The sequence below is a fragment of the Mustela erminea genome, chromosome 7 (genome assembly GCF_009829155.1).
Source record: "Mustela erminea isolate mMusErm1 chromosome 7, mMusErm1.Pri, whole genome shotgun sequence".
NCBI classification, from domain to species: Eukaryota; Metazoa; Chordata; class Mammalia; order Carnivora; family Mustelidae; genus Mustela; species Mustela erminea.
In genome coordinates this window covers 10,455,808-10,740,015 of record NC_045620.1, presented here as the reverse complement: position 1 = coordinate 10,740,015, position 284,208 = coordinate 10,455,808, and the positions used below count along the sequence as shown (strand labels likewise).

The window sequence follows — 284,208 nt, the reverse complement described above, 5'->3', positions numbered from 1 at the left end:
CCCAGGTCCGGCATGTGGAGGGCATCAGCAAACATGTCCGGATGGATGAAATTATTATTGAATGCTCACTTCCTGCCTGGGTTCATATTTATTGTCGCTCTCACTACGATGGGAGCCCAAGGACCTCGTCTCCTTTATCTTTGGTACTCGGGGTCTAACACTGCTTGACCCATAGGAGGCAGCATGGACCATATTCGGGGTAAATGAATGAACCAGACCTTCCTACCATCCATCATAGCTGTCTCTCCCACTGTACTGGGAGCTCTGTGAGGTTGAGGACCGAGTCTTACTTGTTTCTAGTGCCTCTGAGTCCAGCATAGGGCTTGGCACAAAGGAGATGCTTGGTGGGTGTTTGTGGATGGAGGGAGGGAGAGATGGTTGGATAGTTGGGGGATGGAAGGGTGGATGGATGGATGGATTGGTGGATAAAGGGATGGACAGATAGATGATAATTGAATTTATCAATCAATGGAAGAATGAATGGAAAGTTCCATGGAGTGAGTGAATAGGATGAGTGCATGGAAGGGTGTGGGTAGATTGAAGGGCAGGTAGATAAATGGAGAAATGGAAGCCTGAGTAGGTCCATACTACAGTCTGGGATGAGAATGTGGGAAATATTGCTTTCTACACCCTGCCCCACCCCAACACACAAAGCCACCATTTTAGAACTAAAGTAAATCCAAAGAATGACTCAACTAAGGTTGAGTTTTCAAGTGGAAGATATTTAGGAGAAGAAAATATATAAAAAGGAAGAACCTCTGAGCCTCTAAAATTTTCAAGCAAAACCCTGTATATTGGTCATGCTTTCTTGCATCGTTTGTGTTATTTATTGTGGGCCTATCCTCTGGAGTGCCCTGGGTTCAGTCTGGAAATGGAAACAAATTTCAGATGTGGATCTCACTGACCCCAGGTTGCTCAGGATGTGGTCAGAGAGTCAGACATAGGCTCACACATCTTCTGTTGATCTTCTTATTGGAAGCAGGGTATACAGACTCCTTTCTTGTGTGACTTGAAGCAATTTGCTTGACTTCTCTGGATTCTGATTCACTCATCTTGCTTAGAGGGTTGTTGTGAGCCCATGCTGATGAAGGGCGGAGCCAGGTCTGGAGTACAGCAGGTGGCTGGTAAACAAGGAGTGGGGCATGATACCAGCTGACCTTCTCAACTCTTCCTTCTCTTTCTGTCAACTCATTGCAACCACCCACAGTGAGGGACATGAACCTGTGAGGGGCTCAGATTGAGAGATCTAGTACACCTGGGTTCAAAGCCGGTCTCCTCCCCTCCCCAGCTGCCTGGTTCCATACCAACCCCATGGCCTCGGACCCCCTTGCTGTTTCTCAGACACAGCTGTCATGCCTGCACCCAGGCTGCAAGAGAGCCTAAGAAAGTGAGTTTTCTGGCATCTACCTTGGGAAGGCATAGGCTCCTAAGGTTGGTGCTGTCTACCCAGCTTTACTCTGAGACACAGAAGGGGGGTCTGGAAGAGCAAATAGAGGGTATCTGCTTCTCACCCCATCTGGAAGAGAAGCTCAACCCTTGCTATTCTAGTATCCCACCTGTTTATGTGTCCAGCAGTTTATACCACATGACTTTACTAACTTATTTTTTCCCTTACTTTCTAATCTATTCTCCCAACACTGATATTGTCCACATCATGAAGGGTGGGTCTTTATCTTGATTCTTGATCATTTCTATGTCCTCAGGGCCTAAAGTCCATCCAGGCACATAGTTTATGTTAAATAAATGGTTGGATAAATAAATGGATAGATGATTGGATGGACAGATGGATGGGTGAATGGGTGGATAATGAATGGATGGATAGATGATGGGATGGACGGATGGTGGATGCATAGGTGAATGATGGATAGAGGATTGGGTGGATGGGTGGGTAGAAGGATGATTAGTGGATAGTTGGTTGGGTAGATGCTGGATGGATGATGGATGGATGGATGGATGGATGGATAGATGAACAGATGGATGGATGGATGGATGGATGGATGGATGGATGGATAGATGAATAGGTGGATGGATAGATGGATAGATGGATTGATGGATGGATGGATGGATGGATGGATGGATAGATGGATGGATGGATGGATGGATGGATAGATAGAAGGATGGATGGATAGATGGATGGATGGATGGATAGATGGATGGATAGATGGATGGATGGATAGATAGAAGGATGGATGGATAGATGGATGGATGGATGGATAGATGGATGGATGGATGGATGGATGGATGGATGGATAGATGGATGGATGGATGGATGAATGGATGGATGGATAAATGGATAGATGGATAGATGGATGGATGGATGGATGGATGGATGGATGGATAGATGGATGGACGAATGGATGGATGGATAGATGGATAGATGGATGGATGGATGGATGGATGGATGGATGGATGGATAGATGGATGGATGGATAGATGGATGGATGGATGGATGGATGGATGGATGGATAGATGGATGGATGGATAGATGGATAGATGGATGGATGGATGGATGGATAGATGGATGGATGGATGGATGGATGGATGGATGGATAGATGGATGGATGGATAGATGGATAGATGGATGGATGGATGGATGGATAGATGGATGGATGGATGGATGGTTGGAGGGCTGGATGGGTGGATGATGGATGGATGAATGGATAGATGGTGAGATGGATGGATGGTGGAAGCATAGGTGAATGATGGATGGATGATTGGGTGGATGGATGGGTGGTTGGAGGGTTAGATAGATGACTAGCTGGGCATATCAGAAATAATTTAAGAGCTTAGACAGCACACAGACACACACACACACACACACACACACACACACACGCCCAAGTCCTGCTCCAAAAATAAAAATAAAAGCCAACACTTAATGAGTATTTACTATATACCAGGCCCCATGTGCAGCCTATGAGGTAGGACATTTCATTGAACTCATGGCCACCCTCTGAGCTAGTAACTAATACTAATTATTTTTAAAAAGATTTTAAAAATTTATTTGAGAGAGAGCACAAGCCAGGAGGAGTGGCAGAGGGAGAGGGAGAAGCAGAGTCCCCACTGAGCAGGGAGTCCCTGGACCCTGAGATTATGACCTGAGCTGAAGGCAGACACTTACCTGACTGAGCCCCCGAGGTGTCCCACTAATCTTTTCTTTTTTTTTAGAGGAGAAACCTGAGGCTCAGAGAGCTAGTCACTGACCCCAGGTGGCACAGCTATGAGGTAGAGAGCCAAGATTCCGGTCAAGATCTGTTTGATTCCAGAGCCAACCTTGGCCTCACTGGGTCCGCGGGGATCCCCAGGAGTTTGGGGTCCTAGCACTCCACAGGTGATTCTGATAAGCAGCCAGCTGGCAAACGCCTGAGTAGGGCCAAGTTCTGGGAAGGGGGTTGGCTTTGGGGTCAGCTGACTCCTGCACCGTCGGGCAGCGTGCCTCCTCTTCTCTGACACAGAGCGGGAGACAGTGCCTGCCCACCCCCTGGGGTCTCTGGAGGCCGGAAGGAGCTGAGCAGAGTGCCCGCTGGATGGTAGACACTGGGGACATGGCCTGCAGATCCTGCTGGTCCCAGCAGCAGCCACTTTGCTAGTGCCGGCACTGGGGACCACTGACCCCCCTGCTCCTTCTCCCGGCTCCCCAGGTACAAACATGTTCCCGGCTTCCAGGTGGGGAGCTGGAGACAGGCGACAGAAGACCCCGCAGGGGCAGCCAGGAGGCTTCAGTGTATGAATGCAGAGCAGGGGTGCTGTTGTCTCTCCTGCCCGGAACCCCATCCTGCGCCCATCCTCCCACACACACGCGTGCGCCCAGCCGACCACTACCATGTGCTCAGTTCCAGAAGAAGGAGCCGGGAAACTGGCCGAAGTGTGTGTGGGGGGCAGGCTTTCTACACTGGGAATTATGGACATTTGGGGCTGGATCGGTCTTTGTAGTGGGAGGCTGGCCTGTGCCAGGTAGAAAACTAGCAGCTTCCCTGGTGTCCGCAGCATCCCCTCCATCCCACTTGGAACAACCAAGAATGTTTTCAGACATGGCCTTTGTCCCCCGGCAGAGAACTGGTGGTCTAGAGCTTGCTCGGCGCAAGGCACAGGTGCACACACTCTACAGAAGCCACCTCCTCCTGGAGCCCCTTACGCCTCGTGACAGACGCAGAGATGGCCTGGTTAGCCACTTGCCTGAGGTCGTGGAGCTGACATTTCAGCCACGCTGTGGTTTGAACCTGTGATAAGTCTCAGTTGGTTTTTGTGGGTCCCTTGGACCTTTCCGCAGTCACAATCATGTTGTCTGTGACTAGATGTAATCTCATTTCTGCTTTTCCCATTTGGCTGCTGTGGCGTGTTCGAGAACAGACTTGCAGGGTATGAATTATAGCTCAAGAAGATTCCGTAATCTGCACAGGATTCTTTCTTTCAGGAAGTTAAATTTGCTCAATTATTGGCAATTTGCAAAATACAGAATAAAGAGAAAAAATAAAAAAAAAATTGGACTTCCCACAAAGACCCACTTTCTAGCAGCCTTGTCCTCTGAGAAACTCTCTCTCTGCTTTGAAATTTTGTCACCCAGTTGCAATCACGCTATATCTATAAATTCCCCAAACTACAAAACCATTTTTTTTCATCTTATTACAAAATCCTCTTGGACACTATTTGTAATTGTTGCCTATTGTGGCCAAGACCCCAGTTTCTCCTCCATTCTCTGCGAACCCCTCTTCTTTCATGATAGAAATCTCAAGTTTTAGTTGGGCATGTGGGCATCCGGAAAGAAAAAAAAAACTACATTTCCCAGATGTGTCCATGTGACTAAGTTCTGGCCAATGAGACATAAGTAATTTCCAAATGTCCTCAGAGAGAGGGTGCCTGCTCTTCTTCCTATCCTCCTTGCTGGCTGGAATGCAGGTGTGATGGCCAGAATCAGAGTGGCAATTTTGGAGCACAGTGGAGAAGTAAGAGAAAAGACACCTGAGTCCGGATGAATTTATAAAAACACCCTACCAGCCCTGGACAGCCAGCTGCACACTTCTTTTAGATAAGAGAGAAACGGATTTCTGTTTCATTTAAGCCGCTGGCATTTGGGGCTGTTAGCCATTCAAAGATGAACCTAATCTTGAGTATTGTTCTAATATTTTGCTGGAGGAATTGTCTCTAACATTCTTTTAGGAATTATCACCTAATTAGCTCAACTGTTCCCTGGTGATTCGATGATTAGGTAGTTTCGGACTCCCCACTCCTCTAAATAATTCTGTCGTGGACATCTCTGTGCACTAACCACTATTTGTGGTTATTTCTTCAGTATGCAATTCCAGAATAAGGATTTGGTGGGGGCTGGTCAAAGAACATGAACCGTCTTCATGCCTTTTAATAGCCATCATCCCGGGGGGGCGGGGGCACAGAGTCAGAGTAAGAGGCTACACCTCCAGGAGGCTCGGGTTTTGAGGATAAGCTGCCCCAGGGAACCTGTTTTGTCACTGAGGATGCCTCCCATGCATCCTGTCCTTCTTTTCTAATCACATGTCTCTGGGAGGCACGTCTCCCTGGTGAAATCCAGACCCTCTGCTGGCACCAAGCTGCAAGGGAGGCCGGGAAAGGGAGTCTTGGGCATCTCCCTCCGGGAGAGGGGCCACAGGGAAGGAGTGTCCCTGAAGCAGGTATGCAAGGTTGGGGCGGGGAGCAGCCAGAAAGCAGGGTGAAGCTTAGCTCCCCAAGCAAAGACCCTCCGGGCTGGGGAGGAACACAGAAAGGCTTCCTGCCTCACTTTTTAATTCGTCCTCCACTTCTCCTGAGAGAACAGCAGGCAGACGTAAAGAGGACAAGGATGTCATTCCCACTGGTGTCACCCTGGCGGTTTAGCCAGCTCTGCCAGGGCTGTGCTGGAGCTGGGGACCCACACCCAACAGAGAGCAAGCCCCGTTCTCATGCCGCCGCCCGAGACCAGCAAGTCAGCCTGGATGTCATTATCTGATGCCGGTGTGTCTCCCGGGCCGCATCCTTTGAGAGGAGGACATGTCCGCCTTACCCACTATAGTACTCCCGGCCCCCCGGTGGGCCCTAGTGCACGCTAGGTGGTCAATGCATAAATCTTGGATGAAAGAGCGAATGAATGAATGATAGCAGTCAGTTCTTAGCCCTAGAAGGAAGCTTCGAATCCTGAAATGAACATTTATTGATGCAGCCAATATTTCCTTAGCACTTACCATGCTCCAGGCCCTTTAGGTGCTTGGGATTCTGTAGGAAAGAAGACAGACTAACTTCCTGCCCTCACAATGGGGGAGATGGACAGTAAATAAGAAACCCCCAAAATATTGATATACTATAATATAATATATGATTATTGATATGATATATGATATGACATATGATAATATGATATAACATATCATGTTTTATGAAGAAGTGCAAAACTGGGTAAGTGACTGAAAGATGCTAATTTAGAAAAAAAATGGTTGCAGACTTCTGCTCTCTGACATTTCATGAGAGACCTGAAATAGGTTAGCCGAGTAAATATCTGTGAGAAGCAGGGGGAACAGGCAGTGCAAAGGCCCTGAGGTAGGACTGAGCTTGGTGTGTGCTCTTTGCAACGAGGCAGCCAGAGAGGCAAGGGTTACACAGGGTTTCCCAACTTTAGCGAATCCACAGAACCCGTAACTGTCGGAAACAGCGGGGTGGGGGTGGGATGAGTTCTTTACTCTTAAGCTTCTCTGGAAAAACATGATGTCAGGGACAGACAGTAAATCTTGACTTGTCCCAGAAAACAATGGGCCCACAAAAACCAGTAAAGTGTCAGGCTGAAAGTAAACGCCAAAGGGCTGGGGCACGGGTAGATCATATGGAATCTGTTAACAAATCTGTGTTTGAAAAAGAACTTCCCAGTTAGAGGCAGAAGCTTCTGGCCAGCATCAAAAAGATGTTTATTGTGGTGCCTCCGTGTAGACATGAAAAATGAAGATTTGCTGTCTAGCTGGAGATGTGGAAAGATGTACCCGTTATGTTAAGCTGAAAAAAAAATTATATAGAAATATAAATTTATAGATATATACATAAATAGATCACAGGGTAGTGTAATATATCGTACAATCCTTTTCATAAATTCACTTCCTCCTTCGCTCATTTGGAAAATATCCATTACAGGCCTACGGTATGCCAGTGTCCTGCTACGAGGGGCGTGGAGCGGGGGACGACACAGGCATGACTGTTCCTGTCCCTGGGGGAGAAGGGAGGGCAGATAACGATCAGATCAGTACACAAATACATCATCACAAACTCGGGTCAGTGCTAAAAAGAAAACACACCAGAGCTATAAGAATGTGCCCTGACATCAAGGGATGGAAAAAGCCCATGGGGATATGCTCCAGAATGTCGAAGAGGTCAGAGGATTTCAGGTGACTCGCTCTCCTTATGTTCCCCTTCCTTTTGAGTGTCTGTATATTCTCATTTTTTTTTTTTTTTGGTAATGTCATGCTTTACACTGGAGTGAATTAAAAAACACAACCAAAGCCCAAATGAATAGAGGGGTTAGAAATCATGTGTCTGAAAATGATTTAACACCAGGAAAGGAAGGAAGGACACACAAGACATCGCCAGCTGTGTTTGCTTCCGGGAAGGGGAGCCAGGGGCTGGGGTGGGGAAGAGCCTCGTTTCTCGCTAGACTTGCTTTGAACATTTCGAATGTGCGTGTACTCACAAAACGACCATAAAATAAGCCAAGATCTTTTGAAATGAAACTTCAAGTCAGGTTTCAGTTTTGTGAGAAGTGTCAAAGCCAGCAACAGTAGGATCTCAATATAAAAACGTTAACTGAGGGGCGCCTGGGTGGCTCAGTGGGTTGGGCCGCTGCCTTCGGCTCGGGTCATGATCTCGGGGTCCTGGGATCGAGTCCCGCGTCAGGCTCCCTGCTCGGCAGGGAGCCTGCTTCCCTCTCTCTCTCTCTGCCTGCCTCTCTGTCTACTGTGATCTCTCTCTCTGTCAAATAAATAAAATCTTTAAAAAAATTAAAAAAAAAATAAAAACGTTAACTGAGCTGAATCGCCATGAAAATCTTCAAGTGGTTCTCTCAGGGCAACCTTGTTTTTTTTCCCTGTATTCCTCGATTTAACATGAGAAGAATAAAAGAAACAAGAGAAAAGATGACTGTGCTCTGGAAACATGATTTGTGCTTCATCCCTACCACAGCCGTCCAAGGCGTGTACGTTTCTTGTCCCCATTTGACAGATGAGGACACTGAGTCTCAGGGTGAAGCCACGGACCCGGCATCCCCCAGCTGGATCAGAGGTAGGTCTGTCCAACCCCAAAGTCTGTTTTTAAACCAGGATGCGCAGGTGCCCTTCAAAATGTCCTTCAAGGAAATTGCATTGCTTTGAAAATCCGAGGGGGAAAACCAAACAAACCAAACAAGAAAGATTACATTTTTTTAACCACTTAACTTAAGCTCTGATGGGGCCCAAGACCAGCTCGGCAAGGGGCAGTGTTTGTACTCAGGTAGGGCGCTCCTTCATCATGCCTGGTCGTACCCCCATGGCAAGTCCTTGCCCCTAAATCCCAGCTGGGCCACCCCAGCATCTGTCACCCAGAACTACCCCCTCACACCTCGCCAAACCTCCCCCGATCCCTCCATAGAGGAATGCTTCTTGGGACTGAGCAGGGCCAAGAACCATCCCGTGTGGCCATGGGGTCTGGGTGAAGCGAGGGAGACACAAGAGGCCGGCAGCCCCAGGCTCACAGGCCAGGCGGCCACCAAGGACCATCTGCTCTCGGGCCAGCCGAGGCCAGGCTGGGAGGGCCAGATCCCGGGGCTGTAAGCTGGGCAGGCGGCCACTACAGTGGGGACCGGGAAGGCGTACATTCCCTCCGCCTGCCCGGCAGCAGCCCGTGGCCGCCCGCCAGGCCCTGCCTGACGTCAGGGTCTGACCAGGGACATAATGTGCTGGCGTCGGGACAAGGGCTGGCTGCAGGGAGACAGGGCTGCAAGGCGGGGCGGTCAGAGAGAGACAGGCTAGGCGGGGAGAGAAGAGGAGAGAGCAACACAGTGAGAGAGAGAGAGAGAGACCGAGACAGAGAAGTGAGGAGGAGAAATACAGAAACAGAAGGAAACACACACACACACACACACACACACACACACACACGGCCAGAGACACACAGACACAGAGAGAAGGAGGCAGGAGGGAACAACAGGGGTTAGTTGGGAGACTCTGGCCCCAGCCTGGGATGTGGTTGACTCCAGCACTGGGAGCCTCTGATTGCTTACCTGGGCCGCGGGAGCCTCACTCCCTTGCAGTGGGGCCGGAGCACCCCTTCGTCCTCAGTGGGGGTGGAGGGGAGTCAATCTGTAGATAGTACTTTGGCAGGGCCCTGCATAGAGTAGGTGCACAATAAGTTGAAGGGACAGTAGTGGTTGGGCCAAGGAGGAGACAGAAATCGTGGAGGGAGGGGGGAGTGACTCTGTGAGCAACAGCCCCAGCTCCACAGCGACCCCCTCCCTGGGCCCGCTGCCTGACGCCTCCGTTCCCACCCCTTCCGTGACTCGGGCAGGAGGCCACCAGCACAGACCTTGGCCTGGCCTTGCCTGTCTCGGGCCCAGCCCCCTGTTTATGGGCTCAAGAAGGCCATGATCCCAGGGCCATCACGTCACCAAAGCCAAACAAGGCCAGGCCCTGGTCACTGCAGGCCTTCTAGCCACATCACCCCTTTTCCAGCTTAATTATTAATTGGCCCAGCAGGGCTGAGGGGCTGAACCACTGGCCTCCTGGGTGTGGGCGGTTGTGCCTCTGTGTCCCCCACTGATGCAGGGGCACACACTCTAGAGACCCCAGGGAGAGCTTGCAAAGTGTCCTTTCTCTTGCTCCTGCATTTCCGGGATCTTTCCTTTTCCTCATCCCTCACCCTCTTCATTAGGGCCCCCATTTATTGAGCATGTACTGTGTGGGGGGCATGGTCTCCAATTCTCCTGATGGCCCCAAGACAGGAAGCACATCATTATCCCATTTTGCAGATGAAGAAACTGAGTTCAGAGGGCTACAGTCCCTTGCCCAAGGCTACCTGCTAGCGAGTGGCAGAGCCAGGATTCCAGCCCGGCCACCCGCTTAACCAGACAGCAGCTCCCCGTTCCCCAAGCAGCAGCTGGGCGCCAGGTTCGGTGCCAGAAGCTGTGCCCATATCACCTCTCAACCCCCAGGGTGGCCCTATGAGGCGGCCAAGGGCAGTCCTGCCCCCCTCCCCCACCCTGTGAGGCATGGGGCTCTATCTGGGGACATCTGGGATTGTCACAATGGGGGGACTGCTACTGACATCTGCTGGGTAGAGACCAGGGATGTTGCTCGATTTCAACAACACAGAATTATCCAGTCCCAAAGGTTGATAGCAATGAGGTCCCCTACTACAAGGTAAGCCCCATTATGCTCCCCATTTTACAGATGCAGAAACTAAGGCACAGAGAGAGATCACCGCTTGCCCAGGTGGTCATGCACCGCACTCTTTCTCTTCACCAGAAGAGCCCCCTCTGCCTCTCCTGTGACTCCTGTCCTCAGGAGACCCCTGGCTCCAGGCCGGGCCTGTCTGAGTCCTCGCTTGCCTAGTGTAAATGATGCCTCACCGACTTTTTACATCGGAAGGCAGTGTTTGAATCGTCAGCGAAGAAAATAAATCAAGACAAAACGTCCCTGGGAAGGTCAGAATGCCTTTAAATGAATGTGTATTTTATTCTCAGTAGCACTGAGAAACGTTTGAAATTGGCCACACAGGGATTCCTGGAGCAAGTATTTTTTGAGCACCTACCATGGGCCAGGCCCTGTCCTTGGTAGAGCAGAGACACAGCCGAGAACCAGACACATCCAGCCCCTCCTGGGCCTTTAGGCGCGAACACTCTAGTGAGGGAAAGCGACAGTACCTAAGAAGACAATCAGGGTCATTTCAGACTGTTGTTGTGACCGTGAGGAGAGGGAAGGACTGTTCTAGAGAGGGTGGTGTCCGAGAGGGTCTTTTTGAGGAGGCAAGGCCTGAAGGATGACAAGCCTTGGGAAGAGGCCAGGTGAAAGATTCTAGGCAGAGGGAACAGCGTATGAAAAGGCCCTGAGGCAGGAGCTTTTGTGGGCTGTGAGGCCCAGCAGGGCGGCCCTGTGGCTGGAGCCAGAAGAGGCAGGAGGAGAGGAGAAGCAGAGATGAGAGATGTCAGGGCTTTACAGGGACTCTGAGGGGGCAGGAGCCAGGGGAGGGTTTTGAGCCCAAGGGGCGCAGGATCTGACTTGCGTTCTAATGCTGTGGTCGGCTGAATAGCGCTTCGCAGAGATGTCGCCTTGGAATCCCCCAAACCTATGAATGTTACTTTCTATGGCAAAAGGAACTTGGCAGCTGTGGCTTACTTCAGGAGCTGGAGATGGGGGGTGATCCTGGATTACCGGAGCGCGCGCTCAGTAGAATCACAGGATCCTTCTAGGAGAGAAGCCGCGGGAGGGTGGTTGGATTACAGACGAGGAGAGGCAGAGAGAAGAGACAGAGAGAAGCAGAGGCCTGAGAGGCCACGCTCAGCAGTGGAAGGGAAGGGACCACCAGCCAAGAAGGGCAGGTGACCCCCGGAGGCAGACAAGACAACGGAGCAGGATCCCCCTGGAACCAGCCTCCCAGCACCTTGACTATATCCCAAGACTGTGGACCCCTGAGCAACACAGGGTAAGCAGATACGTCTGTGTAGTTTTCACCACGACGTCTGTCGTGACTTGTTACAGGAGCCACAGGAAACTAATGCAGATGCTGTGAGTGGGACAGACTGGGGTGGGGGGGGCAGGCGGAAGCGGGGGGGAGGGGATGGGGAGGGGGCTCCTGCCACGGTCCAGGCGGTAAATGAGCAGGGACCGAGGAAGTGACAGATTCAGCGGGAACCTGTGGCCTTGCTGATGGACTGGAGGCTTAGGGGGCAGGCAGGAGACACCGAGGGTCCCTGGCTTCACTCTGTCGTCCCTGGGCTGCCACCGGGACACAGAGCTGACCGCTGCGTGGCTCCCACTCTAGGGAAGGACTCAACTGGGCAAGGCCAGGGCAGACTTGCGGGGTGATGGCGGGAGCAGGCCCAGGACACCACATCTCACACCATTCAGGCCCCTACCTTGATGTCCCATCCCCGGGACGCCTCCTGACCACCCTGCGGCAGGGAGCCCCTCCTGCTCTCTCGCCCTCCCCCTGCTTCAGTGTGCGGTGTGTGTGCTCTTGTCACCCCGCATGCTCCATGGTGGTGTTTCTTCACTGTCGGGCGCCCGCCCTCCCTCGTCAGCCCCACGAGAGGGAGGACTTCCTCCGGTTCCTTCCCCAAGTCCCCAGCACCTAGCCATGGTCTGGCGGGAGCAGTGCTCAGCACAAATATGTGGGATGAATGAACAAACCCCCATTCTCCAATGAGGACACTAAAGAAAGCTAGCGCAAGGGAAGCGACTTTCAGGGTCACACAGCCGCTAGGTGCAGGGTCAGGATTTGAACCCAGAACTGATTGCAAAGTTTGCACCGAGTAGCCTACCTCTTAATACCAGTGACACTGCCTGCAATCCAGGAATTTCCACTTGTGGGGTCTAGTGCTCTATCCTCGCTGAGGAAGCAAATGTTATCAGTATAGCTCCTCAGAGAACCTACAGGGCGCCAACCTGGCCCCGGGCATTTACTAGATAGGAAAACTGAGGCTCAAAGGGGCTGAGGTCTTCCCCGAGATACACAGCTTGCCACTGGCAGAGCTGGGTTGCAGCCCCCACCAATCCCTCAACTGGGGTCTCCTCTCACATTCCCGGTATGCTCTGGACCCCTGGGAAATAAGGCAGAGCAGGCATAGCCCACACCGCCCATGGTCCCAACCAAGCCCGGAGGAAGCCAGGCAACTCCTCAAGCTGGGAGCTTCTGAGAAATGAGGGCTGCAGGTTAGGATCTGGGGCCCTGCCATCAAACTCCAGCTCCGTCCTTCCTCTGCTGTGTGACCTCAGGAAAGTGGCTTCCCCTCTCCGGCCTAGAGTTCCTCCTGTAACTCCAGCTAAAATTCTGGACAAAGTAGATAAAAACATATCAAGCACATTTTAAAAATAAAAAGACACAGCATGTGTTCTAGCTGACATTTTGCATTAGAGTGTAGCGCTAGGACATACAAATGTAGTCACAAGAAAATATAATAAAATTCATTTGAAAAAAAAAATCAACAACAAACAAAAGAGTTTCTTTTTCTCTCGTGTGAATGAAATCCAGATGTAGGCAGTTCAGGGCTGGTTTGGAGACTCCACAAAGCTCTCAGTGTCCCAGACTCCTTCCTGTTCCTGACTCTGCCATCCCTAGGGTGTGGCCCTCCTTCTCATGATCCAAGGTGGAAGCCACAGTGCCAGCCTTCTCGTCTGCCTTCCAGGTGGCAGGAAGGATAGAAGATAGGGAAAGGGTAGGTCGTGGCTAAACCTCTAGAAAATATTCCAGAAACTGCCAAACACGCTCCCTATCATGTGCCATTGGCTAGAACTCAGTTACATGGCCGCATCTAGCTTCTAGGTAAGCTGGGGAAAGCCGTTTTTATTCTGCATGTCCATGAACTCAACTAAAGGTCGATCGATCAAACATTCGTAAATAAATGAGATAATTTCACAGAGTGATCCATGCCATGAAGGAACACAGCGGGGCAAGGGAGGAAGAACAGAAGCAGGAGAAGGTCTCCCTGAGGTGAGGTGGCTGAGACCTGAGGGACAGGAGGGCCCGGGGGCGAGCATTCCAGGCGGAGGAACAGAAAGTGCGTGCCCTGAGGCAGGAAACCAAAGGAGGCCAGTGTGGCCGGAGCTGGAATGAGGATACAGTAGAGCCTGGAGCTGGTGGAGGGTGGAGGTCAGAGAGCTGATCCGGGCTGGCTCCTGGGGGGCAGCTGTGAGGCCCAGGACGGAGGCTGGTATTATTTTCTAAGTACAATGGAGAGATACTGAAGGGTTGAGGCTGAGGAAAGAGACCTGATATGTTGTCCCTTTGAAAGGATGCTGAGCTCCCCAGGCCTGTGAAATTGACCTGGCACCCTCCAGAGACCTTCATTCATTCATTCGTTCACTCATTCATTGGGTGAATGGACTGGAGTAGCGGAAACCGGCCTCCGAGTCCCCACCCTGAGAAGAAGGGCAGACATCAAACAGACAAGCACTTCAACGCAGTTCTCAGATGCCGGTGAGTGCTTTGAGGAGAAGATGAGCGAGACCGCGGGAGGGCCTACGTTTGGTGGCACAACAGAGAAGGAGGTGATCTTTGAGCTGAAATTAGAACCATAAGGAAGCGTTATCTTGGTGAAGCCTGGAGAAGGGGATGGAACATTCCAGGTAGAAGGAACCGTGGGGGCAAAGTCCCGAAGGGGCAGGAAGAGAATTGTGTGTTTGAGAAACTCACCAGTCTGGGGCCGGGCAGAGGGAGGTGGGCGGGAGAGGTCAGCGGAGGTCAGATCTCAGAAAGCCCGGAGGACGGCTCCGGGCTTCCATGTTCTGGGCAGGATGATTTATTAAGAGCTCTGACCCTAAATCCCTGGGAAGGGCCTGTGGTCGGATCCAAGACAAGCAGGGACCTTGGTCTCCTTGGAGGGTGTTTACGGGCTCCCCGATGACACACGCTGCTGCCTTCCTGTGGCTTGCGAGTCACCGAGCACTATATGCTGGTCTGTTCCCTCGCTCCCAGCACGGAGAGGGCTTCTGACTCAGCCTCCTGCCACGGCAACCCCTCCCATGACCCCCGAGGCCACCGTCCCACCCCTCACACCTCCCTGCTAAGGCTCCACAGACCAGCATGACCCTGGCACCCAGAAGAGCCTCTGCATCGCCAGTCAAACCTGCCCATTTCACAGAGGGAGAAACTGAGGCCCCCAAAGCAAGAGGCCCTAACGTGTCACTCCGAGGTTGGATTAGAGCCACAGCCTGGTCCCGGGTCTCCTGAAACGTCACCCTAAACCTTCACACTGTTTAATTTAAAAAGAAGAAAAAGGTGGAGGAGGAAAAGGGGCAGAAGTAGAAGGGAGGGAGGAACAGAAGGAAGAAGGGAGAAAGAACTGGAACAAGTAATCTTTATTTTTTTTTTTAAAGATTTTATTTATTTATTTGACAGACAGAGATCACAAGTAGGCAAAGAGGCAGGCAGAGAGAGAAGGGGAAACAGGCTCCCCGCTGAACAGAGAGCCCGATGCGGGGCTTGATCCCAGGACCCTGGGATCATAACCTGAGCCAAAGGCAGAGGCTTAACCCACTGAGCCACCCAGGCGTCCCAACAAGTAATCCTTAAACAAGTAATCTTTAAATTGAACTTCATGTGAGCGCTTCCCAGGGAAGGGAAAGGAATTAGCATACACTCCCTAGTTGCCAGGCACTCTACCTGTCAGTGGATGCCTCACAGCTACACAGTAAGTAGGATGCATATGATCACTTCCTCTAAATGGTTTAGAAAACAGAGAGGCTATTTAACCCAACTATCGTCCCACAGCAGTTATCTGGAAGGGAAGAGATTTGAACCTAGGTCTGGCTGCGGTTCCTAGTCCCTAGCACTGTCCAGTTGCCAGAGCTGCCTCTCCTCTGTTCCCCTCCTACAGGGTTGCAGTCTCCTCTTCTAAGGCTAAACAGCAGAGATTTTTTTTTTCCTGGCTGTCCACAGCCTGCAGATATGTTTCCTTTGGCCCGCATGGCATTTTAATAAAATTTGAGCCAATGTTCACAAATCAAAGGATTTTTACATAAAAACCCAGATTTCTACCACCCTAAAACACTGGAAGATTTGATTGTGCTGGGTCCACATTCAACGGGGGGGGGGGGGGGGGGGCGGTGTTTGAAAGGGATGTTCCAGTTTTCCACACGCCCCACCTCTCCCTACCGCCTTCCTGGTCTTCCGGCCAAATTCCAATTGCCATTTATCACAACGCATATACAGTTGTTTTCCTGAGAGCAGGGATCTTTTCTCTGTACCTACATTCCTTTCAAAAGGAGGAAAACAATAATCCAAGAGGGGTCAGGTGTCTTGAAAAACAGAAACACACATATCTCTTTGTGTAACTGAGGAATATTCCTTGGTGCTTATTATACAAGCAAAACGTGGCTAAGCCCCCCACACCTCAACCCCCGCTTATATTTCCTTCCTGGTTACTCTAGTAGGATTGTCAAATTTAGCAAATAATAAAAATATAGAATTCTCAGTTAGATTGGAGCTTCAGATCCATAACAACAACAAAAAAATTTTCTTAGTATAAGTATGCCCCGTGTAACACTTAGAACATACTTATACTAAAATAGTTGCCTTTCTTTATCTGAAATTCTAATTTAACTGAGGATCTTGTACTTTATCTGGTAAGCCTACCTACTGGGGTTGACAGTGGGTGTCTAAAGGGCTTGCGTTTGAATCCAGGTTCCTCCTGTCCTGTTGAGGTGATGGGGGCAGATCATTTAAGTTCTTCAGGCTTCTAATTCATCATAAATAACACCGTGTTCATCATAAATAACACCATGAAAACTTAAGATAGTATATGCAAAGCGCTTAAAACAAAGCTTGACTCTCTGTACATGCTCAGTAAATGTCAGTCTCTCTTGGACATCACTGGTATCTACCCAACAGCCATCCCCCCTTCTTGTTGGCTAACTGAACCCTGATTTGTGCCAACCACACTGTGCCCTGCCCCAGGCAATGAATGCGATTGGTCCAGCCAATCACGACACACCCATTCCGGTCTGCCAGTGATTGGTCCAAGATGAGCACCTCACATGGTTCTGACCAGTAGGACACACCAGGGAAGTCCGCTGCATGGGCGCTCCAGGGAGATGTTCTCCCCTAAGCAGGGTTGCCGGTGCCACCCCTGCCCCTCCCTTCCTGCGTTGGACACAGCTGTAGGAGAAGGGAATGTTTGGCCCCAGCTGCCATCTTGTGCCAGTGACGTGGCACAAGGCTGGCGTGATGAGGATGGCCAAGGGCAAGGTCGGAGGACTCCAAAGCTGACCACATCAAACTTCTTTTCAAAATCAATGATAGATCTCCCTTTGGCTGCCGCCACTGCTAATCGGCGCTATAGAGTGACCGCTAAGAGCCTGAACTTCGGGGTCAGGTACCTGGGAGTGCATCCCCGTTATGTCACTTACTAGCTCTGTGCCTCGATTTCCCTATCTGAAGAATGGGGGAAAGATAAGTATCAACTTAATGGGGTTGTTGTAAAGATTCAATGAGTTAGTGTGAGTGAAGTGCTTATTAAAGCAGCCGGTAGGCTATACTGAACTTATTACTTAGTCATCGTGATTCTCTTATCTGCACCCAAGCATTCCAGTGCCTACAGACACGTTTGTGAAGTCAGAAATTCTCCAAATGCTGTGCGAGTCTGTGCTGATAATTCCTGAGAATCCAAGCTTCAAAATATAAGCAAATGCTGTACGCTTTTAAGTTGAATCAATGTCGAAAGTTCTCGCAAGGAGTACTATGTGGGTTTCTTCATGCGTTCTGCAGGGATTCAAGTCGGTTCATCAGGCTGCTCTCAACTGGCTTCCGAGGGAGCAAGAGGGTGGGGTTGTGGCTGCTCAGGGAAATCAGGGACTGTTCTGCCATCTGGGATTTGGGTAGAAACTCCAGGGCTGAAATAGGGTGGACTAAGCATACTTGTACCAGCAAGACTGCCTTCAGCTGGAAGTTTCAGAATATTTCACTAACAGTGGTTTAAGTAGTAAAGGCATTTAATTTTTTCAGAGAACAAAAAGTCTGGAAGGAGATGGCTTCAGGGTCAAGGCAGCATCCATATCAGTCATCTCTCTATGTCATCCAGTATCCGGCCACTAGCTACCCTTCTGCTTGGCCATCCTGTGTTTTGGCTTTGTCTTTAGTCTTGTTGTCTCACGGTCACAAGATAGTTGCCACAGTCACAAGTATCACATTCTTAATAAAGTTCAAGACAGGAAGAAAAGTGTTGGGGAAGGGTGGAATGTCATTTCTCCTTGAGCTCTTTCAATCTGGAAAGGAAATCTTTCCCACAATCTTCTTGGAGGGATTCTCCTCACATCTAATTGACCAGAACTGGCCACGTGTCTGCTCCACACTGCAAAGGGGGCTGGGAAGTGCCTTTTAGCAAAGGGGAGATATTATAGCAGAGATAATATGACTGCTTTGGCTCAATCTTTTTTCTTTTTTTTTTTAAAAAGACTTTATTTATTCATTTGAGAGAGAGCGAGTGCACTTGCACGAGCCAGAAGGAGGGGCAGAGGGAGAGGGAGAAGCAGACTCCCCACCAGGCAGGGAGCCCAACCCAGCCCTCGATCCCAGGACCCTTAGATCACAACCTGAGCTGAAGGCAGATGCTTAATGGACTGAACCCAAGTATCACCTTCCATCCCTAAACAAATCAGGGTTCTGCTTTGGAAGGTAAAGTCTGAATGTAAACTTCTGCTTCTTCCAGAAATCTCGCTAACACAGCAGTAAGGAGATTGAAACAGAAAAGGGCATAAACAGGAGCACCTGGGTGGCTCCAGAGATTGAGTGGCGGACTCTGGGTTCCTTGCAGAGCTCAAGTGGGGAGTTTGCTTGAGATTCTCTCTCTCTCCTTGGCTCCTCCCCCTGCTCGCTCGCACTCTCTCTCTCTCTCTCTCTCTCTCTCTCTCGTAAATAAATAAGTAAAATCTTTAAGTACAAATCAAAACAGAAAAGAACTTAAACTCTCCAGGATAGACAATAGGCAATGATAAGGTCAAGGAGGAGGAATGATGTGGCCCAGGTTTTCGAAGCTGGAGGATGACGCTTCTGCAGGGCTCCTAGTCTGGGGTCTTAATCCTGTCTCTGCCAGGAGCGAGCTGAGCAGCACTAGGAAAGACCCTTCCCCTTTCTGAGCTTCGGTTTCCATGAAGTTCAGGGGACTCTTTCTGGCTGGGAGCTTGCCTCTTCGTATCTCCTACTAGGGCGTGGAGAAAAACAAGGGCCATTGGTCCTTTGCTCTGCTTGAGAAATGATCCTGAAAACCTTTGGGTTATTTCAAGATCGTACCTGGATGACCTAAAGGGTGTGGGTTTCAGGGGCTTTAGAAAACTCATCTGTCTGGGAAGTGTGGGGAAATTTCTAGAATCCTTTTCTGAAGGAGACCCTCAAAATAGATAAATTGCAGTGGACATTACTAAAAGGATGTATGGGAAGAGGTTTAAGGAATAAGGCTTGCTCTGGGCCCCTCCACTTTATATACATTTTCTTACTTGATTCCTTATTCTCTGTGTGACCTTGTAGAAGCACCTAACCACTCTCTGCCTTGGTTTCCTCATCTGTGAAATGGGATATGGTCAAGACTTCTAGTTGTCCCTTAGTAACCATCCTCCCCCAGTTGCCTAGCCGGGAACTTATAGCTGATCCTGGGGCTGCCTCCAGAAAGACTACATTTCCCAGCTTCCCTTGCAGTTAGACGTAACCTATGGGGTGTGATCCTACGCTCTGGGGATAACTTCCAGGTTGTATTTTAAAGGGGAGGGAAGTGCCTTTCCCCCTTTTCATTTCTCACTGGCTGGAATGTGCAATGTGAGGTCCAGGCATCTTGCACCACGAGACCAGGGCAACACCCCAAGGGACTGCGACCTCACCATGTTTCACAGGCCACCCCTACCATCCCCCACCTCTCCCAAGGTGGTGAGGGGCATGTTCAAACCCCTGCCTTCCTCCCCACCTGCCTGTTGCCAGCCAGGCCAGTTTCTGGGGGGTGGGCAGCGGGCCATGGCGCCATCCAAGTGCGGGCCAGCGTTCCCAGGCAGGGGAAGGAGAGGAGGGCTTTGCTCCTGGAATGGAGGGCCCTTCACCAGCAGGACTGCCCACCCGAGTAAGAGCGGGCCAGATGCTGATAAAGTCTTGTGGACTGCTGAGGGAACTGCTTCCTAGAGAAAAATCCAGATTTCCTCTCCCCAGTTTCCCAGGATGTGGTAAGCCCAGCCTCCTGGTATGGCAGGGCAGGCTTCCAGAAACTTCCAACCCAACCGCACAAAAACCAAGAGACTGGAGCAAAACCCAACCCCCAAAGAATTCTGAGGATTCTCTGAAAACTGAAGAGGAAGTGGTGCCCACGCTAATGTGCTCAGAGGCCCTTTTCTCTTGGCTCTTCTACCGGTAAGCAGTCATTTATTTACTTAAATATAGACTGCACCCCTCTGCTCCCGACCCAGTGGCTCCCAGTCACCAGTGCCTGCGTCTCTTTGCCGAGGGCTCTCTCTGGCCACCAGAACCCGTCGAGCCCCTGCAGGATAAGCCAGAAGTGCCCAAGGGTTCATGCCCCTGGCAGCAACCAATGACTGATGGGAGGTGGTGGATAGAAACCCTTGTTTCCACCCCTCTTGGTGGGAATACCGTGGAGACGTGTTCACACTGGTCCCAGGGCTCCCCAGTAGGATAGAGGTTCCCAGCAGTAACCTGCTCCAAAGGTACCCTGTACTGGCTGCTCTCCTTTCCTTCTCCCCCGTCCCTTACTTCCTGGGATCACTCCCCAAACAACTTGAATCCTTGTCTCGGTGTCTCTTTCTGGGGGGCACCCAGCCTGAGACCTGTATGTGTGGTGAGTCAGACACACAGATATATTTGGGAATCAGAAGGGACATGGCTGTCCCCTCTGGAAACTCAGAAGGAGAGCCAGATAACACCCCCCATAGTCACGCAGAAGTAGAATTACAGATGATATGAAAGTTGGAATTGTGAAGAAGCCTAAGATCTTATTGTAAAAACTGTCCAATAGTTGCCCTCTCCTTCAGGTCAAAATCCAGAGTTCTCCTCAGGGCCTCAAGGCCCTGCACAACCTGCTACCACCTTTCCTCTCTAGGTAGTGACCTCCTACCTGTTTCTCAATGTGGTGGGCATGTTCCTGCCACAGGGCCTTTGCACTCGCTGTTCTCTCACTGGTATGCTTTCTCCAGGTCTTCCTATGGCCTGTTCCTGCTTCTTGACTAATCTTGATCCAAACATCATGTCTTTAGGGAGGCCTCCACCCCCTCACATCAGTCACAGCATCACCCAAATTTGTTTCCTTCATAGCACATGTCTGTTTGCCTGTTTATTGAATAATCCCTATGTGTGAACTCCATGAGGGCAAAGCTTGTGGCCCCAGTGCCTGAAACAATTCCTAGAACAGAGTGGGTCCTGTTTATTGGATATGTGGTTCACTGGTTAAGCGATGGAAAGAAACAATGAATGGATGATGTAGGATATTTGACAAAGGAACTGAGTCTTGTCTGGAAAACTGGGGAAGGTTCTCCTGAGGAGGTGACACTGGAGCAGAGATATGAACAGGGATGTGGTATTAACTTAACCAAAACTGCTGGAAAGGCTCCCAGACAGAGGAAGCAGTGTGTGCAAATGCCCAGAGGCAGATCTCAGAGGTGACATCAGAACCGTGCAGGGCACCAAACCAACTGTAACCCAAGACTTTACTTCTTCTCTTTTTTTTACAAAGGTATAATTGACATAGAACACATTAGTTTCACTTACACAGCATAATGATTCGATATTAGTATATCCTGCAAAATGATCACCATGTAAGTCTTGTTTCACATCCGTCACCACGCATAGTCACAGAATTTTTTTCTTGCCATGAGAACCTTGAAGATCTACTCTCAGGGGCGCCTGGGTGGCTCAGTGGGTTAAGCCGCTGCCTTCGGCTCAGGTCATGATCTCAGGGTCCTGGGATCGAGTCCCGCATCGGGCTCTCTGCTCAGCAGGGAGCCTGCTTCCCTCTCTCTCTCTCTGCCTGCCTCTCCATCTACTTGTGATCTCTCTCTGTCAAATAAATACATAAAATCTTAAAAAAAAAAAAAAGATCTACTCTCAGCCACTGTATGAAATGCAACAGTATTATTACCTATAGTCACTGTGCTGCGCCTTATAGCCCCATCCATGCCTGACTTATTTTAAAACTGGAAGTTTATACCTTTTGACTCTCTTTGCCCCTTCACCCATTCCCTGCTGCTGGCAACCACCACTCTGTTCTCTGTATCTATGACTCTTTTTTTTTTTTTTAATTCCGCATGTAAGTGAGATCATACCACATGTACCTCTCTCCATCTGACTTATTTCACTTAACATTATGTCCTCAAGGTCCCTCCATGTGGTCATGGCAAGATTTCCTTCTTTCTAAGGCTGAGTACTATTCTGATCTATATATCAGAACATGTATTACATATATATTATATCACATCTTTATCCGCTTATCTGTTGGTAGGCTCTCAGGTTGCTTCCATGTCAGGGCTATTATAAATAATGCTGCAATGCACCTGGGAGTACAGATATCTTTTTTGAATTAGTGTTTTTAGTTTCTTTGGACAAATACCCAGATGTGGGATTGCTGGTTCATATCTTAGTTCTACTTTTAATTTCTTGAGGAACCTTCACACTCTTCGCCGCAGTGGCTACACCAATTTACACCTCCCCACCCCCCCCCCCCACCAAACAGTGCACCAGTGTTCCTCTTTCTCCACATCCTCACCAACACTTGTTGTTTCTAATCTTTGGGATAATCGCCGTTCTGACAGGTGCAAGGTGATATCTCCTTGTGGTTTTGGTTTGCGGATGGTTAGTGATGTTGAGCATATTTTCAGGTTCCTGTTGGCCATCTGTACATATTTTTGGGAAAAATATCTGTTTAGGTCTTCTGGCCAATTTTAATCAGATTGGTTTTTTGTTGTTGTTATTGAGTTACAGAAGTTCTTTACTTATCTGGGATATTAGCTCCTTTTCAAATATATGATTTGCAAATATTTTCTCCCATCCAGTAGGCTGCCTTTTTTCTTACTGATGGCTTCCTTTGCTGTGCTGAAGCTTTTCAGTTAGATGGAGTCCCACTTGCTTATTTTTACTTTTGTTGTCAAATCTAAACCATCATTGCCTAGACTGGTGTCAAGAAGCTTTCTGCCTGTGTTTCTTTCTAGTGTTATGGTTTGGGTCTTAACATTCAAGTCTTTGATCTGTTGGAGTCAATTTTTGTGTAGGGTGTACCAAGACTTTTCTTAATACTTTCACACTTATGCGCATGAGGACATGGGGAGCAAAGGAGGCCTGTTGCTCTGCCCTTGGGGGTGCCAATATGGTGGGGAGGACAGACAGCAGCCAAAGACCTAGGAAGATGTTTATTCCCAAAGATCAAGTTGTAGAGTGACATCACATGTAGACTCTCGTTTTCTAAAAGACCCAGCTAGATGCGGTCTAGAAGCACACATAACACATGTGTGCGCATGTGTAAACACACACACACACACACCCCAAATGAAGAACTCCCTGAGCTCCCCCATCAAAAGGAAGCAAAAAGAGCATTTGGTATAGTTCCTTTCTGTTTTTCATCATCCTCCCACCAATGTGATCACCACGAGCACAGGGTTGCAATTTCCCAAGTTCAAGAAAAAAATGAAACAGGGCTACACCATTTATATTACAGCAGACATGCACAGAGAGATTCTCCCTGACTCCACCCTCCAGCTTGGCAAGGCCAGGCCCAGTCACCTAAGGAGAACTGGGAAGGTGCCAGTTTCTGTCTCCTGGCTTCCCACCTCGAAGCCCCTGTCTTGCTCCTCCTGGCGGTCAGGGGCACATCCAAGCCTCCCCTCCCCTTGTGGCCACCGCAGTACTGACCTCATTTCCTCCAAGTGTCCAGGACCAGCAACTCCAGAAGGGTCTTGGCCTCCTGCCTCACCAGGCCCCCTGTAGAGTTCTCCAGCTTGGGAGGGTGGGGGGTGGTGTGGAGATCAAACACACCATCTCTTCCGTAGGGAGCTCAGCAGCTGGAGTGACCAGAGGCCCCTGAGACCATCGAGCCTGATGTTCTTTTGTCTCCCAGAGAGGAGCGTTCACTTGCGTCCACACACTCAGGTCCTTCAGCAGAGGGAATTTAATACAGGGTCTGGTTACATGTGGTGGAGGTACAATAGGAGGGTTTGAGGGAGTCCGGAGAGAGGAGATGCTGCTGGCTCTGGGGCTATAGAGACAAAAGGTGGGACTGAACCCCACAGTCCAGCTGGCCAGGGAGGGCCAGGCCAGCAACAGTTTGCGGCCACCTAGGAGCACTTCTAATGCCTGAGGCATGGGGGGGAGGGGTGGAGAAATACCCTGGCTTCCTTCCCATCCCCCCTCCATGAGCACCTCCCCCAGACCAGACCCCTGAGGAAGCCAGGGGGCAGGACCTGGCATAGATGTGCCGCTTGGGTCTCTAACTGGGACCTTCCTACCTGCAGACCCTGGGGATCAAAAGCTCAAAAGCCTTTAGGAGCCTGGCAAGAGTGAAGGGGGCCAGGTGTAAGAGAAGCAACTGACTCTTGGCTCCAGGTTGAGCAGACAGCAGGGACGGGTAGGGACTGGGGTAAACTGGTGAGTGTGTGTCCCATCCAAAGGGGCGTCTGCATTTGATTCCCGCCAATGAGGAATGCAGGTCCCAGGCTGCCAGATCATTCCCTTTCAAGACAGAAATTCAGATTTTTATATGAAGTCTCCCAATTTCTAAAGATTGATAATCAATCTAGTTTCTGTGTGTGTTCGTCTTTAAACACCATGAAGAACAAACCAAAATACATGTCTACAGTTGGAGCTGACAGTCTGTGACATCCGTAGCACAGCCTAGGGAAGGAGGGCCCCCCACCATGGCCGACCAGAGGACATTATGCTGTGGGCTCGTTGAAAATCTCCAGAATGGTACCATCCATCCAACAGTCCGTGTTTCTATTCCAGTGCAACTTTACTTTTCCCGATCATCCCCTAAATCATGTGCCTTTACATTTCCACAACTCCTTGCATTAATCAGTCATTGAACTAGTTAAAGACCTACTATGCGCCAGGCCCTGGGAAATGATTCTGATATAAAGTTGAATTAGCTTAGTCCCTGCCACCATGTTGCTCAGAGCAAGAGATGATTTTGATGAGTAAGTGATTAGACCCAGGGGCTATGTCTGGTATGTTTACCACGTGTCCTCTGGGCCTAGAACAGAGCCCAGCACATAGTACACGCACAGTGCAGTCTTTATGACTCAATGAACACAGAGCGATTAGAGTTAGTTTAGGATGTATTCTCAATGGGGACCAAAAAATTTTGGATATTACAATGGTTTGTGGCCTTCCAAAGGGCCACAGTACGTAAACAGATACACCATTTATCTGTATATTAAAATTTCACTGGTGGAGAGGAGTCGGCAATTAGGAAAAAAAAATATATTAAAGGGCTCCTAGAATGGGGGTAGATTGAGAAACACTATTTTAGAAAGAAGCATGGGGCTATGGGAGCACATAGTAGGGATTCTTAATCCAGCCTGAGAAATCACCAGAAGGTTTCCTGGACAAGGAAGCATTTCAACTCATTAAAAAAAAAAAAAAAAAAAAAAAAAATTTTATTTATTTGAGAGAGAGAGAAAGCATGAGCAAGAGGGGCAGAGTGAGAGGGAGAGGGCATCTCATGCAGACCCCACCTGGGGCTCGATCTCACAACCCTACGATCATGACCTGAGCCGAAACCAAGAGGCAGCACCTAACACACTGAGCCACCCAAGTGCCCCTCAACTCATTCTTAAAAGATATGGGAAAATCAGCCAAATCAGGAGTCAACCAAACTTGTCCAGATAGGGCCACAGAGTAAATATTCAGGCTTCACATGTCTCTGTTGCAACTACTCAATTCTGTTACAGGTCAAAAGCGGCCATAGATAATCCTTAGACAAACAGATGTGGCCATGTTCCAGGCAAACTTTATTTGCAGAAACAGGCGATGGGCCACATTGGGCCCCCAGGCTGTAGTTTGCCAACCCCTGGTCTAAATGATGGGAAAGGGAAGGCCACCAGAGGGAACAGCTTGAGCAAAGGTGTGGAGTTATGAAGGAGGGTGGAGAATTAGGGAAGAGTGGATGTGGTTTTCCTTGTCCCTCAGGCACAGGAAAAGATGGGGCTCTCACACAGGCTGAGCACAGGATCTCAAATTCAGTCAACCCACAAATATTTATCCAGCACCTACTACATGCGGACCTTGTTCTGGGCATTGGGGATGCAGCGGCGAGCAGGCTCGCTCTGTGTCTTCGGGGCCCCAAAGCCAGCTGGGTATATAGCTTTTGTTCAAATCGTGTCTCGAGTCAATGGATAGATGGAAGGTGGGATGGGGGCGTGGGTGGGGAGCGGAGGAGACAGCAGTAAAACACTCAGACAAATAAAGGAACAAATAAGCAATCAGATAGAGCTTCCCCCCGGCTGTGTGACCTTCGTGAGGTTAGTGAACCTCTCTGTACCCCCAGGAGGCTGGTAGAAGCAAAGTGCAAGACTAGCCCAGAGGGGCATTTCTATGAGCTGCTGTTCTAAGATATTTGAAGTCCATATGCTATTAAAGAAATACATGATTTTTAAAAACCTGCTAAGTAGTACACAGAAGCAGAGCAGGTGTGCGAGGGAGAGAGAGACGGAGGGAGAGGAGGGAACGCCTTTGAATCAGGTAGTCTGGGCGAGCCTCTGAGTAGGTGGCGGTCAAGGCTGTCCCGGCTACATCCTGTGAGTATATCCTAGAATTAGTAGCGTTTGTAGCTCCATGCCCTGCAGCCTCGCAGAGCAGTTAATTACAAATGCCTGCCCCTCGGGAGGGCAGGAAGGTGTCTTCTCTAATTAGAGTGTGAGCGTAAAGTGCTTTGAAATCCGAGGATAAAAGGGAAGAAGGGTGAAACTCTGGTCACAAGGGCCAGGGTGCCCGCTGGGAACCCAAACTCAACTCTGAGAACCAGACTCACGCTGTCTCCGGCCCGCCCAGAGCTGACCCTCTCTCAGGTCCTACATGGATTTGGGGGGCCGTTGGAAATATGCCCTCCTAGGGCAAGGGCCCTGGGGGAGCAGTGCACAGATGTTGGAGGCAGGCTGGAGATAACACACTTGAAGCCAAGGACCCAGCGAGGGCAACAGCTTAGACTCTCAGTTAGGGTTAGATGTCCCCCGCCTTTCCACCTTATTGTTTTCAGTGTCCTCATTGCTACTTACTAGCGGGGTGACCCTAGGCGAGACCCTGCCCTCTCTGAGCCTCAGTTTGCCTTTCTTTAAAATGGGGTGATCACAGCACAGTTGCGTTCAGCGCAGGTAAAGCAGGTAGCACAGAGAACAGAAACTAACCCTTCTCCTGGCCGACACGTCGGAAGCCACTGCCTGGCACCAGGCAGCACTTCAAGCGTGTTGTGTTAACTCACTTAATCCTTGGAAATACTACCCTCATTTTCCAGACAAGGACCTTAGGGTTGCCAGGGACAACCACGCACTGCCCAGCTCGGGGGGCACCAGTCACACAGACCATGACAAGAACAGCACCCCCGATGCTCTGGCGCATAGAGAGGTCGAGTTCTTTGCTCAAGGTCACACAGCTGATACACAGCACAGCCAGGATTCCAGAACCTGGCTCCCATCCTGAATCTACAACACGAGCCCTCGTCAAGATTGGTGATTGTCACGGTGGGTTTCTGGGATGCAGGTTTTCCCTTTGCCCAGCCAGGCAGGTGTCAAGTCTTCATTGGCCTTTCTTTTCCCTCTCCCCCCAAAGTTTGCATAGTTTTGGGTATTTTTGATATGGTTTTCAGATTTTGCAAGAGCAATACATCTATGTTTTGGTTTGTCGTGCATCCTGTAATCCGAGGGAACTTGTGGAAATGCCAGGACATCCAACCTCAGACAGTGGCACGGGATGGGTCCCGCTCCATAGTCACATGCTGCAGGCCTTCATCCGGCAGATGGGTTTAGGGAGATCAGGGGACTTGTCCAAGGTCACACAGCGAGGAAGTGGCAGAGGTGGACTAGATCTCCCAGACTCCAGCTTCTCCCTTCTTAAGCCCCACATCTGCCATCTCAAACTGTAGGCCTATGAGCCCACTGCAGACTATCTGATTTGCCTCCGTGGTGTTTTCATAAAATTAGGATTTGTCATCAGCATTTAAAGAAAGGGTTATTTCCAGGAATAGTTTTCAAAATATTTAACCAGTCTGGCCTGAGCATCAGCCATGCAGAGCGGGTGCTGGAAGTCCGTGGCAGCCGTGGATGTTGCAAGGAAAAGCAATAAGAAAACTCAAAGGTCTAGGAAAGGTAAAACTTTGGGGACAATAAAAAGATCAATGGTCCCTGGGGGTTAAGGGGAGAGGGGGATGAAAGGCAGAGCACGGAGATTTGTAGGGCAGTGAAACTACTCTTTATGGTTCTAGACGGATAGAGACATTGCATGTTTGTCCAAACGCGCAGAGTGGATAACAGCAAGAGTGAGCCCCCAACGTGAACGAGGGACTCTGGGCGATACCAATGGGTCCTTCTTGTAACAAAGGTAGCCTTGATGGGGGCTGTTGATAGTTGGGGGGGGGTACATGGGAACTCTGTACTTTCCGCTCAAATTCTCTGTGAACGTAAAACTCTAAAAAATGAAGTCTATTTAAAACAACCAGAAGGTCTGGCTACCCTGCTCCCACATTTTCACGGGGCCACTGTGGGCGGCCGCCGAGCCCGCGGGCTCCCCTTCCGCTGAGCGTGCATGCTCCCGTACCCCAGGCCCCGGCGCCTGCCCCCCTCCAGGGCTACCTGCCTGATCCCCCGCATGACTCAGGCATGAAGAGGGTTCTTCAGAAGTCCTTGGTGTGGAAGAGAACCCGGGGGAAGCGTGAGGAGGAAAATGAGGAGGAAAGAGACCCGGTGACGGTGGCGTCGCTCAGACCCTGCTCGTCTCCCTGGGCTAGAACCTCTGGAGCCCTTTTAGTTGGGGCAGAGTGAGCCGCTCCTGATTCACCGTCCTCTGTCCGGGCCTGCGGCGGGTGGGGACCCACCGTGGGACGGGCTGTGAAGCCCCAGCGCTCGGCCCAGGCAGGCCAGTCAAGGCTTGGCGGTTTGGAAGGATGCCAGCCTGTGCGTTTAGAATAAAAATGGGCAGGACATGGGAAATCAGTAGATGGCTTGCTCCTCCTAGGAACTTATCTCTAAGAGCATGCCCTTCCTGATAAATTAGATGGATTTTTTTTTTTTTTTAGTAGTGTACTTGTACAATCACTCATTCATTTAACAAACATTAAGCACCACGCATGTCCAAAGGAGGCCTGGGAGTAGAGATAATAGGACAATTGAGGGGACTATTCAACGGCCAAATGTTGTTTGTACCTGACTACTGTCGATCCTTCCCCCCAGCCCCCAAGCTTCTGGTAGCAGAGCCTTGGTTTTCCTTGGGAGAACCACTCCTCCCCTGCCATCACTCCGTGTGGCTCAAGAGGAAGTAGGTTATCTTCCCAACAAGAGCTGTAAATGGACCAGTCCTGGGCAATGAGCATATCCCATTCCCTAGCCTCAGAAACTGGTTCTGGGATGGGCATGTGACCCAAGTCAGGCTAACCAGAGCCAAACCCTAGACATGGGCTGGGGCTACACAGAAAAGTATACTTCTATTCACTTGGCTAGCTGACCTGGCAGATTGGAAGCCTAGGGAATGTTGGGGACTGTCTTCGCCCTCCTATAGGCTGACCCTCACTGACACAAAAGAAAACAGAGCTGAGATCTGGAGAGCATGATTCCTGAACAAAGGGACACAGCTGGATCCAGCCATTGCTGAAGCTGAACCCATCTCAAACCTTTTCATTTATGTAAACCAATGCACTCATATACATACTTTTTTTCTTAAGCCACTTTGAGTTGGGCTTGTTTCTGTCACTTTCAACCAAAAGATCCAGACTATACAGATGGGTAAAGAGCTATTTCCAGACCAGAAAACAAATAGCTATAGCAAAAACAGACCAGGAGAAATCCATGTAAAGTGCTCTGGGGAGTTAAGAGGAGAGAAAACTAGAACTGGCTTCAAGGAAGCCTTTTGTTTTCTTCCCACACAAACTTTATAATCCATTCAGAGTTTGACCATTTGCTGAATGAATTACCAGGTATCAGGCCCTCTGCAGAGCCTTTCCCCAGCCTGTTCATCTGCACACAGCACCATGAAGTAAATACTATCATCCTTATTTTACATAAAACGAGACAGAGGCTCAGAGAGGTGAAGTGACTTGCTCAAAGCCACACAGCAAGATGATGAAGCACTGACTGCAAAGCCCAAGCTTTTCACCCCTCTGCTGCACTGCCTCATTTTCTTCTTGCCAACATTCTAAAGTTTTGCCCCAAAGTGTGTTACCAAGGATGGTAAACAGGTATCTGAAGGCAAAAACAAAGCAAGCATGGAGACGAACACCCACAGCCCCTTTCCAGGAAGGACTTGCTGCTCGGCCATGAAGACAGTGGTCTGCAGACAGCTCCCAGCTGCTTCACGGTCTCCCTTGGCTGCGAAGAGCCACCTTACCCCGGTCCTGCCCCTTGGAGGGGAGTGAGCTTGGAGCCTTTGGGAGGAGAAGGGTGTCCAATGGGAATGGAGTGAGGAAGAGGAAGGGGATATCAGGAAATGAGGCCAGAGAGGAGCAAAGACGTGGCTGGGGCAAGGCTTGACAAACCACGCAGATCCCGCTGCAGGATTAGCAGGCCCCAGCGCGAGATGAAAACGCAGGGCCCCGTGCTCTGAAATTAAGATTTCCAAGACGGCGGTAGTCAACATTAACCCAAGCACAGGGCCTGAGAGCATGGGGGGCAGTGCCGTTTCACTACACAGGCCGCTCACCCCTGAAGTCGGTCCTACAGCCATAGTAAAGAGTTGGATTTTACTTTCTGTACAAGTGAGACAGGAAGTCTCCGAAACACGAAGAAACACGAAGCGACTCTCCCTCCGTCCCACAGAAAGCCCATGTTGGGAGTCAGGATTCAAACTTGGGTCTTGTTCTCACATCTTATACTGTAACCGGCAGGTCCACAGGTGCACAATGCTGGCTCCGGAAGCCCAGATCTTGAGAGCAGGGGGCAGAATTTAGGGTTTGCTACCCTGAAACCCCCTGGTCACCAGCCCAAGAGCCACTTCCTCGTCACTCTCTCCTTTCCTGGTGGCACCCACATCCTCCCTTTCCCAGCATCCCTTGCAGCTGAGGCAGGCATGTGACCGGTCATGTGACCAGCTCTGCCCAATGAGATGTGAGAGGAGCTCTTCTGAGGGTTCTGGGAAAGTTTTTACTGTGGGATTCAGCAGGCAGATATGGCTGGTGATGCCCTTGTGGCTTGTTCCTACCTGGAGAAGGACTGAAGCATCTGTCCTGAAGCCATGAGGAGAAGCCATGGAAATTGCAGAGATGCTAACAAGAGCCCTCATTTTCCTGAGCCACTAAATCAAGACCAACAACCACCTCCCTCTGAACTTATTATTATGTGGGGAAAGTAAACCCTTGACTGTTTGAGCCACGGTCCACTGCTTTTCCACTTACTTGCAGCCAAATGCATTTCTGTCTGTCACAGTCATCTCCCCAGGACTGTGGGTCAGCCTGGATCTCTGCTACAGATGTGGAGATACTCTGGTCTGCAAGGGAGACAAAATATGCCTGGGTCACATGGTTGGAGTCACAAGTCTACTGACTCACCATCTAGTGCTCCTTCTGTTCATGCTGTACTCCTGTTCTGTTTCATGCCGTACCCCTGTCCTTCCATTCAGGCTGCTGTAGACATGACCAACAGCTGTTTTGTAAAAGTAAACATAAGGCAGTGTTGACCTTCCTCTTGAATCCTTCCAGTCTCTTACATAAATAGCCCCCAGGCCACTGTCTCCATGCCTCTGGACCCAGGACAGCTTCCCACTTCCTTTAAAAAGATGAGATGACCAAATGTAGAGTCTGTGCTCCTGGAAAGGTGTGAGTCATGAATCATGGATCAGAAGGTTCACAGCTAAGGAGTCTGCCAATCACACTGGTAGTCCAGTCCCCCGGGCTTACGCTGAGCTTGTTCTCTGAAGCACTGACTCATCTGTAGCTTGCGGTCAGCTCTGACGCTCAGATCATTTTCTGCTCTTCTTGTGCCCAGCTGGTGGCCTTTAATTAGGTGCTGTCAACTTTCTGTCTTTGCTTATGTTGCCTTTCCCCTGTTTTTAGAGCACTATTTGAATACTAAAGAAATTAATATAATATTAATAATAACAGCAATTACTATATTGAAGTACTTGCAATGAGTTTCATCTAAGATAAGTAATGTTACATGATTTTTTTAATGGACAAGGAAACAAAAGCTTTGAAAAGTTAAGTCACTTGCCCAGAGTAATAGAGCTAGGAGAATCTGGTGGAACTAGAACATGACCATGAGTGTGTTTGACCCTGGAGTTTAGCTCTAACGGGTAAAGCCAGTTGGATCTATTAAGACAGTTTCAGATACTTCTACTTCACTACAGCAGTTCAGACTATAATAACACTATTTATCTAAAAGATATCTGGAGATTGGGGACTGTAGAGTGTCCTTAAGGTTGTCATAAAGGACTAAGTATCTTTGCAACCTCCATTACCCTAAGGCAAGTCAGCCACTTGTCCTTAAGCTGGTCACCTAATGTCACAAGATGACTGCCACAGCTCACTCATCACCTCTTCACGCCAATATCCAAAGCAGGAAGGAAAGGAAAGAACGGTCTTTCTTCATGTGCCTCTTTGTTATCAGAGAGGAAATTGTTTCCCAGAAGTCCCCAGCAGTGTTTCCCTTTGTCCAGAACTGGGTCATATGACCCGCCCACTCCTCCCACCCCCAGACCAATCTCAGGTCTGGGAGAATAGGTTGACCATGGTTGGCTTATGCCAGATGTGACTTACTTCCCAGGGCTGGACAGAACCTTCCTCAGAGTTCTGTCAACAGGAAGGAAGGGGGACATGGCAGTTGGCAAGGCAGTCCCCTGTGTCTGATACCTCAGAATGTAAAAATATTTAGCCCAGTTACTGCGGTTGGTTTGCAAGATTACTGTAGGTGGTACATGGGTAAAGTTGTGTGTGTGTGTGTGTGTGTGTGTGTGTGTGTTTAATCTTAGTATTTATTAAGTATTTATGAGCATTTGAAAGCCTATATCTATGGCTAACTCATCAGAATCATGAATTCATGGATATTATTTCTCCAGATGAAACAACTGTATTTAACTGTATTTTAAATACATATATGAGCTAAAGAAAAATGTTAAGTAAATAATAGTTCATTTACTTCAAGATTTGGCAATTGTAAGGGTAGGAAACACTGTTCTATGTTATCCTCCTTGGCATTTTTTCCAACTTCTCAGGCCTTCTGCCTTCAACCTCCCTCTTGAGGAAAATAAACACCCACAAAGATTTTTGCATCATCTGCAAATATGATTCAAATAAGCCTCCAGCTTAAATATAATCCAGGCTTCCTCCGCCGGGAAGAGCAAGCTTCTTGACTCCAGTCCTGTCCTGGTATTTCACCTCTGCCTTAGTGGGTTTACAGCTTTACTGGGTCGGCCCCTCCTGTGGTAAGCAGCCACAAATCCTATTTCTGAAGGAACAAGATATAAATAATAAACAGATTGGCCACCTGAGATTTCTTATCTTTGTCAGGAATTGTCACGCTTTCCTACAACACAAACTCTGGTCATGTAAACAAGAGTGCAGGGGTCTGGGTAAGAACGGGATAAATAAATTGCAGCCCAGCAAGACACTGAGATATGCATGAGGCTTTGTTGAAAGCCATGAGGTGTATCACTAGGCACTAATAGCAAAAGAACTCCAGGACCTAAGGTTATGTGGAAAAAAAAAAAAAAAAAAAAGCAGAATGTCATGTATGGCATAGACCAGGAGTCAGAAACTTTTTCTGGGGGGTTCCTGGGTGGCTCAGCCAGTTGGGTGTCTGCTTTCGGCTCAGGTCATGATCCCAGGGTCATGGGATCGAACCCCCTACGTCAGGCTCTCAGCTGTCTCTCCTTCTTCTCCCTTTTCATTCTGTCACTATCTCTGTCTCTCTCTCAAATGAATAAATAAAATCTTTTAAAAAAGAAAAAAAACTTTTTCTGGAAAGAGCCACGTGGTACATACTTTGGGCTTTGCAGGCCACAGTATGTACACATGTTGCCACTACTCAAGCATGCCATCACGGCCCAGAAGCAGCCGCAGACAGCGCTTAAGTGCATGGACAGGACTGGGTGCCAATAAAACTTTATTTGTGGACACTGAGATTTTAATTTCCTGTAATTTCCCTGTGTCATGAAGTACTATTCTTCTGTTGATTTGTTGCAATCCTTTAAAAATGGAGGAAAATATAAAATCCATTCTTAGCTTGTAGGCTCAGAAGCAGACACAGCAGGACAGATCTGACCTGAGGACTGTCATCTGCTGATCCCTCGCGTAAACCTTTTTGGTGCAAAAAGATATGATAAAGAAACAGGAAAGGCAGTGTGTCATCCTGCATGACATGCATGTGGACGTGTGATATACGAGTTTGAAGGAAGAGAGAGAAGGAGAGATTTGCTCGTGTATCTAAGGTCACCCAGGAAACTGGCAACAGTTAACAGTTGCTTCTCCAGAGAGGATCTTGGAAAGGTCAGATGAAGGCAGAAAGGACACATTTTTCATCTCAACCATTTCCTACTTTTTGTATTTTTCTCCATGCACTCAGTTATTTGGAAAAGCAGAAAGAATTGGCCAAAGCAAGAGGGATTCCCATGCTTCAGTCAACGAGAATAGGATGATCTAGATAGACATATACGTAGGCCACCACGGCACAACTCCAGGGGGGCGCCACTCGGGCAGGGGTCCCTCCTAGACTAGAGTCTGCCCTGTATGGCAGCCCCATTGGCAACAAAAATAACACCAAGAATTTGTACCAAGTAAAATTAATAAGCAAATATTGTGGGAGTCGGGTTGGGGTGGAAGTTGTAGGAGGAGCAATAAAATCTATTTCCGTTTCATGCTGTTCCTTATCTGAGCCACAGTAAAACTCATGTTCTGCCAATATTTACTTCTGATCTTTGCTCCAGAGTGGAGGAAAGATGCCTGGGCCCAGCATAAATATGAGGGTGGACTTGTGAGTTTTGAAAAGAGAAGGGAACTCACCCTGAAATAAGATCATCTCAAGAACCTAAATATGAAAATGCCATTTGTTTCACAAAAAAACATACTTCGAGGCCAAGTCTACTCGTTCAGCACCCTGTCTTGGAACTGTAGTCAGCTTTCCCAGAAATTCGGTGTTCTCTGAAACCCATGAGCAAGCATTTTGACCTAGGTGAGACCACAAAGGGCAGCCTCCCACCTAGGTAAGCAACAGATGTGGATTTTTTGATTAGCAATGGTTTCAAAATCAAGACATTACACATAAATATAGAAGCTTCTGGCTTCCCTTGAAATGGAGCTCAGCCAACTGGGCCCACATTCCCACCACATGGAAATTTTAGGCTGTGGCCAAGTAGTTGTTGTACCTTCCAGATGGGACAAGGGCTCCTGGTTCGCCTCAGTCCACACCGGTCCCTGTCGCCCTCCATCAGAATGGCTTCACTCATTCCTTGTGTATTGATACTTCATTCAGGGTGCCTGCATTCCCTGAGTATTTGCCATGTGTCAGGCCCTGGGGTTATAGATAAGAACAGAACAGACAAAAATTCCCCCACTTCATGGAACTTGCATTCCAGTTGAAGAACAGACAGAAAGGGAAGACAGACACTGAATAAAAGAAGAAGAAAGAGGGGCATCTGGGTGTCTCAGTTGAGTGTCTGACTTTTGGACTCTTGATTTTGGCCCAGGTTGTGATCTCGGGGTTGTGGGATCGAGCCCCCCTCCAGGCTCTGCACTCAGCACAGAGTCTGTTTTTCCCTCTCCTTCCCCACCCCCCACTTGCACACACTTTCTTTCAAATAAATAAATAAAATCTTAAGAAGAAAGAGAAGGAGGAGGAGGAGAGCAAGAAGAAGAAGGTGGAGAAGAAGAAAGAGGAGGAGGAGGAGAAGAAAAAGAAGGAGAAAGATAGATATAATGCCAGATAGTAATAAATTCTATGGAGAAAAATAATGCAGCAAAGGTGTAGAAGAGGTACTGGGCCAAGGAAGGCCTTACTAGGAAGGTGACATCTGAGCAAAGACCTGCAGCAGATGAGGAACAAAGCCTGGAAGATATCTGTGGGAAGAATGCTCCTACCACAGAAAATAGCAAGTGCAAAGGCCCTGAGGCAGTACTGTTCCTTGTGTGTCAGAGGAGGAATAAGGAGGCCTAGGCAAGAGGGGGAGAGGAGGCAAATGAAAGAAATGAAGTCACGGAGATGACAGGGGTATGGTTCGTGAAGAGCCTCATAAGATCTTCAACTTTTACCCTGAGTGAGGTGGGAACCCTCCATGGCTCCCTTGGAGGGGCATGGTAAATCTTAGGTTTTGATAGACTTCCTCTGGCTACATTAATGGACTCTGTGTGTGTGTGTGTGTGTGTGTGTGCATGCACGCATGTGTGAGTGTGTGTGTATAGAGGGCAGGGTGGAGGACAAGGGCAGAAGTGGGGAGACCAGTGAGTACCCTACTGTAATAGTCCAGGCACAAGATGGTGGAGGTGGGGATAGGGGTTGGATTCTGGACATAATGTGCTTCCCACGTGCCTCCTTCTGGTGTTTGTCAGAAACTTCCCTTACTGACTTGTTCCAGCCATGCTGTCCTAGCCCAACATAGCCTTTAATCCCCTAAAGACCCCATGAGTTCATTTGATTATTAAATAGTCCCATTTTACAGATGAGGAAACTGAAGCATAAGATTACTCCCGTACACACAATGTATTTTCTAAAGAGACTCACACAAGTATCTCCCATCCCTCATGATATTTTCCTTCTTCATTTGTTTTAATAGCTTATAATTCATGATATAATTCACATACCACAAAATTCATCCTTGTTAAGTATATGACCCAGCAGGTTTGGCATAGTCACAGAGTTGAGCAGCCATTACCACGATCTAATTTTAGAACACTGTCATCACCCAGAAAGAAACCCCATGCCCCTTAGCAGGCAAGACTTCCCATTTCCCCAATGTCCAGACTCCAGCAACCACTAATTGGCTTTCTGTCTCTGGATTTGCCTCTTGTAGACATCTCGTATGCTATGTGGTTTTTCTGTGACTGGCTTCTTCCACTTAGCATGTCTTCGAGTTCATCCATGTTGTGGCGTGTATCAGCGCTGCGTTCCTTTTCAGGGCCGAGTAATACACCACTGTATGGACATGCCACATTTTGATCTTCCATTCCTTTGTTTCTGTGTGACAGTGCGTGCACGTGCGTGCGTGTGTGTGTGTGTGTGTGTGTGTGTGTGTATTCCTAGGAATGGAAGTGCCAGCTCATATGGTGACTTCATGTTTAACCTTTGAGGAACTGCCAGACTGTTTTCCAAAGTGGCTACGCCATTTGTAAATCCCACTGCCAGTGTGTGAGGCTCCCAGTTTACCACCTCCTCCTCCAGCTGTTCTTACGAAGTGACCTTGACACTCCTCCCACTGAGTGGTGAGGTCCCTCTCTCCCTGTCTGTCCCTGTCCCTTGAATCTCCGGCAACCTTGGCGACAGCATCAACTGACAGAGCGCCATGGAAATGATCCTACATGAGTTCCGAGACCAGACCGTGCACATACCCCGCACTTCCATCTTGCTCTTTTGAAATGCTTGCCCTGGGAACCGAGCCGCCATATTGGGAGGAAGCCCACTCTAGCCCACGTGAAGGGGCCATGTGGAGAAGTCACAGAAAGGGTGTGTGTCTTGGCATAGGCAAGAAAACAGCTGCCAGTCATGCAAGTAAAGACTACAGAGGATCCCAGCTCCCAGCCACCAAGTCACCCCTAGCCTTCGAGTCTTCCCACCGCGACTCCGGACCTCATGGAAGAGAGACAAGCCATCTCGATATGCTTTGTCTGATTTCCCAATCCACAGAGCCTGAGAGATGTAAATCCATGAGAACAGAATAACTCTTTATTGCCACTAAGTCTTGGGGAGTTTATTATGCAGTGATAGTAACCAAAACACATAGCAGGTAAAGGGCAAGGTCAGAATTCCCTCCCCGGTCTATCTGGCCTTGCAGCCACCGCTTTAACCACCATCAGGGCTGGGGATCCCATGGTGCTGCCCCCCACTGCAGGCCATGAGGACGGGATCCATGCTCCTTTCCCAGTACCCAGTGTGTCTGCTGACAGACGTCCCCTTGCTTGGGCTGACCAGAGCTTCCTTTCGTGCGTCAGCTTGTTGCTGCCACCGTGCTTATTCTTCAATACACAAGGATTTTGATTCTTTTTAGAAAATGTAAAATAAACAAATAAGGAAAAATGATGTCCACGTGTCACACGCACCATACAGGGAGAATCTTCCATGAAGCCCTTGACTCTGCGATAGAATCATAATGTACCAGCCCTGAATTTACACGATGTCACCATGCACGTTGGGCTAAAAAGGGAGTGGGGTGGGAGGAGGAAGAAGCAGGAGAGATGGTATAGGTGAGCCCAGCTGGCTAAGCCAAGCCCAGCGTGTTTCCCAACACAAGACACCCCTCCATCCCGCGGTGGTTTCCATGGGCTCAGAGATCATGGTGCACTGTGGTTGAGCGAAAATTTAACATATTTTCCAGGACCACCTGGACTCCACATAAAAAGAGACTCCCACCCAACCCCTCACTCCCAGCCCCCTCACCCCACCGAGAAGTGGGATTACTTTACACATAGGATTTTGTACCTGCCTTTTTCCTCTAATGACATACTTTGAACTGCTCCCAGTATTAGCTCCTTTCTCGTGGCCTTTGTAAGGAGGGAAGCTTTCATGGTTCACACACGGACTTGGTCTGTACTGGAAAACAGTAAAATTCTGCTGGGATATCATGAGTCTCCCCATCGTAATGCTGAGCGAAAGAAACCAGACAGGAAAGAACACATATTGTGTGATTCCCTCGATATAAAGTTCAAAAGCAGTAAAGTTAATAGATGGGGTTAGAATTCAGTACAGTGGTTAACTGTTCGGGAGATTTACAGGGAGGGGACATGAAGGGGGCTTCTGGAATGTTCTGTTTTTTTTCCTCTGGGTGCTGATTACATGAGTTTGCCCACCTGATGAGAATTCACTGTATGACATGTGCACTTTTCTGTGCAATTAGAAAACACATACACACACGGTTTTCTCAGAATATGGGCTATGTAATATGGAAATACATACTTCATGTGTTTGTCACATGAAGGGTTAGAGGACTGGATATGAAGTTGGGAAAGCCCAGTCTGAATTCTGATTCAGCCACTGTTGCATGTGTCAGCTTGGGCTAACTGCGTACCACTCTTAAGCCTCGGTTCCTTCAACCGGACGATTTACCGTGCCCAAAAGGCCTACAGGGTCAGCTTCTGTCCAACGCAGCTGGATCCCCCAACCCTCTCTAGCTCTCTCTCTCTCTAAGCTTCAGCCACACCGGCCATCCTTCTGTCGCTCACACAAGCAAAGCTTAAGGTAACCTCAGGGCCTTTGCACTGGAACTACTATCTCCTTGATTTTCTTGTGACTGATTCCTTTTTCTCCTTCCTGTCTCAGTTCAAGCATCATCTCCTCAGAGAACCCCTCACTCAACATTCCTCACACTACCCATCCTCAACTACATTTCCTGGGCTCGTTTTCTCCTCAGTGCTTCTAACTCTTTGAAGTGGTTATATTTGTTTTTCTGTGTGGCTGTTTTATCTACTTAGTATTTGTTCAGTACTCCCTCTCAACCCACTGACTCCATGAGATCGGGCATCTTGATTATCTTGGTCTTTGCTATATCCTCACCACCTAAAACAATAAATACTTGTTGAATTAATTAATCAGCCTACAGAGTGATCTGATTCTACTTTTATAGAACCTTCAAGAGATTCAGGGAGATGACGTTTTGAAAGTAGCTAGGTTTATAAAACACAAGAGAGCTTTAAAAGCTTTGTTTGAATGTGGTTCCCACCACGGAGAGAACATGAATAGGCTTAGGTTTCCCCTTGAGCTAGACCTTCAATAAACTGATCCGTGCTAGAAGTCTCTATGCCGTCTGCAAACATTACCCCCTCCATCTTTTGTGCTACTATTCACCTAGAACAAAATGACTAATCCTCTTCTTCAGTTCATTTATTTATATAGTATCACGTTGACATGATATAAAGTAATTCAAAAGGCACAGAGAATGTCTAATGAGAAGTCTCCCTCTGACTCCGCCCCCAGGCAGCGAACACTTCCAGATTCCCAGTAAAGGCTTCTAGAAGTTTTCTCTACATCAACAGGCATGCAGAGACCCATATGCCCACCTTCTCTGTTTACACAAAAAGGGTCTGAGTGTACACACTGCTTTATAGCTTTGCTCTTTCTTTTTCCACTTTACAATCTATTTCCACATCACTGCGTATGAAGTGGTTTGTTCTTTTTTAAGGCCCGTGCACTTCATTATTTATCGATCTGTTCTAGGGGCAGCCGCTCGGGGCAAACAGGCTCTAGCGGGTGACCTGGGGCCTGCATCTCTGGGCAGGCAAGGCCTTTCTGAGGCTGTTAAAGGAGGAAGGAGCCCTTCCTCAACCTCATCGCCACCCCCCTGCAAGCTCCCCCCCACCCCAGCCCAGTGTGTGTGTGTTTGGCCTTTTAAAGACTTTTTCAGAATTGACTTTGGCTTCTTGGCCTGAACTCTGAAGTGTTTGAGCTGATAAGATAGCGCCCTTGGCTGAGGGGGACAGGAGTAAATACTTACCTTGGAGGCCCTCAGCCCGAGCGCAGGAAGGGGCCGCGGCCCCTGAGGTCTCTCCACACCTCTGCAGTGGGTGGTGTGGACGGGAGGAGGGCAGGTCCGTGCCAGGTGCCAAGCGGGCTGGGGAAGGGGGGGAGAAGGGGGGGGAAGGTGACCATACACGAGCCTGCTCCTTCCCCCGCCTTGCGAACTTCAAGAACAGCGCTGAGAGGGCCTGGCAAGGGGTAACTTACCCTCCCAGCATCTCCTAAACCGAACAAGACACTGTGGGCAAGTCTTAGCAAAGTCTTGGTGCACCTCAAGACCCGGACCCATCCTAAAGAGGCCTTGTGCCCTGCGGGGCCTGAGGGGGGCCACAGAAGGGGCCCCGTCCCCCACGGCTGTGGCAGACAACATGGGCAAAGTCTCCACACGGCATCACGACGTGCTGTGCACCATTATCTCGTGCTGAGCGCTCTCCCTGCCAGCCACGGATCTTGGTCCTGGGCCACAGTAGTGAAAAAATGAGTCCAGGTTCCCGTTTCCCAGGACTTTCTTCGGTCTAGAATAGCAGACAGGCAACAAACAGGCCAGAAGTGCTCAGGGTGCTGGGTGCTGCCACAGGGGACAGACTGGCTGTGGGGGCTAGAGCAGGTGGGGGACAGCCTCCCCAGTCATGCCATATCCCAGCTTCACAGCCCTTGGGGGCCCCCCAGGATCCGCAGGGCCCGTAGTTCCTGCACAGTCTGGCCTGCCAACCTCTCTATCCAGATTCAGTGTCGTCCACTAGTCGACAGTCCATGCTCACTCCTACCTCCCATCCTCATCAAACAGCTCCCTCTGCCTGCAGCACCCTCACCTACTACATCTTCAGCCAGAATGTCACCTCTTCCTCTAGGAAGGCTTCCCTGATGCTCCTGCATGATCTAGAGCCTCCTGGAAGGCTGTCGCATGTTCCTGTACCTTCCCGGTTCCAGCTCCTATCACTCTGGATTGGGGTCACCCATGACTGGCCCACCTAGATTCAAATGCCGGCTGCGCATCTTAGCTGTGCCACATTGGGCCACGGTTTTCTCATCTGGAAAAATGGGCATGATGGTGAGATGCGCCGCATAGGACTGTTGTGAGAAAGAAAGGATTTAGCGCAAGTGATGAGAACGTGTAACACGGGGTTCACACGCAGTAAAGGTCGGATCTATCATTACGCCACCTCTGTAGTAGGTGCTCACTTAACATTTGCTGCATTGAATGCAGCCCTTCGAACATGTTCATGACGATGAGCAATGGGGGGAAATACTTGTGATATAATGGAAAACTTTTTTAAAAACACAACACTGAATAGTTGAGCAGTATGATTAATAACTATGTAAACACACACACACACACACACACACACACACACACACACACCCTGGCTTAAGAGAAAGAAAAAAACCAGAACGTTCAGTGTGGTTGAATAGAAGGATAGGACAAAGAATAATTTTTCTTCTTTCTCGTTTGATGTGTTTTTTTCTAATCTTCTTTAATAAGCATGTTTTCAATTTAAATGAGAAAAAAATAACAACAAATCTGGAGAAGAGGGAGCCCGCAAGCCCTTTCTGTTCCATACAGTTTTCCCACAAACTGGGGTGGGGCGGGGCGGGGCGGGGCGGGGCGGTCCGAGAAAGAGCTGCCCTTTAGAAGTGAAGCAAGAGTGGGAAAACCAGCGCCTTCAGGGTGGCGAGAGTGTCAGCCGACCAGGAGGAAGTTGTGCAGAACAATGACAAAGCAACCCCTCTCCCGACACAGGGCATGGTGGGACATTCTGGACCCCACGGCCCCCACAAAGCCTCCCTGGAGGGGGCAGCGACCCTGCGCATCACCCACAGGCCCCGCCCCCGCCTCCTTGCAGCCTCACGTGGCCACAGCACGGTGTCTGTAAAGGGCCTGCCATGTGCCCCACCCCACATACACTGCCTCACCTAACCTAGTCCTGACAGCGGGCCTGTGGGCAGGTGGCAGGTACCGCTGTTAACCCCATTCCACAGAGGGAGAAACTGAGGCTCAAAAGCCTTAATACTTTGCCCAAGGTTGTCCTGCTGGTAAATGGCAGAGTCTGAACTTTACATCATTTGGTTCCATCTTTGTCTGTCATTGGCTTCCTTCTCATTTCTACTAAGAGATGATGAGCTTCTGGAGGAAAGGAATTGGGTTACAGTTTTCACTATGTCCCTGAGGCCTGGCCTAGGGTCTAGCACACAATGGGGGCCTAATAATAATGGTTGAGTAAATGAACTAACGAATTGCTGGGTGACAGATGGCCGGATGAATGGATGAGTGATGGATGCATAGACGGATGGATGATGGATGGATGGAGACCCGGATGTATGGATTGAAAGGTGAGTGGACGCTGGAAAAGTACGCATGTAATGTAAGTGTGATTGAACATGAAGAAAAATTGATTACATAAATGATAATGAAAGGCAGAGGGCTCTAAGAGAATGAAAGTGTTTGTTCCCGTACTTTGAACATGCCCTTCAGAAAGGTTGCAATTAGCAGCTCACTGGCCAAATCAGGCATCAGACATGTTTCGTCTGGTTGTTACAGGGTTCTAAATATTTTAAATTAATTACTATTACATAAAAATTAGAAAAGTTTATGTTAGAAATCTAAATTTCTGGCTTCTCTTGAAAAATCGGGCCAATGCATATACTCGGAAACCAAGCACCAGGACTGATGGGGCTGCGCCCTCTGGGACCCCTCAGCACCCCCAACCCCCAGTGCATCCCTGGTGTTGGGCTGGGCGTCCGCTGCCAAGTGTCATTACTCTTGATGCTGGGGTTTCTCATAGTACCATCGGAAGGAGAAGGGAAAAGCTCGTGGTTTGACTCTCCCTCAGAAGTGGGAAAACGAAAACAGGTAACAAGGAAGCCAGGAGAAGAGGTCTTTCTTTGTGGAAATAGAGGACATTCCTGCAGATCTCACCCATGAGCCATGTGCATTTTCCTGAAGCCAGTAGACGATGCTTTATGGGCAAGGAGGCCAGAGTCTGGCAACCTGGATTCAAGCCCTGGTTCCAATACATTCTGGGTGCGTGACCTTGGGCAAATCACTGAATCTCTCTGGGCCTCAGTTTCCTCTGTAAAGCAGAGATGCTATCGGTCCCCACCTCCTTGGATGTTAATTAATAAGTTCCTATATTTAAGCTCTCTGCATGCAAACTATTCTTACTGCCTTCCGTCATTGGTGTGACCTGCCTAGGCCCCGTGGGTCCCCAGGAGGGGTTTATAACCGAGGGCCATTTGGCAATGTCTAGATTTGGCAATCTCTAGAGATATTTTGGTCTGTCACCTTGAGGGGAGGTACCACCATTAGGTGGCAGAGGCCAGCTGTTAAAGATCCCACAACACACAGGACAGACCCCCACAGCAAAGGATTATGCAGGATTTCTGGTCAACAGGGATCCGAGCTTCCAGAGGGGCTGAGTTGAGGCCAGACTTTTGGGAGGCCCCCCGGGGCTGCCGGCAGGGGGTTCCTCAAGGGAGATCAAGGCTGAGGACACTGCCCTGGGGGTGGCAGGAGATATTCCGTCTGGCCCTGAGCCAGGACAGCCTCCAGGACTGTCCCATGCCAGGATGCCTGGACCCAGCCTATTCCCAAGGCCACACAGTAGGCAAGTGATGTGACCCTGGCGCCTCCCCGTGGCTTCATCCCCAGACTGCATGCTATGCCCCAGCCTGGGACTGTGGGAGGGAGGATGAGACCTTGTCCCAAGGCCACCTGCACCCAGGCTGGTGGGGAAGGTGGGGATTTAAGGTGATGGAAGGTGGTAGCCAAGGCCTGGGAGACAGACTGAGGTGGTTTTGAACCCCCAGCTCTTTCAGAGACCGGCAGGGAGACATTAGACAAATCCCCTGACCCTCTGGACCTCAGGAGCTCATCTGTAAGTTGGCAACGATGGTCCTTCACCCTGGAAGTTTAGATTGAGTAACAGACGTAAACAGATGGCACATACTGGATACTTCATAATCCTCCCCTCTGACGCTTGTGTTCCCATAAATCCATAGTCTTTTACATTCAGTGAACTTCCAATGTCTCCGGGGGTGAAATTTAAGTAAGTAGCAAATAAATAATTTTGTTGCCATGGCATATTCACCGATCTGGAAAGGGATCCACAGTCTATTGTCAGAGAACCACAGGCCTCCAAAACGTTATGCACCATGGGATCCCATTTTTATCTGATAGATCCATATTTTAAAATACATCCATTTGTAACATATTGAGAAACAAAGACCTAATTTTCTTAGTGCATGAAGAGCTCTTGCTGATGAGTTTAAAAAAAATGATTATCCAACAGAAAGACAGGCAAAGAACACGAATGCTTTGCTACCAGAAAATAAATACGAATGGCCTTTAGATATATTTTTAAATTCTGAATCTAACATAAAAGGAAAGACCGTGCAGATTAGAACTTGGTGAATACCTTTATCCCCCTCTGTAAGGCAAAGATCGAGAAGCCTGATAATGGTTGGCTTTGGCTAGAGGGTGGGGAAACCACTGCTCACGTAGGTTGTTGGTCTGAATGTCAATTAGTACGTAGGACCTTAGTAAGAATTGAGACAATAAGTGTCAAAATTTTAAAATGCACTTGCCCTATGACTGCTAGCTCAGTTACTAAGAATTTATCTTATAGAAATACATCCACATACATGGAAAGATTCCCGTGGAAGGGGTACTAATTGCAGCATTGTTTGCCACAGCAAGAGACTAGAATAACAGACATGACTATCACCAGGGGCTGGCTAGATAAATGATTATATTCAGACAATGGGATATGTGAAGAATGCTCTCCTACTGCTGATCTGGAACGATCTCCAAGGTATATTGTTAAGTCTAAAAAAAAAAAAAAAAGAAGAAGAAGAAGAAGAAGAAAGAAAGAAAACTAGTGCAGAACAGGGTGTGTCGATGTTTCTATTTAAAGAAACAGCTCCAGGAATCCATGTACATATTTGCTTATCTACCTTCTGTGTATCTCTGTAACGATCCCCAAGAAACAGAACGGAGATGACTTCTGGGGAGGGAGCTTGGAGTTCTGGAGCTGGGGAGCAGGGCGTGAGGATTAGAAGGAGATTATCCACTGTAAATCTTCTGGTACCTTTTCAATTATTTTTTTTTCATGTGAATATGTTTTTTTAATTTATTTTTTTAAAAATGTTTAATGCACGAATAGATGAGAGCAAGAGAGAGGTACCTGGAAAGATGAGCTCCAAAGTGTCACCAGGGCTCCCCTCTGCATGGCTGATGTGAGCTGGGCGTGACCTTTATTTTCTTTTTACTTAGATGGCTTTCTAATTTTTTAAAATAATTATCAAAGAATATTTGGTAGATTAAAAACTTCTTTAAAAGGAAGTCCTCAGTGGGGTGGTTTTTTTTTGTTTGTTTTGTTTTTTGTTTTTGTTTTTGTTTTTGTTTTTTTGGTAGTCAGAAGAAAACTAACTTCTACATCAAACAACAACAACAAAACCCCCCAAAATGTGCAAGCTCCTAAATAGGTTATTTTCATTGCCAAAAACAGTATGGAGTTTGAAGTCTGCAGGTTGGAAATACAGTCCATAAAAAAGTGAGAATCACTAAAGCCCTCCTCCCATGCACGGGCTAGGCATCCAAACCCCAAACTTCTAACCCAGATCTGGGTTCAAATCAAGTTCGAACGAGCCCCTTTATAGCTGGGCACGTGTTCCAGATCTCTCGGCCTGCGTTTGCTCAGCTCTGAGATGGGAAGGCCCCACGGTGCCAGGAGGCTTGTGGGACACCCTGCCTGCCAAGCACTTAACTCGGGGTATACACAGAACGGGCCCAGTTCTGATTCTGCGCACGACGGGCGCACAGGGAACAGGAAGGAATTCTGCACACGCAAGGGCGACAGGACGGAGGACAGGATGGTGGGGGCGGGGGGGGGGGGGGCTGTGCTTCCCTGGGGATCAGTTTGTGACTGGCTGTGTCCCGAGTCCATGGTACATGGCCCAACGCCTCTGGACAGTCTCCCCACAGCTTGGAGAGAGTGACACCAAGTGGCCAAACCTGAAACTACACCTTCAGGCCGCAGGTATTCCCGGAGCCTGGGAACAGCTTCCTTGTCCGCTCCAGCGGTGGTCTTGAGCTGGGGCTGAACGCTCCAAACCTCCGTTTTCTCGGCTGGAAAATGGAGATAATACTAACTACTTGGCAGGGCGGAGGTGAGGATTAAATGAGGTAACCCACGGAAATCGTCTCCAGGACCGTTAGGTTGCACAACTTCAGGCAGGGCTGGGGGTTGGGGGGGCATACATGAAATTGTGCGATACCATAAGCATCTCCAAGTGCATGGTTTCATGATCATCACTCCCCCAAATTCTTTGTTTCCTTCCTCCAGAGTGATTCTAAAGCCGAGTCTCCCAAAGTGTGGACCAACTACCAACAGTGCTTAATGGGAAGATTGTAATGGGGGACATTTTCTTTCAATCTTTCTGATTATATCGGGGCAACCCTGTGAGATTGACACTGCTGTGCCTTTACTGCCTTTCTAAGGATTACCCATCTCCTTTTCAAACAGAAGGAGGGCAGGCCTCAGAGCCTTCATATGGCAAGGTTATTTGGCTGCAATTTAATAAAGTAAATGTTTTCATAATATTTATTTTTTTGTGGCCACCTTCTACTGAGGGCGAGTGTTGTTGGTTTTCCATTTATAATAGATGTGGTAGATTGTATTATTGTCAATGTTTATTAGTCCTTCCTACTGGCAGTTCCTACAGTCAGTGACACTGACTTCAGGTCTGGCTCTGTGACATCCCTTGACCAACAGAATGTGAGTTAAGTTTCCAAGCAGATGCTCTGAGAGACAGCATGTGCTTCTGCCATTTGCTCTTTTCTCTCTGTCGGAGAGATGCGCAGGGGATGGGCTAGGGATGGGCTGCTGCCGCCACCTGAATCCCAGAGTAAAGCAGACTCAACAGCAGTCCACTTGCAACCGACATGAAATACACGTGAGAAAGAAACAACCCAGGGAGACTGTGGGGTGGTTTGTTACTGCAACAGAACTTAACCTGAATTGACTCATTCAGTAGAGATCAAATGTTTCCATTGGAAATAAATACGTCAGTCAAATTAATGTGTTCATTTAAAGAAAATCATTAAGTAGGTGAGGTGCAGGCAGCAGGGGATATATGTGATGAAGGTAATGGTCAGATGATTGAAGTTCGGAAAACACCGATGCCCAAGTTTAAATGTGAAAATTGTTAATACAGGTGGCTCACTTCAGAGCCTCCTCCCTAAGACCTCTCAACTCACATTTCAAACTCCGATCTGCCTTCCACCATGTAGCCAGAGTGAGTTTTCTGAAGTGCAGATCTCATCTTTCCTCTCCTGCTCTAAGTTCTTTGATGGTTCCCTTGTGGCCTCAGGTAAGTCTTCAATCTTCATCATGGCCTACCAGGCCGGTCATAGTCTGTCCATTCATCTTCTTCTCTCCCTCTGGCGCTCTCTGCTCTAGCCACACTGATTTCTTTGTTATTCTTCAGATACAGCAAGTACGCTCAGGCCTGAGGGACTTCCCATTTGCCATCCTCTCCACTGTGACCCCTTCTAGAGATAGGAACATGGCAGTTCCCACACTCCCAAAGGTGTCTGCTTAAATATTACTTACTCAAAGAGTTCTTCCCAGACCTATATAAAATAACAATTTCTCATTCTCTTGCCTCCTTATCCTGGATTTTTTTCTCCATATTACCCATTACCCTCCGACCATATTACATATTTCTTTATTGTCTACTGTATCCTCAGTAGAATGTTAGCTCCGCAAGCATTTGGTGTTTTGTTTTTTGTTTTGTTTTTTACTGCTGAGGCATATAGTAGGTGCTCAGTAAGTACTTGCTGAATGAAAGAACGATGAAAAGATGTCAAAGGTGGGAACACACATGGCACTAGCTTCAAAACCGGTTGCTAGAGAAATCCTCTAGCCAGTGGTTCAGACTTGAGTATCATTGGCTGCCACAGATCACATGTCTCTCCCTGAACCAATTACTGTGGCCCAGGAGAATGGAATACACTGATTTGCCAGGTGTAGGTCCAATGGCCCTGTTTAAGTACAGAAGTAGGCTGAACCCTACCTAAGCTGTGTGGACTGAGAGGGAAGCAGGAGCGTTCTGTCAGAAAACTGTGATGCTGTTATCAGAGAAAGTGGAAGAGGGTGCTAGGTAGGCAAAAACAAAAAATGTAAATTATTCACCTACTGAGTCCCTAGGACTTAGTGAGGGTTCCGTGAATGAGGAGACTTACTTAGGATAAAGTTGTATTCAGGCAGGGTCGGGGCGGGGGGTGGTGGTGGACTGGGGTGGAGAAACTGTTGGTTGTTTTTCTTTTTAAGATTTTATTTATTTATTTGACAGAGATCACAAGTAGGCAGAGAGGCAGGCAGAGAGAGAGGGGGAAGCATGCTCCCTGCTGAGTGGAGAGCCTGATGCGGAGCTCGATCCCATGACCCTGAGATCAAGACCTGAGCTAAAGGCAGAGGCTTTAACACACTGAGCCACCCAGGTGCCCCTGGAGAAACTGTTAATACCACAGATAGAGCTAGAATAAAGAGCAGGTGATCAGGACAGTCCCTAGATGCCAATATATCCATGGCATTAAAACGTTTTTGAAAGAGATTAAAAGTTTAGAACCAAAAGTAATCTAAATTTTCTGCATGCAACTTCTTACATAATCAGCAAATATTAATCTCTCTTCTGACACTGAGGACGACACCCTTGAGAAGACATTCAAAAATAAACATTGCTGGCTCTAATCTGTTACTGTTGATTACTTTGAGAACCCACATGTGCTTATTGCATGATAGGACCATAAGGCATACCGCAAACCCCACAACCAGCCAAGTGGGGCCTCCTGAAATTGGCAGTCATGGTCAGCTGAAATTCTGAAACCATATGGCATAGTCCTCTTATTGGGAATGAGTAATCTATTTTGTTCCAGAATCAAAATTCTGAACTCTTTAATAATACCTCCCATGGTAGAGTCTGAGAGTTGTCCCCCAATATCAGCTTTCCCCTTTTATTATAGAACCACATGGCTGCTCAGAATGAGGGCTACATTTCCCAGCCGCCTTTGCAGCAACGAGCTGCGGGGGCGGGGGGGGGGGGGGGGTGGCGGGTAGAGCCAGGTATGGCAATGGCATGTGAGCAGAGCCTTTGGTAGAGCAAACATGGTGGTCAGCCATTTGGCTTTTGGGGTAGGGACGACATGCTAGTGCCAATGGAGCAAAAAGTTAGGGACCCGACCTCTGACAACTTAATGATGTAGAGCCACCACCTTAATTCATATTTCAGTGGGAAAATGAACCTTGTATTGTAATTCTGTCTCCTGTCTCTGGACTCTACAGATGAAATTATACTCAAATTATATTCATACCTCTAAAGTAGTCAGTCGGTCTTAGAAAAGCCCATAAAATATATACATGAAATACATCCTTTAAAAAAAAAAAAAAGATAGAAGTACATAGCTTTAATGCACTTATATCAGTTTATTCCTTTTCCATACATACATATTTAACACATACTTTCAATATATACTTATATACATTGTATACATGTACAGAACACCTAGCTTAAGACCCGGAACAGAGTGGGAGCCTCATGTGTCACTTATCTTTACACCGCTGGTAGGAGTGTAAATTGAGGCAAACTTTATGGAGGATCATGTGCACTATTTTCCAGGATGTTAAATACGTACTTTTAAGACCCAACAACATGGTTGAAAACTGAGCCTTCAATTATTCTCATCAGTCCAGCTCTGTGCACAAGCACACTCATTGCTGCACACACTTAAACACACCTGAGCACCCACAATTTAGTCAGGATGAAACAGGATGGGCTGCAGCAGCAACCCCCACCCACCCCCATTGCAGTGACTCAATACAACAAAGGTTTATTTCTTGCTTTCACGTCATGATGCGGACTGAGCCCCCTTCACCTTCATGCTATGCCATCTGGAACAGGTGGTCTTAGAGATGAACACAGCAGGCAGAGAGTGGTAGAAGGTCTGATGGCACTTTTTTGAAGGGTAGGCTGGGAGTGGCTTACATCCTTCTGCGCATCCCATTAGGCAGAAATGAGCCACATAGTTCAAACCTAATTAAAGGGAGGCTGGGGAAGGCCGAGAGCTAGGGAGGTTGAGCGAGCGTTGTCTCTGTGATATCTGCTATTTTCAAGGGACTGATGTTGGAGCTGGGGACCCAGAGGTGAGCAAAACCAATAGGGCCCCTTCCCTCACAGGGCTTCCCTTATTAAAAAACAAAAAACAAAAAACTTTATTCTAAACACCATCCCAGGGGTGCCTGGGTGGCTCAGTCAGTTAAGCATCTGCCTTGGGCTCAGGTCATGATCCCAGGGTCCTGGGACAGAATCCTGCATTGGGCTCCCTGCTCAGCAGGCAGCCTGCTTCCTCCTCTCCTGCTCCCCCTGCTTTTCTCTTTCTCTTTCTCTCTCTCTCTCTCTGTCAAATAAATAAAATCCTTAAATAAATAAATAAATTGTAAACGGAATCCCAGGATATGTCATTATGCACTTGAGCAAGAAGGATACGTTTTCAGAAGATAATATACATTTGTCACTTTGACAGAGAGGGCCCAATTGCCCTCCGTCGGATTGTGCCAATTTCCAGTTCCACCAACAGATACAGGACTGCTGTTTGTCCCGCAGCCTTGCCAGCGCGGGGTGTTACCTGATTTTTGGATTTTGGCCAATCTGATAGGTGAGAAACGATCTCTCTGAGTACTTTTAATTTGAATTTTTCTTATTATGAAGGAGGTTGAACATCCTTTCATATGTTTATGAGCAATTTGTATTTCCTTCTCTGTGAACTGCGTGTTCATGTTCGTAGCCCTTGTCCATTTTTCTACTGACATTATTAAATGAAAAAACAAAGGGACAGAACAGAATGCGTGTTGGAATCTCTTTTGTACATTAAAAGCAAAGCAATATTCTGGCATAGTTATGTAAATATTCTTGTATGTGCATACCAGTTTTCTACAAGCAGCCACAGGAAACTGTTAATAAGGGAATAGACTTGGTGCCTTTTTTTTTTTTTTTACATCTGTGAGCTTTAAAAAAGTTAATTAACTCCCTGAATTTGAGGGTGATTGTTTACACCTGAGTACTATTTTTTGAGTCTTTCCGAATGATGTCACTTTTCTAACCATGTACAAGTATTACTCGTTTTTTTTTTATGTCAATAAGGGCATTTGGATTTTTTTTTTGCCTTTATATTTTTGTCTATTTTAAAGTTCTAATGTATGTTATTTTCAAAAAATTTTTAGAAGCACAATGTATTGGGCAAAAAAAATCACCCTCAGGAATTGAGGCCAGGCCCAGAATTCAGCTCAAGTCTTGGACTTTATAAGTGTTCGAGAAAATTTGTTGGATTGAAATAAACCAAAGTTTCTCTTTAACTGAACCACCAAAGACCCCCAGATGTGGAATTACAATATTCTTTTGTTTTTAAGATCAACAACAGACAGACCAAAGTCTTCTTGCCTAGGATTTTTTTTCTCCCCAGGGGAGGAGGCTGATGCCTTTGTCCCATAAAGTCAAAGGCAGCACGAAACACTGGGAGGGATTTTTCTGGTGATGATACCTCCCTCTGAATAATGCCTAACAGTTCCCGGGTTTTATCTCATTGGTTGAGTTGAGGGTCACGTGCCCATCCCAGCCAATCACTGTTGCCAGGGAGTGGACCTCCGATGGCTCACACCCCACTCCCTGAAGCCTGGGCCAGAATCTCCACCGCCCAAACCAGGTGGGCGAGAAACAGTGGAGGTGTGGTTTTGCCCAAAGGAAAATCGGGGTGGTAATGCCAGAAGAAGGAACAGCAGATGCTGGAAGGCAAAAACAACATCACAACCGCGGCAGACACCTACCCTGCAAGCCACGGGGGATGTGATGGTGAACAAGACATTGTCCCAGCCCTCAAGGGACTGACATCTTTGTTGGAGAGACCAAAAAAAAAAAAAAAAAAAGGCAAGCAAACAAATGTTTTTAAAATTACAGTAACTTCTGTTAAAGCCACAGACAATGGACTGAGATGGAAAATACTTTGACCAGGATGGTCAGAGAGGAGGTGACATTTAAACCCAAGAAGGAGATTAAGAAGGAACAACCAGATAGTCATAGGGGACCAAAAAAATAATAATAATAATAAGGTGGATCCCTGCTTCATACCTAAACCAGGACAAACTCCCAGTAGATCATAGACTTGAACATATCAAGTGAAACCACAAATGTAGTAAAATAAAACTGATATAAATCCTTTATAACTTCAGACTGTATAAGATCCTTTTTAATAATGAAGCAAAGCCTGATGTCCTAATATGAAAGATTAATAAATTTAACAGCATAAAAATGTTAAAAACAATTTATATGGCTAAAACCAATCTTACTAGATTAAATGTCAAAAGAAAAATTGGGCTAATTTGGGCTTATCACAAAGGGCTAATTTACTTAATATACAAAATGTTCCAATAATTAATAAGAAAAAAATGAACGTTAGTAGGAAAATGGGCCAAAAAAAGATCCTTCACAGAGAAGGAAAAACAAATGGCTGTAAACATATGAAAAGATGTTCGATTTCACACGTAGAAGAGAAATGAGATATTGTTCCCCCTCCCCATTAGATTAGCAAAAATCCTACTTTGACAGTCCACTGTATTGGCACATCAGAAAATGAGCAATTCCACATAAAAACAAAACAAAACAAAAGCACCCCCCAAAAAATTAAAAATGCTTTTGACAATAGTCATTAAGTTTAAAATGCCCATACCTGTTACCCTGGCAATTCTGCTTTTAAGAATTTAAATTACAGGCCTATTCATACATAAATGACATACATATTCACTGTATGTTGTTTTTAATAGCAAAAAAAAGGAGGAGGAAAAATGCCTATCTATAAAGGCTGGAAAAAAAGACAGTGCATCTGCACATACAGTGTGTTTCCTGGTATAAAAGAAAGAGGTGGCCTTGTGTGAGCTGGTAAGTAAAGCTCATACCAGGGTTTCCTAAGAAAACAAAACAACATGTAGAACCATGTGTAGAGCATGTAGTCATTTGTAACATTTTAAGAGGGCGGAAGGGAAAAGAATCTATATTCACATTTGCTCATACATGCAAGGGTTTAGTGACTGGGTGCTGGAGGAAACAGCATATACAAAAGGCCCCAAGGTAAAAAAAAAAAAAAAAAGTAGGGGGAGGGTAAATTCCAAGGACCAAGTGTGAGCCTGGGAAAGATGACACGTGACAGGTGGTGGCCAGATGCTAGAGAGCCCTGTAGACCACCATTTAAGAGTCTAGTCTAGAGTCCAAATGCAGTGGGAAGACATTCAAAAGGAGAACATGATCCAATCCACATTTTAAGAACATCTTGCTGCCATTTGGAGAAATTGTTGGAGGAAAGCAAGATGGAAACAAGGAGACCAGTTAAGAGGTGGGACAGTTAGCCACAGGAGTGATAAGGTGGGCTGGACCTGGAGGTGGTGGTGGAGATGGTGAAGAGGGGACAGGTTTAAAAGACAGTTCCAAGTTGGAATCCGTGGGTTGGATGTGACACCGGAAGGGGTAGGGAAGACAAGGGGAGGCTGGGGCCTGATCTCTGGCACACATATAGGTGGTGACAGTGGTGACTGAGCTGGGAAGACTAGGGAGGGGGCATGGGGTTGGCTTGGGATGAAGGTGTGTTCCGGGGGAGGGCATGTTAAGGTTAAGAAGTTGGTAAAACATCTAACTGGCAAGTGTTGAGTAGGGCGGTTGAGCCTGTGATGGGGGGAGCCCGGAAGCACCAACATGACTTACACAGAATAACAAGGACAGATCCTGCATGGATTCCAAGTGGGGGCCTCATGCCTACCCAAAGCCATGTTTGAGAATGTTCAGAGCAGCTTTATTCATAATGGCCCTAAACTGGAAATGGCCCAAGTGTTCTTCAACAACAGATGGCTACGTAAACTGTAATAGACAGACAACAGATAGAGATGACAGGAGATACAGGCTCGAATAATGAAAAGGAAAGTTGCTGATCCACACGGCAGCGTGAATGAGTCTCACAGACACAACTGAGCAAAAGAAGCCAGGCACCAAGGAATATGTCCAGTATAATGCCACGAATACACGGTTCGAGAATCAGTCAAACTGATCTCCGGTGATAAAAGTCACAACAGGGGTCATTTCAGGTGGGAGAGAGGTAATAGACTGGGAAGTAAAGGGAAATTTGCAGTAGGGGGTTGGTTTAGAAATCTTCTAGAAACGGGTGGTAATTACCCAGGTGTGAACATAGGTAAGAAGCATGTTAGCTCCTATACTGTATGCATGTTATCCCTCAACTTAAAAATATTATTGAAGAGTAAGTAGATTAATGTCATCTTAGCAAAAACCAACACAGTTGTTTAAAAACAGAAATAAATAAAAAATTAAGTCTTTAATTATCTTACTCTCTATATAATCATTCTTCCTTAACTTTAGGGGAAAAAATGAAATAAATGAATACTTTTAGGGATAAAAGTTTTTATTTGACTTTTGAAAATTCCTTCATTGCCATTTCAAAAGAAATAATAATAATAAGAGGAAAACCTCTTATTAAGTGAAGGTCAAATTACATTTTAACACTTTATTCAATAAGTTATGTCTTCCATTTAAAAAAATGTCTTGGTGGCACCAGATGCCTCTGAAGGTAGGGGACAGGGCTGAACTGAGCACAGGGGCCTCATCGGAAGTCGGGGTTAGAAGGTCTTCGATTCCCTCTGCCACCCTGTGCAGTCAAGTAACTGCCCGTCTTGGCAGAGGTCTGCGGACTACTTTCTGGAGACACTGGGATAGAAAGGGGGTGGACATTAGGGACACCGGACATTGCAGAAGCTGGGGATGAGGCCAGGAGCTAAAAACAAAATGGTCCGACCCAGTTCCCTTCCCTAGTTCAGCTTCCAGAACACAGGCAGCCTGGCTCCAGCAGGAATCCAGGAGAATCCTCGATGGAGAGGTGGAAGTGGACCTCCTCAGCAAAATGACTGATTGATAATGACATTTGGGTCCCAGAATGAAAAAGCTGGCTCACAGCCCAGCCACATTACAGCAAAACACATGGAGCTTCCAAATGGTTTTTAGTGCCTCCCTCTCAAATATGAACAGAGGTCCAAAGAGTCCCTGACATGTGAGAAACGCTTACAGTGTGGAAGACAGAGACCAGCATCAACCCATGGTAAAAGGGGTCTGGGAGCAAACCAAAATATTGCAGGAAGCAAATGAAAAGGCATCCAAATAGGAGCCCAAAGACCAGGATTTTGCATCCCAGCTCCGTGACTAACAAGGCTGCCACATACAGTTGTGCAAGTCACAGACTGCCCAACTCTAGGGGAAGTGATATGGTTTTATATTACAGTTTATGTAGATGGTGCCCTACAGTGTGGTCCAGTGCATCTCTATATATGGGACCCTGGCCCACTTTCTTTTCCTGGAAGTAATAACAATAGAACTTCACACCTAGGGAGTCCTGGAGGGCAGACAACCATCTCAGTTTGCTCCATAACACCCAAGCCTAACTTAAGTCAATTGAGTTGGCTCCCCGTGAATGTTTATTGACTAAATCAAAGAATTAATATGTGAACAAGTAGGTGAGGGAGTGAATACATGTCCCGTGATTTACAGCATCCATAGCACTCCCAAGATCTTCGTAAAGCAAGCAGCTTAATGTAGCAGCCACAAGTCCAGGCTCTGGAGGCAGAAAACCTACTTCAAATCCCTTTGAACCTCTGTCCCCTCTTCTATAAAATAAAAGTGATAAGAATGATATCTGCCTACATATGCCATTGTGATGATTAACCGAATGCATAATAAGTATTCAACAGGGGACGGACCAAGTTTTGTCAGTTAGAATTAGATCTGGCTATATAAAACAGGAAACCCACAGAAGTGGCTTAAACAAGATAGAGCTTCTTCTCCCCTGCCCTGTCCCTGTGCACATACTTAAGAAACTAAAAGTTGTGATATCCAGGGTTGGAATAACGAAGAGTCATTGAAGTCCTAGACTTCTATCTTTTCCCTCATCCAGTGGCCAGATTTCCTCATGGACCAAAATAGCTGCTAGAGTACCAGCAATCAGGTCCACATTCCTGATGGCAGAAAGAAGAAGGAAGCAAGGCATATACATGCCATTAGCTCCACCTAACAACTTCTGCTTGCTTTTCCCCTCGATGCATGGGAGACACATTACTCCCAGAACAAAATCAGGGTCTGTCAATAAGGAATGGATTGGGAGAGCAGCCAGACATCCCTGCCACATGAAGTCTTAGTAAATAAATATTCACTATTATTATTGTTGTTGTTGGCCCAGCTTTAGAGAGGAGAAAAGTGAAGCTCAGAGAAATTCGGTAATTTGCCCAAGGTCTTACTCAATTCATTCAACAAGTATTAACTCTATGCCTATTATGGGCTGGTCCCTTAGGATACAAACGCCGAATAAGACATGGGTTCTGCTCTCAAGGATATGAAATCAAGTCATTTCAAAGAGCGTGGCAACAGCGCTCACCCCCCGTGGCCTGCAGAACAGAACACTCAACCTGGAGTAAGGGCATGGGGTGGAGTCAGGGAGGGCTTCCTGGAAGAGGTGGAGATCTTCATCATGGGGATAGAAACCGTACATATTTCACAGGGCTGTGGGGAAAATTAAATGAGATGTGCCCGGGCAAACTCGGCACTGTGCCCGGCACACAGCGCTGCTACCATCATCATCCTCGTCATTATCTTGCTCTCTTTGCAGAAATAAAAATGGCCACTTCTTAATTTCAGAATATTTTGCAGCTGAAATTATCTTCAAAAGGCGTCGACCTCTGTCTGCTCTGTATTTAAGACAGCAGAACAACAGGAAACAAAAATGCCTCCTCTTCTGTTGACTCTAGGCCAGAAACCGACCTCTGTACCCTCTCAGGAAGACCTGGATTTTGAAAGCTGGCATCTGGAGTTTTTAATCTCAAGAACCATCCTCTCCACTCAATAATAGGAAAGAAACAGCAAAGGGTTAAAAAAAATTTTTTTTTTTTAACATCAAAATCGGCTTTGGTTCTCCAGAAAAGGCCAGAAGAGCTGAAGCTAATTCACATGTTACTGAAGCAACCCCAAGAGAAACCAAGTTTCCGCAAGAACAAAAGTCAAAGGCAGGAGCTGTTCAGACGCAAGCTCAAAGTGGAACCAGATTACGTGGGGGCCACAAGGCGGCCTTTAAGCTGAACCTCAAAAATAGCATCTGTCCCCTGGATATTTTGGGAGTGTCCTGGGCAAAGCACGGGAGGAGCCAGGGGCCTCTTTGGATATCTCCAAGGACGTACTTAAAGAATGTGTCACCCGGCCTCCCCTTGACCCCGGGCCCCACCCAGGCCCCAGAGCTGTGTCAGCAGCAGCATAAATGGTACAGAGATAAAGAGAGATATTTAAACACCCAGAAATCATCTTCTAATTTAGGAACTGAGCTACAAAATCTCTCTCCCTTAATGGCTTGAGTTGGGAATTTGGATTTTGAACCTCTTCTGCCAGGCAGCCAAAACATCTTCATGTATTAATAGACAGCAAGCGTGAGGCTGGCTGCAGGGACAGGAGGGCTGTGGGTCTTAGATCATCTGGACTTGGAAGATGCAAGAGCAGCAGAGCCCTTCCCGGGGCTCTTTGTTTACGCTGTGCTTCCGCCCAGGCTCGTAATCGCCTCATCATTGCCGCTCCTGTCGCCGTGATTATTAAGTACTTTAAGACTTGCACAAGAAGGGTGCAATCCTTTAATTACATCCCTCCCTGCATCATTGTCCGGGGCAAGTTGGAGTTGTTCTCTCTGTTTCGCACAAAAGAAAATGAAGGCCTGGGCGAGTGAACAAGTTCAGGGTCAAACATCTGTCAGAATCAGGCGGCACTGATTCCAGCCCAGTTTAAAGTGCTGGCGGGTCGAAGTTCCAGATGTGTGCTTTATTCCCCAAGAAGCAGTAGAGGGGTGTGTGTGTGTGTGTGTGTGTGTGTGTGTGTGTGTGGTTTCTGCGTGTGTGTCCATGTTCTGGGATGTCTGTGTGTGGTGTTTTGTGAGTTGGTCCATGTGTATTTCTGTGTGTTTGTCTATGTGCTTCTTGTGTGTTTCTATGTATGTCTGTGTGTCTGTCTATGTAAAAGGAAGGGCAGAGGGAGAAGAGGGAGGATGATGAGGAGGTAAGGAGGAGAATCCGTTAATAAAGCTTAGAACGGCAAAGCTAGAAGGCCCTTAAAAATCGTCTGGTCTACACTGAGATCTCATTGTTAATTTTGGTCTGTGTCCTAATAGCATGGTGATTTCATTTCAAAAGTGTGATCATTAAATATTTACTGGTAAAATGACAAGAACCCTGCAATTTGCTTTAAGACACTTGAGCAGAGAAAGAACAAGTTGAGGAGAGAGAATAAAAATGAGGAGCACCTGGCTGGATCAGTCGGAAGAGAGTTTGATCACGACGATCTCGGGGTCGTGAGTTCGAGCCCCAGGTTGAGTGTAGAGATTGGCAAAATGGGGATAATTGTTGAAGATAAATACTGAGATGTTAGTTACATGATTCTATTTTTGTATGTTTGATATTTTCCATAATACATTTTTAAGTCACTGCAAACTATTATCCTGGTAAATATCACTTGTAAAAATCTTTATAAAAATTGAACTCACTGCTGATACCTACAAATGCGGGCTTGCACCTAAAAATCTGGACGTCCAGCTTTTCTAGAAAAAAATCAGAAGCTCTAGTGACTCTGGTCCCAGACTCCCTTTCAATAACAAAGCTGCCAAACAGCCCCTTTAGTTGGGACCTTTATTCTCAGTTTGCCCCAGTCCCCACCCACCTCTATCACCTCTGACACCAATGTTGTCCATCTTAGGTCACCATATCTCTTTTAGTAGAAAAGAGAGGAAAGTGAACAAGTTCTCTTGGAGCAAAGACCGTGATTTGCCATCTAAGTAACTAATCTCCACTCCTTTCTTACTAGTAGAAACTCCTGCACTACTGGGGGTGGCGATATATTCAAAAATCACCTTTTCCAGCTTCTCTGGAATCTGTGAGTGCCCTAAGGCTTCACATTTAGGGATGATTTGGGATTGTCACAGCTGGGGAGGGGGAGTGCTACTGACATCTAGTGGGTAGAGGGAGGGATGCTGCCACACATCCCACAAGACTTGGGACAGTCTCCCACAAGGGCTAATTATTCAGTCCAGAATGTCTGTCTGTCCATAGGGCTGCAGTTGAGTGGTCCTGTGAGTTGCAAATGGAAGTTGATGGTGCGACTTCCAAGAAAGACCTTTGGTGTCTTTCCATTCTCCTTCATTTTCCCTATAATTGCAAACATGGCTGGAGCTCAAGTAGCCATTTTGTGACCTCGAGGAGGGCAACTCTGTGCTAAAGATGGAAGGGAACGGAATCCCCGACAACATCATAGAGCTACCCTCCCTTCTGCCTTAGAATGCTAACCTCCAGCCTGGTTTCATAGAAGAGAAACGCATCTCCACCTTGCTTAAGCCACTGGAGTCAAGTCTCTGTTACTGTCCGTCAAGGGCAGAATCTAAATGAGTTATCTCTGTGTCTGGTTTTCTATGCTAGCAGAGAAAGGGAAGATGGACAAGAGAGCCAAATGTTGAATGTAAAAAAGGTGAAAGCATGTTTCTTTGTGGCAATCACCCGGCCCACTTCCCTGCTGCTGTCACTTTTTGACCCCTGCAGGCATCTGGGTTTGCAGCTCCCAGACCCACTGAAGCCCTTCACCAAAAATATGAGCAACAGAAACCCATAGCAGGTTCATGATGACCTTGAGGGCTAATTCCCAGCCCAGTCCTTGTCCTTGTCACATTTCCAAGAAACCAGGTCTCGGGAAGTAATAAAGAATGTGGTTTCTGGAGCCAGGCTGCCTTGGTTCAAACAATGGTGCCACCATTGCCTGACTCTGTGACTTAGACAGTTCATTTAACCTCTGTCCCTCAGTGTCTCATCTGTAACATCGGGATGATGGTAAAGGCATCTGTTGCTTGGGGTTGTTAAGAGGACTCACATCAGGGCTCCAGCAGGAGCATAAGTTTAGGAGCAAGTTTATAAAAGTATGGCTAGGCTGTAGGGAACCCACAGGGATGCCTCCATACCCCCAAGGCCAGTAGCGGGGGTGTATTACCACCGCGTAGTAATTGGGGGCACTCCAGCCCCTAGATAGAAGCAGTGGAGGTGTTCTCACTTGGGCCCAAAGGGGCAAAGAAGGAAATGGTTGCCAGATTTGGAGAAAGAAACACTATGGAAAGGCACTCTGAAGGATCTGTGACCTTCAGTTGGGGGACATAGTAGCCCCTGGTGCCCAACAGGACAGCTGAGGAATAACTCTGCTTCCTTCTTCCTGTTTCCTGCCAATGTCTCTCATGGGTCAAACCCAGCCAGAAGCCAGCAGGCAGGAGAGCACTTTGATGCTGTCCACACAGGTCACAGAACAGAGTGGACAGGTTGGAGGAGGAGGCTGGAAACCAGGGCTTGCATCCCCTACTCAGTGACTGTAGGCTTCTGGGTTGTGCAATTGGAAGGCACAGAAGTGTCCTCTCCCTCTCCTTCTCTCACACATAAGAAGGAGTATGGATAGGATGGCAGGAGCTCCAGCAGCCCTTTCAGACCACATAGTGGAAGTCACATGTTGAGGCTGCTAAGCAACGATCTGGGAAGAATCTGAATCCCAGACAACATAGTACCACCACAGCCCACCAGACATTAAGCTTTGAACTGTTCCATGAGAGAGGATTAAACTTTTATTTTGTTCAAGCCCCTTATTTTGGTTTTTATTACAGCAACTGAACTAAAAACCTGAGCAGTACAAGATTTAAATCAGGGATTTGTTCAGATTTTGGAACTATTTTAGGCTGAGCTTTTTAAAACAAGCACAAGTGATGGAAAAGTTACAGCCTCTGCTCAAAAATACCCTGAAGGAGTCTGGGTGGCTCAGCTGCTTGAGCATCAGGCTCTTGATCTCCGCTCAGGTCACCATCTCAGGGTCGTGGGTTCAGGCCCCACGCTGGGTGTGGAGCCTACTTAAAAATAAATAAAATAAAATACTGTTAAGAAATCGGCTCTCCTGGGAGATGCAACATAACACAGCAGGGGGCAGTGTTTCGTGAAGGAAAAAAGTTCTTCTGAAATTGAGATGTTCAGTAAGTCAAGGTCACTTGTCAGCGGGCCAACCACTCCAAACTTACCAAGGGAGCAAGAGGGAGCTGCCTCCTGAGAGCTACCAAACCAGCTCTGGGACGAGCTCGGATTGCAGGGATGTACTGCGGGCCCCGCCCAGAACCAATCGCGATGGCTATGGTACTTCAGCTGCTCTGATTGGCTGGTGCTAATCACATGAGCGCTGTGGGGCGGGGCATCGCTGCCACCTCCTGGACCGGGAAAATCTGGGGATCCAGTGGTTGCACCCTGGGGACGTGGAGTGCTTGGCACAGAAGGGAACGCAGTAGTTGCAGGAGAGCCCCAACTAGCAAACATTCTTTATACCAATAGGAAAGAAGGAAAATTTAGAAAATAACATAAAGCGTCATGGTCTGGGGTTGTTGCTGAGGAATTTCCCATCAGCCACTCTGCAAGTTTGTTTGTTTTGTTTTGTTTTCCAAATGAAAGTATTGAGCCTCCCCTGCCAGCATTCGAATGTGTGTGACTGTCCGCAGAAAGGAACGAAATAAATAGTTGCAAGAGACGCCCTGGGCTTAAGACCCAAGGGGCATTTCCAAGGATACCAACAGAGCATCCTCTGTGTTTCCGTAACTTTGTGAAATGCAACAAAGGAATTCACAGGAAATACAGGGGGCGGTTATATACCCAAGGGTATGGCGCAAGACTTGTTAATGCGACGGGAAAGATGAGGTCCCGCCAGCCAGGGAATAAGAGTCACCAGGTTCGACTCCAAGTGGAGTTACTTACCGCAAGAGTGCTGTTTCCTCCAGGAGCGCCTTGCCCCCACCCGATTCTTTGGGGGAGACTGAAAGCAAGACTACGGTGGGATCGAATCGATATCTTAGTTTGGAAACCCCCAGTAGCAGAGCTTCTATCTTGGTTGGGGTTTCCCCAGAGGCGGACCCTGAGACAAAGATTCCGGGACAAATAATTTATCTGGAAGGCCAAAGACACACCAATAGAGAAGAGGACAGTGAGCCAGGGAAGGCAGGGCAACTGAAATCAAGCAAATTATCAAGACCATACTGTGGGCAGCTGGGGTTTATTCCCATCAGTGTAGAACACTGCCCCAGAGTTATCCTGTTTGAGCGACTGGGGAACTGGGGGAGCCCTACAACACCTCCTGTGCGCTGCGTGATGTGGGGTTGGCGTAGGGGGGAGGGAAGCATGAATTTTCCAGCACTTCTAACCTGCTTGCCTCCAACAACCAGAGGGGAAACTAAGTCAACTCACATAGACTAATGCAGATGTCAGCAACTGGAAGTTGGGCAGATGGAAGTTGGGCAAATGGTAGAACCTAAGGACTGCGGACAGCAGCCACTACTCCCCGGAAGCCAGTGTGTGTATACAGGAGACAATCTCAGGAAGAGCAAAGAGGGTGGGGAAGTGAGATGGGGATGGGAGGACCCCCACTAAAGAGCATGGCAGTGAGCTCGTTCCTTCTATGGGCACCTGCAGCCCAGTCCCAGTGGGGACGTCTGGGAAATGAGGCGAGTACCCTTCAGAACCATCTCATGCAGGAGCCAGGAGGCGGGACACTTATGAACAATGGCCATCTCTCAATGGTGGAAGGTTGTGGCTGGTGTCATCAACTCTCAGGCCCTTCCCCCATGAGCTGCTGGGTGCACCCCAGCATACAGACCCTAGGCAGCGTTGCAGATGTCGGATGTGGAAGCCACAGGCATCTAGAGAACAATCTACCAATCCACAGGCAATCCTCCATGGTGGGCTGAAGGGGAAGACAGTGGATCCCGATGCTGGCCAGGAAACTCAGGCCAAGGAGGGAAATGGGGGAAAGGTACAAAACCGACACTTACAAAGCACAGGGCCCTTGTCATCCATTAGCACAGTCAGTCACATTTGTATATTTCCCGTTTCCCAGATGAGAAAACGGGTTCAGACAGGGAAGGAGACTGGCTCTTGGTAGCCTGGGGGGTAAGTGGCAGAGCGCTGAAATTCCAGCTCAGGCATGCATCTGGCCCACCTGAACCCCACGCGAATTTTGTCTTTTTGGTGCCAATAACAATAAAGACTAGTGAGTCAGCGACCCTTGTAATTTCAAAACTGCCATTTTCATCTTATGGTTAGTGGGGACTTCCACAACGGTCACGGTTTCAATCCTGGAACAAACAACTAATAAAAGATGGCAATGTGGCAGAGGCATAGACCAATGTCTGTATGTTTACACAAGTCCACATAAATCCTATACCAATGGTATTTGTAAGCATGGCAGGGCCAACATATGCCCCTGGCCTTACCGTGTAATAGCTGTGGGGCCTGAGGAAGCCCCTTCATCTCAATTCTAAAAGGGAGATGGTAACAGGACTCGCCTCACAGGGTGGTGGGGAGAATTCCATAAGACACCGCGTGTAAGATGCTCAGGACAGCAAGGATGTCGTTCCATACGGCTGCTGCAACAAGTTTGTACAGCTTTAGCAGCTTACAGCAACACAGAATTATTATCTTAGAGTTCTGGATGTCGGAGTCCAAAATATGGGTCTTCGGGAGCTAAAATCCAGGTGTTGGCAGAACGGCATCCTTCTAGAGGCTCTTGGGGAGAATCTATTCCCTTTCCTTTTCCAGCTACTACAGACCAGCTGAATCCCTTTGGCTCATGGCACATCCTTCATCTTCAAAGCCAACAGTACATCATCTTCTGATCTAGTATTAGTGAATATTAAAATAGAAAAATCTTAATAATATATGTATTTATTTTATATTTGTATGTATTTATGTATTGTTTTGGTTATCACTCGATGCATGACAAAACCCCACAATATTCAGTGGCTTAAAAACAACAGTTTGGGGTTATCACTTCTACTTCTGTGGGTTGATGGGGCTCAGCTGACTGTTCTCACTTGAGGTCTCTCGTGCCATTGCAGGCTGATGGCAATGGAGGTTGGCACCATCTTGACCTTGGGTTGGATATCCAAGATGGTGTCTCAGTGCTTTCACTTTCTCCCTGGAGTAGCCTGGATTTCTTCCACAGTGGCTCAGGGCTATATGAGACAGGAGGCCCAGAAATGGCTCAGCACTTATTCTACCATGTTTTATTGGTCAAAACAGACACAGGTCAAGGCCAGTCCAGATTGTTCTGTTCCTGTTGGCCAGATTCAAGAGGGGAAGAAGAGTAGAACCCATATCTCAAGAGAAGAACTTGATGATAGCCATCTTTGAAGTCAAGTTAATGTATATTTTACTCTTCCTCTACCCACCCCTACCCCATATCATCCCAGGATGTTACATGATTTCCCCCTTCCATATCATTCTGGGATGTCTCCCTCTTCTTCTTTGAGGAGAGTACCACTGAGGAAATGCATCACAACTTTGTGGGGTTCCAGATAAGACATGAAACTTGTCCCCTCAGGAGCATCAAGAGCTAAAGATTCTTTGAGAAATTGAGGTGGGCTTTTCTGCTTTGTTTTGCTTAACATCCCTTCCCACTGACTGTCTCCAGATCCCAATCTTCCTGTGGGGAAACTAGTGGTCAACCCCAGGTGCCTTGCACTCTAGTAGCCTATGAATGGACAAGTGACCCAGGCCACAACAAAAAAACACCCTCTCTGAAATTTTAATCTCAAATGGCGTGAAAAAAAGAATTCTGAAAAAAAAGTTTGCAATGGACACTGTAGATGCCTTTCCACCAGTGGTTATACCCCAGGTACAGGGCAGGTGTGGTTAGTCTAACCCAGGGTTTCCCAACCTCTGCACATTGACATTTGGAACAGATAATTTTCTGTAGTGTGTGAAGAGGGGGCAGGGCTGTCCTGGGCATTGTAAGATATTTGCCTGCCAACGCACCTACTTGTGATACCTGAAAATGTCTTCCAACATTGCCAAATGTCCTCTGGGAGCCAAGAATCACCCCCTGGGCCTCTTCCTGTTGATTGGTTTGGGGGTGAACAGGCCTAAACCAGTTGGACCACTGAGACCCCTGAACAGATTTCTGGGAAGCTTTGGGAAGCAATGCCTCCTCACTCTTAAGAGAGACCCAGGAGAGGGACGCCTGTGTGGCTCAGTTGGTTAGGCCTCCAACTCCTGATTTTGGCTCAGGTCATGATCTCAGGGCGGTGAGATCGAGCCCTGCATTGGGCTCCTCATTCTGCTCGAATCTGCCCAGGCAGATTCTCTCTTGCCCTCTCCCTCCGCACCTCCCTCCTCTCTCCCCTCCTCACACGTTCTCTCTCAAATAAATACATCTTTAAGAAAAAAAGAGAAAGAGCCAAAGGAAGCCTCTTTCTTCCTTTACTGGGTGTTAACAATGTTATAGCCCAATTACTGCTGGCAGCCACTTTGCAATCAGAGAGGGAAGAAGCTTTCAAATGAAGCTAATATGTGGATGGTAGGCGAAGAAAGAAAGAGAGCCTGGGTTCCCAAGTACATTCTGGAACCTCTGAGTCAACCAACCCTGGAATTGCCCTACCAACCAACTCCCTCACTGCTTAAGCCAGTTCGAGCTGAGTTTTCTGTTACTTGAAGCCAAAACATCCTAAGTGACACATTATCAGAGCTGAAGACAACACTAGCCAGTTGATCCAGCCAAGACCCCCCAGGGCATCCTGTTTCCAATCCTTTTCAAACTTGCTTCTGGAGCTTTCTCTCTAGAAAGTTCTTTCTATTTCTATGAAGTGCCTTGCGTCCCTCTAATAAGTTCCTCTTCTGTTCCTGTCCGCCAGAACCAATTTCGTGATTTGTAGTGGGAGAATTCTATTACCTCTGTTGACTAATTTCAGCCAAAACCCCCCACATTCCCAGCCACCAGATCACCCCCATGGAGCTACTTTTGGATGTGTTTGCTGAGTATGACTGACTCACCTGGTAACTCACAAATTTCTTGAAACCTACAAGAACGACTGAGCCTCTTGTGGTCAGGTGGATGGGAAAATCAACACAGAAAATAGTCTGGTAAGTTCTAAAGAAAACACCGCATGGGAGAGGGGGTCATGCCAAAGGCAGCCCAGCGAAGTCACCCCAGCACATCCCTGAAGATGGCTAGATCCAGTAGGGGACAAAGAGGAAAGCAGGATTCTGTGGTCAGAGAAACCCTGGATCCACCACACCCCCAGTGTGTGACCCTGAGGGACTTGCCTCTCCCTCTGAGCCTCTGCTGGCTCATCTGTCAAATGAGCATTATCATATTAGCTTCTCAAGGTTGATGTGCATTCTAACTGAGATGACACACGTCTAACCGGTTTAGTGATATGTCTCAACTTGTTGAGATGTAACTATGAAATAGTTTTTATTTTTATTTTTATTTTTATTTTTATACGATTGAATATTCGCTGTTGAAACCTCCCTTTCCCCTCTGGGTAATAATAAAAATCATTGAGGGCGCCTGGGTGGCTCAGTGGGTTAAGCCGCTGCCTTCGGCTCAGGTCATGATCTCAGAGTCCTGGGATCGAGTCCCGCATCGGGCTCTCTGCTGAGCAGAGAGCCTGCTTCCCTCTCTTTCTCTCTCTGGCTGCCTCTCCGTCTACTTGTGATTTCTCTCTGTCAAATTAATAAATTTGAAAAAAAAAATCTTTAAAAAAAAAGTAAATAAATAAAATAAAAATCATTGAGTAATGGTGGTAGTAGTAGTAGTAGTAGTAGTAGTAGTAGTAATACTAGTAGTAGTAGAGACAGTAGTAGAGGGAGTAGCAAGTCCTTACAGAGTGCTCCCCACATACCAGGCACGGCTCTAAACACTTCAGGTATGTTAGCTCATTAAAGCCTCAAAATGACCTTAAGAGGTCATTTTAAGGGGTAGGAACCCATATTATTCCCATTTTATAGGATCAGAGAAATAAGAAGTTAGGTCATTTGCCCCAAACCATATAGCTCTTTAGGGATGGGTCTCCTAGGTCTACCTTTCCGCCATTCCTTGTTGGGCTCTTTTTGTTACCAAAGCTATCTCATTCCAGCTTTCAAAACTTAAAACTCCTCAAGTTCAAATGTAAGTCTCAACAAGTGAGCCACATCTCCCCTCAACACAGATGAATCTCATGGTCATGAAGTTGAATTAAAGAAGGCAGAAACAAAAGTGTGTACGCTGCGTGATTCCATTTGTGTAGAGTTCGAGAACAGGCCAAACTAATCCGGGATGTTCGCTGTGAGGGTGATGGTAGAACTCGAGCCGAGGAAGTGATGAGAAGGGCTACAAGGTGGCTTTTTAGGGGGCTGGTAGAGTTCTGTATCTTGATCTGGATGCTGGAGACATGAATATGTTCAGTCTGTGGAAATTCTTTCAGCTCTGTACTTACAACACATTTACTTTTCTGTATATGTGTTATATTTCACTGAAAATGTCCTTAGTAATCTCAGATTTGGTTCAGAGTTGTTTTACACTCTCCCTTCCTTCCATCACTCGGTTCAGGCTAGACTCATGGCTCTAGAGACTTGGAACTAGGGAGGGGGATGGGGGAACTAAGAGTGGGATGGGGTGCCATTTTATTGAAATGGCTTCACTGTGGAGCCCTGAAGAAAGGTGGCTGACCGCAACTGCTGGATGACCTCTGAACTTGGCTGAGTGATTCAGCAGGCCAGAGGGCTCCTAACATCACATTTTAAGTGAAGTACCTGGTACAAAGCAGGTATTATAGAAGCCCCTAGATGGAAACCCAATATTTCTGATGACTTGAAGACTAGAAGTTGGGATGCAGTGCTATTTTAAAGATGCTAAAGGTTTGTGGCATCACAATGATCAGAGAAGCCATTCCTATTTGCAGTCTTTGAATTAGACAAAAGGAAGAGCCAAAAGTGTTCTGTCTTAGGCTGAGTTCCTCTAGAAGCCAACTCTGAGGCAAGGATTTGAATGCAAGTAACTTATTTAAGAGGAGATCTCAGGAGGCACCAGTTCAAGAGTGGGGAAATGAGTCAGGGAAGTGAGGGGCATCCGTGAGCAGATCCCCACTGTGGGCAGGTGGGGCCTCTGTGTTGCCCTCCCCAAGAGACAAGGGACTGAGGTACTTATTCACCAACTTGCATTTGTTACTGATCGAGAGCTGCTTCTGAAGACACAAAACTACCCAACACTCTTGGCCAGGCCCTAAGGTGAGCTGAGCCCACTCCCAAGGGCAGAGAAAACTTTCAGCCAGAGAGCTGCAGGTGTGAACACTGTGCACTGAGGAAACAGGGACAGGTCATCAGCCCAATGAGAGAACACCTCTCTCCAGACTTCTTCTGTCGAGAAAATAAACTGACCAGCTCAAGCTGCCATCAGTCAGATCGAATGTTCCTTGCAGCTGAAAGCATTCCACACTGATCTGTGAAGAACAAGGGGGAGATGGAGAGGAGACTGAAGCAACAATTTACAGCAAGGAGAGGTGGTGACAACCAGAGTTCAAGGACACTGTATTTGGATTTCTAGAAAGCACTGGGGAGGGGAGGCAACCTGATTTCCAGCTGCCTTGTAAGATGGGAATTAGACCATGTGGATGGGTTCTTAAAGGGAGGAATGGCTCCTTCTGAAGGGTGAAGAACTTGGAAACAGTTAAGTTTGATAGAGAGAGAAGGAGAGAAAGAGTCAGAGACCTGGAGATAGGCAGATTGGAAGAGTGGAGAGGTGTGGAGGTGGGGGAGATGGAGGTAGAGAGGAAGAGGCGGAGAACTCAAGAAACGTGAAAACACATGCACTAAGATGTTAACAGTGAGCATCATAAGCAGCAAGACTAAAGAAGGAGGTGTTCTCGCTTTCACATGCACATTCCAAGATCTCTTCATTAAATGTGTCTTCCTTTTGTGATAGAAAAAGAACTGAGAAAAATTAAAATGTCCCGCCCCCAATGCTAGCACTTAGAACTCCAACTGGAGAGAACACCCGCTCTGGATTTCTTCTATCTTTACTTCTTCGATGTTTCTGGAAGCGTCTTAAATACAGTTCCCATCCTTCTCACCCTCCTCTCTTTTTCTCTTTTTTGAGAAGAACCTGGGTCAGAGCCGGCTTGGTGCTAAGCCGGAACTGAGGCTGACAGCGGGTGGGTTAAAGGGATTCTGAGGAGAGGATTAGAAGCTGCTTTGCAAGGAGAGTTGGACTAACTTTTTCTTCCTGGCTCTATTTCTGCAAGAACTGGCTTGTCCTAGAGTAGTGTAGGAGGACACAGTGGGGAGGGAACTCGGCTCTGTTTAGGGAGGTGATAACGTTGGGTTTAGATGATTCATTCTTTCACATATTCATTCAATAAGCATTCAGGGAGCGCCTCCTCTTGCCCAGGTCCTGAGCTACCCTGGAGGTGTGCCAGGATGAATACTACACAGTCCGTGCCTTTGAGGGGCTTCTAGTCAGCTGAGGGAGACACGTAGGTGACCCGATGGGACCAATACTGGATGATCGACCCATGCCAAAATGGAAGTTCGCGCAAAGGCTGAAATTCTGCTCTCACCCCACCCAGATACAGATCTCCCTCCTGAAATGAAGAAGGAAGGAGTGACAGGGAGGTTCTTATTGAGGACAGTGGTGACCAGTGACTTAGGTTAGGTGGTTTCCAAGAGATCTTGACTTCCAGCACAACTGGTGCCCTGAAGACCCATAGGGCTACAGGAAAGTAGAGAAAGAAGACAAACGCATGGGATCAGTGAGCATGTTTTGGGCTGCGAGTCCCCAAAAAGCTAACCCAAAGTGGCTTTAACAACAAAACCATTTATGTCTTTACAAAGAAGTCGAGACCTTGGTGGTTCCAGGGACAGTTTAACAACCCAATGATGTTGCCAAGGACCCAGGTGCTGTCCATCTCTCTGCCCCCTCCAGCCTTAACCCGGCAAAGGAAAGGCACACTTCCTCTATGTGTGGCTCTTTCCCAGAAGCTCCTGGGCAGACTTTGCCTCACATCCCGTTGGCTGGGACAGTCATCTGTCCATGCTCGGATGGTAAAGGTGGTTTCTACAAGGAACATCTCACTTTTTCAGCCTCTGTTCTAACAGGTGGGCTCTGTCAGCCAAGAAGAAAGAGAAAGGCAATGATGAGTAGATAGACAACCTCAAGTGTCTTCCTCAGAAGGGAATTAACATCAGCCGGGCACTGTTTCCAAATTTCAAGAAGGACCCCATGACAATAAGAAGACCACATTTTTTATCAGGTTCTTTCTGCAGGATATTACTCAGAATCAACGGCAGGATGTTTACATGTCCTACGGACCGTCCTTGGGGCTGCTGGCAACCACGGTGAGCCATCTCTCTCAGGACTTCACTGCCCTTCATGACCAGTTTTTAACTGCCTGTACCAGGATGCTGCCCCTGTCCCCAACACCATCTTGACCTGGTGGCAGTAGCCAGCCTTCTTCCTCAACAGTCCCCAAGATCATGGCTGAGTTCCTTGGAATACAGGTTCAGTTATCGTAACTAAGACCACCACTAACATCGGCTTCAACAAAGTTCATTTCTAACAATCAGAATGATGCCCGTAAGCAACCGAGATGACCAGATCCATCGTATCAGCTGAAGCGCGGCCCTTTTTTATGTCGCTGCCATGTAACAGTCTGTGTGCAATCAGTTTGGGGAGGACGGGGCAGCTCCTCGGAGTCAGGGTCCTAGGCTCCCTCTATCTTGTTCTCTTGTTTCCCCTGCACTGTCGCCCTTGAAAGCACAGTTCAAGTTGGAGCCCACTATGTCCACGTGGTAGGCAGCAGGATGGAGGAAAATGGGAAAGAGAGCTTCCCCAGCACCCCTGTGACTTAAAAGTGGAGCACATCTCTTCCATCCTCCTCTTACTGGCCAGCATGTAGTCACATCGCATGTCTAGAAAGAAATGTGGTCTTTTGCCGGGCAACCATTTGCCTGGTCGCAATCCTATTTCTATGAAAAAAGGAGGAGATTTGATGTTGGTGACAGTAAATATCTGACCTCAAAGCTAAGACAAGTCCATAGCAGGGGATGAAATTTTACTGAAGCCTTGGTGATAATAGGGGGGGTTACAATGCAGAAAAGGAACATGCAAAATGAATTTGTAACCAAATAGCTCTCTGGGCCCATGTGTGTGGATGATTCTTTCTCTCATGCTGGTCTTTACCCTCCTTTCTCTCCAGCCTGCCACTGTGTTGTGGGAGCCAGTCTCCCTCTCACGGAGGGAGGCTTCCTGGCCTTTTGTCTCTAGAATTTAGAACCCCCCTCTTCCTTACCTACACCAGAAATGGGCAGCAGGGGTGCCCCATCCACTGTGCAGCCCCTGCAGCCCAGGTGAGGCCAGCATCTGAGTCATAAGCACATTCCCTCTAGTCTGGGTCCCTCTGCTTTCGGTCACTCCCAAGTGTGGGTCCTCTCCACATGTTTGTCTCCAGCACAAGGAGAAGAAAAGTTGGGGCCAGGTGCTCCCTCTCTGCACAGTCGGGTCTCAGATGACTAGCTATTTCCATCTTCAAATACAAAAACTACTACAGCAGATACTGATGAAAAAGACACATGTCTCTCCCAAGGATTCCCGGAACATTTCTATCTAAATGTAAGCTTAGAATGTAATTCCTTTTCTCAAAAAGGCTGCTATCTTTAGACCCACTCGACTCATTATGCCAATGCTGCTGTGTGACAGTGGGTGCGTTACATAACCACTCTGTTTCCTCATCTTGAAATGAGGTTAATGACAGCCCCACTCACAGGTTCGTTGGAAAGATCTAGAGAGATGATGGAGGTAAAATGCTAGCTTAGCACAGAACCTGGCCCACAGTTAACACCCAATACAGGTAGCTGTTCTAATTCCTGTTACTAAACAATAGCATACAGTCCAGTATAGGGAATCTGTATCTGCACTATGTTAGTGTTTTAGGACTTCCCCTAAGAGCAATGGTTTCTCCCAGAATAAAGGGGAGAGACCATTTCCATTTTCAAAGACGGAAACGGCTTCTAGCCCACTTCAAGAATTCGAAAATTGAGATTTCACCTCTAGGGCTAGCTACCTAATTTGCAAGGCCCAGTTCAAAAGTGAATACACAGGGCCCCTTGTTCAAAAATTACTGAGAAGCTCAAAATCTTCATAAGGATGTGCACAGATCGTCCATGTGCCTGAAAAGCAGGCCTTGCTCACCTCTACCAGCAGGACAAAAATTAGAGATGGTAGACAGCAGGTTACAACATATACTATGAAAATGTCTGGAAGCCCATGGCAGCCTGCTTTTTCCACTCGGCGACCCACACAGTCAGAATGACAACAGCCATGGATATTAATTCCTTGCAGGGAACTGGCGATCAGGCTGGACACCTTTTCGTCTGACCATCACATCCCTGCTTTGATGGAAGAAGATTGAAAGTTGAGGATTGCAGAGGGTGGGGGACTTGTCCAAGGGCACACGCATGCCCAAGTCAGCTGGATTCCAGAACCTCTACCCAGAATCACTATGTGTTCCCTGTGTCCCCGACCTCCAACCCTCTAAACTGGAGGGTAGGGGAAGTTGCAGTGGCCTCTGGAAACCCTCCCAGGCTCCTCCTCTGCTGAAAGCATGGGGCCTGGTCTAGTTTCCATCCTCGGGTCTAACTTCCCTCCTGGAACCTTCCCCCGTGCCGCTGACCCTCCTTTCTCGGAACACACGTGATTCCCCTAGTTCCCCCTGAGAGCCTCTTCCTCCCCCAGCCACGCAGTCACCCTTCAGGGCAGACGGCTCCCGGCTAGATTTACGTATTTATTTCTGTTTTTATTTTTAATGACTTGGGGTAATCTAAAATATTTTCTCGGGGTGGAAGGGTGGGGGGAGTCCAGGAAAGAGGTGAGTGAGGAGTTTCTGGACTGCCAACTTCACTCAGGATTCTGGAACAATGCAGACTTGTATCTATGGGCAGAATGTCAGAACTGAGAGCAGCACCTAGAGCTGAACTGGGTTCAAATCCTGGCTCAGCCCTTTCCTAGCAGTGTGACCTACAGCAAGTTGCTTAACCTTTCTGTGCTTCATTTCAAATGGGGAAAATAACACAGGCTCTACTGTGTTATTGTAAGTGATAATTATTATCACTGTTATGATCTTTTCATGGTGATTTTTTTGTATAGTGCTCATGGGAGTTCTTGGAGAGACCATATAGAATCATGACCAAGAATACAGGTGCTGAAACCAGACTACCTATATTGAAATCCCACTTTGCTACTTACAGCTGTGTGACCTTGGTTAAGGAGCTGACCTCTCTGCGCCTGTCTCGTCATTTGCCAATATTTCTCTTGGACAGAGAGATTGGTGTAGAGATGTGAGACTCAGTTGGCCAATGGGATTTTCAAGGCTAGGACTTGTGCTGAGAACAGCAAGGAAAAGAAGCACTCTTTCCTTTAGGTTTGCTGGGCTGTCAGGATGTGAGCCTGAAGCTGCTGGGACCATCCTGGTGACCTCAGGGGGAAAGCCTACATGAGTCTGAAGCTAACACAGGGGCAGTAGATAACAGAGATGCGGAGAGTCATGACAGGATTGTTTGAGCTCCTGGATGCAGCTGTGCCTGAAGCAAGCCCTTTTGGACTTCCCAGTTTCATGAGCCAGTAAATTCCCCATTTTGTGAAAGCCACTTTTGGTTGGGTTTTTCCTCACTGGAAAGCATCCAGCCTGACACCAGGGGGTGAAGCAACTTGCCCAAGGCCCGAAAGCAAGTAAGTAGCAGATGCAATATTTAAAAGCTTCCTATGCATTGTGCCCAAGCCAGCATTCTATATTGGGTATTCAGTGATTTTATCTCTTTGTGCTCTGTGAACAGCCATTTCCTCATCTGCAAAATGGGATCATGCGAGACTTGCGGGGCTGTTGGGAAGTATAAAAAGCAGGACCCCAGTGCAGTCTGTGGCTGGAGACTAAAACACTATGCCTCAGTCTCCAGCGCTGTGGGCCTTGGCTTTGTCCACAGTTAGTTATTCCATCTCAGGGACCTCTTTGGCTGACCCCAAACCAGCAAGCCATCCAGTCAAGGTGCCAGACTATGTTAGGAGAGCACGTGGGATTCTCAGACAACAGGGCCACTTCCTCTCCTGGCCATGTGTCATTGCTGGTGGACAAAGGGAGCTGGATGACCCTGAGCTCGGGGTCTGGGGGTTAGAAAGAAGCCCTGTCATCTTGGTTTCTGGAAACTTCCAAGGACTCCTGTGCTCATGTGGGAATGACCTGTTGCTCAAGGAAGACAGCATTGAACCAAATCCACTTAGTCTCTTTTCTTTTATGGTGCTTGCATTTGTGGTGGAGATGGATGATAGACACATAAAACAAATACAGAACAGAACACCGCGTGTTAGCAGATGGGAGAGAATAAGTCCTTAAATGCCTGGTAAGGGCTAAGAGGGAAAAGGGATAGAGTGATGCGATTCTGTTTATTAGAAGACATCAGAGAGAGCCTCTCTGAGGAAGTGACATTTTATCAGAGACCAATTTGGTCTCACTCTGGATTCCAAGCTCTTACCTTGGGCTATCTCCCAGGTAAACGACCAGGACAGATTTTTACCAAGAAACTAGCTGACACGGCTACGTTAGGAGCAGATGATCTGTTGGAGGCTTGGTAAACAGCCATCCTTCTCCACTGACAGCTCTTTAGGACTTTTTAAAAAGTTTAATGGGTCACTGATTTCCTTCCTTAGCTAAATCCACGAGGGAAAGGCCCAGTAAACTGCATGAGCCCATTCCTCAGGCATGCCTGCCGGGAAGAGGTTTTAGCTATCATGACATATGGTCATTTATTTATTTTCTAAACAGTCATCACTAAAAGAGTACCAATCATCACCATCAAATCTCCGAGGAATTGCAGAACTTGGCTGGTTCTCTGCCAGGCCTTGGCAGGAACTGGCAGAGCTTTACAGATGAAAAGCAAGCTGCAGAGAGCCACGGAAGGCCTTGGGTCCCCCCTTCCGACCTAGTATCAGATGCTTGGGACACAGACAGGAAATCAAGGTCCCTGCCCCCACAGAACATTATAGTGGAGGGCAGGAGAGGGAAGCAAGCCAACAAATAAACAAATAGGGGAATTTTAGACAGAGGTGAATGCCATGGTTCACAAAACAAGCTCTGTTCTGAGTCGGAAAGTGGTCAGAAAAGACCTGTCTACAGAGGTGACATTTGACCTGAGACCTGAACGGTGAGATCTGCAAGAAGTGTAGTCCAGGCAGAAGTTACAGCTGGTGCAACGGCCCTGAGGTGGAAACTAGTTCGCTGTATTAGGAGCTGGTCTGGAGTGTAGTACGAGAAGAGGGAAGAAGCTGGGGAGATGGGCAGAAGCCAGATTGCCTGGGTCTTGTGGCCCAGGGTTAGGATTTATTTAGGTTTTATTCCAAGAAGGATGGGAAACTACGGGAGGGTTTTATGAATTAGAGTTTCATGATCCAAATATTAAAAATTCTACTGCTCTGTGAAGAATGGTTATAATGGGATTAGCAGATACCTGAAATTAGGGATTTTATTCAGGATCGATATTTGTGACCAGTTTTACCCTTTACCATGGTAATAGATTGAGTGGGGCCTCCCAAAAGAGTATGTCCAAGTCCTAAACCCCAGAATCTAGAATATGATCTTTTTCAGTAAAAGGGGCTTGGCAGATACCATTAATTTAAGGATCTCAAAATGAGATCGTCTTGGATTATCTGGGATTGCCAAATCATTCTGGATTAGGATATGTCCTAAATCCAGTGACAGGCGTCCTTTTAGGAGTGAGGCAGAGGGAGATTAGACAGAGGAAGAGAAGGTACAGAGAAGAAAACCAGGTAATGAGCAGGATATCCTTGCAACGGTGCTCAAGAAGACAGAGACTGGAATGATACGCCACAAGCCATGGAATGATTGCAGCCATCAAGAGTTGGAAGAGGCAAGGAAGATTCTCCCCTAGAGCCTTCAGAAGGAACACGGCTCTGCTTCATGCGCCTCGATTTCAGACTTCTGGCCTCCACAACTTTATAAACATACATTTCTGTTGTTTTGTTTTTTTGGTTTTTTTTATAATTTTTTAATTATTTTAATTTTTTATAAACATATATTTTTTTATCCCCAGGGGTATAGGTCTGTGAATCACCAGGTTTACACACTTCACAGCACTCACCATAGCACATACCCTCCCCAATGTTCATAACCCCACCCCCCTTCTCCCAACCCCATTCCCCCCAGCAACCCTCAGTTTGTTTTGTGAGATGAAGAGTCACTTATGGTTTGTCTCCCTCCCAATCCCATCTTGTTTCATTTATTCTTCTCCTACCGCCTTAACCCCCCCATGTTGCATCTCCACTTCCTCATATCAGGGAGATCATATGATAGTTGTCTTTCTCCAATACATTTCTATTGTTTTAACCCACCACATTGGTGAACATTTGTTACGGCAGCTCTAGGATATTAATACAGCCATGAAAGAGCCCAAACTCAGACCCCGCATTAGCCGCTGTCTCACTGGCCCTAGGAACCTGTGCCTAGCTTTGGAGCCACTCTGAGGCCATTCTAGTCACCAAGTGGTACTCCCTGCAGGCATGGGGGCCACCTGAGCTCCAGATAGGTACTTGATTTGTTTACTTATTTCGCTCAGTGCAGGAGGACAGGAATGAATCAGCCCTGGTCTCTGTTCTTCCAAGGAGCTCTCAGTTCTGTGAGCTCCACACAAACTACACTCAAAGAAATAAGGGCAGGAAGAGAGCAGGAGACTGGAGAGTCACCTAAATGGCTAAGATTTAGGCATTTAGCCAAGTGTAGGGCTTTCCAACTTTTCACCAGAATGGGCATCTTTGGTTAATTTCCCCCCCCACGGAATACTGAATTTCTAAAAACATTGGCTAGGATGCTTGGTTGGCTCAGTCGGTTAAACATCTGGGTTTGGCTGAGGTCATGATCCCAGGGTTCTAGGATGGAGTCCTGCACCAGGCTCCCTGCTCAGCAGGGAACCTGCTTTTCCCTCTGCCTGCCACTCCCCTTGCTTGTGCTCTCTCTCTCTCTCTCTCTCTCTGATAAATAAAACCTTAAAAAAAATAAAGACATTGGTTATCAAACCAATTGCACTTATTCAGTAATCACTCATTTACCTCCCTATTTGGTATTATTTGAAAGTATTTAATAATGTGGTCTCATTACGTGCTGATCCATCCACTGACTATACTAAAAGCAAGATCTATAGCAATATATATACTCACTCAATCTTCACACATCTCTATGAGGTGGGTACTTTTATGGTCCTCATTTTACAAAGGAGGGAACAAAAGCAGAGAGAGGTTAAAAAACTTGCTCAAAGTTGTGAGTTAGCTATTTAGTAGAGCTAGAATTTGGACCTCGGCCGCCTGGCTCTTTGAGCCTGAGTCTCCCCTGCAGACTTGGTGAGAATCTTGGCTTCTGTGCCAATGTGCAATGCTACTGAGGACAAGTGATTTTGCTTCTCTGTGCCTCAGTTTCCTCATCTATAAAATGGGAATAATAATTGTGCCTATATTGTAGGGTTGTTGTAGAAATTAAATGAGAACGTGTACTTGGAATGCCAGGCACAGTGCCTGCCAAAAGCCGTCAAGGGATGATCTGGGATTCAACCAGTGCCATCAGGCAGCTTCCCTGGGCAGGCTTGAGATGGGAACAATGAAAAAGAGATGATTCGGTTCTCTAGGTCCTCTGACCCCATGGAGCTCACAATCTCTATATAATGTGCCAGGCCCAGAAATGGATGGCTTACAGTAGGAACCACAGAGGAAGGCAACCTGACCAGCCTTTCTCACATGTGCTTGAAGGACCACAGGTATAACAGCTAGAGTTGCTGGTGAAAAATACAGATTCCTGGTATCTGAATCCTTTTAAGGTGCTTCTAGAAATCTGCATTATTTAATACATGAATGTACCACATAATTTGTGTTCCACTGAGTCCAGTCTGAGCAGGATTTCCTTGCTACTTTGGGAAATATTGAAAATCATTCCAAGACCCCAATCCATTCATTTTTGCAGTGCCCAGGATAGGAGACCTCAAACAGAAACCTTGCGTCTCAGATAAGGACAGTACCCTCGAAAAAGAAAAAGGGGCTGGACATTTGCCCTGAGGAGAAGGCATGCAGCCCTCCGCCCACACTCCAGCTTGCAGCACTGAGGCCGGTCCCGGCGCGGCAGGACAGATCCATAATTCTTCAAGGTCACTCTGTAACTCAACTGGCTGCGTTGAGGCTTGAACCCAAGACCCACCCGGTCTTGCAAACCCACGCTCCGTGGGCGGGGCTCCCAGGGTCGCCCAGGCAACCGGCGTGGGCCACGCCCAAGCCCCGAGCCCCGCGTGGGGAGGAGAGAACGCACGCCGCTTGACGTCTCGCGGGGCTGAGGCCACTTCCCCCAGCGCCTCCCCCCGGCTCCGCCCCGCGGAAGTTATTGCCGACATTTTCGAATGTTAATTGGTTCTCTCACGCGGGGGGCGGAGCCTGAGGCAGCGCGGTGCGTACTTCCGGCTGCCGGGTTGACATGAAGAAGCAGCGGCGGCTAGGGCGGCAGTAGCGGCGGGAGTAGAGGCTTGCAGCGGTGCTGAAGAGCCGAGAGCGCGGCGCGGCCTAGAGCGGCAGGCAGTGCACTGGGCCCCGGAGGAGGCGCAGCAGCCGCCCTGGGCCGTCATGGAGATGGAAAAGGAGTTCGAGCAGATCGACAAGGCCGGGAGCTGGGCGGCCATTTACCAGGTGGGGTAGCGCTCCGGAGCGCGGCAGGCCCCTCGCTTAGGCCGCGTGAACCTTCCCCTCAGACCCCCAGGCCCGGCCCTCCCTCTGGGTCTCGCCCTCCGCCTCGGCCCTGCAGCGTGCGGATTCGATCCGACGGCGGCCGAGGCGGGTCTCCTCTCTCTTTGTCCCCCGGGTGGGCCTGCGTCTCTCCGGGGCCTCTCAAACCCCTTTGATCCCCCACCCACCTTATATCCTCAAGGCCGGAGGCCGCCCGTCGGGGCTCTCAGCGCTAATCCCTCGCACCCTGACCCCGCCCCCCTGCTTATCCACTCTTTGTCCCCTGGGGTTGATGGAACACCCCCACTACTTCCTTTTCTAGACTGGACCACCTCAGACTCTCTTCCTTTGTCTCCCTGGGGGGAAAGGGTTACTCCCCCCTCCCTCCTTCACATTTCCTCTCCCCTCGTCTCAGTGTGTGTCAAGTCCCAAGGATGACAGCCCTCTCCCCCCCTTCCTGTTCATTCATTTAGTGAACATGAATCGGCCTGCCTGTTCCGTGCTGGGCATGGCGCTGGAAGTAGTGTTTGCAGAACAAGACAGACAGGACCCTATGTCTCGCGGAGCTTGGAGTCGAATAGGGCAGTCAAACACATGAGCAGATCATTTCAGATTGGGACAGATGCGGTGAGGAAAACAAAACACCATAACGGGGTAGAGTCACTGCCTGGAAGGTGGACCGCCTCAAGGGGGGCCAGGGAGGATCTGTCAGAGGAAGAGACTTCTGCTCTCTGTGCTGAATGGGGAGCAGGGGCGAGCCCTGAGATGATCCGACCAAAGTGCCTTTCAGCCAGAAGACCTGCAAAACCCACTCCTCTGGGGACAAAATAGTACCCTTCCGGGCAGGAAACCGAGAAGGTTAACTTTTTTTTTTTTTTTTTTTTTTTTTGCTCTCTCTAAAACAGCTTCTCTCCCCAGTGAGCATCTTATCCTTTTTGTCCTGGTTGAGATAATCGAGTCCTCCCAGTCTTCATCTCCTTGTGGGTTACGTGGTTCATAGATTAAAAAAAAAAAGTTAGGAAGGTAGGGTTTCTCACCAGTCTGCAGCATCAGATTAACAACACGAGAAGGTCTGCTTTCATAAGCAGCTAAATCCTCTAAAGAAAATATGAGCTCCTGATTAAATGTCATTGCGGGGGTTGTGAGGATTAACCAAAACCACGCTCAGTATCTTAAATAGGCGATGGACAGAATAGGGAGATTTTTGTTACTTGTGTGAAGGGAGAATGCATTTTATTCTGTTTTCAGCTTATAGGCTCAAAAGGCAAATTGTGAGATCCATCAGCTGGTAGTATTAAAATCTATTTTGAGCTCCACTTAAAAAAGAAGAAAGCTTTAAGCAGTTCTTTGGTATGCTTGACTAACAAAAGCCTTTTTTTGGCAGGCCTGGCTTCATGTGGATTTGCATCAAGCTTATTTGACAGGATTCTTACTAGGACTGTAATGGATATTAACTTCTAATAGACTAGTATTTTTAACCACTGTTATCTGTATAACTGTGCTGAATCAATATATGAAATTTGTATTGTCTCATCTCTGAGTTAATTGAATGAATTCCACTAGTAATTTTAAGAATGTGTAGACAGATTTTCTACATCAAATCTAATGCAGTAGAGTCTCAAGTGGCTTTAAATGAAAAAACTGTTGGTTCAAAGTATTGATTAGAATATATCCCATCACGAGTGGAGCTGGCCTCTAGGAAGCACTGGGGAAAATCTTTGGTACTGAAACTAAGTTGGCAACAGCAAATTCATATTATAAAAAGTTCTTGGGGAGGAAAAAACAGTTCTTGGTTGAATTTTATTTCTTACTGTTTTAGGGCAGAGTGGGGAACCTATCATCCAAGCATTGTTAAAGCCGTGTTATGCACGCCCCAGCATGAAGCATGTTGGTTCTCAGTTAATTTCCCTCACCATTCTTAAGTGTGGCTACCACATTTGAACGCCAGGAGTTAGCCACGCTGCAGTGTGTTGAGATTTTCCCAGCTTCTTGGTGGATTGCATGTTCCTGGAGGTGGTTCCTTTTTATTTTAGAGAATTGTCCACTATAGGCTTTCTCGCCTATACCATACAGATACTTTTCTTTTCTAAAATTGAAATCAGAATCTCCTTTCCTTTTTGGGTTTAACAGTAGTTCTTTATTGGGCAACCATGGCATTTTTAAAAACATAGAGTTCAAACGACCTTGAGTCTAAAGTGGCAAATTTCCCAAAGTGTGTGTCAATTTCCCAAAACCATTATTTTTCAAGAATTCAAAGAAATGTGTTCATCATTGGTAGGAAATGGAAGTAAAAAAATTAATATTTTATAGCATGTCACAGTGAGGGCAGCCCTCTACAAAGTCATTTTGAGCTTGTGCAGTCTGTTGTGATTTTAAAAATAATAGGTAATTTTGGCTTACAACTTTGTAAGTGAGACTGTGCGGTTATTTCTCACTATACTTCTTTCCCAACTAAAACAAAAAGATGCAAACGATTGGAAACAATTGGGAGAAGAACAAAGGGTGAATTAGGCTTGAATGCTGAGGAATGTGGTGGCTTAGGAAACAAACGTTCGGGCAAAGATTCTGTGCTAGCCTACCTTGAGAAAGTGAGCATAACTGTGTTTTTAATTGTTAAGCCCATAGATACTAATCAGCATTTAGATATATAAAAAGTCAGCTGTGCTAGCCTATTGGATGGCTTTAAAAATTGTTTTCTGTCATTTAAGTGATTGTGTGCCTGTTTGGAAAAGTGGAAGTCATACTTAGCGAGCCTGGAGTTTGAGTTGGTCTGGCTGTCCAGAAGAGGGGAGAGATGGCAGACACGGGAAAGGGATTGGTTTTCCAAGGCTGGAATGAAAGAGGAGAGGGCTGGAATGAATGAAAATAGCTAGTGAGCTGCCCTCCGTTTGTAGTTTAAGGTTTGGGTCAGGTGTTTTGCTGTTGGTTTCATCTCCAGTTCTTCGATTCTCTGACACTGTTCACTATTTTTCAGTGTGAATGATGTGATTGTTTCAGATAAAGACGATTGCAACAATAGCTCGTGACTTGAAGTCAAGATTTATTCCATGTTAGAGACAAGCTTTGTAAAGTGGGCTGCTCTTCCAATTGACATTTGTTTTTATAGCTGCTTTCATTATGAAATACGAACAAATGCCTGACTAGGTTAAACCATGCTATAACAGTAGTTCACCCAAATTCCTTGCTGCTGTGTACAGCTTACATTGTTACAGTCCAAGAAGATGAATGTTAAAATTTCGTTGTAATTTTTATATCAGTACCATTCTCTTCAGAGAGAAACTATTTTGTGCAGAGGAAAAAGATCTATACGCTATGATTCACTCCACTTAAAAAAAAAAAATGACAAACGGAAATGACATGGAGAGATTGGGAAGTTCTAGTCATCTTGAGTGACCCATTAGATCTAAATGTTCTTGTGTAGCCCTGGTTTGAGTGGACTAAATTTAGGTGTCTGACCACCACTTTGGAAATGGTGGGAAGACCTTGTAATTGGACTCAAGGTAACTGGGAGCACTGGTAGAAACAGTGGAGGGGAGGACTTCTTGCTATTAGTATTTCTTTGGCTTCGCTGGCATATCTATAGGTACACTTTGGTACTTTTGGAAGCAGGTAAACTGTATCAGATGGCTCTGAAAAGTCAGCCCGGGGATCACGGTGATGGGGACGACTGTCAGTTGCTGGTGATCTGCCCTTGGGCTCCACAGCTTCCTCACTGCGTTTGCATTTTAGCATGAATGGCTCCCCTAAATTCCATACCTGGTACTGAATAATGTAATTGAGTGTATACTGAATTTCACGATAGAAATACATTTAAAAATGCCCCTGTAAGGGTTTTTCAGACTATCAACTGCTGAAATAGTTGTGCCTTTTCTTTTTCTCCCCTGGCCCCCTTTGTGAATTGTCAGTTTTCTGATTTCTATACTGCAGAATGCTTTTGGCAGTTTTTGTCCCACGCCGTGGTTTTATAAAGCAGGTACTTTCTTCTAAACCTTCCTGCCAGCAACAGATGCAAGCTGCTGTCCCTCCCTCGTGTTGACGTGAATTTGTTCATTTTTGTTACTTTGTCAGTTTGTTCATTTGTTGCTTAATTTGTCACCAGACAATACTGACAAATAGGCTGGGCATGTTTCTTCCTACTGCCCGTGTTCTGGGGGGAGATGGGAAGTCTAGCTAGGTCGTTGTCCAAGACAGTGTAGTTTGGTACCAGTCATTTCAGGTACATGTTTTGAATATCCTTGAGCGCTGAGCATAGTCCTTGATTCCCTCTACCATATTTCATTGATTGGCCATGGCATCCCTTCTACCACCCCACGGGTGTAGGTTCTCAAATTTTGCCCGTGAGACACTTGTCATTTTTCGTTTCACACCACAGAAATGAGGGCAGCTGGTAACGAATTAATACGGTCCCTTCACAGTCTCTTCACATCTTCCCCCACCCACCCTGTATATTCTTGACGTTATCCCTAGAATAACTGTCTTCAGAACAGACCTGATCCTGTCACTTGGTCAAACTACTTCTAGTGCTTTTGAAATACCTGTCAGGTCCAAACTCCTTCGTGTGGCAGCCAAGCTGCACCCACCCCTCCCATGCACATTCTATTCTAGCCACACGAGAAGGTGCAGCGTCCTCCAAACTAACTCATGCTTAGCTTTCCCTCTTCTGTGTCTTGGCTTAACACTCTGTCCAGGCTGCCTTTCCCACGGTCTGGCTCACGTCTCCCAGCTCAAATGTGCGCCTCCTCACTTTGGATTTTGCTCTCTCCCCTGCGTATGTGTTTCCAGACAGCTTCATACCCATCTCATCTAAAACCCTGCTCTTAAAGGCACTGTTTCTGTCAGGGCCTGTGTTCTCTTGAGTCCAAGCTGTTGAGGTCAGCTTTTCCTTCTCTCGTTCATCTTGGTGTCCTCTGCACCTGGCACAAAGTGCCCAAGAAATGTTGGGATTAAATTGGTTGGCAGCTCTCTGCCAGGCTCTGGCAGTATAAAGACAAACAAGACCTATTTCCTAGCTCCCCTTCTAGGAGGGGAAGGAATGGTAGAAACAATTAGATTAGCCTGCATTAGTACTGGTAGCAGAGGTCACTCTTGGAGAAAATCTCCACATTTTAAGGTATGACCTACTGAAGCAATTTCATACTGTCTGCTGTGGTGGCTTGGAAGAAAGGATTGAATTCTTACCTAGTGGAAGCTGATACCACCAGTTCGTTTTATAGGAACTTTACATTTAATAGCAAATTTGTACTTGGACTAAGGCGAACTTAATAGGAGAATTGGAGGTGCTCTCTCTAAGAATTACTTAGTCCTTATCCCTCTTGACTTGCTCTCACGTGCCTTCTAGAAGGGCTTTGCATGTGGTTGTTTTGTGAAATATTTTTGATTATGGAATATAAAATATGGTTCTCCATAAAGTAACAACCCTTACAAAGTGTGATTTTTTTTCCCCCCTCTAAGTATAAATGGTAAAGGCAAATGTTTTTTGGTCTTTGATCAGACCACCCTTCCGGCCAGGAGAGTAGTTGAATCTTTCGCTTTTTTTTTTTGGTCCCAGCTCTGTCACTAACCATGGTAACTGGGCCCCTTCCTTTCTTCTTCAGTCCCTTCCTTGGTAAAAATGATCCTGGCCTAACTGATCACAGAGTTTACATCAAGTAATAAAGAGTCTTTAATGTACTCACAAAGAGAATCAAATGTTCCTGAAGTCACCCTTGTAAACACTGCAGTGGTTACTCAGTTTTGTAAGGTGTGGGTGTTGGTGAGTACAGTTAGACTTCAAAATGTGTATGAGTTTTGTGAGTATAGTTAACAACTCAAAAGAATTGAGTTTCTTACCCCCACCCCAAGAAGTACCAAACATTTGTAATAAGTGGGGTTCATTTGATTTAGTAATGTGGGAAAAGGAGTAGCACTGACATATGCAATGTGCTCGCAGTTTTTCTCTAAGTAGCAATTGGGTGGTTTTTCCCGTAAAAGATAGAGGAACTGATTCTTGAGAATTTACGAAAGATTCAACCCCAGCTAGGTACCCAAGAGTAGCTGCCCTTTATGATGTAATTTTAGAAACCTACATCTGGTCTAAACTTAATCTGAATAGTGTGATCGTTTACACAGCATGTTTGAGAAGAAAGTACCCAAGTCTCCAGCGCTTTAGAAATAGTCGTTGGTAGGAGTGGACTTAACAGTTCACTCGCTGCTGCCCTTTCAGCTAGGCAGCTTGACATAATCACGAGTATCATACTGACAGTTTATAAATTTTGAATGTCTGAAAACTGGAAACAAGACCATTTCACATGGAAGATTTTTTTTCCCCCCGAAATAAATAGTCCAAGAAAAGTCTAGTCCCCCATATCCATTGGTGGGATGCGATATGATACGGGTCCCACTGCAGACAAAGTAACAGCGACTAATGACTGATTTTTTATCTTTTAAAAAAAAAATTGTGACGTGATTGAATTTGCAGTTCTGAATGCTTGTGATTCTAGTGAAGCAGTATGTTTTCCACATCGCCCAGGGTAATTAGATCGAACTGGTGCTTCAAGAAGTTACTTTTGCCATATGGACTCACAGAGTAAACATGGCTTATTAGCAAAGAGACACTTAAAGTCTATATTTTCCCTGGGAATAAATGTATATGTGTATATATCTTCGTACTCTGAATCTGGTGCAGTGCCCAGAAATTCCAGATCCTAATTGAGGGATTGCCAGTTGCTGAAGGAAACCTTTGGGCCCAGGTGGGCTTGTGTCCTGGGCTCCTTCTCTTTTTCTTGCCGAGGCTTCTTCCCAAAGACTGAGTGGGGCATGTTTTCTTTTATAGACGAAGAAGGAGAAAAAAAACCTCGGCTGTGTTTGTGGCTTTTGTGGGCAAGCGACACCGCTTGCAAAGATAAGATGAGCATAGCAAAACTAGGTTTCCAAAATTGTATTTCTTTAAATGTATTAGTTAGTGATTGGAGAAGGAAAAAGTGTTCCTGATCCGTTATTCTCATAAAATGTTTTTCCCCTGACCTTTTTTCTTACTTAATGGACTTCTTATTGGTGTATCTCTTCCCTTTGAGGAATCTCATTTTACAATTGCCACACTAAGTTTCACCGAACAGCTTAGCTAGTTTTTATTCTGATGAGTACTGATTACTCAGAAAATTATACACTATGGCGAATTGCTTACAGGAAAGCGAACATCAAGTAATTATTCCAAATAGTTGGAGTTCTCTTAAGAACAAGAGGTTACTTAAAAATGCCTGTGGATGAAATCACTTCTCAATATAACTTCACTCAAGAGAACAAATAGGCAAGTTGCATTTCACGGAATGTGGTAAAACAGCTTCAAATTCCCTTGATGGTTACACATTTGTCACTGTTATATTTATCTCTTTTAGATTTTGTCCTGCTTCATTATTCAAATAGGGCTTACTTTGCTTCTGCACGGGCCAAGGAAAGAAATGCCTTCACTGGGTCATAAATATTTGTGTGGCTCACTTGTGCGGGGAGAGAAGGTGCCTCTAAGAAGATACTTTGTGATCTTCTTTGGGGGAGGGTATTTTGTTTTGTGTGTCTTTGTTGTTTGGCTTTGTTTGTCCTCCCCATAGAAGTGTATCTTAACTGCATCTTAGAGTTAGGAGAATCTAGGAGCATCGCCATTGTTGTTCTGCCTGACCTGGAGACCAGCTCCCTGTTGCCGGGATCTTTGGGGTCATCCTCCTCTGGGATGGGGTGAGGGAGTGGGTGCGGCAGAATGGGGTAAGGTCAGGAAGTTGCATTAAGCCACATCAGGTTTACAGGCCCAAAGCCACGTTCCCGGAGCCGTCCCCTGCACACCCAGTGATTTAGCTACAGTAGGGAAGAGCTGGTCACGTCTCCTGAACAGTCGTTGAGAAGCCACATCCCTGTGATGCTGGGTTTCAGTGGATTTTTTATGCACCCATCATGATACCACTTCTGTCAAAGTATACTAAATAGTCCTTCACATCCCACTAACAGTTTTCTCAGCATGCCCTGCAAATATCAGCATCGTGACTGGTATTTCATTTCCTCTGTTCTTGTCGCAGCACCCAGGTCTGCTGCTTTCCCCCTTAATTTTCTGCCTGCGAGGAAGGATGCTTCTGAGCGTTTGAGTGACGGCGGCATGGAGCGCGCGGAGCCGTTGGCAGGTCCTACCTCACCTTTCCTTAACCACTTGTTTCCATTTTTCTGTGGGCTTGTGTTCTCCCCAGAAAACTTACCAAAACATAGTCATTGTGCAGAGAGAATCACTGGAGAAGTTTAACCAACCTAGTTGGGGTTTTTTGTTGTTGTTGTTTGTTTGCTTTTGTTTTGTTGGTTTTTTTATGGACGTGTATTTGTCAATGGAGCTTCCTCTTGCAACTTGCTCCACCACTTGATGACAGGAAACTTTTGTGTTTCCCAACAGACTTGGTTTGTTGGAAGAAGATGTTGTTTTTGAAAGTAGGAAATAGGGGTGCTGGGGTGGTGGCTCAGTCGGTTAAGCGGCTGCCTTCGGCTCAGGTCATAATTCCAGGGTCCTGGGATCGAGCCCCACGTCGGGCTCTCTGCTCAGCAGAGAGCCTGTTTCTCCCTCTCCCTCTGCCTGCCTCTCTGCCTACTTGTGTTCTGTCTGTCAAATAAAATCTTCAAAAAAAAAAAGTAGGAAATAAAAGTTTTTAGGAGATGGAGCCAAGCTTTGGTTAGAAGTAGGAATCCGGTGTGTCCCTAGTTCTCCGGGTGAAATGCAGCTGGAGATGGGTGTGGTCCGTCCCCTAGAATTTCCTATCTTCAGTTTGAGGAGGTGGTTACCATTCTAACCACTTAAGAACTGGTTCGTGCTGTTGTATTGACAAGGCAAAACTTAGCTCTAATGGTTTCCCTCCTTCTTGTCTTCAAATTAATAAATTGTCACTTTTTGGTAATGTTCACACGTCAGGTGTATTTTGGAAAGAAGCAAGGATGCAGCTGAAGTTAAAGGTGTAAATTGGCATCACACCCTTAGTTTTGTAAATGCTTTTAATGTTGATTTTTGTAGGTTGATCATAAGGAAGTGATAAGTGTGTTAGGTTATTTGTGGTTTGAGCTAATTTTAGTCTCCTGTTCACAGCTTGCTTTAATATCCTTTGACATTAAAACATGCTTTCTAGAAAGATTTTGAATGTAGGACACAATCTATATTCTCCACTGGCCTGCATTTCACAAAATACTTTCTCAGTGCCTTGGAAGTTGGACAGTTTGAAGCATAGTAATATTCTTTTAAAATCATTAATTCCTCTGCTTAGTGACATTTCCCCTTTTCTGGTGCATGAATTAGATCCTTTCATCGAGGTTTGGAACTCTTGCTCCAAGCTGGTGGCTAAAAGGGCACAGTTGATATTCGAGGATTTTTAAAAGAGCGTGATGGACCCTGAGGTGTACTGCTGAAGCGAGGCTCTGGTTGGCTGTGTGTCGGAAACCTTCCCCACCCTGTGCCCTCGGTGGATAGGGCCATTTGCTCCTAAGGGCTGGGCCTTAAATCTCTCCCCAGCGCTAGTCAGTTGCACACAGGACAGTTGTGTTTCCAGGCGTTAGTCCCAGGCTGCCCGGCTACCACCCTTAACCATCCAGCCTGAATAGACCTCTCCCCAGGGATTTGTGAGGTCATGGAAAAACACGGCTGGGTCCAGGTTCTCAGTCGGCCTTCTCAGTCGGCCTTCGACTGTTGTGGGACCTTGAAAGAGTTACACGCAGGATGTGTAAAATGCGGAGATTAGACGAGATAGCCTTACAGCATGACTCGAAGCTAACTTTCTACAAGTGCACAGTCACACGAGGAGCCAGGAGGATGGGGCAGCTTTTCTGGAAAACGTGGGGCTTTGTGTCCTACTCTTGCTGGACTTGGTAGCTTTATATGTTATGTGATTCCCCCTTACCTAATAGTGAGATGGAGCTTTACATTTCCAAATTAACTCCACTTAAAACTTTAAAAATCGATTATTATGTTCTTAAAAATAATTAACATTGCCCAGTGAGGGTGTAAATCCACTTGTTTCGTAAAATAACTACGTACCATTGATGAGTGCTGTTTTCTTGGAAACTCTCCTTAGAAATCCTTTTTATGTCTAAAAAGGATTATTGGGTTTTGTAATTGGACCAATACCTCCTGCTCAAGGGAGAAATGCATGGTCTGACCCACGTTCTACCCTCATTTGTAACAGAGCGCAGTAAACAGAGAACATTGATCTAATCTCTTCTGTGCTCGAGGCACTGCACAAAGTGCTTTACACGCCCTGCCATATAGTGTGCACCGTAAATTGGTCTTTGACAGCAGGCAGTGTTTTAGGAGGACAGTTAGGTATCAGAGCCTTGATGTTCTCTGCTCAGATCGCTCGTGTCCGCAGTCCAGCCTGACAGCAGCACTGTGGTCACGCCCACGCCGGTGCTCGGCCGCAGAGAGAGAGACAAGGAATTGTGCGAGGTCTCCCGGTTTGTTAGGACATAGAAGAGATAGTTTGTAGTTTTAGACCTTGGCTCAGTTTTCTCTCCTCTTTTCCTAGATGTCAGACTGGCCACCCACAGTCCTGTTTTGGTTGGTCCACACAGTGTTTTCATTTGTTTGTTTGTTTTTTTAGGAGGAGTTTAAATTTTTGTCATTGTTTCTAAATCAGGAGAAGTTCCATACAAACCTGGATTTCTGGTATTCTCTTGAAAAATCTGAAGACTACCCTGTCTGAGCCTACCTTGGCCGTGGTCTGCTAGGGGCACCCCTCCTGCTGGACACACACGTGTGTGTGCTTCAGTTTAGCACAGCTCCACGGCAGGTCACGCCGCCCTCCCTTACACGAACCACCCAGCTCTTGGAAGTTCTTGAGTTTGCAGCTTCTAGTCCAAGTTGGGTTTTTCCTTGGCATTTGATATTAGTATTAGAATTAAGATGATTTTAAAAAGATGTTTAGCCTTGCTAAGTAGCTGGTACACTGTCATTAGGGAAGATCAAAGCAAGGGAAGACTAGCCAGAGGCAAATTTGGTGGCTAGTTGGAAAATGCCTAGGAGAAAGCCCTTGACGTTAACATCCAGGATGAAATCTTGAACCAGGTGCTTCTTCTGGCCTTTCCCCTTCCCCTCTTCATGGTTAGCCCCTCCTACTATTTTGAGGAAGTTGGAAGCTGCCACCATTTTTTTCCACCTTGGGCGACTGAGTGTAAGGGTATTTTTGTCCCATGTTCAGCTATTTCCGCGAACTGTTTTTGATGACCAACATGGAAATTAAATTGGGACTTGATAAAAAGAAAGAGTTGCACAAATACGCTTGCATTGAGAAACTGAAGAAGTAGTGTTTTTAATGACTTGGTTAGGGATGAGACCATTTGTCACAGGTCTGAACTCCTGATTATATGGCTTCTCTACCTTATTCTGTCCAGGAATGAAATAAACGGTAGCCATGATACAAGTAAAATAAATACGCAGGTTATAGAGAATGTGTGTTGTTAAGGTCTCTATCCTTGTTCAGGAGCAGAGGGAGGTGTTATATTGTAGGTCATTTTTTTTCTTTGATCCTTCTTGAGCATCTGTTATTCCACAGAGATAATGTTGTATATGACAAATTAGAACAAACAGGGAAGATTCTTTACCATTATTAAACAGTCAAGGTCTTTGTTCTAAGTTTTGTACCTTTCCCCCCAAAGCAGAATTCCAAAAGGGGGTCCCCAAACCAGTTCAATATTTTAGTACCCCTACATCATGTGACAGGATGGCATTAGCCATTTTATACTTTTTTGTATATATGGAATGAAAACCTAAAGAACAATTTCTCCATGAAATTTTTAATCCACCTCATTTCCTCTCTGTTTTAGATTGTAAGCTTCTTGCAGGCAGGGTCCATTCATTCAGTTACTCAGCAAATACATGAACAGCTTCTGGGTGCTAGGGCCTCACTAGACAGTGAGGATAGTAGTTAACAAGACACACTTGGTCCTCGCCCTTGGCGGCTTTATAGTCCGGCCAGCAAAGGGGCTGAATAGAGATGGTCTCAGTTCAGAGTGATGAAAACTCTCACAGGCCTAGGCCCAGGGCACACTTGAGAGCAGGAAAAACAGATGGAGGAGCTGTCAGGTAAGGAAGGACAATCTATAAAAGTAATGTCTAAGTGGGGATCCCACAAGCAAGCAGGAGCAAGCCCTGTATGTTCTCCAGACCCCGAATCTGGGCTCCTCCTTACCCTTCATATTAAGTGTTAACATTACCTGCGTTTGAGAACATGGGAACGTATGTAACTTCCTTTCTCTTCGATTTTAACCCTTCTTCCATCCCTAGCACACATTTCTTGTGCATTTTATGCCCTCCCACATATAGTTCCTTTCTCCCTTTTTTTGTTTCCTGTGCCATTATTTCTTACCTTGACTGCGCTAATAGCCTCTGATAGGATGGCATAATGGAGGTCACATCATGGCATTGACCGCGTGCCACCGTGCACTGACTCATCTGTGTAGGTGTCTTCCTCAGGAGGAGGTTGGTGTGCCGTCAGCTTCCAGCCAGGGCGCACCAGCCACAGTGAGCTGCACTTAGCCAGCAAGTCAGTGCGGTACTGACTGCCGTGATCAGTGACTTGGCTGTAGATTTTATGCAGTCTCCTCAGTCTTTACAACTAGCAGAATTATTATATATTTTAATGGGCAAAATAAAGATTCTTTATAAGAATCTTTAAGTATAAGCCTGACTTGTTATGAATACATTGAAATTACGTGGTTAGACCCCTGATTTGCAGCTGACACTATGAGAGATTAAAGGTCTCAGTTATTCATTGTGGATTTTAAAGGATTTTTAATGATGTTGGCTGGCTTATCCCATTATGTGGTCTGTTTATTAGCAGCTTTTGGTACACAGATGGCTTTGTTTGAATGATTCTTTCAAGTCAAGTACCTTATAAAATAACTTAAATTTGCTGATAATTATCCTACTTTTAAATGGCTGAGTAATAGGCTTTAATTTTTAGGCATTTAAACACTTTGGATATGATTACAAATTCTGAGGCTACAGTTGCTTATGTTTAGACACAGAAATGTTCATCTTGAGAAATTCTGAAGGATTTACTGGTTACTGCCTGTTTCTCATTCACATGCTTACTGTGCTCCTTGCTGTGTAGAAGTGGTCAGAATTGGTATCATTATGGTGTTGTGTGTCCTCTTCCCTTTTCCCTTCCAATTCTAGCTGTGAAGATTATGTGCAGAAGTCCTGCATGTGATAAAAAAAAAAAAATAGTCATTGATCACTAATTAAAGATCTGAAAAGGAGAGTTTTCTTTACCAAGAGATGACTAAGTACAAAAAAAGACATTTTGACTGTTTCTTCTTTAATGGTGAGCGGGATGATTAAGTGAGTGTGTGTGTTTTCTGGTTTTATTTTGAAATCATATCCATGTCTGTAGAACATAGCAGAAGTAGATGTGTGGGGTAGAAAAAGAATGGTTCACAAGCCTCTCAACGGAATCACTAAAACAGCCATTAAATGGCCAAAATATTGCAGGGTGTGGTAGGGGAAGCAACCATTTTTAAGGTGGAAGTGAATAAGAAATATTATAAAAAGGCATTCTTTTTTTATTATTTTTTATTTTTTTTAAAAGATTTTATTTATTTATTTGACAGAGAGAGATCACAAGTAGGCAGAGAGGCAGGCAGAGAGAGAGAGGAGGAAGCAGGCTCCCTGCTGAGCAGAGAGCCCGATGCGGGACTCGATCCCAGGACCCTGAGATCATGACCTGAGCTGAAGGCAGCGGCTTAACCCACTGAGCCACCCAGGCGCCCTATAAAAAGGCATTCTTTATAGAAGTCCAGACTCTGGATAAGACCCCTGGTTCATTGATTATCCTTTGTCTTCAGATTTGCTAAGGAAAGTGAAAACACTTGGGGTTGGAGGGGAGAGAGAGGGGGTGTGTGTATCTTAATCTTAGGAGTTGGTTAAGATTTCCTGCTAGTCAATAAATTGCCAAATTGGGGAAGTGTTTAAGTTCTTGCCCCACCCCCATCCCTGCCTCCTCCTCTTAATTTACCTGACTCACAGTGGGTCTTCTGTTCCAAGGCTGCTGTCACCCCTGGGCCATGTCACTGTTCATTTGGGCAGTCCACCCAGCATGCCCACCTCATCCCTGGAAACCGCATGTCCCTCTCTCTTCGCTGTCTCCCTCCCATGGGCAAGGCCGGGTCCTCGGGATCTTCTCTCCCTTACACACGTCCTCACACACAGACCCTGTGCTCTGCGGTCCCGGCCTCCTGTGCTTCCACACTCCCTCACTCAGTTACTTCCCCATCTCTGGCTTTTGTCCTGATCCAGATTTCCAGCGGCTCCTTTCCCAGCCCCAGGTCCTCTCTCCCCTTCTTCCACAGTGGTCATGACGGGAAATGCTGTCTCTCCGACGATCCTAGCCTTTTTGCCCATCTGCTTGCTATCAGCATCCATGACCTGCTCCAGCCCCGGACCAGCCTTTCTCTCCCTGCACTCAGGCTCCTAAATGCTAGGGGAAGAAAATCTTCCTGGTGGAGAAAATCAGCCAGTTTTGCCACTTGAGCTGCTAGAAATCCAGTCTTCAGCCTAGATCTGTCTCCCCCAACCTCTGGCTGTCAGGTCTGAAACTCAGCTGCCATCCTTCCCGCCTCTTTTCTCTGACCGGGAGAAGGGGCCCTTCGTTCCTGTCTGAGGCAGCCCTTAGGTGTTGCCTTGACACCTTCCCATCTCACCTGTTGAAGGCATCTTGCCCTAAAAGGTTAGTGACCTTTTAGGCATGTGTCCCTAACCCTCCCTCTCTGTTGTCATCCTATTTGAGCCATTTAAACTCAGGCTTCCTCCAGCTGTGACTCTCCCTCCAGCCGCTGCTCTTTAGTTTCCTTCTCCAGTCGAAGTGTTCGAAGTAAATAGGTCACTGTGTCCATTGTTCACCTTCCAGTCACTTTGACTCAAGGAAGTTAGGTTCCACCCTACCGAGCCACACAGTAACTCCCGAGAATGTCACTGCTGGCTTCCTTGTCGCTACTCCGGGGGATTCTTTGTACTCTTACCGTGGTACCGTTTAACATGGCTGACCTTCGTTTGCTTCTTCAGTTTTCTCTGGCCTCTGGTTTCCATTACTTGCTCTTATTATTTCCGTTTTCTTTTTATAGCTTCCGTTTCTCTAGCTCATCCTTGCTCTCCCTCTTGGGCTTCTTCTCTGATCCTCTACTGGGGACGTTCGTCAGGGGTCCCCCCGCACTGCTCCTTTTCATCTGACTGTTTCTTCCGGGGCTGTCTCAGCTCCTCACTCAGGAAGTAGTCATGGCCCTTGAATGCAGAGCATGCGCGGGCACATTCTCGCAGTCTGGTGCAGCCTTCAAAACACTTTTAGCTCCTGAAATGGTAATGTTCTCTGTCTCTCCCAGAGCCTTTACGTGTACTGTTTCCTCTGCCTAGAACATTCTACCTTGCTACTTCTAGTTCTTCCTTTCAGTCATATATTTCCCTAGATCCAAGTTAGGTACCTCTTTCCCTAGATCCACTCCCCTTTCCCCAGATCCAAGTTAGGTACCTCTTCTAGGTCCTCCCATGACCCCCGTATTTCCCTTCTCGTAGCATGTTGTGCGGCTGTGCTGTAGTCATATCCACTGTCCTTTAGTTGCCTGTTTACTGACAAATTTCCGAGTCACCTGTCAAGTCTTAAAAATGAGTCGGGACTGCTTTTGTCTGAGTCGTTTGTATCTCTTAGTACCCCTCATTGTACCTGGCATATGGAAGGTGCCCAGTAAGCTGTTCCTGAACAAGTGGATGAGCTGTGCTATTCAGAACGTTCACGAATTGGGGTGGCTGGGTGGCTTAGTTGGTTGAGCGTCCGGCTCTTGACTTTAGCACAGGTCACGATCTCAGGGTTGTGAGATCAAGTCCTGTGTAGAGCTCCACTCAGAGATCCTGTCTCTCCCTGGGCACTCCCCTCCCCCCAAAATGTTCATGAACTGTTTGATAAGGAGGATCGAGTTTATAATATTGTGGAGACCATGTGTTACTAACCCACCATCGGTTCAGCACACACTTTGTTTTCTTTGTTTTGTTTTTGTTGCTTTTTATTATTTTTTTTTGTCTGACATACCCTCCCCCCCCCCCCAGTGACATTAGAAGCCCCTTCTGAGGGACAACCATGTGTAATTCTGGGTGTCTCCCTCAGAGTGCCTTGTGTATCCTCGGATTTCATTTCACTGGGCCTAAACCCAGATATATTCATGCATACACATAAACAGATCCCACACCTAGTGGAACAGAGTCTCATCTGCGGTCTGTCCTTGCCTTTCTCAGCTGGCCCGGCCTCTGTGCCATGTGCAGACCATGCCAGTCTGGAGGGGCAGTTTCCCTGTGGCTTATTAGCTGTTGTGTTCCAGCATGCTGGCCAAGTATGAGAGACAGCCACGGTATGAAAGTCTCCGTCACTCAGACTTCATAGGTTTGGTAGCCGGGACTGACCAACGCTGGCAGGAAACAGGCATTTATTAAAAGCAGAGAGTTGTCAACTTGCAGGAAGCAAAGCTCTTGTTAGCATATGATTTTGTGGTTGGTTTGGTGCAACACTGTAAAGAACAGAACTAGGCAGGAATGGGGGCTATGTGCTTGGGTCTCTAAAGTTAGATCCTTTTTCCTAAGTAAATTGCCTTTAGAGTTTCATTTGTTTGGAATTTCCTGAGATTTGGATCTTGCCAGAAAGTTCAGAGCAAAAAAAAAAAAAAAAATGCGGGCAGGTGAAGCATTTGCATCTGAAACGAAGTCACTGTTTTTGTTTTTTACTTTTTCTTAACATATGATCGTTGGTTCAGCCCTGAAGATTATTCCATTATTTGTGGATCTTAACCTTTCCCTCATCTTCTGGATCTTACGAAACAAGCGGTTTTGTTTGAGTGGAGAAGAGGAGGAGAGGAATAAAAATAAACGCGAAAGCCTTGTCTCTTGCCTGGGCAAGCTCGGCTTTATGGCTTGGAGCGGAATGACACATCTAGTCTGGTGAAGAAGGGATACTTAAGGTTGGCTTGGCTTCTTCTTGTATTTGATTTTTTTTTTTTTTTTTTTTTGGAAGGTCTTTCTTTTAAACTGGAATTTTTACGAGAATGTAACCGAATTTAGAATAGAAGCACTTAGTTTTGCGATTTGCTGAGCACCTATTTTAAAACTGTTCTGGTAAACAGCTTGGGGCGAAGATTGTTTTCAAGTGAATTGAGACCCCTCTCGTGACCCCTCTGACCCAAAGGGAGTCCTGCTCTTCCTGGTCCAGCGGCCTTTCCTCCAGATGTGTTACTTTCCTGGAGCCCCAGGATTGCCTTTCATCAGAGTAACGGAGTCTAAACGGAAGAGATTTCTTATTAGATTATAGCACTTGCTTGCCTTCATTCTGCTTATGTCCATTAGAGCAGCAGATCTGACTCCTCTGTGTTATTTACTGAGCTTGTTTTGTTTTAAGTAATTCTCTACACCCAGCATGGGGCTTACCCCTGAGATCAGGAGTCCCATGTTCTACCGACCGAGCCAGCCAGGCACCCCTATTTACCGAGATTTTTTAAAACCTAAAAATGCCTGTAAACAAGGTTGAAGGGTCAGAGGTAGAACAGTTAAGAACAGAGTAGAAATAGCTTTAAAGACGGGGTTGTTGGCAGGAGTCTTATAAAACGTGTTGAAGGTTGTGTGGGAAGCAGTAAGCATTTGTGTTCCAGTGTGTTGGGTTTAAGCAAACTTATTCGGTCCCCATGTTGCAGGCTGTGTGTCATTGAGTCCCCACCCACAGGCGTACTCTTTGTCCTGTTTTCTCCCATCTTTGCTTCCCCCACCCCCACCGCAACCACCACTAGCAATTACCGGCGTGTTGGATCTTGAGGCTGCTTCCCTATAAGGATACGGGGCATGTGGTGTTGGCTATAGACATGGTAACCAAGTTCTGTGGGTTCTCTCCCGTGTACCTCGTGATGTTTGACTGCCTGCAGACCAGCAGTAAGCTGTCTTTTCTGCTGTCTGGTCCATCTGTTGTTGCTCGCTGCCTCTGCTTTTAGGGTGCACGGATGGCCTGCCAGTGCCAAGTGGGGAGCATGGACGAGAGAAGCAAGCCCAGGCTGAAGCAGGTTGGGAGGGGGTTAATAAACAGCCGGAAAGCTACCACAGTATGTCCGTAGAGTAGAGCAGGATCAGTGTGTGGCAAAATTTTGTGTTGGTGGGTTTTTATTTTTTTTTTATTACTATCTCCATAGAGCCCTTCGTAAATCGACATGCCTGGGTAAAAGCCGTGGCTAGTGGTCTGTGTCATGGAGTACCTCAAAATTTATTACCATCCACAGCAGCCCCTTAAATCTTTTTTGGGTCAGCTCACAGGAACTCTGTTCAGATGGATGTTTCTGGCTGGCATAGTCAAAATGGTCACCAAGCATGAAAGTACAGACATTCCCTAATACACAAATGTGTCTGCTTCAAAAGTTTGAAAGTTGGTTGTCTGGGACTTGGAACAGTTTTCTATAGAATCAGTGTTATAAATAGTGATTCGGTTCCAAGCTCACCTGTGGAAACTTTTTATCTGCAGTACACCTGAAATATTCCCATTAATATAACAGGTACTTCCCCATAGAATTAGTGTATGTGATAGTCATTAGTAGTGCACATAATAGTGATTTTACAAATAAGAACCGTTCCGGAGTCCATCTTGGGGGTAATACGTATGCGGTTACATGCGGGGAAGGTGGGTGTGGGTATGGGTTAATGTCTCCGCTTCCCATGCTACACTGGCACTCTATGTGATTTTGCTCCTCACTTCTGTGTAGTATGGACGCCTGTGGATTTTGGAGGCAGGCTGGAGTTAAGGATGCAGGGGGTAGAGAAGAACTGAGAAGAACACAGTTAGGCCAGAGTTTCTGGGGCTGGAGAGCGATGACAGCTTCTAAGGACTCTTCTCGGGCCTGGCTCTCTCTTTTCCTTACCCTCTTTTTGTTTTCCTCTGGGGCCCCAGGCATTGGCATTGGCCTGTTTTTTTCCTTGGTTACCATTTTGTTGCTTCTGAGCAGGGGCTTGTCTCTGGTCTATAACCAAATACCCTATCTGTCCTGCTTTGGGAAGAAATATATACTCTTTTTGAGGTTTTCTAAATTAAATGTTGCGGCAGAGTTATCCCATGTTATTTTTGCTGTGAGAAATTATAGAATCCCAGATGACTACACTTTATAAACCAAATGAATTTCAATCTCCTTCTCCTCTTTTATACATCCCATTGCAGAAAATAACAGCTTTTATAATGAATGTTGCCTCCCTTGGTTGTAGTTCTGATTTTGTTTTCAGAGAAGACCTTTCTGCGATAGTCCATGATGTGATGCAGTGCACTTCCTACTCACCCGCTCTAGAACTGTCCTCTGCAGTGTTGTAGAGTCCAAGATGTCTTCTGCCAGGAGAGAGGCTAAACCTTGGGATCAGTCTTGACTATGGTCTCTTACAGCTTGACTCCTGTTTCACATGGTACAAAGATAGTCTTTCTTTTTGGGCAAGGACTGGCAACACCAGGCAATATAGCAGGCAGGACCTGGGAGAGCTGAATGGCACAGCAGGGCCTGGCCCTGGCAGTGTTGTGGGAAAGCGTCTGCCTGTGGTCCAGGTCTCTCCTCTCCTGCGGATATTAACATCCCTCTACCTGAACACATAGACAACTCAACCTGTACCTAATTTTTGTCCTCCACTAAACACTACCAAAATGCTCGGACATTGGGCTGTTAGCTGATGTAGATAACAGGGCTGAGCCCTCCCCTCTAGCAGCTCGTGCACTTTCGAACTGGCTTGTGGAGACCATAGAGCTGAAGGTTCTCGGCCCATTCATACCCAGCTTTTTGATGGCTCTGTTTCCCTTCTGAGCAGAAAGGGACACAGCAATGCACACCTGGAAAGGAGGGTTTGATGCACTGCTTCTAAAAGGTACTGCTTCTGAAAGGTTCCATCTGGCAATATTGTAATCAAGAAGATGGGTCAGGTGGAGCTGAAGGAGGAATGTGGGGGCTCTCCCGAACTACAGATGGTTCCACAAGTACATTCTGGCATAGTGTGGTGAAAGTTTCTGGCATTTTTTCCCCCTTAATCAAGGGCACAGAAGGGGGGGGGGTTGTCTGGTCATAGATGCTGTTACAAACAATGGGTCTTGCTTTTTAGCAAATCTTACCCAAATGAGACTTTAGATTTTTCTCTCTGTAATTTCCTAGCATTTCTTCTGAAAAATGTATAATTATTTTTGCCACAAAATCACTCAAGCACTTGTCTTTTTTTTTTTTAACCTGTGCAAATATGCTACATTCTTTTAAAATGGGATCAGCAGTAGGATACCCAAAAGATTTTATGTATTTTCTAATACATTCTTTTTATATTAAATAGGTTTCTGTAGATTTTCGTATGCTTTTGGAGGTTTGTTCTGTGATGTAGACCACTGCTTTATAGCTTGATTTTTTTTTTTTTTAAACCACTAAGAATTTTTTTCTGCTTTGAGAAGTCCATTGCGTGATTATAAAATCAGGGGATACTTATATTTACCTATCTATCTGTGGTGGCACTAACTCAAAATCTAATCTTCAACTCTCTGATTTACCCTTACATCCAGCTGATGGCCAAGTCCTCCACCTTCATTCTTGGTTGTATGTCTGAACTGCTTCCCCTTCCTCCTGATCTGTTTCCTTTAGGGCATCCAGGCCCTAGGCCCTCCTGGTCTCCGGCCTTTTACAGTTGCCTTCAGCTGTTTTGCTCTCTTGGCCCTGGTCCACCCGAGGAATCCTCTGCCTAGGGGGAAATCGGGATTTGGTTACTGAAAGAAAGCCACTAGAAAGAACATCTTTCAGCTTCTGAGAGGCCAAATAGTGTTTTTTGCAGCATGCTTTTCCTTTTTAATATTTAGCATTTTATATGATGTAACTTTTGTTTTTATTATTTTTAAAATATTTATTATATTTATTTTATTCTTTATATATACGTGTGTGTGAGTATGTATATTTATTTCCTTCTTAGCTGGCATGTGAACCCTCTGAGAATATGCGATCGTGTATTTCACATCTTCGTGTTCTCAGTACCTAAAGTACCACAGTGTCTGGCCCAGCATTGCCTTGTGGACTTGCACACACTGAACCTTCCTTAGTTAAACAGGACATAGTGTTATCCTCCCTGCCCCCCACCCCAAACCAAAGACATTCCTTTGAATACCACATTGTCCTGGCAGACCACACCTTGATACCTCCTGTAGGAGAAGGGAGGCTGCGGTTGAAAGAGAAACAAGGGGTTAAGATCTGGGCTTTAAAATATCTGCGGCTTCTATGCTGGCCATTGAGGGTGTTTTTTCCAAAGTTAATCTTAATTGCATGTGGTTTTGCTTCTTGCTAACTATAGAATTTAGTTGCTGTGTAGAATTCGATACTTCTGTAAATCCTTTAGAAATGTTTGTGGAATGAAATGAACCATATGAAGGACTCAGCACTTAAGTAATCTACCTAACAGTTCGTCTTGAACAGGAGAGTCCTCTAATTTTCCCTATAAACCATTATGACGCTCATCTATAAATCCATGTAAGTCATGCTGGCACGTAACTCATCACGAGTTTATTGGGCACCTGCAGGTGCCAGGCAGTGTGCTAGGCACTGACAAGGACAGGAGTGATGGGGAACATAGACCTGTGGTCTTTTTCATGGTCCTAGGGAGGAGAGAGCTGAAGCCATCACACAAACGATTAATCTTGTTGTGGAAGTGCTATGAAGGACACTTAAGGGGTGCCAGGAGGGTGTTGAAGGTTGGACTTTAAGCTGGTTGCAAGGGGTCACTGAATGGGTAAGCGAGGCCTGAAGGAGCGGGTGGGCGAGCCTCTCTGTTAGAAATAGCTTAGCCTTTTCCGGAACAGGGAAGGCATGCCAGAGTAGAGTGGCCAGAGTACTGGTCTCTAGTGTATGCCACCTTTTGAGAGAATGACTCCTGGAAGTTTATTTATTGCTAGAAAGTAGTAATTCCCCTTTGATTATACAAATTTCATTTTATTTTATCTTATTTATTTATGTTTTAAAAGATTTTATTTATTTATTATACAGACAGAGATCACAAGGAGGCAGAGAGGCAGGCAGAGAGAGAGGAGGAAGCAGGCTCCCCGATGAGCAGAGAGCCCGATGCGGGGCTCGATCCCAGGACCCTGGGGTCACGACCTGAGCTGAAGGCAGAGGCTTTAACCCACTGAGCCACCCAGGTGCCCCAATTATACAGATTTTAAAAATTAAGGATTTGTTTTATAGTAGAATTCTGTGATTTGTTGAACTGTCCTGTATTTACTTTCCTCCTATTACTTGAGATTTTATAAAATATTTTTTAAATGTCCAAAGTCTTGATTATGTCCTTTCAACCTTGTTAAGAAACCTTTATATTTCTAATTTATACTATATTTCATTGTAAAGTAAAAACAAAGAATAAAAATTTGCTCTATCCCTGTCACTGTGTAAGTACTACAAATATTTTGTCTGTATTCTGCAGATTAAGATTTTAATTTTTTTTAAAGATTTATTTTAGAGAGAGAGCCATGAAAGCATAAGCGAAAGTGTGAGCATGGGAGGGAGGGGCGGAGGGAGAGGGAAAGAGAATTCCAAAGCAGGTTCCCTCTGAACACGGAGCCTGACGCAGGGCTCAGTCTCAAGGCCCTGAAATCATGACCTGAGCTGAAATCAAGAGTTGGATGTTCAACCAGCTTAGCTACCCAGGTGCCCCTAAAATTTTATTTTTTTAAAGGTTTTATTTATTTAGAGAGAGCGAGTGTGCATGAGTTGGGGGGCGGGGCAGAGGAAGAGGGAGAAGCAGATTCCCTGCTGAGCAGGGAACCCCTTGCAGGACTAGATTCCAGGACCCTGAGATCATGACCTGAACCAAAGGCAGACACTTACTCGACTGAGCCATCAATGTGCTCTTCTGATATTTTATTTTTAAGAGATCTCTACATCCATCGTGGGGCTGGAATTTATAACCCTGAGGTGAAGAGTCACATGTTCTACTAACTCAGCCAGCCATGCACTCTTGTCAATTATATTTTTAATTGAAATTTTTATGGAGATAATTATAGATTCATATGCAGCTGCCAACGAGAGGTAATACAGAAATCCATTGTACACTTTGTCCATTACCCCCCATGGTAACATTATGCAAAACTAGTACAGTATCACAACCAGGAGAGTGACATGGATAGAATTTGCCCATCTTATTCAGATTTCGGTTTTACTTGTATTCATTTGTATTATTTGTTTTCCATAGACTCTTGTATCAGTAATGCTATTTTTGATGCTTTAATTATAGGGTGTTTTTTTTTTTTTAAATCTGCCTGTAAGAAGCATCCCTTCCCCTAATCATATATCTCTGGCATGCCCTCTGTGTTTTCTCTGAAGCTATTTAAAAAACAGCTGCCTACATGAAAAGAAGTAGATTGAAAACAAATTGTCAGTCTGAACGTACTTTACCAGTCTTGTGGTTGTTTACAGACTGTTTAGCTAGTTCATTCAGACTAGCTGGCTAGTTTGGCTGCTGAAAGATATTGTGGATGGTTTCTAACCAAGAGAGAACCATTTAGTGTCATTCAGAATGGACTGAAGTATTAACTGTCGGAAAAAGACCTGACAGTGATAAAAATGTCTAGTTGCTTGTGATTTTAAAAAAGCAGAGTAAGTAGAAGAGTTAAACATCCAGGGAAAGTATCAGTAACAAAGGAGGCTTTTTGAGACCTTCGCTCTTACTCTTGAATGAACATTCTCAGGTGGTAACAGATCATGCGGCCGTCGATGACTGCTCCTCTGTGGGACAAATAACCAGAAAGATATGCACCACTCCAGTGGATACACACGTGGGCAGTTGGTTGTCAGCGGTCATAGGATTTTCATATGTGATCTGGTTTTCAGTGTTGCTTGGATTTTTCTCAATGAGAATTTTTCATTTGGGGTGTATAAAAAGGAAAGAAACAGTAGATGCGTGAAAAGGACGTTGTTTTAGAGTGACTGAGTTCCAAAATCATGAAGCGGGCGGAGGGAAGCAGGATGGTTGATGCTGCTTGCCCGGTTGCATGATCCGCCTCCAGAGCACATCAGAGCACCACAGAGCAGATAGTGGGCTGGAGAAAAATTAAAAGCAGAAGTATCTGCCAAGGGACTTTATCCATGCAAATGGAAAAGGCCCAAAGAGAGAAACTGGTTAGGTACGATTGTGAGGTTAGAGTTTGGGCAGTGGAGAAGGCAGGGAGCTCTTTCTGTCCAGAATAGCATCTCTCTGGGGAGGTTAGACGCTCCCTGGTTTAAAAAAAAAAAAAAAATTTACTGTGGAGTTCTAACTGGCCTTACTTAGCAGTTCTCAACAATTAAAATGTGGTAACATAAGAATAGAAGGAACCTACTTAAATAGAATTTATATCTCAAACTTAACTGGTAAAATGCTGAAGTGATTTTTAACTTAAACCAGCTTTCATGGACCATTATTGTGGAGGTTCTAGGTAAAGTAATAAGAAAAGTAGATCATTGCTAAAGTACCGGTAGATGCAGATATAGTGTATTTGCTAACGCAATTGATAGACTCCTAGAAAACGCGGTTTAAAAAAAAAAAACCCTGAGTAAATGAAGGCTGGTTAGATGGCTGGATTACGAGATTATATTACAGGATAATGTGTCTAGTGTGAGCCCGTCTGTAAAAACAAGCAGTAAGAATTCATGATTTATGTTTGCGTATGTTTGGAGAAAATTTGGGAGAGTAGACACTGACTAGACTGTTTACCTTGGTTAAGTTGTTTTTATTGCATCTTTGTATTCTCTACTTGGGACATGTTGTTCTTATAATTTCTGAGAAGGAACTTTCGGTATTGAAGAATGTTTGTATTCCTCTAATGATTCCTCTTGCACAAATCTTTATCATGTACCCTTGGTGCCCTCCGTGTTCGGCTGTTACTGTGGTGCCCTTCTGTGAGCAGGACCGATGGTACCTGGTGGGCATTTATTCCTGTTCCTGTCCTCCGTCGCCAGCATCTGATTTGAGCTACTCTCAGTTGATTCTTGAAGATTCTCAGCCGATATCCATAAAACCCATCAACGAGATAAAAACTCTTTCCATTCTGCCTCCCATACCCCCTCTTGATAGTTGTACTCCATGTTATTACACAGTGCACGGTTTCCCTTACCGCTCACCGTCCTGGTTTTAAATCAACTAGCACATACTAAGGCTACTACCCATTCTTCCCCAAGTCTCCTTTGTCATATCGGTTGCTTGATGCTCATTCTCTACCAGATGTCTCTGGACAGGTTATGGAACAATATTCTGTGAATTGATAATGCATGTTCTTAACAGTATATCTGCTGCCTTTAAATTTGAAGACCACTTTGCCTGAATATAAAAATCTTTGGATCACATTTTTTTCCTTAAGTGATTTAAGTATATTGCTTTATTATCTTCTGGTATAAAGCATTACTATGAGTGTCTGACAGCCTAATTATCTTTCCCTTAAAAGTCACTAGGTCTTTTTGCAAGATTCTGAAAGGATTTTTTTAACCTTTTATTTCAAAGTCTGATCATTTATTAAACCATACCATGGTCACAATTTTCATTCATTCTCCTCCAAAAAGTGTATTCTTTCAGTGAAGAATTTCGTACCTCTTTTTTTTTTTTTTTTAAACCTTAGTTAAGTCTTGATTTAGAGTTTTCAGTATTTCTTTTCTTACATTGCTTTGGGTTCCCTTTTCAGGGACTCAGCCTGTTCTGTTTGATCTTCTTTGCCTGTAATCTGTTTCTTTCACCTTCTCTCAAAAATTTTAAAATCTTTCCTTATTTATTAAAAAAAAAAATTGCGGGGTACCTGGCTGGCTCAATCAGAGCATGTGATTGTGGATCTCAGGGTCATGGTTTTGAACCCCACAATGAGGGTAGAGATTACTTTTAAAAGCTATACTATATTTAGGTTGAAATTATTTTTAAATATGGGGCACCTGGGTGCTCAGTCCATTAGTGTTTGACTCTTGGGTTTGGTTCAGGTCATGATCTCAGGGTCATGAGATGGAGCTTTGCCTTGAGCTTCATGGTGTCTGTTTGAGATTCTCCCTGTCCTTCTGCCTCTCCTGCTCATACCTTCTCTCTAAAAAAGTCTTTTTGATTTAAAAAATTAAGTATGATTTCAAAAAATTTTACATAAAAATTATAGTAGTACAAGGAGGCTATTTCTGTTTGTTTCTTTAAAAATTGTTTTAGCTCCCCCTTTTTTTTCTTTCAAGGAATTAAGCATGTTGTTTTGCACTCGTGATCCTCCTTGTTTTGTCTTCATTTCCGAAAACACACTTTCCTTTAACTTTTAATTTTTTCCTGATGTCTTTTTCTTCTCTTTTCAGATCATTCTTTTTTTCAATGACCTTGATTCTTGAGTTCTCATTCTTGTCTATATTGTTCTTCCAGAGCTTCTACCACTTTCTTAATTTCTGTTTGCTAGTTGGATGAGTTTTCGTGGTCATTTCTCTAGCTGGCTTTTATTTTCTGTAAAGATAGTGCTGTGTCCCTTGCTGTCTTCCGTAGAATAACTCTGTGTGGAACTCAAGTGCTCCTTGTCTTCACATCATTTTTAAGTGAACACTTTCCTTGTAGTTTTTGGAAGGAAGGGGTGGGTCAGGTGGATAATCTAGTTTAGGGCTCTCCAGCTCCCTCTTCCGATGTCTTTGTGAAGTTATTTTAAAATTACCTTGAACTTTCAAAGATCTGCTTCATCGAAGCCTCCTCTTTCCTTAGCCCCCTTTTGCCCGTATTTGCTTAATTTGTTCTCCTCCTAGAAGCTTTTCCTCAGTGCAGGTCTTTGTCGTAGGAGGGCCTTTCTGTGCCCAGTTTTGAGAGTCTCTAGGGCCTGCAACGCCCCAGCACCTTGGGTGGCAGGAGAGCCTGGCCTTGCCCTTGAACTGGAGCCTGCAGAATCTGTTTCCGGTTTGGCTACTAACACAGACTGGCTGTCACACTTCACAGCACACATCTGCTGGTGACTGGGGGCTCTTCTCATCTCAGAGTTGTCAGAATCAGCCGGGGTCTTGAGTCACCTTCCTCCCACACAAATGCTGATGCCATGTGGGTCTCAGCGAGTGGTTTGTCCCTATGTCTTTGCACTTGCAGGATCATACGGGGGTGTCTTGTCTCTGGTTTTGTTTAGTTGTTATCTGAGTTAGTCTTCTATCCTTATTGCTCTTTTTACTTATGTGGAGGAACTTGGGAGGAAGGGGAAAGTGCCATTGCTGCCGTCACCTTCCCGGTCCTAAAACCAGAGTAGTTACTCAGGAACCTACATCTCATGATATCATCCCCTAACTTTGAAAAACTGAGCTTTTAGACTCTGTTTCAAGAACACTTTCAAACATAAAGAATTAGATTAGTATAATGAATCCTTATGTATCCATCACCTAGTTTCAAAAATTATAAACTCAGGACCCATCTTCTTTCATCTGAACTCCCCACACCCCACCCCATGAACCCCTTTTAGCTCTGTTTTGTTTTGAAGTAAGTCCTAGCACCATAACAAATGCTTTTTTCAGAGAAGGGAAAAAAAAAACCCTGAATACTCTGGGATTGGAGAGGCCAGAAGCACCTCTAGAGGAAGGTGAAGGATCAAGGAAAGGAGATGATTGCATCCGGGGTCTGGGCCAAGGTGCCTATCAGCCTGGAAGTACAGTTAGAGTACAGCTTCTGGGGAGCTGGGCATCATGGCAAGCCCCGCTTGGGCACAAGGAGCTAGCAAGACCGTGCTTGCCGTGCCTGCCTGAATAGTGTTTGCGGGGTCCCCGTGTGTCATAATTTGGGAGTGCTTTGTACTCAGCTGAGCCCTGCCTCAGCCTGGCTTGGCAGCCCCATGTAAGATCCTTCCTGCTATCCCCGCCATTGGCCTGTGCCATCCCAGATTGGTAGGGAGGGTGTGTATTCGGATGGAATGTTGCCTTCTCCAGGAATGTATCACATCAGAAAATGGCTCTGCCTGCAGGGGAAGGGGTGGGGGTGGGGGGTAGAGACACATCCTTCCAAGAAATGTTTCTCTCACACCCAAGCATTCCCTGGGTATCCTAGGCAGGAAATTACTCGTTACTGGAAAATCACCCGTGAGCCTCGTATTGAGCCTCGTATTGAGGTTGAAGAGAGAACAGAATTCTCACACTTAGTTCTGTCATCAGTGCTTTCTTACTGCCGTCATTTTGTACCCACTGCAGTCCTCATGCTGTGGCGCTCTCTTGATTCCGGAGTCACAGCTCTCCCTGGCTGCTCTCTGACCTTAGAACACTCCCCGAGGAGATCCTCACTGAGGCCCTGCTTAGGTAAGAACTGGGCTGCGCTGCCCAGCAAGCTGGACCCAGTGAGTGTCTGCTCCTTTGAGCAGGAGAGACTCATCTGTCATCTCTTCTGGAAAACCTGTCCAGCCCTGTTGAATGGGGGCAGGAAGTTTAGGAAGTGTGCTTTGTGCCCTGGGCATCCCTAGGAGTCTGAGCACACCTCTGCGTGGGGTGCAGGCCACTGTAGTGTGCTGCGGCGGCCCGCTGTGCTTTCTGACCTTGGTATGAGGACAGGAGCCTAGTCTGTGGCCCAAGCAGCGGGCTTCTGAAATTGCCCGGAGGAAGAATGGCCATCCCTTCTGTACCCCATGCCTCTGTGCCAAGGTTTCCTTTCAAGCAACAGTGCTGGGACGGGCTGGGCAAAACAGCTTGGGCATAGCTGTCTGATTTATTTCCTCCCATTGATGCCAGTCAGTCTGCAAGGAGAAGCGACTGGTCAGCTGGGCTGGGAAGGTCTCTTTCCTCTGTACCAGATGTGGCTTCTCTGAGTTAATTGTTCCTGAATTTACTGTTCCCATTTTTACTAACTAACTTTGGTATCTTTCCCCTTTTCCTGTAGAATAGATTTCCCCTCTGATCAGTACTTCCTGCAGTATTTGTTTAAGGCCTCAGGTGGTCGTCCCCCACTAAGTGGGAACTCAGTGAGGATGAGGACCATGACCTAACTACCTGCCTCATCAACACTTGGCACAACTTGAAATGCAAGGGCACAAATTGGCTCCAAGTACAATGATATATTGTGGTTTTGATTCTGAAGGTCATTGTCAAAACTCCGCTTTCGGCATCTTGTGGAAGAATCTGCTGTAAGGACTATATTTGGGTGGCAAAACCAATGACCTTTTAAAGAATTGTATAATTCTGGCTTTTAAACTATCCTGTCCTCTAATGAATATATCCTAGGTAAATTTTGTACTGTTCACTGTGAGTATTCTTGTGAAGATTGCTTTCCAGCACAGGAGGAAAACCAACATTCTGCTAGTGATTTTTTTTTTAAGTTTATGTATTGCTGTAACATGAAAATGACCCTAGATTTAGTGCTTCTAAAGGTCTTTATTTATCCTGATCTTTGCAAAATGTTTGATCCACTTGGCCCTTGGGATTTATTTTCCTGCTAGTCAGTTAGTGAGCCTTGAGAGGAAGAATATCTAGCTATTGTACTATCTTTAAAGGATATTACATCTCCAATAGCTTCAGTTATTTATGTAACAATAGTGACCCCAGCTTGTGTCTAGCAATATGTATATGGATTTGGTTCCTATTTAGTTTTAGTTGTGGCATTGAGATATTGAGCAAACCCTCCTGAGGAAGGATTTGGCATCTCTCAGCCTTAAAAAGCTTCTAAAAATTGATCGTATGTTATTAGCAAAGGTTTACTGCCTCTTTCCATTGTGTAGAGAATGTGCTTTTCATGTGTTCAGCTCGAAAGCAGAAGACTAAAAGCCCAAGGCTTGAGAGTGGAGAGGAGGAAGGGATAGAACATTAAAAAAAAAAAAAAAAAAAAAAAAATAATCTCACTAAGTATGTTGACAAGGTAGGAAGATGTACTAATTTAATTTGTTGGGAAACTGCTACCTGTATATTGCCTAAAAGGTGTATTTTAGTTAAATATACTTTCTTTTAAATATTTTATTTATTTATTTGACAGACAAGTAGGCGGAGAGGCAGGCAGAGAGAGAGAGATTGGAGGAAGCAGCTTCTCTGCTGAGCATAGAGCTCGATGCAGGGACCTTGGGACCCAGGACCTTGGGATCATGACCTGAGCTGAAGGCAGAGGCGTTAACCCACTGAACCACCCAGGTGCCCCTAGTTAAATATACTTAATAATAAAATTTGTTTTGCTGGAGGTTAGAAGTCAGGCAGTTGATATGGTGAACAATGCTTTGCCCTTTTTTTTTTTTTTTTTAACAGAACTGCTTATGAACATGGTGACTAGAAATGGTGTTTTTAATTCTTTCTTTTATTTTGCTACAAGCTTATATACATAGTAATACATACTAGATAGATGTGGGGGAGATTTTTATATCCCAGTCATCCTGTCCATTCTTTCCTTACAGAAGAATAAAGGAACAGTATTCATTTTAACTACAAAACTACTATTGTAGGTTTTTAAAATCCCCATACTTTAATCTCTTGTGTTCTTGATGATTTTTAATTTGCTAAATAGTTGCAAAAAATTAATCTAGGCTGTATGGTCTACTTTAAAAAACAACTCTACCTAATTGTAGGCGTTCGTTCATCTGTCTATGAAAAATAGTGATTTGTTCATTCTGAAATCAGAATTATCAGATGCAGCTGCATTTTGTTACTATTTCAACTTAGGGAAAAGGAGGGGGAGCTCTCTTTAATATACAACTTGAGCTACTGAAATACACAAGCACAAAGATTGCACTGAGTTTGGTGGGACTGATAAACTGATTGAACCAGAAGCACAGTGTGAGACTTAAAGGTTAATAATGGGCATAGTTGAAAATTGTAATTAAGGAAAATAAACTCCAGATAGATTAAGAATTTTTTTTAAAAAGTGATATTGCCATATTGAGGAAGATAGACTTTCTACAGTTAGGAGCAGTAGAGGAAATTGCACAGGAAAAGGTCAATAGTTTGGAACACATACAAATTTAAAACTACTTTTAGACTTTTAATTACACAGGCAATGCATGTTCCCTGTAGGAAATACTGGAAAGCAATAGAACATAAAAACCACTCATCATCTTGTCAACTAGCAGTGGCCACTCCACTCTTAGCACATTGACAGTTTTATGACCATCCTCCCACACTTAAATTTCGTTTCCCATACAAAGAAGTTTTTAAATGTACAACAAATAAAGTGGAAAAGTGGCTTCCAACAGAGACAGAATTGGTGGCTTTAAAATATATGAAGAGGTTATATGAATAAGAAAAATACTAGTATTCTCAAAGATCGGTAGGCAAAGGACAGAAGAGTTCACTATGTGTACGTTGTACAGCCGACACTGAACACCAAGTTGGGCCAAGTTGGTTAGGCTTCCTTACAAAAGCTGCATTTCCTATGCACACGAACGGCTGTTGGGATAGACCTGGGACATTGTCTTCTCTGTGTTCTCTTCCAACATTCTGAGACATAATGAAGATATAAATTAAAATGTGTGGGAAACATTTTTCTTCTTTAGTTGATTTCTCAAAAAAACCCATGTAGGAGGGCGCCTGGGTGGCTCAGTGGGTTAAGCCGCTGCCTTCGGCTCAGGTCATGATCTCAGGGTCCTGGGATCGAGTCCCGCATCGGGCTCTCTGCTCAGCAGGGAGCCTGCTTCCCTTCCTCTCTCTCTGCCTGCCTCTCCATCTACTTGTGATTTCTCTCTGTCAAATAAATAAATAAAATCTTAAAAAAAAAAAAAAATTAAAAAAAAAAAAAAACAAAAACCCATGTAGGAGAACTTGTTTATGAACTTGAGATGGGCAAGTATATTTTTTTAAGATTTTATTTATTTGTTTGACAGAGAGACAGCAAGAGTCAGAATGCAAGCAGGGGGAGTGGGAGAGAGAGAAGCAGGCCTCCCACTGAGCAGGAAGCTGGAGGCAGGGTTGGATCCCAGAATCCTGGAATCATGACCTGAGCAGAAGGCAGGCGCATAATGACTGAGCCACCCAGGCACCCCTGGGCAAATATTTCTTAAGATAACCCCAGAAAGCAAACCATAAAAAAGAAAAGATTGATAAATTGAATTACACTGACATTAAGAACTTCTGTTCATCAAAAGATGCCATTAGGTTGTTTGCAGAAATAGCCCCAAATTCTTCCCACCCCTGTCTGCTTGCCCGTCTGAGTGTGATTCCCATAAAGAGGTAGAGAACCAGTTTTGAACTTGTGTTTGGCCTTGTGATATCTTGAGATTTTCTTCTGAAGCCCTAATATCATATGATATCATTCCAACTATATGAATTTTCTGGAAAAGGCAGAACTATGGAGACAGCAACAAGATCAGTGCTTGCCAAAGTTTTGTGGGGAGAGGAGGAGGGATGAATAGGTAGAGCTCAGGGGATTTTAGGGCAGTGAAAATGTTTGGTCTTGTAATGGTAGATACTTGTCACCATACATTTGTCAAAACAAAGAATTTACAAAACAAAGAGTGAACCTTTCTCCAAAAACACTTCAAGGGCCCCTGTGGCCCGTAGCAGTGGTATCTTGAGCTGGTACAGCTCCTTGTCCAGACGTCTTATGAGCGAGCGTGCCACCACTTAACAAGCTTTTAATGCTTATGCGATGAATAAGTTACTTTAAAATAACTAAATTCGAGTGGCTGTAAAGTCATTCCCATGATGTTACTTTGATTGCTGCATTCAGATATACTTTCTCGAGGAGGGATTCCAGGTCACCCTGAGCATTGCGTGACTTCTTAATGGAGAAATGAAACCATCGGCTATGGGATCACAGGCTATGGCTATGGAATTTTGTCTCTAGTAACCTCATGTAAGACTAGCTTGTCTTGGCATGGTAAATAGCAAGCGTACAATAAACCGATGATTTTAGGTTTGTCTGAAAGCCCTTTCACCAGATTGGCCCGAGGAGATTTTCTCCTGAAGCCCTAAAGTTTTTGCGACCTTTGCTGTTGGTGTAGCAACGTCCGCAACTAGCTTCATGTCTGCCGAGTCCATCTCGCTCATGGATTAGGCTCTTAAAAAAAGACGAGCAATCTGTGTGTAGACCAGGTTATCCTTAAATCCTTAAATTGCCCATTAAGTCTGATGTGTGCGGTTTTATGCATGCAGCCTGATACCGTTGTTCTTAGGTACATCTCAGTGCTGAGACCCTCAGTTTAATCCAGGGGAAGAAGCCAAAAGAAAGATGCAAGTGCCCATAGAAGTTGGGGCTTTTGAACCGCTCACTCTGCCTTTCTGAGAGTAAGCACCGCTGATGGTGGGGTGCGGGCATAGGTAGAATGTCCGCTTGCTTGCGGGCCTCAGTCTTTCTGTTTTTGGTTGATACTCTGTAACCCGGATGAGTCGTGGTGGTGGGTGTGTTTGTGGGCTTGCCATGTGACAGCACCTGGCTCGGAAGGGAGCGTTCCGTTGATCTGGCTGTCCTCCCCAGTGGAACACGAGGTCCTTCAGCCTCATATCCTAGTACCTGCCCCATGGTCAGGGTTCAGCAGATACTTAGATGAGTTGAAGGGACTCACATACTGAATGTGAGCCTTGCTTCCTTAATCACTATGGACAGTTCTTTGGAAAGCCATATTGAAGAGCTTGGTCACCAGCTTCCTCTCTTCCCCAGATTATCACTTGATTTTTGTGGCCTCACTGAAGAACTTACCACTTCATAATGCTTTGGGGCATTGGAAGTTCCTCTCTTCTTCACCCTGATCTCCTAAGTGGTGTATAGAAAAGAATATTACATCTAGAATGTATTCGGAGAATTTATTCATTCGATGATAATAAATGCAAAAAAACCTTGGTGAAGGCCCCAGAATCTTGTACTGTTCTCTCAGTATTTAAGAAATTCTTAACCAAAGCTCCTTTCATTTGGACATTGTATCTTCTTCCATTCACCCTCCTGAATTACCCACAGAAGTACCATATCCATTTTATAAGCATGACTCTCAGTTACTTCAGAGGGAACATCGTGTGGGTTCCTGAGGTCCCTCCCTGTGACCACTGAGCTTAGGGGAATTAACTGTGGAAGGAGGAAGCTGGCGGTTGGCAGTCTGGTTCCCTGTAAAGAAGGTTTATGCCTTCCACTCTCATGTCTGCCGGCTGCTGTGTCCTTAGTCAGCTGTACCACTGTCCTCCAGCCAAGTGCCAGCACCCCAGGGCCTGAAGTACTTAAACTGCCCTTATGGAAAGCAGAAGGTAAACAAAACAGAAGCGAAAGTAGAGTGCGTTTTTGAGACTGTTCTCTTACAGGAATGGCTTTGTGGTTCTCAGCATTTAAAAAGATACTGGTTCCAGTGTGCTTTATTGACATCAATTACTGTAAGTCTGATTCATTTTCTGCCTATTGATTTCTGCCCAAGGTGAAAGTCGTGACATTTAACAGAAAACATAAGTGATTTTTTAGAAAAAATATACACCAAGAATTGTAAAAATAAGATTTAGAATCAGTGACACTTGAAAAAGCAGTTTTCATACTTCTTTGTTAATTGTTCTACTTCATGTACAAATAACTTATGGTTATATTAACTTACTGTAATGAACTCAGAATGCTGTTTCCAAATTAATTTTATCTGCCTCAAAGTTTTTCGGTAGTAGAAGACCATATTGATATGCTTTCACCAATCACAAAGTTTTTTTAAAGGTCAGGTGCCCCTAAAGTGAAGAACTCTTAAAAATACAGAAAGGTGGGGTGCCTGGGTGGCTCAGTGGGTTAAAGTCTCTGCCTTCGGCTTGGGTCATGATCCCAGGGTCCTGGGATAGAGCCCCGCATGGGGCTCTTTGCTCTGCGGGGAGCCTGCTTCCTCCTCTCTCTCTGCCTGCTTCTCTGCCTGCCTCTCTGCCTACTTGTGATCCCCGTCTGTCAAGTAAATAAAGTCTTTAAAAAAAAAAAAGTTATTTACTTTAAATGTCTATATAACCACAGAGTTTTTAAAATTGAGTGATAATGTTAAAGCTGTGTTAAGCTTCTAAAAGATATTATAGCTTGCTTTGAAGATTTTTATCCTTAATATTTTGCAGCTTAACCCTTACACTGATGTGTCTGGGTACTGACTGTTGCTTAGGTATGTGCTGTGGCCTCTCTCCTGTGTCGTGTTTCTCATGCTCCTCTGTTCCTCCCTCCTAGCTTTGTTTACTCCTCCTTTGACTGTGTTCAATCTGGCATTTATCCTCTCTGTTGAGGTTTTGTGTCTTATTTTTGTTTTTAAATTTCCTTTCCCAAATTTCTCATTTGTTCTTTCCTGTCTCTTATTCGGGTTTCATTTCTCCCTGTTTTTATCCGTAACATCTTTTTTGAAAAGGTTTCCTTCGTTTATCCCTGATCTTGAATATATTTCTCTTGAAAGTGCCTGACAGGGTGTGTAACACATTTCACATGAGATGGATTTATTTCTAGCTGATTTGTTATCTTTTTCAGAACTCGTCATCTGCTGTGTTTGGGGTACTGTGTTTACAGGCCATTTTGAGTGGGAGGGCTTTTGTTTCCTTTGCCTTCACTCTCATTCTGGTTTTGAGCCTAGCTATGCTTTGGGCTTTTCTCTACGTTTAATGGACCATTGTTCGGTGTTCCCAGCGGAGGGCGTGCATCAGAGCGTGGAATCGGCTCCGCCATCTCCACCAGATGTTCCCCTTGCCAACTTCGTGAAGGGCGTTTCATACCCCCCATTCTGCCTGCCCTCACTGGCAAGGAATATGTAAAGCGATTTGATGATGCCTTTTTTTTCCATGTCGTTTCCCACGTGGACATACTTGTTCTGTTAGTGATTTGTAACTCGCTTATCTTGACCTCGCCGGGGGCCGTGTACAAGAGGACTCGGCGCTTTCTCAGGCTCCAGCAGGGAACGTGATTGTACGTTCTGCATTCTTTTAAATGCCGACCAGTTTTTCCTTCCTTTCCCAGTCCCTCCTTCAGCCCCCACAGAAGATTCTTAGGTGCTTGGTTTACTTTTCAACATCTTTTTAAAAATTTTATACATAGTCATTTCAAAACTTAAACCAAAACCAGCTTGGTGTTGGTTAGCTAAATTTTAAGCCCTTTCTTTATTATCTCAGCATTGTAGTGTATCTTAAAATTTAACAACATTGATCATATGAATGCTTGCATGTCGATTATAGGAAGGTATGAGTATAATAATATTTTTCTAAGATTTTTATAGTAAATGATATCGTTCCATTAATTTTCATATATAAAGGACACGATATTGCTTTTAGCTTGGAAGGCATTTAACCTCTAACTTGGATAATTTTTGTATTTTTTAGAGTATATACAGAAATACTGTACTTTGGTATACAGTAACTTAATGTTCACCTTTATAATGAGATTTACAAGTAACAAAATTTGGTCCACACATTACTAGATTTGGTTTTTAAAATTTTAGGTTAGCGCCCTCCCCCCGCTTCTATATATATCTCCCTGTTCAGCTGGCAACTGCTGAGAGTTCCAGGAAATGAACACCCCTGTATGCTCGCTTACTGCATTTTAAATTACTGCCTTTACTGTACTTCAGCACTTCCCCTCAGTCGAGCTTGCTATGTCCATTTCTGAGAGCCAGGACCTCCATAAAGTACTAAGTTATAGCTCGAACAATCAAATTAGGCCACCATTCTTAAAATGGGGGCCGGGGAGTGTAGATGTTGAAGGTGTGGTGGGACTTTGTAGTTCAGCTTGGTCCTGGTGAATGCAGAATACCACTGGAGTTTTTCTTCCTTTAGAGTTGTAGAACAACAGATCACTGTCAGAACTGTTAAAAGAGAACCCTTTCTGCTTTGAATCCACACATTAGTAGCTATTTTGGTACTATCTTGTTAGGATACTCTGTACCAATTGCAAAGTAAAATAATGATCTTATTATTCCAATTACTTCCATTCTGTAACAGGTAATTGAGAAAATAGGATCAGATCAAACATTTGCTTAAACATAAAAAGCTCCTTTTCTGTCCCATGAAATGAAGCATTTGGTATAGAGGTAGAGGACTCTGAGTCTGGGCGCTCTCTGGGACCATTCATTGATTTGTCAACAGAATTTGGTTGTGTCCTCCCCTGGGCCTGGGCCTGTGCTGGGAGGGACGGAGGGGCAAGGGCCCAGGCACTTCTGTCAGACTTAACAGTTGCTGAAGGGTGCCTGCATGCTAGCTACCTCATCATGTGTGGAACAGCTTAAAAGTGACTAATGCATTTTACCATGGAGCTGGTAAGGGACATTGACCTCATTGTGGGACTGAAGAGAAAAGGGTGTTAAAACCAAAATTGCTATGCTTGACTTAACGATGTGCTTACTATAAACATGAAAATATTTCTGCAAGGCTAGACTGGCTTTTATGCCTGTGTGGGTTAAAAAGAAAAAAGAATTGAAATCCCAAATAAAAAATTGTCAGCTTTTCACCCAAGTTTTACTTTGCCTCCTTGGATTTGGGAGGTGTTTGAATAATGGATAATGAGCTTTCCTGAATGTGAATTCACCTCAGGCCCTAATTCATTCTGTTAGCAGAGCTTTCTAAGTATGTTAGCCCTTCGTATTTGCTGGGACATTATCTGTTACCTCCTTAAATGAGTGGGGCAGGATAGGGGCGTCTGGGTGGCTTAGTTGGTTAGGCATCCAACTCTTAATTTCTTCTGGGGTCAAGATCTCAGGGTTCTGGGACGCCTGGGTGGCTCAGTTGGTTAAGCAGCTGCCTTCGGCTCAGGTCATGATCCCAGCGTCCTGGGATCGAGTCCCGCATCGGGCTCCTTGCTCAGCAGGGAGCCTGCTTCTCCCTCTGCCTCTGCCTGCCATTCTGTCTGCCTGTGCTCGCTCTCTCCCCACCTCTCTCTCTCTGATAAATAAATAAAATCTTAAAAAAAAAAAAAAAAGATCTCAGGGTTCTAAGATCAAGCCGCACATCAAGCCAAGGGTCAGGTCAAGCCCACTTGAGGGGGAAAGGGGCACCCAGTGGGGGGTCTGCTCTCCCTCTCCCTCTGCCCCTCCCCCACCTCAAGAGTGCATACTCCCTTGCTCGCTCTTGTTCTTTCTCAAATAAATAAATGAAATCTTTTATTTATTTATTTATTTTAAAAATATTTCATTTATTTATTTGACACGAGAGAGAGACAGAGAGGGAGAGAGAAAACACAAGCAGGGGGTGTGGGAGAGGGGGAAGCAGGCTCCCTACTGAGCAGGGAACCTGATGCAGGGCTCAGTCCCAGGACCTTGGGATCATGACCTGATCCGAAGGCAGATGCTTAATGACAGAATCACCCAGGTGCCCCTGAAATCTTAAAAAAAAAAGTGGGGGGGTGGATAGGAATCAAGAACCAGTTTTGAAGTTATTGCTCACCTGGTGATGGGTATTAAGGAGGGCACGTATTGCAATGGAACACTGGGTGTGGTGCATAAAAAATGAATCTTGGAACACTGAAAAAATTAAATTAAAAAAAATTATTTAGGTAATGTTAAAGTCCTGTTCACTTCCTTGCCTCTTTTTAAATTTCCAGTTCATATGTTTTGTTTATAACTTATCAAACATTTGTAGCACTGCTTTCTAACCCAGTTAAGAACTTAATTTTCTTTTGTGACAGTAGTTCACTATAGAGATGATTCAGATCATTAGGGTGCCCAGTGCCCGTATAAAATGATAGAGTGTAATTTTTTTTAAAAAGATTTATTTATTTATTTGACAGACAGAGATTACAAGTAGGCAGAGAGGCAGACAGAGAGAGAGGAGGAAGCAGGCTTCCTGCTGAGCAGAGAGCCCGATGTGGGGCTCGATCCCAGGATTCTGGGATCATGACCTGAGCCGAAAGCAGAGGCCCCAACCCACTGAGCCACCCAGGCGCCCGATAGAGTGTAATTTTAATCATTTGCCTATAAGTTTGGGCCAAACTTGAGCCCCCATTCAGGAACACATTATCACATTAGCTCCAGGAAAGCATGAATCTTGGATATCTAGTCCACATGCTGTTTTACTCTGTCACATTTCTGAAATCTAGAAGAATACGAAGTAGGCTCTCGAAAAGCCAGTAAAGAACTGGCTAAGAGAAGGAGGCTCTAAATAAAGAATTTATTTGTTACACGTTGGTATATTTCATTTCTTACTAGTATAATTTCTCACTTAATGTGATCCTCTCCCTGAAATGCTAAGGGATACACTTTGGTCTGGACATGTTGTTGTTTCTCATGAAGGGATGAGAAGACAGGGATGGGACCCCTGTTTCATGGCAAGTTCATTATTTCCTTTTTGTCTTGGCTCCCAGTTTATGCTGCATTCATCTTCTCATCATCACCTTTAAGACCTTTTATTTTATTTTTATTTTATTTTCTCTGAGTGGAAATTCTACACACTTGCTGGATTATTTAATCTTAATCAGCATGATAAATGATCTGGGGATATTTTATGCTGGTGATGGAAATCTCCTCAGGCTTGTTCATTAGTCAGTAATCTGCTTTTTCTGCAGCTCATAGATAGTTAGTTACCTTACCTTTGATACAGTCTCACAATGTAGAAATCTTGTTTTGCTATAATTCTTTGAAGGTGTTTGATCTAGTCCATTTTACTTCCAAACTACTGTTACTAGTTACCTTTAACTGTAAAGGTACTTCATCACTGCTCAAGTTCAAGACTGTAATCCTGGCATTTTATTTGACTAAATGAAATAAAAATACTGTATTCAGAGCATGTATGTATTTCTCATATGCCACTGTAATGTAGAGAAATATTTAAATGGGTGTATTTTATTATTTGTAGGTTCAAGTTAGTTAGGAAAGCTTATTGCATGTAAGATCAGTGCATTTTAGTCTGTGAGTTTACCTTAATTTTAAAATCAGTTTTTAACAAGTATTGTGTAAGTACCTCTTATTTTCTCAAGATCTTTCTAAGTGACATCTCCAAATTTTACTTTCTTTCCCTTTCTCTCTTTTTTGGGGGGATGGTGGCAAATGCGATAAAAAAAAGTACGTATTAATATAATCCTTTAGCTGAATAAAATCAGTTGCCCACAGTTACAGATACTTCGGCCCTTATTTCCGGGGAGCGAATATTTGTTGGTTGGGTGGTTTAGGCGTCTCAGTGATTTCTTCCGACTCTTCGGTCGCACCAGCTGGACTGACCAGATCGTTTCCCCTCCCAAGGCAAAATTCCTCCTTGTTGCTAAGTGCTTCCAGTGAAACAGAAAAACATACTTAAGACTTAGATTTTTATTCCTTCAAGTGATTTTTCTCTGTTGTATAGCATGTCCCTGAAAGCTTGATCTCATCCTCAGACGACACGATGAGTGTGTTATGCTGGATTATTTTGCTTGTCTCAGGTAAGTTTATCATCTATAAAGGTGCTGCTAAATTATTAGCTCATCTCTAGTGTGAATCAGAAAGGCCTTCCCGCCATTTTGCAGTTTCTTAAGTAAGTAGACTAGCAGAATGTGGCTTTTTTTTTTTTTTTTTTTTTTTTAATTCCCGTCGAATCTGCACATGGCTTGAGAAGTGAAAGAGGGCCATGATCGGTTGGTGATGCAGGCCGGTCCTGTGCGGTCCACACCTCGGCCCACTGCGGTGGCGTCTCTGCTCACAGCCATTTTCAGTTCTTTGTGAGCTGCTGATTCTCGCTTGTATAGATCTCCATATCTCTAAGGAGAATGTTTTTCTTCTTATTGGTTTAGACCTTCACGCAGGTGGAGGATTTCATTTTCTCGAACAGCCAGCCTTGTTGCTTTTCCTCCCCTTTGCTTCCCCTTCCCTGTTCACCCAGTCTGCTAGAACAGCTTTTCGTTAAAACGGTATCCGTCATTGACATTGTTTGCCTCTGCACATAGTCACAGATGGTGTTGTACCGCAGTTTCCTTTTTAAAGTTTTCCCATAGTTAATAATTGCCTTGTATATTTTCATCCGCAAAGGGTTCTTTCTGCCTGTTGCTAATTCTTCCCGGACCTCTTAGAGCCTCTCGGGCAGTTTGCCACGAGGTCAGTCATCACTGGCCAGGAGGGATACAGGGCATCCTGCCTGTGCAGTCTCGCCTTCCCAGTGGCCATGGGAAGAACGGTGGAAAGAAGCAGATGAGAGGCATAGTCGTTTATTTGGCCCAGTGTGTTCAAAATGTTATTTCAACAAATACTGCTGAAAGTATGAGATATTTTACTTTCCTTTTTTAGTACTGTCATCACAATTTGATGTGCATTTGCATACTTAACACAGCACCTCTTCTCCAATTGGCCCCCTCTCGTGTGCTCTCAGTAGCCACAAGAGGATAGTGGCCGCAGTATTAAAGCAATTTCCAGGTTTTGTTTTAGAGGCATCTGTACTGGAGACCTCCTTTCTTCCTCTGTCTGGATTGCTTGGTCTGGAGGCATAACAGACATAGCTATCATCCTGAAACCTCTTCTTTCTTCCTTGATTGGATTCCCTGTTTCTTGGATTTCAGGTTTTCTCCGGATTTCCCTCTGGTGGTTTCCTTCAGTCACAGTGGGGGTGGTGGACAAACGCAGGTCACAGACACGTCGATCTCTTGCAGTCGTACTGTTCCAGTCTGGTCCCCTTGCTCCTAGGTCCCGTAGGGAGCGCCTCCCTCCACAGTTGCAGTGGAAGTTTCCTTTGCCTTTGCTCTTGTGTGAGGTTTTTTGTTTGTTTGTTTTTTTATTAACCTTACTGTATCTTATATTTTTCTCTTTCTTGGTTTCTTTCTTTCCTCAGGGGGGAGATATGCTCCGTGTCTTGCTGAAGCTGCAAGCATGGGTGTGGTCCATTTTTGGAGACTTTGCGGCTCTGCAGGGTTAATTTAGTTCATTTATTGCCCCGGCTGGCTGGGTGATAATTGGGTTGGTATAGAATTCTAGGCTAGAGATCTTTTTGTTTCAGGTTCTAAAAAGCATTGCTCCATTGCTCTCTTTCAGTATTCTCAAAAGTCTGAAGCCATTCTGATGACCTTATCCTTTGAAAGTGAACTATTTTTTCTTTCGAGGAACTTACAGAATATTTTCTTTATTAAGATTTATTTGTTTTAGGGAAAGAGAGTGCATGTGCACTTGTGGGGAGGGGCAGAGAGGGAGAGAGAGAAAATCTCCAGCAGACTCCCCACTGAGCACAGAGCCCGACACAGGGCTTGATCCCACGACCCTGAGCTCATGACCCTAGTGGAAACCAAGAGTACGTGCTCAACTGACTGAGCCACCCAGGTGCCCCCAGAAATTTTCTTTGAAGAATTCTGGAATCACATATTAATGTGCCTTAGTGTAGGTCTGTTTTTATCATTATGGTGAGCATTTGATGCGTCTGGAAGATTTCCTTGAACTTTTTTTTTTTTTTTTTTAGTGTTTTCTTTCCTTGTCTTTTGTTTTGCCAAATGTTCTATTGTGGGTTTTGGGGAACAGAGGTGCTTTACTTTCTGGAAGAATTTCTTCTACCTTTACCTAACATTTTTGTTCTGAGTTCATAGATACAATATCTATTCTTATCTCACTGAGGATATCAATAATACATTTTTTAAAGCTTTCTTTTCTCTGTAGTTTGTCTTCTGAGTGGCTTTTTTCCTGTTTCATTTTTCTTGTAAATCTCTTTTATATTCGAGGCATTCTTCTCACATCTTGGAATCAGTGGTTGTCTGTGTGTGATGAAGAATTGGGGCTCACAGAGCAGACTGAGAGCCCTGAGAAGGTGGAAGGGGCCCATCAGCCCTAATCTGGTCGCAAGTCCTCTAGCTGGGCTATTGGTTGTATGCCCCGGTGATAGTAGCTTCTGGTCTTCCCTCTTGTCTACTTGGATCACATACGAAGCGCTCTGATTTATATTCTCCATAAAATGATTCTCTGGAGTTCTGTGGGGTGGGGTGGCAGGCACCCAGCAGCACGGAAGGGGGGGCAGTGGGGAGATCGCTGCTTCTCAGTCAACTCCAGCCCGCTCCCCTGCACTGAACCCCACCCCTTCATCCAGAAGCAGCATTTCTGGAGCCTCTGCATGGTTCTGTGGTGGAAAGGGGCTGGTGCTCTGCTTTCCCCACTGCTGGCTTGTAATTGAGCTTTCTCAGACCAGCCAACTACTAATAGGGTTTCTAGCTTCCAAAATTCTGTTGCTGTCTTCTGTTCTGCCCTCTCCTGTGAGTTTGCCTTTTTTTTTTTTTTTTAATTGTAGTAAAATATACATAGCAAAATTTACCACTGTAAGCATTTTTAGCTATATACCTTAGTGGCAGTAAGTACATTCACATTGTCGTGTGGGTTTCTTTTAATAAGAACAAAATACTAATTGAAAAGATTTTTAAATGGAATTATAGTGGTGTTTGAGAAGAGTGGAATTAGATGCCTGTGATCAGTCTAGCAGGAGGCATGATTTGGGTCTTCTGTCAACCCAGGCACTCCTCTTTCAGAAAGTTCTCTGTAATGGAGTCTGTCTGCCATCTCCTCAGAAAGCATTGGGACGGTTGTTGGCTTAAAAGTGCATTTTATTTGCCCTCAATCACTGTAGCTTTATACAGGGCTACAGATGGCACTGTCAGGCGTGACGTTCAAGGCTTTCCAAGATCTAGCCTGCCTACCTGTGTGCCCTAGCCGCCTGTCACTGCTCCCGTGAGCCCACTCACTGTCCCTTGCAGGAGATACCACCTCCCAGCCCCACGCCTTCCTCCCACGGCAGGCATGTGGTTGTTCCTCTTCTGTTTTCTCTTCCTGACCTTGTACATGGCTCTGAATTATCACCTTGCATTTCCTACACTGCCTAGTTCTCTTTGATGTGGGTTTCTGTCCCGGGTCCCCTCAGTGCCTGGCACATAGCCCACACTTGGTTAAATGTCTGCATGGATTCCTGATGCCAGAGATTTCAAAAGAGAACTCTTTATCCTTTTTTTTTTCTTTTGTAGGATATCCGACACGAGGCCAGTGACTTCCCATGTAGAGTGGCCAAGCTTCCTAAGAACAAAAACCGAAACAGGTACAGAGATGTCAGTCCCTGTAAGTATTCACATCGCCATTGCCAGTCTCCCCGCTTCCACTGGGTGCGCGTGTGGCGGCGTCTTCTCAGCACAGGGCCTCTCCGGCAGGACCCCTCCGGGAGGACCCCTCCGGCAGGACCCCTCTGGCAGGACCCCTCCGGCAGAACCCCTGAGCCCTGGGCTGTGTCGTAAAGCCATAAAAGTACAGCTTTATGACATGGTTGTTTCCTGTAATCAAAGCATCAGAGGAGTAGAGTAATGGTTTGTTCGTTTCTTCCATGATTGTAGAAGGAATAAGGTTTCGTTTTCTGGAAAATTCAGCTAAGTTCAAAGCACTTTTTTTTAGCTTTGACTATTTTTATGATGAATCATTTTTCCTCCCAGCTGAAGCAGAGTATAGTAGGCATAATATAACCTTTTCTGGATGACTCAGCAACAGTATTATTAGAGCCCAAGCAGCGTCTTGAACTGTGCCGGCACCCCACACAGCCACTGAAGAATGGGAGTGGTGTTTGCCCTCCACGAGAGACAGCTTCGTTCCTTGAGTCCCCCCCCACCCCCCCACCCCCCACCGCCATTATCATGCTTCCAGCTCTTTCTTGCCATTATCTCCCAGCATGCCTGCTGGCCTCTGACAGCCTCCTCTGCCTTCTGAGTAATTGGCTCTAAATCTGCTGATATTTCAAAAGTCAAGAACTAAAGGTTTTAGAATTTGTGTAAAGCAAGAAACACTGGAGCCGAGTAAAGGGCATGAACTTCGCCACCTAGGCCACAGAGAACCTTCTGACTCCCCTCCAGGGATCTTAGAACCTGTCCATCAGAGATGGTTGTAGCTGCCAGTGTCTCCCGTGGCAGTCCCTTCCATCTGCCAGCGACACAGAAGACGCAGTCAGTCTTCCCTCGCCCAGGCGCTTCCCACACGCCTGCTAGGTCACACGACTCCCATGGGCGCTGGCATCTGCTGCTCTCCGCGGGAGAGTCAGCAGTGCCTCCTGCCCTGAGCTGTGCAGCACCTGGTTCCTGGGAGGGGCACACAGCGGACCCAGGTTGGTCCTGGGCAGTCTGCCTCTGCGTGCTGCCGCGGTTCCCCACCCAGCGGTGTCTCAGCCTGCCGCTTCCAGCTGTGTGGCTTCGGGCAGATGGGTCTGTTCTCTGATCTCCAGTAAAGCAGGAGCCACACAGATCTCAGGATGGCGTGAAGATGAAATAAAATAAAACAAACCACTTAGCCCAGTGCCTGGCTCATAAACGTTCTCTGTGATTGCGACGATTGTTAACTAAAGGCGCACGCCAGGCGCATCTGAAGTCTAGTGCTTGTGCTCAAGTGCCATGTGATTGTGCCCCGACGCCTGACACTCTTGATTCAGCACATCTAGGCTGTGGCATCTAGCATGTTTTATTTAAAAAAAAAAAAAAAACCTCCCCTCGGGTGATTCGGTTGTAAAGCCCCCACCAGCAGCTCTAAACTACAGAGAATAATCACTGTTGGCATCTTTCATGCAGAACCAAGAGGACCCCCCCCCCCCACTGTCCTTGCGGTACACGAGGCAATAATGTCCTCTTAATATTTCTTTTCTACATTTTTCATTAATGCTCGTCTAAATGGTTTTATGAGCCAGTTTTACAGATACAGAGGGGGAAAGAAAGGAATATTTAAAATATTCTTCCCAGGAAACAGCTCCCAAACCTTTTCACTCCCAGTCTCCCTCCTGTTTCTCTTGTTTTCCCCCAACTCTGCAGTAGGACAGATAATTTGCTCTTAAGGTCAGGGGGGACATGAGAAGAATGATTCAAGGTAGAAAGTGATCTTTTGTCTGTCTTCCATTTGGCCAATGAAAAGCCCAGTGCTCAGAGGAGAAATTGTTTGTCCAAGGCCACCCAGTACTGTTGGAACCCATTCATATAAACCCCCAAGGGTTTATATGGTCTCATCATTTTTCTTTAAGATCTATCTCCATGACTTAAATATTACTCAGGTATTCCAGGTTGTATTAATCCTCTACGTTGAGAAACATTATTCCAAATGGTGACTGATTTTTAAAAACATTTCCTTGAAATCTTTTAGAACAGAAAGCCCCAAACTATGTGTCCCCATTAACTCTCCTTTCCACCTGGGCTACAGAAGAAAAAGCAGTATTTATGACAGCAGTCACCTGCGCTCATCATCCCCTGTATTGTACCAGAAGTAAAAATTCCCACCTGTTCTTGTTAGCTGCATTAGCAGGATAAGGAAAGTGGCCTTCAGGAAACCGCAGCTTTTGTGACAAAGTCATGGTAAAAGGAAAAAAAAAAAGGAGCTATGCATTTTCAGTAACCTGGGCAGACCTTCCAAATGAGAGTCTATTTTTGAAAACTTCTGCAAGTTACATTTAATGTATTTTTGGTGTTTTGGACTCTAGAGTTTATTTTTTCCAATTAATTATCTTTTAAGTCTTCGATATGACAGTTCCTGACCTTGAAATATTAGAATTCAGTTCTAATTGAATTTTGTTCATAGGTTAGAATCGTTTAAGTATATTACACTCAAAACTTAAAACAACAACAACAACTTTATATAAAGGAATTCAGGTAACCTTTTCCACACAACCATATATTTAGGTCATTTTATCTTCAAACCATTAGACATAGATTAGGTGGAAATATCATAAATCCTACCAACTAGAGCTCTAGGGACTGGATGAAATTTTTGGTGGATCTTTTTCCCTTTTAAAGATTGAATCCCCTCTTTTTTACCTTGTGAAAGTTTTTATTAGGCATCCAAGAAAAGATCTCTTGGCACCCCTCCTCACAGCCTTCTGAGTTGTGGGGCAGTGATAAATGTAGGAAGATAGGACCTAAGAATAGATTGTCCAATTAGGACAGAACCCATGTTTTAGTGTCGTTTGTCCCTGTTGCTATTTAACATTCAGTTTCAAACACTTCCAGAAACCTTTCTGAAAATACTACGTCATCCCCTTATTGATGACTAATCTCAATTAAAAGCCAATGTATGATTAAAAGCGAGCCAGTGCAAATGCCCTTAATGCCACCGACTCACCTTTTTCGCTTTCCCCATTGGGTGCATGACCTTTGCGGACGCTTTGGTCCTGCAGGACTAACGTCCAAGTTCTGGCTTGCCTTTCAGTTGACCATAGTCGGATTAAACTCCATCAGGAAGATAATGACTACATCAATGCCAGTTTGATCAAGATGGAAGAAGCCCAAAGGAGTTACATTCTTACCCAGGTAAATGGATTGTTCAAAATTTTTCTAATGGGTTTTTGCCTTACTTGATGTCAACTTGAGAATTGTACAGTACTGTCCTTTATACTTCAGATGAAACCTGCCGCCTCCTTTAGAAGGCCAGGTTGTACACAATCCAAAAAAGCGAGGAAGGAAGAATATCTTCCTTCAGAGACAGGGTTTGGTTGTAACATGTGATTTTTCCAGGAAGTATGCCACTGCTGGCCTTAGAGGAAACAGCCTGAAATGCCGGAATTGCCTGTGGTCCGCTGACAGAGGCAGCAGGGCCGTGGCAAGAGGAGGGCCTGTAAGTGTTCACCTCAGGGCACTGAGGGCTGCTCACGGAAATCAAAGCAGTAGACCAGTAGTCTTCGTCCAGGTGTCCTCTCAGAATTCCTCAGCATGGTCTTCATTCTTTGGCCCTGAAATAAAGCATCCTGAGATGATGTGGATACGCATGCAGAATCATTTAAAATTCCCATTGCCTTTTGGCATCTTTGTGGAAAAAAATCATAAAATGATTTACTACTACTTGGCCTTGTGAAACACTTATTGGCATATGGCCCAAAGACCATGGGTCTCTGGGAAAGAGGATAGGGAAGTTTCTTTTTAATTCATTTTCTCAAGTCTTAGTCTGTTACCTGTAAGTTGCTCTAAACACTTGACATTTCTTTCTTTTTAGTCATAGTTTTTGCTTTCTCATTCCATGTTTATCAGTGTTCTGTATGGCTTTGGGGTATAGGGTGATTTTGAACACGGTACTTCTGTTTAATACTGGGAGATCAAGGTGATAGGGAAGCCAGAGAGCGTATGAACAGAGGCTGCCTTGGGGCAGGGAGCTGATCAACTTAACTACCATGGCCCTGCTTTACTGCCCCGTCTGGTCCTGTCCCAGTTCCTCTCTGTCTGTGAGGACTATCATCTCAGATGCCCCCCCCAGTGTATGGAACATCAGCCACGCCATGTTCAGCCCTGGGGCCATTGAGGAAATTCTTGATATATGTGTAGGGGGCAGGCCTTTTACCAGGCCTCAGCCTGTGGTCTTCCAGCACCTCTGGGTTTGTTGGGGTAGGGTGATAAGGAAGGAGATCCTGGTGGTAGCAGACTGGCGGGAAGGGGTTAGGGGAAAGGCAGCTTCTTGGTAACTTCTCTTTTTAGAAGTCAAGTTTCTTTTTTTTTCTTTTTCTTTTTTTTTTTTCAAGGTTTCTTACTTCTTAATCTTAGCCATTTACCTTTGGTGTGATAGGAAGTCCAAAGCAAAGACGGATAGAGGTAGAAAGTCAAATGGAGCGCTAGGATATAGCCATGCAAACTGTCATGCTACTGTCTTCCCCAGCCTCATGCCCTAGCAATTACTTGCACATCTAAAAGTCTCTCTGTTTTTGTCAGGTGGTACCATGGGCATACCTAGCTGCCTGCATGGTCACCCTTTGCCCTGGCATTTACAAAAGGGATCAAAGTAGCCGGACCCCAGAGTTGTACGTCTAGACAGTAGGAGCGACACATTTTCCAGGCCACAAAAATGAAGAAAACCATGAAAAATTTTCAATGCTATTCATTATGCAAATAATACAAATAATACAAATCTGTGGTTTTGTTTTGTTTTTTAAGGCAGTGGTATGGAAATGTAGAGAATAATGTCCAAGATGCCCTCTGTCACTTCCGCAGTGAAATGTTAGCTAAGTGCTGCTGTGGATCTTACATGATTTTTCATCCCTGAAAGCCATCCTAAGCTAGGGTTCTGGGGAGCAGGCACAGTGACAGGCTGGTAACTGGTGAGAGCCATAGCTGTGAGACCGGGTCCTTAGGCCCAAGCTGCAGACTGTAAGACCCAGGTGGCCAGCCAGGAGGCCCCGGGACCCCTGTCTTTTGGGAGCCATGTTTCTGTTAATTGGCTAGAAAGGGTGATGTATCTGACTTCTGTTGTCTGAGGCTCTGTGTGGAGCTCAGATGTGTCTGGTTTAGGCAGCAGGAGGGAGCAGAGTTCAGGAAAGTGAGTGGGCATTGAGGGCTCATTTGGTCAGGGAAGGTGTGGAGGGACTTCAAGGGAACAGATGCAAATAATCAGGAGAATTTGGGTGAGAAGAGGTGAGAACAGAAACCATTCTAGACATGGTGCTGGTTGGAGAAAGTGACACGCTCTGTCATGGAGGTGAGAGGTGATGTCCCTTCTGGGCAATACTAAAACTTGACACAGCGGGAGGCATTCCTACTTTGGTATCCAGTAAACATCTGTGCTCATTGCTAGGTTGGCAGGTAGCCCACCATGTCCTGGTGCCCACGCTGGACCCCTTGGGCCACTTGACTGATGATATGTGTCTACATCTCAGATGTTCGTTGGTCCAAGGATGAAGGCAGTCCATGGTCAGTCCCATCATCATTGATAGTAATAATAGCTAACGGTTTACTGGTTATTTACTGTCTTCCAGGTGCTGTGGTAAGGCCTTTACTGTAAGAATGTAGTTAACTTTCCTAACCCTCTGAATAAGGACTGTGATCAGTGGAGAGCAGTGGGTGGAGAAACGGAGGCATGGAGATGTAAAGTGACTTGTCCAAGGTCACATGGATGATAAGTGACTGGAGCTGAGACTCCAGCCCCTGGAAGTGTCGCTGACGATCGCTTCCCCCTACTGCTTCTTGCCTGTACCCCTAGCTTTGTTCCATATTCTGTCCGTGCTCCAGAGGGACCACAGTGGAGCCCCTCCACCCGTCACCTCACACCAGAAAGTAGAATCAGCCTTTTCTGTCCTCTGTGGGTCAGCCCCAAACCAGCCCTGAGAGGCAGAAATAACCTTTCACCATGTGGCAGAAAATAGAATTGAGGTTACCGACCGCTAGGCAGGGAGGGCAGTCCCTATCCCAACTCCAGCCCCCGCTCTGCCGAAGGGCACTGTCATCTGCTCAGCACCGACGGTGTGCTCACATTGGAGCACGTGCGATGTGTCTGAGCACATGTCTGTGTGTAAAATGGTATACACTTTGTGGATTGTGTATTTGCAGGGCCCTTTGCCTAACACGTGCGGTCACTTTTGGGAGATGGTGTGGGAGCAGAAAAGCAGGGGCGTTGTCATGCTCAACAGAGTAATGGAGAAAGGATCGGTAAGTCATGGATTTATCTGCTGTTTACCTCACCGTCCATACGTGTCCCACTCCGTGAAGTTGACATTTTTGTCTGAGTTTATTTCTTTACATTGCTTTTGTATTTCTTTTACGTTGTATCTGCTTTATTAGAAAAATTTAAAGAAGCATTACATAAATACATGTCTATTAGTCCGAAAAGTAAATGAATTAAAAAGAGGGGGAAAAGTCCTTGCTCTGGACCTCTTCCACCCAGCCCCCCTGCCCCCATCAGTCTCTCTCTCCCCAGAGTGCGTGCGCGTGTTTTGTGGTCCTCTGCCAGGGGTTCTGGGGCTGCTACTGTTCTGTTCCGGAGCTGTGTAAGCGTAGCTTTATTCTGAAAAGGAAGTTTCTTCTGTATCCTCCTCCTCTCTGCTTTTCTGGCTGGACAAGTTTGCCTCCTGTTGACTGAGCTGTGGGAGCCGCCCCATTTGGGAAAGCTTCTGTCAAATACCCAGATGCCTGGCGCTCGGCATCTCGTTAACATGGACGCTGTCTGCCTGTGCGTTTACTGGAGGATTGATGCGGCATTTCTCCCAAGTTCTCTGCAACTCTAAAACATCGCCAGGGGTAGCATGTGTACCGGATGTGCGTGATGGTCTGGGCAGCACTCTCCATGCATCTGTCCCTGCAGTCGCTGCTGTAGCCTCTCGACTTGCTCTCCTCCGTGTATCCTATCCCCGGTGTCCAGAATGGTCTTTCGAAACGAAGTGTCTCGACGCTTCTTCTAGCCAAAAACCCTTGTGTGGCCCCCACTGGCTCCTGGGTTGTATGTAAATGTGGCTACAGGACCTCGTTAACCTATACCCCGAAGTCCCACCTCCATTTCCAAACTCCAGCCAGAACTTCTGTTATTGGTTTCTTGCCAGGTTCCCTGGCCTGACAGCAGAGTCCCCGCCTGGCCCCACCCCTCTGGCAGGTTCTCCAAGTACTTCCCTGGATCAGCCACCGCTCATGCTCCCCTCACTTCCCCCCTCCAACTCTGCAGATTGCCTGCTGGAGGCCTGTCTCCCATGAAAGGTGATGTGGTGTACAGTGTGGTGTACGTGTGGCAGCCACGTAGCGAGTGGACACTACACCCCTGCTTCCCTGGCTCCTTCCCTCCTTTCCCGCCATGGCCAGCACACTCGGGCTCTCCAGCCTCAGAGGCGGAGGCCCTGGGATGGGCTCGGGAGTGTGGATACCAGGAGGAGCGAGTGGCCCAGGCACGGAGAACTGCGTGTGCCCAGGGCCTTGCCAGGTGCTGGCACAGTGCGCTCGGGCTCAGCGGGGCCGCTGCTCTTCCTGCTGGCCCGGGCTTCTCGGTCCCAGGCTTGCCAGGAGAACACGCAGGCTCCAGAGAAGCTGCCCCTCCAAAGAAAGCACAGTCATGGCTTTAGAGGAAACAGATACAAGTGCAGAGAAGTAACACATCAAAGGAAACGTCAGTGGTCAAAGGGGAAGCACTCACCGCCAGGCCCCTCCCCCCCACAAAGTGACAGCCTTAGTTACAGTAGATCGTCCTCTTAGGACAGCGCAAGTTTAAAATCATGGCTTTTGCCTCAGTCCCATTCTTAAAGCATCTATTTGCTTGATGATAACAGATGGAGAGCGTACTTGAGTGTTGGAAGAATGGAATAATGCTTCCGAGACATTTTTTTTTTCAGTGAAAGTGGTTTTTAATGTTTTCTGCTTCAGTGGCTTGATTAGTAAAATGTGAAGTTATAAGTGCGAAGCCAGCTCTCACCCGTCACCACTCTTGTCAGCAATTTTGAATAAAGAAACAAACTTGAGGTTCCCATACCACACACTCTCCGCAAGGGAAGGTGACAAAGATAGGGTGGCCTGTGTATGTGTTCGGCCCGGATGAGCGTTTGGGGTCTTGGGGGCTCAGTGCTGCCCACAGAGGGGCCACTAGCATACCCACTCCTACATGTGGCCATCCAGAATGTCCCCAGACATTGTCCAGGGTCCCCTGGGGTGCAAAATTGCTCCCCTTGAGAAGCACTATTCTCAATGGCATTGAGGGTTTGGGACTTTGAAATCGAGTTCGTTATTCAGAAATGATTGGATATGGTAGCATTTCCTTTTTATTTGTTTTTTACTGTATTTGAGTGAAACCTCTTTGCTGTTGGCCCAGTCTAGCCAGGGTGCTGTCCTGTAGCTGCCTGGTGGCCCCCAGGCCTGCCCTTGGCTTGTCTCCCATCCAAGGCTGACTGTAAACGGGCAGCTTTTCCCCTTGGCCACTTAAAAAAAAAAAAAAAAAAAAAAAAAACCTGGCTGGTTAGTTTTCATGCAGTTGACTGTGACCGTGTGACAGTAGCCTCTGTTTTCCGTGGAACTGCTCTTCCTGCTCAGGGTCATTCAGCCATGCACATTGGCGTGGAAAGCAGCAGGTGGTTTGAGATTCTTAATGTTTCTTGGGAATCAGCGATTTCAGTTTGTCATCAACATTTATCATCCCCATTAGAACTGACTGGGGAAAATTCTAAGAAGTCACCGTGTCTTTCTGCTCAGCTAATGTAGTTATGATCTCTGCATACAGCCCGCAGTCAGAACCGGCTTGCAGAGTGCTCCCATGCAATGCGTATTTGTTTTCTGGTTTCCTTCCTTCTCTGAATAGTATAGGATGTGCCCCTCTTATTTTTGGCAGACCTGCCTGTTACCCTTTTGGGCTTTTGTGCTTCCTGGAAAACAGTGGTACAGAAGATGATTATGTGTGTTAGACGGAGCTCATCCAAGTAGCCCAAGTTCTTGGGGGTCCAATTTAAAGAAGGAGTTGAGACATGTCCGTGAAGAGTATATTTGGGTGCAAGGGCGGGGATTGTGTAGGCAGAGAAAAAGACAAACAAGGAGGTGTTTAACCAGAAATATCGCCTCTCTCTCCCAAAACCCCATCTAAAGGTGCAGTTTGACTTCAGTACTTTTGTGCACATGAGACTCTGGATTTTTCTGAAGATTGCCTGCCTGTTTGGGAAGGCCCCAAGGCCTCTCTCTCACATTCAGCTTCAGGCGGGAAGGGCAGCTGTGACAGACACCCACCATGTGGGTGCTGCCATTCGCTGCTGACAGATACGCAGCTGTAGCACGATTTGAATCCCGGGGAAGGACGGCTTTCTAATAAAATACGTCTCTTCTGGGGGGGGATGGATCAGTTTAATAGAAGAGCAATAAGTCGTGCTCTTGAGCTTACTTTTGTGTTTTGTTTTATTTTGTGTGTTAAAAGTGTCTACAGGAAATGACAGCAAGCAGAGCACGGCATGTTGCTGTGGATGCCTGCGAGCTCTTAAAAATAAATACTGCTTGATTGACACGTAGCGCGCACTAGCGTTGCGCGGTAGCGGAGTTCCTGAGTCTTTACCACATCACAGAGACTTACTAGGCTTTAGACTTGGTTTTGAAAGTGAGTGTTTGCTGTGTGGAGGTGAGCTGTAGAAGACCTTCCCTGCCCACGTAGACCTGAAACACCGGCCTCTTCTTTGAGATACGCACTGCCTGCGTTTCTGCTTCTCTGCTTGCGGTTTTGGGGGCTTGCTCCAGCACTTGGGGCGCCGAACCCACCAGGGCAGTCTCTCTGCCTCTGGGGTCTTCAGGAATTGCACAGGTCTGATTACTAGAAGTGTGGGAAGACGGGCATCCTTGAAGCGTCTTCCCCAGTCCCCCTTTCAGCTGCCCCTTCCCCCTTTGGGTCCGCAGAGGACCTTGCCATGTCACTGCTGCTTCCATGAACCGCGTGGCAGAATTGCGCTAATGCTGGCAGGTTGATCCTGTTCCAGGGGTTCATCTTTAGCAACTTCTCATCGGCATTAGGAGGGGATGTGGGTGAAACTGCCGCAATCTTTCAAACAGGCCCAGTCCAGGCCCTGTTGGCCTTCTGTTTCGGGACCGTGACGTCTGATGCTGTGTCGGCATCCCAGTCTATGGTTTCTCGGTTTGCTTCTTCTTTTTCTCTTGTTTTTTTAGGCAGTGCAGCTCCATTAGAGCAGGACTGGTGGGCCTTCCTGATTCTGTCTGCACTCTGCTCGGGAGCCTCCTGGCGCTCCCCTGCCCAGGTGACACTGCGGGTCCCGAGCCTGCCCCCGGAGTCGCCATGGCCTGGTCTTCCCTTGGCCCTGCTCCCTGTTCCTCTTGAGACTGACTTCTGGGCAGTCACTGCCTAGGAAATCCTAGGCACGCCTCTGTCAGGGGCCAATTTTTTTTTTTTTTTTTTTTTTTTTTTTAAGATTTTATTTGAGAGAGCACGAGGTGGGGGGTGGAGAGTGGAGGGAGAGGGGGAAACAGACTCCCCGCTGAGCAGGCCAGATGCGGGGCTCGATCCCGGGACCCTGGGATCATGACAGAGGCCTCTCCTTCCTTAGGGTTTTCTCTCATCTCTTGCATGTAACTTCTGCTGGCCTGGAGCCTTCGCCTCTTCTGAATTCCCACAGCACATCCATAGTGTTTACTCCCGCTATGCCCCCTGGTCCCTGATCCGCACCACTGGTCTCTTCTGACTGGCAGAGGCTGGGCCTGGAGGGGCTCCCTCACCTTCCCTGGCATTTCAAGCGGCTCGTCCTGCAACTCAGAGGAGGTGCCGGGGGGCCAGTCCGCATTCAGGTGCAGTGGGCGTGGATTCCATTTCCCAAAGAGCTGGCTGCACACACTGATAATTTCATGTGGTAGAAATCATCGTGTCTTTGGGGTTCCCTCTGTCTAGGCACATTGTCCGACCCTCTGGCTTATAGACTTTACAGCTTAGCTCCCATCTGCCTGCTGTTTTGGTCCACAACATCACCATCACCAAACAGAAAGGTATAGTATAGAAACTTGACTCAAAGTACACCACTAAATTTGAGTCAAACTTTCTTTCTTAAAACTCTTAAGTGATGGGCACTTAGGTGGCTCAGTTGGTTGGGCGACTGCCTTTGGCTCAGGTCATGATCCGGGAGTCACTGGATCGAGTCCCACATCAGGCTCCCAGACTCTGTGGGGAGTCTGCTTCTCCCTCTGACCTTCTCCCTTCTCATGTTCTGTCTCACTCTCATTCTCTCTCAAATGAAAAAAATAAAAAATCTTAAAAAAAAACAAAATAAACCAACTCTTAAGTGAAACCAAATCTTTGGGAGTTTGCTGGCTTTGAAGAAAAAGTTAATGAGCTATATTTAAATGAAGACCATCGAATAGTTCCTGGAATTATTAAACTAGAAAATCAAAAGGATTTTTTGGTACTGAGCCAAACCAGAATGAAAGGGTGTGATAGGGCAGTGGGTGACCCTAAGCCTTGGAGGAGCCCCTGTCCACGCCTTCTCTAAACATTCAGTTACAGCCCTCCAGCCTGCAGAGGTGTCCCACAGTCTCCTCCAGACTTGGTTCCGTTCCCCCGGGTACGTGCTCTGCATTGGGCCAACAGCACCAATCCTGTTCTCGGTAGTCTTCAAAATGGCTACAGAAAGTAGTCTGTGAGAGACTAAAGCTGTGGCACAGTCCGGCTTCACCTCATAGATGGCCTGGAAAGCCAGACCCCCGAAGCCTATCCTTGTGTAGGGAGAACCAGGGGGCAGCTGTGTTTGGAGGTCCAAGCCCTCTCTGCCCAGCCAGCCCTGGGTCTCCACTGTGCCCCCCCATCTCCCTCAGAGGCAGGCAGGTTATGCTGATGGTGACATCCAAGATCAGAAAACCCCCAGTTTACCTTTGGGTTGTCCTGAAGCTCATGGAAGGAACTCTGTACCTCCCTTCGAGGGAAAACAGTCCATTGCTAATAGTAATTCATCATTTTCTCTCCTAGTTAAAATGTGCTCAGTACTGGCCACAAAAAGAAGAGAAAGAAATGATCTTTGAAGACACAAATTTGAAATTAACCTTGATCTCTGAAGATATTAAGTCCTATTACACAGTACGGCAGCTGGAATTGGAAAACCTTACAGTGAGTATGGCATGTGCTCCCTCCTTCCCACGGCCGCTGCTTGAGATGTCTTTCCACCCGGGTGCTATTACCTAATGCCACTTTTTCTGAGTTTTGTACACTCTGACTGAGATGTGGTCTTAGCCCTGTGGGAAGCAGAGCTTACCTGTTTACCTACCAGGGGAGCTGGGCGGGGGGGGGGGGTCCTCAGGCCCCTCCTCCAAGAGCTTTCTCCCTGAACTGTAACACTAGTTCATCGTAGTCTCTAGGAAAAAGGGAGTTTCTCAGCCAAAACTTCTCTCTGTTCCTGTCTTTGCAACTGCTGTGGGACTGACATGGTAGCCATAGGTCACATAGCGGCCACTGCCTCTTTTCTTGTCCACAGTCTCTTCAGCTTGAAGCGAGGGAAGAAGGGCCCTTCTGGGGCTGACTCCCAAGGTCATAGTCACTAGTGTACGTTTTCTAAGTGAGGTTGTGGGCTTATTTGTCTTGGGAAGAACGTCTAACACCAGCTGCTGGCTCTCCTTGGAAGGTGGTCTTGGAACAGATCAAGGCATAGTGCTAAGCAGCAGCACCACAGAAGGCCCTACCCACAGGGATTCTAAATAATTCTCTAGAAGCCATCACCCGGAAGACCCTGCACCAGGATGGGCAGCTCCTGGGAACAGCCTCGGCCGTGGCGGTCAGCCACTCCCTTCCAGCCCACTCGTGGGGCTGGACTCCCAGCCCCGCCGTCTCAGACTGTCAGACATAGAGCCAGGGGCATCTCGCCTCACCATGGCTCAGTTTCCCCCTCTTCCAGATGGGGTTTTTTTTAAGGGCTCAGATGGCAAGAAGCACGGTTAAGTGTTAGAACAGCACCTGGCTCAGCCCCTGCCGGGGTCAGCACGTTCTGTGGGGTTGATGTGGCGGGGTTAGCCAGGGTGGTCCCCACCCAGATCGGAGGGATGGCGGGAGCAGTGCCAGCTTGGATGGGGGCTTGGCTGGGGGGCTGCCCGTGACTTCAGCTCACATGTTCGTGTTCAGCTGACTGCATTCCAGTCCCCTGCCTCCTGTTGTTGCATAACTGACTGGAGTGAGAGCTAGAACGGAGCGCGGGCTGCCGTAAGCAGAACGAAGTAAGTGGCGTGGTTTTTTGGGGAATGCAGCGACGCGGCTCCTGAGCATGACAGCCCGGGCCTGCCGCAGCCCCCCAAGCCTTGGGGACTCTGGTTTACGGAGGGCTTCGATGGAGCATTTTCAGGACTAACAGCAGCAGCGTGTTGGAATGTGCCTGGAGGATCATGTTGTAGACCGCTCTTTTTCATGCTTTTTAAAATGCACAAGCCCTGACATCAAGAGGGACTTCTGGTAAACCCTTGAGAAAATTTTTCCCGCTTGTTGAGGGAAATGGAATTCGGACGGAGCAGAAGGGGCTTGTGATGTCTGCTCAGTGGCACGCCTGCAGCAGTGCGGAGGTTTTGGTGTTGGGAGAGGCTGTTTGCTCTAACAGACCTTGTTCTTAAAAATTCTTTTCTCAGGCGTGGATCTGTTCAAGCACAGGTTTAAAGCAAATTCCTTGAGAAAGAGGTGGGCATCTGTGAGGGAGGGTGTGAGCGGGAGCTACTCCACACCTTATTAATGATTAAAGAAGGAACTTGCTGTTAGTATATTTTCTTCTTACTCCTTTTTTAAAATCTATTTTTAAGTGTTTTTCTTTCCCTGAAAAATAGAAAGGGCATCTCTCATTTTAAGCCATACAAGGAGACCTTTTTCGAGGGAGGAAAAAATGGCCTTACTTAGGGTGGTTCTAGAAATGACCCTCATGTCGCCTGCAGAGTCTTCCAGTTCTGCAGAAGGACCTCCGTGTGTCAGAGCTGGTGCAGGGTTCCGTATGAGCATTCTTTGCTGATGTTAGGTCACTGGTGTTTATCGTAAACTCTTTCACAAGTTTTCATCACACCGGGCCCCGGGAGGCTGTTAGGACTGAAGCTGTAAGCTCTGGGAAGGTGAGGGCAGTGTCCTTACCTTATCCTGCCAGGGGTGGTGGCTGGCGTGGTAGGCATGTTGTGGACATTTTGCTAAGTGTGGGGAGGCATTGTTGGTCCACAGGCCTCTGGACTCTTCATAGGTTTAGAGGGAGGAGCAGGGCTGGAAATGGCACTGGAGGCCATTCTTCATTCTGTTCCACTGGGAGCAGACGGGGCCAGGGGGAGAAACAGCTAGGGACACGTTTCAGGGCCTTCGTTTCAGAAGCACCTGCAGCGGGCTCTGAACAGGAGCTCCGGAGCTGACACTTCGATTTTTAACTCCTGCCTCCTCACTTCACGGAGGGTTGGCCTGCAAGCCTCAGTATCCTGGTTGAGAAAATGGGAATACAGGAATCCAGGCCTTGAAGGATTCAAGCGAGAATTCGCATCAGTGAACTGATGTGTGCCGCACTGGGACGCTGCGGGGCTGGCGGGGCGGGTGGTGTTGACGCCCTCCTCCTCAGCTGTGTGTTGACCATAGCTGCCAGCTGCCAGATCTTGGAGCCTGGCCTGGTTACTTTTTTCCTCTAAAATGAGAGTCCTCTGAGACTTCCAGGTAGTCGTGTGAAGCCTTGCATTACCCAGAGCTGGAGCCACACATGCGGTGACGATTTTTTACTCTTCCATGGGAAACCCTACAGTGCTTTAGGACAGGGTTGCCGTTGGGTGGCCATGCAGCATCATTGTGATTTGTGGGGGAGAGAGAAATCACTGGTAACCATGAAGACAGCAGAGGGGATGGGGCACTGGAGGAGAGATGTGGACGAGAACGTTCCATGCTAAAGGAAGGGAAGTCAAGGTGGGAGCAGCCTCCAGGTCCAGTGTCAGGCACCCCCCAGTGCTTGGTATATCTTGGCTGGGTGAGCAGACAGAAGGAACTCTGAGAAGGGAAGCTGTTCTTCGAGTTAGATGGGGTGGGGTGGGGTACACTTCGTGCTTACTTGAACGCCGTGATTTCTGTACAGATGATTCTCTTGGAGAATCTTTTTTTCTTAGAGAATTTCTTTTTTCTTTCCTTCAGTCTCAAGAAACTCGAGAGATCTTACATTTCCACTATACCACATGGCCTGACTTTGGAGTCCCCGAATCGCCAGCTTCATTCCTGAACTTTCTTTTTAAAGTTCGTGAGTCGGGGTCACTGAGCACGGAGCACGGCCCTGTCGTGGTGCACTGCAGTGCTGGCATCGGCAGGTCGGGGACCTTCTGTCTGGCTGACACCTGCCTCTTGCTGGTAAGGAGGCCCCTGAAGGCCCCGGGAAGAGAAGGGAGCCCGTTTTAGGGGGCCCTCGCTGGACCTTGTGGCCTTCCCCGAGCTTTTCTGTCATTGTCTCTGCAGTAAACTGGCCAGGATCTTTAGTTTTTAACAATTTTCCTCCTATGACAGTAGCTCTAAACTAAATAGCTTTGTTCGGAGTGATGTTCTTAAGTAGAATGTGGAATCGGGAAGATCCAGAGACTCCCTTTCTCTTACTCTTTCCCCCGTGCTCTTGTGGTCCCGATTTTGCTGCACTTTCACACATTTGCTAGAATTCTGCCTCCCTGCTGTGATTTTTCCTGAGTAGAAACTGGCGGACTCGTCCAAGAACGTTGATAATCACATTGTACTTGGGAGTGGAGGCCGACTGAATGATGTCTCCTCTCTGGCTTTCAGATGGACAAGAGGAAAGACCCTTCTTCTGTCGACATCAAGAAAGTTCTGTTAGAAATGCGGAAGTTTCGGATGGGGCTGATCCAGACAGCAGACCAGCTCCGTTTCTCTTACCTAGCTGTGATCGAAGGTGCCAAATTCATCATGGGAGACTCTTCAGTGCAGGTAAGCCTCGCTTCTGCTTACATTCTGGTATGTCGATTTTGAGTTTTTGTCTCTGAAGGAGGCTGTCAGTTGTAAAAGTTCAAATACTCTACCATGGCTCAGAAGAAATAGTTGTCTTCCGTGGCGAAATAGCTAGAAGGTTGTGAAAATGCTCACTGCGATCCGATTTCTGCTCTGGATGTGCTGACGTAGAGAACATTGATAGGGAGAATAGACTTTATTTTCAAAAGATTTCATCTTCCAAATATACGTCTCTGTAGCCCCAGGAAGCAGAGAGAGCCCCTCACCTCTGCTCACTTTAAAGGGGAGCAGATTTCCTGACAAGTCAGCCCACCGTGAATGCTAACAGGGCTTTCTCTGCTGCTTTCCCTAGGAGCAATGGAAGGAGCTTTCCCATGAGGATCTGGAGCCCCCACCCGAACACGTCCCTCCTCCGCCCCGGCCCCCCAAACGCATCCTGGAGCCACACAATGGGAAGTGCAAGGAATTCTTCCCCAACCACCAGTGGGTAAAGGACGAAACCGGGGAGGATAAAGAAGACTGCTCTATCAAGGAAGAAACCAGAACCCCTCTAAATGTCCCTTGCAGCATGGAAAGGTAAGCCCGAATGGGCCTGGCTTATTGAGGGTGAGGGGGACTGACCTTCTGATCCAGAAACACATTGATATTGAAACCCTGAGGACCCAGCCTCCTCTTGGCAAGCATCGCCTCTGTGTCTTTGGGGAATGGGACCCCTGGACCAGCACCGTTCCTCCCCTCGCTGTAGGAGCCAGGAGCATTTGACACTGTCACAGGTTGGCAGCTGTCCCCCATGCCCCCAGGTACCTACTTCAGTGGGGCTCTAGCACCACCTTGTGGTGCCTGTTGGAATCCTGCATCCGGGTAGCAGTCCCACCCAGAGATGACCTAGCCCTGCCCCTGGCTTCTAGCCAGTCCTGAAACGTGCTCTCCAGGTTAGACCATGTACTTTCGGCCCCCAGATTGGTCCTTCTGGGAATTTAACCTTTTGTGTAGTTTTGATTAACGTAATGCCATTTAGCAAGGTTATTGAACACATTCTGATGCATGTGAAATACTGAGATCACTGGAACATGACCCCTGGTCTGTATTCTAGACCGTCTTGTTGGGGCAGGTACAGTGGATTATGGATGGGACCCTGTGGACAATAAGGAGATGGAAGTGTATGCTGTGGTGGTCAGCCATCGAGAAGATACCCTGCCTTCCCAGGGTGCTCAAGGAGGGCCTGCATGAGGCATGGAAGCATGGAGAAGGAATGGGTGTGAGCCTGAGCCCCAGCCTGTGGAGACAGTGCCCTTGCTCCTGCTTCCTGGATGAGTGCACGCTTTGGCCCAGCATTTGTACACATCTAGAAATTTGGTTTGCAACACTTTGCAAACAGGAGTCCAAAGAGAGCTATAGGGGGAGGTGTTCATTGTGGCATCACTGAAAACGGTGACAAGAGACAAGCTGATTGTATGTGTAGGGATTAGGTAACTCGTGCTTTCTCCTTACTTTGGGATACTTTGGAACTGTTAAAGGACACAATCAGGAATGCACTAATGCAGCTAGACGTTGTAATAACAATACTGAAGTAAGCAGGTTAGACATGGCATGTCCATGAATGGTCCTCTAGCTAAACTCATCATCAGAATCTTACCTGGGCGCCTTGCCAAATGCTGAGTGCCAGGCCCCAGTGCTGACGCGTGCACCTAAGTCAGCAGGATCCTTGTGCAACTGGGTCCCTATCACAGCCCCATCACCTCTGGGACTTGTCCAGTGGGGCCTCCCAGAACAGTTGCCGTGCAATGTGCTCGGCAGTAGCTCCGTGAAAGTCCGCTCAGGAGACCGTGCCTGGCTTCCCAGGGCCTCTGGTGACGTTCTCAGGGCGTGCCAGTGTGCTCCATCTGAGGGCCTGCCAAGAGTTGAGAGTGAGCGAGGTGAGAGCTGGCACGTGACTGGTGTCTAGTCTGTCATGTGTTCTGTTCTGTATTCGCTAAGACTGGGGGGAGAGGGGATGCTTTGCAGTGTGTGTGTGTGTGTGTGTGTGTGTGTGTGAGAGAGAGAGAGAGAGAGAAGGTGGCAGGGAGACGAGTGTGGATCTGGGAAGCCAAAAGTCAGCGAGTTCCAGGAAAAAATGGGGTTGTGCCAAGAACATAGGTGCCTCTGGACACCAGTGGGGGCCCACGGGCACACAGGCCTCAGCCATGCAGCTAGGGCCCCACAATGGGGAGCAGAAAAGCAGGTGCTTTGTGCCACCTCCTGGGGAGGTAATGCCTCAGGGGTCCTGCCCACTACACACGATGCTGCTAGGGTAGAAAAGCTGTGGAGATGCATGTGAGAAGCAGGACATCTTGTGGTCGGGTCTTCTGTCGGGAGGCAAGGGCAGGGGGAGAAGGAAAGGCCTGGGGGAGGTGGCAAAGAGAGGAAGGGCCTCTGTTGGCCTCTCCTGAGATAGGCCTGGAAGGAGAACATAGTTCACATCGTCCCCGCACGGGGGCGCTTTGGCTTGCCACCAGGAGGGCAGCCGGTCTGTACACAGGAGGCCTGAGAAACGGTCCTACTGGCCGGATTTGAGTGATGCTGGGGCCTCAAGCCGGGGACAGGGCAGGCTGAGGGGCAGAGGGAATACGTGATGTCCTCACGTCAACAGCAGTAAAGGCTCCTGTGCAGGGGCCCGGGGAGAGAGAGAGAGAGCATGCGGGCCGCACCGTTGCCCTCCCTGAACTGAAGGGGAACATTGTCCAAGCAAACCCCAGGGCAAATTAGCACCTAGCTTTGCACCAGCGCCTGTATTTCTCAGCAGAGTCTCACCCACCCTCCATCACCAAGGAGTCCATGGGGCTCCAGAACCATACCCTGGCTGTGGCGGCCGTCTGGGTCTCTGGGGCGGGGGAGGGGGTGTGTGTGTGTGTGACAGGTGGGCTTCAGGTCAGTATCCGTGTTCCCAAGGCCTTGGCAGTTCCCACTGTAGCGATAGCATCCCCGCTTTTGTTTTCCCCAGAGTGAGTAACCCATCTCTGTGCATCTCCTCCCTCAGCACGAGTCCAGACACTGAAGTCAGAAGGCGGGCCGTGGGGGCAGGTCCTGCCCAGGGGGAGCCCTCGCTGCCCAAGGAGAAGCAGGACCCGGCGCTGACTCCCTGGAAGCCCTTCCTGGTCAACATGTGCATGGCCACGGTCCTCACGGCCGGCGCGTACCTCTGCTACAGGGTATGTTTTCACTGACGGACATGCTGGCAAGACCGTGGGTACAGAAAGCACTGGCCGACAGCCCGGCGTTAGCATTCAGTGCTGTGGAAGGATCTGAGCCAGTCTCAGAAGAAACAGAGCAAAGGTTTTTAAAGGCTGGAACTGTGAAGGGCTAGCAAGAGAGAATTGAGGATTGATGCACTGGGGTTTTAAGGAGCCCTGTGATCCCAAGAATATATAAGAGTCTAATCTCAGGGCCTTAACCTATTCAGGAGTAAGTAGAGAAAATGCCAAATATGTCTCTCTTTCTCTCTCTCTCTCTTTTTTTTTGTTACTGTTGTTTGTTTTTGAAAAAAAAATAATAGAATTACAACACATTGTTGTTTTTAACCTTTATAAAAAGCAGCTTTTGTTATTTCTGGGGGAAAAAAAAAAGAGACTAGGCACTTAACGAAACTTCCTTGTACCCTTAGGTGGTGTCAGCAGATACGCAGTTTATATTGGATTTCCCAGGGAAAGATTTCCCGTGCTTTTACGAATGTAAAATCCTTTGGAGAAGAGGGTTTAAGGGTTCAGGGCGCCGTCTTGCTCAGTCGCTTCCTCTGCTATGCGCACACTGAGCTAGGACAGCGCCTGTGAGCTTTCCCATTTTTAGAAGAGAAACAACAGAAGGCCATCTCTAGAAAGCAAAGCCCGGCTTCTGCTTTTGCTCAGGGTGTCCCACCAGTTTCCCATTGCTCATTTCTCCATCCATCCCTTCTCGCTCCGGCCATCTGGCTCAGGCCCTGCCCTTGTCACCCCACCGCCACAAACGGGGTTCCCCCAGGCCCCTGCGTCATGGTCTGAGGTCACAGCAGGGTGGCCACCAGCTTCTCAACCTGCCGTTGAGGTCCCGAAGGAACAGTTGACACTTCCTTCAGAATAGAAATGCTGTTGCAGTAGAAATCCACACGCGAGTTGCGTGTCGCTGGTAATGTGCAGGGAAGACAGAGGTTTAGCCTCAGAACTCTAGTCATGGAAATCACTTCACAGGACTTTTTAAAAATTTTTAAAATATTTTGTCTTTTTTTGCAAGTGGCCATCTTTGAGTACATCGGATGGTTTAGCAATGTGTAAACAATGCTTTCCCTAGGGGTGATTTTTGGGGAGGCGGGCTGTCCTAAAAGAGAAACGAACCCCCTTCGCTGGAGGCTGGGGAGGCTGGGGTAGTGCGTGAGTCTGCCGCTCTGCGGGGGTGGGTCCGGGCTCATCTGAAAATGTTTGGTTTCATTCCAGTTCCTGTTCAGCAGCAGCACATAATCTGACCCACCTCCACTCCACCTCCACCCCACTGTCCGCCTCCGCTGCTAGAGCCCATGTGCGCCTGGCAGGCAGGCCGTGGTCGGTAAGGGCCGAGGACAGCGTAGCCAGCCGGGACCTGGATGGACGTTTGTTCTGCACTAAAACCACCCTCCCCGGGCTGTTGGTTCTCACTCCTTTTGACTCTGTTTCCCCTCCCTTTACTTCGAGTATCCAATCCGCTACCCATTTTTTGAGGAGAGCGAAGGAGAGTCCGGTGCTGGTGGCCTGTGCGAGTCACGAGGCCCGCCCCGCCGCGTGCTCCCCCTTGGTGTGGCCCAGTGCAGCCCGGGTAGGCAGCACCCAGTGTCCTCCCCGCTAGACCTCCACGGAGACCGTGTGCAGTGAGCCTCTCCACTCCATATTTATTTTTTTGTTTTTGTCTTTTTTTCCCAAAGGCATACATAGTGCACTAGCATTTTCTTAAACCCATAACGTATTAAAAATTTTTGATGTCAGCCTTGCATCAAGGGCTTTATCAAAAAGTACAATAATAAACCCTCAGGTAGTGCTGGGAACGTAAGACTTTGCCATGAGCCTGCTGCATCAGACCAGTACTAGGAAGGTGGACGGTTGTAAGCAGTCGTTATTTCGTGACATTGTGGGTAACGTGAGAAGAGGTTTGGCATATGTTTATAGAACATGGGATAATATATACTGAACACTTGGATATTTAAGATACATGACGTGAGATGACTTTGACCCAGTTATCCCCTCCCAGTATCTGCTAGAACCTTGTTCTCAATCACTGCTTTCCCTGTGTGTATTAGAATGCATGTTCGGTCGTCTCGTGCCCCAGTCAGATACCACGTGCTTGAAACACTTAGCTCTCTGCTTATTAATGTGCCCCTGTACAAGTCCAATCTACCTTTGCATGATCTGATCATTAACATGGCTGTGGTTCCTAAGACTTGCTGAAATCCGCCATTCAGCAGTGGAGTGATGTTTTCCAGTAACAGATATTTGCCGAATTCCTGGCATGACACTCTGGTGACTTCCTGGTGAGGCCCAGCCTGGCCTTGTCCAGCTGGGGCCCACTGTAACTCAGACATTCCAAGGGTATGGGAAGCCATAGTCACACCTCACGCTCTGGACATATAGGCAAGCAGGGTCCCCCCCAACACCCTGGGGATCAGCCTCCATGGTCAGAAGTTCACGCTCCTTTCGAGCAGACTGTGATTTGGAACCAAGGCAACTGTTGGAAACCACACGCCCAAAGCAAACTGGGTGACAGTCCCTCGGAGTCCGCCTGCCACCGTCCCGTTCTGGGGGCCTTGCTGAGAGCCACGTCTGCCCCTGCCCTTGAACCCTGGGGACTGATGGTGCTCACGACTCTTCCTGCAAGGGAGCTTAAGACCTCCACATTAAGTGGCTTTTTTAACAAGAAAAACAAAACAAAAAAAACAAAAAACAAGGCAGCTGTAGCTCACAAGCTGCTCTTTTGCCAGCATTTTCACATTTTGCCTTTCCCATGTTAGAAGCCCGTGCAGAGAAACTCTGCGGCGAGAACATTCGAGGCATCGCTCCGCAGAGCCTTGGTGAGGTGTGGGTGAGGCTGAGGTGCCAGGCTGGAGGCGTTTTTGAGTTGGGCTTGTTTGTTTGTTTTTTGAAGTCCTGTATATGTATGTAGTAGTTTGGGTGTGTATATATAGTAGCATTTCAAAATGGATATACTGGTTTAACCTCCTATCCTTGGAAAACAGATGGCTCTCCATCTTGTTACACGTATGTTAGAGAAGTAGCGAGCTGCTCTGCTATATGCCTTAAGCCAATATTTACTCATCTGGTCATTATTTTTTACAATGGCCATGGAATAAACCATTTTTACAAAAATAAAAACACACAAAAAAAGCGAGGTGTTTCGGTATAATACCTTTTCAGGTGTGTGTATACATGGCTGCATGATGGGGGGTGGGGGGCGCGCGTCTCAGGGTCTTCTGTGACCTCACAGAACTGTCAAACTGTACAGATTTCCAACTTGCCATATAAATGATGGGTTTGCATTTTAGTTGCAACAATAAAATTTTTTTTCTAAAGAACATGGATTTGGGGTGCCTCCCATGCCTTTGTTTAATGGGCCTAAAGGAGGACGGGTACCTCCTGTTTCTTGCCGCCGCCACCAGAAAGCAGGTACTGTCACTCAGGCGGCCGAGGGTTACTGTGGCCTCCTGGGGTTGTGCTCACCTATGAGCTGGGGAACCATTCCCTTCCTGGTGAGTTTATGTGACACTTCCGGCGTCAACCCAGCTTCTTGGACGACAACAGAACCCACCTTCTGAATGCCCAGGGCCTTGGGCTACCTTAGCAAACCACCCAGACTGCTTGGAGGACTGCTCAGAACGCGTCCTCCTCAGTATCTCTGTCGAGCTGTGCTTGCTGGAGAAGTGACGGGATAGAACATTCACCTAGTCCTTCCTTGTATGCCATTCATCTTCGCTAAAGTGATTGGTTGACTCCTTGTTCTGAAATAATTTCAGATTTATAGAGTGTTGCAGAAATAGTACAGAGTTCCCTTATACCCTCCAGGGTTGTGTGATTGGCCGCTTGGGCCCCCTGGCAGGATCCGCAGAACTGGGGAGTAAACGCAGACTGTGGTCATGTGACCTTGGACCGCCGCAGAGGACTGTGGCCGCGGGAGGGCGGTGTCACACCCACTGTCACTTCAGTCTTTGTTTCAGATACAAAATGGCATCTAAGCCTTCAGGAAGTGGTGGAATGCCAGTGTGGGGGGAAGAAAAATGGCTGAAATTGTAACTGGCACAGAAATCAGATGAGGCCAAGGGCGAGACGAGGAGGGGCCGTGCTGCTTGGTGTCTGTGTAGGAGCAGGCTCTCGGGGAGGCTTCGCCAACACGCGGAGTACCGAAGGCACAGAGAGCACCTTCGGGACGGGGTTGTGGGGGCCGCTTTGTCCCTCCATGGCAGGTTTGGGGAAACAACCACCGCGCTCTGCTTTTTCCAGGTAAAGGGAAACACCCAGACAAATCGTTTTAATCGAAATTTCAGAAAATCGAACCTAAGGACAAGGCAAATAAATACTAAATTCAGTCTAAAAGCACAGAACATATACAGGAAGTTTACATGAGAAGCCTTCAGTCGGAGTCCCCAGCGCCTCTGTCGGGAGTCGCATTCATCCCACAGGCTGTCTCTGCGGCTCAGCACAAAAACAGCTCAGGGCATCTTTGAGGTTTTTTAATAGATTTAAATAGGAAACTAATTTTCCTTAAACATGTTCTTCAGTGAAATCTTTTTTCAAACCAGTTTATGGCTTCCAAAACAGTTTATTAACTGTCTAACCCTATAAAAGGCCTCACGTTGACTTGCTTCAAGAGTTCTGTTCCCTGATGATGGGAGAGGGCAAGGTGAACACTTCCTGACACGACGCTCAGGGTTGCTTGGCCGGTGGCATTTTCTTCTTTGTGCCGTTGAACACGGGAGAATAAGGTCTGTGGTCAGCAGGCTCCACGGCGAAACCTTCGGGCTGCAGCTCAGGTTAAGAGCGTGAATTGTGAAACCCCAGCTCCCTCTTCCCACTGTCCCCAGCCTGCAGAGGGGACAGCTCGCTGCTCCTGATGGGACCCGCCGTGTCCTCCTCAGCAAGAGCAGTCCGCCCGCTTGCCAGTTCATTCCCAGTCCTCACTGAACCAGAACCTGAAGGGAGAACCCCAAGTGCCGTGCATTCCTCTTGGAACCTTTCCCTCCATGCCTCATCCTGCCTGGCCTTGGCCCTTTTGCCATGCAGCTCGCTGGGGAAGGTCAGACACATTGTCAGGACCAAAAAGCTGATCATGTGGTTAGTCGTACAACCTTCAAAGTGCCGGCCAGCCTCGTCTGCTCCAGTACGGAAGGCCTCATTTGTGCCCCCAGAAGTCATGACTGGTCTGAGACGGAGGGAGGAGCGCAGGCCAGCTCATACCTAGTGGGGAGCACACAGCGCACCCCCCACCCCAAACTCTGTTCCTGTCAGGGCTGGGTGGGAACGAAGACAAGGAAGCCAACGTTGGAGTTCATCAGCCAAGGCTTAAAATATCGTGATTTCAACATCTGCCTCCTGGCAGAAGGCCTCTTCTGTTTGTTCCAAGTAGAGTTTGTCCATCCTCTCAAAAGCCAAGCGTCCTTTCTCACCTGAAATAGTAAGGGGACATGTCACTGGATTGTCCCCCCCTCCTTGGTGTTCCCGCTCTGGTGAGCCAAGATGGCCTTAGTGCCGACGCCTGGGTCTTGGGTGCCCCTGTAAGGGGCAGAGGCGAGGAGCGTTGGAGGAGCTCCTGCTGGCCACTCACATGGACCCAGTGCCTCGCCCCTACATTCACGACAATTTGCTGAACCGTGTTCCTGGCTCGCATCTGGTGTTCATTCCCCAGAATCATAAACTGAAGTTTAAGAGGGAAATAAAAGCACTTCTTGCCACCTCAACCATGAAGGAAACCTATCTTGGCCAAATGCAGTTAAACGGGTCACTAACAGTGCCCAGCCCATGTGCTATCCTGCATCCTGGAGGGCTGGCCGCGGCCTCTCTGGCACCACCTCCCGGAAGTCCTCGGGTGCCCCACTGCACCACACTTTACCGAATGACAGTGTGGCCTCCCGGGCTGCTGTTCTCACGGCCTCCAGGTCAGACTGGCACAAGCTGGCAATCTGATCGATGCTTTCGATGCCCTGTTGGAGGTGGGGAGGGGGAAGAGGATCCTTTAGGGGACATTTTAAGTAGCAAGTGCAATCTACTTTTGTAAGTTCGGCAAGACCCCAGCCCTGGCACGGACCAAAGGGCCTCAGCCCCCTCCTTTTCTGAAGGCTTACAGGTTTCTTATGTGGCCTCAAGTTCATCAGGAGTGCCTTTAGAAGTGCCTCACCTTTTCCATCCTGACACCTGCCCATGAGCCAGGCCATTGGCAGAGCTTTATGGATACCTTCTAGAAGGTCTTTTTTGAAAAGGAGAAGATCTGCTTCCCTCGAGACCTTCCTGTCTCCTCCTCTCCTAACTGTCCCCTCCTGGTCAGACTGAGAGCATCAGGTCTGGGCACAGCCGACCCTGGCTGCTCACCTCCGGGGCCAAGGACCAGAGCACACTTTGCCTTCCTCTACAGGGTACCCACCCCTACCCCCTTACTGGTTGGTTGATTATAACTAGATGGTCATCTTAGAATTTCTCTGGTTCTTTCCAGAGTGAATGGGATGAGTAAGTTTAATCTGTTTTTCCTCCAGCAGTTCGGCAATGGTTTTTCTAAAATGAGAGCTCCAGATGCAGGTGAGGTGGAGGCGAGATGGGCACCCTTTCACCTTTCCTCTGGGAGCGTACGTGGCTGAGCTGTATCTAGACGCTTCAGACGTTTCCTGTTCTCTGGCCTGGAGTCACACTTCACACTCAAGGAGAGTTCAGCCTAAGGAGATCATTCAGAACTCCATATATATTTTTTAAAGCTCGTAATGATACTATTTATAATAAAAATGGAAGGTGAACCTCAATTTGGTATCACACGAGAGTGGGGGAGTCTGTTTAACTTAAGATGACCCGTTCATAGAGAGTGCTACCCGCCTGCCGCTGAGAGTTCCTGTTAAACTCACTGCTTTTAAATTGTATTTAGCATGATCAACAATCTTAAATGATCACACACACCCACAAACAAAAGAAACACAGCAAAATGCCAACGGTACTTTCCACTAAGTATTAGGATGATGACTAAACTCTGTGTTTCTGTGTTTCACTTTTTTTTTTTTTCCTACAATGAGCTAATGGTGCTTTTAGAAATTTTTTATTGAGAATATTACAACATAGAATCCAGGGCCTCCGAAGCGAGTGTCTGGGGCCACTTACTTAGTCGAGCACAGCCAGAGCCAACGCTCCTTGACCACTGCTGAGCGGCCTCTGTGGGCAGACCAGACATCTGCTTCTCTAAAACGATCTCTTCAGGGGCTGTTTTTTGGTTTGGGGGGGTTTTTTGGGGGGGGTGTTTGTTGTTTTTGTTTTTTGGGTGTTTTGTTTGTTTTTTTATTTTGCTGGCGGTAAGTTTTTTTTGGTGGAGGGGCTCCCTGGTGAAATACCTTTGACACGAACTGACTTCAGGCTTCTTCCTGCCCTCGGCGGGGGCAGGTTAGACTCACCCTAAGGTGTTTGAGCGCCACACACGCAGCCTGCTGGAGTTTGGCATCGTTCTCCGTCAGAGCGTTGGTGTAGAAGAGCAAAGCCTGGGGAATTAAGTCGCTGTGAGTAGGGGGCTTCCAGGCCTCCCAGCGCTGGCAGTAAGTCTTACCCTGCTTACCTTTCTCTAAACAAGAATCCGGCCCTGATCTAGTCATCTTTGCACTATGGCCACCCGGTCTCAGGGTGTCTGCGGCAGCATTTGGTTTATCTCTAAAGACACTGGTCCCTGGGCTCATGGTAATCAAAATGAAGAACGTTCTTTTTGTCTAATAGTATTTCCCAAATCGAGATAAAATGTGACATCTGAGAAATCAGATGTCCAGCCAGGGCCAACCGAAGACTTGGGCGTGCAGAAGGAGGTGGCCTTGGGGGCCGAAAGCTGAGCTGCTGCCTGAGGGCCGAGGACAAAACAGCTCTAACCTTCAGCCCCCTTTCCCAGTCACAGTGATGGCCCCATCCCCTCGGGCACCTCAGCCAGAGGAGAGCTGCCACCGGCTTCCCAAAATGGCACAGGTTCATTAGGAAGCATGCGAGAAGGCACCTGGCTAAGGGGTGGCCCCGGAGACCGTAGGAAGGCCTTGGTCTTGCCCCTTTAATTCTACATGCAAGCAACAGATCACAGGGATAGAATACGTTGTGTCAGAAGCGCCAAAAGTTACGAACGAAGTGGTCAGGCTGTGGTGTGAGGTTCTGTGGGATCCTCTGGTGGTGGCCTGGCAGCCCCAGCCTAGTCCAGCCTGGATCCCCCCGCCAGACTGGTGTCTCTGGGGGCCACGGTGGGAGAAGGGCTGTGCTCACGCCATTGGAACATCCCTAAAGCAAGATGTCCTGGGGCACCTGGCCAGCTCTGTGGGTAGAGTGTGCAGCCCTTGATCGCAGGGTTGTAAATGAGAGCGGGTGTGGAGATTACTTAAAAAAACAAAATCTTTTAAAAAAACAAAACATCCTGCAACGAATGCAGCCCCCTTCAAATCTCATCCTTCATATTTTTCTGAGAGAGAAAACCGACCTCCCCGCAACTCACACACACACATAGCCAGGAGGCTGCCACCTCCCAACCTCACGCCATACCTTTTCCCGAAAGCTCTTGTTCCTGGCTGCTCTGGCCAGGCGGGCACTGGCTGCCCTGCACACTCGGGGGGGCCCGTTCAGCTGGAGCAGTGCCCAGGCCCTCAGTGTCTGGGGCAGGGGCTGGAGCTGGCCCAGCCGCTTCCCCTGCAGCTTCCTGACCGCCTTGCCCTGCCCTGCGCACTGCAGCTCCTCGACGAGGGTCACTGGAAGAGAAGTGGGCCAGGGTCCCTCTGATTGCCGTCGGCGATATGGCTGCAGGTCTCTTTGGCCGCTGCCAGCAGCCATGGGGAAACAGATCCCAGGGCAGGCCCGCGTGATCACCATGGCTCAGTCTGGATTGGTTTCAAAGGGCCTCCTGGAATCTCTAGGAAGGCTTTCTAGCAAGGGCTCAGATAGACCCTGAAAATGATAAAACCTCACCCAGCAGCCTCCCAGCCCCTACCTTCCTTGGTGAGCCGGCCAAAATGCTTCTCCAGGTCAGAGACGCTGTGCCGCTGCAGGTAGCTGTGGAACTGGAACCAGGTGACCGTCTCTTCTTCGGGAGGCCCGGCTCTGGGGAGCAGCCCCCCACAGCTGACCACCTGCTCCAGGAGCCTCCTGCATGCTGGCGGCACAAGAAGAGTCCGTGAGGGAAGACCAGGCCCTGTGGAGCTTCTCCGCCAGGTGCGGCTGGGTCAGTTTAAAGGGTTTTCTAGTGGCCTGTGGGCGATGTCCCTCCCTGGGCCTCCCCTGCCTGACGGAAGGCGCGTGCTGTAGCTGGGCTCTGCGGGCCCCGAGACAGGCGTTGTCCTGGGGGTGCGTCTCCTGCCCTGGGCTGGGCTGGGCTGGGCGGGGTGCCCAGTGTCTGGGAACATTCAGGCCGAGTAGCAGCCCCGCGCTGGTTAGAGCGGCCCCAGTTCCCGAGCCACTGGAAGGGAGATGCTCTGAGTTCTGAGACGAGTCCAGCCGGCATTGGAGGACGTTTTCCTCCCTCCCTTGCCATAAGCGTCCATTCTTAACCCCTTTAATGTTCTGGTGGAAGCTACACGGTCCATCTGCAGAGACACGGACCAAGCGGCAAAGGCCGACAACTTCGGTTTCGCAAGCGCCTTCCTACTCCCGGGGAGAGGAGGCGACTCGTGGGCCAGCTGAGACGTGTCCTCCCTCTGGTGCCATGAAGACACGGGGATGCAGGGCTGGAACCAAATCCCCAGGGGACTCAGTACAGCGTTGCTTGTGGGAAGTGGGGGTACCTATTTCCAGCTGTCCCGGGTACTTCCCTCGGACTCTGTGCAGGAACGTTTTCTTGAGCTGGTTCAGCAGCGTGGTGCCGGCGCAGGACAGGACCCTGCCGGGCTCTGTGCACCCTTCCCACAGCTTCAGGCACCCCTTCCTCCGAGTGGCCTGCGGAACGACTGAAAGCCCGGGTCAGGCCCCCACGGATGGTGGGGAAGGGCCGGCAACGAGGCGACCCAAAGATTTCCTCCCGCTCTGAGGCCTGAGGGGTCAGGGAGGTGAGGGGTGACCGGACCCCACGCAGCTTCCCTTCCCACATCCCACATGACCCACGAGGATAGGCAGCTTCAGCTTCACCAGGCCTCTCCCCCGCGGTCTCCGTAGCAACTGGGACAGCTACGGCCTCCAGCTTCTCGTGGACACACGGAGTTTCCGTAGGGAGCAGGCAGGTTGGGGGGCACTGATACTGTTTGTGTTTTAGTGCACGCTCTGTGCCTCAGAAGTGTCCTGGGGATTAGTTCACTGAACACTCTCCAGGGGCCTCCCCTTTATACAGATGGGGAAGCCGAGGCCCAGAGAGGTGAATCCTTTGCCCAGAGTCACACAGCTGACGGAAGAGTGCCGCCGACTTCAGGGCGGCCCAGTCTACAGTCTGTCAGAGCTCAGCCCAGTCGCCGCCACCCCGGCGCATCCCCCCCGGCGCATCCCCCCCGGACTCCAGTTAATTTTGAACGTCAATCAGGAGGCAAGGCGAGGCTCCCCTGGGCTTCGTAGCCCCTCGCTTCCTGCCATTCACAAGAGCGGCCCGTGGGTGGCAGGCAGTTACTTACTTTCTTCAATGGCTGTTGCCTTGCTGACCTTCTCAAAATCGAGCACAGAAAGCATCTCCAGAACCTGCTTTTGCTGCGCAGCTTCTTCCAGAAGGCTCTCCTGGACCACCCTCGACAAGTTAGGAGAGGCCAGTTTCTGGAAAGCAGCCCACAATGCTCCTTGTTAGCCCAGAACATGCCCCCTGAGGTCCGAGATCACGACTGCAGCTCCCACCTCCCCCCTGCCCATCCTTTCTATCCTGACAGTAGCTCTCATCCAGGGATTCCTGAGGCACCAAGGCGGCAGAGATGGTGGGATGCAGGCTGCGACTGCCAGGGGCCACCTTTGCCACCAGAAAGGGCCTCCCTGGCGGAGGAAGCCAGCCAGTGCAGGCAAGCAGAGCTGAGCAAGACCCAGTTGAGAATATTTGAAACCCTGGATCCAGCTGATCCTGAAGCCTACTCCAGGGCCTTTCAGTTCTGTGACCCAGAAAGTTCTTTCTGGTTGAGCCAGCTTGGAGGGGGGCTCTGGTGTCTGCAGCTGAAGGAGCCGCGGTGTCTGCTTTTGGTCCAGCACTTGAGATACATAAGAACCGCGTGACTCTTCTCCCAAGCCTGAACCTTCCACAGAAGAATCAGAGTCTCCCTGGCTCTCAGGGTGGGGCTGTCCTCCCTGCACATGCTCCCCACCACCGTCAAGATCAGTTCTTTGCAAAGAGTTCCCCAACCTGGTTTCCCACCAAGCCGCCCCCGACCCCCGACCCCCCACCCCCATCCCTTAGTCACCTGCAGCAGAACTTTGCAGACTTGGAGGTGGACCGTGAGCAGCCTGTCCAGCTCCAGGGTGCCGGCCGTGAGCCCCCTAGATGACGCTTTCCTTGGGGGCGGCGGGATCCTGTCCTTTCTGTGTTGGATCGAGAACTGGGTGACCATTCCAGTTAGCGGCCCGGCTCCCTCCGAGGAGAGAGGACACCCTCCCTTCTTGGAGAGCTCTGATCAGGGAGGCTCACTCCCGGCCCCAGGGAGAAAGAGCTCCACCCAGGAGAAATCCAAGAGAAAAGCAGCAAATGCCCGCAACAACTCAGAACAGGCCCTGGCGTGGTGTGGGCCCTGGAGACAGGGGGAGTCGGGGACACTTTCTAGGGTGGGCAACCTGAAATCAGAAGTTCAAACTAACCCTTAGCTCGGGACTTGGTCACAAACTAATCCTTAGTGACTCAGGACTGGTCTGCCCTCCCAGCCTCAGTGTACTCATCTGTAAAGTGGGGACAGGAATGCCAAGCTCAGGGCAATGAGGGGTGAGGGCAACCCTGCCAGCCAGCAGGCCTGGCACCATGTTGACTTCATGGTAGGAGCCGAGCCCAAGGCCCGAGGACACGGTGACCCTGGGATGTCGGTGGGAGTGCCAGCCCCTCCCCATGGGGTCGCGAGAGGAGGAGACGAAGTTTACTGTGTATCCTCTGCTGCCGCTGAGATTTGGTCCCGGAGCCAGGTGTGAGCGGGGCAGACGGGGCTGCTGAGCTGAGGAGGTGGATGTCAGAGGTGAGGGCAGATTGTGCAGAAGAACAGGGAGCGTGGGTCACTGCTCACTGCTGCCCGTACGAGAGGCAGAGCACAGAGGTTCTACCGTGTGTTTTACTGTCATTTTTTAAGATGAACATGAAACAGCCCATTGCTCAGAGCTGAGGACCATGCTGGGGGACTGTCATTCACTCAGTGGTCAGTACCGGCCCACTCCGCGCCAGGCGGTGGGCACGCAGGGGCGGGGAGCACGACAGACAGACGAGGTAAGTACAGACTGGGCCGAGGGCCATAGATGGCATTGGCTGGAAGCCCACAGGAGGCCTGGAACGGAGGCTGCTTCCCCGGGTCTGTGCTGGGAGGGAGCACACTTACCGGGGACCCGGGCAGCCCCCGAACAGGGACAGCTCCTGCGGGGCGAGGTCGGCGTTGAGGAAGGCGAAGCTTTCCAGGATGCACTCCATCAGGCTCTCGGCGGAGGCGTGCTCCTGGGGGGGTCGGCGGGGCTGTGGACGGAGCGGCGAGCCCTCAGCTCAGACCCTTAGGAAGAGGTTGCGAGCCTCAACTGCCCCAGTGAAACGCCCCCAGTGAAGGACAGGCAGGTAGCCTGTGACAAGGGTTGGCGCAGGAGCACAAGGGACACAGGTCTGAAAAGCCTCACCTGGCTCACAGCCCACAGGGCCAGGGCCAGGGCTGTCAGATTGTTTGATTCTCAAACAAAAAAAAAGCTGGAAACTTAGATTTTTGTGGGAAGCTGCCAATTTTAAAATATTGGCCACCAATTCCAAATTATTTTAATTTTTTTAAATATTTTATTTATTTATTTGACAGAGATCACAAGTAGGCAGAGAGGAAGGGAAGCAGGCTCCCCGCTGAGCAGAGAGCCCAATGCGGGACTCGATGCCAGGACCCTGGGATCATGACTTGAGCTGAAGGCAGAGGCTTTAACCCACTGAGCCACCCAGGCGCCCCCATCTAGCATCTTCTGACCCAGGCAGGTGGGGCTGAGGCTGGGTGTTCTGCTTCCTCCTCTCTCTCTGCCTGCCTCCCTGCCTATTTGTGATCTCTGTCAAATAAATAAATAAAATTAAAAAAAAAAAAAAAAAGATGCTAGATGAGGTTCTTGGCCAGGCGCAGAGCAGGTTATCTGCCCCGATCCCCGACCTCCTCTTACGATCCTCCTCCCAGCCAGTGAGGGCCATGGTTCTCCCCACTTGACAGATGAGCAGACTGAGGCTCAGAGGGAAGACACTGACCAGGATGCCGGCCCAGGCCGGCTGCCCCCAGAGACGACTCCCCCTTGTTAGGCCCTGGTAAACGCATACACCCACCTTCAGCCGGTCCCTGAAGCTGAGAAGCTGGTCCTCCAGCTCCCGCAGCTGTGGCTGGGGGTCCACGGAGCGCAGTAAATCCAGGACCTCTTGCAGGGGCCTCTCAAGGGTCACCTCTGGCCCATCCACTCTGTCCTCGGGTTCTCCTTCGTCATGGTCCTTCTGGCTGCCCGGGGCTGTATGGTTGTGCACTGGGGAGCCTCCTGGCAGGTCGGGGTCCTCTATTCCCAAATTCCTCCAGCCAGGCTGCTCCACGAAGGCGGCTCCCGCCAGATGGGCTATCTCTGGCAGCAGACCCAGGGGCTGGGGGTCCTCCTGGGCCTCCTCTTCAATGGAGGTGTTGGGGCCAATGGCCAAGGGCAGGAACCCCACATCCGAGGTGGAGGCTGAGGTGCTGGTCTCCGTGTCTCGGGGGTCCTCGGAGCTGAAGGAGTCCATCTCAGGCAGCTCCTGACTCTGGCTCCGCAGGCCCGGGCCCCGAAGGTCATTGTCAGATAGGTAGCTGAGGATGGGGGTGGCCCTTGGCCCACCCAGCAGCAAAGCCTGCTGCGCTGGCTGCTGCAGGGCAGACTGGGGAGGGGACACAGGACCAGCCTCACTGTCACACCAGGAACCAGGACAAAGCCCCCAGCGGCGCTTCCCTCCCTAGACACCCACCCTGTCGCTGTGACTGAGGCCCACCAAGGCTACCGGTAGCCGGAAGGTGCTGACAGGACCCTGCAGTGTCTCTGCCCAGATCCCCATGGTCCTAACTCACTGTGACTTTCCAGCCCCTGGGGCCACCACACCACTGCTCATGACCTCCAGGCTCCGTGCCTTCCTGTCCAAGGGCCTTTGCAGGGACTGTGCTCTTTTCCTGGAACCTTCTTTCCCCTGGTCTTTGTGATCGTGCCCTTGTCCCCTCAGGCCCTCACTCAGATGGCACCCTCACTGGGGACCTTCCCCTGCACAAACTATTTTAAGGAGCAAGTCCCACCTTGCCCCCAGAGTCCCCTTCCTGGCTGATGTTCCCAAGGTCCTTACCCCCTTGGGCAGGTGGTGCTCCCTGAGGACACTGTCCTCACCTGGCCTAGAACAGGGCCTGGCACAGAGTTCTGAATGGGTGACAGGAATGGGCGAGCCCTCGCCCCCTCTGCGGCAGCCCTTCCCTCCCCTTAGACCACTAGTAACTGTTGATGTTCCCACAGCACCAGCCGTTCTCATCAGGCCTTCTTCCAAGCCCTTCTCATGTATTCACTTGTTTAATCCTTGCAACCCCCCACCAGAGCGGTGCTGTTGTTTTGAGTTCTCCGATACAAGAATTGATGACCAGAACAGTTGAGTGCCTCGCCCAAGGTCACACAGCAAGTGAGAGGCATAAACGGAATGTGACGCCCCTCTTGTCTGGCTACAGAGTCCATACTCTGGGCCAGATGTGATTTTTTTTTTTCTTTAACTGAAGTATGCCGGGCCCACCATGGCCAGAATATGGAAGAAGCTGACAACAATAGTTGTGCTAAGGAGAGGACCCGGATTCTCTGGAGGTCATGGGAAAGAGATGTTTTACTATACACCATGTCAAGGTATTACCTACTAGGAACATATATTAAATTTAATTTTAAAACAAGTAAATTGGAGGCTAAGGCTATGACGGGGGTGGTAGAACCCGTCAGAGAACATGACTCCAGGCCTCCAGGAGAACCAGGCAAGCCCAGAACCGAGCCCAGAGGCCCCCAGAACGGAGGGCTGACAGGAAGGAAGAGCCCCAAAACCCACCCAGGATGGCCCCAAAACAAGGGAGGCTGAGTCCAGGGCTTACTACCTCCGGAGGCGCCAGGCTGCTTGGCCCAGCCCCGCACACCAGCCCCCAGGGAGCGGCCCCCGTCCACAATCCCCACGTGGCCACAGCATCCCTGCCCTGGGGAGGCTCACTCACCAGGTAATACCTCTCTCGGAAGCTGGGGGTGCTTGGGGGTGTCCAGTTGTACAAGGAACCCTTCCTGCTGCCCATGGAGAACTTGCCTGTGGGACTGGGTGACATCAGGAAGCTCTCAGTATCAAACGGGCTGGAGGAGAGAGCAGAAGGGCAGGGCGTCACCCATGCCTGGGAGGACCCCGGAGCACAGACCAGACCTGGGGGGCTTCTAGGAGGAATAGAGGCTTGGCAGGGGCCTGGCCTGGGGTCACAGGCACAGCATAGGGACTCTAGGTGCACATGCTCAACCCCCTTGGGAACATCCCAGACTCCCATCACGCTGAAGGCCCTGAGCCAGACAGCTCATGTGAATGGCACCCCCTTTGGAGGTCCCCCTGAGAAGCTCAGCAGAGGCACAGTGGACACTCGGTTCTGCTGTTTTCTGGGTCAGCGACATCACCATCCCTCTTGTCTTCATCTGTACCAGGGGCACCATTATCTCTCAAAGGACCTCTGTCGGTCCTGGTCACAGGTAAGGCCGGGAATCCAAAAGGAACGTGTGAAATACAGGGGAAGTGGGGCTCAGCCGGGCCCTCCCTGAGCCTGCCCTGGGAGCCAGGAGGTCTAGGAATCTCCCTACCACACGGAAAACTGCTCTCTCTCCTTCACTCAAAGGCCTGGCTCGGGCTCTGGCTCTGTAGGGCCCAGACGCTGCCGGCGCCTCCTGGGAAGGCTTCCCGGCCTGCCGAGGACAGCTACAGGCCGCGAGATGTCTGCCGCCGTGGATTTGCCTTCCTCCCATGGAAGTCCCTATGGGCTCAAAGGGGCGTCCCGGGGAAGAAGTGTCCCCCGCCCCCACTAGACAGGTGAAGACACTGAGGCTGGGGCTGCTCACTTGCCCCAATTCACCCGACTGGGGAGAAAGCAGCAGCAGGGACCCCAGGCTTGGATGCCCACCCCAAGAAGAAGAGATTGGAGAGACTGGCCCCAAGAGTCAGAGCAAGCACCCGCCGGGAGGAAGCGTCCCGCAGCACCTGCTGTGCAGAGCGAAGAGAAGAGAATTCTCTCCAAACAATAGGTTTCATTTAGAGGAAGAGCAAACACAAAGCCCGTGCAGACCACCAGCACTCAGGGAACAGCCGGAAACAACCCCTGCCCCCTGCAATGCCTGATGGAGAGCCCCCCACCCCAGGCAGGGATTGTTTTCTTGAGTGTCCCCCATCCATGGGGTCCCGGTCCAAGGGAGCTGTGCCTGCAGGGGAAGGCGGTGAAGGGGGCTGTAGGTGAGTCTTCCTGGGTGGAGACTAGGCTCCCCCACAGAACCCAGCCCAGGAGGCCTCTGGAAGGGGTCCTGGCCAGCAGAGGTCTCTAGTTGTAAGACGGAACGAGAACTCAGAGGGGCGGGGAAGGTCGGGTGGGCAGAGGCTACGAAGGAGTCTAGGTTCCAGCCTGTCCCTGGGGCAGGATGAGGGCAGGATGCCCACTGGTGGATGCTAGGCTGCAGTCCGACCACCAGGGGGAACAAGGGAGGCCCCTCACCGCTCACGCTGTGGGTGGGAGTCCTGTGGGTGGGAATTTGGGGCTGGCCTTGGGGAGGGGCATCAAAGCCCAGGAAGGCAGCGGGCCCCCACTCACTTCCATAGCACCTCCAGCTGGAGCTTGATGGTCCCCAGCTCTGTGATGTCCACCACGATCACCTGCGGCCTGGTGGTGAAGAAGTCCGTGATGTCGCACGTCACCGTGCCCACTGCCAGTGAACTCAGGCCCCTCAGCTCTGTCACCTGGGTGGGGGGCAGTTGTGGATGGCGTCTGAGCTGAGTCCCTGGGCACCCTGGCCCTGTCCCCCAGGCCCCACCCACCTTGATCTCGAAGTTCTCGTGCAGGGTGGGGATGAAGGCCTTCTCCTCCTCCTCCCAGGTCTGGCTGTCGTCTGACTCGATCCGGCCCTTCAGCTTCCAGCGCTGGCGGCCCAGACGCATGAGTACCTGTGGGCATGGCCCAGGAAGGGATAGGTCAGCTGCCCCAGGTAGGCCCGCCCCCTTGCCACCTGTCTCAGGGGTCCCCCAGCAAGGACCCAGCAGCTCCCAACCCCCTAAGGCCTGGTGGGGAGGAACCCTGAGGCCTGACAGCAGAGGTGGCCCTACCTCATACTGGTCTCCGGGACAGAGGCGTGCGTAGCCCACCAAGCCTGGAACACAGAGACAGGCTCATCTCCTCTCTGGCCTACTCTGCCCCCCACCCCACGGACCTCAGGCCCTCACTGGGGAACCCCCTACCCAAGTGTGGGTGTCTGCTTCAGGGAGGGATAAGTCGTCAGGACGGGCAGTGGACAGGACTGGGCCCTCACGTCCAACTCAGGGGACGGGCCTCTGCTGAGGTCACAAGTCCCATGAGAGGAAGCCCGGAGTTTTGCCTGGAGCCCTGGGGTTCTGACCAAAGCCCCACCCTGAGCAGAAGTCCCAGGGCCCCCAAGAAGGCCTGAGGCCCCCGCCCGGACTGGCTTCCACCCCCTCCCGCTCTCAGCTCGGTTACCTTTCATCCTGATGTGAAACTCTCCCAGGTGAACCTCCAAGGCCGCCTCGATGAGCCACATGTCCTGCAAAGCCCCACACAATGTGGCTCGCGGACCAGCCCAGGGCATGCAGATCCTGCCAGCCAGAGGCCCGGGCGGTGGAGGGGGGTGGACAGAGAGGGATGCTTCCTCAGGGTCCAGGCACCCCCCCCCCATAGTCTGCCCTCTGCGTCCCCCACGGCCCACGCACCTCGATGCACTCCTGCAGGCTGCGGCCCAGCTCCTGCAGGCTCTCTCGGGAGGCGCGGCTGGGCGGGCACCTGGAGAAGGCCCTCTGCATGTTGGAGGCTCCATCCCGCAGGCGGCACTGGATACAGTAGCCCTCGTAGAGCTCATCCACCTGCAGCAGGTGCACGGGCTGCTGGGTGCTGTCCATGCCCTGCACTACAGGGTCAGCGGTCCTGGGGTCCCCCGCCCATGAACGTGAGCCCAGGGACAGAAACCACACTGCTTACACACTCTGCACGCAGCACCCGGCAGTGCACAGTAAAAACTAGTGAACTGGGTGGGCAAATGCACCACTTCCCCTCTCCCTGTCCAACTTCTGGACTGTAAAACGGGGAAGGGAGGTTTGTGATACCCTGCCGAGCCACTGGGCCGCCGGGAGAGTAAAGCAAGGGCATGGAAGAGCTGGCAGAGTATAAAGCTTAAAGGCCTTGCTGTGTGACCTTGGGCCCATCCTGTCCCTCTCTGGGCCTCTACTCTCCCATCTCTGCAATGGGGTGGTTGGACTCAGACTTCTCGCCCTGTAAAATGGAGCATAAGGTCTTTCCCTCTAAACCCCACACTCCTGGGGAGCCCAGCACCCCCTTTTCCCGCTGACCCCAACCTCAGGGCCGAGCCCCTGCAGTCTCTGCTCCTTCTCAGCCTCTCCCCTGCCAACCCACTGAAAGTCCAACAAGTCCCAGCTCCACACCATGGACCTCCAGGAGGCAGGCTGACCTTGCTGATGTGAAACTCCATCTTCCGGATATGCCTTTCCACAGAGCGAGTTTGCTTCTCCCAAAAAAAAAAAAAAAAAAAAAAAAAGGTGCTTTCAAAGTAGTGTGGGCCGCACCCCCCCTCCCCCCGGCCGCCAGCCCCTGCCCCTTCCTCCGGGTTCTAACACACAGAATGGGGCTCAAAGGCAGGCCAGCCCCTCACCATCCTCGAGGAAGGCTTGTCATTGAACCTGTCTCCCCATTTGTAAAATAGGGAGGAAACCCAGGCGTGCCTCCGGCAGGATAGCCCAAGGGGTGAAATACATGGTCCCTCTCACCCAGCAGGGCCCAGCCCCGGCCCACCCCACTCACAGCCCTGCAGACAGAAAGTCTCGCTCACCTTGTCCAGGTCATAATAGAAAGCCTGGGGGGGGGGAGAAAAGAAGGGGGAGGGGGGGTGTCAGGTCTCCAAGTGCTCCTTCAAGACCCATGAGGCCACATCCCAGGGGCACCTGAACTCAGATGACAGAAAACCAGCAGCCACTCCCTCCTCTGTGGCCTGCAGTCAGTGGCCTGGTCTGGAGTCCAGGGGAAGAGCGATAAACACATGGGCTTTGGGCTGAGGCAGTTCTCAGCCTGGTTTTGCTTCCCAGCTGTGTGTCCCAGGCCAGTTACTCCACACCTCTGAGCCTCCAACTCCTCGGGCAAAATAGGGTGGCCATAACACAGAGCACCTGCCCCATAGGGTTGCCGTGGAAAGTCAGGACACAGTAAGCCCTCGACAAAATGGGGACCGTTACAGTCTGATTGTTTAAGGGGTGATTTTGACCATGGGCAGAGGGACGGAGGGAGGGGCCGCCCCAGGGGCAGGGGGTTCAGGCTTGGGGAAATGCAAATCAAGACTGGCCCAGTCAAGCCAGGGGCCGGGGGTGGCCAGAAAAAGAACATATCAACTGGGCAGATCTTCGTATAAAGGACTAGACAGGAAATAGTTTCAGCCTTGGGGGTCGCGGGGTCTCTGCCACTTGGTCCGCATGCAGCCACACCCAACATGTCAGTGTCGGCCGTGGCCATGTGCCGAAAAACTCTATTTCCGAACAGGCCCTCATACGCCCACGTAGCTCAAATCACCCTGCCTGAGCCGGGAGGAATTTCCACGAGGTTAGAGATTCACTAGAGAGAGAAAGCCAGACGTCGGACGGTGGGTAGGTTGCAACTTCATCTTTCTAAGACAACTGTTGACCGAAACCTTCTCGACGCTTTTGTGCGCTTACATGACTACATGACCAGGGAGAAAAATATGGAAAGAGAAATCCTAGATTGTCCTCAGGGGTGAAACAGGCTGGGACGCTAAACACGGGGGAGGAGGGGGTGTCAAGCAAAAGAACAGGTGGGTTCAAACCCCCCAAAGTGTGTGTTTTCCCACCTTTGCGTTTATGAGAAGTGGTACGTGTGTGCTAATGGAGGTAAGACTCCACGTAAGCTCTAGAGAAATAGGAAAGTTCTCAAGCCTTTGGAAGGAAAAGGAACTGGCAGAAAGCTGAGAAGCAGCCGTGTCCAGGGAGGCAAGACCCCAGATCCCTGGCATGGCCACCCCTTCTCTTGCCTCAGTGTGCCCATCTGTGAAGTGGGAGCAGCTAGAACAGAGGAGACTTTGTACACTTGCCTACCTCACAGCTGCTTCTAGAGCCAGAGAGTGGGGGTGAACTGCTTGATGGGGAGGGGAATGGGGGGGGAGGTGAGAGCTTCCTATCCACCTGTGAGGCAAAAATCCCTCTGGGGCCAAGTGAGGTGGGATCATCGAAAAATACAGACAGTCCATCGCTTAGGCCTCTGAGCTCCGAGACGGAGATTTACACCCGTGATGCAAGCCGGGGGTGAGGGGGACCCCATCTCTGCACCCCACCAAGGCTGCTTGGGTGGGAAGGGGCAGGGGCAGGGAGAGGTCTCACCAGCCTCGAATTCCTGCGGGTGTCCTTGTGGCGACCTGACAGGTAATCCAGCTCCGCCTGCTGGACGCAGAGATACTCCCTGTGAGGGGAACGAGGAAGAGCAGTTCGCCAAGGAACAAGAAGAGGAAAAGAAACGGCCGGGTGACCCGGGTTCTGGAACCGAAGCGGCCACCGCTGCCAACAGGAACAGTGGTGTTTGGGGGTGAAGAGGGAGATGAAAGGAGCTAGTCGAGGCACAGGCCTGAGGTCAGAGGGACGGAGCCATCCCGCGCCCCGGAAGCCTGGCCCCAGCTCGCTCAGCCTCCAGACCCCACATGCTGAGGGCTGTGGGCCCAGGGCTGTGCAAAAGGGAAAAGCAGTCCATTAATTCACCAAACAGCCACACAAATAGGTTCTACTGTTATTATGCCCATTTTAGAGATGGGCACACTGACCCTCAAAATTGGCAAGGAACTCAGCCCAGAGTCACAACAGGGAAGAGGCTGGACCGAAATCTGAAACCAGGCAGTGACTTTCAGAGGCCCCTGTCTTCACCCCAGCCCATGGAGGGTTCGACAAGGGCACGCCTCCCTCCCCGACAAAGGCAGGCCGTCCTGGTGTCTGCATGTTTAGGACCAAGGAGCAGAAGGGGGCTGGAAGACCCATTCTGGGAGGCACAGAGAAAGCTGTGGGCCCAGAGGGGACATCTCATGTTCTTTTCCAGCCGAAGAGCCTTAGACCTGAAGCCTGAAGTCTGCCCTTGGGGTCCGGGGTGAGGATGCTTCATCATGGATTTACTGGGCTGCCCCAGGAAGGTGACTCGCCCTCTCTGGGCCCCCTTACACCACCACCGGCCAGGCCATTGCTCACTCAGGGGTTGAGCTCCCCAGGAAGAAGGGAATGTTGTTGAGTGAGCCCAGACAAGTCCCAAATGCGGGGTCCTTACAAGAATCACCAGAGGGAGTCTCGGGAGATGAGCCCTTGAAGATGGGCTCTAGGCACATGTGCCCCCCACTGCCACTCTGCACCCGCACTGGGTCAGTCGTGCAGCGCACATCATGGGCCAAGTGTATTGGATGCCCCCTGGGGTGGCAGTCAGGACCTGGCAAGTGGGGGAGGTGACATTTACCCTGAGCTGGCGGGGACCCAGGGCGGGTTGGCACTGGCCCTGGAGCCCTATGCCCTGCTTCCTGGCTGTGGGACCGTGGACAAGTTGCTTCCCAACTTTGGGACTCAGTTTCCTCTCCCGAAGGGGAGGAGGAGGTTAGGAGATTCTCTGAGAGCATTCTTCGGGGATTCGAGGGGACGATGTGTATGAAGTCCCGGAATGAGCCGTACCTGCGCTGTCACTGTTACTAATTAGTGAGGCACGGAGAGCAGGAGCACAGGGGGTGGGGAGGGACAGGCATCCCAGCAGGAAGGAACAGCATTGGATTCAGACAGCGTGCATGTGTGCTGACCGAGGGACATGGGCGAATGGCGGCCTGCGGAGACTCCCCTTGTTGAGCTCCTGCTCAACAAGAGCCAAGGCACAGGCACGTGGAGGAAGATGGCATATCCGGGGGCCAGTGAGGATGGGGAGTGAATAACAGAAGAAAAGTCTAGAAAGATGGAAGGTCAGAAAGGACCCTGATGTCCTCCCAAGGGTAGTAGGGAGCCATGGGAGAGACTTGAGCAGAGCAAGGTGGCAAGTGGGGAAGGGGTGGGTAGGGGCGGGCCCGGGACTGCAGCAAGATGGCCCCGGATGCCCAGTTCGGGGTTGAAGAACAGGGAGGGACTACGGGCAGCGGCCCCCTTGTGACTTACTCATGGGGCAGCACCGCGCCTAAGCCAGAGCCCTGACCTCCTCCGTGAACCTCACGTTTGTGCCCCAACTACCTCCTTTCATCTCCCTCTTCACCCCGACCCCTCCCTCAGCAAATCCTGTCTGCTCCACCTGCAAGATATATCCTGAAACTGACCCTGTCCCCTGACCACACAGCTGCCACCTGGCCACGTCCACCATTGTCTCCCACCTGGGCCCTTGCAGTCCCTTTCTGACCCGCCTCCCCGCTTCTGCCCCAGGCCCCTGCAGTCCATTCTGCACGTACAGCCAGAAGATCTTATTAAAACCAGACTCAGATCACGTCCTTCCCCCACATGGAACCCTTCATGGCTCCCAGCTCACCCCATATCATCTGGTCCGCATTGTCCCAGACCTCCTCACACTCCCTCTCTCTCTCAGCTCCCAAGCTGGCCTGCTTACTACACCCCTGATGCTCTCATCATGCTCCTGCCCCAGGGCCTTTGTACGTGTGGCTGGCTTGGCCTAGAATGTTCTTTTTCCATTATCTGCTGGTCTCACTCCTTCGCTCCTTCAGGTTTTTGCTCAAATGTCACCTTCTTAATGAGAGCTTCTTTGAACCCCTGATTTAAAATCAGCCCCATGCCTTCTTACCCTGATTTGCTTCCCACCACCTGACTTACTCTGTATTTTGTTTATGTCTGTCTGTCTCCCATTAGGAAGCTCCACGGGGCAGGGATTTCTGGGTTCTGTTCACTCCCACACCCTGTGCCTAGCGCTTCATAAGCCCTCAAGCAAAAGGTGTGGAGCGAGTGGCTGAATCTTCCCGTCCTGGGCTCTGTGCAGCTAACCAGTCCGCCTCTCCTGCACTCAGATCCAGCCACTCTGGCCTCCTGTCCTATATGCTCCTACCTCACGGCCTTTGCCTGTGCTGTTCCCTCTGCTGGGGACGCTTATCTCCCAGAGGCCAGCGCAACCACCCGGATCTCCTCGGTGAGTGTCCCCGGTCACCCTGTCTGCTAGGCCTTCCACTCACTGCCTCGCTGTCACCTTCCTTCATTGCCCTCGGGGCTGGTGGCAGTTACTGTTGACCACGTCACTCCTTCGTTGCTGTCTCCCCTCTACGCCATAAACTCCACGAGACCAGCGTCCTCCGACAGCCTGCACTGTGTCCCTAGAGCCCAAGGACAGGCTCGAGCGTGGGGCTGCCCCCAGGATATGCTCGTGGGCTAAAGGAATAAGCAGGAGCTGGATCCCTCGGACGAGACCCAAGCGCGTTCCTCAGCAAGGGGCGGAGAAGAGAGGAGGCGGCGACAGAGGACGAGCACTTTCAGGGCCACAAACAGGGTCCTTACTTGAGGCCTCTCTTGAGGGCTTCAAAGATCTTCTTCACTTGCTGCGGCTTGGGGTCGGGGCAGACAGACCCCTTCCGGAGCGTGCCGTACGTCTTGGAGGATTTTGCAGGCATCCGAGACCTCACGGAGTTCCCGTGGATGGACTTTCTGTGAGAAGGGCGGGGGGGTCAGAGCAGGGATGTTGGACAAAGCCCTCCCCGGGGACAGGCGCTCTTGGATCAGTGACCAAACCGCAGTCTGTCAGGAGGCCTGGTCAGCCCACCCCATCGCCACCGAGCCATGTGGTCTGAGGCAAGTTGCCAAGACACTCTGGGCCTCAGTTTCCTCATCTGTAAAATGAAGGCTTGCATTTGAAGATTAAAAAAAGACAAAGAAGAACGTAACGTGAGAAATTAACACGGTGAGGAATACATTCGAGCAGCCCAAAGGCCAGTGCTTTGTCTATACAGTGTCTATACAGGCAAATAAGCCGGGAGGCCAGATCATAGCCCAGGCACCTGTTGGCTTACTCTGTCTGGGATCCATGCCCCTCCTTCTGGAAAGAGCACCTCAGTTTTCCTCTGGGGCATCTCCCTAATTCTGCTCTTTATACATGTGGTTTGGAGGGAGGTAGCCTGACAAATGAACACACACACACACACACACACACACACACACACACACACACGTATTCTGAGTCAAACATGTGTCCCAGGCCTGGGTTAGTCAACAGACTCCACTCCCCTGGCTCAGGGAGAGGCACAGGACCCATGTCTGGCCAGTAACCCTGCCTGGAGTTTGGTTCCAAATCCACAGGCAGGCAAATGGTTCTTTCTTCTGGCGGTGCTATTCTGGGGGAACATGTACCCAGAACTGTCAGCCACGTCCTTTGCATCATGGTAGGGAGAATGGAACCAACACATGGAGATGCAGGGGGAGGCAGGCCAAATCCACACAACGAGGAGTTCCTACATCCAGCTATGCCTGAAGCTAAACCTGCCCATGGGATTTCAGTTACATGAGCCAATTGGTTCTCTTTTTTGCTAAGCCTATTGGAGTTGGGGGCGTGGACTGAATGATCCTAAGAAGTGATGTCTCCTGGCAGTGACAGCTGTGTCTGTCAGCCCTTGAGGGATACAGCAGCATGTCAGGAGTCACTGCAGTCCTACAAGGTGAGGGTTCCCTCATTACAGTTAGGAGCTGCTTCACTGCCATCTAAGCCCCTTCTAGAGTCCTGTGATCCTATGCCTCGTCTCCTAGGTACAAGACCAGGGCAAGCTGACACACTCACCACCAGGCGGGCTTTAGTCCATCCGCTAAAGCCTCTAAAGACCCTGTTTCCCAGATGATTCTGCACCTTGTGTAGCTTCACCGACTCCCTTCTCACAGAAGAAACTAGGGTAGAAATGACACTCAGGCTAACATCTGGGTCAGTTTCTTAAAGGAGCCACTAGCTTTTCTTTCCAACTTCCTCCCTCCCTGTCTTCTTCCCAGGTGTGCTAAGGAGTCAGCTTCAACCCGTGCTCTAAGGTCCAGGGCAGGGGTGAGGCGTGGGGGATGGGTGGGGAAAGAGAGAGGTGCGGGGTGGGGGGAGGCAAGAGGGGAGAGAGAGAAAGGTGGGGGAGAGGGGAGCATGCGCCAGGTGGGAGGTGGGGAGGGGTGCAGAGGAGAATGAGCAGTCTTATTTAGGTCCCTGTATTTAGGGGAGTTTCTTTATCAAAGGAACTTCACCTCTATGCTAATGCACTACCCGAGTCTCAGTTACTTTTCTGTTCAATGGGAAAACAATAGACCCTAAACCAGAAAGCAGTGCTGAGAATTCTCTTAGACACCAGGTCAAATATTTGGCCCAGCGGAGGCAGTAGGCGCTTAATAAGTGTTTCCCCCTGTTATAATCATCATATCCTATCCGTATCATTCATTCCCTGTACCCACAGCCTGGAAAACAGTAGGTATTCAGTAAGTGCTGACCTGAACAGAACGAGGGAAGGAAATACAGTGTGATGTGGGGACCAGAGAGCAGAGACGTCTGGGAACCCAAGCACTCAGCTGGACCTCAGAGGAAGAACAGGAGGAGGGGTGAGCCCCAGAAGGGTGTTTCGGGGGGTCAGAGTGAGCCGTGGAGGAGAGGAGGAGCCATCCAATCTGCGTGTGACGGCGGGCGCAGAGCAAGGAGCCAGGCTCGACCAAAGCAGGGTGAAGCTGGATGTGAGAGTCCTCCCTGCCTGGGGGAACCTGCGATGGAGAGGGAGGAGGAGATGGCTAGCTCCCCGGCTTCAAAGACCTCGAGGATAAGAACGGGGAAGCATAACAAGGGTGCACGGAGAGAAGGTGCTCTCTGAGCGTCTGCTGTTTCCCCTGCCTGCTAAGGGCTTTATATAAACATTGATTTTAACCCTACTGCAAGGTAGGGAAACTGAGGCTCAGATAAGTCACTTGCCCTGGATCATGCCTGTGGCAGAGCGGGGATCCAAACCCACCCGTGGGCAGATGCCCAGCCTGGGAGGTGAAGCACCAACCTAGGGGCGGGGCGCAGGGTTCCCTTGGGCCCTCAGGGTCATCTGATCTGACCCCTCCAACCACAGTTTCGGGGTCACCGGGTCTCGGGTGAGGCCTGAGAATCTGCATTTCTCATTCCTCTGGGCTGCCAGTGCTGCTGGTCCGAGGCCCACTGTCTGAGGGGATTCACTAACGCTCCACTCGGGGGCAGAAACCCAGCTATGCCTCTCTCCCTGGGCATCCTTTGGAGTTTCCTGCTCTTTTGAGACCTAAAATCAAGGGTCTAGGACTCACTCATTCATTCAGACACTCACAGAGCCGGGCATTCCTCGAGTCAGACACATGAGGGGAACCAAGGGGCCGGGGTCCCACCCTCGAAGCCTCTCTCCATCCATCCATGGGAGGAGGGGAGGTTTGTGGTCTGGAGACCCAGGCAGGGGGCAAGCAGGACACAGCTCCGGCTCCCTCCCTCGGCAGGGCCCAGAGGAGCTCACTGGCACCCCAGGAGGCTCCGCAGGCAGCCCAGCTGTAAGTCCAGCCCAGCCAGACACTGTGCGGTCCACACACACACACAGACACCTGCTGCTGACTCGGGAGACAGGAGCCGTCCTGGCCATGGCTCTGGCTGGGCTCCTGCCACGGCTGTGCAGCTGCATCACAAACCAACGTGGGAGGAACAGAGATGCCGGGCCCTGCCCAAGCGTGCTAAGTGCGTCCCAGAGGCTACTGCAGCAAGGAAGGGTCCGGGCAGATCGGGGGCCTCGCCAGCCTGGGAGCCTGCACTGTCTTGAGAGACAGGAGCCCCTGGTCAGGCACCCATGTTCCAGTCCCAGCCTGAGGTCACAGGTACTTAGCATCCTGGAGCCTCAGTTTCCCAATCCGTAAAATGGACTGACCCCATGACACCGTCCTGAGACACTCATTCCTCCAACAGATATTGACTGGTGAGTGCTAAGTGCACACCAACATCCCTCTAGGGGCTGGAAGTAAAACAGTAACTGAAACAGACAAAACCCATGTCCTGGGGAGCTGCCAGGCCAGCTAGGGGGTGGGGGGAGCCCCCGGACAGCCAGCCCAGGCTCTGGAGCTAGATGCCAGGGTCTCTGTGGTAACCCCACTTATAAGCTCTGTGATCTTGGCTAAGTTTTTGAACCTCTCGGTGCCTCAGTTTTCTCCTCTGTAAAATGGGCACCAGAGAAAAAGGTAGCTACATGAGAGTTGCCTAAGTTGCAAATAAATGGAAAGAGCTTTGAGTTGTGCAAACGGTCAGTGTTATGTATGTGTCAGAGTCAGAGAAGATAATAAACACCAAGGGCAAAAACAAAAGCAGGATGATAAATTTAAATTTACGTGGGGGTGAGCTGGGAAGGCCCCTCCAGTCAGCTTGGGCACAAGCTCGGTATATCCGTACGCTCATCCCTTACCTGCTTTCGCTCGTATTCGTATATGATGTGAAGCTTCGTTTTTGGAGGCCGGCGAAGGGGCTGTGCTCCCTCCTCCCTCACCCTGCCTGAGGCCACCTCACCCACCTCTTGGAACAGACCCTCCACGAAGCTGACATCTCCGGGCTGGCAGACACGGGCGGGCTGCGGCCTTCGGGGAGGTGGGCTTTGGACAGGCTGGGGCCCTGGCCAGTCGGAGGGGAGACAGGATGCGGGAGGCGGGGGCAGCCACTTTGAGGGGGGCTGCAGGAACCCTGCTCACCTGCCGGCTCCGGGGGGTCCACAGTCCCCAGGAGGTGGGTGCCCTTCGTCGGGCCCCGCCTCCATCTGCCTGGAGACCTCCTTGCGCTGCTGCCGCTGTGTCTGCCTCCGGTGGGGGGCGGGGGGCTGTGAGTTCTGGGCTCTTGTCTGAGGTTCCCCAGGGGCAGCCAGCTGTGGTGGCCGCTCTGAGCGCTGGCTCAGCCTGGGAAGGCAATGTGTGTGTGTATGTGTGTGTATGTGTGTGTGTCCTTCAGGTGGTGACATCAGGCGGGCCTAGTGACACAGCTGCCGGGGGAGGGAGTGGCCTCTGGGGGCGGAGGTTTTACCAGCTCGGGGAGGACTCAGTATGAAACAGCCTCTGGCATGCCAGGCAAGCTTCCAGACGGCCACGTGCCACCCAGTGGCCCCCACCCTCACGTGAGGCCACCGGATGGTCCTTCCGCCTGGGGTTGTCAGCACCCGCTTCTGCTGGTGCGGGGTCTGGAGGCAGGCAGAGCTGGCTGTGGCCGTGGCGGGGGCAATTATAAGACCAACCGATCACAGTTCAGACCAGGACCCGGTGCGCCGATGGTGTAAGCTGACCTTTTCTCCTGACACTGGGGACACTGGTGGGCGGGGAGGGTGTGTGACACACACAGGGCACGCTCAGAGGTCAAGCCTCATGTGGGTTAGCCCCTTCTCACCCCTCACCCCTGTCTGAGGTGTCGCCGTCTCTACAGTCAAGGAAATGGGTCCAGTGACTGCCTCTGGCCCCAGAGCCTGCACCCCTAACCGCTCCTCTTTCTCTGGCCCCTCTCCTTGAAAATCAAAGGCTACTGGTCAGTTTTCACCCCCCCACATGCCCCAGCCATCCCAACAGAGGAACGCCCAGGGTGGCCAGAACGGTGGCTCCTAGCTCAGACGGATGCCCTCCTGACAACCTGGGGGAGAGCTGACTGGCCGAGGAGTGGCAGGAAGGGGTTAAAAGCAGCCATGCCTATAAACTGGGGCAGAATGGGACAGCATCAGGGCCTGGGCCTCTACTTCTCTCCCCGCCTTAGTCCATATGGCCTCATATTACATTCTTATATATGTATTAGATATGCCCTTAATAGCCATCATCCACACCTGAGTGTAAAATTTCCCCACCAGATAGATCATCTCCTCAATTGAATTCTTTGGTTATGGAATAAAAAGCTATAGCCAAAGTCAAAGGGGTTTCAGGTGCCAGGACAGGGGTGGGGGCTGGGGACCAAAGGGGCCTCAGTGAGCTTCAATCTCCTGCTCTCCTATCTGAGGTTATTTTTCCTGCCTGCCTCGGCAGCGTGGCTGTGCTTCAGCCTGGTTGGATTACCGGAGAAATAAGGCCAGGAGGTGAGGTCTGAAACCCAATCCAGGTTGTCCAGCCGCAGAGTCAAGGGTCCAGACTCCTGGGAGTCGGACAGAGACAGGAAGTTAAAAATAGATGTGCTGCTTCCCTGTCCTTGTGGGCAGTTTCTTCCTTCCCCATGGACAAGGGGGCCCAAGAGACTGAGGCCAGGTGTCACTCAGGGACCCTAGAACCCACCCAGGCTGGGACTTCTCCAGAATTCCCTGAGTAGGGGATCCTCCAGAAGAAGCTGCCCCCGGGAGAGATCCAGCCATCAGGTCATCTTTCTCAGCCTAGGACGCAGACCTTGCGAGATGTGATCTTGTCTTTGCTGATGCCAATGAGCCCTCGTGGGACCGGGTCAGATGCCCTCTGTCCTCTTCCCGCCCAGAGAGCTGACCCCAGGAATCCCGGAGCGGGGCCACAAGAGGCCAGGGACCCATCTTGGGATGTTATCTGGGCAGAGATCCTGACTGAGGACCTGTGGAACATTCCCATGGATGCAGGAAGTCCAGAGGCCCCCAAAGTTCTGGCAGGGGGAGAGCAACAGGCAGGACCATTCATGAGTACAGAAGAAAATGCAGGGTGCTTTTTTCAAAACATATTAAGGATTTCGAGATGGAATAGCAGAGCATTACATCTGAGCCCGGGGCGCTAGTGTGCACACACATGGCACACTCATGCAGCTGGCCTTGGCTGCAGGGTCTGTGGAACGCCCCCACCCTTGCCCGCCACGGGAACAAAGTCCCCAGGATACCACTGTGTGAATTAGAGAAAGGCACCTGCTGGGTGAACCAGCTCTACCCCCATGGCTTGGGAGGTTTATGCGACTGGATGACCCCCTTAGCTGGGTGACCCGAGCAGCCCTGGTTACAGACCCCATGGGGTAGGGACCCTGATAAAGTCCAGCAGAGGCAGCTGGGAGGCGGTTCCATCAAGGAACATCATCGTTCCCTGGCCAGCTTACTTAGCCCTTCTCAGCAGCCCTTATGGAGTGCCTACTGTATGCCTTCCTCACAGTGACATCCACACTTTCTCCTCTTGGAGGCTCAGGGCAGGGGACTGGGCGCTCACTCTGGGAATTTCTGTTTCTCATGCTTCGCTTCATCGGTGCTCCCCTTACACTGCACATGTCCTCACTATCTCCCAAAAAGCCCTGCAGCTCTCCCTCTCTCACTTCTATCCCACAAGACAGCGACACACCCACTTCCTTTGCCTTAGAGCTCATCCCCACCTCAGGACCTTTGCACTGGCTGCCCCCTCTACCTGGAGGAGTTTCCCAGTTGTCTGCACAAAATAGGCAGCTTTTCTCCCTGGCTTTAAACGTGCCACTGCCTCACTGAGGGCCTCCACTGAGACCCCTGCTGCCCTCCCACAGCCCCCTGTTGTAATTTGCTCACAGCACTTGCCACCAGCTGAATCCATCTTGATTACAGTTGGCTGCTTGTTCACAGCCCTGACAGGAGGGTGGGGCCTGGGTCTGTCCCCAAAGCCTGGGACTGGGCCTGGGCTGAGGAGGTGCTCCATAAATATTTGTGGAATGAATTAGGGATTCCTAAGGGTGCTTCCAATTGGGACACTCCAGGATTTCAGCCCTGAGATGTCACTCCTCCCAGGCACATGCTGGAACTGAGTAGCCAGGAGACAAGTGGGCGAGCCAGGAGAGACTGACCTCAGGGGCCAGGCATCCCTGGGGGTCGAGTGTGCAGCTGTGGAACCCCAGGGAAGAACCATAGGCAGACCTGGTCTGGGGCTCAGGACATGGCAGTGAAGCCAAGGGCCCAAGGAGATTAAGGAGCTGTTTGTTTGGCCAGGAGAGGGGACTAGATTGTTTTCTAGGTGACTGGAAACCTGTGGAGGGCTTTAGGCAAGAGAAGGCCATGAGATTTGGTTGTTGACTGACTCACTGACCAACCAGGTTCGGAGCTCTGCTTGGCTGGGAGAGCTGCCTGTCTACCACACTGGCTCGAACAGGCAGGTGTTTGGGCTCCTCGGGATGCCCCACACCCCAGGCCGGCTAATGGGCAGGCAGCCCCCCAGGTTTGCACCTTGCCTGATAGGAAGCCCAAGACTAGGCAGCAGCCACCAGGAGTGGAAAGGAACCTACCTCCTGGGGATTACTTGTACCTGGAGGAAACACATGGAGTGGCTATGAACTCATTCGTGTCTAGAAGGTCTGCACTGACCCCAAGGTCCATCTGCTCCTTTGAAAAATTTCCACAAGCATCTGCAGGGCTCCAGCATGTAATGGCTGCTTGCTGCGTGTCACCTCATTGTACTCTCGTGACAGCTATGTGGGGGAGGGACACTCATGATCCCCATTTCACAGATGAGGAAACCGAGACTTGAAGGTGAAGTCACTGGCCCCAGGTCACAGAGCTGGGATAAGTGGCCCCACGTCCGTTCTGTCAAACAGGAAGAACATTCCATCCTAACCCCGCCCCCAGGAGCCTCAGTTCCGGTTCTGAATCAGTCTTGCTGTGTGGCCTTGGGTGAGCAGCTCCTCTTCTCTGAGCCTTTGATCTCATCTGCCGAGCGGGTCTGATAAGCTCGGGCAGATGCGACTTCCAACACCAACTGACATGACACCCATTTGGGTCTCAAGGAAATTACAGGTTCCTTCCAGCGCCAAGGGTCACGCGCACACACACGCACGCACGCACAAACGCACGCACCCACGCACGCACTGTACGCATGCGCACACACGATGCTGGGCTGCAGACTTGACAGAAGAGCTGCCCGCGGGGTCACCGGCACCGGGAGACGAACCAGCCCCGCACCCTCCAGCGGGGCAGAACTTACGCGATCCTCCGGCTCTGGGCGCTGCTGAAGCCTGCGAAGGAGGCGCTCCGGCCCACGACCCCCACAGCCCCCGCGTCCCCGGAGGACAGGAACCGCAGCCTCACCGACATGGCCGTCACCTAGATGGGGAGAGGACAGGAGAGTCAGCCTCGCACCGCCATCTGGTGAGTGCTGACCGCGGCCAGCCCCCGCCACCACGATAGCCGCAGAGAGGGGGGCGGCTGGTACTGTCCCCAGGCGACAGATGAGAAAACTGAGGCTCAGTGAGATTAGGGAACCTGCCTGGAGCTAGTGGCAGGAGCGAAGTTCGAACCCAGGTCTCTGTACTCTGCGCTCAGGTCCTTAATGCCTGAGCAATCCCGAGCCCTCCAGCAGGGGGGGGTGTCTGCTCCTCCTAAAACCAGACCCTGCTGACCTCTCAGTTACTCCTCCTCACCGGCAACCCTCACCCCGCTCCACAACCCTCACTGAGCACTGTGTGCCAGACACGGTGCTGGAGACACGCACTGAGCAAGACGGGCAAAGCCCTTGCCCTTCCCGGGCTCCCAGTCTGGCAGGGAGCTGATGAACTACCAGCTACAGTAGGAAGTCTATGGCAAAGCGATGGAGGAGTCCAGGGGGAACTTGATCTAGCCATGGAAGAGGCGACCAAAGGCTGAGAGGGTAAGGTTGAGGAGGGGAGGGAAGGATATCTGGGCAAAGGCCAGAGGGTGCAGAAGAATCGGTGTCATCCAGAAACAGAAAGCAGCCTATGACTCCAGGCGAGGCTGGAGAGGCCCTCAGTGTGGAGGTCATGGAGGGCCTTGGTAACCCCAGGGAAGGTTTTGGTCTTGCAAAGGGGCCAGGGTGACTAGGAGCCCCCAGAGGGTTTTGAGCAGGGGTTGACAAAGCCCATCTCACAGGAGGCCAGGCTGCTGGCATCCCCGGCTGCATTGCCCCATCTCTAACCCAGCCCACGCTGAGACCACCCTAGAACCCCGGCTGTCTTTGCTTTCTTTCCAAACCACCTCTAGATCGGAAAAATGCCACCACATCCCTTGGGAATATCACCCAATGTCTCCCAGCAGCAACGAACGGAAGGTTCTCTGTATCTAACTTAAGTCTCCGCAGCTACAGTTTCATACCTTGCTCCTCAGCCAGGCTGGAGTCAGTCCAGGGGTTCTGGGGACCCTACTGGCCAAGCCACACCTATAGACAAGCTGCACGGCACCGCCCCCTCCTCTCCCTGGGTGGTACTGCGCCTGCGTCCTGACGTCCTTCTCCAGCCAGCGGAGTCCGCTGTCCATACCTTTGCTCACACTGGGGGCTCCCCCAAACCATAATGTTCTCTTTCGATCCACATCTGTCCAGTGCGTATGGTCAGTCCCCGCTACAGGCTCCAGAGCCCCCCAGCAGATCTGTGCAGCCCCCACAAACCTTCGCCTCCTCCCATATATCCCCTGCCCACCCTGAGTGTGCTGTACATAAGCGAGCACTGGAAACAACAAAAACCCAGACCTGGGCTCAAATCCGAGCTGTGCCATTCACTGGCTCTGGGCCTCAGTGGTCACAGCTGCAAAATGGAAAGTCAGAAAAGGCCCCAGTAGACAAGGTGCGGAGCGCACACAATGAGAAGGGGACGCACGGGAAGAATGGTTGTCTCGGTGCAGTGGCCTGACCGGGGCTGCAGCCCTGGGGGTGACCGCAGAGACAGATGAGCCCAGTGAGCGCCCTTCAGCCATGATCGGGTGGTAGAGCTGACGAGTGTTCGCTGAACACCCACTGACTCTTTGACAACCCCCAGCGCCAGGGACCCTCTCATGCCGTGTGTGGGTCTGTGAACACCAGCCCTGTTGGGAGCCATTATCTACCAAGTACTTGTTGTGAAGCCGATCCTGCGCACAATGCCTTATGAAAATTATCTTACTAAATCTCCACGATCCCTGAGGCATCGGAGCTATGGCTAACCTACACTGATGGATGAGGGACAGAGGCCCCACAAGGAGGTCCCCACTGTCCCCACTGGGCTGGGCTGCTGCCAGCCTGGACCAGCTCACAAGCGTCCACTGTTACGCCCTCTGGAATTTGGGTAGCTTGACCTCGGCCTGGTAGGAGTATTTGTACCCTGGATGTTGGCAGGTGCTACAAATTTGCTTTTGGGGGAGGGTTGTTGTTGTTTTCCCCTGCATGTTGCTAACTAAGACACTTATCAGCACCCCGTTGTCTGTCAGCAGGTGCTCAGGCTGGTGCTGGGAACCTTCTCAAACTCTTGAGAGCCCCCAGCCAAGCTGGGCCGGGGATGGGGGGAGCAGGGAGGGGGACCAAGGTCACTGGCTGGCATGAGCACTCTGGCTCCAGCCGGGGGGGTGGGGGGGGTTGGAACACCCTTCCCCCACCGCCCATTCCACTAGTTTCAGTGGTCTGTGAGCGGTGACTTCTGTGGGTCCCCCACTAGACAGAGAGTGACTTGCAGGCATGGCTGCAGTGTTCCCGGGTGCGTGGAACAGTCACAGCAATCCTTACGGGCCCAGAGAACAAGGCCTGATGGGCTGGGGCTGCTGGCCCGCTGTACCAGGCTGTGCAGCGCGCAGTGCCAGATAAGAGGAAGGTTAAGGATAAGAATTTCCACTAAGTGCTGGACTCCAAGGCAGGGGCAGATGCACAGTTTCTGTAAAGGACCAGATACTAAAGTTTTTGGCTTCACGGGCCGTATACTCTTTGTCACAGCTACTCAGCTCTCCTGTTCTAGAGCAAAAGCAGCCGGAGACATTATGTAAATGATGAGCATGGCTATGCCCTCGTGAAACAGTCTTTCAAGAGCTTCAGCTCTTACTGAATGACCCCCAAGATGGCCAGCACTACCTCTGACCCCGGGCAGCCAGCAGGCTGCCTGGTACCTGCTCTAACCATGTAAAATCTCATTTAATTCTCCCAAGATTATATGAAGTAAGTACTCTTCATATCTCCATTTTACAGATAAAGAAATTAAGACTCGGAGAGAAGAAGAAAGGACTCAACCAAGGTCCCACAGGTAGGAGATGCCAGCGCTGGGATTTGGACGTAGGCATAACAGGTCTTAAAAGCCTGGCCGCTTCAAGCTGGGCTGCCCCTGCCCCACCCCCACTCCCCCGGAGGCTGGCCTGAGGACATGCTCCCACCCCTGAGCTAGACCCAGGCTAAAGTGAAGAGAAGGGGGCCCCAGAAGGGAAACAGGTCATGAAAGGGACCTGCCAAGCTAGAAACAGCCAGCAGTGAGCTGGGGAGGCCAAGAAAAATCAAGGCCCATCTCCTGCAGGCTTCAGGGTGTGGGAACCCAGGTTTGCATGGGCTTCTTGGGACCAGCATCAGCTCCCAGTCCCAGCTCAGCTGCTCTAAAAGTGGGGCCAGCAGCCCTTCCCCTAGGCCCCGATGGGGCAGACCCTGGTGGTTGACCCGTTGACTGCTACAGTCTCCCCCAGCAGGGTTTCTTGCTGCAAAAGCATCTCCCTTCTTGTGGACTGGGAACAGGATGGCCCGGCTGAGACCCCCGGAATGACAGGAGCCTTCAGCGGGTAGCTCCTAACAAGCCCCCATGAGTGTTGGTCACTTCTGACCAAGGCTGATAGTCCTAATGTTGAGTCGTTGACACAACAGGGACACTGACCACTCAGAACAGAGACTGGGCACCTTGGGGACCCCCCTCCCCCTCCCCTGTGGTGGCTGGCATTCACCCTTTCACTGCTAGGTTGTGGGCAAGTCTGGAAAGCCCCGGGGGCGGGCCACTTGGAGGCCCAGAGCAGCTCCGGAAAGCCAGCACTGTGCAGGGCATGAGAGAGAAGCCAGAGGCCTCACTGCACCCCTGGGCAGAGGAGAGAGGCGCGGAAGTCATGCGGGTCCCAAACCTTTGATGGCAGGCAGAACTGCGTCTTCCCCGCGTGTCCCTCGCTGCCTCTCTCTGGCCGGGCACCCTGGGCAGCGCTCACTTAGACGGGTGGCTCGGAGACAGCTGGTGAGTGTGGCCAGAGCAGGATAGCTGGAGGGGCTTCTCACCCAGCCGGCTGCTCCCCAGACACCCCAGGCCGTCGTCCTGGGCCTCCGCCCCCGAGACGCGGCTGGAGGGAGCCCGAGCCCACTCCGCTAAATCTGTCCAGCTCACTGCTGGCCAGAGCCACCCGCCAGTCCAGGGAACCTACAATTTCACCTCATTTGGAGGTAAGGCTTCTAAATTTAACAGCGTGGGCTCTCAGGGCTGGGTGGCTTTTAGGCCCAAGTCCCTCACTTAGGGCTCTTTTATATCCGCTCAAATGCCAGGCAGGGCTTAGTTTGCTTATAGGAGTTTCCAAAATAGACCCTTTGGTCTAGCACGAAAGGAAATGGCAAAATAGCCCAGGATGTTGAGTTTATACCTAAGAGGGATGGGCGACCAGAGGAGGCCAGGCTGGGAACCAGACTGTCTGCGCCCGATGGAGGCCAACTCCCTCATTTCACCGGTGAGCCCCCTGACTGGCCTGGATGGCCCAGAGGTGACTGGGAGGGCCAGCCCAGTGCCCAGCTCCATGGCTGCAGCCACATCCAGGCCGTGGCCTCTCCCTCCCTGGCGTGCCCTTCCTGCAAGTCACCCCTGATGCTCCCTCCCAGCCTTTAGGTCCCAGCAAAAAGGTCACCTCCTCAGAGACGCCCTCCCCAGCCCCCCGGGCTAGAGTGGCCTCCCTCCTCACCCTGTTTCAAATCCTTTAGACAAGTCCTTGCCATCCCACATTGTCTGGTCAGTGGCTTGGGAGTTGTGAGGCCCCCTCCATGAACCCCAGCTCCATAGGGCGGGGGGCTTTTTGGTCTCTCTCACAGCTGTATGTCCAGGACCTCATCAACTAAGGGGAACCCCAAAAGTACTGGTTCATACATGACTGAACAAGTGAACAATGGAAGGACATCTCTTCAGAACTGTCCCTAGGATTCCTTCACTTGATTTGTCCCTTCAATATACATGTATTGAGCACCTACTGAATGCAGGCACTTGGCATATGGCTGTGAACTAGTCCATCAAGAGACAGGAATTAGGACATGAAGAAATGAAGCTGGATTGTGACGGGGAACAAGAGGCCTGAGGAGCTGACCAGGACCCCTCCCTAACCTAGCCAAAGGGGAGTAACTGGGGAGACCCCTTAGGGGAAGCCATATGTTGAAATCTAAAGGAGGAGGAATTGGGAAAGAGAAGATGTGATGGAAGTATGTGCCAGGTGTCAGAAACAGCATGTGCAAAAGCTCAGAGGCAAGAGATAGGGTCAGTTAGATGAACTTAGTTCAGTGTGTGTGGCTAGAGCATTGGGTACAAAAGAGAATCCCTGAGGGGCTTTTGGAACCAGACTTAGGTGGGGTGGGGGGTTAAGCTTCATCCAGGGAGAAATATGCAGGAAAGGCCTCCAGCACCCTCTGGCTCTGGGAATGGTGCCCTTTGAGTTCCTTTACTTACTCACTGTGCCCTACTGGACACCTTGCTGGACAATGCTGTGTCTCAGTAGGCAATTACAGGGTGCCTACTGCATGCCAAGCCCTTGAACATGGCACCTCCATCCAGGGGCTGGGAGTAGTCACACTGGGGAGATTGCTTCCCCTTTGGTCCAAGGTCCATGCCTCCTGGGCCAGCACAGACCACCACTTATGGAGAAGCTCAGACACTCTGAACAACCTATATCAGCTTGAGCTAGGTTTTTGCCCTCCGCAATCAATCCCTGACCCACCTACCCCCTGATTCCTCCACAAACAAGGCTCAGACATTTGATAGTCCCCAGAGAGGGAAAATCCCATAGCTAACCCACAGAGGACAGAGGTCATGTTAGGTCTGGTGCCCTGCAATTTGGACACCCCTTCTCTCTGCTGAGCCCAGTGGGCCCTGTTCCTACCAGATGCTTCTAGATGCTTCTCTCCCCACTGCTAGGGATCTGTTCATCTCTCCCAAGCCAGGAAAGCAGGACCAGGGGATCTGCATGTGGTTCCCTCCCCTCTGAGCCTCTGTCTCCCTGTCTGTAAAGTGGGAGGACCGGGGAGGACTAGAGTTCAGGGTCGCCCAAGAGCAGGCCACTCTGGGCCAAGTAAGGAACACAGAGTAGACACCGTGACTCCCTTGCCTCAGTCCACTTTCTGTCCTGGCTCCCCAGCAATCTAACGCTTGTCACCCCTCATTCAGCCAAGCACAGAGCTGACCCCAAGCACAGCGTGATGGGCAGGAGAGGGACGAGCTGAGCTTTATTCAGGGTTCTTGTTGAATTTCTTTTAAGGTAACCTCCTATTTAGAACACTGTCTTCTGTATGATAAAAAGTGTTTTTTAACAAATAATAGCATATTTAAATGAAGAGTAATGGATTTGAAGGACACTTGGCTTTAGTAGAGCAGGTAGGAACCCAGCTTCTTGGCGGTCCACATTTCTGGCCCCCCCCCGCCCCCTCCCCGTGGAAATAGGACCGGGGCCGGGGGGGGGGGAGGGGGGATGGGAAACCCAGGTGTGTCTCTGCAGGTGGCCTGATGGAGAGCCAGATGTGTGGACAGCGCTGGTTTCTAGTGGAAGGGAAGAGCAGGCAGCTCCTCAGGGAGCCCTAACTGTCACCAGAGTTTGTTGTCGCAGGGCTGCAAGGCAAACGGAAACTCTCTGATGGTTCAAGACCAGGCGTGGGAGTCAGGCTCCGGGATCCAAGAGGCTCCCTTCCCTCAGTTTACCACACAGCCTATAGCCCCCTGTGACCTTCCTGCCCAGGGCAGTACTGCGAGGTGTCCATGACCTGCTCCAGCTGAAGCCTAGAGTCTCAAAGGGACCAGTCATGGTGGTGGTGGGGACGGTGGGGGAGGGGGGGAGCAGGTGCATCATCTCCCCAGTCTTCACAGCACACCTGTGACCCTTTGACAGATGAGAACCCCAGGTGAGGCCGCAAAGGGCCAAGTGGGAGGGAAGGTTCAGTAGCCCAAATGGCTCAGCCACACGGAGGAAATTTTTGTGGCCCCGAGAGGTGGGAATATGGTTTTGAGGAATAATGACATGGGAAGATAAAACGTGTTCAAAGTACGATGTGGAGTAAGAAGGCGGAGAGGCAAGCTGTACACGACCTGGCCTCAGTCTTGTTTTTGAGACGATACCTTACCGATGTTCTGCAGAGGACATGCACTCCCTCATAGTTAGGGAAAAAAATGTTAATTTGAAGAAAACGGAACACATGGTTGCCATGTCTTTGGTTGCATAGTAATTAAGCAGGGCTGACTGCCTGTCCTCTGACCCAGAGAATGTTGCTTTTCAGGATGAACCTGGGGTCAAAGGAGAAACTTTCCTCTTAAAAAAAATACAAGAAGGAAAGAAAGAAAACCTTTTTTTTTTTGAAGGCCCACAAATATTATCTACACTCCCAGGCAACTCAGCTGGGCTTTTAGGAGGTAAAGATAACTCATGAATTTCTGTGAAATATCCAGAGGGTGTTTGGATTTAAATGGCCCCTTCTCTGATCTGATCGCCACCAACAGGCTCCCATCACGCTCCATCACCTGGTGTGCCCGGGACCCCTGAGAAAGACGGCGGCTCTTTGGGGAAGGGGCCTCTTGGGGCCGCCGTGGGGGTAAGAGTGTGCATGCACCTGGGGCCCATGGCTGGGAAAGAAAGGGCCTGGAGGCAAGAGAACAGAGATGGGGGCACGGGAGCTGATCCTCTGGGAAGCACGGGACAGGCAGCTGAAGCCCCTTTCTCATGCAGCCTCCACACTGGTCTGTGGCTGTAGGACCAGCTCTAGAAAACAGGGTGGCCGAGGGGTGCCTGGGGGGCTCAGTCGGTTAAGCATCTGCCTTCAGCTCAGGTCATGATCCCAGGGTCCTGGGATCGAGCCCCCAGAGCGGACTCCTTGCTCAGCAAGGAGCCTGCTTCTTCCTCTCCCTTTGCCCCACCCCCTGCTTATGCGTTCGCTCTCTTTCTCTCTGTCAAATAAATAAAATCTTGAAAGAAAGGAAGGCAGAAAGGAAAGAAGGAAGCAAAAGAGGCCGGCCGGGAGGGCTCAAGATAGAGGGATGGTGTAGACAGACCCTTCCTGGTGCTGACCTCATTGGCAGGTCAGGGTGAGGCCAAGCAGGGCTCAGTGATCCTGGCCAGGCACCTGTTTGATGTCAAAAACCGAGAGCAGTAATACTGCTAATGAGAACCAACACTGTGAGAATATTTGCTGTGTATCCCCACCCTGTTCTAAGAATTAACTCATTTCATCCCTGATACCCAGAGAGTTTGGCCTCCATGGCGCTCTGGATCCACTGAGCGGCACCCCCTTCCCACATCCTGGGCACGCAGCATCTCCCTACAGCACCCTTCTGAGGCGGGCACTGTTACCACCCCCATTTTACAGACTGGGAGACTGAGGCTTACGGGGCTGAAGTGGCCGGAACTCACAAGGGGCAGCATCACGTCACTGTAACTCCCCTGCAAACACGTGTGTGGGAGTGTGCCTCCAGCGTGTGTGCATACTCACCACACCCTGGCCATGACTGAGCACCATGTGGAGGACTCTACCCAGAAGCCCTCGGTGCATGCTGGGCGTGGGAGGGTCTTGGCCTCACCACTGACCCTTTGGGCCAGATCATTCTTTGCCGTGGGGTTCGTCCTGTGTATTTATCACTGCTGGGTACCAGGAGCCCTGCCCCCTCCAGGGTGACAACGGGGGGGCGGGGGATGTCCGCAGACACTGCCACGTGTCCCCCGGGAGGCAGAATCACCTCCAGTGGGAACCACTGGGTTCAAGGCCGCACTTCAGTCTGTGCTCAAGGACTAGTGAATTAGCGTCATGGGCATCAGGGATCATTTCCGCGGCTGCCGAAAATGGCAGTGAAGGGACTTACTCTGTTGGCTACAAATGGGGGGGCCCAGCAGCCCAAAAGCTACAGTGGCCCTGGGGCCACAGCTGCTGCACCCCCCACCCCCCGTGCGTGCACCCGCATACTCACACCCTCACACCAGGATGTGGCCAAGGGCCTGGGGACTGAGAGCGATGGCTTGAGCTCAGAGAAGAGCTTGGGGGCCTTCTCGGGCATCTGCTGTCACATCCGAGCCCTGCGCGAGACCCCTGCCTGGCAGCAAAGAGAGGCCCAAAGGCAGCCTACTCGTTTCATCCAAAAGACCCTGACCACTGATGCACACACACGGGCCCGGGGTTCACTTATCACAGGCAGGACTTGGATTCAATCCGCACTGAATGAGCTGAACTCTCTGCCGTTGGGGACACAGACCCTCCCGGCTGCTCACCCGCACGGCATTACAGTGGCCTCTTCTAACCCTGCCAACGGCGGAGCAAGAATGCCATTCCCGCCGGCTGACTCCGGGAGAAAGGCCCGGTGCCTCGCCCTGGGCCGAGGTCACGGGTACAGGGGGCTTGTGCGTGGTGCCCACGGGAATGGTCGGATTACTTTTAAAACCAGAAGATCAGAAATGAACCTGTAGGGTGCCTGGGTGGCTTAGTGGGTTAAAGCCTCTGCCTTCAGCTCAGGTCATGATCCCAGGATCCTGGGATCGAGTCCCGCATTGGGCTCTCTGCTCCACGGGGAGCCTGCTTCCTCCTCTCTCTCTCTGCCTGCCTCTCTGCCTACTTGCAATCTCTGTCAAATAAATAAAATATTAAAAAAAAAGAAGAAGAAATGAACCTGTAGGTTAAACAGAATGTTTTATTATATGGTATCGTACATGTTACATATTAATAGCATGTGTTTTAAATGGAATTTATCCAACCTTATACCAATTCAGTCGTAACATACACGATTTAGTATTTCTTATGGAGAAAAAGTCCCTCGAAGGCCAAGGTGCTGGGGGCTCAAGACGGTCATCACGGACCCTGCCCTTTGCCCTTTGCCAGCCCTCCCTTGAAGAGTGCTGCTCCCTCTCCCGCCAAGGCTCCCTCTCCAGCTCCTTCCCCACCCCCACCTCCTTGCTCCTCAGCCTGGCCCTAACCCTAACCCTAACCTTAATCCAGCCTCGCAGAGACAGAGGGCCTGAGAGAGAGCCAGGTCCTTGACCTTGTGCTTGACCTGAATACACTCTTTTGACCTTCACCAAAATGCTACACCATGTGTACAACTTTGTCCTGTTCTGGCCTGTAGGATCTAGAAGTTCCAGCCCAGGCAGCCTGGCTTCTGAGTCAGCCTCTTATCCACAGGCCCTCACTGCCAGCTTTCCAGAACTGGCAGGGGCTTTGCCAACATCACTGAGGCTTGGACCCCACCCCCAGTCTCCCACTGAGTCCTGTTCAGATTCTCCCCTTCTTGGACAGTTGGATCCCTTCTTCCTCTCCTCTCGTTCGCGTGTTGTTCTCTGGGGCGTGGGTAAGTGGGCTTTTTCACCCTCCTCTCCCTGATGGCTCATGAGATCGAAGAGTATTTCTGTAAGCTCATTATCTTTAGCACCTCCCATTCTGGAACTTACCAGTTCATGTTCTTTTGTCCCAGCTACCTAGCTTTTTCTCAGTGACTTCTAGTTTTCTTCCAGCCCCTCACTCACCTTTTTTCTTGTTCTTCATGATGTGCCTGTGTGTGCGTGTGTGTATGTATAGCAAAAGCTCCAAGTATTTATGTGGCCAGATCTGTCTGCATTGTCCTTCTACATTTTAAGAGTTTGGAACCTGCTCTCTGCACCTCTAAGATTAAGTTTCTACTCTGTAGACCACTGAAGTCTAGCCCCTTGGGTGAGAATTTCGTCTTCCCGGCCAGGCTATAAAGTCCTCAAGAGCCTCTCCCTCCTCCGCAGAGGGCCTCGGCCAAGAGATTTCACTATCTGCTCTGCTTCTCAGAAACACCCGGAATCGGTTCCCTCCTTTGCATCCCTTCCCCCAGCGCCAGGCCCCCACCCCTGCCACCTCTGTGGTCTTCACTGGTCCCCCTGCCTCACCTGGCCCTCTGCCCCAACGTGAAGACCACAGTGAGCTTTTAAAAATGTCCATCAGGTTTCTGACATCCCTCCTTAGGCTTGCAGCTTCTGGACACACCTAGAACTCAAGTCTTACCCCTGGAACTGTGTTTACAAGGCTCCGAAGAGAAGCCTCATTCAGGGGTGCCTCGGGAGAGCCCAGAAAGGGACGGGCGAGAGCTCCCTATCCCCTGTCCAGGAAGGCAAGAGTACCTGTTGTGCCCTTTCTCCCCCACCTCCCAACCCCGAATGAATCACAACTGATCTTGTTCTAATAAAGGCAGGGGCTGGGGAAGACTTGCAAAGTCTTCACTTAACCCATCCTACCGCCACCCGTTCTCACCCAGCCTGGGAGGCAGGCAGGCAGCCTCCCAGGGAGGGTGAGCCCCTCACCCTGTTTACAGCTAATGCTGTGGCTCAGAGAGGGCAAGTGGTTTTACCACACTCACACAGCCAGGGGAAGGGGGTGGGTGGAGACCTCTGGCAGGGAGGAAATACTGGTGTTCAAACGCATTTTGAGCACTTGAGTCGTGGCATGTGAGGAGAGGCTGAATAGGGACCTCACTGCGAGACCCTGGGTGGGTGAGGGTCTAGGGCTCAAACTGGGGAGCCCAGCGGCTATGAACACTTAAAGCCCCCCCACCGAAGTTGTTCTTGCGCCGTCCCTGCAGTCGCCTCACATCTGAATGAGGATCCAGGTCCCAGTGGGGCAGAGTCAGCCTCCAGGAGTGCCCAAGGTCCCCACCAGCAGGTCTGGGACTCCTGCATAGGCACGTGGGCTGATTCAGAGGGACTGTTTGCTGTTGGAGGCTGTTAACAGCACTGGAAATGGTCAGGGGTTCTCCCAGAGATGAGCCATCTGGTCATCCCAAGATAAACAATTTACAAAAGACACATCTAGCCAGCCTGCCATTTCAGTTTTTCTTTTTCCAATGCGATGTGCCATTTCCTCTCCCTCCTGGTGCCAAATGCAGACACAGAGGCTGTCCCGGGCGCCCAGGCCCTAGCTCCTGTGTTTCCCTGGGACAGGGGGCCAGAAAAGTCAGATTTTTTCACTTTTCTTGCCCCATCCTCAGGGCTGAGTGACTCTATGGCAGAGGCTAACCCACATGGTAAGGAGAGTGGACTCCCTCCCAAAGGAACAGCTTTATTTTCTAGAACCCAAAGTCTTGAATTTCCAGAATCTTCAGCCTAAAATCCATTTCCTTTTGGAAGAAGACCCCTACTGGTCTCCCCAGGTATTGCAGCCCTGCTCTACCAGCCGTGGCAAATGCCCACACAGAAGAGAGGGGATCCGTTTCCGATGTTCAGAGCAAAGCCCCTGGATTCCCAGGCATGCAAGACATGCGTGTGGCTTCACAGCCTGAAATAAACAGTTTGTGCTGGAATTGTAATCCTAGAGTTTCCAAAAAGTGTTGCAAAACACCCCAGGCGGACTCTGGAGTTTGTGTACTACAAGCTGTTTATCAATTAATTCCTTCTTTGCCGAACATTCTTACTTGGCCTACTGGGAGAGGAGTGTGGTGGGAATGCATCTCCGATTTTGTAATGAAAATCACCAGGGAAAGAGGGTTCACTTTGGGGAGGCTCTTGTTACAGAAGATGTGGCTGGAACAGGTGGTTCCCATACGCACGAGGCTAGTACGAAGTCCTGAGCTCCTGGAATAAGGAAGGGGACCTCTGGGGACGGGGATGTGGGGACTGTGCTGTAACCTGTGAGCTACACGTCCACAGAGTCACGGGAGGGTGAGGAGTGTAAGCCTTGATTTAAAAAACAAAAAAGCAACCAAGGTTAAGTCCATACTTTGCCTCTTCCTAGCTCTGTGACTTAGACAAGTCTGAGCCTGTTTCTCCATCTGTAAAATAAGGATCATTGATGTTACCTTCTGTAACTTGCTTTACGGTAGCAAGAACATGCTTTTTTTCCCTCTCTGTTAAAAGGAAAAACCAAGCTACAATGTATATCTTTGTCTACCGCTTTGCATCCCAAGGTTAGAGCCCTGAGGATGTGTATCAGCTTTCTGCGGTGCTGTAACAAAGTATACGGTACACCAGGTAGCTTAAAGCAACAGAAACGTTAATCTCTCACAGTTCTGGAAGCCAGATGTCCAAAATCAAGGTGTCAGCAGGGCCATGTCCCCTCTAAAAGATCTAGGGAAGGGTCCCTCCTTGCCTCTCCCAGCTAATGGTGGTGGCTGTCCGTCCTCGGCGCCTCTTGCCTGGTCATTGCCCCTCTCCCGTCTCTGCCTCAGGGGGTCATGCGGCCTTGTCCCAGTGGTCTCTGTCTTCACAAGGCATTGCCCTCTTGTTACAAGGGCACCATCGCTGAATGAGGGCCCGCCCTAGTGACCTTGACCTGACGACATCTGCAAAGACCCCATTTCCAAATAAGGTCACATGCACGGGGACAAGGAGATAGGACTTCAACAGATCTTTTGGGGGACACAATTCAACCTCAGGTAGAAAACACTTCGTTTAATCCAGCAGTTTAAGGAGACTCTGGATGTGTCGAGGTGGGCCCCCAGCATTGGTGGGTGGGAGAGAAGATACTAGTTCAGTATAAGAAAGCAAGAAACGCACTTGCTGATGACGGACAGCACGGGAAAGGAGGGCTTTGGGGGGGGAGGGGACAACACATGAAAGTCTCCAGGCAATGAAATCTTAGCATGGGGATTCTTAAATTTACTCCCAAATGTGCTCCCCCCACCCCGCCTTCCCATGCCCCCCAGTTCTCCAGACTTTCTCTCTTCCTGATGGCACCCATTTTCCTTCTGAGGACTTAGTTTTTGCCTATCTGCTATAGATCTGCTGGGCCTGGCCCCGGAGCCCCACGGGGGGCGGGGAGGTCCCCTCAACAAGGACAGGCCCAAGAGCCACACCGGGCGAAGCAGGCACAGCCTCCCTGGAAAAGGAAAGCGGGGACAGGCAGACAGAAGACGGAACACATTGGATTGCGTTCATTCTGGTTCAGTGGGGCCCTGACCGGAATGTCTGCTGTGAGCCCGCCTTGAGTTCCGGAGCTCTTGGTTCAGGCCCATTCCCAGGCCTGTGCACACTCCCAGTGACCTTCCGGGAGACCCCCTCAGCTCAAGTCAGCCAGATCCTTTCCCACAGGCTCACAACAGTTATCTCTAGAGCCCAGTCTGGCGGGCTTGTGTCAGCAGTACTTTAGGGAAAATGAAAGAGTCCGAGCAGTGTCCAGCATGGGATACAAGGAGAAATGACAGTGATTTCAGAAGAGCAAAGAAATTTTAAAAATCAGCACATGTCAGCATAAAGGTATCTAGAAGAAATGTTGAAACCCTCAAGAATCCTTAGGGGTCACAGGGGCCACGTCCTGGATTTCTCTCTGGAGTCTCGGGCCTTAGTTTACATATTAAAAGGGGGGGTACCCTATGGGAAGTCTAGAAGATGTGGGCATCCGGGGGCTGACATGCGGGGCAGGGAAATGCCTGGTGTCCACTGACACAGGACAGTGCTGACTGCTACCTGACACACTGCTCCCACTGGAGCGGGTGGCCCCTTGCTTTTGGCGGGTGTACCACAGCCTGAGCCAGACCGCCTCCCCTGCTGTGAGCCTGGGCCTCTGCCAAGCTGGGCCCTTCCTGAGCACATGCTGTTTTGATTCTGCGCCCCTCAGGCTTTATTAGTTTTTCCTGCTAAATGAGGTGAGGTTTGCCCAGCCCAGTGGCAGTTCCCGTAAAAGCTGGAGTTCCGATGACCCAATGTGGCGAGTTGACAGGGAGGCACTCCCCGAAGGTTGGGCTGGCTGGAAATGGTGCTTCACCCCTTCCAAGGATGGTGATGAGGTCTGAGGGCTCTAAGAGGAGGCAGGGGTCCTGTGGATGCCTAGAGCTCTGGGCTGGGGGTCGGTAATCTGGACTTGAGCCCTTGCTGGGCTAGGTAGGCGTTCTCCTCTCTCTCGTGGGCAAAATGGGGATAAAACCCATACGTCACAGCACCGCTTCTGAGCTCCAACAGGAGTACAGACATAGAATCAGTCTGAAAACTGTGAAGCTCTAACCAATAAACGGTTGTACTGGTATTAGTCTAGCTCTCATGACATTTTTTTTTTTAAAGATTTTATTTATTTGTTAGAGAGAGAGATACAGAGCGCAAGCACAGGCAGACAGAGTGGCAGGCTAGAGGCAGAGGGAGAAGCAGGCTCCCTGCCGAGCAAGGAGCCCGATGTGGGACTCGATCCCAGAACGCCGGGATCATGACATTTTTAGTAAAACCTAAGACCTTCTGTGGGCAGGCAGAATATTAAGATGACCTTGCATAATCCTTTCTCCTTGGAGTGGGATGGAACCTGTGAATGTAATGAGGTATGCCTCCTGTGATTGTGTCACCTTCTGTGGCAGAGGGGAGACTATACTGGGTGGGTCTGACCTTATCAGGTGAGCCCTTAAACAGGACTGGCTCTTCCGGTCAAAAGAGGTTTAAAGTAAGAGAGGGATTCCATGTGAGGGAGAGTCTCTCCATTGATGGCTTTGGAAATGGGGGAGGTTTGTGGGAAGGAATATGGTGGGCCTCCAGAAGCTGAAAGTGACCCGGCTGGCCGTTGGTCATGAAGAAGAAACCTCAGTCCTATAGCCACATGGAACCAAATGACACCCTCAAGAGTGATCTTGAAAGTGGATTTGTCCCCAGGCCCTCTGGACGGCAACTCAGCCTGACTAATATCTTGAATTGAGCCTTACAATGCCCTCGGCAGAGAACCCGGCCCCATCAACTCTGACTCACCAAACTAGGACTTGTAAATGGGGATTGTTCTAAGTGGCTGGGATCATGGCAGTCTGTTACACAGAAAACCAACACATCTGTCGAGGAAGCCTTGAAATGGAAGGCTGCCAGGGTGCCTGGTGAAGACGAGGTTCAGACCCTGACCATACAGCTCGGGCTGCCTGATGTCGGCCACACCACCTCCCTCACCTCCCGGAAACTGTTTCCTCATCTGTAAAGTGGGGATGGAAATTAAATGCATGAAGCATTGGAGCAGGGTACGTCATTAAGGGTGCATAATAAATCCTCAAGAAACAGGAGCAGTGCATGCATTAATGATTAGAAATCAGCTGATAGCTAGCAACAGTGCACCTGTGGTCTTCAGAGCCCTGTCCCCCACACCAGGGACATGGGAATGAGCCCTGACCCAGTGTATTGGGAATTTCAGACCCTTGGGGAAGCAGGACCCTGAAAGTCACAACTTTGGAGACAGTAGGTGGGATGCCATGACATCCTTAGCCGGCACAGAGAGCCCTGGTAGAATTCTGTCCTCGAGATCCCCTTCACACTGGCTTTTCTGCGGAGGAATTCTGTCGCTCAGCTTCGGTCTCATTCTGTGTAAAGGAAGCCCGGACACCTTCATCCCAAAGTTTATAGCAGCCGTGCCCACAATAGTCAAACTACAGAAAGAGCCCAGATGTCCATCAGCAGATGACGGATAAAGAAGATATGATAAGCATGCGCGCGCGCGCGCACACACACACACACACACACACACACACACACACACACAACGGAATACTACTCAGCCATTGAAAAAAGAAATCTTGCCATTTGCAAGAACATGGGTGGAACTAGAGGGTATAATGCTGAGTGAAATAAGTCAATCAGAGAAAGACAATTATCATATGATTTCACGCATATGTGGAATTTAGGAAGCGAAACAGAGGAGCATAGGGGGAAGGAAGGGAAAAAGAAAATGAGCTGAAATCAGAGAGGGAGACAAACCATAAGAGACTCTTAATCATAGGAAACAAACTGAGGGTTGCTGGAGAGGAGGGGGGCAGGGGGATGGGGTAACTGGGGGCCGGACATTAAGAAGAGCATGTGATGTCATGCTTCAGTGTTCTTCTAGAACACTGGGTGTTCTAGAAGACTTATGACTCACTGAACTCTACCTCGAAAACTTAATACACTATTAATTGAATTTAAATTAAAAATACAAAATTTTAAACAATAAAAAAAAATAATAAAGAAAGCCTGAGGCCAAGGCCTTATCCTTGGAAGAGGCTGACCCTGGACCCAGGGAGACAGGGGTGTCCAATCACCCGGTTCTATTCATGGCACGTGCCCTCGCCAACGCTACTGCACCCCCAAATTCTCCCAGTCTCTGAACCTCACAGTCCGCTGCCCTGCTCCTATGTTTCTCCCCCATCCTCGGAGCAGTCCCAAGCCCTGGCCACCCACCCACATGTCCAGATTCCGCCAGATCTTCCTCCTCTCTGTTCCCTTGGACCCAGATTGGCAACACCAGGCGGTGGGGACCATACATTCCAAATTAAACGCCCTCTGACTGCTTCCCCCAGCAAATCAAATCCACAACGAGATGCCATTTCACCACCACTGGGACGACTGACCCTCCTCTGAGGCGCGGACAACGAGCACCAGCAAGGACTGGAGAGATTAGAGCCTCAGACCCCATGGGCTGGGAGCAGAGCACGGCGGCTGCTTTGGAAGATAGTTCGGCCGTTCCTCCAGTGGTTCAGCACAGTTACGAGTGGGCAGGGCATTTGTCACTCCTCCACGTACACCTGCGAGAAATGAAAACACGTGTCCACGCAAGACACGCACGCAAATATTCCCAGCAGGGTTATTCTCTGAAGCCAAGAAGCCAAAACGACCCGAGTGTTCATCAACCAACGGGTGGTTCGTGAAACATGGTACAGCCAGACAGTGGGACAGTGTTGGGTCACATAAAGAAATGAGGCAGCCGTACGTGTCCCACCGTAGATGACTCTTGGACACAGAATGCTGAGTGAAAGAAGCCAGACACAGAAGGCCACAGAGCAGATGATTCCATTTCTATGGAATGTTTAGAATAGGCAAATCCATAGAGACAGAACACAGATGAGTGGTTGCTGGAGGCTGGGAGCAGAGAACGATGACTTCTAGTGGGGGCGGTGACTGCTAATGGGGGTGGGGTTTCTTGGGGGGGGCGTGGAAATGTTCTGGAATTAGATGGTAGTAATGGTTGCACAACTTTGTGAATGTGCTTAACTCTACGCTTCGAAAGTATGAGTTTTAGGGGCGCCTGGGTGGCTCAGTCGGTTAAGCGTCTGCCTTTGGCTCAGGTCGTGATCTCGGGGTCCTGGGATGGAGTCCCATGTTGTGTCGGGCTCCCTACTCAGCAAGGAGTCTGCTTCTCCCTCTCCCTCTACCCCACCCTGCTGCTCGTGTGCTCACTCGCTCTCTGTCTCTCAAAGAAATAAATAAAATCTTTTAAAATAATAAAAAATAAGAGTGTAAGTTTTATGGAGCTTTATCTCCATTTTAAAAAAATAGGTTGATAAAAAAGTCCTGATGGCTTCTCACTGGCTGCCTAACCTTGCACAGGTGACTTGGCCTGAGCCCGAAGTTCCCCGTCTGTAGAATGGGGCCGTAACAGCAGCACTGCCTCGTGGGTCTGCTGAGATGACCTAAGAAGATACAAGAAAGCAGTGCTCAATGAAGGGAGGTTTTAGAATTCACGTTAGGATTAGTCACTGCACGAGATAAATTAGGGCGGTTTTCTGAGGGTCTGCCTCCTCGGGCATCTCTGCTCCCATATTCCCATCCTGCCCGGCCAGTTTTCTTCCTCTTCCCACCACTTGGCGTGTGATATTCCCTCCAACACCCTGTATGTCCTTCACAGGTAAGTCCAAGCTTGCCCTTGCCTTCGAGCCTGCCCCCCGTAGCGCCTCTTCTGAGCCCCTTGCCCAGATCCACCCTCTCCCCGGGGGACGCCATCCTCTTCCAGAAGCATTCAAGGGAGTCACTGATGGCAGGCTGACTCCCACCCAGAAGGTTTCACATCCCAAGCCAGGCTCCGAGCAGCTTGTCCTGTTGACGTGCGTCCCAGACTTCACGAGTTTATTGCCTTCCTGACACCCCCGCTTCCCCCATACCGGACTACCACCTGTATTTCAAGGTGCTGGTACTTTTCTATAAATGACCTCGCTTTTCAGAAAATAAGCATATTTTGGAAGGACACTTTAATCATGGCTGTAAATGAAGAGCCAGCATCATTGGCCATCAAGAAGAACAGAAGTGGGAGCTGGGAGATAGTCGCACTGAACACAAAACCGTGTCTGAGCGCAGGTAGCCACATTGTCCGCTAATCCCGCTCCTTTAAGGTACAGACATCAGTAGGTCTTCGCGAGGCGTTCAAGACGTGTTAACAACAGAAAGACTCTCACTGGCATACTCGGGGCTGAGAGATCCCTGAAAGGGGACTTGCGTGGTCCGTGAGTCAGCGTGATTAATGCTTTTCCCCTGAATCATCTTCCCTTCTCTCCCGCAGTTTGTCACTTAAATATCACCTCCTCGTGAGCCTTTCCCGGGCTACTTATCTCAGTGGGACCAACCCTGCCCCTCTCCATTTTCTCAGTTCCCCATCTCGGTTTTATTTTTCTCTTCAGCATTTCACACCAGCAGATATCCTCTTCACTACGTTTTCCTTGTCTCCCGTCTGTCCCTCCAGCGAGAATGCACGTCCGAACGGACCAGCCCTCCCAGGAGAGGCCCTGGCCCCTGGGAGGGACTCAGTAAATACTTGCTGAATGAATGAACGGGTGCACGGATGACCAAATGGATCTTGTGCCTCCAGCAGCTTTGTACTGTCTGACTCTAGCTCCGTACCAAATCTTAACCCTTGGGAGGAGCCCAATAAACAGTTATTGAGTGTACAACCCAGGGAGGGAATGAATCAATCAGTCAACAAATTTCTGCCTGGGTAGTGGTTTTCAGTCTTTGAGATAACCCAGGCTTCTTCATGTGTATAGGTTTCCGAAGGCCCTAATTCTAAATTCTTCCTGCAGACTGTCTCCGGAACCAAAAGTACAGAGTCTTTGCCAAGAAAAGAGGCTGAAATTCTCAGGCCTCCGGTTGAGAACAAATAGTGCTGGTTTCCCAGGGGAAGCAAGTTAGGGACCCCAAGAAGTTGTGGGAGCTCAGGAGGTGTGGGGAGAGCATCTTCTGGAGACAGACTCCTTGTCTGCCCTGGCCGGCACCCTGTGGCACCCCGCCACGTGGGAGAAGCCAGCCAGACACGCAGGCACACTGCAGTTACTCAGTGATCCTAAGTACATCAAGATGGGCGCCCTGACGCCAGCCGCTCTGAGCAGATCTGGAATGAATTGGGGGGTTGTTAAGATTGCCGACTTAAGCCTCTTCTCACAGGAAAAATATTTATCTCACTGAGCTCCGCTTTTTGGAAAGCTGTGCCTGTAACAGTCCGCATCGATCTAGCAGAGTTTTGGCTACTGCTGGCTTTGTCTCTTCTCCTGTGTCCGGCCGTGTGTGTGTGTGTGTGTGTGTGTGTGTGTGTGTGTCCATGATTATTAAGCAATCAGCCAGAAGACACAGCCAGGACACTCTGCTCTTCTTCAACTGGAAAAAAATGGACACAAACTGAGTTTGTGGCAGGAGACACAAGACATAAATGTTTTATCATCAAAGATGCCTGCTTGCAAGAGACAACTGTTTCTTCCCTTCCTTTTCTTTTTTTCTTTTCTTTTCTTTTCTTTCTTTTTTTTTTTTTTTTTTTGTTCTTACCTAATATGCTCTTTTTTCCCTTGGTTTAGGGAAAAAATACAGATGAATGCGACATGGAAAGTAAGTACTCCCATCCTTCCTAGGGGCCATAGTCAGCCTTTAGAAGGCATTTTTTTCCTTGGCTTTTCTACTCTTAGAGCCGTGGTCCTGGGTTTGAATCCCAGCTCTGCCACTTGCTGGCTACGAGACCTGGAGAGCCACGTTACCACTTGGGACCTCTGTTTTCTCATTTGTAAGACAGAGAAATAATAGACCCACCCATTTAGGTTGTTGGGAGGAGTAAATGTGAGAATATACACAGAGCTTAGCTTTGTTTCAGGCACACAGTAAATGATCCACCAACGGTACCTATTTTATAGGTGGAATATATATCATTTTTATACATTATTACATAGCTCACTGTACCCCAACTGCTTGAGGAACATTACTTTTTAGTCATTGCTAATCTGACAACCCTTTCTTTAATCTGCATTTTAAAGTTCACCCACTATTTTCCTAACACGGGTTTTATTCGCTACACTGCTGAATGTTTCATCTACGCGAAGCATGGGCTAAGAGCTCTCCACCAAATATTTTAATCACACTCCTGGTGTATACCCAGACTTGACCAGACATTCATACACCCGTGTTCACAACAACATTACACACAGTAACCAAAAGGTGGAACAACCCGTGTCCCCTCAGCAGCTGGACAGGTAAACAAATGTGGTCTCCCTGTACACGGGAACACCATTCGTCCTCACACTGGAAGGGAATTCTGACTCAGGCTGCAACACGAATGAGCTCTGGGGACATGATGCAAACTGAAGGAGCCCAGTCATAAAAGGACAATTATGACGTGATTCCTCCATGAGGTCCTTAGAGCAGTCGAAGTCCTAAAGACAGAAAGTAGAACGGCGGGGGGTGGGGGGGGTGCCTGGGGGGCGGAGTCAGTTAAGCATCCCACTCTTGGTTTTGGCTCAGGTTGTGATCTCAGAGTCATGAGATTGAGAGCCCCCTTCCAGCCCCTGGCCCCAAGTTCTGCGCTGGGCAGGGAGCCTGCCCCTGATTCTCTCTCTCTGTCTCTCTGTCCCTCTGCCTCTCCCCAAGCTTGCGTGCCTAAGCTCGCTCTCTCCCCCACTCTCTAATAAGCAAACAGATAAATAAATCTTAAGAAGGGAGGGAGGGAGGGAATAATGGTGGGAGCCAGTGCCTGGGGGAGAGGGATCGAGGAGTTAGTGTTTAACGGGGACAGAGTTTCAGTTGGGGGAGATGAAGGTGTTCTGGAGGTGGACGGTGGTGACGGTTGAACAGCAGCGTGAATGTGCTTAACGACCTGAACCGTACACTTAAAAATGGGTAAGGTGGGAAATTTTATGTTATGTATATTTTCCTAGAACAAAAAGTCTTAATTAATCTTCCTAACATCCTGTAAGGTAGATTTTTTTATTGCCAACCCCCCCCCCATCCATTCTTTAAAAGATAATGAAAGGAAGGCTCAGAGAGGTTAAACACATTCCTAGAGTCACACAGCTTATAAGCAGAAGAGCCAGGCCTAGGTGGAATTCTGGGGACACAGGAGTCAGAGGGAAACCAATCCAACTCAAGGTGGCAGGAAAAGTTAACCGTGACCGATGGGCCCTCAAGGTTCAGAGTTCAGTTCTAAATTTATTCTCTGACCTTCTTGTGGCTTCTAAATTTGGCCAAACAAGTTCTTCCAGCCTGATCGATGACGTGCATGCATTGTTTTGAAGATGAAGCCTCTTTCCTGGTATGAAAGCAATAAAATAATGCAGATTTGATGGGAGAAGTCACCCTGCCTCCTGTCCGTGGCACTCCTAGGGTGACCCAGGACTCACTGATAGCAGAGACAGGTCACAGAGCCTGAGTCTGAATTTCTCCTCCTGAAAGAACCAGAAACAGAGCCTCAGGAAACAGTGAGGCAAAGAAATTCTAGCCAGAACCAAACTTAAAGTTTTCTTGAAGTTATTAGTTAAGAACAAAATAAGACTCCTTGGATCGTCTCCAGTTCAGGGAGGAATTTGCAGGGGCTGAGTCCCCACTTCTCTGGGAGGTATCAGGATGGCTGACTGGTCCATGACCCCTTCTCAGACATCCTGCCTCTACTGAGGTGGGACAGACATGTGCCCCTTGTGGTCTAGCCACCACTATCTGAACAAGCCTAGGACACTGGACCCTGGAGAGATGATTCACTCACTGACCAGAAACATAAAACTTCTGGTGCCCGGCCAGGAAGGATGAACCTGGACATCAGATTCCCTCCTGCAAGAATGTAAACCAAGAGACATGGAAGAGCACTCCAGTTGGTGCAGATACTTGAGCTGAAAGGTCAGGGATATTTGGAACGGGGTGGCCATTCTGGGGGCATAAGCACACAGATGTATGTAGAAAAGGGGTAGGTGTTGTGGCACTCTGGCTCCCAAAGTGTTGAGTGGCTGGATCAAACTTTACCTGAAACCCACATTACCACTGACTTTTCCATTACTCGAGCCAACAAAATCTTTGTTCAAATTACTTTTGTTAGGTTTTCTGAATTTTTATTTTTTATGACCAAAAACAGCATCTCTATAACCTCTCAAGGTGTCCCATTTTTACCTGAAATTGTCAGAGTAGATTTATGACACAGAACCCAACAGACCACATCAAAGCAGAACCAGGCAGGCAGAAGCACTTGGGCAGAGTTTAGGACTCAGAGCAGTGTCCCTGCACGTCCCGGGTGACGAGTTCCCCTTCTCTGGTCTGAAGCACTCCGAGGAGGGGCCGGGAGGTTAGAACTTGGCTGTAGGGACATGCTGTCCTCACGACAACCCCTTCCCAGCCTCAGAGCTACTGTTATCAGAATCTCTCTGAAGGTCCTGGACAAAGGGTGAAGCCAGGAACTCCTGAGGCTGAGGGCAGGTCAAGGGCCTGGGAGAGCGGGCTGGGGCTGGGGCTGGGGGAGAAATATGTCTTCCGTTTCCCTTGGGCCCCCACAGTACAGCTGTTGTCCACAGTGAGCCAACAATAGGGACAAGTAGCCTTCACTGGATAGGCAGTGACCCAGGACTAAAGGCGCTGCTGGGGATAAGGTGGGTCTCTTTGAGGCAAACGGGCTTAACAGTGAGTGGTGGCCCTGGGATCCACGCTGGCGTCTGATGGCTCCGCATGCGGCATTTCCAATTCACCGCAGTGAAGCTCTGAGACCGTGGCCACATCTGCCCGCGCATTTCCCTTGCAGCTGGTTCTACAATCAGCAGCCGCTCCACGGCCTCCCCAGGGGCTCCGGGGAGCTGACTGCTGATGAGGGAGAGGATTAGCCACAACCTTGACTCTCCTTCCGGCCTCTGCCAGACCCACCGGAGGCGTGGGTGTGTCCGGCCTACCTGGGAACATCTGCTTCTGTCGTCAGACAGGCTGCCCTGATGAGGACCAGACCCCCCAGAGAATGGGCAAGCCAGAGAAATTAAAGATGAATTTCCAACCATAATTGACCCCATCTGTGAAACTGGGGGCTTCCCAAGGGCCAGGCAGGCACTGGGCTCAGGTTTAAGCCCGGGTAGGGGACATCATGGGTGCTGTCACAATCACAGCGCCCCCACCCCGCTAGAGGGGGAGACGGCTGTAGGCATCGGGACCCAGCACCTCTGGCGGGTTCTCCATCCAGGCTCCTCCTCTCAGGGGCCCTGCCACTTCCACTGTTCAGTTCTTACTGGTTTTCACAGGCCCCCAGACGAGTCAGTGGCACCGGGACCCAGTATGGATTGGCATCCTGGCTCCCTTGCTCACTGGCTGTGTGACGTGGGGGGACACTGATTCATTTTGAGCCTCCGTTTTCTCACCTGCACACTAGGGGCTTGTCATAGCCCAGAAGTTTCCAGACTATGGACTGCACCCATCTGCGGACCATGAGCTCAGCAGGGAGAGTCATGAACAGGCATTTACTTCTGTTCTTCAGCCTCGGTGGTGACATTCTCCCAAGTGCACACCCCACCCTTTCTGGGAATGATATGAGGGCAGGGATCCCATGGGCTTCTATGTTCCCACCCAGCACCTTGCACGGAGTGAGTTGCTGTGGGGAGCGATGTGCTTAATGGCTCTCCAGCGACTTGAATACTCTATTCTGTTCCCTTTCATGACAGTTGCTCACCCAAGGAGTGCAGCTCTCAGAACTGGGCTCAGGCAGACCTGACCTCAAGCCTGGCTCTGCCCTTACTCAAGCGTGGCCACAGGGAGCTCTGTCCCCTCCCTCCAAGCCTCCGGTTCCATGTCTGTTCCCAGGCAATAACTTCACCTATTCTATAGCATTGTCTTGTGAATCTGAATTAACTGATGCAAAGCTCTAGGCTTTGTGAGAGGTGCACAACGAGCCCCATGTCAGCCCACTACAACCATAAAGTCCATATATCACATATGTCATGATAGACTCCTTGGGGTCAGGACACCCCTACCTTCCTCCAGTCAAATCATCAGCTGGTCTGGGGCACCTCTGGTGAGTAATAGCTATGTCAGGGCTTTCTCTCTACTTTCTGGCTTTCCTAGACTGGTTGCCAGCCATGTGTCCCCACCCCAAGACAACCCTGCCTCCACCCCCAAAGGGAATAACTTTAGCATCACCCCCACTTGAGCACGTCAGCCTAGTAGAGCACGTTACCCGGGTTTACTGCATTGAAGGTGGGGCCTCCAAAAGCCCACTGAGATGTCTGTGGATGGACCAGTGGGTCCCCCAACTTACCCTGCCCGGTTCCCCCACCCTGCACTCAGCTCCAGACAGTACTTGGCGAGAGAGGTCAGCGGCTAAACTCTCTGCCTTTCCCTGACCTCAGGTCTGTTTGTTTTCCCCGTGCAGCAGCTGTGCAGAGTGGAAATCTCCACAAAGGGACAGACCTCCTCTCTAGGCTAGAATCAGGAGAATGATACAGGAGAGGAGGCTGCCCGAGCATTAGGAGGGCCAGTCACTGGGTTCCCACATGACACTGGGCGAACCAAACCTCAGACCTTCTGTTTTCTTGTCTCCATGGGCTGAGAAGAGAAATTGCAGATCAATCTTGGCTCATGTTCTAACACCAACTGGCAGATGGAGGTTGGTTCCAGTGTAGTGTTGAGATGGATTCTGCGGCTGTATTGGGGCTCACTAGGAAGAAGTGCTGTGGTCGATTTGCAACGTCTTCCATAAACTGAAGGATGAGAAGGGTAGTATACTTGTCACAGAGTTGCCTCCCCAACCCGGGTGCTCTGTAAGGTTCCTCAAAGCTTGAAATGGCTCAGTCTTAAGGTCTCCTGGGATCACACAAAACTCAAGATCTCTCTGTTGATTTGACCTTATTCTAACAGCACCACAGGCATCTCATGGTGAATGCTCCCTTACCCCTTGTCAGTGCCCACCGTGGAGGCCCCTTCAGACGCCCAAATCCTTATAGACACCGTGACGGGTTCAGCTAAGGCAATCTCCACCAGCTTAGCTCACTGAAAATCAGTCCTATGATCCCCAACTCCCAACCGCTCCACTGGATCCAGCCATACCTGACGTGAAATCTAATTCTAGATTTTTAAGTTATAGGAGCCAACACATTCTCTTTTTTTCTGCTGGGCTTTCATCACTTATAACTCACAGAGTCCTGAGGCACAGAGAACTAAAAAAAGGGTTTGGCTAGTATGACAGTGAGAACATTTGGAACTTTGTTTTTGTTCCCATTTGATCCAGCCAAGGCAAGAGGCCTAGAATGCAAAGAAAAGATGCCAGACCTGGGAAACCCATGCAAGGGATCCCTGTGATAAGACAGCCGCTGCTTTGGATAAGCAGAGTCTAAAAGGAAGCAAGTTGCCTGGGATATCCTTTTATCTCCCTCAAAGTGTTGTTTCCATGAATGATTTTTCCTTAGCTTCCTGGGACACTGACTCTAGCTTTGTTGAAGTTTGTTTAAAAACCTGGGCATAAATCATAAGCACCCTCAGGAGAGAGCATTAACCACCAGCTAGCAACATTAAAGTCCCTCCGGCCCACCTTGTCTCCTCCAGTTAAATGGACTGGAACGTCTCTACCTTGTTCCCAGAGGAAACTTCTCTGCTTGTTCTAGAACATTTCAGAAGGCTTCTGCTCTAAGTTTTCACATATCTGCACGCAGCTCAGCTTCCTGGCCTGGCTCCTCTGCGGTGAGGGGAAGGCAGGGACCACGACAGGTAACTAACAGCTCTGGGCGTTTCTGGAGTCTGGCTCTTGGAAGTTGTTTTTTATTTTTGGGGTCTGGGGGAGCAAATTCTTTTCTCCCCACACCCCTCGCCTCCATTCAGGAACCTGGAAGGCACAGCAGCAATGGAAGCCTAGCAAAGGCTTTGATGTCAGACAGACCTGGGGACAAAACCAAGGCTGCCACATTCTTGCTGTGTCATTGTGGACAAGTTGCTTCACCTCTCTGAGCCTCAGCTTTCCATAAAATGTGAATGATACCACCCACCTCTGAGAATCTGACACTGGAGTACTCAGACAGCCTGACATAGTCTGCGGCGGTTATAGTATCAGTATTTGTGGTTCTCTCCTTTAGATCGGCTTAGACCGGGGCGGGAGTGAAGGAGGTTGGAGGAGAGAGAGCAATGGGGGGGCAGTCGCAGAACTTTGGCATCATTCAGCCTTGGGGGGTCCGGACAGCATGCCTTGTCCGCATGCCTGCTCACACTCTGGACACCCAGCCGCTTCATCCTTTCTGAGGTGAGGGATGGCCCTTTCTTCCCCCGGTAGGGAATCTGAGGCTGGCCCTCTGCCCAGGTCCCAGAGTCTGCCGATAGGGACTGAGCTGTGATGAAGACTCTGACCACTGAGTCCATGGTACTGTGTCACAGTACCTGAACAGACGAAGGCAATTGTTTTTTCTTTCTTTTTTTTAGATTTTTTTTTAATAGACAAAGGCAATTGTTAAACACACTCACTGCTCTGAAAGTTTCTCCTTCAGCACACTTGCCACAGCTCTAATTGTGTGATCATTTCTGTAACAAGTTATAGTGTGAAAAATAGGACTGTGCTTTCCTCCATGCCTCTCTGGGTAAACAGTCCTTCCCCTTGGTCCTCAGATATCCATCCGCCGGGGAAAACTTGTGTTCGTATAGAGGAACACACAGCAGGATCGTGGCAATATTCAGTTGCTCATAATGAAATCAGATTTTGCCACAAAACAGTAGACTTAAAACCCACCACCGTTGAGAAAACATTTTTTAAAGTCCTTTAGATGCCAACAAACATAGCAAAGGCAGAATACTTTCCCAAACTGTCAATAAAATAGAGGTCTCCCTTCACCCATGACCCGACGCTTGCTACCTAGGGCAGAAGGAGAGCATGCATAGAAGAAGGGAGGACATCCCAGGTAGCCCCTGGGTTCAAATCCCAGCTCTGTCACTTAAGAACTCTTGGACCGGGAGCAAATTTTTTCACATCTCTGTGTCCCAGTCTCCGCATGCTGTAAAATGGGACTTAAAGAACTTTCTCAGAGAGTTGCTATGAATGTGTGTAAGTGTGGGAAGTGCTTAGTGTAGACTCTGGCATTTACAAGCATTCTAAGTATAAGCTACTTCTTTTTCATGTTATTATTTATTTATATTGTGTGTGTTAGTTTGTTCAATACAAGGAAAACCTGCTCCAAAGGCAGGGTTTGCAGTGACCCTCTGGAGATCTGAGGCGGAAGCTGCATTGGGACCACTGCCCACCAGTTTAAGTTGGGAGGACAGTACAGATGCTCCAGGTTGACAAGAAACTTTCCCCAATGTTGCACTTTCCCTAGCTACACGGGGTCCTCCCATGGCTGGGATAAGACCCAGGATGTCGCTTTTCATAGGGGGGACCCTGTGTTCGGAGGGGTAGACAGCCCCAGCACGGTCAGATGCAGTGGAGACGAGGGCTCTGAGCCAGTGAAGAGACAAGTCAGCCAGGCAGGGCTCCGGGCCCAGAGCATGTGTTTTTCTAGCCGCCAGCTTCAGTCGCAAGCGCCAGAAAGGCCTGTAGTGATCCTAGGCAACAGAATGGCTAGAGACACCGACCCGATCCACCAGCGAGCCTCGGGGCTCCAGACCCTATGCCACCTTGGCAGGGCTAACGATGGAGCAGAAGGAAATCCGAGACAGAACATTACCTACAGAGCTCAAGTACTGGGTCAGATTAAATTGACCAGATTAGACTAAATCGAGTGCTCTTCCTTGTTGCCCTGGGACTAGGGTTTGTGAGAAATCTCAGCTCAGTTACAGGAAATAATGAAAAGACTTCCCCCCCCCCCTGCAGAGGCACGTGATGCTGTGGGTAAAGATGCAGCCTCAAGGTCCGTCACCAGCATGCGGCTGCTGGGGACAGAACCGCCCCTGTCCGAAATGTGCTAGGCGCTGCACGAACACCCCGTGAAGAAGAGAGGACGCCGTTCACTCCTGACTGAGCGGTGGCGGACCGGCGGCGCGCGTCAGGGACAGGGGAGGGGGGACTCTTCCCAGCTTCCTCCAGAAAGGGGGGCGGACGGGGCTCCCGCCGCCTGGCCTTCGCTCTCTCCTCCTCGGTGCCAGCGGACCCAGCGACTTGCTTTACTAGAAAGTCCCAAAAGCCATGTGATGCCACCTCCACCATCGGTGACTCAACCGCGTCCACAGACGCCTGCACGCACACCTGCACACCCGCACGCTAGGCACCTGTGCGCATGTGCACACGCACGCACATACGTGCACGCACACGCGCCCGCGCATGCGCACGTGCCCCCTCACACAGGCACCTTCCCAGCGGGCTCACTTTGCCAAAGCGACCGGCCATGCTGGAGAAGGGTCCCCTGGTGGGGAACGGAGGGCCACTACCGCCAGAAGAAGTGACTCCTGCACTTCTGAGCGAACCGGGTAGCGGATCCTGCCTCTCAATGTTGAGACGAGTGGAGCCCCACCGACACCTTGCCGTGCCTGTGACAGAGCCCGAAGCAGAGGACCCGGCCGCCGCGGCAGCACCCCGACCTGCCGAAACTGTAAGATCAGAGACCTGTGTTGTTTTAAGGCATTTAGTTGTGGGGACATGTGTCACGCAGCGGCGGATAACTAATCCAGCCCCTTGTTAGCTCTGTGCCCCTGACCCAGCTGCTTAAATTCATGTGTGTCCCTCGATCTCGGAAGTGGCATAACTGGTGCACCCCCACCTTCTGGGCTCATCGTGAGGTCGCAAAATGAACAAATGGAGGAATGGGACAGCTGGCTGGAGCAGTGAGATTACAGAATCAGGAAATGAAGCCCGAGGGGTCGGGCAGAGAGAGGCTGGGGGGAGTCCTCACTGAGTAGCTGCCACAAGGCCAGGTGCTCTGCGGTTACCCCCAGGAAGGTCCCTCCCCAATGTGAAGCCCCACCTCTACCCTCACTTTGTCCCAGTGAGTTTCTCCTGGGGAACCAGACCAGTGCTCAGGGGTGCCTGGCTGGCCAGTCCGTGGAGCATGCGACTCTTGATCTGGGGGTTGTAAGTTCAGGCCCCACATTGGGTGGAGAACTTACTTAAAATAAAGGACCAGTGCTCAGAGCTGCCTGCGGTCAGGGTGCCCAGCGTCTTTTACCCGCCACCTAGCCATCCCCACTCTGGGTTTTGCTGTCCCTCCCTGGATTATGTTCTCCATGGAGCTGCTGTTGCCCAAAAGCTGGCCAGGCTTGATGCCGTGGAGACAAACAAGCCAGCAGCCACAGCATCTGATAGCTCGAGAAACTGACCCTCGTGGGACAGCCGCAGCCAGCTGGCATGAGTACCATGAGCTGGCCACTGCTCCTGGGCAGTCAGCCCTGAGGGAGATGGGGATGGGGAGGGGGGAGGGTCAGCCTTCAGCCTTCAGCCTTCACAGGGTAACAGATGCCTGACTTCAAGTCAGAACAGACTTTCTACTTGGAGGCATGTCCAGCCTTCCCTGCCTTAGGTCTTTGTGATCCCCAAATCTGAGCTGGCCCCACTGTGATGGCCACCTCTTAACTATCACCGCAGTTTTAAGGGCCCAGAGATGCACACATCTATCTCCCATCTCATCTGGGGTTGGAGCCAGTTGAGCAGAAGGGGCACAGGGACCACATGGCTGTTGTCTGACCTCCTTTCACTGCTGAGCTGGGGGCATGAATCAGACCCGGAATGTCTGCAGCCATGCACACTGACTGGCAGTCCACAGACAGCCCACCTGTCGTGGGTGGTGGCTCATGGTAACCCTAGCTCTGGCTCTAGCCCTCCTCCTGTGTTCTCCCTGCTCAAGCTAATCCCACTTCTTGGATTCTGGGCACATGGGCTGGCCGAGCTGGGTGACAGCCGACATTATTACTGGTTTCCCGATTGTCCCGAGGGGCAGAAACTGGGAGAAACCTCTTGCACCGGGTGCGTGCAGCAAGTTAGGAGCCTGCCCCTAGACCCACAGCCAGAAGGCACAGCGCTGTTTCTCTCTTGTCCTGACTGGCTCTTCTCTGTACCCCAGCAACCCAGCATGATAACAATGATTAGCATTCTTGAGAACTCTCTCTGTGCCGCTAGCTCAGGAAATCCCCGAACACCTCCAAGGTAGGTTCTGTTAGAATCCCTGTTTTATAGAGGGGCTGTCTAAGGCCTGGCTGGTTGGTGGGAGAGGCAGGATTTGAACCCAGGCAGGTCTGGCTTTGGGGCAATGCTCTCTGTGATGTGGCTGGCTCCTACACACTTGCTAGCCACTCTCTCAACTCTTAACATCCCCCATCCCACTCCTCTGGGGTGGGGAGGCAAAGTTCTGCAGGCTGACTTTGTTCCTAGGGAGCCCCTGATCTGCCCAGGGGCCTCCAACTTGCTCACTGGCTAGGAGAAGGCTCCTGGCTCTCTATGCCGACAGAGCGTACAATTCCTAAGGCCCCAAAGCCCCAGTTGTTGGAAATTACAATCCTTCCTCATGGCTCCGAGCTCATGGCTTTGAGAGACTCCTGATTGCACACATCTCCCATTAGCCAAAGCAAGTTATTTCCATGGCCACAACACAGACGTGTTAAAGGGTAAACAGCCATACATCATCTGGCAGCCACTCATTTTTCTTTGTCAGTCTGCATTCCGGCCCACAAGGCCCCCGCTCTCCCCTGGCTGTCAGAGAAACAGCTTCATCCTTCCTGCAAAATGCCTTCGCCAGGTCTGGCCCAAGGAGTCTGGGTTTGTGGACCCAACAGAGTGAATCACTTTGTGAGCATTAAATAGCATTGTCTCAATGACGAATAGATCACACCTTAATGGACCATTTTTCAATTTGTAAGCCCAAGTCAAGACGCTTAAAATGTTACCAGATGTCAAGGATGACATGTATGCGTCTGACATGCTCTTACGCGCACAAGGGTCGCAAGCTTTCTGCCTGCAGGATAGCCTGGCACCCGTGACCCCAGGCAGAACGCAGCTTCATGTTTGCCATTGTGAAAACAAGATCCAGCCCCCCGCAACACTTCCCCTGCCTTTTTATAGCCTCTCTGAAGGAGATGTGTCTGGAGAGACAGGAGGGAGGTGTGGGCCAGGAGACAGCATAGCTCGAATGGCCGGGACTCTGGGAGAGAAAGGACGATGACTCCAAGCCCTTGGAATGGGATTGGAGGGTCTCAAAACCTTGCCAGCTTTGGAGTCAGAGAGAATAGGTTTGCTCCCAAATGTGCTATTTACCAGCTGTGTGACCTTACACGAGTCAGTTCACCTCTCTGGCCTCAAACAGAGATAATCCTAGAACTGTGGAGAGGCCTGATCCGGAGAGGGAATGAAAGCGCAGAGGAGTGCCCAACACATCATTGGTGCCGCATGAAGTCGGTGTGAGAGGCACTATAGGAAGGGCTACTGTTTCCCAGAGGTGGTGTCCCCCCGATGTCACAAAGTCCCATCTACCCAGGGACTTTGAGTGTGACCTTATTTCGAAATGGAGTCTTTACAGACAGAACTGGTTAAGATGAGGTCACCCTTTGGATTGGACCCCAATCCAAAGACTGGTGTCCTTAGAGGAGGAAGAAGGCCACGTGAAGGCAGCGGATATCTGCTCATTCATTAGTTCACCTGCTCAGGCCAAGGGCAGCAGCAGCCGAAGCCAGCCCCCCAGGGCCAGCCCCCCGGTCCAGGGAGCCCTCTGACCCATTCAGTACCCGCAAACAATTCTTAAGGTTATCCCTGGATTTTCACGATCTGGATTTGCTACGATCGCTGCTGCTGAGTCGTTAATGGAGGGCGGAGAGGGGCTGAAGAGAAGCAAAACCAACAGCAAAGTTCCCCCACCCGGGGTCAGGAGTGTTTTTCCACCAGGAAACCAGAATAGTTCGTGTGAGTTTGTTCACCCTTTGTCCCAGGACACAAAAATGTCAGAAATGTGCAAGGGCTGTGGCCACAGAGGGACACTGTATCTCATTCCCGAGGTCCATTTCCTGCACAGGGCAGAGGGTCAGGGTGAAGACCACTGCACAAAGTCAGGACAAGTGAGAGCTGCTGTGTGTGCCACCAGGGGCCAGTGAGCTCCCCTTTCTCTGGGCCCTGGATTTTTTATCTGTAAAATGGGGTGATGAGGCCAGATCCCTCAGATCACAGAGTAGAGTAGATATCGTAAGTGCAGGTACGGTCCTGTGGCGCTCTCTCCTCTGTTCTCCCAAAGGGGTCAGCAGCATGGGAAATGAGTCCCCCTAACAGGGCCTCTCCCAGACCCCACTTTATAACAAACAGACTTGACACCATCCATCCATCCATATGTGTTCCCTAAGCACCAGCTGTGTGCACAGTGCTGTTCCGGTTTCTGGGAGGCTGTTTACCACCGTTACCACTGCTGATGATCAGGGTCAGCAGTCCCCACCACGTATCCGGCACTCACAGACCCTGAGCTTTGCCTCTCTTAATCCTCAAGACCCATCTGCCAGATCGTGCCATCACAACCACGTTTTTGAGAGAAAACTTAGTTCAGAGGGGGTATGACTTGCTCAAGGCCACACAGTGAGTCTGGACTCCCTTTAGACTCTGCTTCAAATGAGACATTCTGCCTGCAAGGACCCACAGCTCAGTGCGGTGAGATCTGGACCCACCCGTAGCGAGACATTCCTCACACAAGCTTGTATTTCTCACGCCTGACATGGTGTCAGACACTTCCTAGTGTTACAGCATGTTACGTCACTGCAACCTCCCAAGACCTTCCGGAGAAGTTGTTGCCATCACCGTAATCATTACCTCGCCCGAACAGAGGAGGAGGCAGAAGGGCAGGGGTTACAGGGGTGGGAGCCCTGAGAAGTTAGGACCAAACCCAGCCTTCTTGCACTTCTAAGACTCTCAATGGCCATGCCTTCTGCCTCCCCAAAGGAAGCTGGATACCACTGGTGCTAAATCAGTGCAGAGACAGTCAGGGGTGTTTGGAGTCCAGATCCCAGGAGGCTTCCTGGGGGAAGAGGATTGCAGAGGATGGGGAGAGCCTGCGTAGTGCAGATTCCCTCTCCCCAGATCCACCTCAGGACATTTTCCAGGAACCTGGGAGCTTTGAAACCTCAACCCTTTGAAACTCACCGCTTGGCGCCTCACTCCCCTGAGGGCCTCAGGAGGAATCTGTCCCTCCTGGCTTGGGGAGGGCCTGACCCGGCCTCCCGCAGGCCTGTCCGCATGCCAGGCCAGGGCTGACCCTTCACCCGCACATCTCTCATTCTGCAGGCCCCAAGAAGCAAAGTCCAGAGCCAAGGTTATCGTGGGGGTCACATACCTTAGGGGAGGGGCGGGTACACAGAGCCACAGGCTATTCAATGCAGCATTATTTGCGATCACAAAAGATTGGAACCGACTTGGAGTCCATCAGCAGGGGACTAGGTCGAGGTGCTTTGGCACAACCACACACGACTCAGGGGTCAGCGGGAGAGGGTTTTGAGAAGTAAAAGCTGACTTTTATGAAGGATTTGAGCCCCTCCCACATGCATTAACTCATTTGATCCTACATCAGTCCCAGGAGGAGAGACTGTTAGCACTTTAAAATGAGGAAACGGAGGCACCCAGGGGTCAGGTCCCTGGCCCAAGGCTCATGGCTACACCGTGGAGCAGGGGCTCGGTGTAGGCAGAGCACATCAGAACCCCCTGCCTTCTAGCCTCCCTGCTTCTCCGTCTCACCAGGGGTCCCTCCTCCAGGAACTCCCTGGGACCTGGGGAAGAAGAGAAACGCTCAGATAACCTCCAGCACTTCCCAGCCCGCGCTGGCCCGGGTTGGGGGGGAGCAGGTGTAATCAGAGGAGCTTGACTGAAGCCTCCTGCGTCTGCAACAGATTCCGATAACTCAGACGCTGTGGTAGCCAACTGCTCTCTACAGTCAATTACGGCCAGCGGGGCCCACTGATTATTTTTATAGCCTTTCCTGGAGTCATGACAAGGAAAACTAAACGATCCACAGGACCCCTTTCATCACGAACAGCCGGGTTTCACGGTTGGGGGTGGAGGAAGGAAAGAAAGAAATTACTTTTTTCCCCACTTTGGAGCTAATCAACAGAACTCAAGGCTGGTCGGCCAACGTGTTGGTGTTGAGAAAAGCTGTTCTCAAGCAGAACTAATTGGCAACAGAAATGGAATTTTTCCCCCAAAAAAAGTATAAACATGCTTTATCCCTGGGAATTACCCTTAGGAATAGGTATTCCAGACATGCTGTGTGCAACTGCCCGTGCACAGCCGTCCGCCTCCCATAGGTGAGGCCAGAGGTGGCCGGAGCAGGCTGCCACTCAGCCAGATCGGCCTTTCTCGAAATAGGATGGTCACAAAGGTCACTGGCCCAGAGCTGCCCAGTCTGGAGTGGACATTTGCTCTCCTCTTGCCCAGCACCACATCCCTTGTCCTAGAAATAGCAGTTGGCTTAGGGTACCCCGAGCCCTGATCCCTGGACTTCCTCCCCTCTGCGCTCCAGGGATGAGCACTGGCAGATATAAGCTAATGAACGGATTCCGGGGAAATTCGGGGAATAGGCACACAAGTCAACAAGAAACAAGAAGGCTGGGGACGCCTGGGTGGCTCAGTCGGCTAAGCTGCTGCCTTCAGGTCAGGTCATGATCCCAGGGTCTTGGGATCAAGTCCCGCATTGGGCTCCTTCCTCAGCGTTTCTCTCTCTCTGCCTCTGCCTGCTTGTGCTCGCTCGCTCGCTCACTCTATCTCACAAATAAATAATTTTTTTTTTTAAAAAAAGAAAAGAAACAAGAAGGTGGGGATCCCTGGGTAACTCCGTCGGTTAAGCGTTTGCTTTCATCTCAGGTCATGATTCCTGGGGTCCTGGGGTGGAGTCTGCTTCTCCCTCCGCCACTCCCCCTGCTTAGGCCCTCTCATGTGCGCGGCTCTCTCTCTCTCTCTCTCTCTCTCTCAGATAAATAAATCTTAAAAAAGAAACAATAAGGCACAAAAAAGAGTATCTAATGAAGCTTCTAGAAAGGAGAGCTCCCACGATTTTAGAGGTGCAGAGAGTAACCTGCCCGGAGCCACACAGCATGGTCGTAGGGGGTCCAGGACATGAACCCAAGTCTGTAGGGCTGAAGAATTTGTGACATTTAACTCCTAGGCCCTATGAAGAGATGGCATAACCTCTGGAGGGAGCCAAACAGACCAGATGCAACCCCATCTCTGCCATTTCCTACCTGTGGGATTCCAGGCAAGTTACTTAACCTCTCGGGGCGCCTGGGCGGCTCAGTCAGTTAAGCGTCCAGCTCTTGGTTTTGGCTCAGGTCATGGTTTTGTGGTTACAGGTTTGAGCCCCATGTTTGCCTGTGCGCTCAGTGTGGAATCTGCTTCAGATTCTTTCTCCCTCTGCCTTTACTCTCTCAAATAACTAAAATCTTTTTTTTTTTTTTTTTAATAAAAGAGTCACTTAAACTTACTCCTCCTCAGTTTCCATATCTATGAAGTGGGGCCTTTAAGAGCCCCTCCGTTGAATGGATTGAATGAGGGTTGAATGGATTAACAGCAATACAGGTAGAGTGTGAGCAGTGAGTGTGAGCAGTGACACCTGTCACAAGCAAGGATTTGTCCCTGCCCCTAGGTCCTACCTGTGGTAAGAACCAGGTTGAGTAAAGGCAGGACTCTAGGTCCCACCTGTGGTAAGAACCAGGTTGAGTACAGGCAGGACCGAGCGGTAGATGCTAGGAGGACACTGTCTTACATGCCCTCTCCACATTCTCCTTCCTGTAGTGTGGCCGTCAGGCTCGGTTCCCCTCCCGGTGCAGCTCTGCCTCGAAGATGGGAGACATCACGAGCCCGCAGCCCGCTCAAGGCTATTCTTAGACCTGGAGACACACAGCAAGTGGTAGCCAGGCCTGTGATGGCGGCAGCGGTGGAGATGCAGGGGAAATCCCACCCATTCCAGTGGCAGAAAGGAAGCCATCAGGCAAATGCCGCACGGTCGAGGGCACATGTGAATTGGCAGAGCCACTGTGGAAAATAGTTCGGGGAGTGATTTCGTATTGTCCGCAACCCAGCAGTCCTGCTTCCGGGTGGACGCAGGAGACGCACGCCAGCGTGTGCGTACTGGGGCCGGTGCGAGGATGCTCAGAGCGGCGCCGCCTGTGATAGCAAGCGCACCGGTGCCTGTGACAGCGAGCGCACCGGTGCCTGTGACAGCGAGCGCACCGGTGCCTGTGACAGCGAGCGCACCGGTGCCAAGCAACCTGGAAGCCTCTAGATGTGGGAAACGCATGGTTTGCCACATCTGGCAGCGGGAGATGAGGAAGCACGGAGCCCTGTGCAACCACGGGGATGAGTTGTAGTGATAAATGCTTCATGAAAACAGAAGTGGCACAAGACAACCTAGATCTTTTTATAAAGTTCAAAAATAAGTAATAATTTACTGTTTGGGCATAAATACTTTTTTTTAGAAAAGGGAGGTTGAGATGATGAAGTTCTGCAAACAGATGTGAGGATGGGCATATGATGTTGAGAATGTACTTGATGCCACTGAATTGTATACTTGAACATGGGTAAAATGGTCAGTTTTATGTATCCTTTACCACCATTCTTTAAAAAGCCATAGAAAGGAGCACCTTTCCATGGCTCCTTGGTTAAGTCCCAGCTCTTGATTTTGGCTCAGGTCATGATCTCCGGGTGGAGATCAGGCCCTGTGTTGGGCTCCTTGCTCAGCAGGGAGTCTGCTTGGATGCTCTCTCTCCCCCTCCCTCTGCCCTTCTCCCACATGCATGCACACTCTCTCCTTGTCTCTCTAAAAAACAAACAGAAACAAAACCCAAAAACCTAAAAATAAGTCATAGAAAAACACAAAATTCAAGATTGTAGCTACTGCGGTGGGAAGGAGCATGTAAGTGGGTTATAGATAGTTGTCAAAGTTCTAGTCCCCAGGCTGGGGGGTGGCTCTGTGGGGGGTTTTATTTTATAAATAAATGTGGCGAGACTGCTAGATGGAAGGGCGAGTGTGGCCTGAGGAGGTATGATTAATTCACTTCTAACCTGAGCTCTCTTTTATAAGTCTCGAGGGAAGCTTTGGAGACCAGGGATCTAACGGGGGCTGCTGGGCAAGTGAGCAAGGTCTTTGGCCTTTCCCTCTGCTATTAATCAGGTGTAGGACTGTCTGGTCCCTGGTGGGGTGGAGGGGGGTGGCATCCAGCCATGCATTCGGAAGGTGCATGCCTGCCCTCCTCCACATGCTCGCATCTATAGGGTCCGTCCTCACTCATTCGGAAGGCAGGGACGGGCATGCTCTGGACCAGGGGTGACCGATCCAGTCCAAGGGACAGCACAGTGACAGCTGCCAGGCCATAGCAGATCCCACAACAGATCCCATAACCTGCCTGACCCTCAGTATTTCTGAACACCGGTGTGGGAGATGGTGTTGTTTTACCAGCCCTGCAAGCCCACCTGAGACAGACAGGGGCTGAGCACAGGAGCCACTTGAGGGGTCCAGTCTGGGCCTGGGCTGGTTTGACAGCACGTCTGATGATGTGTGCGTCTGCTGACTCTCACCGTCCTGCAAATGAACGGCCACTGCATGTGTTGACACATGCATAGAAGTATGGCATTCATAAATGAAATGGAGTCCCTGGCTAGAGATTCCTGGTGACCCCAATTCACAGTTCTCCCAGGAGGTCTGACTGCTCTGTCACTCTTGGCAACAAAGCAAACCAGGTATTTCTACAAGTTTTATTGAGTGCCTACTATGGAATAGAACACTGAACATAACAGGCAAAAAAAAGTGTGTGTGTATACACATACACCTGTACCCTCAGGAAACTCACATTCCGGTAGGGGACATTTAAGAAAAGAAAAATACGGGGCACCTGGGTGGCTCAGTGGGTTAAGTGTCTGCCTTCAGCATGATCCTGAGTTCTGGGATCAAGTCCCACATCAGGTTCCCCACTCAGTGGGGAGTCTGCTTCTCCCTCTGCCACTTCCCCTACTTGTGCTTTCTTGCTCGCTCTCAAATAAGTAAGTAAATAATATTTAAAAGAAAAAGTAAAGGAAAAAAAAATATGCCAGATGATGGTAAGTGGTAAGGAATGAGCCATGTGGAAATCTGGAGAGGGAGTGTCTCAGGCAGTGGGGAAAGCCAATGCAAGGGTCCTGAGGCAGGACTGTGTCTGGCACAATTGAGAACAGCAAATGTGGCAAGGGGGAGAGCAGGGGAGATGAAGTCCAGGTCTTATAGGGCCTTGCGGTCATGGTGAGGACTTAACCTTTTACTCTGGGTGAGGTGGACCTAGGACTGGGGAGTCAGGAGGGTGTTCTGAGCAGAGGAGGAACAGGATCTGATTTCATTTTAACAGGACCCCGCTGGCTGCAGATAGAGAACAGACCATCACAGAGGCAAGAGAAGCAGACACCAGTGAGGAGACACCTGTAAAAGCCCAGAGAGAACTGGCCTTATGGGCCAGGGCGAGGGGAGGGGAGGGGACAGGAAGAGGCCAGCTTCCAGACACAGGTTGAAGGGAAAGCCAGTAGAATTTCTTTTTACTGAAAAGTAGAAGCAGTTGGGTTCTGCTTAGGTTTTGGGGTCAAGAAAGTGTGTGGCCTGATTAGAAAATAGAGATTTGGTTATCAAAATAGATCCCCTCTTCCAACCTCCTGGGACTTGTGATACGCAGGCATCGAAAGGAAGGTTTTAGGTCTCCATGAGCCAATATGGATGAACACTCAGGATCTATTATCAAGTGGAAACAGGGAGATGCAGAATAGAACATATAGAATCCGTATTTGAAAACTAAAATTAACCCAAAAAATGCAAAAATGAGTGAACAAATGGTCTGGAGGAGTAGACACCTGACTCTTACTGGGTTGCTTGGGGTGAGGGCCACTGAGATTGAGACTCAGGATCACCCTTCTGAGCACACAAAATAAAATAATTATAAAACCCATTTATAATTGTTTTTAAAAGTGCTGTGAGCATGGCTCCATTCTCGCCTTCCTAACTGTGCTGCTCTGAGCCAGGGTCCCCACCTGGGCCTCTGCCTTGGCCTCGACCATAAGAGACAGAATTCAGGAATGAGAAATACTTTCCTCTGCCGCTCACTGGCTTGGGAGAACTGGAAAGGGCCCACCTGGCTCCCAGGGTTTCTAAAAATAGAAAGTTGTCTTAACTTTCCTATAGATTTGGCTTAGCTGCTCCTCCTGCTTGTTCCAAGATGCCGTTTCTATTAGAGAGTCGTGCTCTGCACATGAAAATAAAGTACGGCAGGAGCAAGACCTTAAGTGGATGAAATTAACCAGGAGCTGCCCGACAGGTCACCGGAAGTGCCCCCGCACACAGAGCCAGGCAAGGTGGTGAGGGAACCTCGGGCCGCCACTGTCCACGCTGGGGCCCAGAGGTAGCCTGTGGAGACAACAGCTCCTGCCCAGCCCAGTCTCTGTATCCGTTCCATTGCTCAGAACGGGAGTGAGGAGTTGGGCTGTGGATATGTTTTAGGCAAGAGGAGGAAACTGAAGTATTTGTGTCCAGGCTCAGTACCTGGAGTTTGACTCCCTCTGGATAAGGACCAAAGACGGTCCATGCCAGGGTTTCTGAGACCCTGGGCACAAGCGTATGAACTGTGGGACCAGTGGTGTGCTGGTGAAGGTTAGCAGCAGGCACTCCAGGAGAGAGCTTGTGTGTGTGTATACATGTATGTGCGTGCATACGTGTGTACATATGAATATATGCACACAGATGCACACTTGGGTTTATTATAGATTGTACTGGTATAAAGGGTGTGCAGCACACAATTTGCAAATAAAAACAAAATTTACAGTACCCCGTTGGAAGTTTCATATATACTCAACTGAGTCACAGGGAAAGGGTTTGTTGATTTTGGCCCCCAGCCCTTGTATCTGTAGTCAGCCCACACTTACAAGTGACGAGCGAGAGTGGCTCGAGGCTGGTGCGTACTTTCCTTTACCTTAAGGAGTCAGACAAAAGTGACACAACAAAGTGCAGGTTGTCAGTGAAGGAAACATGCGCCTTCATTGTGGGGCTCTTCACAACCGAACAACCACAGATGGGGACAGTCTTACGTTTCATCTTCATTGTTAACTTTTCCTGTCTTTTCCCTCAAATCTAGGCAATCAGCAAAACAATAAACCGAGCCCTGCTTCGTCCTGTTACCAGTTCCCATGGTATAAGGGCTCCCACGGGGGCCAATTTCCGGGGCCACCAACCCGGGGTCACTGCACGGGGACTCGGGGAGAGATACACAACAGCGGACTATCAGGTGGGCTTCCACCAGGCAGCGTGGACAAAAGTCACCTTGGGAGCCTCGAGAGCAGCCAGATATCCTTTCAGACAGGGAAAGGGATGAGCAGTGAGTACTCATGACCTTTGTAACATCGTTGATTTAATTAGAAGTCTGCGAAATTTAATTTTTAATGATGGCTCTGCTTAGCAACTCATTCACCACATTTCTGACAGTCTGACCATTGGCTTTCCAAAGCCGGGATGAGCTGTGTCCAGCACCCTACAGTGTAGGGACCACGTGGCAGAGAGTGTCACGGATTGGGGAAGAAGCTGGTCCCTCCATCTCTGCCCAGAACCCAGAGTAGCCTGGGCACCACAAGGGGGGGGGGGCGCGAGGGGCTCTGCTCTGAGAGTGTCAGGTAGGCGGAGGCCGGAGGCCGGAGGAGGCCAGAGAGGACGAGCAGGCAAGAGCCCAGTTTGTGGGCTCATGTGGGATACCCCTTCATCCGCTCCCCAGAAAGAACTGGGGGGTCCTGGGGGTGGGTGCTGAGCTTCTGATGCAGAGTAGGTAAGGGCCACCTAGTCAGCACACATTTGGGTTAAATCACTCCCCATGAAAGCAATCCATTCGGCCCCTCAGAGGCCCACAGGGCCAGAGGCCTAGGATGGCTGATGTCAGCAGTGAACCCCTCCGTCCCTTTTTCAAGCCCACTTGCATGCCCCCTCCTCCGGACCTTCCCTGATGGCAGGGCTCACGGGAGACCGTTGTCTTCTCTTAGCTTCCTGAGAACTTCAGTGCCCTCCAAGCAGGCTCTCGGAATTTTAAGAATTACACAGAGATTTTAGAGATTCCTAAAATAGGAAAGGGTAAATTAAACCCTTCATATTATAGGTGAGGAAACAGAGGCCCAGAGATGGAAGGTGACTTGTAGACACCTTGAAGCGTCTACAAGAAAAATCAAGGCCAGAAGTGGGTAGGATGACCAGTCGTCCCAGTGTGCTCAGGACTGAGGGAGGGGTGGGGAGTGGTGGCACCAGGACCCCCACTCAGGTCTCGACTCAAGCCCAAGGCAGAGGTTCTGAGCCAGTCCCCTAACGGAAGGGAGGCCTGCGTCAGTACAGAGCTGCTGCGGGGTGGAATTTTCCAAGAGGAGAGAAAAGCGACCACATCTGGGTGCCGGGATCTCCAGCTCTGCCCAGATGCCTGGCACCAAGGGATTTCCCACCTGCCTCGGCCCTGCTCTGTGCTTCCCGGGCCTCAGATGTAACGTGCATCTCCTCCATGCCAGGGAGACACTCATGGACTCGATCCGCAGCTTATCTGGCTGCTGCTGCCACAGCTGTGGGGCTGCATATGCAGATAGCCTCCAATAATATTAATACGCGATTCCCCCCGTGGGAGGCATGTGGAAAACTCTGTATGTGTTTCACAATTCTGTTTCGTCCAGAGGAGCAGTGGGGGCCCAGAATGATTTGAAACAGATTTTTGGAAAAGCAAAATATAATTGGAACAAAACCTAGTAGAGGCATGTGCCACTCTTGCCACGCCCAGCTCCCTCCACCCCTGCCTGATGTTAACCCTCTTCTCCCATCCTGGGGAGCCTCTGACAGCAGGGAGGCGAGCACAGCACATGGCATCCGGCACTCCTCCTTCCAACCAGGAGCCCCTGCCTGGGACGCATGCCCCCACCCATCCAGAGGTGAAGACCGCTCAGCCTGTGGCTGCCTCTCTCCAGCCTCTCTGCCTACGTCCCACAGGTAATCCTCCCCTGGACACCGTCTCCTCCTGCACCCCTGCTTCCTGCAGAGATCATGGAATCAGAACAGAATACAGACTACTGGAAGTGGAGAGTTTAGGGCAAGTCAAGTCAGAAGGGCAAGGACCTAATTCTGATCTCTGCCACTGAAAAGCTGTGTGACCTTGGGTGAGTCACTTCACTTCTCTGAGCCTCTGTTTGCTCAGATACCCGGAGGGTACACGTGCCCCTCTGAAGGCTCATGGGGATTCCCTGAGCTAGAGCTTCATAAATGCCTAGCACGGTGTCTGGCATATGACAGATACACAAGAAACACAGTCACAGTAAAAGCCCCTTAAAGAGCCTCTGTTCCACCCACTCCATTGCAGAGATGGACAAACCGAGGCCCAGGGAGGGGAGAGAACTCGCCCAAGACCACACAGCCAGCCCCCGCTATCCCATTCCCCCCTCTCTGGCTCCCTTCTCCGGGGGAGCTCCAGGCTGGAGTGTGAGCAAGTGCTCGCCTCCTCACACTTCACCTCCCTCTAGCGTCTGGTCCACACGCCAGAATCACTCACCATCCAGCAGGTACAGGCATTCAGGCTGGGGCACGCCTCCTCCTCCAGGCCGCCTGGCTTTCTCTGTCGCTGAGGTGAGCTGCGACCCTCACCCGCTGCATCTGCATCCGCCGCAGGGGTCGGGCTGGGGAAGTCCTTCTAGACTAGCCACTCGGAGGCTGCTCACAAGGAAGCCACTGTCCCCTGGTCTTCTTTGCGGTGCTGAGGGCCAGGGGACATTGCACTGCCGGGCTCTGATAGCGCAGTCGGCCTCTTATCTGGCCTGTGTCCGGGTGTAGGCGGCCGTGGAGCCGGGGTTCCAGGAAGCCGCCTGGGGCCCCCCCGGCCGGCCCGCGCTCCCCGGATGCTGCCTGCTGCTCTGGACGCGGCCGATTGCCCGTCAGTGTCACTGAGCTCTGCCAGGGAGAATTCCATGCTGGCCCCCCGCAGGCGGGGCCCCCACCCCCTCACGTCCCACCCCCCACTCCCATCTTGGCAAGGGGACGGGAAAAGGCAGCTAATTTCAAGTCCGCACAGCGCTTGTGGTCGTGTCCTGAACTCTCTACGATTAATCACAGAGCATCTGATTTCTGCTTCTCCTCAGGGGGGGTGTGGGGACGCCTGGAAGTTTCTGTTTACTCCGTTCTTCGCAGGGCTGTGTGCTAATCACAAACAGACAGGGACACAGCCTTGCCCGCCCTGCTCCGTCTCTGCCTCCTCTTCGTACCTTGCCACTTTCATGTCCCCCTCATTCCTTTTCCTCCTTTCTTCCCTCTCCCCCGTGGATCCCTCCGTCAGTCCGGATCTGGGATCTGACCCTCCACACACCTCTTCCTGTGGTCCTGGTTTCCCCCGAGCCCCGTGGTCCCCTCTGCACCTCCCATTCTCCCTGGGTGCGATTTAGCTTGGCATTTTCCCTTTACGTCTTTAGTTAGTGGTCAGCTTCTTTTACTGCTTTATTCCTTTTTTTACCACCTAATGTTTTCAGGCTTTCCCCACAACCCCCCCCCCCACCCCTGTTACATTTGTATGTGCGACTCCTACAGACTCGACTGGTGTCTCGGTCAGGGTGGGATCCAGGCACGACACACACGAAAGGCTCCCTTTGTCACCTTGGCCCATCAGCTCTCGGATTCTGCTCAGGGATGGACCAGGGAACAAAGCCCCCATTGACCACCACTGCAGAGAGGCCCAGCCCTGCGGAGCCAACCAGCCTGTAACACCTAGAGATGAATTTCTTTCTCCCTTGGCTCCCTTCCACCCTGCAGCCACTGCAGACAAGAAACCAGGAATAAACAGCCCCAAAGAGTAGTACTGACACCCCTTCCCACAAACACACACACACACACACACTCTGAAGGGTAGTTTGACAAGACCTTTGAAAATCAGAAATGAGCATATACGCCACCACCCAGAATAATTTATGCATGTGCCTAAGGAGGCATGTACACAGAGTTCTGCTTAAAAAAAAAAAAAGTTTTATCATAGGAAACAATTGAAAATAATGTAAACATCCATCAAACAATGACTGATTACACAACGTGGAAGGGCCATGCTATGGCTTACCAGGCTGTGGTTTAAAAAGAATGAGCTAAGTGTGTAGGTAACAACAACAGTGGGTCTCCAAGACATATTACTGAGTGAGAAGGGGGTCAAAGTGACATATCTGGTATAATCCTGATTGTGTAACCCTCCCCTTAGTACACACAAAGAATGAGATAGTACGGAAACACGTGTCAGGCCTGAAAAGTAGTCTCAAAGGATTTAGACCAAACTGGGTCATTAGTGCTGGGAGAGAAGGAAGCAAAACGGTTTAAGGGTGGTGCTCTTACCTGTTAGCAGTTTCATTTTGAAAAGTGAAAATGGGAACACCTAGGTGGCTCAGTTGGTTAAGGGATTAAGCATCTGCCTTTGGCTCAGGTCATGATCCCAGGGTCTTGGGATGGAGGCTCGCCTGTGCTCCCTGCTCAGTGGGGAGCCTGCTTCTCCTCTGCCTGCTGCTGTCTCTCTCTCTGTCAGATAAGTAAATAAAATCTTTTTTAAAAAAAGAAAAGAGGGGCACCTGGGTGGCTCAGTCAGTTAGGCATCTGCCTTTGGCTCTGATCATGATCCCAGGGTCCTGGGATGGAGCCTAGCATGGGGCTTCCTGTTTGGCAGGGGGTCTGCTTTTCTCTCTCTCTCTCAACCTCTCTCTCTCAGCCCCTCCCCACTGCTCATTCTCTCTCTTTTCTCTCCCAAATAAATAAAATCTTAAAAAAAAAAAAAAGTGAAAATGGACTCATCTGTTACCTGTGTCTCAAGCAGCTTCCTCCTCCGCACCTGGGTGCAGAGAGAATTTCATCCAAGCACATGGCCCCTTGGTCTAACTGAGAGAATTCTCCAGTACATCCGTGGAGAGATCACCAGTCGTGCTGAGGCCTGAGCCGGCAGTTCTGCAGCTGCTCAGGTGTGATCACCTGCAGTTAGATGTGGGACCCCTGAGCCGGCAGTGACTTGTCACAGAGTGAACGCCTCAGGAACAGGAGAGCTATCCCGGAGACTTCCTCGGGCGCTTCGGTCTCCTGAAAACGAGGACAGCAGATAAATATTGGAAAAGACAATATTGTGCCGAAAGGACAAAAAGTGCCGACTTGAGCCGCCCCACGCGCACCAAAGCCCTTCTCCCTCAATGCAGACAGGTGGGTGTAAAACTGACACCCCCCTCCCCGAGCCTCGCGGGGAGGGTTTAGTGCATTGCCAGGAATATCTGTGAGTCACTGCCCGGCACTTACAGTGGAAATGACGATTTTTATTTTATTTTTTTTAACATTTAAAAAAAATATTTATTTATTTATTTGACAGAGAGATCATAAGCAGGCAGAGAAGCAGGCAGAGAGCCCAATGCGGGGCTTGATCCCAGGACCCCAGGTTCATGACCTGAGCCGAAGGCAGAGGCACTGAGCCAGGTGCCCCAAAATGATGGTTTTTAAAAGACAAGGCCAAATGCTTCTCTTTGTGTCAGAACCTTACTTCCATGCCATTGAACCCTACGCCAAGAAAGAACTTTGTGCTGTTATTTTCCTGTTATTATCCGCAATTGCAAAGTCACGGCTGAGGAAGATAAGAGAATCCCCCGAAGTATCTGTGTCCAGGTATTGATAAAGACCATGCCCTTGGGAAATACTACTGCAGGCCAAAGGAAGCCCCAGAACTAATGGAACTCGTTGGTCCTAAAGGAACTGGGTGCCTCACGACTGAGTTGATTTGTGTGTGTGAAGTTTTCCACTCTCGCCTTCAGACCACAGACAATGCTCTCCCCATGTCTCCCGAGGAGTTGGTCCTATCGAGTTGGACAGTACGGTGACTGCAGCCCAGAGCATGAATTCGTCTTACCTTCTCTGGCCACATTGTCCCTTCCCCTCTGTGATTCCCTCCTGCTACTCTTTTCCTTCACAGCCTGTGTTTCCAGGGAAATGAAGACGAACACATTTGTTGCAGCCTATTGAGAGCAAGTGGATTCTTCGCTAATTCACAAACATCTGTTACTCTGAAGGGCTTCATGCATCTTATGAAAGGTGAGATTGAAAGGCCCTCTCCGCAGAGTGGGTTTTACAAATGACGAATACCGGGGCGCCTGGGTGGCTCAGTGGGTTAAGCCGCTGCCTTCGGCTCAGGTCATGATCTCAGGGTCCTGGGACCAAGTCCTACATCGGGCTCTCCGCTCAGCAGGGAGCCTGCTTCCCTCGCTCTCTCTCTGCCTGCCTCTCTGCCTACTTGTGATTTCTCTCTGTCAAATAAATAAATAAAATCTTAAAAAAAAAAAATGACAAATACCCAGATACACTGAAAACGTCAGGGCTAGAATGAGAATCCTTTGCGACGGGTGAGAAGGTGAGCAGCACGTAAAATGCTGTGTGCAAAGTGAGTTCCTACTTGTTATAGGCTGTTAGATCACACAGCTATTTAGGGAACTTCCTGATGTAGGATTGGCAGATTTCTATTCTGGAGAATTCTTACTTGTTCTCTCTGCTTTTCGATATGGCTGGAGGTTTTCCATCAGGTTACCTATGGAATTGTTCAGAGCCAAGTTAGACAGAGTTGTATCAGCCGTTTACAAAGGTAGCCATTCTGTATCTGGGCAGGAGATAAAAGTTGTGTTCTCTTTTTTATTACGTTTTCCATGCTGGCCGTTTAAAGCTAAAAGCAAATTCCCTCTCTTGGGAGACTCAGCTTTTCTGTTTGTTATGGCTTTATGATACTGGCTGATATCAGTAGAAGGAAATACATTTTCCAGACTCGAGTAGTTTTTTTTCTCTTTCAGCCTTAATATCCAAAGCGGAGTATGTTCTGCCTGCTTCACAGTCACTAGTAAATGAAATTATCTTCACGTTTCTGTCAAGGGAGGCAGGCTGTTAACAACCAATCTCTCAAGACAAAAATCCTGTTACTCTTTAAAAAGTTGAAGTTAATCGTAGATCTAGGCCAACTTAGACATTTAATTCACATTTCTTAAATGGGTTAATATGTCTTTATTATTAGGAGCTGGTATTTAGTCTTAGTCATAAAATTTTTAAATTGAGGAGAAAGAGTAGTGACTGACAAGTAATTAACTAGAGATCAAATGAGAACCAAACAATTTGAAAAATCCTGCGTAATGGCACTGAGAATTGCATGTTTTTCACTGATAAATGTGTGTGTCTGACAAATACATTTGCAAATGTTTCATTAAAAAAAAAAAAAAAAGTGCCGACTTGGTTTCAGGAAACCGCGTCACCTACTCTAACTTAGGAAACATGAAAATCACTTTGAAACACTTGCCGGGAATGAATATGAACAAGTCCGGGCCTTACCGGGCGACTGCTGCGGAGCCGATTAGACAGGCCCCTTCCCCGTCACCGACAGCACATGGGACCATGTCTCAGGGACACGACAGGCACGCGGTGCTCCCCCCGCCACTGATGGAATTCTTCCCGGGACTGACTCCTGGCTTAGGGAACAGCGCGAGGGGGAGCTCTGGTGTAGAAGAGAAATGCCATCCTCCAGCGCGGAAGGAAGCTTTGGGTTGGGAGCCCCGTGGCCTCAGACGTGGGCTTTGCAGCTGTCCGAGCATGTGGCCCAGGGACACCATGCACAGGGCTCCCACGGGGACTGGGCCCGACACAATGCTGCAGGCCCTGTGAGGAAGTCTCAGCTTTGTGCCCACCTGACTTGCCACCTCGCCAACATTTACTCATCTCTCTTTTTAACCAAGAGAAAGCAGGCCTCGGGCTGAGGTCACTCAGCAACCAATAGCATCTGGCTAGTAGAACCGTGTTTGGCAAAGGATGATGGTTTTCCGTGGACAGTTTCCTGTTTTGAATCTTTTAAAGTTTAAATAGTGAGTCTACCAGGTAAGGGGAGAAGGCACAAAATCCTAATAGGACGTGGGGTCGAGTTAGCCATAACGTACTCACACTGGTTCAATTGTTGGGACAGACGCACCACAGGAGTAACGTAGGAGGTCGGGTGCGGGGCCTAGAGGACTTCCCTGCACTTTCTCTGCAACTTTTTCATGAATCTAAAATTAGGCTGAATGTTACAGTTTATATAAATATATTTTTTAAAGATTTTATTTATTTGTCAGAGTGAGAGAAAAGCACAAGCAGGGGGAGTGGCAGGGAGAGGGAGAATCAGACTCCCCGCTGAGCAGGGAGCCAGAGAGCGAGCGAGAGTCCGAGTGAGAGAGAGAGAGAGAGAGAGACGCAGGGCTGGATCCTAGGACTCCAGGATGATGACCTGAGCCGAAGGCAGACCCTTAACTGAGCCACCCAGGCATCCCAGTATTTGTTTGTTTGCGTGTTTATTATTGATATTTTTTATATTTTTATTATGAACCCAGAGAAAAATTGACCCATGCTATTTTTTTTTTTTTTTTTTAACATGTAGGTCCGGAGAGGAGCGGAGAACGTAGGCGGACTGTGGCAACAGCGTTAACACTCGGGTCCAGGGGAGGGGCCAGGGGTCTCCTGATGCTATTCACTCTGCTTGCTGCAGGTCAGAAATTGGTCACAGTGAAGTCGGGGTGGGGGGCTGGGGGGAAGGAAATCAGCGCACAGGAGAAATCTTAAGTCCACGGGAGCCCCCGAGGCATGAATATGGCCAGAGTTGTCAAAGCGATGCCTGAGCTGTGGGCCTTTGGGGGACACTAGGGAAAGAGGTGGCCTGGCAGGGAGATCCCTGCCCCAGGACTACCCACGGCCCCAGGACCCTCGCTACAGCCTCCCTGAGCACACAGCTTCCAGATGGCACGGCATACCCAGTTCTTTCCACCCATGCTCTCCCCACAGCACCCTCGTGCTGCAAGCCGAGAAGGTGCTGTCACCCCGCAAGCCAGGCTGGGTATTTCGGGGACAAAGATGAATAAGGAGGAAGTGTTCTCGCAGGAGACAGATGTGTAAACAGAGACCCACGGGGCCAAGTGCTCCCTGCAGCCCAGGGAGTGAGTACTGGGTGGGACAGTGCCTTTGAGAATGAAGGGGATGCCCCAAGGAAGTGTGTCACCAGGGACGGATGAGTAAACAGGTTACAGGATCTTTCCAGAGAACCTTCCTTCTCAGGCCCACAGGATAAGGCCAGAAACGGCAGCCTTTGTGCCCTGCAGAGCCTTGGTTTCTACCTCTCTCCTGCTCTGTTGAGTAAACAGCCTGAGTGCTTGTCCTGTGCCAAGCCCCCTAGCTGGGAACTCTGTCCCCACCCTCATCCCTCTCACCTGGCTGATACTTTAACCCTCAACTTGCTGGTGCCCACAAGAGGCACATTCTCTCAGAGCCTTCTCTGAGCCCCTACTTGGCACTGGGCCCCCCTTGATGCCATGCCCACTGCCTCACCAGGGCAGAGCTGGGTAAGCACGCAGACCCTGGAGTCCGGTCGTCTGTTCCTAGCTGTATGACCTCAGGCAAGTCCCTTCACCTTTCCAGGCTTCCGTTTCCTTGTCTGTAAATAACTAGAATGCCTCAGTGGTATGTTCTGAAGATTGGGTGGGAATAACTAGAGTGCCTCAGTGGTATGTTCTGAAGATTGGGTGAAATAATGCCTGCCTTCTTAACGCGAGGTCTGGGGACCAGCCAACTGGAGCTTGTTAGTAGAGTCCCACATCCCACCCCAGACCTCCCAAACCAGATCCCACATTTTACCAGGATCCCAAAGTGAGTCGCAGGCATGTTCAACTCGAGAAGCACAAGACAGCAGACCGTGTTCGGCTCCTGCTGAATATCCGTTATCATCACCATCATCCTCTGTCATCCCATGAGATGAGCTGTTTTCCTGTTCTTCTCCTCCACCTAGTCCGTCCTGCCCAGGACAGCTGTGTTGCCACTGCACCCTTAGTGCCCGGAGCAGAGGAAGTAGTGGGTAATTAAGGGCTGAATTCCCTCATTTGTCCAGTTCTCCTGGAGAAGCCAGACTGGGGACCAGGTGACCTCACTCCTGGCTTTTTGGACTCCTTACTGCCATTAATGCCCCAACAGGACCGCAGGGACAAAGTCTAGAGTGGCGAAAGGACCTCCCACTTGGGCAGTGGGGATGTGAGCTTAACAGAAAGGACAAACCCCCAAACTCAACCTACTTGGTACAATCCATGATTTGCCTGATAGTGACATCAAAACTCCCCTTCTCTGTCAGCACTGTCTACCTTCAGCGCTGCTGAGAATGTCACGTTGCTGGATTCTTCCTGGAGATAAATGCCCAGATCCTTCATTCTCAGGCCTCTCTTCCACACTCAGAGCCTCCTCTTCACCCAGAGCCTCACCCCAGGCACCTCTGCTCCACTGTGACAAGCTCCCAGTCCATCAGATAGAAGAAGGCTCTGTTTTGCTGGGGAAATGTTTAGAGCGACAGGTTCCTGCTCTGGTGTCTGCCAGTGCCATAAACCTTGGTTCAACAGAAGAATGAATCTGCCCTGGCGATTGGAGCTTTATCAGCTGGGGGGATTAGCAAAAGCCCAGGCCTGACCTGCGAGCAAATCCCAGCCACCCTCCACACTCCCTTTGGGACCCTCCAGAGTCAAATACTTTCAGAACCAACTCCAGTTAAGTAAACAGCTCTCTGCACGTGAGTGCCCACAGGGTTTCTCTGAGGACCTGACATTCTCCACTTGGTGACTGTCATTTCCTTACAAACATAACATTGAAAGCGATCTTTGCATTCCCAGAATGACTTCCCCAGCTGAGGAATTCTGCGAGTCTCCTTGAGTTCAGGGCTGGTGCTGTATTTTGTGCTTTTATGACAACACTGCCTAAACGCATCCTGTACAATTTTGACAAGACCCCTTTGCCCCCCTCCCCTAGCATGCGTGTCTCTCTTTGCCGCAGACTTCTAGTAAAAGCTTCAAATATGCACTGCCTAAATTGAACCCTGATGCTAGGAACACTAATGGGGCGCCCTCTTCAAAGCCATTCTCTGCAACCCAACAGTTTACATGTTGCTGGAAACAATGGACTTAAGTGCACAATTTATTTGGGTTGGCTGGTTTCATGCTGGTTGGAATCTGCTTTGGGGGAAAAACAAACCCTGCATGTGTTTAGATTTATAATTTATACCGAAAGCACAAATACCTCGTAATAGGGCTAGAATGAGACACAGTTACGAGCAGGAGGCATGCACATGTTGGCTCTGCTCTCACGGATGTACTACCAGAGACTACAGACTGCTTTTTGGTTAAGCCACCACTCCCTCTTCCTCCCCTAATGCCCCCCTCCCCCAAAAAAAAGCCTGACCTGGCGCTTTCTCAGCTGTTCTGCACACCTGCTCCATCCCTGCAACAGCCTCACCCTTGGCCTCATGATTCCCAGGTCAGGGAGGAGGAAACTGAGGCATAGGAAGGTGAAGTCCTTTCCCCAAGCTCCCACAGCAAGGTGTAGCGCCAGGATTCACACTCGAGCAGTCTTGCTACAGAACCAGTGCTTTCTCAACTCTTAGGTCCTTCCGTAGTGAAGTCTACAGAACCACTAGCCAGAAGGCTCCATTAACCCAGTTTTTTATTGCTGTTGAGTTGGAAGAGAAACAAGGCAAATGGCAAGACAATAATAAAATGATATGAGGGCTTAACCGGAGGAGAAATGAGGTCCCGCTCCCCAGATTAATCCACACAACCTGAAAAGAACACATCATCTCTATATTCTGCACCTCCATCTTTAGGGCCAGAGAAGGAGATGCCAAGTCCCAAGGGGAGACCCAGCATCCCAGAGGATCTCCATCAATAAGAGCCAGTGCTGCCTTTTGGATTCCAGAACCAGGAAGAAGAGTGTGCTCCAGGGAGATCGCTGTGGCGGGCATGACAATAAGAGCCCGTGGTGAGTGTCTTTCTGGGGTCCCCTGCCCTTCGCAGTGTGCTGATCGGCTCCTTCTGAACGCCTTTGTCTCCACCTTGAATCTGGGTGGCACTGTGACTTGCTTTCCCACAATGAGGTAGAAGCGGTGGTCTGCCAGCTTTGGAAGCAGGCCTTCACCCCAGACTTTCTGCTTTTCCTTTCACTTGCTTGGAATTTCAAGACAATAGTGGAGAGGCCTGGGCTAGCTCCTTAGAAGACTAGATGTCTGTGTGGATGGGAACCACAGCAACTCCGCTGACAGCAGAACCCTGCTGGGTGTGTGGGGGAGGCCACCTTGGACCCTCCAGCCCCAGTTGAGTTGTGGGATGACTGTGAGCCCCAGGAGTGAGCCCAAGAAGGTCAGCAGCAATACTGCCCAGACTGCCACCCCACCGAATGGTGAGAAACAACCAAGCCATCACTGCTTTAAGATACTAAGTTTTGGGGTCATTTGCTACACAGCAGCAGAGCAAAAAGGAAGGTTCTCTGCTGAAACCACAACTGTTAGGAGTATTCCCATATGACCATGTCTCTAGCACAAGAGTTTCTGGAGGATTTTTGGAAGCATGTGTCGAAATGTGTCCTTAGCCCATCTGTGAGGACACTGGTAGCCCAAAGGTAATTTCACTTCTGTTTACCTACTAAATATTTGACCATTGTTTTCCATATGAAAAAGGAACCATCGTCAGCACCGGAGACGCAGATAAATTTGCCACAGTACTCTAAGAACTCCTGGGACAAGAGAGGAAGCGGGCAAAAACGCTGTTAGGAATTCATTCAGGAAATGTCCAGTACCAGGCGCCGCCACGTTCAAGGCTGGGAATACAAAGATGGGAAGGTCACAAATGCAGACGTCATGGGATCTGTGTCTTGTGGGGGACAGGGACTTAAATAAAAGGAAGACAGGGGTGCCTGGGTAGCTCAGACAGTTAAGCGTCCCACTCTTGGTTTCGGCTCAGGTCCTGATCTCATAGGTCTAGAGATGGAGCCCCTCGTCGGGCTCTGTACAATTTTGACAAGACCCATTTGCCCCCCTCCCCAAGCATGCGTGTCTCTCTTTGCTGCAGACTTCTAGTAAAAGCTTCAAATCAAATATGCACTGCCTAAATTGAACCCTGATGCTAGGAACAGAGCAGAGAGTCTGCTTGGATATCCTCTCCCTCTGCCCCTTCCCCCGCTCATGGACTTTCTCTCTCAAATAAATCTTTTAAAAAATTTTTAAAAAGAAGACATGTGAACATATGACCACAAATGGTGTCCAGTGATGTGAAGAAGTAGCACGGGGTGCCCGGAAGGAGACTTCACCTGGTGAGAGGAGGTCTGGAATGTTCTGGAAGGTTTGCTGGGTTAGTTAGGTCAGCCTGGAGCCCAACTTTGTTTTACATACAAACACAGAGTATTTTCCTCATGGTTGTTATATATACTGAACTTTCCTGGAATGCTGTGACCGTGCGAATCCAGAGAAGGCTGAACTTTGGGAGTTCACGTTGGTTGCTATTCTAGAGGAACAGCTCCAGCAGCGGTTGCACCCAGCATGCTTGAGGCGCGTGGGTGGTCCGCACCCAGCACCTAGACCCACCTGCACCTGTGGCCGTCGTGTTTCCACCTGGAAGCTCAAGCCCCTGGAGGCTGCACTGGGACTTCCAGCAGTAACACACACAGGATCTTTTTTTAAGATTTGATTTATTTATTTGACAGGGAAAGACACAGCGAGAGAAGGAACACAAGCAGGGGGAGTGGAAGACGGAGAAGCAGGCTTCCCGCTGAGCAGGGAGTCCGATGTGGGGCTCCATCCCAGCACCCAGGAGTCATGACCTGAGCCAAAGGCAGATGCTCAACAACTGAGCCACCCAGGTGCCCCCACATGACTTTATCGTAAGTTACTTTTGACTCGCCTTTATCTTACAGTCTGAGAATTCTGTAGACATAGGTTACCTTATTGAGGAATTTCATTTCAGGGTTGACGAAGAGGACTTAGGTCTGATCAGATTAGAGCCGCAGACATCGGGGTGTCTGGGGGGGTCAGGCCGTTAAGTGTCTGCCTTCAGCTCAGGTCATGATCCTAGGGTCCCGCAATCAAATCCACATGGGGCTCCCTGCTCAGCAGGGAGTCTGCTTCTCCCCCTGCCCCCTCCCCTCACTTGTGCGAGCTCTCTCTCTCTCTCCCAAATAAATTTTTAAAAATCTTAATTAAAAAAAAAAAAAAGGTGGGGGGTGCCTGTGTGGCTCAGTGGGTTAGTCTCTGCCTTCAGCTCAGGTCATGATCCTAGGGTCCTGGGATCGAGCCCCGCATCCAGCTCTCTGCTCAGTAGGGAGCCTGCTTCCTCCTCTCTCTCTCTGCCTGCCTCTCTGCCTACTTGTGATCTCTGTCAAATAAGTAAATAAAATCTTTAAAAAAAAAAGTCACATGCTCTACCGACTAAGCCAGCCAGATGCCCCCTAAACTGTATACCTTCAAAGGGTGAATTTTATGGCCTCTTAGTTACATTTTAGGCAAAACACAAAGACAAAGCTGAAGGGCTAGACGGGGCCATGCCATGCAGGGTGCTTGTGGCCTAGGCGGTGGAGTCTTATCGTGAGTGTCAGACTCGGGGGAGCCGCGGAAGTTTTGGGGCATGCATGTGGCAGCCTAGGTTTGCGTGTGAGAAAAATCTCTGTGACGAGCGGGCTGGAGATGGGAACAGGGGGTGACTTCAGAGGGCGAGGACGAGCGAGAGCGTATGGGCCGGCGCCCGGCTTCGGGCTAGAGCGAGACGGTGGTGGACAGTGGCGCCCAGAGCAGTGTGTGGGAGCCGCTGGCACAGGCCGGCTGGGAGAGATGGCGTCTGTTGGTGGCTTCCAGGAGGATGTTCTGGAAGAGAAGGCATCTGAGCAGAACTTTGTGGCGTTGGTATAGGGCATCCAGAGAGTCAAAGGGTAACTAGAAAAGCAGGAAGCAAATGAACAGAAGTTTACGTGGTTCCACTTGGCCAAGTGGGAAGAGAAACAAAAATTATGGGAATGTATTCGGGTTGTCTAGAAAGACAGAACCAATAGGGGATCTAAAGATACATGTAGGAGGAGATTTAGTATGGGAACTGACACACGAGATTTTGGAGACCCAGAAGTCCCCCAGTCTGCCCTCTGTAAGCTGGAGAACCTGGAAAACTGGTGGTAATTCAGCCCAAGTCTGAGGACGGCGGGAAATGGACATGCCGGCCCTAACTTTGCCTTTGCTGTTCCGTTCAGGCCCTCCACAGACCAGTGGTGCCCACCTGTGCTGGTGAGGACGACCTTCCTCCCTCAGTCCGACTCAGATGCTCATCTCTTCCAGAAACATCCTCACAGACACACTCAGAAGTAAGGTTTTACCAGCTCTCTGGGCATCCCTTATCCCGCCAGGCCGACACAGAGAAATCTGTTCTTACGAGTCCGCTTCATGTCAGCCTGACGGCGATATGCATCTCCTTAAACGGAGCTTGATTTCCTAATAGAGACAATGACTTAAGTCCTAATTCTGCTGAACATGGTACCACCATCCAGGGCATGACCGAAAGCGCGGGAATACTGACCAGCAGAGTGTGTCCCCCCACATCCCTCCAACTTCCCCGGGGCGGCTTAGCCCCTCTTCCCAGGAGACTGTGGTTCAAACAGCACCTTATCCCTCCGGTCCCACCGCGCTACAAAGCGGCTGGCAGATTTTTCATCTCAGATCTATTTGGGAGGGAAAAGAAGTTGCCCAAGGTGGGTTCAGGCCAACTTGTAGCATGTGGACTTTATTTTATAGTCAATAAAGTCATTCTTTCTCTTCTTGAGCCATAAAACTCCCTCGACTTTGCATGTCTGTTTTGTATTACACATTCCAGTCCCTCAAATCTCTTGATAACAAGTTCCCTTAAGGGAGAAATTGTGCTCGTTGTTGGGAAAATGTGATCCACCGCTCCACCGGGGACACTTGAGGACCCCAGACACCGAGATGCAGGGAGGTGGTGTGTTCAAGTGTCAGAAAAACCATACCCCAGGAGCGCTCCATTGGGGGCCGAGGACAGCCGCCCAGTAGTAAACAGGGGACGTGTATTCTTTCTGCCACTTAAAACTCCCTAGCTTTGCTCTTAGCAGTAAATACCAAAAACAAATACATATTTGTTGAAGTTTCGTTTCATTCCATTTGGATTCCCATTGTTGAGACCTAATCGTTTCTTGCGTGTCATGCATTTTTTTTAAAGGTACTTGAATCTTTACCTTATGGTTTAACAGCCATGCAAAAAGTCTTGAAATATTTTCAAAGGGAGAAAGGTGGGGCAGGAGGGAGGTGACAGAGATAAAAGATACAGTTATCAAACTTAAGAGCCAATGCAAACCAACCAAGCTGAAGGCAAATGAGACTTCTGAAGGGGAGGACAGTGAACTGGGAAAAACGCCAAGCACATGCCACTAGCTTGCTTTCCATCTGGCGTTTATGCAGTCTGGGACACCCAGAGGGAGCCTGTCTGTGGGGCAGGAGTGACCCTAGGACTTCTGGGCACGGCAGTGGACAAAAGGGCGGCAGCCCTAAAGACAGCAAAATTGACTTCCATAGTTGGTCCTCATGTTTCCGGAAAGTTCAATGTTTCCCCAGTTGCCTCAGGACAAAAACAACCACTGGTGCTTTCTAGAAAGGCAGGTTTGGGGCGCCTGGGTGGCTCAGGCAGCAGAGCATGCGATCCTCGATCGAGGGGTTGTGAGTTGGAGCCCCACGTTGGGTGTAGAGATTACTGAAAAACGGTCGTTAGGAGCGGCCTGGGTGGCTCAGTTGGTTAAAGCATCCGCCTTGGGCTCAGGTCATGATCTCAGGGTCCTTGCTCCGCAGGGAGTCGTCTTCTCCCTCTCCCTCTGCCCTTCCCCCTGCTCACGTGCTCGCTCGCTCTCCCTCTCTCGATCTCTGTTTCTCTCAAATCAATAAAATCTTTTGTAAAAATTAAAATAAAAAAATAAAATCATAAAAAAGGCAGGTTTAAGGGCCTCACCCCAAACCCAGTGAAACAGAATGTCAAGGAGAGAGAGTTCGTTGAGTGTTCATGGTCAAGTTGCTTAACTCCCACAGGCCTCCATTTCTTCATCATGCAACAGTGCTAGAAGAGCGGCCAGCCGCGGGCTTGCGTGAGGCTTTCATCAGGGCGCTCAGGTGAGGACCTCAGCAGCGTGCCGGCACCTGACTCACACTCGGTAGCCCTTACCTGCGTACCTCCTGTTTCCTGTTTCCTGTTCCAGGTAAGTCACAAAGCTCCCAAATCACTTTGTCTAACCTCAGTCTTGAGGTGGCCACTGGTCAGAACCTCTGCAGAGCCCACCTGCATCTCGGTCCAACCTTAAGTAATTCACCGCATATGTCGTGTTGGGGGCCCTGGCCTGTGCTCGCATGCTGGCTCACCCTTCACCAGAGTGAGCAGAGGTGGACTCGCCTTGGGTTCCGTCTAAGATGGTCACTGCCTCTTAGAACCGGAGCCGGCCCTTCCGCAACATGGGGGTCCAACATGCGTGGGTCCGCTTACACGTGGATTTTTTTTTTTTGGTAAGTGTAGCACAGTACTACAAATGTATTTCTCTTCTTTAAGATTTTCTTAATACCAATTTCTTTTCTGTAGCTTACTTCACTGCAAGAATACAACATGCAGTACATATAACATGCAAAAATCTGCTGTTGTTGTTGCTTTAATCTGCTGTTTATGTTATCGGCAGGGCTTCCGGTCAACGGGAGGTTATTACTAGCTCAGTTTTTGAAAGTCAAAGCTATAGTGGATTTTTGACTGGGCGGGGCCGATGCTCCCAACCCACGCTTTGTTCAGGGGTCAACCGTTGGTAGATTCTGATTGATCACCCTCATTTACTCGTGGGCACTGCTCCGGGCCAGAACTGTTCTAGTTTCTGGAAATCAAGTGGGAAAAACAAGGTCCATGCTTACGTGGAGCTCATGGTGTCATGGGGGATGCAAATCATAAAGAAAGCAAGTAGGTCTGTGCAGAACGTCATCCTTTCTTACTAGAAGCGGAGCTGGAGCCGTACGGGAGTGCCAGAGGGAACCGCAGAGGCCGTGAGTGCAGGGAAGGGTGGTGGGAGATAAGGTTAGGGAAAGCAGGCAAGATAGAGACTATCGGAGGCTGTGGAGAGGGGTTTGCTTTGACTGCAGGCGAGATAAGAAGCTTTCAGAGGGCTTCAGCCAGAGGAGGGACCTGATGGCTCACTCAGGTTTTACTGGGTCCCTTCTGGCTTGGAGTCGGGGCTAGACTGGAGAGGGGCAGGAGCAGGCCAGAAGCCAGGGAGGAGGCTGCTGCAAGAGACCGCATAAAAGATGGCGGCAACTTGGTCCGGGGTAGAAGACGTGGAAGTGGTGAGAAGGAGTTGGATTCTGGAGCTGTTTGGGAGGTCAAGCCAAGAGGGTTGGATGTGGGTGTGAGAGAAGCAGAGGAGTCCAGGAGGAGTCCAGCAGTAGTCACCTAGAAGCGACAGCCGCATGGATGGAAAGAGCTCGACGAGGCGGTGGGTGGAGACATCAGGGGTTCCGTCTGGACTGCGCTCAGTTTGAGATGTCTAGTAGATAGGAGTAATGAAGGGGCCGAGCAGGCAGGTTGATGTGCGTCTGGGTTCAGAGGAGAGATTGGGGCGGGAGATAGCAGGGAAGGCCACCAGCGCAGGTGGTGTTTGATGCCATGACACTGAAGACTGTAACCTGCAGAAGGAGTCGGAGAAGACGTCCGGGACCCAGGCCCGGGTCTAGTCACAGAAATGGGGGCCAGGCAGCCTCCCTCAGCGGATGTGGAATCAGAACCTTCTACCATGGGGCCCTGAGCACCACACTCCACCTCTGCCGACCTCCTTCCCCAGCCACGGCACAAGGGGAGGGAAGGATCCAGGGAGAAGAGGAGGGGAGAGGGCTGCAAACCACAAAGGGCAGAAAACTTTAGTCATCATTTAGTTCTTCTTAGGGAGCCAAGTGCAGAAATCCAGGTTCATCCTGGGTCGGACCATATCACAGACGCTCATTCATTCAACAAACATCTCCTGAGTGTCTCCTATGTGCCAGGCACTGGTAACTGACCAGGAAAGTAGACACAGTCCCCGGCTTCAGGGAGCCTTTTTTTTTTTTTTTTTAAGATTTTATTTATTTATTTGACAGACAAGAGATCACAAGTAATCAGAGAGAGGAAGGGAAGCAGGCTCCCCGCTGAGCAGAGAGCCCAATGTGGGACTCCATCAAAGGACCCTGGGATCATGACCTGAGCCGAAGGCAGAGGCTTTAACCCACTGAGCCACCCAGGTGCCCCAGGGAGCCTCTTTCTTAGCAAAGGGGCCACCGTCCTAACTGCAACCTTTTATAGTCTTACTTCTCTTGGATTTCTAACATTTGGTGCTTCTAAAAGTGTATTTTCTCCATTTTTGTGTCTGTTCCTAAGAGGTGAGCAGAGATCACTCCAGATCTCTATTTGTAGGCACTGCTCCACGGACGGAACACAGGCATGTAGAGGATTGTTGCTGTGTTTTCCTATATGACGTTGGTTTTTCAGTGACATAGGACACTCGTGAGCTGGGCACAGGACCACAGCAGTGTTCTGCTGTGGTGGAAATGAAGCAAGATATTGTGAGAGTGAAGACTGGTTAATATCGTAGAGCTTCACCGTGCTGGTGCTCTGGCGTCACCAAGACCCAGTGGGAAGGTGGGACACATGCACACTTGTCGCTTCTGTGCTCACTGGGCAAGTGGAGGCTCCCACGCCGACTGGTTTTTTTAAGGGAAACTCAAACACAGTTACTCGTCTTTTTAAAATAGAAATTGAGACAGAAGCCATTGACATTTTAGACATTTCATGGGACACTGTTAACACACCGCTAGCTGGGTTGAGGGCCACTGTTTGGGAAACAGTTAAGACACATCGGGCGTCAGATCTCAGTGTTACCGCTCCCAGCTGCGTGACTAGAAGCAAGTCACTGTACTCCACAGGCTCTGAGTTTCTCCGTCCATCAATGGGAACACTAACGGTTCCTGTCAGTCATCCCCTGAGAAGTACATGACATCAGACCCGTGAAGGCCTTGGCTTTCCACAGTCCCCTCTCCCTAAAGGGCCGCCATTACAGTGGGAAGGGAAGGCAGAGGGTTTGACCAGGCGCTGGCGAGCCCTGGTGCCCTGTGAAGGAAGGGGAGGGGTGTCACCCAGGCAGCCAGAGCAGCAGATCAGGTCACCCAGCCCCAGTGCTCAGACTGGACCTCCCCAGACCTGTCCGGACGTGGTACTTTGTGCTGGCTGGCTGGCAGGGAGGTCTGCCCCGGGGGTGCTGCTGCCCGGGCACAGGAAAGGACCAGGGCACTAGTCCTGGATGAGGCAGCTGCGCAGACATGGGGAGTGAGGGGGTCCAGGGTTCACAGTAGAGTTACGGTCCTGGATGGCCAGAGAGGCGGTGATGCCGTGGACGGAAATGGAGTGTGCTGACGATAGAGAAGTGAAGACAGATGATGATATTTAGAAGATGAAGAATTCAGAGAGAAATGAGTGCAAAGGGAGTGTCTGAGGAATTTTGGGATGCGGCCATTTCTTGTCCTTAAATCACCTCTTCAGAGCAGCTCACCAGCGTTATAAGTGCAAATGACTCTGACCTCAATTAAATCTCAACTCTGGGAACAAATTAGCACCGGGGAACGCCTTGCAGATGCTCCTCAGTGTGGAGAACCGGGCTTCCAGCTCAGACTGCCCTCTGTTGGACGCCTCAGCCCCACATTCCAGAAGGAAAACAAACATCCCGAGAGCCTCCCAACCCTTCCCATACAATTACTGTTTTACTTTCAGGATAGCGCTGTGAAGGGCTCCTGTTTCCAAGGTGGGGACACCGAGGCACAGAGAGGCTGAGCACCACGTCCCAAATCCCAGGCGGGGCGGAGCTAAGCTCAGAGGCCGAGCTCCATGCTTCACTCAGTAGACTCAGCTGTCCCTGGACGTGGGAAGAATGATTTGTTCCAAAGGGACCAGATTTTCCCCCCTCAAAAGGACTGCCAAGGCACCCAAATCAGAGTCCCTTTCTTAGGTAACTGAAGACATGATCTTAAGGGCCGAGGTTGAAATGTGACCAGAATATGCTTATTCAAAGCCTTTGCTCCTGGGTCTGGGCAGGGCACCAGACCAGCCAAGGTAAAGGACCATAGCGCTATTAGAGGTTGACAGAAACACAAGGACCTCCCTGGGCAGAGAATCAGGAGGCCGTGTTCTTGGTTGTGTTTGGAACTCACATCTGACTTCCATCAGGTTCTTCCCCCCATCCCGTCTGCTGATCAGCAAAAGGAGGTGTTCAGTTCAACAGCACATTTTCCAACTTCCGACTCTGCTGATGACTGGCACTGTCCCTCAAGAAGACAGCTTTGGCCGTCCCTACACATTTAAATGTGCACACCCACTAATTTCTTGGATTATGACTAGAGAAATACCCACAGAAGTGCACAAGACAGATGCCCAGGATGTTCAGTGAAACACTGAGTGCTGATGACTTGAATGTCCACCATCATAAGACTGTCTAGATAAGTTACAGCATACCTATCCCTTGGAAAGCAACGTAGCCTGGAGAAAAGAATGAAGAAGGAATGTAAATAGTGAAGCGGAAGTATCACCATGATATATATTTTTTTTTCTTAGTGCACATGTGGTGGAGGGGAGTGGGCAGAAGGAGAGGGAGAGAGAAAACCTTAAGCAGGCTCTGTGCCCAGCACAGAGCCTGAGGCAGGGCTTGGATCTTATGACCCTGAGATCATGACCTGAGCCAAAATCAAGAGTCAGATGCTTAACCCACTGAGCCATCCATGCGCTCCCATGATGATATATTCTTGAGTGAAACAAGCAAAATTTGCCTAATAAAAAAATCTGTATGGTATGTGTACATTGCTGTATTTATAACGAAAGATCTAGAAGGAAGAGTGAGGGGGAAACTTTTCCCCTACAGAATGCTTTGCTTTTATAATAAAAATTACTTTAAAATATTTTAATGTGTAGAATACTATAAGGTAAGTCTATATGCATCTCACCTAAGCAGTTTTGAGTTCTTGAACTTCCAGAAGAACCTGATGATTTGAGATGCACAGTGTTCCTCAGATTCCGTGTGTCTAGTGCTTATGCACCAGCTACACACACTAGCCCGTGGGGCGGACTATTTGGCAAGTGGGAAATGGAGGTCCCAGACTGGTTTCTCAAGGCTATTTCTACCATACACAGGATTGCCGCCTCTCTGTTCCTGTCCTTTGGGATCTCATTCCTGTGGGGACACTTAGTGCACTGTACCGTCATCGTGGGCTCCAGCACTGTGCTGTTCAAAATGGAGCCTGCTGAACCCTAACTACAGAATCAGGGCTTGCATTTGATAGGACTTTGGGATTTTTTAATTTCCTTCTTTACTGGCAATTCATTTTTTATTATATTTTACGAAAGTATTCATCTGCAATGAGTGGAAAATTCTTTAAAACCTGGCCCTTCAGGGGTGCCTGGGTGGCTCAGTTGTTAAGCATCTGCCTTCGGCTCAGGTCGTGATCCCGGGGTCCTGGGATCGAGCCTCGCGTCGGGCTCCCTGCTGGGTGGGAAGCCTGCTTCTCCCTCTCCCACTCCCCCTGCTTGTGTTCCCTCTCTCACACTCTCTGTCAAATAAATAAATAAAATCTTTAAAATATATATATAAGAAAAGTGAGGCAAGGGCCACACACAAATAAAAAGCAGCACTCATGGCTCACGGTTACAAAGTCAGACGAAGTTGGCAGACTCAGATAAACATTCTTACCAGCCTGAACAAGGAACAGGAAACACAGGCCCCATGCACAAAGCTCTTAATTTGAAGAGCTGCTGTTTAAGAGGAAGCTTTCGGACCACTGACTTCAGGGTGAAGAAAAGGAGGAGTGGGCAGGGTCCCAGCCTCGGTCAGGTTCAGCCGAGAGGGAAACAACTTCAGCCTAAAAAGTTTTTGCCTCAGTTCACGGGCAGAAACTCCCCAGCCCTGAAGGTGGCTGGGCCTACCTTGCTCTGTTTTCAAATTTTCCACAGGCACTTTCCAGAGACAAACAGGTCTTCCTTAAACGTAGAGGGACCCGGAAGGAGAAAGATGACTGCTCTTTCCCCTTTCAAGCTCTCCTGTAAGGTCACGCCATAGAAAGCAGGGTCAGAATGGACCTGAGTCCTAAGCCCTTCCCCTGTGTGTGAATCATTAAACAGGCCGTTTACCCTCCGTCCACACGTCTGCAAATGGGATGATAGCAGGACCCGCGTTCATGTGAGGGCAAAATAGGAGAATGCGTATAGCTCACTTAGCTCAGGCCTGACGCCGCGGGAGCCTTCCACACACGCTAGCTCAGGGCTCTTCCTAATCACAGAACAAAGTGCAAGCCCAAAGGAATCGTGGGCAGTGACAGGTACCATTAATTCAACACAGGGCATGTGTCAGTGACAGCGTCAGGTGACACATTTATCATCTGGTGGGATTCTCCGTACAACCTCTGAGTAGCTCCTCAGTAGCACCTTTTAGGGACAGGACTCGGGGAGATGAGGTGCCCTGTCCCAGCTGGGCCAGCTCAGAGGCATGGGGCATGGGGACTGAGCCGGGCTCCCCTGCCACGCTCCCCATCATCACCCACCTCTCATCCTCCTGGTTTCCTGGGTCTTGCTGTCTTTTCTGTTTCCCAAGAGAAAGCATAAGATCGCGGGCATCTGGGCATCGGCTTTGACTGGCTTTGTCGTGGTTCTCAAGCTTTCTTCATTGGCTTGATTTTACAAAAATTTGGCATTCCCTTAAATTAAAAAATACATATATATATGTTTGGTTCTTAATGTCCCCTGGGGGTGGGGAAGGTTTCTAAATCTAAAGGATTTCGTTCACTTCTCCTTAATGCTGAATTTAATAAGGCTAAGTCACTGGATCTTTGCTAACGAGTTGAGTTGTTTGTTGCTTTATTTTCATTTTGGAAACTTCTCTCCATAGTGAACCATCCTCCCTCTGCTGAAAAAAATCCCATGAGGAATTCTGATCAGATGCCAGAGCTGTGGAGCCGATCCCCTGGAGGCTATCATGTTTCTAGAAGGCTCCTAGAAGGCAACAAGTCTTGCAACCTGACTCTTAACTGACTTCTTACCTGTTGGATTGTCTCAGGGCAAGGGGAAAAGGACACAGGCATGCTTTCTGCTTCCAGACAAAATTATGTATTTCATAATGGAAGAAATCTTTTCATACCAACAATTGAAATTCACTGGACCCTGTCAAAGGCAACAGAGGGCAAGAGACCTGGAACCCAGCTGCCTGGGTTTGGGCACCAGCTCTACCCCTTATCTGTGGGGCCCCGGGCAAGTTGCTTAATGTGTCTATGCTCCGGTTTCCTCCGGTAAAATGCGGGTGATAACAGTACATGAATCCATGTATTTTTGTGAAGATAAAACTGGGTTTGTCAGACTGAAGGATTGTCCAGGGACGCTGGGGGATACAACTGGGAAAGTCCCAGGCAAACCCACCCTAAGATAAAAGGGGAGTACACTGTAGTGCTTTAGGCACATTTCACTGCTCCGTCCGTAGTCTTAGCTGCCATCATTCACGGTTACCCCCGGCAGCCATCTTCCTTGCCATTGGTGCCATGGTCCTTGTTTACTTATCGTCCACTCTATAGGGGACTTCCGTGTGTCTCTTAACCCACAACACCATTGATCTGGCACCACCAAAGTCCCCCAGGAAATGTTTCTTGCTGTTTATAGAACAAGCTTCCAGAGAATCAACTATATGCCAGGCAAACAGCTTCCCAACAAATCGTGTAGTCTTTCTCCCTCAACCCTCCAGCAGCATCTAACTTGAAGGTTAAAATAGAGAGAACGCCATGTGATGACAGACTGATGTACTCACATCCAAGGAATAGCCATGATGGCCAGCAACCCCATGAAGCTAAGGGGAGAGGCCTAGAACCTTCCCCCTCACAACCCCCAGGAGGACCCAACCCTGGCAACACCTTGATTTTGGACTTCTGGCCTCCAGAACCGTAAGAGGACAGATTTTTGTCGGTTTAAGCCCTCTGGTTGGTGGCACCTTGTTACAGCAGCCCGAAGAATCAAGGACAGCCTGCTTATGACCCAAGTCTAGACCTTCCCAGTCTTGTGTCCTGACAAATCCAAGGGCCTCTTCATTGGTCTCCCTGCCTGTGTTATCTGTCTCTCCTCATGTCTGTCTGAAAACACCAGCTTCTGGCTCCCAGGTCAGAGACACCCCGTGACGCCCAGCGCCTCCATCAGCACTTCCCAAATTTACCGGAGGGTACGAATCCCACAGATGATACTTCAAATTACAGGTTCCCTGGCCCCATTCCAGACCTCTGGAAATGGGCTTGTGGAAGGGGAGCCTTGGAATCTGCATTTTTAATGAACATCCAGAATGACTGGTAACCTCAGGGACATTTGGGGCACTCTGGCCCACGAGATGAAATCCAGAAGAGACCGAGGATCTTGGTTCTGTGACTTCCATACCATGACACCAACCTCATATGCAAATGTCACTTCCTGAGGTTTCCAGGGCCTCAGAATTCATCCCGCTGTGCTGCCTGCCTCGCAGTCCTTCAGCTTGCTCATCCTCTACCCAAGGATGCTGGCGTCCTTGAGAACCACTCCGGCCTCGCCATCCCCCCCCCCGCCCCCCCGAAAACTGCTCTTCCTTTCCTCCCTCTTCTAAATCTAGAATCCAGAATCTGAATGATGCCACTTAAAGCTTAAAGTTATCGCTGATTACTCAGAGACAGCCTTTCGGTGAACTCAGAATAAAAACGAAACCCCACACCCCCGCCTGCAAAGACCCAGCATGACCGGGCCCCGCCCACCTCTCACACGCCTCCTCTTCTGGAACCATTCTCCTTCAGTCTCGAAGTTCCAGGCACGGGCTTTCCTGTAATTCCTCAAACACACCGCATTTCTCCCACCTGGATCCTTGCCACATGCCCTTCTCTCTCCCCACCCCCAACACCTTATAATATTTCAATATCATGTCCTCAGAGCTTTTCCTACAACCCATCCTAATTAGAACGCGCACGCGTGCACACATACACACACACATTCACTCTCTCTCTCTCTCCACTTATACTCAATCACCACCCTGTTTGACCAATTGCTGACATTTAAAAATCAGGAAGTGTGACGTAAAACCATCCAACCTCATAAGGAATCAGAAGACCTGCCATGACAAAGCCATGTTCTCAGCCACACAGGTGGGAGGTGAGCCCTGGCCTGGCCACCCCCCAGCCTCTCCACTCCCTTCAGCTACCATCCTGGGCCCAAACAACCGTGTTTGTGACACTTCCTTGACCCCCCTCCCAAAATGAATTCACTTATCACATGTCTGCCTCATGGAAACAGATGGTCTTGGTCCCCAGAGCAGCCCCAGCGTCTCGCCTGTGCCAGGCACAGGGCTGGACCTCACCGAACAAGAACTGAATGAGTGAATGATGGATAGATGGATTCCTGCCTTCCCGTGTCCCATAAGCCATACCATTCATTTCGCCTTTTAATTACACCCTTCCCCACTGCACTCATTAATTTGCTGCCCCCGGTGCCTCCCTCCTCTGTAGAGCTTATGAAAATACAAATCTGATCCTTTCATCGCCCAGTTGTAAACATTCGAGGAGTCTCCCAGCACCACCGGGGAAAGCACAAACTGGTCAGGAGAGCATGTGAGGCCCATCTCATCATCCTTTCCCACCTCCAGAGAGGAGAGGGCCCCCACCACCGGGCACACCCACGCCCCACGCAATGGCTTACGGAACACACCATGTTCTTCCCCGCCCCCACACCTCTGCTGCAAAGCTCCCTTTCCCTGGAATGCCTCCTCCCCCGTCCCACAGCCCGCCATGCCTCTAGCAAACTCCTACTCATTCTTCTGCCCGATCGCTAACCAGAGAGTCACTTCACTGTGAAACACGCCAGACCGCCCCCCCACCCCCAGGCTGACTTAGTCATTCTCTCTCTTCTGCTCCCACCCTCCTCCTTTCATACCCTGGCCTCAGCCCTGAGTAATGGCTCAAAATAGCAGCTGGTGTCTTCTGAGTGCTTGCCGTGTGCCAGGACAGAGTGAGCTTTATCGCCTTTAATCCTTGCACTCGTGCTGAGCCCCTGCCTGCAAGGAAGCCTTCCCCGCTCCGCCCCCTCCCCCAAACACACAGAGATGCAGGAGGATCACTTTCTCACCCCAGCTTCCCTGAGAGGTCACCCCTGCCACCTCCTGTTGGATTTTCTTTCTCCTTCCACACCTTGCTCTACCCCCCTGGCCTCCCCATCTTCCCTCCCTGCTTTATTTTTCTCCACGTATCACTAACACACTACACGTTTTGATTAATCTGTGTGTTCAGTCTCTACCCTGTGGAATGTCAGCTCTGGGAGGGCAGGGATGTTGTCACGTCTTGTTTACTACTGTAAGCTTACCTTCTAGAATAGCACCTGGCCCATAATAGACTATAAATACTTATTAATTCAAGGAGGATAGATGTTATCACTATCTTCGGTTGATTCCCAAGGTAAATGGTCTAGAGAGAGAGAGTAAGATGGGTTCCACAGGTGGTAGAGTCAAATGTGATCTCTGGAATGTCAACTCCAACAACCCCCCACCACCCTCAACTACAGCGGCCACCACTTCCTGAAGACATCTCTCCCTGGCTCTGACTTCTTAGCTGGACGTGGGTTCCTTGGAAGCAAGAACTCTATTGTATTCAGAATTTTGTTTCCTTGCATGATCCATGGTAGAAGCTCAAGAATATTTGCGGAACCAATCTATATGTGAACTGTGAAATGCTAGATGGTAGAAATCCTATCCTCACTTTTTATCCTTTATCTCCATGCTGAAAGCAGTGCTGTAGACATAGCTGACGCTTTAAATACTTACTACATTAACAAATTCTGTTATGGCACTAGGTCATAAAAATAATTAGCAATCATGACAATAATGGGTAACCTTTACAAAGTCCTCACTCTGTGCTGGGCCCTTTCCTGAATGCTTTGCACACAAATGAAGATGATCAACTCTCTTCCTATCCTCATTTTATAGATGATGAAATGGAAGCTCAGAGAGGTTAAGAGCTTGCCCAAGGTCACACAGCTAGGAAATAGCAGAGGCAGGATTTGAATGTAGGCACCTGAGAGTCACATTTTTAACTATTCTGGGCTGCATCTCAGCTAAGAGATGTCCATTACAAGGCCACCCCGTGTGAAGACAAGAAGAATGGTTTATTATACATTTCTGTTTTATTTCAAGGGATTTCTTGAAATTCTGCCAAAGGCTTTGGTAGGCAGTACTACTTGCTAAATAATAACCACTAGCATGCGTGTTACACTTGATGGTTGGCAGAGCGGCTTCATGCACTGCTTTTCCGCTGACCCCTGCAACAATGTTATGAGGTGGCTGCTTCTGTCTCGTCTCATAGAAGAGGACTCTGACGCTCTGAGCGGTTAAACGAACAAGTTCAAGGTCACCCAACCAATGCGGAGCAGAGCAAGGGCTCAAGTTAACGTCTATCAGAAAAATATTAAGATCTGAGTGTTTTCTTTCTTTCTTTTTTTAATAAGACTTTTTAATGTATTTATTTGACAGAGAGAGATCACGAGCAGGCAGAGAGGCAGGCAGAGAGAGAGAGGAGCAAGCAGGCTCCCCGCTGAGCAGGGAGCCCGATGCGGGACTCGATCCCAGGACCCTGGCATCATGACCTGAGCTGAAGGCAGAGGCTTTAACCCACTGAACCACCCAGGCATCCCGATCTGAGTGTTTTCAACCATAAGATTCTTCCATGTCACTTACAAGTAAATAAAATAATCCACAGGAGAGCATTTGGCACGGCGCATGGAACCAGGTAGGACCCTCGGTTAAATGGGAATTATCATCATCTTCATCCACACCTCCTAGGACTGGAATATTTTAGCTGATGACGGCAGACCGTCTGTGAAGCCTGATGGGAAGATTACCCATTTCATTCTAGTTCGTCCCTGGTAATGTTGAAATAATGATCAATCTCCATTATCCCCGGGGAACCGAAGAATGTTAAGAGCTGGAAGGAGTTGCGGAGATGAGCTCATCCAGCGCCTGCATTCACAGACGGAGAAATTAAGTCCTAGAGAGGGAAGAGGTCAGAGGGCAAACTTCTCCAGGGTAGGGCTCCGGCACTGTGCCTGGCACATACGGCCTCCCATGAAGACAGGGCTTTTACCTAAAAGGGCATCTAGCTTCCTAAAGGCTACAGGAGGTAATTCGTTCGTTTCCTGAGCTTCCAGCACTCCCGCCCCACCCCCACACAAAGTACCAAAGTGTTATAAGCTATTAACCAGAAAACCGGTCATGTGACTTAATTCCACCTCTGCTAAAGGGCTTAAAATGCTTTGGTGAGTAGTCTGAGATTCATAAATATACACTTCAACTCTTAAAAGAATTATTAACCAGCTCCATCAGAACTGGAACTTGAGCAATCAAGGAGAAAAAGAGCTGGCAAGAAAAATGTCTTGAATAAAATCTCGCCACTAGTATATATGACTCCTTGGCACCTCATTCTCCCTTTCTTAAAGACAGAAGTATTGAAAAGGGCGATGTGGCACCGGCGTAACCCCTACTGAAGAAGCCTTCAGAGGGCGGAGACAGGCTGGACGGACCTGCCAGCGTGTGGGTGTGATAATCAGTGGTAGCCCATTCCCAACTAACGATTTTGAGACCCTATAATTTATCGAGTCCGTGTCATACTCACCTTACTTATCTCACTAACTCACTGGGTACTAATTCTCCCGGGCATGGGACTAGCTTTTCATTCCATGATCAGCTTTCGCTTGAGGATTTGGGGGTGGGGAGGGATGACGGAGAGAAATGAGATTAGGGTTCAGTCTGGGAACTAAAGAAACAGAAATATAAACCCTCCTCTGTGCTGTTGCTCTGGGCTTCACGCTTCTCAAGGAAGGCTGAGTTTCAGGCCCTGCCAACAAAGGCGCAGCCACAATCGCTCATGGGTTCCCTCCTGCACAATACCTTTATCAAATTCTAACTATTTTCCACATTTCTTCCTTACACCGCTCAGGCACACCTGTGACGCAGGCCTCAGAGCAAATTCCACTCAGGAGATCCAGGAAGCTCTGGCCCGGTCCTCCCCTGTAGAAAGGAAAGTCCAAGAGGGATACCACACCCGGAGGAGGGGAGAGAGGACATGACAATGCCTCTAGGAATGCAGGGCCCACGCAGGTGTGTTGGCGTCTGTGAACTTCCTTTTGGAAAGGGCCTGATAAATCAGTATGGATAATAGTAATAGAGCTCAGCCACCCCACACTCGCTCACGTTGAAGTGGGGCCTGGCTTCCAGGGCATGGCCCTGGCAGTTGGGGAGAAGGTGACAGCTGAGAATAAAGATTCCTAAAGGCTGTGACGTGTTCTCTACTCAACGGTTCGTAAACCCGGGGGGGGGGGGGGGGCCGGGGCAGGGCGGGGGGTGGTGGTGGTGGTGGTGGTGGTGGTGGTGGTGGTGGTGGTGTGTGTGTGTGTGCGCGCGCGCGCCCTGGGTGTCCCTGGGACCTTTTCAGGGGATTCTCAAAGCTATAACTATTTTCACATTACTGACCTGTTACTTGTTCTTCTCACCGTCATTGTCTCACAGGTATCCAGTGGTGTTTTCCAGAAGGGACATGGCGTGCGATGATGTCACCCTGATGACTCATGGAATGTGTGTGCTTGTATGTTCTTTTGATGAAACATTCTGTTTTAATTCTCAGACAATGAATATTAAAAGACATAACACACAAACTAAATACTCGGGGGCCCTTCATAATTTTTAAGGTCTTAAGGGGTCTTGAGTCCAAACCATGGAGCAACCCTATCACAACACCACACTTAATGTCCAGCACAGCCCAAATTAGGTGCTTTCGAACAGGGGGTGGAGGCCACAGCCTTATTATCATTCAGCTTAGGATGGAATCCTTTCCATCTGTACTTCCACCCAAAACCGCCAGAAAAAACTTAAATTCCCCCAGAAACACTTAGTGAACCCAACCCCCTTGGGGAAAGACGGGCTTCTCACCTTTGAGCCCGGGGGTGGAGGGGGGAGGTGGGGAAAGTTAGCCTGGAGAAACCACAGGCACCCAGCGAAGTCACGAAGTGCGAGTACCTGCTAGGAGGCAGGTACCACTCTACGGGCTCAGCAACAGTCAGTTGACACGGTCGCTGCCTCCTCAGTGCTTTCATTCTGAGGCAGAGGCAGATGACTCCAAAAACATGAAAAAACAAACTTGTCACACAGGTGCTGGGAAGGATGTACAAGGGTCAGGAGGGATTTGAGGTAAGCAGATGAGGGGAAGGCCCTGAGGACTCAGGTGGAGTGAAGTACCCTAACCAATTCCTCCTGGCCATCTCAGACACCGCCCCCACCGCGCAAGCCCAGGTCCGCGCAGAGGAGGGGTCAAGGGGGCCCTTCTACGTGGATGGGGGGACTTGAGGGTCTCCTCTCCACTTTCCTGGCATCGCCAATGCTAAACAGCGTCCCCGTAAGGAGAAACCTGACTCTGGGGCATTTAGAGCAAAGGGTTCAGTCTTTTATCAGACTTTATAGAGGACACCGCTCTATCACTACCCTCGGAGAAAAAGAACGTTATCCAGAGGCTGCCACTGGTGGAAACTGCAATCAGCCAAGAAATGGAGAGAGGAGGGAGGAGGAGGAGGAGGAGGAGGGAGAGGAAGACCTTAGTTTAAAAATAAAATAAATACAAAATAAGCAAAGAAAAAAGAAAGCCCGGGCGGGCCCATCTAGAAGTCCTGAGGGAAGCCGGACCTGAGGGGAGCCATCCTGGCCTCAGTTCACTTTCCCTCCCCAACCGCGGCGCTCCCTCGACCTCCTGGGACCCGACGAGCTGCAGAAAAATCTCTACGGACGAGAACGAAGAGCCCTGATGTTCTCCCCTACTAACTGCTGCAGAGCGAGAAAAGTTTTATTTTGTAACCAGGGTTGCAGCCGGACGCCTAAACGACCCAACTGGGTGGTGGAGAGGCGTTGCTGCAGCACCCAAAAGTGGACGTGGGGTGGGGGGCGCCGGGAACCGAACAGCTCCAACGCGCTTCGGCAACCGGCCAAACACCCCTCTCCAAACCCAGCCCGGCGCGCTCTCGCCGGGACCAGGACGTCAGGCGCGTGCCTGCGCTTGCGCAAAAGGCACCCGCCCAGCTCCTCTCCAGGTGCGCTCTCGCTTCCGGCCGGCCTTCCCTAGGCGGAAACACCAGAGCCCGCGCATGCGCTTTCCAGCTCTCCTGCTTGATCCAAGGAGGGGGCCCAAGGCTTCAGGTGATCCCGCCCCTCCCTCGCAGCGCGGAGCCAATCGCACGGTGGTGGGCGGGATTTTCGAGAAGGTGGCCCGCCCACGCGCTTCGCGAAGCGTGTTTCGATTGGTTGGCGACGCTGGCGCAGGTGCGCGGTTCCTATTGGGTGTGGGCGGAGCACGAGCCGCCGAGGCTTTGGCCGAGGCTGCAGGTGAGCGCGCGCACGCGCCGCGGCTCCCTCCCGCCTCGGGTGCGCGCGCGCGGGCTTGCGGGGGAGGCGGCCGAGAGCGAGATTGCGGCGCCTGTCGCCTCTGCTCCGCCCCCTCCTCCTCCTCCCCCTCCTCCTCCTTCGTCGCGGCCGCCGCCGAGGCCCGGAGGGAGGGAGTCGCGTCCCCACCCGCCGCGCAGCCAGTCCGACCCTCGGTCCGGCCGCGTGAGCAGGCAGCCGAGCGGAGCTCTGCGCGGAGACCCGAGCCGCGGCCGCCCCTCTGCAGGTGCCTGTGAGGAGTCGCCCGGGCCGCAGCCGCGTCCCCAACCCGCCGGCCGCGCACTCGCTCCCTGCGCTCCCGAGGGGCGGCCCGGCCGAAGGAGGCCGCCGCGGGGCCCGGCCTCAGCATGAACCGCAGCCACCGGCACGGGGCGGGCAGCGGCTGCCTGGGCACCATGGAGGTGAAGAGCAAGGTGCGCGGGGCCGGGGCTGGGCGGAGCGGCCGGCTGATGGGGGCCGGGGCCGGGCCTGGGGGAGGCCGGGGGCTGCCCGGGGCGGCCGGGGGGGGGGGACTGCCCCGGTGTCTGCAACGCGGGGGGTGCGGCAGTGGGGTGCGGAGGCAGGAGGTGGTGGGTAGTAAACTTGCCGAGAAGGGGGCGAAGGAGGGGCCGTGTGTTTGTTCCTGGCCCAGGTGGGAAGACCCATGGAGCACTTAATCTCCTTGAATCTCACTCCTGTTAAGGGATGGGAGGCGTCTGAGCGCAGTGTGGGACGAAGGCTTGGGGGTAAATTCTAGCTCCTGGTCTCGGAGGAAAAGCTATTTGGAAGACGCGTGGTCACAAAGTGTTACCCCTTTCTGTGGTTCAAGGGTGCATCGAGTGGGGTGAAAGGGAGAACCCAGTGCACTGAAGGGACCTTTTAAAGTTCGCTTTGCTTCCTGCTAGGGATTTTTCCAGCACTACCTTTGGTATGCGTTTAATCTATAAAATTAACACTATCACCTTTCGTTTGAGTAGCCCTTTACAGTTTGAGGCTGGATGCTCTTCTCATTTCATCGGGCTACCTTTTCACATCAAGTGTTTTCCTTCTTGACCAACGGTATGCCAGTCTGCTGATCATTCCCGCCGCATCCCCTGAATTCCTAAATTGCAAGGCTGCCTGAGCTGGGTAGTCTTTAGGGATTAGGTAGAGAATGCTTTCCAGAGGGGGTTTTGAGCAGGAATTTGAAGGTGATCGGCAACCACAGCCACATTTTCAGCAAGCATTTCATGGGTTGAAGAGCCGAAGAAGTTTAGATGATCTAGTTTGAGTCTCTTGACAAAAGGGAGGGGTCAGAAAGGTTAAGACTTTGCCGGGCTCTGCGTTTATGACAAAACCTGGAAGGCTTTTTTACAGAATAACTTCTAGACTCTATAGAATAAAACTGTTTTTGAGAGCACTAAAAAGAGTTGAGAAAAGCAAAACACCTGCAAGAATGGGAGAACAGTACAAGCATATCAACTTCAGAAATGATGAAACCGGGCAAATCCCAAGTCAGGGAGTGGCTTTGAGTGAAGTGGAGGCAAGAGAGCTGCCCGGAGCCTGTGGGGCGAATGGCTTTATTATCTCGAGTTGATAAGCGAAGTTCTGTAAGTTGCTGTAACTGAGATCTGCATTCATTTTAAACATCATTTAAATGTTATTTGTAACTTCTGGAGCAGGAGGGGCAGTAGTTTCACAGAAACCGTCCTGTTTAATAAGAACAGAAATGTAATTATAGCAGTTGAGAGAATGTGCTCTTCCCCGTGTCCTTAGTGGAACCGCTAGAGCAAATGGAAGAGACGTGCTTGAGCTAGGGGTTAAGATGACTCCAAATACACAGGGTTTTTCCTCGAGCGGTATAGTGGCCGGAGTGGTTCTGTGCCCACTGGTTGAACTTTCTCAGGCATTTCTGTCATGAATCTAGTTTGCATCTGTGGGGGTTGAGGTTAAGAAAAGACAAACACTTAGGATATTGCATAATCTTCGAATGCAGTTTGTGGCCCTAATCTTGGTAGCAATTTTTAATTCTTCATCATAGGGAAAAAAATGGGCAGAGATTCTAGGTGCACTGATAAGTACAATCAAATGGTCATTTGTCTCCTGGACGGGAAAGCTGGCGCACTCTGGGACAGGAATTTCAGGCTTTCTGGCCCCTTCTCTTCTGTCCGCTGACCTGTGAGTCTTTCCTACATGTTATATATTTGAGCTGTCAGATTGCACTTGTAGTGAGCCGTGTCTCTGAAATAGAATCAAGGCTTTCTGAGAACCTGCACTGAATGAAATGTGGTTCCTCTGTTGTGCTCGAAGTTGGTGTGTAGACAGAATATTAGGTACTGGTTTTAGTGGGTCTGTGACACCTTGTGTTTTAAATAGATGCTGTTGACACATTTATTTTTAGCTGATTAAATGAAACACTTGTCATCTTTATCATTTACAAAGATGGACAGATGTTTGAAACAGTATTTCCCTTTGTCAGCCGCCTTGGAGATAGCACAGCTTTTTACAAAACTGATGGTCAAGAGGTTGTAACCGCAACCCCGTGATGTGCAGATAGATCCACACTTCAGATTCTTTTTCTTCGGCGTAGAAAACAGTGTCAGCTGTATCACCTGAGCAGAGCGGGGCAAGTTCTTAATCGATAATGAAGGTGGAATCCTTTAATGACCTTGGAACAATCTTTGGGCTGTACATGTTCTAATTATTATTCTTGGGCAAGCAGTATTGAAATTAACTTTGCAGTTTCTTGAACGTACCAACAGATGCCGGGCTAAGGGTGTCCATTCTCCTAGCAGATGCTGGGAGAAGGCCACATCCTGGGTGGCCAAGACAAACTAGACTGGCCTACATAAGAGTTACAGATGCTTCACACAGTGAATAGGTGTTACTGGGTCTTAATTTTATATCTGTCTTAGTATTTTTCTTCACGTAGTAATACGTTCTCTTAATCCGGTTGTTTTTCCGCAAGAAGAGTAAGTTTCTCTTGTTCAGTTTTGTTTTCTGCTAACATTTGCAAAAGGGCACGTCAGCTGTGAAGCCATACAGTTTTTCATTGTTTTTATCATAACATTTAAGGAAGAGAAAAACAAGTTGAGTAAAGGATTTTCACCCCAAAGCTTTATTGAGCAAAGTCGTTGGAGCCCTAAAATGTTCATGGGTTAGATGTTACTCTCATTCATGTACCTGGGACAGTGATAAACCCTAGTGCAGATCCGTGGCAGTAGGAGCTTTAGGTTGTGATACCAGAATAAAGACCAAGGAGGAGAAACTGTGACTTTTGATAACATCATAAGACTAGCTCTGATATGAAGGGTGTTGCCGAGTTTTTATTGACTTTGAAACGTGAAGGTGTGACTAAACTTCGAGAGTTTTAGGTATGAGTCACCTTATATTCTTGACCAATGTTGGTGTTTATGTTTTAGGAATGTGTCATGAAAACTCCGGATTCATTAGAGGAGGTGGTTTGGGTGAATTTTAAACTTAATTTAATACTGATGAGTAGGTGTGGGTATTAGCAAGCAGATGAACTTCTTCAGTGTAACAGATAGAGTGACTTGAGATATCACATCGATCCTTTGGAAGAGGAACTGACACATTTGTAATCTGCTCAAATTATTCTGATGGAGACTGTCTCTGCTGATGCTTAAGGCTGTGTTAGTATTACATTACATTAGAATACATTAGTATTTCTTAGTAGTAGATATTTAGAGGAAAAAGGAGTTCAGTGGTTGAATACATTTGACAAACATTTGTTTAAAATAAAAAAAAAAAATCAGCTGGAGGACTCAACTGAGTGTTTAATATCTGGTCTCCACGGTGATCCCTAAGAGTGGGATCATAGTTTTGTAGGGTTCCTTGAGCTTACATGACCCGGGCCCTTTCTGAGGAAGGCTGATTAACCTTACCTGGGTTTCCCCCTGGAGGAAACGGCACACTGGGCCCGTAGTCAGTCATAGATCCTGTTTATCGGGGACCAGATGAAGCCAGTCCTGAGTGCTGAATACCAACCGCTTTAATAATCTGGCGTTTGGAGAGCAAAGGTATGATTCTAGAGGAATCAGAACGGGGCGTGATAGAGGTGGTTTTGTGGTTCCTTAATACCTCTCGGATGTCTTTGTCATCTTTACCACTCATGGGTGAGCTCCTGTGGCAGGCCTGAGCCCTCCGTCTGTAGGGCCCAGGCACTGGGCCAAGCATATCCACACTCCTTGCATTAATAGGATGGTTGTAGGATGTATATTTTATGTATTAATAAAGCTTTTTTCCAGCATGATTATAGGGAAGATGCTCCTTATCTCTAGACCTATTCCTTATATGAGAGACCTCCCATTTGTATTGTGCCTTCATGCCAAGAAGCTCAAAGTCCCTTCTTTATGTGTTGCTATTCTTTCCACTTCCTCTGAAATCATAATTCGTTTCATGGGGGAAGAAACTTCGGTGCTTTTTGCTAATTGCCAAAATAAAGACTTGGGCACATCTTTCTTACCCCATGGCCTGGGCGGGGAGAGGACTGCTGTCAAGATTGAGCTCCAGACAGGGTTTGAGCGGAGTCACTTTTGCGGGACAGTCCCCGGGGAGGCCTGGGAACCCCAGGGATTGAGTGGAGCCTCATCCTTGATGGGAATGCCCCTCGGAGATGTAGCAGTGAGAAGGCACGTTCCTGTCTGTCTTATGCTATTTTATCTCCAAATAATGAGATTTGTGACAATAGACTGTGTCACTCCAACACTCTTTCTTATTAAGAGAAACACTGCTACTGTTAATGTTCCTATGGAGTGCATTTTCAGATTGGGTCCTGTTACTTTTGTTTGTTTTTAATTAAGATGTTCGTTGTATTTATAGTTTGGAGCTGAATTTCGTCGGTTTTCACTGGAAAGATCCAAACCTGGAAAATTTGAGGAGTTTTATGGATTACTGCAACACGTTCATAAGATACCCAATGTTGACGTTTTAGTAGGCTATGCAGACATCCATGGAGACTTGTTACCTATAAATAATGATGACAATTACCACAAAGCTGTTTCAACGGCCAATCCACTGCTTAGGATTTTTATACAAAAAAAGGGTAAGTACCACTGTGTAGAGACACTGTTTTAGAAATAAAAGTAGTTTATTTTCCTCACGGGTAGGATTATGCATTGAATTCTCACTTTGTTAAACAGAACTGTGTCCATTCAGAAAGATATGGTGTAAAGACTGGGACTTGGGAATCAGAGAAAGATGCTCGTTTTTTGGTGGCAACCAACTTTCAAGTGCTGTATTTACTACTTAATAACTACCTGAAGGAAAGTTACTTATTTAGAATGCTCTTCACAGAAATAAAGTTAATTATCTGGAAACTTAGATAGCAAGTCATTATTATGGAGGAATTTAAACACTGATATTAGTCTTGCAAAAGAACATTTGAAATAACCATCCTAAGAATTTTGAGTTGTAGAACTTTTTTTTTTTTTTTTTTTTAAACTCTGGCCTCCCGCGAGTCTGTGTGTCTGCCTGGCCGCGCCTGGGCATGATGTATGCCATTTTTATTTCTTTGGTTTTGGTAAATGAAGAGGTTTAGAAAGGCAGCATGACAGCAGCAAGCTTAGTATTGGTGGGATAATGAAAGCCTTACAGTGTTTATAAACCAGCCCAGAAAACAGTTTGAGAGAATGGTTAGGAATTACCCTTGAAGGTGAAACTTTATTTCCCAGTTGATAAACGTTAGACCACTCCTAGGGCTTTGAAATTCCACTGATTATATAGCTTTGCTTTTCTGGGTTTGGAGGAACTAAAGTCCACCAACAAAATAAACCTCCCAAGGGTGACATGTTCATAACGCTTGACTGTTTACAGAATACATAGAAACGCACAAATTGATTTTCCCAAAGACCTCTGAGATGGATTTCATAGATACGTAACAGTCGTGTGGTGTAGTTAGAGTATTAATCTAGGAAGATTAATTTGGCGGTTGGGGATGAGTTGAAGTGAGCAGGGTCTTAGAGGAGAGGGCCAGGAGCCGGCGGTGAAGGGACAGCTGGGAAGGCGCCCCAGTGGAGGAGGCAGGCGACGAAAGTGGCAGCGTTAAAGAGGGCATATCTGATATTTGAGAGTCGCTGTGCTCCCCCCGGGATGGCGGGGAGTTGAAGAGGAGTCCAGCAGAGAACAGCTTTCTGGGTTCGAGTCTGACGGCTAGAACAGTGTCATAAACAACCAGAATTTGGAAGAGGGAGATTAGCTTGGAAAGAAAATGGATTTGGTTTTAGGATATTTGGCTGGTGAGTTTTAACCATGCCACGTAGGAAATTGGAAATGGTAGACAGGAACTTTGGATTGAAATCTGGAGGCCCAGTCAGAGAAAATTGAAAGTCTGTGGAGAAGTGATATTTGAGGAATTCTCCGGAGGAGACGTCAGGCCTTGTAGGGATGAAGACCAGGGATAGACCCTTGGAAAGCTGCAGGGACTGTTGGAGACAAAAGAACATCAGTAGGGGAGAGAAGACAAGCATTCACGTGGAACTTGTCATTTTAAGCAGAATAATATTAATTATCGATGAGTAGGCCTTTCTTGGTAGCAGTTGTAATTTTCATTAAAATACTTTGTTGTATTTGGAAGGGGTATGCAGGCGTGGAGTGGTTATTTTTAAACCACTGCCATCCAACAAAATTTTGTTGGATTATCCTTTCCGTTAGATGGTCAGAGTTGGATCATGCCACTGCATGTTTTTTATTACTGGCGCTGCAACACGTAGTGGTTGTGGGATCAGTCCTCACATCTGTTACGGGTGGTTTTGTTCTGCTCTTTGCTTTTGAACATGTTTATATGTGAACAGAAGTTTTCTATGTCCTAGAAATCAATGTCCAGTATAGTGAGCAGCTTGTAGAATTCGATTTAAAAAGGGGCGCCTGGGTGGCGCAGTTAGTGAAGCTTCCCGTTCTTGGTTTTTGTTCAGGTCATGACCTCACGGTTGTGAGCTCAAGCCCTGAGCCCTGGGTCAGCTCCCCACAGGGCACGGTGAGTCTGCTTAGGATTCTCTCTCCCTCTGCCCCTACCCCTTCCCCTGTCTTTAAAAAAAGAAAAGTTTTATTTAGAAGTAGGCAGTGCATTCAACAGAACATTTGTTTTTAAAAATATGAACATGGGGCGCTTAGGCTCAGGTCATGATCTCAGGGTCCTGGGATCAGCCCCACGTCGGGGCTCCCTCTCAGCGGGGAGTCTGCTTCTCCCTCTCTCTCTGCTGCTCTCCCTGCTCGTGTTCTGTCTCTTTTTCTGTCAAATAAATAAATACAATCTTGATTTCTTTTTTAAGATTGTATTTATTTATGAGAGATGGAGAGAGTTGGTGAGAGAGAGCACATGGCGGTGAGGGGGGGGGCGGTGGGAGAAGCAGGCTCCCCGTTGTGCAGGAGCCCCCCCACCCACCCAGGGCTCACTCAGTCCCAGGGCTCTGGCATCACGACCTGAGCAGAAGACAGGTGTTTAACCGACTGAGCCACCCAGGTGCCCTAAAATCCGTTAAAATATAAACATATAAATGTAATACAAACGTGACTTAAGGAAAGCATAAAAGTAAGCTGGTCAAGTCGTTCCTGTTTCACGCCCCCCTCCCCCGCCGCCCATTGCATCCAGAGTGAAATCCTTCCTGCTCTGGGCTTCCCCAGCCTCATCCTTCTCCATTCCCGCCCCGCCTCCGCCCCGCGGTCCTGCTCAACCAGGCCGACCAGGCATGCAAGCTCTCAGACGTGGAAATGGTGTTGCTGTCCCTGGAAATGGTGTTGCTGTCCCGGTGCTTCTGCTCTTGCTTCTCTCCTCACTAAAACCCCCTCCCCCACCCTTCAGATCTTATCACTCGCAAATAACTTCAAATAACTTCCTCGGAGGGGGGAGGGGGGTCTTGTTGGATCACCGAAGCCCCTTGACCCTCCCACCTTTATCAGACCTGGAGTTACCTTCTGTACGCGTGAGTTATCTTGTTTATTGTCTGTCTTAACAAGACTTACGTGGTGCCTTGTGATTCACAGTGATACTTTTTTCTTGTAAAGCTCAACAGATGTTGAGCAGAAGCTGATTTTAGGCAAACTTCACTGAACAGTAAATTCAGGAAATTAATACAAAGCGTGACGTTAAGTATAGTAACATTTTACTGCTTAATTACAGTACACTTTGTTTTCTTGGCCTGTTGATGCCAGTTTAGGAACCAATAGGGCAGCAATTATACTTACATGGTACCAAGTGATTAAAAAAAAAAAATTTTAAAACCATTTTGAATTTTAAAATCACGTGGTCTTTTAAAATCTGATACCCCTACCAGAAGTTTCTTCGAAGTGAAAGTTCACAGTTGAATGCATAAACTATATAGTATGAACTCAAAGATTGTATCGTTGCGTATCTTGAAAGGTTTTGTGTCTTACAGTAATTTATTGCTAGAAGAAAAGCCCCTGTACTCTAGGACTATTATCATGGAAGCAGAAACCAAAGAAAACAAAATCCCTGCTATCTGAAAAGTCAGGTTCGCAGAAGGGATACCCACCCAGATACTTTGCCAGCCCCGGTCCCCTTTTGGAGTTTAGAGGTTTCCCAGCCAGTCAGGGAGGGGCGGCCAAGTCTGGAATCCTTGGATGCGCACCGACTCCCTGCCGGATCTGATCCGAACATCCACACCACAGCTTCTTGCTGTGTTACCTTCTGCTTCTGGATGACACCAGAAGGTGCATTTGTTGGAAAGAGTTTGTTGGAAACCCTAGAAGAGCCTTGCTTGCTTTACGCATTGTCACACTTGAGACACTGCCTGGTGCCCGGGCCCCTCAATCCCTAGGGCTGTGCAGCGGACGTTAGTTTGTAGGTGCACTTGACGATTACTTCTCAGTGAATCCGGTCGTGATTTCAAAATGCTCCAAGAGAGATGCATCATAATTGTCAGTTGAGTTTTGAAGAACAGTGTAGGACACCAGTTGCTCAGGACAGAAACCTGGGTGTCACCTGTGACACACACCTGTCGTTCAGCCAGTCACCAAGCCTGTTCCAGCAGTTCTGATTATTTTTCAGATTTATTTCCCCATCAGCACTGCCTCTGCTAGAGGCCAGGCACTATTCAGAATGATGGCAGTAACGCCTGTCGTCTCCCTCAGGGTCACTCTCCCACTTAAAGTCAGGGTGAGTTTAACAGAAAAACCCAAACCTTTGTTTTCTTCCCAGTGCCCTTAGGCTGAAGTCCATCATCCCCAGGCCTGGTTTCCGTGGGGGCCCTTGGCTCCTCCTCCTCCCTCCCCTCCCTCCCTCCCTGGGGGGTTTCTGCCGCCTCCCCCATCCTGCTCCCCCGTATTTGCTGGACGCTGCTTCGGCAGCATTCCTCCCTGTTCTACCTGATTAGCTGCCGGCTGCTTTTCCAGTCTCAGCGCAAACCTCACTTCCCCGGGAGAAGCCTTGCTGCGCCCTGCACACAGGCTGGGCGCCCACGGCGCAGTCTGTCTACACCGAGGCTCCTGGCCCCCTTGAAATAATGAGATTGCAGGTGGTAATGGCCCTCTCCTCCTGCAGACTGTAAGCTCCACGAGAGCAAGCCCCCCACTCCTCTCTGGTTCACTGAATCTGCAGCCGGGACTCAAGGCCTGGCCAGGAGGCCTGGCCAGGTTGCGGGCGCTTCTGGAATGTTTGGTGATTAGGATTCCTTATATTAGGAAATGAAGGGATTTGCATGCTTTGAGTATTGCTTTAGGTGATGTTTAATCCTTTTAAAGTTGCCAGATTTCTTTCTTTTTAACCATTTTGGATTAGAACAGGGGTTTGCAAACACGGCTTGCTGGCTGTTTTCTTGGAACGCAGCCATTCGCCGTTCTTTATGTCTGGCCCATTGGCTCCTGCGGCAGCGACTGGGTGACCCGCGAACCCGGAGCGCTTACTGTCCGGCTCTTCGGGGCAGAAGGTGGTCAGCCCCGGAACAGGATGATTTCAAAAATTACTTCATTCTTCCCTGTCTTCTCACAGAATTTTAAATGGGTCCTAATCTTGAACTTCCTGGATGACCCTACCATGAACTGTGACTGTTTGGCTACTGTACAGGGATGATGAAGGGGTTATATGAGGGTTTGGTTTTTCATTTTTGGTCGGTTTTCTCCAGATTGGCTCTAACACTGTAGGCTTTTCCTTCGTGGATCTGTGCCTGCCACTCACTACTGGTGGACCCTCACCTCCTGCTCTGAATCTGTGACTTGCGACTCCCTGTGAGTTAAGGAATGAGATAACCAGGTTTTTCGGAATTAACGGTCTGAAGAGTGACCGTTCCAGAGGGAGTGCGTGCGAGGCTGCTCCCGTGAGCGCAGGGCAGGAGCTTTCGGCTCGGAAGGAATTGAGACAAGCAGTTTGGCTCCTCAGAGGCATTGCGAGTGGATCGTTGCTGATTGCCGTCAGCCGAGATAGTGGCCGAGGGACAGGCTTGGGATGAGGCAGGGATTGCAGGGGGAGCCTCGCTCTTGTACTGTTGCATAGGCCTGGGTTTTTGTGGCGGCAGAGGTTGCTGGGAACCAGGTTTGCGAACTTTTCATCTTATTCTGAGTTCAGTGCTTTGACACACAGACTCAGGTAGAAAGTGAATTCCCGGTCCCCTGTGGACAGTCACCTTTACACTTTAAACTAACACTCTGCACCCTGGCTTTCTGCCAAAATATTTCTTTTCCCAGTGGCTGGAAACTGATTAGCTAGATGGGAGAACAAAGGTGCCTTTGTGCTGGGGCATATTGCTTTTGAGAATTTAGCAGAGAGCATTCAAACAGTCTGGATGCGATGCCAAATTATGCAGATTTGGGGTTGTTTTCTTTTTTCTTTTTTTTTTTTTTGGTCAGGTTTCCCATGTAGGCAACTTAGTTTTACTCTCTGTGTGTATGGTCTGGAAATTTCCTTATAAATCTTATGTGGGTTTTCTTAATTGATTCTTTTAAAATGAAAATATATACTTCTGAGAAAACATACTCAGTAGGAGACCATCGTTGAGAGGCTTTCGGTCAAATGTTGCAAAACGATTCTCATATCAGTGAGTTAATTTCCAAAGCCAAATTATAAACAAATTTGTCTCTGTGAGAACAGGGTATACATACTTTATAAATAAAGACAGAATTATCCCCAGAGGGGGGGAAATGCCAAAAATTAAGGTACCCCTAGTCTTGTACATTTCTCTGCAACTAGCTCTTGGAGAATTGAAGCAGCCTGAGGGAAAAAAGTTCTCCATACTCAGACACACACACACCTGACACTTAATACTTATTCTGTGAATGTGTAAAGTATTGGCCTAGTAAGAAAATAAAGGTCCAGTCTTTGTATTTTGTACTCTTAATCATTACTTTGTACTCTTCATTTCCTGGTTTATGTACTAAAGATGATAATATTTATCAATAGAGTGAGAGTCAAGGGACAGAATATAAACTGAGCCTGTACAGTCACAGTGTGGTTATAGTACTATTATCCGGAGTTGCTGAGACTAGGATTTTGAGCTAGTTCTTTGCGGGAGGGGGATTTTGTCTCCTTTGTTCTTCGGATATATATTTTTATCCTTGAAGATTCTGAATTTTTAGTTTCTCCTCCTTTGTTATTTTTGAAACATGATTTCAAGTTTCCTGCCTGATGTCATTCTCTGATGAGGTGTTCTGTTTGTAGGTATTTTCCTTCAGCAGTTTGATTTCAGAAGGCAGATCTGGTTTTAGGTGCCCTGTTTTCCCTTAGTTTTACATTAGAGAGGGTAGATCCTCTGGGTGGGAAGCAGGAACGCCATCCATGCATGTTGTTTGACTCAAACTGGTGTTTGTTTTGTTGTTATTTTAATTAGGTGTCAGCATTTAAAAACGAGAACATTTTTACTTAAAAAACAAGGCTCCATGGCAAATGGGATTTGGCCACACAAATTCCTGTAGTGGAAGAAAGACTGTGGCACAACCGCCAAGAAAGGGGCCTCCACACTTCTTTTTCACACAGTGAAGAAAAGTTCAATCTTAGACTTCAGCCTCTTTCAAAAGTGGAGAAATTGAAGAGAAGATCTCCCCCAGAAAACTGAGGGAGAACATTTATTTGCAGGAGACTAAAATTCCTAAATTCTAGATATACATTCATCTAATTTACATGATCATTTCATGCATATTGTCTGTTTCATTGAATTACATCATCTGCCCCGCTGCCTGTAATACAAGTTTGTTCCCTTGATTTACCTTGGGAATCAAAAGTGTCCCTTTCTTTCTTTCTTTCTTTACTTATTTATTTTTAAGATTTTATTTATTTATTTGACACAGACAGAGATCACAAGTAGGCAGAGAGGCAGGCAGAGAGAGAGGAGGAAACAGGCTCCCCGCTGAGCAGAGAGCCTGATGCGGGGCTCTATCTCAGGACCCTGGGATCATGACCTGAGCCAAAGGCAGAGGCTTAACCCGCTGAGCCGCCCAGGCGCCCCCAACCTGGAGTTTCTTAAACAAATGAAGGAAAAATATGTTTTAAGTAACTCACTTGAAATGCTGTTTAAAATGTGTGTGTAAACTTAACAAGAATTTCATTTTCGCCTCTTACTGTTGTAAGTAGTCCTTGAGCTTTATCAGATTAAACATTTGGGATTTTATGATGTGTGCTTGAGAGGGCCACCTAGTGGTTTCTTTCTGGTACAGCAGGTCTTACTACTGCGCTGCCTTTTGATCTGGTTAGAATAAGCTAATATTTTAATTGTTTATGTACTGGGACGCCTGGGTGGCTCAGTGGGTTAAAACCTCTGCCTTAGGCTCAGGTCATGATCCCAGGGTCCTGGGTTTGAGCCCCACATCAGGCTCTCTGCTCGGCAGGGAACCTGCTTCCTCCTCTCTCTCTCTGCCTGTCTCTCTGCCTACTTGTGATCTGTCAAAAAAAAAAAAAAAAAAGTAAATTGTTTATGTACCAAATACATGTGAGTTATCTCTCTGTATGGATTCAACTGTGGATAAACTGGGTGTTTTTACATCATCTCTGTAATTATTTTATTTTATTTTTTTAAACAGAAGAAGCAGACTACAGTGCCTTTGGTACAGACACACTAATAAAGAAGAAGAATGTTTTAACCAATGTATTGCGTCCTGACAACCATAGAAAAAAGCCACACATAGTCATTAGTATGCCCCAAGACTTCAGACCTGTGTCTTCTATTATAGACGTGGACATTCTCCCAGAAACACACCGTAGGGTTCGTCTTTACAAATACGGCACTGAAAAACCCTTAGGGTTCTACATCCGCGACGGCTCCAGTGTCAGGGTCACGCCACATGGCTTAGAGAAGGTCCCAGGGATCTTTATATCCAGACTTGTCCCAGGAGGCCTGGCTCAAAGCACAGGACTACTAGCTGTTAATGATGAAGTTTTAGAAGTTAATGGCATAGAAGTTTCAGGGAAGAGTCTTGACCAAGTAACAGACATGATGATCGCCAACAGCCGCAACCTCATTATAACGGTGAGACCAGCAAACCAGAGGAATAATGTGGTTCGGAACAGTAGGACTTCCGGCAGCTCCGGCCAGTCCACAGATAACAGCCTCCTGGGCTGTGTCCAGCAGGTAGAACCAAGCTTTGAGCCAGAGGACGAAGACAGTGATGAAGATGACATTGTTATCGAAGATAATGGGATGCCGCAGCAGATTCCTAAAGCTGTTCCTAATACGGAGAGCCTCGAATCATTAACGCAGATAGAACTGAATTTTGAGTCTGGACAGAACGGCTTTATTCCTTCTAACGAAATGAGCTTAGCACCTGTAGCAAGTGGCACAAATACAGAAACACATGCTCCGGATCAAAAACTCTTAGAAGAAGACGGAACGATCATAACTCTATGAAGCCTTTGTCCGAATGTCTTTGGAGTGAGGATGCCGCAGGGACTTGTAGATTTGGCTGTTCAAAGCATATATACCTCTGAACCAGTGACCTGGAGTAGGCATGAGAAAATTAATATTGCAAGCTTGAAATGTTGTTATAATAGTAGTTTGATCATTGTTAATATAAACTTCAGTTTGTCAGAGGTGAGTTTAAGTCTGAAAGGGGCCTTTGCTAATGAAATTACGTGCTTTTGTTATTTTGTCTCTAGAGAACTGGATGTTAGAGCACATTCTCAGAACTGAGAGGACCAGATCATTTCCGTTCGAAGTGGTTGCATATTTTTTAACCTGCTGTGCAGAGCCCAGTTAGCTTTTCCTTTAACTATATTTTTTAAAATTCTAATGTGAAGAAGTCTGATTCTGTCCTTTGGTACCTTGGGGACCTCAGCTCCTATGTTCCCTATATTTTATCTTGATTTTTTAATGTTGTTCCTCTGTTGTTCGTTGTTACAAGTAATTTTTTCAGATGCTTTTTTTTCCCCCTAATATTTAAGAAATCAAACCAATCGCCTGTTTTGGGGAGTCGCTTCCTACATCATAAAGCATTGACACCGTGTTCCTGAATTAAGAAACTGTAACTGTTGTTCAAGTTCCAAGCTTGTTCATCCCATAGTTTTCACATTCACAGACTCACTCCTTGTGCGTATAACTTAACGTTGAAAAGGCAGCGCCGCCAGCTGGTAACACCTGAGACTCCCTTCGTCGCCTCCTCACCCGCACCCCCGTCTCATTGGAATCATTCCATTTGCTGTTGCTGTGTGTTTCGTGGGTGTGCTTTTAATACTCTGCTATGTATTTGAGTAGTAGGAATCATTTTGGATTTAAAAATGCACCCAAATTAAGAGATTTTTACACACATGACACACTTGTGCACTTTTTTACATGAGATGATTTGGTTTTTTTCCCTAATGGGATTTCTAGGAACACTACCTGTACTTTATGAGAAAAGATAAGACTATTCACCTTGGACAGGTAGAGTGTATTGCTATTAATTTTATGAGGCTATTTATTACTTTCCAGGGCATCCACTTAGAACAAGTGAAGGGCGAGGCTGCTGACTTCCATCCCTCGCCTGACTTCCTGTCCAGCACGCACGGGCACCGCAGTAGGCCTGTATGTAGAAACCCAGGACTGCGGGCAGCGCTTAAGTCCCCTGTGGCTTACGGCTCCTTCTCTCAGAGTTAGTTATTCATTCATTTTACAGTAGGGCTAGAATGGGTCCCTCCGTAACAGCTGCGTGCTGGGGAAGCAATGAAGAATTCAGTGACTCCGTTTTGAAGGATATTTTCTGTCTAGGGTAAAGATATATGAAGAAGTCTTGGACTGAAGGCAGGTCACTTGACTCAGAATACTAAATGTATTTTGCTCACGTTACCACTAAACAGATTATCGCGGAACTATTAACTACACAACGTTATGTAATGCAATGTACTTTTTTGTTGAATTCACCCAGTTTCTTCCACTTCTATACCACCGTTTGCTAATGGCATTCCAGCTTTAACCTTCTGTGAGGTATAGAAATTTGACTCTAGAACAGTAAAACGTTAACATGTAGGTTAAATTTCATTTATCCTATAAGTGGTGCAGGGGTTCAACATTTTAAGTAAAAAATCCTTTCACACACTACCTCTCTTTCTCTCTCTTTTATTTTTTAACAAGAGTTTTAACATCTGAACTTTTCTCTTGGAGGAAAAATACTTCAGGGCTTGACTTTTTGTACAGATTTTAACTATTAAGTACAGATTTGTCTTGTATGTATTCATGAAAATGGAAATCAAAGCTGCTAGTGCTTTTTATTTTAATTATCCTGCTAAGAGTATATGTCAGTGCTGTTAAAACTAGATTTCTCATTTAAATTATTGGTGAAATAATTGATTACTAGACGTATTGTAAAACCAATAGCTCTTGGTTATACAATAAAATGTCCGGTCATTGGTAGTCTGAATCGATTATTCCAAGTGTACCTTATTAACAGAAGGATCAGTGGATTCAGTGTAAAATTTTATAGTACGAAATGTCAAGCCTAACTGTGAATTTTGTTCTGTATCTTGAGTAAATTTATGATAATGTTCTCATGAGCTATCAACAAAATATACGTACTTTTGTGAACTATGAATTTTCTAATTAAATTTTACATGCGACAACATGATTTTTACATGAATGATACTTTGTTTAAACTCTCAAATGTCAGTATTTTACTACAATTTTATTATAAAATGTACATTATCACTAAATGAACTTTGATTTTAAAAATCAATTTAGCTTTAGTTGTATATTATTTTTTACAAATAAAGATAGACTTGTATAAAGGCTACTTTCTTGTTTGCAAATATATGAAAAATGACCCAGCAAATACTTAGCAAGCACCAATATGATAGCAAATGAGTGGGAAAAAAATTAAGTTACAAATATAAGTTACAACAATGTCCTGGCTTCCTCAACTTTTAATTTAGTTGTAGGTACAGCGACTGTGGCTGTGTGTGAGCTTATGATTACAGACAGGGAGGTAGTAGTTAAAACATAGTTACACTGGTCGTGTGAGAGGTTACGTGTGACACTCGTGCGGAGAGGTACCATTTGCAGTAAGATGATTTGCAACAAGACAAAAGTAGTTTGTAATGGGACAAACTTTTTAACTTTATTAAAGTGTATCTTCTGAGATTCAAATTCACTTAGCCTTGCTGTTTAGTACCACCCTGGGTGGTACTGCCCGTACAGGTCTGGATGACGGAAGAGCCCTGAGCTAGATCGGACCCTCCTACTGCACTATTTCTGATCCCAAATTCATCACTGTCATTGGCTTAGATGATCTCTGCTCTAACTCTGTCAACCAGAGTGGAGGATAATCCTTCTGATGCCTTCCCGCAATTTAAAAACAGATTGGGGGGCGCCTGGGTAGCTCAGTGAGTTAAAGCCTCTGCTTTCGGCTCAGGCCGTGATCCCAAGATCCTGGGATTGGCATCGGGCTCTGCTCGACGGGGAGCCTGCTTCCTCCTCTCTGTCTGCCTGCCTCTCTGCCTACTTGTGATCTGTCAAATAAATACAATCTTAAAAAAAAAAAATCAGATTGGAAATCCTTAAGAGTTGAAATTCAACGTCATCTATGTAGAACTCTTCACATCACCGATTGGTACAGACCATGTTGCATTCAGGACCCGATACTTAATCTCTGGGTTTCAGGATCCGTGAAACAATGGTGTGGAATTAAAACATCCCTCCCCCCACCCCCTTCCAAAATACGACCCCAGTGTCGTTTGAATCTTAAATCCCTACTGCTTCCAAGTCTTCAGTTCTGGGCAAAGAGTTAAGTTTGATTTTGAGGAAAAAACAGAAGTTTGCAAGGCAAAATGAGCCCCTGCGTTCTGATTGCGTAGCCTTAAGGTACCTGGACAAACAGCCACAACTGGGTGCATTTTGATCTTCCCGTTTTCTGGATTGACGAAAGTTTGGTTGTGGGTGATGAAGCTTTGAGAGAGTGTATGTCAATGATTTGGCAGCCGAGCTCCTACACAGAGGTTTTGGCGTGTCTTAGAAGACACTGAAAGTGTTGACTGTATGACAGCATATCGCTTAGTGATGGCCCTTCCCTGCAGGAAAAAGCACGGACTTCAGTGTCTCCTGTGTGTCGTTGGGTGGGTGTCTACTAGTAGGTAAATATAAAGGAAATTACTTCGCTGGATTTAATCATTTCAAAGTCCTCAGTATGTGTTTTTTAGTTCTCTAAAAACCATGTATGATTTAGGTACTATTTTAAAAAGAACCTTTTCCCCAAATCTTACTTTATAAAATTTGTGTATTTTATAAGTTAATATTAAAATTCAGTGGAGTTCATTTTTTTTTTAAGATTTTATTTATTGGACAGACAGAGATCACAAATAGGCAGAGAGAGAGAAGGAAGCAGGCTCCCCACTGAGCAGAGAGCCCGATGTGGGGCTCGATCCCAGGACCCTGAGATCATGACCTGAGCCGAAGGCAGAGGCTTTAACCCACTGAGCCACCCAGGCGCCCCTAGAGTTTGTATTTTATTTACAATCTGTATTTAGTTTTCCCATTTTTAAAAAGATTTTATTTGAGAGAGAGTGAGTACAAGCAGGGGGACGGGCAGAGGGAGAAGCAGACTCCCCACTGAGCAGGGACCCCAATGCAGGGCTTGACCCCAGGACCCCGGGATCATGACCTGAGCCGAAGGCACACGCTTAAGGACTGAGCCACCCAGGGGCCCCTCGTTTTCCCATTTTAAAGAGACCTCTCAGAAATGGTATTTATTCCAAAACCAATGTTCTTCATGTAATATGAAATAAATAACTCTTTTCTAGTTTATTATAATTAGCTAGTTCATTATAATCCCAAGGGATGGATAACAAAGTTACTTAATATGATATTAGCAAAGGTAATTTTGAATTTTTTTTCAATTATACAAATAATATGTGAATTCATTCTTCTATTTAAAAAAAGGCTAAAGTTCTTTTTTGGCCATCAAGCATACTTATGTATACTGTACTTTGTTATAAGAAGGAGTTCATGCATTTAAAGTAAGAGTAAGCATTTAAAATAAGAGTGACTATAATTTATAATCCAAATCAGGACACTTCCGAGTGACTGAGTTTGTTATTAATTCTATGGACAGGACAGGTTGCTAGGCATGAACTGGTGTCTCCCATAAATTAGAATGTGAGTCACCCTATTGAAGATACTCTAGTAGAACAGCTTTCAAACTTTTTTTTTTAAACCCACCCACAGTAAGAAATGTATTGGTCCTTGCGATTCAGTACACAGTGTATGAATGTGTGCATACACACACACACACACACACACGTATATGTATAAAATTGCAGGTGTCACAAAGTGAAACTTTATTAAAGTGCAAATGCTCTGATTTTTTTATTCCATTCTTTAAAATGTTTATCGGGACATCCCAAAACAAAGTCAGGATGTGCTATTTGAAAAACACTTGTGAAGCACTTTGCTTTCCACTTGAAAGATTTGCCATAGAACATACTAGTATATATATATATTTTTTTCTTAAGGGGGATGGGGAAGCACTATTGCCTGCATGCTTTTATATTTGGAAATCACTTCAGACATGGCAGTCTCTCCTGAAACACTGGAGAACTGGTTGCAGAGAACACAGCCCCTTAACCCTCTAAAGACAAGCGCACATTTCCCAAGAACACAGATACTTTTACACATTCCTTTATACAACCAAAGTTCATTTATCGAATTCAGAAAACATAACAGTGATACAAAAATATCTAATACACAAACCATACGAGAATCTCACCAGTTGTCCCCCAAATGTCCCTTACAGGGAATGTCCCCGGATCAGGGTCCGTCCGGAAGCAGGCATTGCACTTAGACGGCACATCTCTGCTCTCTTTCATCCAAAACACTTCCTCAGCTTTGCTTTGTCTTTCATCGCAGTGAAATTTCTGAAAAGTAAAGACAAACTTTTTGCAGACTGTCTCTCAATTTGGGTTTCTCTGTTTCCTCATAATTAGATTCAAGTTACACGTTTCGGGCCAGAATACCGCGGATATGACGTCACATCTTCCTTGTGCCATGTCAGGAGGCACAGCATGTTGGTTTGTTTCAACGGTGCTGATGTAAAAGCACCTAAAAATTTTTTTTTGGGGGGGGGGATGCCTGGGTGGCTCAGTGGGTTAAAGCCTCTGCCTTCAGCTCAGGTCATGATCCCAGTGTCCTGGGATGGAGCCCCGCATCGGGCTCTCTGCTCAGCAGGGAGCCTGCTTCCTCCTCTCTCTCTCTCTCTCTGCCGGCCTCTTTGCCTACTTGTGATCTCTGTCAAATAAATACATTCTTTAAAAAAAAAAATTTTTTTTGTAAGTTTCTATTTATTAGCTCGAGAAAGCAAGAGGGGGTGGTGGAGGAGAGCAGAGGGCGAGGGAGACGCAGTGTTTCATGCTGAGCACTGACCCTGATACGGGGCTCGGTCCCACGACCCGGAGATCATGACCTGAGCCAAAACCAAGAGTCTGACCCTTAAATAAGCCACCAAAACACATTTTTTAAAAAAAGATTTTTTACTGGAGAGAGCAGAGCAAGCAGGAGAGAACACAAGGTGGTGAGGGGCAGAGGGAGAAGCAAGCTCCCCGCTGAGCCGGCATGATCCTGAGATCATGATCTGGGCCGAAGGCAGACGCTAAACCGACTGAGCCACCCAGGTGCCCCACACGGTTTTTTTTTTAAGTTGATTTTTTTTTTTTTTTTTTAGTAATCTCTACACCCAACATGGGGCTCAAACTCGGGACCTCAAGACCGAGGCACGTGCTCTTCCGACTGAGCCCACCAGGCGCCCTGTAACGCTTGCTAATGGGGGAGACTGCTTTCGCTCTAAGTCGTCCACGATTCTAATTATTCTTAGGCTAACAGACACGTATGGTGCTTAGAAAAGACATCTGTGTCCACCATCCGCCTGTTCTGTATCTTTGCTCATCTTCTAACTGAAGACCTGATGGGAACGGTGAGCCAGGAGGAGTGTTCCCGAGGGTCGTCTGCCTGACCACGCTTCTGGACCCGAGGAGGGCTTTCCCCAGCGCTGTCTCCAGGGAAGGAAAAGGCCCCAGTGAAACCCAAAGCATGTGCACGGTCATGTCTGGCGAGTGCTAGTCGGAGGTCTTTGGATTCTGTGGGCTCTGAATAAACCCAGCTCCAGCTGCTGAAATCCGAAGCTTTATTGGCTGCATAGCTGAAAAACCAGGGCTGGAACTGGGGCACAGATACCATCTCCCGGTGCTGTCCATTAGAACTCTGCAATGATGGGAATGTCCCATATTTCCTCATACCAAACAGTCATCGCTGGCCCACACGTGGCTGCTGTATATTTGAGAAGCAGCCCGTGCAGCCAAGAAGCTGTATTTTTACATTCACGGGATTTATATGGAGCCACATGGAGCTCGTGGGTACTGGATTTTACAGCACCGGCTAGACTCTCTCTGCATTTCTTGCTTTGCTTTCCCCTGCTCTTTTCCCAGGCAAGTGACCCACTTGTGGTGGCATAAGTGGCCTCCAGCATCTCCGGTGTATTTTCCATCATAGGAGCTGCTCACCCGGGAGGGAGCCTGTCCTCCCTGCTGATCAGACCCGAAGCCTCAGAGCCAGCTTTCACCAGCCCTGGCTGGGTCACCTGCCGGAATCTGGCCTGGGGAGGCGGGGCTGGTCCCTCAGGGAAGGAATCAGGGTGCTGCCCCCACGAGAAAGAGGAAAGGCCCCAAGAAGTGAGCATAGTGATCACCCCGGCAGCTTTGTTGATAAAGTATTTGGGCAGGGGCGCCTGGGTGGTTCAGTCGATGAAGCACCTGCTTTCTGCTCAGGTCATGATCCTGGCTGGAGTCCTGGGATCGAGTCCCGCATGGGGCTCCCGGCTCAGCGGGGAGCCTGCTTCTCCCTCTCCCCGCTGCCCCCCTGCTCATGCTCTCTTTATCTCTCTCTTTCTCTCAAGTAAGTTAAAAAAAAAAAAATCTTAAAAAAAAAGTATGTGGGCATTCAGGTTTTATAACAGAGAGGGTCAAAGGCATGAAGTACTCTGCAAAGGTAAAAGGGGCAGAGCAGTCCTTTATCAAAGGGAACAGTACCGGGGAAATTCTATTTGGGGTCCAACGGCAGTGTTGTGAATTTGAAGGACAAGTTTAAATCTAATAATGACAGCATCCAGACTTGTGTTTTCAGGTACTGCTGTTTGATTTGATTTGATTTAACTCTGATCTAAATCTAATATATAAAGAATGCATAAATCCAATAGAAACTTCAATCTGAAATGGCAGAAAGGTCAAAGTTGGTTGCTTTTGAAATATAGAAATAAGAGAATCTTGGTCTTAGAGAAATGGGTAAATTCAGATACGCAGGGGGCCAGGGTGGGGCAGGGCCGGTGGGCTTGTAAACCAGAGTCCACTTGTACACGTCTGTGTGTGTGCGTGTGTGTAACACTCGGTAATTGCCACGTGGTATGTGCGGCCTCCGTGTTGCCCGCTCTTTGAACTTTGCAGAAGATGCCAGAAACCCAGAATTTCCCGTGAGACGGTCTGATTTTTAAAACTGCCATGACACGAGCTGCCTGTTGGCCAGCCCTGTCTCAGAGCATCAGCCACCACAGAACCAACAGCGACTCTGTTCCCTGCGCTGTGTCCCCCCTCCCTCGAAGGTCACTGTGAGGAGGGAACGAGGTAATGTGTCCCAAGGGTTTGGAACAGTACCTGAGGGGTAAGAAGCGCTCGGCCAACGTTAGCCTTTCTGTCCATTTCTCAGGGAGCTGGCCGAGGCCCGGAGGGACTGAGCGAGGGACCCAAGGCGCAGCCCCCCGGGCCCGCGTTAGAAACGCAGGTGTCGGGCCCCCCTCAGTTCTACCGACTAGAAGCTCCGCTGGTGGGGCCCGGCCTTGTGCTCTCAGCCCGATCCCCCCAAGTGATTCCTGGGCACGTTAAAGTCCGGGGAGCTCTGAAATGCAGCACAGTCCCTCTGTCCCTCTCCGGTGCTGCTCAGCGCTGCCTTCATGGGCATGGCTCCCGTTTCTTCTAAAATTCATAAAACGACAAAAAGCCTCCCTCGTATACATTGTACTGCTCGCTCACTTGGCAAAAGAAGCTTCAGGCTCCGGCCCCCTCTGCAGCAGACCCCGCCTCTAGGGTAGGCCAGTCCGCCTTATCGGAACTGCGGTGTGATCGACTGTGGTTAACAGCCCCCGCAGATGCTTCCAGGTGTGCGGAGAAAAAGCCTCTGAAAACCCCAGGCTGCATTTCTGGGCTGGATGATGTGCTGAAAGAAAGGACAAGAAAGGCTGGAATTTGACTTGTGGTGCGACCCCCTGATTTCTATCTGTGTGACATTCCTCGCCCGCGCCGTCTCCAGCAGCGCACGAACCCCAAGAAGATGGCATTCACCCATTGTTTCTTCTTCTTCTTCTTTCTTTTTTTAAGACTTTATTTATTTATTTGACAGACAGAGATCACAAGTAGGCACAGAGGCGGGAGAGAGGGGGAGAGGCAGGCTCCCTGCCAAGCAGAGAGCCCGATGTGGGGCTCGATCTCAGGACCCTGAGATCATGACCTGAGCCTAAGGCAGAGGCTTTAACCCACTGAGCCACCCAGGTGCCCCCACCCATTGCTTCTGACGAAGAGCAGTTTATGCTCCAACGAAACACGGTGCTGTTCTGAGACAACATCGGGGTCCTGTTCCCGGGGCCTCTGGCGCTGCCAGCCAGGCTAGCCTCCGATTATGGGAGCTAGTGAGTTGCAAATCAGGTTTTCTCCAACATTCCCAGAGGCCTTCAGGAGCTGTCTCAGGTATGAGCCCGCGGTGACTCAGGCAAAACTCTGTATGCCGAGTGACTCAGAAACTCAATCATTAACTCGGGAAATGCCTGCAGAGTGTGGGTCCAGCGAGCCTGGAGAGGGCTTGAGAATGCGGGACTTCCAGTAATGCCAGCGAGGATCGGGAACAGCCACGCTGGACCGTGGGGCGTCTGGACCGTGGGCCAGATACCGGCCCCACAATCCCCTGGAGGCAGAAAGAACCTCGAGTCAGTCACGCTTGAGGAGCAACCCGCCTCAAGGATTGCAGAATGCACGCACAGAAGTGCAGACTCCACTTGTTTGAATTCCCGTGTGGTAAAGCAGAAAAATGTGCAAAAGCCTTCTTGACCTAAAAACACAGCTTTTGACTCGTTGATTTTAAATCGGGTAGAAGCATGTACACACACACACACGCACACATGCACACATGCACACACACACCCTCTGGTCTGTCGGAAGGTAAAAATAAATTTCTAGCACACACATCCACAAAATGCCAGGCAAGGCTTGAGAAAGGATTCCAAATAAGCCTCACCCCCAAATGGCCATCGTCATAAATTTTCTGTCCCCCGCAGAAGGCAGCCCTAAGACCTTGGCCATTTAGTTGCGACAGCGGAAGTCTTTTCCAGTGAGCCGGGCAGGCCCAGGGTGTCTTGGCTGGGGTTCACAGGGCCTGTGCCCAGTGTGGCTGGCGTGTGCCTCCAGCAGCCAAGCAGACGGGGCCAGGGGAGAGGGAGGGAACCAACAATCAAGGGACAGAGCCAGCAGAGACGGCTCCTGACAACTCCTCAAATACCCTCCTTGGCTTTTTCCACTCGCTGCATGGATACAGAGAAACACAAAAGCCCTTCGCCTGGGTGCCGCCAAGAACTCGCAAACGCCCCTCTCTCAAACAGCATGCTAACCCAAGCAAAATGCACAGGATCTGGAAAGAAGACAGTGCAGAAGGTGAGGTCACCTTGACATCCCTTAATCAAGACGTGAAGTTCCAACCGGACCTGCCGAGTCATCTCTTATTTTAATCATGGTCAGAGCTTTTCCTCTCCGGGAGGGTTTGTTGTTTGAATGTTAGTGGCCGCTCTAGGAGAGGATGGATGACCGGCCTCGTAGTGCTTATGATGTCTTTCCTCTTTTAGCCACGTGAAGACAAATAATGGTGAAGGACGGATGAAATATTTAACAGCGGCCATGCATAATTTATTCCTGAGTGGATGCACATTTCCATCCTGGTGGTTGGCTCTCAATTAGGGCTTCTCAGAACATCGAACCACTGTCTCCTTGGCAAATAGACATTCCGCTTATTTTTACTCCTTTCTTCCTAAGGCTAATTGTTTTTGCATTTTTCTTGTTGAAGGACTTGTTCCTAGATGCTCTTCCCATCAACCGGAAACAAAAGTAAAAACTGTAAGCGAAGTTTTTTGTATATATTCATCTCTGGGCTCAGAGGTTCTTGTACCCAGGAAGAGGAAACATGAATTTGCGTGTGTAACTTTGCTTATGAAACGCAGACTGTCTAAGCAAGCCGAGTGTCCACTGAAGTGATTGAAGATTTCGGGAGAAATTCTAGAAAAAAAAAACAAACGCATATATAAAAGAAAAAAGTCACCTCCCCCCAAAATCACTTCTCAGAGATAACCACCCTTGAGTTTTTTGGTACATATGTACATCAATATATATTACCTCACTTGTGTTTTGACAAAACCAGGATCATAGCAACATATAAATTATTCCGTAGTCTGCTTTCTTCAGAGGACAACATATTGTGAGTGTCTCTGCTCTGTCAAAATAGCTTTGCATCATTTGTAACAACGGCTTCAGCGTATTCCATTGTACAGATGAGCCATCGTTTTGAAAAACCAATACCCTATTGTTAGCGCCTTTCATTTTCTCTTGATTATAAAGATTTTATTTGTGTATTAATTTGAGAGAGAGAGAGAGAGTGCACACAGGGGAGAGGCACAGGCGGCGAAGGGACGAGCCCACTCCCCGCGGAGCGCACAGCAGGACGCGGGGTTCCACCCCAGGACCCCAGGATCGTGACCCGAGCCGAAACCCAGAGTAGTCAGCCACCCAACCGGCTGAGCCATCCAGGGAACCCCATCTTTTTCTCAGTTGTCAACAGAGCTGCGGGCAACAGCTTTGTGAATACATGTTTTTGTTCTTTGTTTGATTATTTACTTAGGATAAATTCCCAGAAGAGGAATCATCAAGGCAAAGCACACGTGTTTTTTGGAGAAGGAAAGGATTTGGCTCGAGAAAATATGCACTTTTCTTTCAGAAAGGGTCTTCTCCTTTACATCTTTACCAGGAGTATGTGTGAAGCTTTTCCCCTCCGAAACATTAGATTTCTTGTTTTTATGTTCTGCCTATTCAGTTAAAAAAAAAGCATTTCGTTATTTTACTTTGCAGATCTTTGATCATTAGGACAAGGTTTTTTTTTTTTCTTTTTTAATTGTTTATTTGTGTTTCATTTATTATCTTCTTTTCTTTTTTTTTTTTTAGGATTTTATTTATTTATTGGACACAGAGAGAGATCACAAGTAGGCAGAGAGGCAGGCGGAGAGAGAGAAGGAAGCAGACTCCCAGCTGAGCAGAGAGCCCAATGCGGGGCTCGATCCCAGGACACTTCCTGAGCGGAAGGCAGAGGCTTTAACCACTGAGCCACCCAGGCGCCCCCATTTATCATCTTCTTTATTTGGGTCCTTTGTGTGACATTAAAAAATTGATACTGGCTTTTTTTTTTTTAAGTGGGCTCCACACCCAACATGGGGATTGAACTCACGACCCTGAGATCAAGAGTCACGTGCTCTACCGACTAAGCCAGCTAGGCACCCTTGGCCTTTTCTTGACATGTACAAGTGATTTATATATTCAGGTAGTTGACATTTTGGCCGTCATTTTTCCCTAATTAGTCATTTGCTTCTTACTCTATCTATCCTTGGTTTTTGTATTTATTGCTTAGGAATCTTTTATTTCCTATAGGAAGATCCTTTATTCTTTCCTCTTACAGTTGTACTCTCAAATTATATAAATATTTGCCAGAGTGTACCCCAAGTGTTACTGTACTTTTACAATTTTTTTTTTTTTTACGTTTAAATATTTAATCCACCTGAAAATGATCTGATGGTCAGGTGAAGGAGGTCGGGTTTTTCAATGCCCCATCAGTTTTCTTTTTCTTTTTTTTTTTTAAGATTTTATTTATTTATTTGACAGACAAGTAGGCAAAGAGGCAGGCAGAGAGAGAAGGAAGGGAAGCAGGCTCCCCACTGAGCAGAAAGCCCGATGTGGGGCTCCATCCCAGGACCCTGAGATCATGACCTGAGCTGAAGGCAGAGACTTTAACCCACTGAGCCACCCAGGTGCCCCCTCATCAGCTACTCTACCATAATGTACCAAATAAGACCCTGCTTTCTCAGCGAACTGAAATCTCACCCTGACCATGGACGCACTTCTTCGATGTTCTTGGTCTTGTTCATTCTCCTTTACTGATCTTTGTTTCCTTTAGAAGTGTTTCATACTGTTTTGATTCCTGAAGCTTTAAAATACACTTGAGGGGTGCCTGGGTGGCTCAGTGGGTTAAGCCTCTGCCTTGGGCTCAGGTCATGATCTCAGGGTCCTGAGATCGAGCCCCGCATCGGGCTCTCTGCTCGGCAGGGAGCCTGCTTCCTCCTCTCTCTCTGCCTGCCTCTCTGCCTACTTGTGATCTCTCTATGTCAGATAAATAAATAAAATCTTAAAAAAAAAAAAATAAAATAAAATAAAATACACTTGAGCGTCTACAGTGCAAATCCTCTCGCTTCTCCCAATTGTTCTTTACTTCTTACAGAATTCATTATTGCAACGGTAAGGAAATTCACGTGGCTCAAACAACAACAAAAAAACTTTAGAAAGTACACAGTGGGGGCGCCTGGGTGGCTATCGGGCTCTCTGCTCAGCGGGGAGCCTGCTTCCTCCTCTCTCTCTCTGCCTGCCTCTCTGCCTACTTGTGATCTCTGTCTGTCAAATAACAAATAAAATCTTTAAAAAAATACTTTTATTTATGCTTGAAATTCTCCATAATAAAAAGTTTTAAAAATCCATCAATTCCTACTAGTGTGTGTGTGTGTGTGTGTGTGTGTGTGTCTATTTGTGTATATTCGGGTATTCAGGATTGTTTTCATCAAACAAGGATGCCAGATCTTGTCAAATGTCTTTCAGCTTTAAAAAAATAATTTTTCTCTTTGGATCTATTAATATGAATTAATTCTCTTAAGAGATTTTCTAACATTGAACCAGTCTTCCTGGAATAAGCCTCACTGGGTTGTGCTATGTTATTATTTGTTAATGTGCTACTGGATTTTGTTTCCTAATGCAATGTTTTTGCATAAGTATTCATAAGAGGAAATTTGCATTTCCTTTTCATGTAACTTTCGTCTGACTTTGGCATCAGGGTTACGCTGACTTTTGAAGACAGTTTGAAGGAAAATAAATTTTTATGTGCTCTCAAGAAGTTCAAATAATGTTGGAATATTTTTATTCCTTAAAGATATTGCAGGATTCCCTTGTGAAACCATTTGTACCTGGTGCTCTTGGGGGCATAGATCTTTGACAACTATCTCTGTTTCTCCTGGGAAATCGGTCTGTTTAGATTTTTTAATATTTTTCCAAGTTATATTTTCCTAGGAAATTGTCCATTGTATCCAGGTTTTCACATTTTATTTTTAAAATTTTTAATAAGGGACATTTGGGTGGCTCAGAGAGCTAAGCCTCTGCCTTCGGTTCAGGTCATGAGCTCAGGGTCCTGGGATCGAATCTCACATTGGGCTCTCTGCTCGACGGAGAGCCTGCTTCCCCCTCTCTCTCTGTCTGCCCCTCTGCCTGCCTACGCGCTCTCTCTCTCTCTCTCTGACAAATAAATAAATAATTTTTTTAAAATGTTAAAATATGAAAGAAAAGTGTCTTTGAGGATCAGTCAGATATGATATGGTTAATTCTTGCAGGTGGATATTGGGATCTTTTTGTTATATTTCAAAAGAAAAATTCCACTGCAGGCCTAGATGGAGATTTTACTATGTGTGTGGATTATCTGAGGGGACAACAGCTTTAGAAAGTGGCGCCTCCTCTTCAGTGAACACGGCGGCCGTCCTCCTACGTGCTTCCTCTTCCGTGTTCTTTTTTTTTTTTTTTAAGATTTTATTTATTTATTTGACAGACAGAGATCACAAGTAGGCGGAGAGGCAGGCAGAGAGAGAGGAGGAAGCAGGCTCCCCGCTGAGCAGAGAGCCCGATGCGGGGCTCGATCCCAGGACCCCGGGATCATGACCTGAGTCGAAGGCAGAGGCTCAACCACAGAGCCACCCTGGCGCCCCACAACCACTCTATTTTCTAACTAGTTATTGTTGGGGTGTTTTTTGGTATAAAGTCATTTAGTAAATACCTTGTTCACCATTTCTAACTGGATAATCCTTCCAGAAAGATAATTCAATGATGATGCTTCCTTTTAAAAAACGTCACCAGTATTTCATGGTTAAGAATTTCTTTCTTAATTTTTTTAAGTTTTATTTAAACTTTATTTATGTAAGTAATCTCTACACCCAACATGGGGCTCAAACTCACAACCCCCAGGCCAAGAGTCACATGATCCTTGGACTGAGCCAGTCAGGCACCCCAAGAATAACTTCTTTAAATAAAACATTTGTTTTTCTCATTAAAAAATTAATCTACGTTCACTGCAGGCAAAATCTAGAAGAAGAAAATGAAAATCGCCGCATTACCACCCCTTGGAAATAGCCGCTGTCAGCACGGTGCTGTGTGTGCAGATGTAGACCTTTTCTTTTACAGACATGAGACCCGACAGCACAGTCCTATAACTTGCTTTTTTTTTTTTTTTACTCAGCATATTGTGAATAGTTCTTCACCTCATTACATATTCATCTACAGCTCCTCGTTTAGGGCCGCGCAAGGTCTGTCTATGGACATTGCCTGACTTATCTTCTCAGCTCCCCTGTCGGTCACCATGTACACTATTTCTTAATTTTCTCCTATTGTAACTCCTCTAAGGATTTACAACACAACCATGATTATTTTCTTGGGAAAGATCTTAGAATTGGAATTTCTGGATCTAGGGTGGTGCACAAATTATAAAACGTTTGATACAGATCTCCGGGAAAGTTCTTCTTCTTCTTCTTCTTTTTTTTTTAAAGACATTCCTTCTTTTTTTTTTTCTTTTTTAAGATTTTATTCATTTACTTGGCAGAGAGAGAAATCACAAGTAGGCAGAGAGGCAGGCAGAGAGAGGAGGAAGCAGGCTCCCCGCTGAGTAGAGAGCCCGATGCGGGGCTTGATCCCAGGACCCTGAGATCATGATCCGAGCTGAAGGCAGAGGCTTTAACCCCCTGAGCCAGCCAGGCGCCCCAGGAAGTTGTTCTGAGTTTATATTCTACTGGGTGGTCCAGGTCCTTCTCCATCTTTCAGTCAACACCAGACAGCGGCCTTTCTCAGTCTTTTGTAAGTGTGTGAAAGGCTGTTTTTAAAAACAAGAACAAAAACAAAAAAAAAAGCTTTTTAAAAAAAAATATTTTACTTATTTATTTGACAGACAGAGATCACAAGTAGGTAGAGAAGCAGGTAGAGAGAGAGGGGGAAGCAGGCTCCCCGCTGAGTAGAGAGCCCGATGCCGGGCTTGATCCCAGGACCCTGAGATCATGACCTGAGCCTAAGGCAGAGGCTTTAACCCACTGAGCCACCCAGGCGCCCCCCAAAAACCCTTTCATATGGTGACACTTTGATGAGTAGAACAGACGAGAAAAGGTGAGAAGGAAGAAAACATGACTACAGAGATGGTCTACTCATTGGTAACCATTGGAGACCATTAAAGAGTGTCCCATAACCAGCCCAAATGGCCATCAACTGAGGAACAAAAAGCAAGCGGTGGAACATCCATATGACAGAGTCAGAAGCCATGAAGGACGGATATGGGCTGCCACACAGAGAGCATCTGAAGACATTATGTCCCATGGGAGCACTCCACACACTAAATGGCACCCTGCTATGGAAGGTCCAGAAGAGACGAACGCAGAGAGACAGAAAGCAGACTGGTGGTTGCCAGGGGCTGGGGGGAGAGGGAGAGTCGGAGGACTGGCGGGGGGTGGCAAAGGAGTGTGGGGTTTCTTTCTGGGGTGACGAAAGTATCCTAAAATCGATTGTGATGATGGTCATACAACTCTGTGAACATACTTTAGTATACACCATTGAGTGGCGCTCTTTAAATACATGAACTGAACGGTACGCAAGTTATAGCTCAATAAAGCTATTAAAAAGTGATTCACAAACCTCATTCATTCGAAACGTGCCAACCGTTTACAATGCAGACTTTGTGGCGGGGGGTCATAGCACTGAACAGGGAAACTCGGTTCTTGTCCTCCTGGAGCTAATACTCTCCGGACTTGATACCCCACCACACCCTTGGAAAGAAGATAAAAAGCAAATGCTTGGAAGAGGAAACACTTGGAGACCCTCAGAAATCCTGCGGGCTTCTGGTCCACGTCTCGGGAAGGGCGGCAGTCTCGGGGCTGATCGCAGTCTGCTCCTTCCACAGAATCCCCAGGGGGTGTGTCCTTCACCGGGTGCATCCCTGCTTGATGGGCACTGATCTACCTGTTGACATTTTGTCATCAAAAACAGAGCGTTCTACACCATCCCAGGTCATCTGGCTTCCTCAAGCAGAAACCCCATCTCTACTACGTGCCGGGGACAGGGATCTGGCAGCCTGATGGTCTGAGTGATCCCATCAGTGGGGACTCACTACTTGGAGTGTAAGCCTCATTTTTAGAAACTTCTCCCCTCGTGTCCAGGTACCCCTGACGCCCCCACACCTGTTTCTACTGCTACATAACAAATTCCCACAGTCTTAGAGGCTTGACACGACACACATCTGTGACCCCACTTTCCACGGGCCAGGTGGACGACCCGGGTCCTTGACTCGGAGGGCCTCTTGGCAGCCTGGGTCCGCATTGAAATGCATTCAGGCTGCCGTTCCCACAAGTATAGGTCCAAAGTGCAGGAGTCCTGGGGGCACCCGCAGTCCCCTGCCCCGTGGCCCTCATGGACAGTGTGCAGCATGGCTGCCTGCCTTCTTCCAGCTCAGCAAGACTGTCTCTCTCTGGAACTTCTCTCATCTCTGACCTCCAAACTCTCCTCAGGGCCCACCTGATTAGGTCAGGCCCACCCAGGATGTTCCCTTTGATTCACTGAAGGCCAGCTAATCAGTGACCTAATCACAGGAGTCTTATCCCGTCATATCCACTGATCCCACCCACACCTGGGGATTATACAAGGGGCAGAGACCCCAGCGGCCAGGAACCTCGGGGCCTGCTGAAGGACTCGGCCTCCTTCGGCCGCTGCGCAGTGCCAACACCAGAGGGCGCCCTTCCCACGGTGGCGTTCCAGCGCTCTGCAAGGACGGGCCCGCGCCGCCGGGCGGGTGGGGTTTCTCCGGCTTTTTGTGTCTCCGGCGGAACTCACTGACTCCTTCCTCGTGATCTTCCTTCCCACAATCCAGGCTTTCTCCGCGCAGAGCAGCGCCAGCTCCTTCAAACGGGCGTCACGTGACAGGACTTTCTATTCGGTTTGTCTCAACAGAGACCTATCCAGTGCATCCTCCGTGACAAATCCCTTGCCGGGAGGCTTCACCTGTTAGTTTTCTGGCCTTTTCCTTGCCCTCCTTTGGAAACACTCTGCCTCGCCCATAGCCCGCTTGTGCTGCGGACCCGATGGAGCGCTAGCTGTGTTGCAGACACTGAAGCAGTTTGCAGAGATGAGCTCGTTGAATCTTTTCAGCGGCGGGAAGGGGTAGCAGGATGCCCTTCTACTGATGAGGACACTCGGGCACCGAGAAGTTAAGAAACTTCACCGAGGTCACGCGGCTTTTAGGTGGGCCGGTTTGACTCTGAAGTCTGTGCAGTTCGCCCCCAGGCACTGGTCCCTCTCAAAGCTACGCTCTGTACCCAGCAGGGGCCATTTGGGGCCAAAGGACATTCTGCTTTTAGCTCTTTGCTCCGCATTTTTCAGAAAAGCATCCTCTTTCTCATTTGCCTTTTAGCAGGTGTGTTATTTCACTGTCTTAAGTTAAACTCCAGACTAATTTAAAAATTCCCTGTATTTGTCAATTGAACTGCTGAAGACAGGGTTTCCCACATTGTGATTAAGGGAAATGCCTTTATCCCCCTCGGAAATTTCGTTGTGTTTATTTTTGGCCATTGCTACAACCTGGGCCCCTCTCAGCCTTTTTGTTTGCTACTGAAATGACAGCAGGTTTCGTATAGAGCAGCTGAATCCTTTATGGAGTACCTTCTGTATGCACAAGGCTGTACCATGTGCTCCAAGGACAGAAAAGGACCTTTGAATCCTAGTGAACGGAGATACACATTCCTAAAACAGAAAAGAAAATATATTCAGATGTCCCAGATTGTGTAAAGAATACTGTTTTGGGGGCACGCCTGGGGGGCTCAGTCGGTTAATATCTGCCTTTGGCTCAGGTCATGATCCCAGGATCCTAGGATCGAGCCCCATATTGGGCTCCCTGCTCAGCAGAGAGTGTTTCTCCCTCTCTCTCTGTCTGCCTCTCCCTCTGCTTGTGCTCTCGCTCTCTGTCAAATAAATAAATAAAATCTTTAGCAAAAAAAAAAAAAAGAGTGCTAGCTTTCTAGTGTCTTTTCTTTTTTTTTTTCTCCTTTTTTCTAGCGTCTTCTGATGTGCTCTGATCCATCTCCATGTGTGATCCTGGAAGCCTGTGGGTCCAAACCTTGACTCTGCTTCACTGTTACATGCATGCACCTGGGCCATGGAGTCTCAGTTTCCCCAAACGTAAAATAGGAAAATGAGTCTACAGTACCTTTTTTGTAATTTTGAAATCCAGGAAACTCTAAAAGCCATCACCCTCCCCATGCAGTTCAGCAGACATTCACTGGCCAGCAAAGCCCAAGCTGAACTGACCTGTGGCTTATTTAAAGCCTTTATTCAGCTCACTTTGAATATTCACACATTTTGCTGAGAAATGCCAAGTGTGATGACGGGTGCTGCCCCAGCTCGCCCTGGAGTTGCTGCCTGGGATGTCAGATGCACTAGGTGTTAGCATCCTGGAACACACCGGGCTCTCTTCCTGAGAGCCGGCGGGCCCCAGGCGGAGCAATGCTCAGGGCGGCCGTGAGCCCTGAAAGAGAAGTCCCCGGAAGCACTCAGCTCGCACCTCAGTGACCCAGTCCCGCACTTCGGACCTCTGTGCATCAAGCAGCAACTCCCCCCCCCCCGCCCTTCTGTGGAGCTGAAGCCAGGGAAAATGACCCAGGACCCCCCACCCCCATCTCAGTAGCTAGAAGGGGGAGAAGTCCTCATTCCTCCAAACCCCCGATTCTCCTCTGGCTTCTCAAATCCAGGCTGGCTCTAGCTGTAGAGCTAAATGCGGACATGGATGTGACGAGCAGTTTGAACCTTGCCCCTTGCCTCCCAGACTCTGAGACCCTTTGTGTAGCTCTGTTCTGGAAGGGAAAGAGATTGGAAAAAACCCCTGTCAAATGACTGCAGAGAATTCGAAGCTTTCCTTTGCAGGCAAAGAATGGGACCGTGCTCTTGCTGTGTCCTGCCCCTCTCGGGTGAGAATTTCAAAACCTGGTTTTTCACTGTGCCTCTTTGAAGAGGGGTTGTGTTCTAAATTAGTTTGCTAGTGGGAAACAGAGATGCTAAGCAGGAGAGGAACTTCACATTTTAGATACATGTGTTTATTGAGGACTTCCTATGTGCAAAGGCAGGCCACTGGACCCCCTTGGCAAAAAAGAAAAAAAATGCATGGAACATATTCTCCGTCCTCCAGGAACTTGCTGTCTGGGGGGCAGATTTGCGACCTTGAAGGTGGAAGGTCTCAGAAAGCAAGCCTAAAGGGCACATCTGCTTGAAGCAGAGAACCCCAGGTCCCTGAAGACGGGCTGAGACAGCTCCGGGAAAGGCAGGGCGTTGCAGACTGGGAATGCTGGGCACAGATGTGGGGCCGTGTCCAGGGGATCGGGGGGGGGGGGACCCAGACACCTGTAGGGGCCGACAGGTCAGTTAGAGACAGTGGGGGGGGTGGTGTGCGGAAGACTGGCAGACTGGGGCAGCTCCTTCACTGGCCAAGTACTGCCATGTCCCAGTGCGGGCTCGTGGTTTCCAGATCTTTCCTTTCTTGTCAGGAGAGGCCAGGAGTCTGAATGTCCACGTGAACTGTAAAAGACCACCTGTTGGGGTGCCTAGGCATCTGATTCTTGGTTTGGGCTTGGGTTGTGATCTCGGGGTCGTGAGATCAAGCCCCATGTCTGGCTCCATGCTCAGTGCAGAGCCTGCTGGAGATTTTCTCTCCCTCTTCCTCTGCTGTTCCCTCGGGAGCTCTCCCTCTCTCAAATAATCTTTTTTTTTTTTTTTAATTTTATTTATTTGACAGACAGAGATCACAAGTAGGCAGAGAGGCAGGCAGAGAGAGAGAAAGAGGAGGAAGCAGGCTCCCCGCTGAGCAAAGAGTCCAACGTGGGGCTCAATCCCAGGACCCTGGGATCATGACCTGAGCCAAAGGCAGAAGCTTTAACCCACTGAGCCACCCAGGAGCCCCAAAAGATATATCTTTAAACATGATGTTATCCACATCCAACATGCAGATGTCTTAGTCTGTTCAGACTGCTCTCACAAAATCCCACAGACCATGACTTATAAACAACGGTTATTTCTCGTGGTTCCAGAGGCTGGAAAGATCGAGAAGCGAGCGGATCCTATGTCTGGTGAGAGCCAGCTTCTGGGCTGCTGGCTTCTCACTGCGTCCTCACTTGGTGGAAGGGGCGGAGAGCTCTCCGGGGCATCCTGGATAAGGGCACCCCTCCCATTCCCAAGGGCTCTACTCTCATGACCTGATCACTTCCCACAGGCCCTACCTCCTAACGTGGGGTTTAGGTTCAAAGAAGGAATTTGGGGAGGGTCAGGACTCAGATAAGGTAAGCAAGACGCCCAGGGCACGCAGTATGAGGAGACCCCAAAAGTGAGGTCCCCATATGGTTCACACTCCACATGCCGCTCCTGACTCCCCCGATTCCTGACCCCACTCCATGGGCTCCCATTTGTCATTTTAGGGTTCAAGGAGAAAGGCAGGGCCAGGGGTGTGGCCACCGAAGGTTTCTGAGCAAGAAAGAAGATGGCTAGAATGTGCTGTAGAGGCAGGGCCCTGAAGAGGGCGGGCTGGCACAGGGCAGGGCGGCAAGACTCTTCTAACAGGCCAGGCTACAAGTAGGGAGGCAGCAACAGGAACCCAAAGGAGTTATCTTGTAGGAGGCAGGATGTGTGAGAGGCAGGTAAGGAGTTGGGTTCTGGAATCGGATTGTCTAAGCTTAAATCCTGGCTCTTGCTTATAATAGGTATGATGCTGGGCAAGTGGTTTAGCCTCTCTTGTTTCTGTCACAGTTTCTTCATCTGTGAAATGGGCTCACAGCAAGGCCCACCTACCTACCTCACAGGGTGTGGTCGATATTCGACAGGGCCTGTCTCTGTAGACAGCGCCTGTCCTGCTGTAAGTGCAAAGGACACGCTGGCCATGGGGACTGTGGTAGATACAGGGACCCTTCGGTCACCAGCGCCCACAGAGTTAAGCAAGCACTGGAACAGTATAGATTAGAATCGCTTGGGGATCTGTTAAATGTCTCCAAACCGAGGCAACGCCACAGGCCAATTAAATCACAATCTCTGGGGTGAGGACTGGGCATCAGTATTTTCTGGAAGCTTCCCAGGAGTTTCCGAGGTGCTGCCAAGCTTGGGAACCATTGCTAATCTTGAACCTTGTATGCCCGAGTACTGGACTGGGAGAATTGACCTTGAGAAATCACAAACAAGCAACCATTTTGTAACTGGAGGGGAAGCCAGATGGGGGTGGGGTATGGGGTGGCAGGCTCTGTGACCCCGGGGGCCCAGCTAGGGACTCCTACTACGGCTCCAGGGGGCCTTGCGGGCCTGGCCGCCACTGGCACCCCCACCCCCAGGCTGGATTAGGGGCCGCTGCCCGCACCCGCGGAGGACTCCCAAGCGGGAGACCAGAGCCGCAGCTCAGAGCCCAGCTTGGGCGCCAGAGGGAGCTCGTGGGGACACGCCACGGCTCCATCCCTGCAGCTGGTTCAAACTGGTTTGGGCAGGGTGCGGCCCTGGCAGGCTGCATGCCAGGCCTCAGGCGTGCTGCCTGCCCCTGGGTCTCCCCAAGAGCTGGGAACTGGGGGCAGGGCGCTGGGGCACAGCCAGGCACCACCGAGCCGCCAGGAGATCGTTCCACAGTCAGTCCCCTTCGTTGAAAACCATGGACGTGACCTCCCACGGGGGTCCCTGGGTAACGCCCGCAGCAAGAGGGAGCCCCCGAATAGGGGTCCTTCTGACACTTTGGCGAGCATCAGAAGAACCTGCGGGGCTGTTAAGAGGCAGATGCCTGGAGCTCCTCAGAGATTCGGATTCAGAAAGTTGGGGGAGGGCTCCGGGCATCTGTATTTT

At 49.0% G+C, this 284,208-nt stretch overlaps 3 protein-coding genes and 4 long non-coding RNA genes across 14 annotated transcripts; 4 read left to right on the top strand and 3 right to left on the bottom strand.

The window, feature by feature from the left end:
• Positions 1–6,891: 6,891 nt before the first annotated feature.
• LOC116594823 lies at positions 6,892–9,639 on the bottom strand. Its single transcript, XR_004287432.1, has 3 exons — positions 9,544–9,639; positions 9,242–9,345; positions 6,892–6,990 (listed from the first exon to the last, which is right to left on the bottom strand). It is a non-coding gene; the product is annotated as an uncharacterized LOC116594823 (long non-coding RNA).
• Positions 9,640–78,959: 69,320 nt separating this feature from the next.
• PTPN1 (protein tyrosine phosphatase non-receptor type 1) lies at positions 78,960–169,879 on the top strand. 7 transcript variants are annotated; one of them, XM_032350362.1, is made up of 16 exons: positions 78,962–79,202; positions 122,977–123,067; positions 126,173–126,273; positions 129,271–129,369; positions 135,131–135,268; positions 138,278–138,487; positions 138,908–139,069; positions 139,443–139,666; positions 142,107–142,278; positions 154,485–154,550; positions 157,125–157,245; positions 159,495–159,603; positions 163,725–163,815; positions 165,503–165,776; positions 168,055–168,196; positions 169,094–169,879. In XM_032350362.1, exons 1-10 carry the CDS (start codon positions 79,140–79,142, stop codon positions 154,515–154,517), a joined length of 1,293 nt encoding a protein of 430 aa, XP_032206253.1. In that variant the 5' UTR covers positions 78,962–79,139; the 3' UTR covers positions 154,518–154,550; positions 157,125–157,245; positions 159,495–159,603; positions 163,725–163,815; positions 165,503–165,776; positions 168,055–168,196; positions 169,094–169,879. The 7 variants fall into 7 exon arrangements, with proteins under 7 accessions (XP_032206252.1, XP_032206255.1, XP_032206254.1 ...); XM_032350364.1 differs by lacking the exons at positions 154,485–154,550; positions 157,125–157,245; positions 159,495–159,603; ... (2 more) ...; positions 168,055–168,196; positions 169,094–169,879 and adding exons at positions 87,281–87,382; positions 142,731–145,638 and having other exon boundaries at positions 78,961–79,202; positions 122,977–123,047; XM_032350363.1 differs by lacking the exons at positions 154,485–154,550; positions 157,125–157,245; positions 159,495–159,603; ... (2 more) ...; positions 168,055–168,196; positions 169,094–169,879 and adding exons at positions 87,281–87,382; positions 142,731–145,638 and having other exon boundaries at positions 78,961–79,202.
• On the bottom strand, positions 146,551–216,909 carry RIPOR3 (RIPOR family member 3). Its single transcript, XM_032350358.1, has 24 exons — positions 216,665–216,909; positions 212,654–212,762; positions 199,849–200,027; positions 174,470–174,588; positions 166,139–166,285; positions 163,022–163,100; positions 161,470–161,493; positions 161,092–161,145; positions 160,340–160,489; positions 160,110–160,173; positions 159,722–159,765; positions 159,437–159,562; positions 159,213–159,358; positions 157,599–157,728; positions 155,684–156,253; positions 154,728–154,858; positions 153,618–153,735; positions 152,853–152,988; positions 152,040–152,201; positions 151,250–151,411; positions 150,808–151,010; positions 149,697–149,780; positions 148,163–148,253; positions 146,551–147,719 (listed from the first exon to the last, which is right to left on the bottom strand). The coding sequence occupies exons 1-24, from the start codon at positions 216,737–216,739 to the stop codon at positions 147,616–147,618; spliced, it is 3,207 nt and encodes a 1,068-aa protein (XP_032206249.1). The 5' UTR covers positions 216,740–216,909; the 3' UTR covers positions 146,551–147,615.
• Positions 174,546–182,251, top strand: LOC116594822. Its single transcript, XR_004287431.1, has 3 exons — positions 174,546–174,633; positions 177,425–177,479; positions 180,703–182,251. It is a non-coding gene; the product is annotated as an uncharacterized LOC116594822 (long non-coding RNA).
• LOC116594820 lies at positions 216,742–243,571 on the top strand. Its single transcript, XR_004287428.1, has 8 exons — positions 216,742–217,196; positions 220,036–220,409; positions 221,167–221,285; positions 223,636–223,743; positions 226,885–227,039; positions 232,120–232,286; positions 236,306–236,639; positions 239,010–243,571. It is a non-coding gene; the product is annotated as an uncharacterized LOC116594820 (long non-coding RNA).
• On the bottom strand, positions 234,310–246,333 carry LOC116594821. Of its 2 annotated transcripts, XR_004287429.1 has the most exons (6): positions 246,084–246,333; positions 245,628–245,746; positions 243,837–244,146; positions 238,666–238,818; positions 238,052–238,165; positions 236,530–236,614 (listed from the first exon to the last, which is right to left on the bottom strand). It is a non-coding gene; the product is annotated as an uncharacterized LOC116594821 (long non-coding RNA). The 2 variants fall into 2 exon arrangements; XR_004287430.1 differs by lacking the exons at positions 245,628–245,746; positions 246,084–246,333 and adding an exon at positions 234,310–235,195 and having other exon boundaries at positions 235,286–236,614; positions 243,837–244,584.
• Positions 246,334–247,663: 1,330 nt separating this feature from the next.
• PARD6B (par-6 family cell polarity regulator beta) lies at positions 247,664–263,639 on the top strand. Its single transcript, XM_032350354.1, has 3 exons — positions 247,664–247,993; positions 252,381–252,603; positions 260,520–263,639. The coding sequence occupies exons 1-3, from the start codon at positions 247,928–247,930 to the stop codon at positions 261,341–261,343; spliced, it is 1,113 nt and encodes a 370-aa protein (XP_032206245.1). The 5' UTR covers positions 247,664–247,927; the 3' UTR covers positions 261,344–263,639.
• Positions 263,640–284,208: the final 20,569 nt, after the last annotated feature.

Excerpts from the sequence above, each read along its gene's own strand:
- PARD6B (XM_032350354.1), top strand. The coding sequence starts at position 247,928 with ATGAACCGCAGCCACCGGCACGGGGCGGGCAGCGGCTGCCTGGGCACC. Across the intron at positions 247,994-252,380 it reads CCATGGAGGTGAAGAGCAAG|TTTGGAGCTGAATTTCGTCG; the intron begins GTGCGCGGGGCC and ends TTGTATTTATAG. Across the intron at positions 252,604-260,519 it reads GATTTTTATACAAAAAAAGG|AAGAAGCAGACTACAGTGCC; the intron begins GTAAGTACCACT and ends TTTTTTAAACAG.
- PTPN1 (XM_032350359.1), top strand. The coding sequence starts at position 79,140 with ATGGAGATGGAAAAGGAGTTCGAGCAGATCGACAAGGCCGGGAGCTGG. Across the intron at positions 135,269-138,277 it reads TGGAATTGGAAAACCTTACA|TCTCAAGAAACTCGAGAGAT; the intron begins GTGAGTATGGCA and ends TCTTTCCTTCAG. Across the intron at positions 142,279-142,730 it reads GCGCGTACCTCTGCTACAGG|GTGGTGTCAGCAGATACGCA; the intron begins GTATGTTTTCAC and ends TTGTACCCTTAG.
- RIPOR3 (XM_032350358.1), bottom strand. The coding sequence starts at position 216,739 with ATGAGTGTCTCCCTGGCATGGAGGAGATGCACGTTACATCTGAGGCCC. Across the intron at positions 156,254-157,598 it reads TCCGAGAGAGGTATTACCTG|TCTGCCCTGCAGCAGCCAGC; the intron begins GTGAGTGAGCCT and ends TCCCCTCCCCAG. Across the intron at positions 154,859-155,683 it reads GCTTCAGGGACCGGCTGAAG|CCCCGCCGACCCCCCCAGGA; the intron begins GTGGGTGTATGC and ends CTCCGTCCACAG.